At 44.1% G+C, this 288,358-nt stretch overlaps 1 non-coding gene and 1 pseudogene across 1 annotated transcript; one reads left to right on the top strand and one right to left on the bottom strand.

The window, feature by feature from the left end:
* Nucleotides 1–26,366: 26,366 nt before the first annotated feature.
* Trnas-cga (transfer RNA serine (anticodon CGA)) lies at nucleotides 26,367–26,441 on the bottom strand. The gene has a single exon. It is a non-coding gene; the product is annotated as a tRNA-Ser (tRNA).
* Nucleotides 26,442–272,922: 246,481 nt separating this feature from the next.
* On the top strand, nucleotides 272,923–273,040 carry LOC126163699 (5S ribosomal RNA; annotated as a pseudogene).
* The last annotated feature ends 15,318 nt before the right edge of the window (nucleotides 273,041–288,358 follow it).

Genomic DNA, 288,358 nt, shown 5'->3' with positions numbered 1-288,358 from the left:
AAAATTAGAGAGATTAGAGCGCGCACGGAGGCTTTCAGACAGTGGTTCTTCCCGCGAACCATACGCGACTGGAACAGGAAAGGGAGGTAATGACAGTGGCACGTAAAGTGCCCTCCACCACACACCGTTGGGTGGCTTGCGGAGTATAAATGTAGATGTAGATGTGCTAGTGACTGCTTGAAGTATGAACAAGCGACTAGCCATGACATACGAGGGGCATACAATAAGTAATGCATAACATTTTTTTCCTCTGACAATTTCGGTTGAAAGAAGGTGGAATTCTTGTGCGACATTGTGGTATATTTCCTCTTCTCCTCCTATAGCTTCACGAAGTTCCGATAGCCTTCAAAATGGCGTCTGTAAATGAGGTGCATTCCAAACAGAGGGACGTCATTGAGTTTCTTGTGGCGGAAAACCAAACCTCCGCAGATATTCGTAGGAGTTTGTAGAAGATAAACGGAGACCTGGCAGTAAAGAAAGGCACGGCAGTCGTTAAGCGAGGCGTCTGTCATAATTGCAACATGGTCGAGCAGACCTGCCCGGTCTCCCGTGTTCCGGCCGGCTGCACACAGCTGTGACTCTTGCAATACTGGAACGTGAGGACACTCTCATTCGAGGAGCTCAACGGATCACAATCAAACACCGGATGTCTCTTCCGGTAGTGGTGACACACTCGTCAGTCAGCTGGGGTATTCAAAGGTGTGTGCCCGCTCGGTTTCATCGCCGCCTAACAGGAGACCATAAAGAAAAACCAAGGACGACCTGTGCGGAATTTTTTGCGCGTTACGGGAGTGATGGTCACAATTTTTTGTCGAACGTTTTGACGGGCGATCCGGTAGCAAAACGGTAACCCACAGAGTGTCGCCACAACAGCTTCCCTGCAAAGAAGTAGTTAAAGCTGCACCCTTAGCCGATAATGTCATGCCGACGATCTTCTAGGACTCTGAAGGGGCTACTCTGTTTAATGCCCTTCCTCAACGACCAACGTGGAAGTGTATTGCAGAGGCCTTCTTCTGGATCTACACAGCCGAAACGTTGGTGATTCTCCAGCAGCAGTAGTTTTATACAGTACATTATGACGCGGTATCATATCCAGAAAACTTTTATGTCGACTTTTATGTCGACTACCCAATTATATTCAGAGTGTTCGTTGCCACAAAAATGCAAACTAACTTCTCCTTCTCCTTGACAACTCAAGGTCTCATATAAGTTTGCACGTCCGAGAGGGGCTCACAAAACTTAATTGGACTGTTGTTCCTCATTCACCCTACAGTCCGGATCTCGCACCTTCAGACTTCCATCTGTTTGGCCCTATGAAGGATGAACTCCAGGTGAAGCAGAACGTGGATGATATGGAGGTTCTTGATGCAATAAGACATTGACTCCAAATTCGGCTAGTAGAGTGGTACAGTGGGGGCATATATGCTCTCTCAGTAAGGTTAAGTTAGGCCGTCCTATTAAACAGAGATTATGCTCAAAAATAGAGTTTTGTAGCCAGTAGAGAGGGTAATAATATGCTGGTTTGGAATCCTGAATAAAACTAATATTATTAGATAAAATATGTAGCATTACGTATTGAACATCCCTCGTGCTTTATCTCCTACTAATGCAAACAGCGTAACATCTATATCCTCTACATTCACATCCACACTCCGCAAGCCTCCGTAATGTGCTTGGTATGCTTGGTGTGAGACTGAACTACCTGTAGTGTGTTTTCGCGAGGAGCGGTGAGCCAAAACATGATGACCACTTTTCACCACGAGACTGTCGTCTGGGAGCGTTGCGGGCAGCGGAACGGCAAGGGAAGTACATAAGGGGACCACAGAGGTATAGGGAATTACTGGTCGTTTCAACGCCAATTAGATCTTACTAGCGAACGGAGTGAAACTGAAATCAGAGAAGACAATTTCGGTCTACTCTAGCAAGTAAAGGCCTCTATTACATGACACGTTACGATTACAAAACAGGAACATCTCTTGGAGCTGCGCTGGCCAATCTCTGGGGTAAAAATAGACCAACATTTTTCATTCCATGAACATGTACAAGAACTTCGAACAACAAACGCTGGCGATAGCAAGGAAAATCAACGCCCTTTTCCGGAATAGTGATCTAAAAGTACCGAACTTAGATTATACAAAAATACAGTACTATCAAAGATGCTATTTTGTCAAACAATGACGTTTTGAGCACTTAATTGTGTACAAAATATAGGTTGACTTTTACACAGAAATTACAGCAACCAGCCACTATTTACAATGCCATTTATTTATTTAAACAGCGCCGTTACCGTTTTCGAACTGACAGGTTCAAATTCAGACGGCTAGTTCACGTTTTACATTAGATTTCGTGTTTTGTTTCCCCATCTGACGAAACTTCCTTTTCCGGCCGGGGTGGCCGAGCGGTTCGAGGCGCTACAGTCTGGAACCGCGCGACCGCTACGGTAGCAGGTTCGAATCCTGCCTCGGGCATGGATGTGTGTGATGTCCTTAGGTTAGTTAGGTTTAAGTAGTTCTAAGTTCTAGGGGACTGATGACCTCAGAAGTTAAGTCCCATAGTGGTCAGAGCCATTTGAACCATTTTTGAAACTCCTTGTGGTAGCGATGCCAATATAGAATCCGCGCCATTACGGTCCAGTGCAGGTTGCTTATCATCTTGCATCATCGAAAAGTATATAATGCACTTTTTTGTATATATATGCACATAATGTAACGCACCACTCACACACTTAGAAGTTTTACCGATTAAAAATCATCCCAACGAAATACAAATAGTTCGAAATGAACGTATTCGATGGCTTTGCATGTAGGCTTTCACGGCCGGTAGCAACTTCACTTAAAACTTCCAGGCTGATAGGCCGTGGTCGATATGTAAAACTGCCCGCTAGCGCTTCGTCTCCGGCTGTGGGAGATATCCTCGGAGATGAAGCGGCGAACTGCAATCAGAATTCGAGGGACCGCCGCTTATGTAAGCAGTCTAGAGGGCACCACAGTGCATAACGTGACCCCGGGTGCGAGACTTCTCTGGTACTACCAACATGCTCGACTGAAAGCTATCGATCATCATTCTGTCGATGCTAGTCCACATAAATATTTTGTCTAATTTGACGCCATCCTCTTTTCTTCAAAACCTGTTTCCAATACAACAATGGTTTTTATGAACAGAGTGACAGGGATGGCTCTGGGCAGTCCTCTTAGTCCAGCTGTGGCCAATTTATTTAGGGACCTTTTGAATAACATGCGCTGCAGACTGCCAGTAAAAGACCAGCCAGGTGGTACCGGTATCCTCATGATACTTACATAGTATGAAGACATGGCTCAGAAAAGTTGAATGATTTTTGGGACAATTAACAGCATCGCCAAAAATCCCAATTTACTATGGAGACGGAGAGAAAGGGCAACTTAATTTTTTTGGATATGTCTGTCATCAGACGAGTGGACGGAACGTTAGCCTATGAGATGTATAGAAAAGCCACGCATACCGATCGTTCATAAATATCCTAACTACCATCGCTGACCAAAAAAAGAGCTGTTATAAGAACCTTGGTGAACAGAGCTCTTCGCCATAGGGAAAGAATGAGAATCAACGAGGAACAAAGGCCCCCCATGGGGAAGTTTTTCTTCCGATTACTACTAAGGTTATTGATCTAATGACGAAAGTGTTGGGCAAGTATGCAGCTGAAATTATTTTCAGACCTACGAGGAAGATAACAGGTATACACCATTTCTTGGATAAACGGGTGTATGTAGAATTCCTTGTACTAGTGATCGGTGACTACTAAATATTGGTACCACGGAAAGGAGTCGAGCGGCCGATCCGAGCGGACCGCTGCTCTCTGCATATGGCACAGCTGCCCGTGGATAGCTGTACGGAGTGGTCGCAAATAAGCTGAGGCGTAACTGCCGTTCGTGGACATCTACTGACACTCTCAAGCGCTCAGCGGGTAACAGGCGACCACTCGTAACTTGCGCAACTCTCGTTGCAAACTTCCCCGGCGGGACTCTCTCGTCCTTTGTTAGGGACATGGAAGGCAGTACCAGGGAGCCGCTCACGTCTGTCATTCCCGCGTGCTGCAAGCCTTCTTTCCTCCTCCCGCGCTTCCTTCAAGCACCGAGCATTGCACTTTGCGCTGACTAGTAGTAGGGACTTCCCACTCATGTAGGACCCATATTAAATCTTTTTTCTTAAAAAAAAAAAAGCAGAAGATGTCGTATCCCCCCCCACCCCCCAACCACCTAACAAAATTCTTTGCGCTGTGGAGATGTTGGATCTCCCACCCGATCCCACCCAATTACCCGCAGCATGGCTGCAGCACAAACGGTGGAGACGCCGGCTGACCCAGCCAATGTCTCTGTCTCACTCGCCATTTTCCAGACGGCAGTTCTCTTGAGGGATCGGCAGATCGGCGACCAGCAAGCCCTGATCGAGCTCCTCGTGGAGGCTGGCACTACAAAAACACGAACATACGCAGCACAAACAGAAGCGCCTGCCGCAAATGTCCTAGACATGCCACCTGAGAAGGGGCCGTGGCCGACAGAGGACAGACACGAAACGGAAGACGGACCGTGGCAGGAGATCGGTCCACGCCACAAACACCGCAAAGACGACACACAGGCAAGTGAGTCCACAAACTCACGAGGCAACCGCAGAGTACTGTTGCCGACTCCGCCAACCTCAAGTAGTAACACCAACAACACAGGGAACAACACAAACAACCATGCGACTGCATCACACCCAACTACATACAAAAGTTACGCAGAACCCAAAAATCTCCTTAGCTGGCTTCCCCCGGTCATTGCACAGAACTACAGAGACTTTAGTCTCCCAAACAAAGAATTTACCAAAAAACACAACCCCAAAACACATTATTCAAAACTCAATGGAGAGCATGCCGCAATGTACGTGGGGAACAAAGATTGTGCGAATCTATTGAACTTTCTGAAGAAAAGGAAACTGGAAAACTTCACGTACATAACTGTGTTGGGAGACACACGGCAACACGTGATCAATGGGGCAGATGCTCGTATCCAGACCGGAGCAGTACCCAACGAACTCGCTGCCCTAGGATGGATATGCATTCGTGTAAATCGAATGAGTGAGTTCGGTACAGTTAGACCTTAGCACAACTACAGGTTTGAGCTGGCTGACAGAGTAAAATCATGCGACCTGCTGAAGATGAAGTTGTTTCTTCTTCATACGGCAGTAAACGCAGAGACCTACAGCACGCCGCGCAGCCCCCCCCCCCCCCTCCCCTTTCCCAACTCCCACCAGCGTTTTGCGCCTGTGGATATTCGATGTGGTCTCGCTCCCCGCTGCCGCAAATGCACCGCAAACTCTCCCATACAGCACCACGCAATTGCGCCAACTGTGGTGTGGGCCGTCCGGTCAGTTACAGGGGGATGCATTGCCTGCAAGGAGGCTGTGAAGCGCAAAGTTGCTAAACACAAAATAGCTAAACACGAATCTCCGAAAGTCCCCCCCCTCCCCCCTCTTGTGTCCAGTTGGAATGGTAGCTGGCACCCCAGCAAAGCGGAGCTGATACACGAACGTCAGAGCTGTGTACACAGAAAACTCCCCCAGCAACAGAAACACAAAAAGTCAGACAGCAGCCCAACACCACACCCACGTCGGTTACACCACAAGAAACAAACAACAACCGGCCCTATCCCCCGAGACCACGGACTGCAACCCACCACAAGCCACAGAAAATGCACCCACACACGATAGTCGCAGCCACAGAGAAGATGGAGGAGGAAAAACAACCAAAACAAAGGGAACACGACTACACCACAACAAGGACACGGACAACAAGACACCAACACGCGGATGCACAACTCAGACACCAACCCAACGGTCCACAGTACACACCCACTCAACACAGAGACCATGCAGGCGCCCCCAAAAACTCCACAAACAGCTGACTCACAAGTCAGATTGAACCTGATGTCAACACAGGCATCAGTGGCCGCCAACGCTATCGATAACCTACAGGCCGACATTCTCAACACAACACCCTGAAGAATAATAGAGACACTATTGCTCGGACTCATGACCACCGAAATAGTCATGAAGATTATGGAGTGTGTCCCACAACTCTTCACACAGTACCTGTGGGTCTCGCTCATCTGGACTAACATGCAAACTGCCATCACCCCACTGTTTACACCAATTCGTAGATAACACTCCACACCAGCCCCATAACCCAAACGTTAACACAAACCCACAGATTCTGTTTTGGAATGCCAACAGGATCTTATACAAGAGAACCGAAATGGTTGCTTTCATGGAGCGTGAGGGAGTCCTAATCGCTCTTATGAACGAGACACTGCTTACGCCTCACAAACAGCTAAACATCACAGGTTACTGAATCTGTCGTACATCATACACATGACATAGAACACATTGATATCGAGCTCCCTGTACTTTACAGGTGACGGCCGTCAAGGTCAAGTTCAACGGAGCTAACACCTCACTGGTATCGTTATACAACCCATCTGAGAACCCAGTAACAGGCAACATCAGCACTGTTCTCAACATAGCACCGCTGTTAATCGCCAATGGAGACTTGAACGTAAAATACTCCTAGTGGAATTAAAGATTACGTACCTCGAACGGCAAGAAAATATATACAGGGCTATTACAAATGATTGAAGCGATTTCATAAATTCACTGTAGCTCCATTCATTGACATATGGTCACGACACACTACAGATACGTAGAAAAACTCATAAAGTTTTGTTTGGCTGAGGCCGCACTTCAGGTTTCTGCTGCCAGAGCGCTCGAGAGCGCAGTGAGACAAAATGGCGAGAGGAGCCGAGAAAGCGTATGTCGTGCTTGAAATGCACTCATATCAGTCGGTCATAACAGCGCAACGACACTTCAGGACGAAATTCAACAAAGATCCACCAACTGCTAACTCCATTCGGCGATGGTATGCGCAGTTTAAAGCTTCTGGATGCCTCTGTAAGGGGAAATCAACGGGTCGGCCTGCAGTGAACGAAGAAACGGTTGAACGCGCGCGGGAAAGTTTCACGCGTAGCCCGCGGAAGTCGATGAATAAAGCAAGCAGGGAGATAAACGTACCACAGCCGACGGTTTGGAAAATCTTACGGAAAAGGCTAAAGCAGAAGCCTTACCGTTTACAATTGCTACAAGCCCTGACACCGATGACAAAGTCAAACGCTTTGAATTTTCAGCGCGGTTGCAACAGCTCATGGAAGAGGATGCGTTCAGTGCGAAACTTGTTTTCAGTGATGAAGCAACATTTTTTCTTAATGGTGAAGTGAACAGACACAATGTGCGAATCTGGGCGGTAGAGAATCCTCACGCATTCGTGTAGCAAATTCGCTATTCACCAAAAGTTAACGTGTTTTGCGCAATCTCACGGTTTAAGGTTTACGGCCCCTTTTTCTTCTGCGAAAAAAACGTTACAGGACACGTGTATCTGGACATGCTGGAAAATTGGCTCATGTCACAACTGGAGACCGACCGCGCCGACTTCATCTTTCAACAGGATGGTGCTCCACCGCACTTCCATCACGATGTTCCGCATTTCTTAAACAGGAGATTGGAAAACCGATGGATCGGTTGTGGTGGAGGTCATGATCAGCAATTCAAGTCATAGCCTCCACGCTCTCCCGACTTAACCCCATGCGATTTCTTTCTGTGGGGTTATGTGAAAGATTCAGTGTTTAAACCTCCTCTACCAAGAAACGTGCCAGAACTGCGAGCTCGCATCAACGATGCTTTCGAACTCATTGATGGGGACAAGCTGCACCGAGTGTGGGAGGAACTTGATTATCGGCTTGATGTCTGCCGAATCACTAAAGGGGCACATATCGAACATTTGTGAATGTCTAAAAAAACTTGTTGAGTTTTTGTATGTGTGTGCAAAGCATTGTGAAAATATCTCAAATAATAAAGTTATTGTAGAGCTGTGAAATCGCTTCAATCATTTGTAATAACCCTGTACATTGTACTAGGGCCGGATGTCCCCACGTACATGTCCACACAGGCCCAGACGTGTTAGACATAGCCCTCATCAAGGGCACCACAAGCACACTCACGGTCTGTACTCAGACAACATACCTCTTGTCGTGGCGTAACAAGACAGCCAAGCCACTCGGAAGTAGCCGAAATGCACGCGTTAAGCTCACGCAGATGGGCGTGAGGTCTGAAACAGGATACGTAATGAATGCTATAAAGAAAAGTACGTAGCTTCTGTAATACTTAACTTTACTCCATCATTTGTATACAGCATTCTTGATGATACAAGCGAGACTCTCTCTAGAAATGGTTAATGGCGCCTTGCTAGGTCGTAGCCATGGACTTAGCTGAAGGCTATTCTAACTATCTCTCGACAAATGAGAGAAAGGCTTCGTCAGTGTAGTCGCTAGCAAAGTCGTCCGTACAACTGGGGCGAGTGCTAGTGCGTCTCTCTAGACCTGCCGTGTGGTGGCGCTCGGTCTGCAATTACTGACAGTGGCGACACGCGGGACCAACATGTACTAATGGACCGCGGCCGATTTAAAGCTACCACCTAGCAAGTGTGGTGTCTGGCGGTGACACCACACCTCTAATACTTCACATGGAACAAATACTGTAGGACACTGATCCAAGCAGCATACTGAACTACAAGCGTGCGAATTGGACTCTGTTCAAGGAAACGTTTGACAGTCGTGTTCCTGACACTCACAAAATTAACAACAGGCAACAAATTGCTGAGGCGGTGGATGTTCTTACTACTGCTGTCCAAGACGCCATTGAATTAGTAGACTGTTCTGTCTGGCGCCACTGGCTCAAGATGGGATTCGCTGGCCCGTGAGGGGGGCGCGAAGTTTGTGGATTGGCGGTAGCGTCGCGACAAGTGGTCCGAGCGGCTGAAGCCACGAGATGCGCAAGGAGGGCCTGGGCAGAGCGAAGATGCCGGAGTGCTCCGACGGGGTCAGCGTCGACTACAAGCAGCAGGCCGACATTCCGTCGGTTGGTTGACAACATTCGTATCGGACGACCGCTCGTGGCCTGGCTGCCTTCGTCTACCTGGCTTTCATCGGCACCACTTAGTAACCGCTGCGACGCACCGTTGGTCCATGGAACTTCTTGCTGATGAAGGGGAGTACGATTCTATAATTCTCGTGGTGATTTGTTTCATTGCCTACCTGCCCTTCTTATTATTTTTTGGCTTGTACCCGAACCTCAAACTTTTATTTGGTCGGCTCTTTGGTCGTAGATATAGGCAGTAGTATTGGTCTAAGATAGTAGTTGTTGTTTGAAAATTTTGTGGCGCTTTTATATGGCCTTTCTTTTCTGGTTTGTATCCGTTCATTAATGTTCTAATTAATCAGCTCTTGGTCGTAAATACAGCCGGAACAATTGTAGAGGAAAGGTGCCTAATATGAGACACACTTTTGTAAACCCATTTGAAAGACCTAAAAGTAAATGCAATTTTATTTTTTAGGATGGTAATAAGATCTTGCATTATTTAATTTTATCATACAATTATCATATTTGCAATAATAAACAATCTTTGAGAGTAGTTATTAAATCTTGACAAACAAGGCATTTCGTAGAAATGAGATCAAGGTTTCCTAATATGAGACAGTAATAATATTTTGCTGTAATTATTTTATTACATAATAATGACATATGAAAATAAAAGTTTTACATGTTCATTCATTTCTGTTATCCTTCACTCATTTCACACTGCTTAGGTTCATATTTACGGTGTCCGGGGCAAACAAAATTGTCTTCTGTGACACTGCAATCTTCGTGAGCCCAGCGATAACATTTCGTGCACTGTGCCCATTTCTCCCCGTGTTTGCCTTCAGAAAAGCGCCCAGTACAGAACAGACACTCTGCATCATCGTCATCACTGCTGTCTGAAACCCCACTGTCATCAAGATGGACATCGGATGCCGAGTCACTTGACGATTCTTCTGCTTTAGGTCTATGATTGGAAGATTTTCCACTCTTATCCCCAAATAACTTTCTCGCTGCTTTCTTAGTTTCAGCCTCTGATTCCTTCTGTTTACATTCCTGCAGTTGCTTCACATAAGGAGTTTGAAGTTAGTATCGCAGCAGAGCACGAACGCGATGTTTGACCTTTTTGGCTATCTCCAGGTGGTTTTGCGATGTGTGGGAGAGGTCTGATGTCTGCCGGGCTGACAGGTTGACCATCACCATCAGTAGTTTCATTTTCGTTTTTGGCATCTCTTTCTTGAAGAGCGTTAGCATGGGGATGAATTGAAAATTCATGTTCCCTAAGATGTTTCTGTTGCATGGGATGAGACCTGTTTTTCTGAAGGCATTCACAGATGCTTCCGTTGTTGCAGCTCGGTTGTAAGCTGCCCAAATAACTTGGCTATTAATAATGGGGTGATAACACGACCTGGGTTACTTGAAAACCACGTTTCTATCTCTTGGGCATAGTAGGTTTTCAAAGGCACCATAAATCCGACGTCAAGTTGCTGCATGTTATGCGTTGAGTGAGGTGGCAAACATACAACATGAACACTGTTTTCATATGTGGGAATAATGCCCATCAAGAATCAAAATGACAGGGTTATTTGAAGATGGCTTTACATGACTCGCAAAATGATCAAACCACTGAGTAAAAATGTGAGTTGGTATCCAGCCACTTGGATGACAAGCTGATATTGATCCTGCAGGTGCACCATCCATCAAGTTTCAGAAAATATTCCAATTTCTGATCATAAGACTACTCAAAGTAATCCCTGTTTATCATAATTTAATAGAATTAAAATAAACGCAATTGCCAAAATTTTACTACAATAAATGATGAAATGTTGTTATCTCATGATAGTATTGCGTAAATTACATATAAGAAATCGTGAGATAGGTATCGTAATATGCGACACTGTCGCGTATTTGGATCCCCATACTATCGCATATTAGGAATTTCGCCATCTTACACAAAGAATCACGTACTTGCTAACAACGTTCGTTGGAAAATGAACCTAATTGTCAATAATTATAGGTAATACCGTTACAAATAACAGCGATAAAAGATTGCAGTAATATCCACTCACCTCTAAGCTGAAATATTGTCTCAACACCGATGTCGCAAAAACTCCAAACACAAGAAATTTTGTATCAACCTCTGCGTACTGTGTCCGGCTCAACTATGGCTTCCTATTCGCTGTGTCGTCGTCTGGCACACAACAGACGTGTTTAAGAAACTCTCCACCAGAGTGCAACCCCTAACATGAGCACAGTTGGGGTGTCTCATATTAGGGAGCTATCGCATAATAGGCACCTTTCCTCTACTAAGGCACAGGTTGCCGTTAAGCAAAAGAGGGACCTTGTGGTTAGATTTAGCTGTTAACCGGTTCAGTTCTTTGACTGCAACTGCATTTCTCAGTCATTAGTTATAATCTGAGCAACCTGTTGTACTAAGCTGTTTGTTTCTGTTTTTGAAAGACCCGTTCATTATTGGTGTATTTTAGCTGGATCTTGTGCTTCCGCCGAATGAGTTCTCTTGTCATAAGTGTTCATAGATAATTTTTTTAAGACGTTCCTTCAGAGCGGTCTTAATAACTGACAATCAGTTTAACTTCGAAAGTATTAACAGCCAACTGTCACAAGGGCTTTAGTCAAAACAAAATTGTTGTAAGGTACGGTTTGGGATCCAGTCGCACCACGGTTCTCTATTGAAATTAAGAGGTTGCTTTGAAGTAAGCTTTATCATTCATATTGTTTCCTAATCTGTTTAACCTTTGAGCACAGGTGCGCGTCTTAACCTTGAATCTTTCGACATACGGCATTCAAATTAAAAGTTAAGTCATCTGTTTTGAGTAATTGAATCACTCTTATCATCAATGGTGCTTATAACGTTTTCATGTGTTGCAGAAGGGCATTTAATAAGCGCGGTAGTAAACACCACTGTTTCACCCGATAACGGGCTGGCTGCAGGTCTGGCCGTCTTGTAATCATTGTCATATTGTTTGCTGTTTTGCAACACAGCACTTCAGATTTCTTTTGCAAAGATTAAAAGCTTATTCAACTTGCGGTTTAAGATCAAACAATTTTGCAAATTTGTTCATTTTGCTAAAGAAATTAAAGGTTAAATGCTTCGATTATCTATAAAACGCAGTTTATATATTGTTAAATAAACAGGTTGAGTAAAAAGAAAGTTATTTTGATGGGCCCTCCCTTCAACGTTTTTCTTAATCCAGTAAGTAGCATGTATCACACGTTACTACCCCTACTGGTGACGTCAGGCCCTAACGATATGTAATGGACCTGAACGTGGCAAGAATAATAGTTGGTACTTATCGATGGGACCATTAGAGGTGGGTGCACAGGAAACAGGTTCGGAGCCTGGTAGATGCGGTTGTGAGAAACAGTTCGTGTCCACGATGTGCAAAAGGCGCCTTTGAAAGCTGACCAATGCAAAAAAACTGTACTTCAGTTCCTGTGTTCGTAGTATGTAATTGCAAATGTTTTGTAGAAGATTCACTTTAGTCGCTGTGTGACGATTAAGACGCCAGATACCACGCAGAGTACATTTAGCAAATAAACACGAACACTCCTCGACCCAGAATCAAACCCTCTACCTCCTGCATATTAACCCAAAACACTGTCCACTGCACCAACTGCAGAGACCTAATACAGCGTTCTAATGGAGGTAGTTACCGTGCATGTGACTATTGTGTTGCCAGACTGCCAATCTTTAACGTCCATTTACGGTCGGAAATATGCGCAGGATGAAATTTTGTGAGAGATATTCTTGCGTTGTTAGTATGTGTAAATCCGAGATGTACAACAGGACGAGATTGAAGGTTGTGACGTATCAGCGGTGTAGAACACCAGCCGAGGACCAGAGGGAGCGGATGATGAATGTCCAGGGCAGCAGGACAGGGAACTTGATTGTACAAGACTGTGCGAACGAGGACAGCAAGCAACGGTTTGTCAATGCGAGGACGAAACGGCTACTGAGCCAGAAATCAGTACAGGCGAGGGCTGAAGAAAAAGAGACGAAGACTACGCACACACACACACACGCACACACACACACGCAGAGAGAGAGAGAGAGAGGTGGGGGGAGAGAGAGAGATAGAGAGAGAGAAACCGGCAACCAACACAATTACTCCGAAGGAGGCCAGTGTCGACTTGTGTCCCACTCATCATTCTGTAAGACAAAGTTTGAGCTAAAGAGAAAAAAAAAAAAAATCGAAGGAGGCCTCCGAGCAACTTCCAAAGATGACAGCAAAAATACCAATTGACACATTGGGAGATTAGCGAACAACATTTAAATATTGCCAAAACACCATCCTTTTTTCATCCACTATGAAACCAGTAAAAGGAAAAGAAAGGTGTTGATAAAGAGATTGCTTCCAGAAGCCAACGAAGAAATCAGAGAAGACATTCAGGTACTGTGATTGAAACATCACACTCATGTTGATTTTATGAGGCAACTGGTAGAGCTTGATAGTAAAGACATCAATATAATTAAACAGGTATACTGGAATCCGAAGACCAAAAACAAGATAGAAGATTAAGTTTCAAATGAAGAGTGCTGAAGGATGTCTGATAATAAAGCAATTTGTCTCTTTCTTCAAAATACATTCTGAAGCAATATTTTTAAATGCCATGCTTAATAATAACTAATGATGAACGGTAAATGATTAAATAATATCCGCTGCAACGATAAAACTGTAATGCTTGCTTGCAAAATAGCAAATATAGTTCCTTCTCGACAGGATTAATTTGGCCTCGTAAAGTGTTTGGACTTACCGTAAATTTCCTAAAGACAAAACCTATCGCCATCAGCAAGAAGGTAGACAAAGGGATCTTTGGAACATACTTGAGAGGTGAGGCATGGTATTTAAAGTTTCGGTCAAGGACAAGGCCTGTGGCGTCGCAACTAGTGCGTGATCGCCCATTTGTCTATTAAAAGCTTTACTTCAGAATGTATGTGGGCTGCAATGTAAGCCGGTAGAGTATTTATTATACGGCCAGTAACGAACGAGTTGTGTCCTGCAGACTGACGTCACGACCATCTGTTGCAGCTGCACGTGTGAAAGCAGTGGAGTAACGCTGGCTGGCCACTTACATTATACGAAACTAAAAATATTAATAACTAATAAAGGAATAACCTGAGGAACGTCATATTTGATATACAACCTTCTGTTGTGAAAACAAACAATATGTCAAAGTCTGAGATCAAAAATAGTTGTATTTTGGAAGATAGTAAAATTCAAAACAAAAAAAAACATAATTTTCCGACAGTCAAGAATTTAAATAAATACAGTGATGTAATAGTTCACCTTCAGTGACTATGTACGATTATCTGATAACACTTTCAGTGTTGATACGTAAATTTGGAAAGTTTTTAGTTTCAGAAAACCTCTGTGGCTTTTCTATAATAATAATTTCAAGAATTCTAAGTATATATGTGTATTGTGTGTTAGGGTGCGTGTGAATGAGAATGCGTGCGTGAGAGTATGTGGGACGTTCGGCATTATTAAAAATCATTCATGTTAATTCTCTACAGGAACTGGCAAGTGTTCCAACTCTGTAATGTGGGAACGAATCCACTAGTGGTTCCCCTACCAGTGAATGTCGGATGTCTAAGTATGTATGCTTATGTATAAGACAGCCAGAACATTCGCGACTACATAATAAATTTCCAGATATAGAGTAAAGCTTATAGTTCATTTTGTTTTGTTTATTTATTTAGAGAGTTTCGTGTTACTTAATTTGATGACGTCAGTGAGCCTAGAGAAGTGGTTGGTGCTTGCTAGATTATGGCGCGAGCCGCCCTCTAGAAGTGAGTTCTCATTGGTCGTAAGTGCTGACAGCCAATGAGAAGCGAGACGGTTGGCCACCTAGCGAGGAGATTTAGTTTTGAGTGTGGGAGAGTGAGAGCTAGCTTTGATTGGAGGCGGTTGTGCTGGATGTGATTTTTCGCATAATGTGTAAGATGAAGTCTTGGGATTACTTCCGCGTTATGGTCCAGTGTTAATGGTATCTGGTAGTGACCATAAACTTTTAGAGTGTTGTGATAATTCGTTCCGATGAAAATCGCGAGTGGACTTTGAATTATATAGCGTGGCGGTACTGAGTATATTCTTACTGAGTATTTTATGGCGAGCGTAAACTTTTACTAAAGACAACCACTGAATATCGTGTGTAGAAGTAATTGGCCGATCATTGACTGTGTTACAAGTAATTGGTTTCGGAATTTGGGAAGGTAAAAGTTCTGGCTGTTTTAGGTACGGTGATAACTGCGAGCAGAAACTTTAGTAATTTTCGTAAATGTGGACTGATGATCTTGCTTAACGGCAATAAAGATCTATTGAAGGTTTAAATTTGAACTTCATGTTTAAAGTACGAATGACATCCCCTTTCCGAATCATTTCTTCAAAGTACATAGAAAATTTTCAGCAAATTTTACTTATAGCGGCCTCCGGCGTGTAGCTATGAGGTTACAGTTTCCTCAACACTGCTTTTCTGTGATCTCGTAAGTAGCTGCAGTCAGGAGTTTACGTGCGAAGATCTACCGCTGAAAGGAGGTAGGTGAACAAAAATTATAAAAGAAAATGCATTGCAGCAGCAACGTATAATCCGTTGCAATTGGTGCATCGCACGCACGCACGTAAGAAAATCCGTCACTGTTAATCGTGGACTCCCAGTACAATAAGTCTGATGTTGTACGGGCCCGTAAGGAACACGAAATATGCTTTCACCTGACCTGTTTTCACCTTACGTCCTGTGATGATGGTCTACGGTCGAAATCGATATATACACTCCTGGAAATTGAAATAAGAACACCGTGAATTCATTGTCCCAGGAAGGGGAAACTTTATTGACACATTTCTGGGGTCAGATACATCACATGATCACACTGACAGAACCACAGGCACATAGACACAGGCAACAGAGCATGCACAATGTCGGCACTAGTACAGTGTATATCCACCTTTCGCAGCAATGCAGGCTGCTATTCGCCCATGGAGACGATCGTAGAGATGCTGGATGTAGTCCTGTGGAACGGCTTGCCATGCCATTTCCACCTGGCGCCTCAGTTGGACCAGCGTTCGTGCTGGACGTGCAGACCGCGTGAGACGACGCTTCATCCAGTCCCAAACATGCTCAATGGGGGACAGATCCGGAGATCTTGCTGGCCAGGGTAGTTGACTTACACCTTCTAGAGCACGTTGGGTGGCACGGGATACATGCGGACGTGCATTGTCCTGTTGGAACAGCAAGTTCCCTTGCCGGTCTAGGAATGGTAGAACGATGGGTTCGATGACGGTTTGGATGTACCGTGCACTATTCAGTGTCCCCTCGACGATCACCAGTGGTGTACGGCCAGTGTAGGAGATCGCTCCCCACACCATGATGCCGGGTGTTGGCCCTGTGTGCCTCGGTCGTATGCAGTCCTGATTGTGGCGCTCACCTGCACGGCGCCAAACACGCATACGACCATCATTGGCACCAAGGCAGAAGCGACTCTCATCGCTGAAAACGACACGTCTCCATTCGTCCCTCCATTCACGCCCGTCGCGACACCACTGGAGGCGGGCTGCACGATGTTGGGGCGTGAGCGGAAGACGGCCTAACGGTGTGCGGGACCGTAGCCCAGCTTCATGGAGACGGTTGCGAATGGTCCTCGCCGATACCCCAGGAGCAACAGTGTCCCTAATTTGCTGGGAAGTGGCGGTGCGGTCCCCTACGGCACTGCGTAGGATCCTACGGTCTTGGCGTGCATCCGTGCGTCGCTGCGGTCCGGTCCCAGGTCGACGGGCACGTGCACCTTCCGCCGACCACTGGCGACAACATCGATGTACTGTGGAGACCTCACGCCCCACGTGTTGAGCAATTCGGCGGTACGTCCACCCGGCCTCCCGCATGCCCACTATACGCCCTCGCTCAAAGTCCGTCAACTGCACATACGGTTCACGTCCACGCTGTCGCGGCATGCTACCAGTGTTAAAGACTGCGATGGAGCTCCGTATGCCACGGCAAACTGGCTGACACTGACGGCGGCGGTGCACAAATGCTGCGTAGCTAGCGCCATTCGACGGCCAACACCGCGGTTCCTGGTGTGTCCGCTGTGCCGTGCGTGTGATCATTGCTTGTACAGCCCTCTCGCAGTGTCCGGAGCAAGTATGGTGGGTCTGACACACCGGTGTCAATGTGTTCTTTTTTCCATTTCCAGGAGTGTATATAATAATAGACAGCTGATGCTTAGTAGAGCATTTTCTCAAATACTTGAGGGTGTAACCAAAATAAATATGGAGCAAGATGAAGAGGTAGATACTAGAACTGGCGCTGAACGGCGAATATTTCATAAACTGATCATTTGTTCTCGAATATTTCCCATTTTTAATGTCTGAAGTTGTTACTTAAAATTTTGTATACATTTACATCTACAAAGATATTCCGCAAGCTACCGTACGGTGCGTCACGGAAGGTACCCTGTACCACTACCTGACATTTCCTTTGCTGCTCCACTCGCAAGTAGAGCGAGGGAAAAAGGACTATCTATATGCTTCTGTATCATCCCTAATTTCTCGTATCTTATCTTCGTGGTCTTACGCGCAATGTATGTTGGCAGTAATAGGATCGTTCTGTAGTCAGCTTTAAATGCCGGTCCCCAAATTTTCTCAGTAGTGTTTCTCAAAAAGAACGTCGCCTTCCCTCCAGGGATACCCATTTGAGCTCCCGAAGCATCTCCGTAACACTTAAGTGTTGTTAGAACCTACAGGTAACAAGTCTAGCAGCCCGCCTCTGAATTGCTTCGATGTCTTCCTTCTATCCGAACTGGTACGGATCCCAAACACTCGAGTAGTACTCAAGAATAGGTCGCACCAGCGTCCTATATGCGGTCTCCTTTACGGGTGAACCAGTCTTTCCTAAAATTCTCCCAATAAACCGAAGTAGATCATTCGCCTTCCCTACTACAGTTCTCACATGATTGTTCCATTTCGTAAGGCTTTGCAACGTTACGCTCACATACACTCCTGGAAATGGAAAAAAGAACACATTGACACCGGTGTGTCAGACCCACCATACTTGCTCCGGACACTGCGAGAGGGCTGTACAAGCAATGATCACACGCACGGCACAGCGGACACACCAGGAACCGCGGTGTTGGCCGTCGAATGGCGCTAGCTGCGCAGCATTTGTGCACCGCCGCCGTCAGTGTCAGCCAGTTTGCCGTGGCATACGGAGCTCCATCGCAGTCTTTAACACTGGTAGCATGCCGCGACAGCGTGGACGTGAACCGTATGTGCAGTTGACGGACTTTGAGCGAGGGCGTATAGTGGGCATGCGGGAGGCCGGGTGGACGTACCGCCGAATTGCTCAACACGTGGGGCGTGAGGTCTCCACAGTACATCGATGTTGTCGCCAGTGGTCGGCGGAAGGTGCACGTGCCCGTCGACCTGGGACCGGACCGCAGCGACGCACGGATGCACGCCAAGACCGTAGGATCCTACGCAGTGCCGTAGGGGACCGCACCGCCACTTCCCAGCAAATTAGAGACACTGTTGCTCCTGGGGTATCGGCGAGGACCATTCGCAACCGTCTCCATGAAGCTGGGCTACGGTCCCGCACACCATTAGGCCGTCTTCCGCTCACGCCCCAACATCGTGCAGCCCGCCTCCAGTGGTGTCGCGACAGGCGTGAATGGAGGGACGAATGGAGACGTGTCGTCTTCAGCGATGAGAGTCGCTTCAGCCTTGGTGCCAATGATGGTCGTATGCGTGTTTGGCGCCGTGCAGGTGAGCGCCACAATCAGGACTGCATAAGACCGAGGCACACAGGGCCAACACCCGGCATCATGGTGTGGGGAGCGATCTCCTACACTGGCCGTACACCACTGGTGATCGTCGAGGGGAAACTGAATAGCGCACGGTACATCCAAACCGTCATCGAACCCATCGTTCTACCATTTCTAGACCGGCAAGGGAACTTGCTGTTCCAACAGGACAATGCACGTCCGCATGTATCCCGTGCCACCCAAAGTGCTCTAGAAGGTGTAAGTCATCTACCCTGGCCAGCAAGATCTCCGGATCTGTCCCCCATTGAGCATGTTTGGGACGGGATGAAGCGTCGTCTCACGCGGTCTGCACGTCCAGCACGAACGCTGGTCCAACTGAGGCGCCAGGTGGAAATGGCATGGCAAGCCGTTCCACAGGACTACATCCAGCATCTCTACGATCGTCTCCATGGGAGAATAGCAGCCTGCATTGCTGCGAAAGGTGGATATACACTGTACTAGTGCCGACATTGTGCATGCTCTGTTGCCTGTGTCTATGTGCCTGTGGTTCTGTCAGTGTGATCATGTGATGTATCTGACCCCAGGAATGTGTCAATAAAGTTTCCCCTTCCTGGGACAATGAATTCACGGTGTTCTTATTTCAATTTCCAGGCGTGTATTTAAAGGACTTGAGTGCTTCAAGCAGGACACTAGTAACACTGCATCTGAACATTACAGGTTTCTTTCTCCTAATCATCCGCAATAACTTACATTTTTCTTCATTTAGAGCTAGCTGTCATTCATCAGTAGAACTTTTGTCTAAGTAATCTTGTGTTACTCAACTTCGTCACCTTACCGTACACCACAGTATCATCAGCAAACAACCGCAGATTGCTGCCTATCCTGTCCGCTAAATTATTTATGTATAAAGAGAACAACAGCACTCGTACCACACTTACACTGATGAAACCCAAATGACTAATCTTTCGTTCAAAAAATGGCTCTGAGCACTATGGGACTCAACTGCTGAGGTCATAAGTCCACTAGAACTTAGAACTACTTAAACCTAACTAACCTAAGGACACCACACACATCCATGCCCGAGGCAGGATTCGAACCTGCGACCGTTGCGGTCGCGCGGTTCCAGACTGTAGCGCCTAGAACCGCTCGGCCACTCCGGCCGGCTTAATCTTGCGTCATTTTCACCTCAAGCAGCGGGAAGTATTAGAATTATTAAGCTGAAATTCATTATTTTTTTACGATGCACCTAAGATATAGCAGTGCACCTCAAACCACAATTTAACATATTTACAACTGCGTTCCACAACCCCCAGAAACGCCTTACCTTGCGTCCCATTAGTCAGCACATGACGAGCAAATTGTGTGAAAACAAACGTCTCGCTTTACACAGTAAATTGTGTAAGCGGCTGTATAGCAAACAATGAAAATCAACAAGCGGGCAGGAAGCCATTAATTTTTGTCTGTCGGACTCTGATTCTGCTGACGATTTCACGTCATAAACCATCCAGTTTGTTTTGTTGTGGTGTGTTAACGAATAAATATGACGCGTGTTTATCTATTTCACCAATAACTGCCGACAGTAATTTGCGCGCACATTCATGCAACGTATGCAGAACATTCTGAAAAAAAAAGCCCTCGTGTATTTATTTGTACCCAGTTTTGCATTACCGGCAAAAGAAAATCTAAAGGGAAAACAACTGCAGAGTGTAACGAATTTTACTGGTCATTCGTCGAACGACAGCTACATGTCCATTTTTGTTGCAATATGTGTTTATCAGTGTGGACGATACTGTAAGCATGTCAGTACGCTCCAGAGATAAAAAATGTTGTCCTAGATTTTTTGTTAGCTTTCGGGACGTGCCTATACAGCTATATCAATACGCTACGGACGCAAGGAGAATACAACCGCCAGTCCCCGTCCACAGAAAACCTCCGGCGAAACCGAGAAGCGAACCTGGGATCTTTCCCTCAGCAATCCGCCGCGCTGTCCGAGGCTAGATGCTCTAGATCTTGTCCTCAAACTTCTAAAAGCGTTAACTAGTGGTTAACCTAAAAAAAAAATTTGAAAATTATGGTCTAAAAGACCTACGTCTAAATACTACGCTCAGAGAACCAGGTTACAGTGCATCTAATCTACATCTAAATTCCTCAAATCAATATGACGTCCATGGCAAAGGGTACTGCCCGTTGTCCCATTTGGTCATTTGCGTATGGAGCACAGGATTGCCCAAGTGCCTCATTGCACGCTGTAATTAATCTGATCTCGTCTTCGCAGTAAGGGACTGCAGTATATTCGTAGATTCCTCACTTACTGCTAGATCTTGAAACTTTTGAAGTGGATTTCCGCTTGACGCTTGACTTTGAACTTGAAGCGCCTTCAGATCAACGTTTATCTACCCTTCCTAAAACCGTTTATCCGTCTAGCAGAATATTTCACAATTAGTGCTGGTCTCCGTGTTACTATTTTAGAGTATGTTCTATGTCCCATGTGTAGTTCGGTCTGCTTTCTTGTAAATAGGGATCACATTAGCTAAATTCTAGTCCTCTGGAATTTTGCCATTTGTCCAGCATCTATCAATATACTGTACTCGAAAAACCTGGATTTGGTGAGGGAGATGCGTACGTATTTAATGAGTTCTGAATTAACTCCGTTACTACCTGTGGTTCTTTCGTTTTACACTTTCCATCTTCTAAATCCTCTATTTCTATTCTACGAACTGTTGTCTCTTCATCTTCTTTGCGCCTATCGTTTTCTTCCACATTACAGCGTCTCCTGTTGTCTAAAATTTGTTATAGTAGTTCATCCACTGTGTCTTACTTATCACTTCTATTCTTGCATAATTTTTTAAGTATTTTTGTTCGTCGTCATTTTATAAATAAATTCGTGTTTGTCGTGTACATCATTTTCCACTTCCGAAATCAATCTGTTTCACCATTAATTTTCCAACATAGTTCTTTACCTTCCTTTACATTCCTCTTTATTTACAGCTGACCTGTTCTGTAATCACTTCAAATATGCCCCTTTTTTAATCTTCGTCCATCTATCTACAGGATGATTCCGCAATTATGTGCGAACTTTCAGGGATGATGGAGAAGGGTAAATGTATTGAGTTAAGAGTCCCTGGTTCAGAAACAACTGAATCTAAAGTTATAAGTGAAAATCGTTCTGATACATTTGACAATGGACACCATCTGCTGCAAGTTCTTTGCTTTCCATAGTTTGGGAGGAGGTAGTATGGACCAAAACAAGAAAAAAATGTTTAGTAAACATGGGCTATAGACTGCGTACCTTAAGGCCTATGAGCACTTGTTCATTAGAGGAAGAGGAAGCGGATATTAGTGAGTAACGTTCCGTCGACAACGAGGTCATTAGAGACGGAGCACAAGCTCGGATGCAGAAGGAAAGCGGCCGTGCCCTTTAGAACTATTGCCTTAAGCGAATTAGGGAAATCACGGAAAACGTGAATCGGTATGGCTGGAGACGGTCTGGACCGTAGTCCTCCCGAATGTGAACCACTGCGCTACCTCGCTGGCTTTGTTCATTAGAAGAGATGAGCTTCACTCTAGCAAACACCAACATGTGTCATAGTTCGTAAGTTATGAACTTTACAACCCATGTTTAATAAACAATTTTTTCTTGTTTTGGTCCATAATACCTACACCAAAATATGGAAAGCAAAGAGGTTGCAGTAGAAGAGGCCCACTGTCAGAGGCATCAGAACGATTTTCGATTTTCACTTTCGATTCGTCGTTTTTGGACCCCAGATTGGTGCATTTAACCTTCTGTATCATCCCTAAAATTCTGTAACATCATCAAGGAATCAGCATGCATATCATCGTTGCAGAAGTTCTTTTTTATTTTTTCTTTCACTTCAATTTCCTAGAGCATCAGCAGCTGCCTGTTCTATTACAGTTATACTATTTTTCCACTACTTCTCTAGATTTTGCCTTGCTCCTATTTTGTTACAAAATTTATTCAGTCCGTGCTCGTAAAGATACCTGCTATCACTTACCTATAGCAAATATGTTTCCAGATTACAAACTTTTTTCTTCGTCCATTGAGTTTGAATCCGTATCAGTAGCGTTGACATATAATGGTATGTATTCAGTTCAGCCCCCGTATATTTTCACAAATGTAAATATTACAACAGTTTTATGATTTGCCAAAAAATAATCCATTTACGGCTGATTCTTTCTTTCAGCCCACGCTATTCTGTGTATCATCTTATGTCGGAAAAATATATTCATTATTCGGAAGTCGTTAAAACATGACAAGTTTCATAGTAAGTTGCCATTTCAGTTTAAGACTATCTTTCCATATTATGAATTGGGGCATTTGCAACTCTAGGATTCATTTCTTCTCTAATTCTGACTGCCTCTAGTTGTCACTAACTGATAAACAAATTTGTGCACATTTAAATGAAGTTGTTAAGTTTCTGGTTCAAATGGCTCGGAGCACTATGGGACTTAACTTCTAAGGTCGTCGGTCCCCTAGAACTTAGAACTACTTAAACCTAACTAGCCTAAGGACATCACACACATCCATGCCCGAGGCAGGATTCGAACCTGCGACCGTAGCAGTCGCCCCGTTCTAGACTATAGCGCCTAGAACCGCTCGGTCACACTGGCCGGCTGTTAATTTTTTAACCATTTTTACATGCCGTAACGATCTGAAAATATTTGAGTAGCTTTTTTCAGATAGTCCTATCTTATATCATTACTAGTGACGAGAAATGATATCTATATGGCAAAGTAAGGAAAAGAAAAGGAGTGGTTGAGCACAAACAAACATACAGCCACCCGTGCAAAGGCCTGCACATCCACAGGAGATAATGTTATGCAGCTAGTGGAATAGCGACGCTGTGGTGATCTATGAATTGCTTCCCCGAGGTGTAACCACCACTGCTGACACTTACTGTCAACAACTGAGACGTCTTGCAGACGCAGTCCAAGAACAACGACCAGGAAGACTGCGTGAAGTGATGCTACTCCAAGAGAATGCATCCCAGCATTCTGCCAGACAACAAGAATCACTACACAGCAATTGTTTCGGGAAATCATTCCGCAGTTATTCATCTGATCTTGCGCCCTCTGATTTTCACATTTTCTGCTATCAAAAAACCTTCAAGAAACTTCCTTTCCGGATGAACATGCGCTCCGAACATTGCTCCACGAGTTGTTAACCTCAGAACCAAGCGATTTCTGCAATCTCGGAATCGAAAAGTTACTCCAGCGTTGGCAGGCTGCTGTAAAGAGTGAAAGAGGATTTATTATTGGTGACTAAAGTCTCTGTTGCGAGTATCTGTTGTTCTTATAAACTTGTGGAAAAACGCTACGAACTTACGCACCAACCCAATACATTACTTCAGTCGTTCTGCATACATTAAGATAATTACCATTATAGTCGTGAACTTTTTGGAAGTTATACACTCCTGGAAATGGAAAAAAGAACACATTGACACCGGTGTGTCAGACCCACCATACTTGCTCCGGACACTGCGAGAGGGCTGTACAAGCAATGATCACACGCACGGCACAGCGGACACACCAGGAACCGCGGTGTTGGCCGTCGAATGGCGCTAGCTGCGCAGCATTTGTGCACCGCCACCGTCAGTGTCAGCCAGTTTGCCGTGGCATACGGAGCTCCATCGCAGTCTTTAACACTGGTAGCATACCGCGACAGCGTGGACGTGAACCGTATGTGCAGTTGACGGACTTTGAGCGAGGGCGTATAGTGGGCATGCGGGAGGCCGGGTGGACGTACCGCCGAAGTGCTCAACACGTAGGGCGTGAGGTCTCCACAGTACATCGATGTTGTCGCCAGTGGTCGGCGGAAGGTGCACGTGCCCGTCGACCTGGGACCGGACCGCAGCGACGCACGGATGCACGCCAAGACCGTAGGATCCTACGCAGTGCCGTAGGGGACCGCACCGCCACTTCCCAGCAAATTAGGGACACTGTTGCTCCTGGGGTATCGGCGAGGACCATTCGCAACCGTCTCCATGAAGCTGGGCTACGGTCCCGCACACCGTTAGGCCGTCTTCCGCTCACGTCCCAACATCGTGCAGCCCGCCTCCAGTGGTGTCACGACAGGCGTGAATGGAGGGACGAATGGAGACGTGTCGTCTTCAGCGATGAGAGTCGCCTCTGCCTTGGTGCCAATGATGGTCGTATGCGTGTTTGGCGCCGTGCAGGTGAGCGCCACAATCAGGACTGCATACGACCGAGGCACACAGGGCCAACACCCGGCATCATGGTGTGGGGAGCGATCTCCTACACTGGCCGTACACCACTGGTGATCGTCGAGGGGACACTGAATAGTGCACGGTACATCCAAACCGTCATCGAACCCATCGTTCTACCATTCCTAGACCGGCAAGGGAACTTGCTGTTCCAACAGGACAATGCACGTCCGCATGTATCCCGTGCCACCCAACGTGCTCTAGAAGGTGTAAGTCAACTACCCTGGCCAGCAAGATCTCCGGATCTGTCCCCCATTGAGCATGTTTGGGACTGGATGAAGCGTCGTCTCACGCGGTTTGCACGTCCAGCACGAACGCTGGTCCAACTGAGGCGCCAGGTGGAAATGGCATGGCAAGCCGTTCCACAGGACTACGTCCAGCATCTCTACGATCGTCTCCATGGGAGAATAGCAGCCTGCATTGCTGCGAAAGGTGGATATACACTGTACTAGTGCCGACATTGTGTATGCTCTGTTGCCTGTGTCTATGTGCCTGTGGTTCTGTCAGTGTGATCATGTGATGTATCTGACCCCAGGAATGTGTCAATAAAGTTTCCCCTTCCTGGGACAATGAATTCACGGTGTTCTTATTTCAATTTCCAGGAGTGTATAATGCAGGTAGTATAAATATTAGTTTTCCTCGAAAATGTCTTCCAAATTTACCGAACAGGGTTTCGTGAAAACAATGTTGCCGTTCTTACAAATATTACCATCTAAACTGATGAAGCATCTCGGTTACGGGTATAGGTTGTACTGACCTACGATATTAACAGCGGGTCTCTGAATTTGTTACATGTCTGCTGTTCGTCTGAATATTCGACATTCAACTCCAACGGCAAAAAATATTCCAAGCTATAAGGTAATTGATATACGTAGTGAAAGAAAGCGAACTGAAAAAAGAAAGCGAATTAGAAGCACGATAATAATACTAGTCTTCTAGTTCTGTTAAGATTGAACTTCATTGTTCTTACGTGACCTTAGACTTTCGCAGTGAATATGCTGCATGTGATGTCATAGTCAGTCCATTCCACTCAGGGACAATCGTTTCGTTTACAGAGGTTGGCACTAGAGGGTCTACTGTTGTCCCGTAGCGACAGTGACCGGCGCCGCCCGACCGCCGGCCGCAAGAGTGGCACGCCCGATGAGCTAAGGCGCCATGGATCACGTGGATAAGAGGCTACCCGAGTCCAGCTCTTGCCGAGTTCTTGCCCAACTGGTCGAGTAGCTCCAGTTAGCAGCAGTCAGGTATCGCCACAGTGCAGTCGAACGTAGTAGCACATCAGAACTGGCCTTAAGACTTACGTTTATTTCTGTACTGTAAACAGTTAATGTGTTTAACTTATCCCAGGTTGAAACTTCCTGGCAGATTAAAACTGTGTGCCAGGCCGAGACTCGAACTCGGGACCTTTGCCTTTCGCGGGCAAGTGCTCTACCAACTGAGCTACCCAAGCACGACTCACGCCCCGTCCTCACAACTTTACTTCTGCCAGTACCTCGTCTCTTATCTTCCAAAATTTACAGAAGCTCTCCTGCGAACGTTGCAGAACTAGCACTCCTGAAAGAAAGGATATTGCGGAGACATGGCTTAGCCACAGCCTGGGGGATGCTTCCAGAATGAGATTTTCAATCTGCAGCGGCGTGTGCGCTGATATGAAACTTCCTGGCAGATTAAAACTGTGCGCCGGACCGAGACTCGAACTCGGGACCTTTGCCTTTCGCGGGCAAGTGCTTTACCAACTGAGCTACCCAAGCACGACTCACGCCCCGTCCTCACAACTTTACTTCTGCCAGTACCTCGTCTCCTATCTTCCAAACTTTACAGAAGCTCTCCTGCGAACCTTGCAGAACTAGCACTCCTGAAAGAAAGGATATTGTGGAGACATAGCTTAGCCACAGCCTGGGAGATGTTTTCAGAATGAGATTTTCACTCTGCAGCGGAGTGTGCGCTGATATGACACTGCACTACGTCGGGCTAAAGGAAGTCCAACATGATATTAGGAGGTATCCTATGACTTCTATCGCCTCAGTGTATATAGAGTTGAAACTGACGTTCTGTAGCAAAGTTGAGTATCATACATTCCCCTCAGAGCTTGTATTCTCTCGTTCTTTTGATGCCTCAGAACCCACTCCCCGTCTCGATGGGACAATAGTACTTTTGGGTGCCGGGATTTTACTTGGTCACTTCACCGATATCATGGTTCTCGGTTGTACCGCCAGTTCCGATCGTCGAAAGTCCAAGATATGTCGGCGGACAACCTTTACGCCATCATCAGTCAATGCTGACGGAATGAAGCCTTAATCAGATGGAAGCTAGTGTCTCTGTTGTTTAAATTACCAATGACACGAATTTCAATTGTTTCTTTGAAATTACAGCCCCAAAATTTACAGTTAATAGCTACGACTTTCGCTACTGGTAATTCATTTTATGTTCATTTTCAATACAATGTTCTGCTATTGCATGCTTGTGGGGTTGCAGAAAGCGGGTGCGGTGGTCACTCCCTGTAGATTGATCTTAAATTGTGCGTATCGTTTATCCAATATAAGTTTTTCCGCATTCACAGCGATCTTGGTACATGCCGGCTTTTTTGAGACCCATGTTGTCTTTCACTATCCCTAATAAAGCTCATGTTTTGGCTGGTAAGCGGAAAACTAGTGTTCTGTGGTGCTGTCGCAGTCTTCTGCCCATTTCTGACGATACATTGCCAGAAAACGGTATGAAATCGGTTTTCTTATCTTCTTCTTGTTCCGTGTCTTCAAGTTCCTTGTAATTCTCTGAGATCTCGAGTCTCAGAGCCGACATTGTCTGTTGACTGCTGTACCCATTCTGTACCCATTCTCGTGGGAAACGGGCTCCAGAAGCCGCTATTATGTCGTCAGAGTTTTGTTAGTCTGAGTTCGCCTGCTAAGCTGAGTGGTTACGTGCTTGCCTCCCAAACAGCGTTCCCGGTTTTGATTCCCGGCGGGTTGGAGAGTTTCTCCGCTCATGGACTGGGTGTTGCGTTGTCATCTTCACTTCATCCTCATCACCAGCATGCAAGTCGCCCAATTTGGCGTCGACTGAAATAAGACTTGCACTCGGCGGCCGAAGTTCCCCGGATGGGGCCTTCCGGCCAACAATGTTACATGCGCATTTCCATTTTTTTGTTTGCCTGAGACCGTGTAATGCATCGAACTATACAGACACTGTTAAATACATACACTGCACTAATATTTTTCCCGACAAATCCAAGACATCCTGACGAAGAAAATCGAAAAGTCTCTCTCTGTGGGGAAATCACATTACTGTCCGAGCATGATGGGAAGCAGAGACTTGGAAATATGGAGATATGAGTCCGTCCTGGAAGCGTGCTTGGATAGCGGAAGTGGTTAACGATACAGGGTACTTTTCCGGCTCAATATTATGTAAAACTCAACACCTATTTCTTTCAGCCACTGTTTATAATGTATAGGTTTTACAGATTTTTTGTTGATATCTGTTAATGAAGTACACTTTCTAAACAAATTAGAAGTATTTTAAAAATTTTTACATCTGCTTAGGGTTATTAAAAATTAAGACGAAATTGATGCAATTTTTTCCAAAATACTTCCTCAAAGTGAGGTACCATTTAATCCAATGTTATACATTTGAAGACCAAATTTTTACCAGATATGCATGACGTGATGTCTGAGATACTAGACCAATTTAATTACACGTATTATATATATTACAACAATAAAAACTATCACATCTTACATTTTAATTTTTATAATTTTTTCCTAATAAAAATGTTATTTTTTCTATAATTTAGTTGTTTCTGCAATAAAGCTTAGGTCTACTACATAAGTATGGACTATGGCAAGTTACAGAAAAAAATTAGAGCAATGTTTCATAAACTTTAGGAAATATTTGTACCTGAATTCTGAAAAATACAACTTGTGGGAAATAGCGAATGAAAATATGAGTCCAATTAAACTCTGCCTCAGAACATTCCTGAAGCATAGTCTTCATCCTGCAGCATTTCTTCATTTTCAAGCTTCCTCTTGGCGTTCCTTTTAGCACTTCCTGCTTCTTTGGTAACTTGAAGAGCGAATCTTTCAGCTTCATGCTCCCATTGTCTGTCAAACACAAGCATTTTATCTTCCATATTAGTTCCAAATTTTATGCCTAAATTTCTCACGAGTTCCAATCTTCCTATCACTCCATCACTGAAACATATCACTGCATCTAGTACACCAACTTTTAATGTACACTCCTGGAAATTGAAATAAGAACACCGTGAATTCATTGTCCCAGGAAGGGGAAACTTTATTGACACATTCTTGGGGTCAGATACATCACATGATCACACTGACAGAACCACAGGCACATAGACACAGGCAACAGAGCATGCACAATGTCGGCACTAGTACAGTGTATATCCACCTTTCGCAGCAATGCAGGCTGCTATTCTCCCATGGAGACGATCGTAGAGATGCTGGATGTAGTCCTGTGGAACGGCTTGCCATGCCATTTCCACCTGGCGCCTCAGTTGGACCAGCGTTCGTGCTGGACGTGCAGACCGCGTGAGACGACGCTTCATCCAGTCCCAAACATGCTCAATGGGGGACAGATCCGGAAATCTTGCTGGCCAGGGTAGTTGACTTACACCTTCTAGAGCACGTTGGGTGGCACGGGATACATGCGGACGTGCATTGTCCTGTTGGAACAGCAAGTTCCCTTGCCGGTCTAGGAATGGTAGAACGATGGGTTCGATGACGGTTTGGATGTACCGTGCACTATTCAGTGTCCCCTCGACGATCACCAGTGGTGTACGGCCAGTGTAGGAGATCGCTCCCCACACTATGATGCCGGGTGTTGGCCCTGTGTGCCTCGGTCGTATGCAGTCCTGATTGTGGCGCTCACCTGCACGGCGCCAAACACGCATACGACCATCATTGGCACCAAGGCAGAAGCGACTCTCATCGCTGAAGACGACACGTCTCCATTCGTCCCTCCATTCACGCCTGTCGCGACACCACTGGAGGCGGGCAGCACGATGTTGGGGCGTGAGCGGAAAACGGCCTAACGGTGTGCGGGACCGTAGCCCAGCTTCATGGAGACGGTTGCGAATGGTCCTCGCCGATACCCCAGGAGCAACAGTGTCCCTAATTTGCTGGGAAGTGGCGGTGCGGTCCCCTACGGCACTGCGTAGGATCCTACGGTCTTGGCGTGCATCCGTGCGTCGCTGCGGTCCGGTGCCAGGTCGACGGGCACGTACACCTTCCGCCGACCACTGGCGACAACATCGATGTACTGTGGAGACCTCACGCCCCACGTGTTGAGCAATTCGGCGGTACGTCCACCCGGCCTCCCGCATGCCCACTATACGCCCTCGCTCAAAGTCCGTCAACTGCACATACGGTTCACGTCCACGCTGTCGCGGCATGCTACCAGTGTTAAAGACTGCGATGGAGCTCCGTATGCCACGGCAAACTGGCTGACACTGACGGTGGCGGTGCACAAATGCTGCGCAGCTAGCGCCATTCGACGGCCAACACCGCGGTTCCTGGTGTGTCCGCTGTGCCGTGCGTGTGATCATTGCTTGTACAGCCCTCTCGCAGTGTCCGGAGCAAGTATGGTGGGTCTGACACACCGGTGCCAATGTGTTCTTTTTTCCATTTCCAGGAGTGTATTTAGTCCTACAAAAACATTCTTGGGTTATCTTTCCCGTATGCAATGGTTGAAACTTTCATTTGTATTCTGAGTTCCTGATGAATACATTAACTAAGCAAAACAGGGTCATTCAAGTCTCTAAACTTGGTTTTATTCATTCATAAGAGGCTCAGGAAGAGAATGCTTATGATGGTATATTTGACCACTTTCTTTTGCTTTTTGCTAACCACACCAAGAATCTGCTCCTTTATGGCAAAGTCCATGAACAGGGTGGTTATTTGTGGACAACTTATGAAAATAGGTGACCCATACATCTTTTCTCATCGCTGTAACAACATTCAGAGGTGCAGTTCGTCTAATGGCCAGCCCATAATAACTGCCTCGGCCAGACAGAGCTTTTCCATCAGATAGCAACTTTCCTTTCATTTCCCTTCGTAGCTTCCTCAATCTAGCACCCGTCCTCTTTTGCATATGTCCACAACACTCCAGTTTTGCTACCAAGGTATGACCGTAAACATTGAACATGAATTTTATTGAAAGCTTTAGAGTCCCCATCGCCTAGGTACTTCGTATACCTAACGTTATAAACGGGCACCGACCTCTGAAATATTTTTAGAGCTCCATCGCACTCCATACCTCCGCTGTAAGCATCACAGTTCTTAGAACACTAGTATTCAATATGTCCTTCAGTGTTACCGTGGCAGATGTGGCAGTATCCACATAAGCACTCAACATCAACAACTTTTCTATTCTCCAGAGAATTAGCACTTACAACACCATTCAAGGAATGGTGTCCTCGACGTTGCCATGTCCCATCAAGTGCAACAGCAATGTCCTTGGTTCTACTAATATTTACAGTTTCTTCTACTGCACGTTCCATAGATGCTTTAGACACACCGTCAAGGCACCTAAAAGTATTTTTATATACCTTCTGAGCCTACTAGGAAGAGGAGGAGGAAGGTCCATCAAACCACAAAACGTTTGAGCAGCCTTTTTTTCCTTTTCCTATTGCACGCATTGCATACAATAACTTCAAATTCACGTCATATGAATTATGCACAAAGTTAGAAGTCATTTTCAAGGTAAATTTATTGTAGGATTTAAACAGAACAACTAATTTTGATGCTAAACCCTTCTACATCTACATCTACATCCATACTCCGCAAGCCACCTGACGGTGTGTGGCGGAGGGTACCCTGAGTACCTCTATCGGTTCTCCTTTCTATTCCACTCTCTTATTGTTCGTGGGAAGAAGGATTGTCGGTATGCCTCTGTGTGGGCTCTAATCTCTCTGATTTTATCCTCATGGTCTCTTCGCGAGATATACGTAGGAGGGAGCAATATACTGTTTGACTCTTCGGTAAAGGTATGTTCTAGAAACTTCAACAAAAGCCCGTACCGAGCTACTGAGCGTCTCTCCTGCAGAGTCTTCCACTGGAGTTTATCTATCATCTCCGTAACGCTTTCGCGATTACTAAATGATCCTGTAACGAAGCGCGCTGCTCTCCGTTGGATCTTCTCTATCTCTTCTATCAACCCTATCTGGTACGGATCCCACACCGCTGAGCAGTATTCAAGCAGTAGGCGAACAAGCGTACTTTAACATACTTCCTTTGCTTTCGGATTGCATTTCCTTAGGATTCTTCCAATGAATCTCAGTCTGGCGTCTGCTTTACCGACGATCAACTTTATATGATCATTCCATTTTAAATCACTCCTAATGCCTACTCCCAGATAATTTATGGAACTAACTGCTTCCAGTTGCTGACCCGCTATTTTGTAGCTAAATGATAAGGGATCTATCTTTCTGTGTATTCGCAGCACATTACACTTGTCAACATTGGGATTCAATTGCCATTCCCTGCACCATGCGTCAATTCGCTGCAGATCCTCCTGCATTTCAGCACAATTTTCCATTGTTACAACCTCTCGATACACCACAGCATCATCTGCAAAAAGCCTCAGTGAACCTTCCGATGTCATCCACCAGGTCATTTATGTATATTGTGAATAGCAACGGTCCTATGACACTCCCCTGCGGCACACCTGAAATCACTCTTACGTCGGAAGACTTCTCTCCATTGAGAATGACATGCTGCGTTCTGTTATCTAGGAACTCTTCAATCCAATCACACAATTGGTCTGATAGACCATATGCTCTTACTTTTTTCATTAACCGACTGTGGGGAACTGTATCGAACGCCTTGCGGAAGTCAAGAAAAACGGCATCTACCTGTGAACCTGCTACTTTGTTGTTCAGTTCCTACACGATCACATTGTTTACATTTCGCCACTGCCGTTATCAAAGAAGATAAGATGCCCACATCAACAACAACAAATCCACTACAAACAGCGTTACTGTTAACACAAAAATTTGAAACACCAGGAGGCATGCCTTTTGGGAGTTTCTTCCCTGAAGAACTGATACACAGGTTACTTTCAACAGTGTGGCTTGCTTTGTTTGCGAACTGGTTACCACGGAATTTTCTTTTATTGAATTTCTTGACGTGTGGTATAGTTCGTATTTATTGCACATTAAAGGATATGTACTTCCACAAATATATGTAGCACTTGGCCAACAAACATTCAGTAACACGTGAACAAACTGCTTCAGCGAAACAAAAGTAAGTACTAGCAAAGATAATCATTTACACACACTAGAAACCTGCACTGTTAGGTCGTGTACTACAAGAGCGACAGATGCGAGCGACAGCGTGCGACAGCTTCAGGTGACAAAACACAATCGCAAGTGTAGTTACGGAAGTGTCCTACGTGAGCGACATCTGTGTCGCTGTCTGTCTCCCACTGCAACTGGTGACGTTTGAATTCAAACGTGTTTGAATCTTGTCGCTGTAGCACGCGCGACACAGAGCGACAGCTTTTGTGTTGGCAGAAGAGCCAATACCGTGTTGCTAGAGGAGGCCGAAATGCACGCGCTTAGCTCACGCAGGCTGGCGTGAGGTCTGGAACATTACAATGTAATTAATGTAGCAAATAAAGTACGTAGTTGATGTAATACTTAACTTTATGCCATAATTGGAGAACATCGCTCTTGTGGATACATTTGCTAACAATCTCAATATAAACTGGTCATGGCGCCTTGCTAGGTCGTCTCGGCAAATGAGAGCGTATTTGTCAGTGTAGCTTCGCTAGCAAAGTCGGCTGTACAACTGGGGCGAGTGCTAGGACGTCTCTCTAGACCTGCCGTGTGGCGGCGCTCGGTCTGCAATCACTGACAGTGGCGACACGCGGGTCCGACGTATACTAGCGGACCGCGGCCGATTTAAAGGCTACCACCTAGCAAGTGTGGTGTCTGGAGGTGACACCACAACAGCCACGTGTCTTCTCGGCAAAGCAGTGGGGCGGACGCGACGACCGCTACGAATTACTTAACATCCAGTTTTGAGAAAACTATTCGGTGAAAAAATTTGATTCTTCTGCAACCTATAGCTTGATATCCTTAAATGATATAGGACAGACTTTATTTTCGTTATTCGTCATAGTTACTGTGCTGCACGAAATTGAGTACATGGCTGCACGAAATTTTTAAGAATTTGCAGAGGTAAAATCACATTGTGTAGACTTTCCGTATAGTTCATTTAAGGCCATACACTACTGTGTATGAGATGTAACCAATAGATCTAAATTGTATTTAAATTGAGACCGGAATGATATCTCTCTTCTTTCTTGAGATATTGGTTGTTACATCCGCGGACGGGTCGATCGCGGCTAGTCCGAACCTTTCCCGCGCTTCGGGAATCAAGTGGTCGTAAAAGTCGTCGTATCTCATAAAAGGTTCAAGGTACCGAAACGACGAATTTTGGAAATGACAGCACGCAGAAAGGACTATTTTATCATATGATTAATACTCGATACGTTTTTGTAAACGCGTGAGCAGAGCGAAAACAAGACTCCCTATAACTTACACCATGAAGTTTTGTCCAAATTTTCATAGCCAAACAAAGGGAGAGAAACAGGTAAACGGGGCATCAAAGTGACCAGCATGAGGCTCGTAGCCATCTTGTAGCGAGACATGGTCGCTCGCACGCAGAACACCCAAGCTTTTCACTCGACGCTGCTGCTTGTCGCTGGAGTTTCGCGTATCGAGACGTCGCTCGCTGTTGCTCGCTTCTGTCGCTCACGTAGGACACGGCCTTACCAACATATGCAATGTATCATGCGTTTAATCACTGGAAACAGAAAGTTCACAGTTCGTTTCGAAATAATACTGGTTTCTGTAACAGAAATAAAGAGGTTGTGGCTTCATACATGACCGTAACTTAAAAATTTGGTGTATGTATGTCATTTTTCACTTGAAACCCTATACTGTATAGATCTATGTGATCAGGAAAGACTATAGAATTTAATAAAGTCATAAAAATTCCCATTTTTTCACCATTTATAAGTATCCTGTATCCTTAAGGCAGGCTCGTCCAAAATGTGCCCCTGGGGCGTTATCGCCCACGATCGCCCGCGGCCAGCGCCCCGGGCGAATTCGCATGTTGTCGCAGTGGCTGAGGCATGTCCTTTAAATGGTTCAAATGGCTCTGAGCACTATGGGACTTAACATCTATTGTCATCAGTCCCCTAGAACTTAGAACTACTTAAACCTAACTAACCAAAGGACATCACACAACACCCAGCCATCACGAGGCAGAGAAAATCCCTGACCCCGCCGGGAATCGAACCCTGGCCGGGCGGACCGCCCGCGGCGCCTCGCCGTGCCCCTGTACGCGCGCTTCTTACGGACGACAGACCGCCGCACCAGCAGCGGTCAAAAGCACTGATACGAAACAATGCCGTTAGTCAACAGACGTAAGGCTACAGTGGATCGAGATGGATGGTCAACACCAGCAGACAAAAAGAAAGAAGAGCGGCGCGTCCGCACTATTTAAAACTGAGTGGGAAATTAATTTCCTTTGTACTGCTGTCGAAAACCATGCCAAATATTTAGTATGTCATCGGAACCTCATGTATTTAAAAAAAGCACTCGATTGAACGGCACTTTAATACCTGCCACAAATATCAGTTCGCTAATTTGTCAAAAGAGGAACGCCAGTGAAAGCTTGAAGAACTGAAATAAAATTTCAAGCAGCATCACTATGAACTAAGTGTCTCCTATCGTATGACTTTTTATTATTTATAAAGATGACAAATAAAACTATATTTTATAATCTGATATGTCACTTAGCAATGTGCCAGTTATCGAATATCAGATTGTCAGCAACAAGGAACATTTCTTTTCGGTTAATTTTTATGTTTGGGTTGCATTAAATCGCGCCGCACAGACATAAGAAGAAGTTTTAGGTGCGTTATTTCTTGCCACTTTCTGAAAACCCTTCACAAACGCTCTCTCGGGCAACAAAGTGTCATTAAGAGTCATTCTTTGTTTTTATATATTTGTGTTTTTATGGATGGGAAAACATATGTTGTAGTTTGATCTATGTTTTCAATTAATTAAAACGCAAATATTCCAATAGATAAAAATTTATTTTGATAGCACATTTCGCTGTCCTCGCCAGCGTCTAAGGCCGCTTTTCAGAGAAACTGGGGGAAAACAGACCTAAAACCAATCTTTCTTTGTAAGTTCTTATTTGAGTTTCAATGAATGAAACATTTAATTGTTAAAATGATTAAAGGTTTAAAAAAACAGGATTGTACAAAAATAATTGTATGTTCTTTTTTGCCGTGGAAGGAGCGAGAAACACGTGGGCCAAGTTTGCGCGCAAGCTACAAATGCTCGCTGAGAATTGCGAAAGCAGGGAAACCTTTTACGGCTGGGAATCTCATCAAGGATTCCCTGGTCGACTCGGCGGCTTGTATTTGTCCAGCAGACCTCACGGAAAAATTTGAAAAAATAGCTCTTTCGCCTCAAACTGTTGCTCGCCGAGTTAAAGATATAGCCTCAGATATGGAGCAGCTATTAACGGAGAGAGCGGCAAACTTCATTTCATTCTCTATCGCCCTTGACGAGTCCGCGGACGTTGCGGACACATCTCAGCTCGTCATATTTATTCGAGGTGTCGACGACAATCTGCGTGTCACAGAAGGATTTCTTGACCTTATACCATTAGAAGACACCATCACGGGTTTGGATATTTTTCTAGCCGTAGAAAACGTGTTAGAGTCAATGGGTTTAAAATGGGAACGCCTGACCAGTGTAACAACGGATAGAACCCTTGCGCTACGAGGGATACGCTCTGTTGAAGTTGGCTGTTCCTAATTCGCGGCAATCCATTGTCTGATACACCAACAGGCACTTGGTGCGAAGATTGTCAACATAAAAAAAGGTTATCGGCACAATTCTTCAAACGGTTAATTATTTGTGATCGCACGGACTCACACATCGCCAATTTAAAGAATTTTTGGCTGATATCGAAGCGGAATACCCGGACATCTCCTACTACGCCGAAGTAAGATGGCTGAGCAGAAGAAAGGTGCTTCATGGGTGTTTCTCCTTGAGGAGCGAAATAAATACCTTTCTGGAAATGAAAGAACGTGCAGAAGAACTACTTTGTGATCCTAACTGGGTGGCGAATTTGGCTTTTTTGAGTGACCTTACTGGTCATTTAAATACTTTGAACATTTCACTCCAAGGAGAGGATCACTCTGTTGTTGATTTAGTGCAGTCGATTCAAGCACAAAAAAAACTTATTTCGTGGGAAAAACAGTTACAGGAGAAGAATTGTGGACACTCTCCTGCACTAGACAGCGTTGAAGAAGATGTAGATTTTTCAGATTATGTTGAAATCATTTGCGAATTACAAGAACAGTTTGAAAACAGATTTTTGGAGATAAGTGAGCTTCAACCGGCCTTAGATATATTTGTTCGCCCGTTTTCTCTTCGGGCAGAAGACGTCTCACAAGTGCTTCAACTAGAGCTGATTGACCTGCAGTGCGATATCCGCCTGAAGGACCGCTTTCTCATGTGTAAAACTTTGGATGACTTCTACAGCTGTCTTCCACGAGAGAAATATCCTCTTTTGCACAAGCACGCGGCTTAAGTTCTCTCAATGTTTGGTTCCACGTATATTTGAGAGCGCTTTTTCTCTCTTTTAAAGCTTGCTAAAACTACGAACCTTTCATTACTTGGCGATAAAAATTTGACTAATTCTTTGAGGTTAGCAGTCTCACGGAATATTGTACCAAGCCTAGACAAAATCGTTTCCTCGAAAAAGAAAAACCTGTAAAATGTTAACTGTCTTCTTTAACAGAAATGACTGTAAGAATGAAAGAGCTTTATAACCTTAATTCTATTTTTAATAAGTTTTCAAACTTGGTCAGTTAAAATTATTACGTACAAAACAGCAAACTAAGCATCAGATTTCTAAACTCTGAAAAGCGATACAAAAAGCTGTAGCGCGAAGCAGAACAAAAAATATATACTTGTAACTACTAACAGTAAGAATGAGACTCTATGTGCCTTACATAAAATTATTTCTAAAATAGAATATTTATGACTATAGTTCATTTAAGAAACTGATATATTTTTCAGAAGACGCCTATTGTACATATGACGAGTGCGCTTGTGCAGTACTAATGGAATGAACCTGTGGGTCAGAAAACTACTAAGTTGTTCTTCGATTCTTGTTTTGGATATTGTTTCCTAAAGCTTTGCGCAGTAATTCTGTCACACGAACATTAGTTGTTGCCTAGACAGTAAATGGTTTGCTTGTTTTACCGCTCATGGACCTCTTTTACAGAGGTGCGCTTCGTCTGTTATTTTGTTTACGTTGGATATGACCGCGGGACGGTCCAGCGCAGAGCAGTGCGCTCTCACTCGCTCGGCAACTCTCTCTGTCTCTCTCTCTCTCTCTCTCTCTCTCTCTCTCGCTACTATGGCGACACTAGCGACACACGGTCGCGGACGGTGCGCGGGCGCGCCCGCCGGGCGCAATTCTTGGATGAGCCTGCCTTAAGGCAACCGCTCTCAAGAAGCGGGAAATACGAGTTCGATTCCCGGTCCGCCACAGATTTTCATATGTTTACATGTACTGTATATCTCTTCGTAATTCAATACGGCTATCGATCGTGAGCTGTGTCTTTTCGTTCGGATATGCGTCAATGACTGAAGGAACATTACATCGAACTGTGAAGACATTGTTAAATAGAGGCACTGCACTAATGTAGTCAGGGCACTGTCTCGGCTAGTATCTCAGGACGCATCTGCAATCACTGTCAAGAAGAGACAAAGTGAAAATACACATGTGATGTTAGTCAAAGTTAGCTGGATTTAGGCCTATACCAGTGTTCAAAGACAGATCATTGCAAGTGGACGTATAACTATATTGCGACACACAGTCTTCATTCTCCAGTTAAGTGTTGTAAAACGTCTAGCGACGTTAACGTGACCACCACCTATGTTCGATGTCAACGCGCAATAACCTTTCACGTGTGCCAGGTGGCAGCACTAGCAGTGGAGGGTACCTAAAGCTTTTCGGGCGGACGCGGAAGACGGTGCAGTGGTTGTGATGCGAAGAGATTTATCTGAAGTTCGAAAGAGCATGATTCTTGACAAAGGTGGAAGCATTTCCGAAACGGCTAAGTTTGTAAACTGTTTGCGTGCCGCCCTTGTTAAGGGGCTCCGGAAAGGCTCAAAAATCATGAAAAGTTCAATTTTTACTTTTTTGCGTTTTCTGAATCTGCAGACTATTACCTTTTAATAGATATGTAATTTATTCAATTCCGAAGACTACAACTATTTTTAAATTTTTTTTGAAATGTGTTCTACATGGGCGTGACCCACTATGGCGCTGTTAAACTGCTGTCAAATGGTGTTATTATTAACGTCCGTGTTCATCAGGTACATTTTAGTGATGTGAGATAAAGTATGTGTTGTGGATAACCTGTGATGGTTCAATATATATCGCTGGTGTGATTGTCGATTGTTTCATGTTTATTTACTCTGTCGTTATCTCGAGAATATTCGTAATTAATTCTGTTTCTTGAGTCTCTGTTTTGTTGAAGTATAATAATGAGTAAAAGTAAAGTTATTAGAAATCCTCTGAAGGATGGCAACATTGTAAGGTGCAAGGTATTTAGAAATATGGGAATGAAGATAGGTTCTAACATGGTACGAGCGATGCTTGCTTTAGACAAGGAACGCCTTCGGGCTGCAGACAGGGCTGTAAAGAGTCTAGAAATACAAGCAAGATTAAACAGGAAGAGGAACAAGAGGAAGCTGGAGGAGGAGTTTGCAGAGGATGAAGATAATCCATCCTATGGACCTGGAATGCACTAAAAAGTTAATCCAAACTTTGTCGCTCGATTCCCAAAACTTTTATTTTCTCATACTAATTACATGTTTTCTAAGGATCTTCCAAACATATTTGTTTCAAACTTTCAGTAAATGTTACACAGTACCTTCTGCATAATTTAACACTGCCTTTTTCCAAAAAACTGTATATTTTTGAATATATAAATAAAAAATTGCAAAAAAATGTTGTGAATTTTCATTACAATTGAAAAAAAATCATCTTTAATAACTGAACTAAAATTTTGTAAAATCCCTATGTTAAGTTGTAGCCCATATTCCAATAAATAACCTGTAAAAAGTTCAACTTCCTACCTCAAATACTTTGTGAGGAAAGATGTAATTTATAAGCGTTATTTTAACATTGCAAGTATAGGGCGTTCCGGAGCCCCTTAAAGAATATCGTGCATGTCAACATGGCGCGATCCAAAACCGGCATTGGGGCAACTGTGGTTCACCACGTGCCTTAGATGAAGGAGTGAATGGGGACTGCAATGATTTTTACGGGTGAATAGACGTGCAACTGTTGAACAGCTTACCGCCCAGATAAACCAAGGGGCTATCAACAGCGTCTCCTCAACGACCATTCAGCGAGCGTTGCTGTGCGTGGGATCAGCAGCAGGCGCCTGGTTCAAGCGCCCACGCTGGCTGCTGTTCATCAGCAACAAAACAGGAACTTGCACGACAGTACCGCAGCTGGATGCCCGATGTCCACTTAGTGGTGTCAGGAGGCTTTTTCATTTGAAACACGCTTTATTCTCCATCTGCGTGAAACGTCTGAAGCAAACAACCTGCATCAGTTGTCGGAAGGGCCCAGACCGGAGGACGGAGCGTCATTGCCTGGGGAATTTCTCCGTGGCATTCCCTGAGTGATCCCGTCATTTTGGAAGGCATTGTAAGTAGTCTGTTTAGATGTAAGTAGGCTGTTTAGGTTTTTATGTTGGTAACGTCACCTAGCGCTCTGTATGAGAATCACTGGCTGTGCTGTGTGCAGTCTGTGGCTGGTTGGCATTGTTGGAATATTCGCCATTGTAGTGTTGGGCAGTTGGATGTGAACAGCGCGTAGCGTTGCGAAGTTGGAGGTGAGCCGCCAGCAGTGGTGGATGTGGGGAGTGAGATGGCGGAGTTTTGAGAGCGGATGATCTGGACGTGTGTCTATCAGAGAGAATAAATTTGTAAGACTGGATGTCATGAACTGATATATATTATGACTTTTGAACGCTATTAAGGTAAATACATTGTTTATTCTCTATCAAAATCTTTCATTTGCTAACTATGCCTATCAGTAGTTAGTGCCTTCAGTAGTTAGAATGTTTTATTTAGCTGGCAGTATTGGCGCTCGCTGTATTCCAGTAGTTCGAGTAACGAAGATTGTTGTGAGGTAAGTGATTCATGAAAGTTGTAGGTTATTGTTAGTCAGGGCCATTCTTTTGTAGGGATTGTTGAAAGTGAGATTGCGTTGCGCTAAAAATATTGTGTGTCAGTTTAGTGTTGATCAAAACAAGTAAAGAGACCAATGTCTGAGTACGTTCAGTTTTGCTTAGCTGCTTGAAAAGCAAGAGGTTTTCCAGCACAGTAATTCATAAATTTTTCCAAGGGGACGTTTCAGCATGTTGGATCAAAACAAGTAGGACTATCGTTTGTGACCATGTCCACCAATAGTCGCAGTTTGTTTTCCCTCGATACGATATGCACAAACAGAAGGACGCAACGTGTCACACAGCTCGCAGTGAACGTGCGCGGTTCGAAGAGCACCAGTTTTGCCATACCCCTGGAGACCAAATGCACCGGATTTAAACACAGTCGACAATCTGTGGGACCATATCGTTCTGGCTGTTCGAAACCGTGGATCCTCGACAGAGAGACCTAGTGCAGCTGGGCACAGCACTGGAATCGGCATGGCCCCACATCCCTGTCGGTACCTTCCAGAGCCTCACTGACTCTCTTCCTGCACGTCTCGCTCTGTAAAAATTGTTATTCAGGCTTTTGGCAGGTGGTCGCCTTAAGGTGAGTGCTGTGACAAATCACTTGTCAATGTGGACGGCACTCTAGGTGCTTCGACATCTTCTGGGAAGGGTAAAAAGAATGAAACGAGAGGAGTTGGTAAAACTACTCAATTTGTTCTTATTCATGGACCTACTTTATTTTGTGGTGCGAGGTTAAATTTTTCTTTAATGAAAGTTTCTTCTTCCTCTAGTTTGGGTAACGGATGGTTCACTGTAGCTTTCGTTGCTTGTAACAATGCAGGTAGAGCAGGTTTGGAATCCTTTGAAACTAGAGAAATCTTAGCTTACCGTACTATACCTGTTTCTGAGATTATTATTGCTAGTGAGGTTTCCTACCTTTTTCCGCACGGGAGTTTGTCTTTGTCTTGTCGTAGACGTTGTAAGATAAATTCTGACTGTAGCGTTCACTTATGGGTGAAGGCGAGTGGTCCTTCTTCTTTGGAAGATTGTCGCATTGTGGGTGATTGTACTTTATATAATCACTGAAAGTAGTAGTTCTCAACAAACGGCACTTTTAGGGCCATAAATACTACACATTGATCTTGCCAAAAGCCGAGAAGCGATTCTTCTTAGTGTTGTAGCTCCCTGGGGCACTCTGGGATGCTCTCTATGGCACTCTGGGATGCTCTCTGGGATGCTCAATAGATGTCGAGCACAGTCTCTGATTGGTTGAACTGTTTTTGGCGCGCGATTTGTATTGCGTTGGAGCACCTGAAGGTGCGACCGGGACGGTCGCGGTCATGCCGAGAACGAAAGCGCGGTGGGACCAAACGGGAGCGGCCCGCGAACAAACGAGACGAACATGGAAGGACGGACACGAACAACGACGGACGACTGAGCAAGACCTCACGAACAACAACACGCAAGAAGCAACGCGGTCACAAGCGAAATCCTCACGAATCCACAACGTCCACCCGTACACGGAAACATCGCTGAGCTTTTTTTTTCTTTCTTTATTATTATTTTGACACCTTTACATGAAAGGTAGGCCGGCAGCGGCCTGTCTATGCCTCTCTTCGGCCACAGATAACACAGACAGCACAAAGAGAGACATAAAAACAAAACAAACATGGTGGATAAAAAACGGTAGACAGGCATATTAAAATACATGTAGCCGTTCACAGGCGCATTGTCCGAATAAAAAAACGTTCATCACTTGTACACAAACGGGGTAGACAGAAATTACACATGTGAACGGTGGAGCACAAACGGAGAGACACTTAAGCACTAACACGAAGACATACACAAACACAGGCGACGATCTCCTGCGCACATCGCTGAGCGAGAGGCAGGCGCTTAAATCGCTGATATAATACATCGATATTGGCCGCTGGGACCACGTGCTCCACCGTCGCGCCTTCACATTATACGAGGTGCATTCAAATTCTAAGGCCTCCGATTTTTTTTCTCCGGACTGGAAAGAGATAGAAACATGCACATTGTTTTAAAATGAGGCCGCGTTCATTGTCAATACGTCCCAGAGATGGCAGCACCGTACGGCAGATGGAATTTTACCGCCAGCGGCGAAAATGAGAACTGTTTTAAATACTTAAAATGGCGACGGTTTCCTTACTTGAACAGCGTGCAATCATTCGTTTTCTGAATTTGCGTGGTGTGAAACCAATTGAAATTCATCGACAGTTGAAGGAGACATGTGGTGATGGAGTTATGGATGTGTCGAAAGTGCGTTTGTGGGTGCGACAGTTTAATGAAGGCAGAACATCATGTGACAACAAACCGAAACAACTTCGGGCTCGCACAAGCCGGTCTGACGACATGATCGAGAAAGTGGAGAGAATTGTTTTGGGGGATCGCCGAATGACTGTTGAACAGATCGCCTCCAGAGTTGGCATTTCTGTGGGTTCTGTGCACACAATCCTGCATGACGACCTGAAAATGCGAAAAGAGTCATCCAGGTGGGTGCCACGAATGCTGACGGACGACCACACGGCTGCCCGTGTGGCATGTTGCCGAGAAATGTTGACGCACAACGACAGCACGAATGGGACTTTCTTTTCGTCGGTTGTGACAATGGATGAGACGTGGATGCCATTTTTCAATCCAGAAACAAAGCGCCAGTCAGCTCAATCGAAGCACACAGATTCACCGCCACCAAAAAAATTTCGGGTAACCGCCAGTGCTGAAAAAATGATGGTGTCCATGTTCTGGGACAGCGAGGGCGTAATCTTACGCACTGCGTTCCAAAGGGCACTACGGTAACAGGTGCATCCTACGAAATTGTTTTGAAGAACAAATTCCTTCCTGCACTGCAACAAAAACGTCCGGGAAGGGCTGCGCGTGTGCTGTTTCACCAAGACAACGCACCCGCACATCGAGCTAACGTTACGCAACAGTTTCTTCGTGATAACAACTTTGAAGTGATTCCTCATGCTCCCTACTCACCTGACCTGGCTCCTAGTGACTTTTGGCTTTTTCCAACAATGAAAGACACTCTCCGTGGCCGCACATTCACCAGCCGTGCTGCTATTGCCTCAGCGATTTTCCAGTGGTCAAAACGGACTCCTAAAGAAGCCTTCGCCGCTGCCATGGAATCATGGCGTCAGCGTTGTGAAAAATGTGTACGTCTGCAGGGCGATTACGTCTAGAAGTAACGTCAGTTTCATCGATTTCGGGTGAGTAGTTAATTAGAAAAAAAAATCGGAGGCCCTAGTACTTGAATGCACCTCGTATGTGTACCAGGAGCGCGTGTGCAGCCACGGCTTACGGCGCGACGGCTGCAGAGACATCTAGTGGTAACCGAGCGATCAGTTCATCTTTTATGTTTACTTTTTCTATACGGAACTTCCCCTGTCAACCATCACTAGAGGCAAAAATTTTAAAGGGTAAGATTGTGGGACTTTGATGGGAAAGTGACGTGAAGATTACTGCCGATTCATCTTACAGGGAATGTTAGGTTTTAGTGACGTGCCAAGTGTCACCTGCCGACTGGAATATGCAGGGGCCTCGTCATCATGGAAGAACACACTCATGCGTGCAGTCAGAGAAACGTCTTTCACTGGTATTATAAGCTCGTTTGCAAGAAAATCTAGAGAACAAGCCCATATCAGACAATGCTGTAACGTAAGGAGCCCAGTCAACTGATTGTAATGCCACACCACAAATATCTCGAAAATATGTCTCCTCAAGGAAATACGGATTATTGTCGGATCACAGGTGTGGGTTACGAGAGTTATTGATGCCATATTTGCTGTGGACTGTAGAAACTATCTATTTCACAGCTGAAACTTCTGTCTTTGGGATTAAGTGGTACTGCAAAAGCTAGAAGAAGACAAATAAAAAAGCATAGAGTGTATATGCAGAGTTCAACGAACATGCCGTATAGACAGTAGACATTACAAAAAATAGTGAACGTAACACATCACTTATAAACATATCACTTACATTTTGATAGAGCGCATGTCACTCTTTAAAATTCTTATAAATGTATACATGTCGTCGTCGAAAGCTAAGCCTTTTCACTATAGAACTACAATAACGTCAGACTAATGCGAAGATCTCTAGATCGTGAAAGTGTAAATTAAGTGAACTGTTGCCGATGTTAACGTCCTTCATATGTTTATGTTGTTGTGGTCTTCAGTCCTGAGACTGGTTTGATGCAGCTCTCCATGCCACTCTATCCTGTGCAAGCTTCTTCATCTCCCAGTACGTACTGCAGCCTACATCCTTCTGAATCTGCTTAGTGTATTCATCTCTTGGTCTCCCTCTACGATTTTTAGCCTCCACGCTGCCCTCCAATACTAAATTTCTGATCCCTTGATGCCTCAGAACATGTCCTACCAACCGATCCATTCTTCTAGTCAAGTTGTGCCACAAGCTCCTCTTCTCCCTAATTCTATTCAGTACCTCCTCATTAGTTATGTGATGTACCCATCTAATCATCAGCATTCTTCTGTAGCACCACATTTCGAAAGCTTCTATTCTTTTCTTGTCCAAACTAGTTATCGTCAATGTTTCACTTCCATACATGGCTACACTCCATACATATACTTTCAGAAACGACTTCCTGACACTTAAATCTATACTCGATGTTAACAAATTTCTCTTCTTCAGAAACGCTTTCCTTGCCATTGCCAATCTACATTTTATATCCTCTCTACTTCGACCATCATCAGTTATTTTGCTCCCCAAATAGCAAAAGTCCTTTACTACTTTAAGCGTCTCATTTCCTAATCTAATTCCCTCAGCATCACCCGATTTAATTCGACAACATTCCATTATCCTCGTTTTGTTTTTGTTGATGTTCATCTTATATCCTCCTTTTAAGACACTGTCCATTCCGTTCAACTGCTCTTCCAAGTCCTTTGCTGTCTCTGACAGAATTACAATGTCATCGGCGAACCTTAAAGTTTTCATTTCTTCTCTATGGATTTTAATACCTACTCCGAATTTTTCTTTTGTTTCCTTTACTGTTTGCTCAATATACAGATTGAACAACATCGGGGAGAGACTACAACCCTGTCTCACTCCCTTCCCAACCACTGCTTCCCTTTCATGTCCCTCGACTCTTATAACTGCCATCTGGTTTCTGTACAAATTGTAAAAAGCCTTTCGCTCCCTGTATTTTATCCCTGCCACCTTCAGAATTTGAAAGAGAGTGATCCAGTCAACATTGTCAAAAGCTTTCTCTAAGTCTACAAATGCTAGAAACGGAGGTTTGCCTTTTCTTAGTCTCTAACTTCTAAAATAAGTCGTAGGGTTAGTATTGCCTGACGTGTTCCCATATTTCTACGGAATTCAAACTGATCTTCCCCAAGGTCGGCTTCTACCAGTTTATCCATTCGTCTGTAAAGAATTCGCGTTAGTATTTTGCAGCCGTGACTTATTAAACTGATAGTTCGGTAATTTTCACATCTGTCAACGCCTGCTTTCTTTGGGATTGGAATTATTATATTCTTCTTGAAGTCTGAGGGTATTTCTCCTGTCTCATACATCGTGCTCACCAGATGGTAGAGTTTTGTCATGACTGGCTCTACCGAGGCCATCAGTAGTTCAAATGGAATGTTGTCTACTCCCGGGGCCTTGTTTCGACTCAGGTCTTTCAGTGCTCTGTCAAACTCTTCACGCAGTATCTTATCTCCCATTTCATCTTCATCTACATCCTCTTCCATTTCCATAATATTGTCCTCAAGTGCATCGCCCTTGTATAGACCCTCTATATACTCCTTCAACCTTTCTGCTTTCCCTTCATATAAATCGCTATAAAACAGTGTTCTAACACACTAAAATACATTCACGAGTTACTGTATGTGCACTTGTCAGGGATAGTTCATTCCAGTGATAACAACTGTAAGCGTCATATCACAACATCATTATACATCTCTTGACAACATATAGCTCTCTTACTGATGAAATTGTGATAAGGTACAAGGGGACAGGATAGGAAAATTTCTTAATATCAGAGTGACGTAAAAATACGTTGTTATCTCTTCAAAAGTTCTCACACTGTCTAGGGTACTCATACAGAACATGGCAACAGTAATGTTCATATTAGTTCGTTTGCATATACATCGCAACTGATGAAAAAACATGGATGGTTCTCCCATGAAACACCCAACAAGTTGAGAAAACACGTGACAATACGCCACCTCGTAAATGCACGTTTTTCTCTCTGCCAAGCTCAAATATAGGAAATGTAATTATGTAATAACGCATGTACCTGTAATAATGCAAGTCGAAAGTGCTTCGAAGCTATAGAGAAAAATGTAAAATTAATTATACAGTATTACGATGCATTGATAAAATATATTAGATAAGACAAGATACACTCTGAAGATAAAGTGAAATGCAGAGGTTAAAATGAATTTACAAAAATAAATTGCATGGGAAAGTGCTTGATTATCCCTTGTTATCGTGTATAAAAATTGCAACACAATGGAAAATATCGGGAACACTTTTAAGACTAGTCACATAGCATTTATAAAGATCTTGTAAAATATAAGATGAACTCTACAAATAGATAAAATGAAGACGAAAAAAAACAAATAAAATGTCGTTGTTACTAAATAATTAATTAAATAATCACGTAGAAAGCTATATGTCATCAATAAATGTAAAATAATGTAATGATATGAACCTTACAATTGTCGCTGGAATGAGTCATCTCTGGTTAGTGCACAGACTGTGTGACATGTGCATGTATTTTCGCTCCAGCATCCTCAGTTCACATGTAAACAGGGTGTTAGAACCTTGATTAATAGCGATTTATGTGAAGACTTTTAACATTGGCAACTTTCACATAATTTGCGTCATTTCACGATGTGGAGAGCTTCGCACTCGTTTGATGTTACTGTATTTCTACAGCGAAAAGGCTTAATTTTTGACGAGTACATGTGTACATGTCGGAGGGTTTTTAAGTCTGACATGTGCTGAAGCAAAATATAAGTGACTTGTTATTGTGTAATGTCTGCTGCCTAAATGGCATGTTTGCGCAACTCTGCATATAGACCCTGTGCTTTGTTGTTTTTATTCTTTTACCTTTTGCAGTACCACGTGATACAGGCCCAAAGCCCGAAAGTGCAATTGTGAAATAAATAATTTCTACAGTCAACGGGAAATATCATTTTAAAAAATTCTGCATGAGTGTGAACCCCTACCATGAAAAGGTAATCAGTTATTGATATCATCACGAGTGAAAGTGGATTCGTCAGTAAACTGTGTTAATTGGATTGCTTGGCAATTTGCTGTTAGCCAACGACAAAATTCCAATCGTAAAACATTTTCTCCTTCTCGAAGGTGTTTGAAACAGGTGTCAGTGATAACAATAGAGGCCATGAATATGTGATGTCCGCCATAATCTTGTATGTGGAACACATTTACATGTTGGAACTCTGCATGTGTTTGTTAAAGCACTATGTTCTACCAGCTGAATAATGTCTCGTACTCCATACACACTGTTCATGTGCACCTTTAGGTGAAATATGACTGCTGGGCAGTGCACCAGAGTCATACAGTCTAGGGAAAACAGGGGTAGACGCTCTTGAATCTGTTACTGCGCTGTTAGGAAATCGTCTGCGGTATTCCCTACAAGTAGCAGCAGCATTTCCATTACAATACCCCTCTACAAATAACATATTGGCATACTTCGCCTTGTTAAGGTGCGTCCTACTTAAACGATACAGTAGTATTAGCGAACAAATCACGATGACATCAGAGTTGAAAAATTAAAATACAGTGTGATTCAAAAAGAATACCACAACTTTAAAAATGTGTATTTAATGAAAGAAACATAATATAACCTTCTGTTATACATCATTACAAAAAGTATTTAAAAAGTTTTTTTTTCACTCAAAAACAAGTTCAGAGATGTTCAATATGGCCCCCTACAGACACTCGAGCAATATCAACCCGATACTCCAACTCGTTCCACACTCTCTGTAGCATATCAGGCGTAACAGTTTGGATAGCTGCTGTTATTTCTCGTTTCAAATCATCAATGGTGGCTGGGAGAGGTGGCCGAAACACCATATCCTTAACATACCCCCATAAGAAAAAATCGCAGGGGGTAAGATCAGGGCTTCTTGGAGGCCAGTGATGAAGTGCTCTGTCACGGGCTGCCTGGCGGCCGATCCATCGTCTCGGGTAGTTGACGTTCAGGTTTCATAACTAACCTTTTTCGTAGGACTCTCCATACAGTTGATTGTGGAATTTGCAGCTCTCTGCTAGCTCTGCGAGTCGATTTTCCTGGGCTGCGAACAAATGCTTGCTGGATGCGTGCTACATTTTCATCACTCGTTCTCGGCCGTCCAGAACTTTTCCCTTTGCACAAACACCCATTCTCTGTAAACTGTTTATACCAACGTTTAATACACCACCTATCAGGAGGTTTAACACCATACTTCGTTCGAAATGCACGCTGAACAACTGTCGTCGATTCACTTCTGCCGTACTCAATAACACAAAAAGCTTTCTGTTGAGCGGTCGCCATCTTAGCATCAACTGACGCTGACGCCTAGTCAACAGCGCCTCAAGCGAACAAATGTACAACTAAATGAAACTTTATAGCTCCCTTAATTCGCCGACAGATAGTGCTTAGCTCTGCCTTTTGTCGTTGCAGAGTTTTAAATTCCTAAAGTTGTGGTATTCTTTTTGAATCACTCTGTACATTACGTCTAGCACAGCTTCAAATGTGAATTTCTAAACAAAGCTGGTAATGAATAAATAAGCCCATGGAAACTGGAGTGCCAACACGGAAAATTAAAACCTCTCTCTACAACCAGCTAATCAATAAAAATGTTTTCGAGACGGTCCGTACTCGATTGCAGAGAATGTTACTGTCCGACTGCTACGTATCGCTCGCCGTTAGGTGGCGAGCGCATAGCGCCGAAGCTTAAGGGAGGAAAGTGCGGACCGGTGCGGGAGACAGTTGTGGTCGGGCAAGTGGCTGTGGTAATCTACCACCAAGGGGACTGCAGCGTATTTTCAAAGCTGAGTTTACGGCAGGGACAAGGTGGTGTGGAGCCAAAATGTACTTTAAAACCTTGTAGCAGACAGCAGTGGAAGTCGAGAAATGATGTGATGCGTTATTAAGCCGCCGTGTACGCCACAGGCTTACATGGAAAGACTCTCGGGGTGAAGGAAGTTCCTCGTTAAAGCGGGTTGACTGTTGTAACCGCACTGTGGCTCGCTAAAGTGGATTACGATCCATGTTATGCGCCTTTAGCTGCTGTCGCTGGGAAGGGATGATGGGTAAGCTGTTCTATGTGGTTGAACTGAATTGAGCATTCCTTTGGCATGACACGGGTGAACATCTGCAAGTCTGCCAAATTTTGTTCATGGCCTGTGCTTCATTTGTTTAGTGTCTTTTGCCCTGTTCCTAACAGCACTGAACTTTATTAGGTTTATGCGAATTTGGTATGTAAATGTGCTGGTTGCTTTTCAAAAAATACGTTTTGTTTTCATGTATGTGCTAATGATGATGATGAAGAGGTCCCATACTCCGAGGAGCGTAGGGAACGATGCGAAAGACCAGCAACTCCGACTAGGCAAGGTCCTAGCGGAGGTGCTTTCCATTGCCTTTCTCCGACCGTAAAGGGGATGAAAGATGATGATGGCGACACACCAACACCCAGTCATCTCGAAGCAGGGATAATCCCTGATCCCGCCGGGAATCGAACCCGGTACCCCGTGCGAGGGAAGCGAGAACGCTACCGTAAGACCACGAGCTGCGAACGTATGTACTAAAGTTCCTTTTAAAAGTTTTATGCGATTTACATTTTATTGAGTTATCTTGAATGGGCCGAGTTCTCTTGTTTAATTACCTTAAATTTACTGTCATTGGCCCATTATCTTATTACAAGAATCGTTTACTAACTGCTTGTTATTGGATGGCTATTGCTAGAGCATATAGCCTTTTCAAAGCGAAGAAACTGCTCAGTAATTTTGCGGTGTCATTAACTGACACCGTGTACTTTTTATTAAAAGTTGGGTTTTAAATTTTTCTTATTTATGGAAACATTTTATTAATTACCGTTATTGCTATTGTGTCGCACAACCACGAGCACGGGGTCGGTTGTAGACTTATGAAATCATTATGTTTGTTGTTACGTGTATGCTCGTCTCTTGTTTTAAAAGTTTCCTGTACCAACCTCTAATCGGAGTGTTCATGACACAGCAGGCGGTCGCTGTTGGTATAATGGGGACCAACGGGCGTTTTGTACCCATTTGTAACAGCCATTGTAATTAACAATTTTTTTCTGGTTACAGCTATTTATTTGATGTAAATATTGTATTATAGTACTGTGGATTTAAAACTATAGTGCCGGCCGTTATGGCCGAGCCGTTCTAGGCGCTTCAGTCCGGAACTGCGATGCTCCTACGGTCGCAGGTTCGAATCCTGCCTCGGGCATGGATGTGTGTGATGTCTTTAGTTTAGTTAGGCTTAAGTAGTTCTAAGTTCTGATGACCTCAGATGTTAAGTCCCATAGTGCTCAGAGCCATTTTTAAAATTATAGCCTCTAGGGTATGTTCTATGCGCTCACGAGTTTGACGTAATTTTGTCCTGTGTTCATGGTTCTCCTGTTTTGTTAACGAAAGAGAAGGACAGTTCAGTTTTATTCGAATTGCTACTTAGTACATTACATTTGCTGTTCTTCCTGAAACAGCCTATATATGCCCGGCGTCCGTTCCTTAGAAAGGCAGATGGTGGTGGGCCTATGGAGAGCGTAATGTTGCGTCCCACAGATGCGCCGCCCATGTGTCACAGCTGTGACTGATGACCCGGTCAGGTGAAGCGACGCAGCATGTCAGTCATCCGCCTAATGTGATTACAGCTGTGCAGCAAACGGCAGAGCCCAGAGGCAAAGGAGGCGGTCTCTACCGCTGAGCAGCGGGCACTCTGTTGCCCCGTCACGTAGGAGTGGCGCGTTGGGCAAATGAGTGGCGTTATACAGAGTTTTACAAAAAGGTACGGCCAAACTATCAGTAAACATTCCTCACACACAAAGAAAGAAAATATGTTATGTGGACCTGTGTCCGGAAACGCTTAATTTCCATGTTAGAGCTTATTTTACTTTCGTCAGTACGTACTGTACTTCCTCGATTCACCGCCAGTTAGCCAAATTGAAGGAAGGTAATGTTGACTTCGCTGCTTGTGTTGACATGCGACTCATTGTTCTACAGTACTAGCATCAAGCACATCAGTACGTAACATCAACAGGTTAGTGTTCATCACGAACGTGGTTTTGCAGTCAGTGCAATGTTTACAAATGCGGAGTTGGCAGATGCCCATTTGATGTATGGATTAGCACGGGGCAATAGCCGTGGCGCGGTACGTTTATATCCAGACCGATTTCCAGAACGAAGGTGACCCGACAGGAAGACGTTCGAAGCAATTGATCGGCGTCTTAGGGAGCACGGAACATTCCAGCCTATGACTGGCGACTGGGGAAGACCTAGAGCGACGAGGACACCTGCAATGGACGAGGCAATTCTTCGTGCAGTTGATGATAACCCTAATGTCAGCGTCAGAGAAGATGCTGCTGTACAACGTAACGTTGACCACGTCACTGTATGGAGAGTGCTACGGGAGAACCAGTTGTTTCCGTACCATGTACAGCGTGTGCAGGCACTATCGGCAGCTGACTGGCCTCCGCGGGTACACTTCTACGAATGGTTCATCCAACAATGTGTCAATCCTCATTTCAGTGCAAATGTTCTCTTTACGGATGAGGCTTCATTCCAACGTGATCAAAATGTAAATTTTCACAATCAACATGTGTGGGCTGACGAGAATCCGCACGCATTTGTGCAATCACGTCATCAAAACAGATTTTCTGTGAACGTTTGGGCAGGCATTGTTGGTGATGTCTTGATTGGGCCCCATGGTCTTTCACCTACGCTCAATGGAGCATGTTATCATGATTTCATACGGGGTACTCTACCTGTGCTGCTAGAACATGTGCCTTTAAATGTACGACACAACATGTGGTTCATGCACGATGGAGCTCCTGCACATTTCAGTCGAAGTGTTCGTACGCTTCTCAACAACAGATTCGTAGACCCATTGATTGGTAGAGGCGGACCAATTCCATGGCCTCCACGCTCTCCTTACCTCAACCCCCTTGACTTTCATATATGGGGGCATTTGAAAGCTCTTGTCTACGCAACCCCGGTACCAAACGTAGAGACTCTTCGTGCTCGTATTGTGGACGGCTGTGATACAATACGCCATTCTCCAGGGCTGCATCAGCGCATCAGGGATTCCATGCGACGGAGGGTGGATGCATGTATCCTCGCTAACGGAGGACATTTTGAACATTTCCTGTAACAAAGTGTTTGAAGTCACGCTGGTACGTTCTGTTGCTGTGTGTTTCCATTCCATGATTAATTTGATTTGAAGAGAAGTAATAGAATGAGCTCTAACATGTAAAGTAAGCGTTTCCGGACACATGTCCACATAACATATTTTCTTTCTTTGTGTGTGAGGAACGTTTTCTGAAAGTGTGGCCGTACCTTTTTGTAACACCCTGTATAACGTCCCATGTAACATTACTAGCATAGGAGGTTACGGTGTGAGCTGGCAAGGGTGGCAGAGACCAATTAAAAGGCTTACTGCTGAACAAGAACACATTACAGTGCAGAAAACTGATCATTTCATATGTTACCTCAGAAACGTTTTTAGAGTGGCGTGTACATGTGGTGCGCATTTCCGCAATCGTGACGCTACTTCCGTACCGACAAATACAAGCGTTCTCACTGCTACCAGGAAGGTGTTATGAGACAAACAACTACACAGCGTTTCAAAACATTGCTGGTCACCACCAGCCATTTACATCAAAAGCTTCTTCTAGACTTTTCCATTCATTACGGTGTTCGGCTGCACACTGAGGTGACCAAAGTCATGGGATACCTCTTAATACCGTGCCGGATCTCCTTTGTCGTTGCGCAGTCCCCTGCAGAAATATTGATCCATGCTTGCACAAACCGATCTATTGATTATGTCCCACAGATGTTCTAAGGCATTCATGTCTGGCGATCTGAGTCCCCAAGTATTCGTTCAAATCGTCCCGAATGTTCTTCAAACCAGTCGCAACAGTTGTGGTACGGAGACATGACGCATCGTTGTTTGGGAACATAAAGTACATGAATGGCTGTAAATGGTTCGGTTGTTTGGGGAAGGAGACCAGACAGCGAGGTCATCAGTCTCATCGGATTAGTGAAGGATGGCGAAGGAAGAAGGCCATGCCATTTCAAAGGAACCATCCCGGCATTTGCCTGGAGCGACTTAGAGAAATCACGGAAAACCTAAATCAGGATGGCCGGACGCGGCATTGAACCGTCGTCGGTGTGGCCGTGCGGTACTAGGCGCTTCAGTCGGGAACCGCGTGACCGCTACCGTCGCAGGTTCGAATCCTGCCTCGGGCATCGATGTGTGTCATGTCCTTAGGCTAGTTAGGTTTATTTAGTTCTAAGTTCTAGGCGAATGATGACCTCAGAAGTTAAGTCGCATAGTGCTCAGAGCCATTTTTGTTTGAACCGTCGTCCTCCCGAATGCGTGGGCTGCAAATGGTCTCCAAGTGATAGAACGTAACCATTTCTAGTCAATGATCGGTTCATTTGGTCCAGAGGAATCAGTCCATTCCATTTAAACACAGCCCACACCATTATGGGCTACGGTCGCAGGTTCGAATCCTGCCTCGGGTATGGATGTGTGTGATGTCCTTAGGCTAGTAAGGTTTAAGTAGTTCTACGTTCTATGGGACTGATGACCTCAGATGTTAAGTCCCATGGTGCCCAGAGCCATTTGAACCATTTGAACACCACTATGGAGCCACCACCAGCATGCACAGCGTCATGTTGACAACTTAAGTCAATGTACTTCCTAGGGTCTGCGCCGCCCTAGAAACGCTACCATCACTCATCTGACCAGGGCACGGTTTTCCCTGGGTGCAACCGATACGGTCGCGAGTCCAGGAGAACCGCTGCAGGCGATTTCGTGCTGTTAGTGAAGGCAGTAACGTCGCTCGTCTGCTGCCCATCAACGCCAAATTTCGCCGCACTGTCCTAACGGATACGTTCGTCGTATGTCCCACATTGATTTCTGCGGTTATTACACTACTGGCCATTAAAGTTGCTACACCACGAAGATGACATGCTACAGACGCGAAATGTAACCGACAGGAAGAAGATGCTGTGATATGCAAATGATTAGCTTCTCAGAGTGTTCACACAAGGTGGGCACCGGTGGCGACACCTACAACGTGCTGACGTGAGGAACGTTTCCAACCGATTTCTCATACACAAACAGCAGTTGACCGGCGTTGCCTGGTCAAACGTTGTTGTGATGCCTCGTGTAAGGAGGAGAAATGCGTACCATCACGTTGCCGACTTTGATAATGGTCGGATTGTAGCCTATCGCGATTGCGGTTTACCGTATCGCGACATTGCTGCTCCCGTTGATCGAGATTCAATGACTGTTAGCAGAATATGGAATCGGTGGATTCAGGAGGGTAATACGGAACGCCGTGCTGGATCCCAACGGCCTCGTATCACTAGCAGTCGAGATGACAGGCATCTTATCATCATGGCTGGATCGGATCGTGCAGCCCTGAGTCAACAGATGGGGACGTTTTCAAGACGACAACCATCTGCACAAACATTTCGACGACGTTTGCAGCAGCATGGGCCATCAGCTGCATGCACTATCAGCTCGGAGACCATGGCTCCATGGCTGCAGTTACCTTTGACGCTGCATCACAGACATGAGCGCCTGCGATGGTGTACTCAACGAGGAACCTGGGTGCACGAATGGCAAAACGTCATTTTTTCAGATGAATCCAGGTTCTGTTTACAGCATCATCATGGTCGCATCCGCGTTTGGTGACATCGCGGTGAACGCACATTGGAAGCGTGTATTCGTCATCGCCATACTGGCGTATCACCCAGCGTGATGTTATGGGGTGCCTTGGTTACACGTCTCGGTCACCTCTTGTTCTCACTGACGGCACTTTGAACAGCGGACGTTAAATTTCAGATGTGTTACGACCCGTGGCTCTACACTTCATTCGATCCCTGCGAAACCCTACATATCAGCAGGATAATGCACGACCGCCTGTTGCAGGTCCTGTACGGGCCTTTCTGGCTACAGGAAATGTTCGACTGCTGCCCTGGCCAGCACATTCTCCATATCTCTCACCAATTGAACACGTCTGGTCAATGGTGGCCGAGCAACTGGCTCGTCACAATATGCCAGTCACTACTCCTGATGAACTGTGGTATCGTGTTGAAGCTGCATGGGCAGTTGTACCTGTACACGCCATCCAAGCTCTGTTTGACTCAATGCCCAGGCGTATCAAGGCCGTTATTACGGCCTGATGTGGTTGTTACGGGTACTGATTGCTCAGGATCTATGCACTCGAATTGCGTGAAAATGTAATCACATGTCAGTTCTAGTATAATATATTTGTCCAATGAATACCCATTTATCATCTGTATTTCTTCTTGGTGTAGCAATTTTAATGGTTAGTAGTGTACATGCAGTGTTGCTTGCCTGTTAGCAATGACTACGCAAACGCCGCTGTTCTCGGTCGTTACGTGGAGTCCGTGGTGAAAGGTAATGCCTGAAATTTGGTATTTTTGGCACACTCTTGGTATTGTGGATCCTGAAATATTGAAATCTCTAACGATGTAATGGAATGGTCCGTGCATCTTGCTACAACTGCCATTCCACATTCAAAGTTTGTTAATTCCCATCGTGCTGCCATAACACGCCGGGAGCCTTTTCATATGAATCACCTGGGTACAAATGACATATCCGCAAGTAAACTGCCCTTTTATGTCTTGTGTACGCGACACTAACGCAATATATATATTTTTATATCGCTATCTCATCACTTTTGTCACCTCAGTGTAACTACATCTGCGTAAATACTTCCAAGCCACCATACAGAGTGTGGCGGAAAGTATATGGCGGAGAGTAAATGGTGGAAGTTACCTTGTACCAATACTAATCATACCCTTTGATGTTCCACTCTGGAACTATGCGAGGGAAAAGCACTTGCCTCTATACTTCCGCAAGAGCCCCAATTTCGCTTATCTTCGCGATATTCGCGGTGCTTAACGCGAGTTGTCCGTTGGTTTTAGTAGAATCGTTCCGATATATTTCACAAATACTGGTTCCGAAAACATGCTCAACAGTTTTTCGTGATAATTTACATCTCGTTTCCTTCAGGGGTTCCCATTTCCACGCAGCATTTCCATAATATTGCTCTGTTGATAGACGTTCTAATAACAAATGCACTAACATGGCTCTGAACTGCTTCGAAGCCTTCCTTTAATCCGATCTAGAGCGGGTCCTAAACACTCGAACAGTACTCAAGAAAGTGTGGCACAAGTGTTCTGTACGCGGTCACCTTGACAGATGAGCTACACTTCCCCTGAATCCTTGCAATAAACCCAAGTCGACTCTACAATGACATTACTTGCACGTTCGATTTCATATCGGTTTGCCACGTTACGTCTAGATATTTAAACGAGATAACTGTGTCAGACAGCGCACCAATGATATTTATTCGAACATTACAAGATTTGTTTCTCCTACTCATCTTCATAAACTCGTGCCGCAGCCACGAGAACGACACACATGGTTAACAGCAACAATGCAACAAAACATACGACTTTCACTTGATCGGCAGAAGAGCGTAATACACTCTTCTGGACAATTTCGTTTAGTTAAATTAGTTTTACAATCGAACAGGTACTTGAAAGGAGCAGTGAGTCCATGGGCAAATTCAGGTACTCATTTACATAGGCGTACAAAATACGAGGGTTGGAACTTTAATAGTGGCAACTATTTATTTACAGCTCGTACAAAACAGATAAGTGTTTCAAAGTTTTACTGACCTTCAAAGTAGTCACGAGCATTGTGTATAACCTGCTGCCAGCGATGTGGAAGTCTTAGGATTCTATTAGCAGTGCAAGTTGTGTTGACAGTTCGAGCGGCGCGGTCTATTGCCCGGCGAATTTGTAGCAGTTCTGAAGCAAATGCCGTGAAGTGTTTCCTTCAGTTTAGAAATCGAGTTGAACTCACGAGGGCGTAAGTCAGGGGAGTGCAGTAGGTGGTATAGCACTTAGCAGCCCCATCAGTCAAACAAATCAGTAACAGCTTGCACTGTACGTCCTTGAGCACTGTCCTGCAAAATGATGGTCAGGTCCTACAGAGAGTGTCATCACTTTTGTGTCTACGCTGTTCATTTTTGGAACACAACCTACGACCAGCTTAGAGACAGAAGTAATGACACTTTCTGCAGGACCTGACCATCATTTTGCAGGACAGTGCTCGAGTGCGTACAGTGCAAGCTGTTACTGATTTATTTGACTGATGGGGCTGCTAAGTGCTATACCACCAACTGCAGTCCCCTGACTTAAGCCCTCGTGAGCTCAACTCGATTCCTTAACTGATGGAAACACTTCACGGCATTCGCTTCAGAACTGCTACAAATTCGTCGGGCAATAGACCGCGCCGCTCGAACTGTCAACACAACTGGCACTGCTAAGAGTATCCTATGACGTCCACGTCGGTGGCAACAGGTTATACACAATACTGGTGATTACTTTGAAGGTCAGTAAAACTTTGAAACACTTATCTATTTTGTACGAGCTGTAAATAAATAGTTGCCACTATTAAAGTTCCAGCCCTCGTAAAATGCACAGAAATTATTTCATGTACCTTAAGACAGGCAGCCAATCTTTCATTAGCTGCGCTAAAATATAGTGTGTCCATAAAGTACAAGTTTAAAAACGCTGTAGAAAGAGACTAACTGCTCAGAATGAAGTCAAATTTGAGCAGCATGATATTGACGCAGGGAGAAAAGTCATGGAAATACACCAACAGACGCGCGGCACACGGTTGTTCGTCAGTTTATGTCCGAGACATCCAGCTTGACGGTCTCCATCAGGGATTGTACGCTGCTGATAAAGTTTTTGTACAAGAACGATTACTATGCCCCAGTAACCCTGCGGACGTTTCGGAGTATGAGAGAAGGCATTGGGCCGATGTGTGCCAAGGGTTTGGGGAAAATGATTACAAAATTCGAGAAGACAGGTTCTTTTGAAGTGCAGTGTGTCAGAGCGAGGAAAGCAACTGACGCGACGTCTCACCGAGCGAGGGGGCGCAGTGGTTAGCACACGGGACTCGCATTCGAGAGGACGACGGTTCAAACCCGCGTCCGGCCATCCAGATTTAGGTTTTCCGTGATTTCCCTAAATCGCTCAGATAAATGCCAGGATGGTTCATTTGAAAGAGCACGGCCGATTTCCTTCCCTAATCCGATGGGACCGATGACGTCGCTGTTTGGTCCCCTCCCCCGAATCAATGAACCAACCAACCATGACGTCTATCGAATATATGCTCACAGCATTGCAGGAGAGGTCGAGAGGTGATGTGGAACCGTGCAGTGCAGCAGGAATTGCCACAACGTTGAACATGCCAGCGAGCACGGTGTATGAAGTCCTATAAACATCCTGCATTGGTATCCATGCAAAATCACACATGCTCATAAGTTGCTTCCTGCTGACCTGTCAGCAAGACAAAAGTTCGGTGTGGGATTTGTTGCTGGCATGGAAGTGAACAACGAATGACCATGGAACATGGTGTGGAGAGAGTAAGCCAATTCCATCTCCCAGGTCATGCCAACAAGCAGAATTGCAGAATATGAGCAACGAAAAATCCGCACGCACATCAACCGGTACGTTTTCATTCAGCAAAGGTGACTGTGTAACGCGGGTTGACGGCATCGTTTGAAGTAGGGCTGTATTCCTTTGAGACGATGAGCCTTGCGGTTTCTGTTACCTGTATTGTCACGGGTAAATGCTAAGACAATCTTCAGCACACCAACTTCGCTCCAATCCTCCAACAGCGTGGATGTGTGGGTAGGAACATTTTTATTCCTTGAGGTGCACATTACACAGCCAGTGAAGTGGCTACTACAAACGTATTTCGGAAATGCTAGAATTATCAGCATTCATTTCTCTACAGCTGGCCGTCCAGATCACCTGATCTTAATCCGTGCGACTTCTGGCTGGGGGTTACGTGAAAGAGTTGTGTTCAGTGCTCCAATTATGAACGTAGTTGAACTGAAGGTACCCATTGCGCAACGCATTCTGAACGTGATCCCTAAGACAATCCGATCTGTTGTGAAATGTGCTGTTTCTCGATTTCAACTTATAGAAGAAAACGGTAGACATCTTACTAAACATATCTTGCGCCAGTCTTGCGACAATCAGAAACCAAAGTAATTTTGCTTATTATGCGGTTTTTGCCCCTGTTGTTGTTGTTGTGGTCTTCAGTCCTGAGACTGGTTTGATGCAGCTCTCCATGCTACTCTATCCTGTGCAGGCATCTTCATCTCCCAGTACCTACTGCTGCCTACATCCTTCTGAATCTGCTTAGTGTATTCATCTCTTGGCCTCCCTCTTCGATTTTTATCCTCCACGCTGCCCTCCAATACTAAACTGGTGATTCCTCGATGTCTCAGAACATGTCCTACCAACCGATCCCTTCTTCTAGTCAAGTTGAGCCACAAGCTCCTCTTCTCCCCAATTCTATTCAATACCTCCTCATTAGTTATGTGATCTACCCATCTAATCTTCAGCATTCTTCTGTAACACCACATTTCGAAAGCTTCTATTCTCTTCTTATTCCAAACCATTTAGCGTCCACGTTTCACTTCCATACATGGCTACACTCCATACAAACACATTCAGAAACGACTTCCTGACATTTAAATCTGTACTCAATGTTAACAAATTTTTCTTCTTCAGAAGTGTCTCATTTCCTAATCTAATTCTCTCAGCATCACCCGACTTAATTCGACTACATTCCATTATCCTCGTTTTGCTTTTGTTGATGTTTATTTTATACCCTCCTTTCAAGACACTGTCCATTCCGTGCAACTGCTCTTCCAAGTCCTTTGCTGTCTCTGACAGAAATACAGTGTCATCGGCGAACCTCAAAATTTTTATTTCTTCTCCATGGATTTTAATACCTACTCCAGACTTTTCTTTTGTTTCCTTTACTGCTTGCTCAATATACATATTAAATAACATCGGCGGTAGGCTACAACCCTGTCTCACTCCCCTCCCAACCACTGCTTCCCTTTCATGCCCCTCGACTATTATAACTGCCATCTGGTTTCTGTACAAATTGTAAATAGCCTTTCGCTCCCTGTATTTTACCCCTGCCACCTTCAGAATTTGAAAGAGAGTAATCAACTCAACATTGTCAAAAGCTTTCTCTAAGTCTACAAATGCTAGAAACGTAGGTTTCCCTTTCCTTAATCTTTCTTCTAAGATAAGTCGTAGGGTCAAGTATTGCCTCACTTGTTCCAACATTTCTACGGAATCCAAACTGATCTTCCCTGAGGTCGGCTTCTAGCAGTTTTTCCATTCGTCTGTAAAGAATTCGCGTTAGTATTTTGCAGCCGTGACTTATTAAACTGATAGTTCGGTAATTTTCACATCTGTCAACACCTACATTCTTTGGGATTGGAATGATTATATTCTTCTTGAAGTCTGAAGGTATTTCGCCTGTCTCATACATCTTGCTCACCAGATAGTAGAGTTTTGTCAGGACTGGCTCTCCCAAGGCTGTCAGTAGTTCTAATGGAATATTGTCTACTCCGGGGGCCTTGTTTCGACTCAGGTCTTTCAGTGCTCTGTCAAACTCTTCACGCGGTATCGTATCTCCCGTTTCATCTTCATTTACATCCTCTCCGATTTCCATGATATTGTCTTCAAGTTTTGCCCCTAGGATAATTAAAAACTAATGTCTTTTTTATGCGGTTTTTGGCCTCAGCACAATTAAAAACCGATTTTTCCCACCCCATGTTGTAAGACCTTTCCGTGGGGGTGGGCCTGCCTAACTAACAGTGCCACGTCTCTCGACAGCCGAACTTGTACAGCCATGCACATTAAACAGTACGGATGGTGTAATGTGCAAGCCAAACCATAACCGTCGTTTAGAGATTCATCTGCCATTTGTAGCCGACCCCATTTACGTTAAGACGCTTACAGCGCCAACTATTGGTAAAATTTCGTAAAATGATTTTCTGTTCCACGACGTTTTCTCCTGCGTCAATAATATGCTGCTCAAGTTTGGCGTAATTTTGACCAGTGTTTCTCTTTGTACGGCGTTTTGAAACTGGAACTTTAATTATGGACAAACCGTATTTTACACACTTTAAGATGGACAACGCAACTTACATCTTCCACCCCGGTTGCGGGCAATGTAATTGGGGTTAACTATCTTAAGGCGCATGACATTTTTTCCGGGTCAACTATAGTTTGCACATCCTCTGTAAAGAATTTTAGTCACCTGTGTATTAATGAAGAAGTATTTGTATGTGAGATCTCAGAGGATATGATCACCAAACAGTTTAAAACATGCTCCTAACATTTGTACAAACATTGGCAGCGTTGTCAGTTTACGGCGTGTTTTCCATACCGCTAGCGGGTGTCCCAGCGACCAGCTTGACTGTGAGAACAGAGACGCTGTGTAACTCCCCGCCAATCACAGCCTTCGCGAGAGGAAATGACAACGGCCCCCTGAGTGGCTCTGGTTCCAGAGTCCTCTTCCTGCCGCCCCTTATAACTTGCAGGCTCCCAACTTTCCCTTCTGCCGGCACTTTTATGCAAAAGTTCGGTCGACTGAGAGAGATCGCCTCATGTGCTGTAAAACACCAGGGAGGGGAAGAAAACGTCCGTCTCCGAGCGGAAGAAAGACGGAGAGAGAGAAAGAGAGAAAGATGGGGAGGAGAGGACGAGAGATATTTCCCGCGATTCGGAACGCAGGTTTTAAAGGAGCACTGCGTGAAAGCAGGCTGTTTGGCGACCCACAACCGAATTTACTTTCGACTCGTGACTTCACTTTATCTGCCACTCTGCGACGGTAGGACCAACCCGTCTCCAGACTGCACTTCCTCAAGGAGGCTTTCCTAGAAGTTTGTCGTAAAACTGGAGCCTGTGCCTCACTGCCTAATCATTAGCTGGAAACCGAATTTTTGTAACTCGCTATTGTGACCGTCCCTAATGAAAGAGGACGGCTCTTCAATTTTTTCAATATCTAGGTTCACGATCGTTTTCCTACCTCTATACAGATAATATTCCTTCAAAGTTTCTAAAGTCGTCTGGAGGTAGTTGAGACCGAAGAACTACTCAAGTTAGATTGTACACTCTACGAGATTGGAGACGTAACACTGACTTCGAGAAAAATATCCTCTGCGCAGTGCCGAAGACGGCAATGGCACTTAAGTGTGAGAACTATTACGCAATCAACTCGTCCGTCTCAGTTGCTGACAAGAACAATATACAGAAGAACAGAGAAGAAAATTGCGGATCATTTAGGTAACGATTAGTTTGTCTTTCGGAAAGTAAAAGCACCAGAGAGGCGGTTCCGATACTGCGAGTGGTAACAAAACTTAATAAAGCTCTAGAAATGTTCCCAGGATTTTCCAGTAAAATGGTGCAAGTCGTAAGAAATGCCCAGGGAAATTGGTGTACAGTCGGATATGTACAAGAATCGAGAGAGTAAAAGGAGAATGCAAGATGAAGAACGAAGCCTTCGGATTTGAGAGCGTGTAGGAAGGAGATAAATTCTTTCGTCCCTAATGCACTCTTTAAATCGAAGAAATAGTGACGGAAATAAATGAAGAGTTCCGGGGTGGAATTAAAATTCAATGAAAGTGAAGGCTATCAATGAAGAGATTCATTAATTGCATTGCCATACTCAGTGAAAGCGGAGAAGAGTTGCAGGACCTATTAAATGGAATGAATACTGTAATAAAGGCGCACTACAGACTGAATATAGTCGGAAGAGAGACGAAATTAATAAGAAGTAGCGGCATGAATTCCGAAACAGGGAACTTGCGAGAGACAACTATCTCTACAAAATTGTTAAGGCTTTCGTGGCCACTTGTTGACAAACTGCCTATTGGCTTCTGTCTCGGGTTCTTCGGCCGACGTTCATCTAATGATTTTTCTGACGTTTCGCCAGCACGAGTGGCTGGCATTGTCAAAGCTTCACCCTCCATTGCCGGTGGTGAACTGGAGGCGAGCTCGCGGCCGCAGGCTATATGTACCTGGCGCGCCAACGTCCGAGGGCTTCTCCGCGGTCATTTCCGGTGCGTTTCTCCTCTTGCTACCTGCGACGGTCGTTCGCTGCAGTACGGGAAGCCAGGATCCGTTTACCTTAAGGCTTTCCTCTTTCTTGTTGAAACTGTTCGCGTGTTTTTGGATTTCTACAGCTTAGAGGGACGAAATCTGCACTTGTAAACATCATTTCTGAAGTACGACAAGCGAGTGTTATGAACTAGTGGATAACTTTGGAAGCTCGATGAGGCTTTGGGGCGACGACGATGGCTTCAGGGTGATCGCAACGCCAGGAAACCAATTTGAAATGCATGAGAACCTGTGTACTATCGACGATTTCATCTTACACTGGTCGTTAATCCCAATGTAAATAAATGTAACGGGATGCACGTAAGTGAAGAGATCCATTACTGTTCGGTTGCACTATAGGTCAACTTTCACTGGAAACAGCGACAACAGTAAAATACCTGTCAATAACTATTTGGAGCGACTTAAAGTGGATTGATAACACAAAAACAATAGGGAAATCGGATTGCAGATTCAGATTTATTGGAAGAACATTAAGAAAACGTAATTCGTCCACGAAAGAAGCAGCTTCCAAAGGAAAAAAAAAATGTTCTACCGTATCTTGAGTACTGTTCATCTGTCTGGGACCATTACCATGGTGGATTAATTGAAGAGGTAGGCCGGCCGGTGTGGTCGTGCGGTTCTAGGCGCTTCAGTCTGGAACCGCGTGACCGCTACGGTCGCAGGTTCGAATCCTGCCTCGAGCATGGACGTGTGTGATGTCCTTAGGTTAGTTAGGTTTAAGTAGTTCTAAGTTATAGGGGACTGATGACCGCAGATGTTAAGTCCCATAGTGCTCAAAGCCATCTGAACCATTTTTTTGAAGAGGTAGATAAGATACAACGAAGAGCAACATGTTTCTTCACGGTATCTAGTAGTTGGCGCCGACGCATTACGAAGATTCTAAGCAAACTGCAGCGGCTATAAGAGAGAAACTGTGTATCATGGAGAGGTTTACTGAGAGCGTACGTTCCTCCCGCATATGTATCACAAAATGACCATGACCATAAAATCAGAGAAATGATGGCCGCTTGGTTTATTCCCACTCAGAATTCTGGAGTAGAGGGGAAAAGGATAACGATACCAGATGTTCCCTATACCAAAAGGTGTGAGATTGATTGCGGAGTGCCTATCAATATTTGGAGCACAGCATCGCATGGAAGTGAATCGTTACTTTGGGGAAACGGGAAAAAAAGGAAATCTATGGGTACGATTTGTGGTGCTACAGAGGTATGTGGAAAATTATGTGCACTGATACGATAATAAAAGAGAAGATTCTCTGGAGAATGTGCAAGGAGAGAATATATTGCAAACATTGACAAGAAGGAGGGACAGGGTGATAATGTCTTAAGACATTAAGGAATAACTTGCACAGTACTTGACGGAGCTGTAGGAGCTCTCGCCCTGTCCTTGAAGGCTCAAGGAAAGTAAAAAAAGTGGTTCAAATGGCTCTGAGCACTATTGACTTAAATATCTGAGGTCATCAGTCCCCTAGTACTTAAAACTATGTGCCCGACCGATACTCGAACTCGGGACCTTTGCCTTTCGCGGGCAAGTGCTCTACCATCTGAGCTACCGAAGCACGACTCACGCCCGGTCCTCACAGCTTTACTTCTGCCAGTATCTCGTCTCCTACCTTCCAAACTTTACACAAGCTCTCCTGCGAACCTTGCAAGTTTTAATCTGCCAGGAAGTTTCATATCAGCGCACACTCCGCTGCAGAGTGAAAATCTCATTCTGGAATTAAAACTACTTAAACCTAACTAACCTTAGGACATCACACACATCCATGTCCGAGGCAGGATTCGAACCTACGACCGTAGCGGTCGCGCCGCTCCAGACTGAAGTGCCTAGAACCGCTTGGCCACACCGACCGGCTCAAGGTAAGTTGTCTTCTGCCTTACGGCGGCATGCGGATGCGGTGTGGAGGGACATGTGCTCAGCAGACCCTTCTTCCGACCGCTTTGCCGACCTACCAGACCGTCGACTTCTCATTCATGTATTTCCTCAGTTGGCATCACGAGGCTGAGTGCACCCCGTAACTGTCCTCCCACCAGGGAAAAATCCTTTGTAGTATCGGGAATAGAACCTGTATCCTCTGGATGACAGCCATCTACGCTCACAACTGTCTTTTTTCTAGGCCAGAGGTTTGGTAGTCTAAAGCCTTGACCGCCTGTTTTTCCTTCATCACATTCTTGAATATCCCTTATCCGAAAAAAAGGAGAAGCTAATGCCACGGCAAATTTTACCCTAAAGTTAAGAAGAAGCCCAAAAAAAAAAAAAAAATCAGCACCACTTCAAGCTTAGCCCCAGTCAGTAAAGATACCATGAACGTCTTTCAAACAGGAAAGGTGGGTACAAGGAAGGTATATTTTATTTAGCACTATTGGACTTAACATCTATGGTCATCAGTCCCCTAGAACTTAGAACTACTTAAACCTAACTAACCTAAGGACATCACACACACCCATGCCCGAGGCAGGATTCGAACCTGCGACCGTAGCAGTCGCGCGGCTCCGGAGTGAGCGCCTAGAACCGCTAGACCACCGCGGCCGGCTAGCTACAAAAAACTTTAGACTTACATGGAACCATTACAACAAAAGAAGTATTTCCGTTAACGCCAAATTAAGACATTACAAAACAGTAGTCTTACCAGAAGCCTTGTAGGCCTCAGAAACGACAGTAATCGGGGGAAGAACGATAATGAAGGAAATGGAAAAGCAAGAGAGGAAAATTCTGAGAAAGAGCTATGGGCCAGTTCAGAGAGAGTGGATCTGGATAAAAAGACCGATAAAAGAGCTGTACAAACAGACAGAGACAATTACAGACAACATAAAAAAAGGGCTAAATTCTATGGGCATTTTTATAGATGAACGAAAATAGGCTGATCAAAAAGATTTTTAACATAGTGATGAGTAATACGATGACAACTAACTGGGCATAGGAAACCATGGAAGACCTCAAGAAACTAAATATCTGCACAGAAGGAAAACAAAAAAATGGCTGTGAGCACTATGGGACTCAACTGCTGTGGTCATAAGTCGAAGGAAAACAAACAGAGAAAAATACAGAGAAAAAAAAATCAGGAAACAGAAATTTGAGGAAACACCAAAAGAGAAGAAACCAGGAAAGAAGTGGACAGAAGAGAAGAAGAAGAAACGCAGTGCATATAGGGGAGGTTTTTTGGAAGAGGAAAGAAAGAGGCAAAAAAGTGCCATGAAAATTGATTGTGTTTTAACGCTCTCGTAAATGTGGAATTAACGATGATAATAATAATAATAATAATAATTAAAACGTTTTATTTATTTTTTTGCTAATACATTTCCGTCAAATCAGCTACGGAGGCGGACCCACGGAGCTGTAGAGCGTAAAAGCAGTAGGGTGGGATTGAAGTAAATCCAACAAATAATTGAGTCCACTGGGTGTAAATGAAGCTCTGGGATAAAGAGGTAGGCACGGAAGAATTCGTGGCTGGGACACGTCAAACTATTCAGAAGTCCGATAAAAAAAAGGAGCTGTTTCTGACTTGCTCAGCGATGTACTGTTACAGTTCTTACAAAGCGTCCAGACTACTACTTCTTCTTCTGAGGCTCTACAGTTCACTGTGAACCTTGGTCACTTCAACAATTCCCCGTAACTTACGACTCTTCAACGCTCGAACTTCCCATCCTGCAGGTGTTCTATGACCCCATCTATTCATTCTCGGTCGATTTCGATATGATATCCTTTTAGTTGTTTCCTATCACTTACCCATAAAACGTGTCATGCCCATCTCTGTCTGGCTGATTTCAAAATATTTATCAAGTGAATATTTATAGAATAAAAATCCGATGTAGTTGCCAATAACTTCTTAATTTATTCCACGACCGCTTTCGAAGTATAGAGCTCCGTCTTCAGGTGCCACCAAATAATTAATAGGAACATAAATGTGTGACGGTCGGGCTTTTAAGTCATGGCCAATCACACCCGCGTCAAACAAATGCACAGGAGCATAGGATCAGCAACCACAGCGTCCATACACGGAGGTGACTACTCCTTGAGAGTGCTTCTTGAGTACTTTCCCACTAGCCGTATATTTTGTTTTCTGTTGGTTGATATTCAATCCCATATTCCTAGTGGCCTGTTCAAGTGCTACGAATGTGTCCTCCTTTGCCCTCTGAGTTCTTCCAGCTACATCTATGTCATCGGTCATTTCCGTGTCGTGCTGTCCAGGCGGGCGCTGTTGTTGTTGAGTCTACGCTCCCACGCATTTGTTTGACGTCGGTGTGACCCCCGAAGATTGACTGGCCCGACAGCTACACATTTATGTTCCCGTTATTTATTTGGTGGCACCTGAAGATGAAGGTTTAAGCATCGAAACTGGTCTCGGAATAAATTAAGCAACCACTGGCAATTGAAGTGGACTTTTATTCTATAAACTGTCCAGAATTCACTATTCTTCTAATAGGAGGAGCTTTCTATATGTAATGTAGAGCTCATGCTTGTAGCTATCCACCATCTTCCTCTATCACACATTGGGTAAATGACACTTGGAATTACTTTTCTCCCAAAGGTATCTAGCATTCCAATATCCTTGCATGTTTATGACCAAATTTTCGATGTCTCGTAATTGTGAATAAATCATGACTCTAGTGATATCTTGAGGAAGATAGTTTTTTGGGGATTGCAGCCGGTAATCGTAAAATTTAGTCCACGATATTTTGACTGGATAACTGCCAGTCGTCTTCAGATGAGCCATCTAAGACTGACGAAGACGTTCTCTGCTCCACCTCATGTAGCGCGTGCGTCAGATTCACTGTGACAAAAGGACCACACCGCCCGGCGGCAGCGTCTTCGATGGTGGAACTGCTGTCTTCGGCGCTGTCGCTCGCCAGAGTTATCGGAGTATTCTCGCGTCTTCATCTGGAGCAAATCTCAGACATGACGGGATTCCACACACTATCCTGTTAGTGACCGCTGTCATGGTACATCAGATTTTCCGCTGTGAGTATTTCAGCAGATTCTTTTCTGATGGACTCCCTAAAAGATGTTGCTGTACCCAAAAGTGTTTTGTCATTGCAAACTTGCTGGATTGCAGAAGGCGAGTGCAAGGATTATGTTCTGTCCAAAGTTCTTTCACTGTGAGTGTTGTTTGTCCTATATAGGCCATACCATGCTTGCAAGGTATTTTGTAAATTGCCGCCTTCTGCAATAATAAATATCCTTCAACTATCCCAGCAAGTCCGAAATCTTAGATGGTGGGTGGAAAATCCCTTTCGCCTGAAAATTACAAAGGATACTTGCTATTGTTAAGGAAAAATTTCCATCAAAGGGAAGAAAAGCTAGGGGCTTCACTGGCGCGTTTTCCTCTTTATCCACTTCCCGGTTCTTCATTTTAGCTGAGAATGCCCTGTTAATTTGCCGGGTGGAATATCCATTGTCTCTAAACACTGTTCTTAAATGCGCAAGCTCTTTAGGTAAGCCGGCCGCGGTGGTCTAGCGGTTCTGGCGCTGCAGTCCGGAACCGCGGGACTGCTACGGTCGCAGGTTCGAATCCTGCCTCGGGCATGGGTGTGTGTGATGTCCTTAGGTTAGTTACGTTAAAGTAGTTCTAAGTTCTAGGGGACTTATGACCTAAGATGTTGAGTCCCATAGTGCTCAGAGCCTTTAGGTAAACTATCAACATCCGACACTGTATGGGCCTCGTGTACGAGAGTTTTAAGAACACTCAAGGTTTGGGACAAGTGGTGGCAACTTGAAGAGTGAAAGTACAAATCAGTGTGAGTGGACTTAGGATACACAAAATGTTCCAGAGTTTTTTCGGTATAAAGTAGGTTCCGTTGGCAGCTATTAATTTAATAAGACCCGCCTCCGTGGTGCAGATCGCACTCGATTAGGAGGTAACCCGGTTCGAGTTCTGATGGTAGGCGATATTTTCGCTGCCGTCATTTGGCCAGAAAGGGAAGGACAGGTGGTTAGGTGAAGTTCCTGTTCACCAGTCGTTGCGCCAATGTCCTGGGTTAAATTCTAAACCCCTCCGATATGTCTCATGAAGCGAGGGCATCTGGCTCTCTTGATCGTTATCCGTCTATCGGACGGGTGTGTTGAGCTCGGCGGCCCCTGTGGTGCTACCGCAAGCTGGCTATGTGCTAGCTCCATAACGACACCAGCCCAAAACTGCACTGTGCAAACACCCATCAAAGTCATACACACAACACAGGTACACATTTGACACTTATTAACAGGTTGGAGGAAGGCATTGACAAACCACCTCCACTAGGTGCTTGTAGGATTACTGTATCTGCTCACCTATGTTCATATCCAAAATATGGCACAATTTATTTATTAATTGCACCATAGGTGTCAATTGAATAGATGACTGTCGATCTCAGATGTTTACACTGCTGAAGTTTATTACTGAGGGTGGCATGTCCTCCTTAAGTAATTTCCTAGCAACCATATACACTCCTGGAAATGGAAAAAAGAACACATTGACACCGGTGTGTCAGACCCACCATACTTGCTCCGGACACTGCGAGAGGGTTGTACAAGCAATGATCACACGCACGGCACAGCGGACACACCAGGAACCACGGTGTTGGCCGTCGAGTGGCGCTAGCTGAGCAGCATTTGTGCACCGCCGCCGTCAGTGTCAGCCAGTTTGCCGGAGCTCCATCGCAGTCTTTAACACTGGTAGCATGCCGCGACAGCGTGGACGTGAACCGTATGTGCAGTTGACGGACTTTGAGCGAGGGCGTATAGTGGGCATGCGGGAGGCCGGGTGGACGTACCGCCGAATTGCTCAACACGTGGGGCGTGAGGTCTCCACAGTACATCGATGTTGTCGCCAGTGGTCGGCGGAAGGTGCACGTGCCCGTCGACCTGGGACCGGACCGCAGCGACGCACGGATGCACGCCAAGACCGTAGGATCCTACGCAGTGCCGTAGGGGACCGCACCGCCACTTCCCAGCAAATTAGGGACACTGTTGCTCCTGGGGTATCGGCGAGGACCATTCGCAACCGTCTCCATGAAGCAGGGCTACGGTCCCGCACACCGTTAGGCCGTCTTCCGCTCACGCCCCAACATCGTGCAGCCCGCCTCCAGTGGTGTCGCGACAGGCGTGAATGGAGGGACGAATGGAGACGTGTCGTCTTCAGCGATGAGAGTCGCTTCTGCCTTGGTGCCAATGATGGTCGTATGCGTGTTTGGCGCCGTGCAGGTGAGCGCCACAATCAGGACTGCATACGACCGAGGCACACAGGGCCAACACCCGGCATCATGGTGTGGGGAGCGATCTCCTACACTGGCCGTACACCACTGGTGATCGTCGAGGGGACACTGAATAGTGCACGGTACATCCAAACCGTCATCGAACCCATCGTTCTACCATTCCTAGACCGGCAAGGGAACTTGCTGTTCCAACAGGACAATGCACGTCCGCATGTATCCCGTGCCACCCAACGTGCTCTAGAAGGTGTAAGTCAACTACCCTGGCCAGCAAGATCTCCGGATCTGTCCCCCATTGAGCATGTTTGGGACTGGATGAAGCGTCGTCTCACGCGGTCTGCACGTCCAGCACGAACGCTGGTCCAACTGAGGCGCCAGGTGGAAATGGCATGGCAAACCGTTCCACAGGACTACATCCAGCATCTCTACGATCGTCTCCATGGGAGAATAGCAGCCTGCATTGCTGCGAAAGGTGGATATACACTGTACTAGTGCCGACATTGTGCATGCTCTGTTGCCTGTGTCTATGTGCCTGTGGTTCTGTCAGTGTGATCATGTGATGTATCTGACCCCAGGAATGTGTCAATAAAGTTTCCCCTTCCTGGGACAATGAATTCACGGTGTTCTTATTTCAATTTCCAGGAGTGATGATGATGATGTTTGGTTTGTGGGGCGCTCAACAGCGCGGTTATCAGCGCCCGTACAATTTCCCAACCTTTGCGCAGTCCAATTTCGCCACTGTCCTGGATGATGATGAAATGATGAGGACAACACAAACACCCAGTCATCTCGAGGCAGGTGAAAATCCCTGACCCCGCCGGGAATCGAACCCGGGACCCCATGCTCGGGAAGCGAGAACGCTACCGCGAGACCACAAGCGGCGGACAATTTCCAGGAGTGTATCTGTTTTCTATTGGCTGATATTCTGTCCAATATTCCTACTGACCTGCTCGGGTGCTACGAATGTCTCTTCCCTTTTTGCAACTACATCTATGTCACATATTCCTACATATTATCGGTGGAACAACGATCAATGCAATACTGAATAAGCAAGCGTTTTAATCTATTTTCCCGACTAGCTACGTTTCGCTAGGCAGTACAGTGCTGTACAGTGGGGACTATTTTGTTATGTGATTTGGTAACTTAAAGTTTTACGCTATTTTTAGATAAAAAAAGAAAAAGAAATTAAATAAATCTGTACTGCAGGTAGAAATTTACGTCTATGTAATGCTCAACATATACCTTTCCTTTTAGTATTTGACACACCTACTGCTTGCCAGGTTTTAAGGTTCGCTATTACCATACGTTTGCCGTCGCAGAGGGTAATATTTCTGCTAGTTGCTCTTCCACAATTTTCCTAACTATGTAATCGAATTATTTACTCATAAAATGGCCTGAAGATGGTTCCATGTACAGAAACCGGGAACCAGTCGGCAAAGTAAATAAACTGCGACTGCAGACGAAAGCATACAATTTTTCAGTACATCTGTGTCATCAGCAAAAATGAGCACCTGATTTGTGAAAGATTGTTTCTCCGTTCAGCAGGTTTTCGTCCCTCACGATCTCTTCCAAGACAACAACAAAAATGAGACACGTCAGTGCATCTCCTCGCCTTTAACCATTTTGTATATCTAATGGACCAAAGACAATACCTCCTGTTCTGACTCATTTTCTCACAAGTCTTAACAATTCTGCGGGAGTTCCTAGTTCAAAGAACGGTATATTTGCTCACCATCTATGCTATGCTGGTTTACATTTGATGAAAACGTGATGTGTGGCAATGTCGAGTTCACTTGTCTTAGGTTGAAGATCTGATTATAGATTTCCTTGGGAGAGATGCAAATTGGTATGAGCCAACCTCTCCCTGAGCGTACAGGCAAACGAATAAAATCGCCTTAGCCCGCAGATAGTCGCTGGGATCGGCATTCCACTTGGCATTCCCAGTGGCAGCGGCGCTGCGCGTGAGTCATATCGTCATAGGCGGCGGTGACTGCGGTCTGCAGCGGCCGGGAGCGGCGGCTTACGCGTGGAATGCGGCTCCATCTCGCAGCCTGTCACTTTGAAACTGAGTACCATGGAGCTGCGTCTAGCTGCTTACAACGGTATCCTCCTGTGACTCACGTAGACACACGCCCTACAATAGGAGGGGCCGATGTCGGCCACAGTTACCTAGTCACAGCCCGTGTACCAGGTTGTTATAATTACAGTGAAACTACTCGCGTCCAGTGTGGGCTGCAGTTTTCGTATGGCAGCGCAACCTTAGCACATATTCTAATGCGTTAATGCGAAACGGATTTACGCAGGAAAAATTAGTTCCATTTTTGGTCGCCGGGTGCAAATCTGGCGCTATGGACTGCTTGTATAACGGTATGACATCCGCGCCCTCATTTGACAAGCGATAACGTGAGCGAAGACTTGTGTGATGACGTGAAAGAAGAAGAAACAGGAGTCAATACAGAAGAGATAGTGGATCCAGTATTCGAATCAGAATTTAAAAGAGCTTCAGGCAGGAGGGATAGATAACATTCCATTATAATGTCTAAAATTAGCGGTCGAAGTGGCAACAAAACGACTATTCACGTTGGTGTGCAGAATGTACAAGTCTGGCGATATACCATCTGGCTTTCGGGAAAACATAATCCTCAGAATTCCGAAAACTGAAAAAGCCGACAAGTGCCAGAATTATTGCACAATCATCTTAACAGCACGTGCATCCAAGTTGCTGACCAGAATAATACGCAGAAAAACGGAAAAGGAAATTGAGGATCTGTTAGATGACAGGTAAAGGCACCAGAGAGGTAGTTCTGACGTAGTTCATAATGGAAGAAAGACTGAAGAAAAATTAAAACCCTCTCATAGGATTTGACCACCTGCAAAAAGCATTCGACAATGTCAGATGGTGCAAGATGTTCGAAATTCTTAGAAATTATAGGGTAACATTTAGGGAGAGACGGTAATATCCAATATGTACAGTAGCCAAGAGGAAACAATGAGAGTGGACGACCAAGAACGAAGTGCTCCTATTAAAAAGGGTGTAAGACAGGGATGTAGTCTTTCGTTCCTACCGTTCAATCTGTACACCGAAGAAGCAACGACGGAAACAAAAGTAAGGTTCAAGAGCGGGATTAAAATTCAAGGCGAAAGGAAATCCATGGTACGATTCGCGCTGGTGACATTCCTATCCTGAGTGAAAGTGAAGAAGAATTACAGAATTTGCCGAATGGAATGAACAGCCTAATGAGTACAGAATATGGACTGACAGTAAATCGTAGAAATACGATAGTAATGAGAAGTAGCAGAAATGAGAACACCGAGAAACTTAACATCATATTTGGAATTCTGCTAGCTATCTAGCACGTAACCCATATTGGACGGAACAATGAGGACAAAAAGCAGATTAGCACTGACAAAACGGACATTCCTGGGCAAGAGAAGTCATAATAAACATAGTGGAAGAAATTTACGAAAAGTACTTCTGGAACACAGCATTATAAGTTACTGAAACATGGTGTGTGGGAAATATGGAACAGCAGAGAATCGAAGCATTTGAGATGTGGCGTCAGAGAAGAATCTTCAAAATTAGGTGGACTGATAAGGCAAGGAATTAGGAGGTTCTCCGGAGAATCTGCGACGAAAGGAATATATGGAAAACACTGAAAAGAAAAAGTGACGGAATGGTAGGACATCTGTTAACACGTCACGGAACTACTTCCATGGCATTAGAGGGTGCTGTAGAGGACGTCGGTTGTAATTGCTACTCTGAGATGAAAGATAGGCTCAGGAGGGAAATTTTTAGCCGGTTGCATCAAACCAGTCAGAAGACAGATGACCTAAAAAAAACAAAAATACTTGCCTGAACAGTATGGCCATCGAGAAAGGAGATCGTGCGCTGTTAGTGAAACTGTTTTCTGTGAACGGCGGCAATTACAGTGCTACACCGGGAGAGTATCTCCAGCTGAAAGGCATGAGGAGAGGTCCGATGTTATTAAATGGTTTAAAGACGATGATAATAAAATTTGGCCGGCCGGAGTGGGCGAGCGGTTCTAGGCGCTACAGTCTGGAACCGGGCGACCGCTACGGTCGCAGGTTCGAATCCTGCCTCGGTCATGGATGTGTGTGATGTCCTTAGGTTAGTCAGGTTTAAGTAGTAAGGAACAATTGACAGGAATGGGGGAAAGAAATACAGTAGAAGAAGAATGGGTAGCTCTGAGGGATGAAGTGGTGAAGGCAGCAGACGATCAAGTAGGTAAAAAGACGCGGGCTAATAGAAATCCTTGGGTAACAGAAGAAATATTGAATTTAATTGATGAAAGGAGAAAATATAAAAATGCAGTAAATGAAGCAGGCAAAAAGGAATACAAAAGTCTCAAAAATGAAATCGACAGGAAGTGCAAAATGGCTAAGCAGGGATGGCTAGAGGACAAATGTAAGGATGTAGAGGCTTGTCTCACTAGGGGTAAGATAGATACTGCCTACAGGAAAATTAAAGAGACCTTTGGAGAGAAGAGAACCACTTGTATGAATATCAAGAGCTCAGATGGCAACCCAGTTCTAAGCAAAGAAGGGAAAGCAGAAAGGTGGAAGGAGTATATAGAGGGTTTATACAAGGGCGATGTACTTGAGGACAATATTATGGAAATGGAAGAGGATGTAGATGAAGATGAAATGGGAGATAAGATACTGCGTGAAGAGTTTGACAGAGCACTGAAAGACCTGAGTCAAAACAAGGCCCCGAGAGTAGAAAAAAATGGTTCAAATGGCTCTGAGCACTATGGGACTTAACATCTATGGTCATCAGTCCCCTAGAACTTAGAACTACTTAAACCTAACTAACCTAAGGACAGCACACAACACCCAGCCATCACGAGGCAGAGAAAATCCCTGACCCCGCCGGGAATCGAACCCGGGAACCCGGGCGTGGGAAGCGAGAACGCTACCGCACGACCACGAGATGCGGGCCCCGAGAGTAGACAACATTCCATTAGAACTACTGATGGCCTCAGGAGAGCCAGTCATGACAAAACTCTACCATCTGGTGAGCACGATGTATGAGACAGGCGAAATACCCTCAGACTTTAAGAAGAATATAATAATTCCAATCCCAAAGAAAGCAGGTGTTGACAGATGTGAAAGTTACAGAACTATCAGTTTAATAAGTCACAGCTGCAAAATACTAACGCGAATTCTATACAGACGAATGGAAAAACTGGTAGACCCGACCTCGGAGAAGATCAGTTTGGATTCCGTAGAAATGTTGGAACACGTGAGGCAATACTGACCTTACGACTTATCTTGGAAGAAATATTAAGAAAAGGCAAACCTACGTTTCTAGCATTTGTAGACTTAGAGAAAGCGTTTGACAATGTTGACTGGAATACTCTCTTTCAATTTCTGAAGGTGGCAGGGGTAAAATACAGGGAGCGAAAGGCTATTTACAATTTGTACAGAAACCAGATGGCAGTTATAAGAGTCGAGGGGCATGAAAGGGAAGCAGTGGTTGGGAAAGGAGTGAGACAGGGTTGTAGCCTCTCCCCGATGTTATTCAATCTGTATATTGAGCAAGCAGTAAAGGAAACAAAAGAAAAATTCGGAGTAGGTATTAAAATTCATGGAGAAGAAGTAAAAACTTTGAGGTTCACCGATGACATTGTAATTCTGTCAGAGACAGCAAAGGACTTGCAAGAGCAGTTGAACGGAATAGACAGTGTCTTGAAAGGAGGATATAAGATGAACATCAACAAAAGCAAAACGAGGATAATGGAATGTAGTCAAATTAAGTCGGGTGATGCTGAGGGAATTAGATTAGGAAATGAGACACTTAAAGTAGTAAAGGAGTTTTGCTATTTAGGGAGTAAAATAACCGATGATGGTCGAAGTAGAGGGGATATAAAATGTAGACTGGCAATGGCAAGGAAAGCGTTTCTCAAGAAGAGAAATTTGTTAACATCGAATATAGATATAGGTGTCATGAAGTCGTTTCTGAAAGTATTTGTATGGAGTGTAGCCATGTATGGAAGTGAGACATGGACAATAACTAGTTTGGACAAGAAGAGAATAGAAGCTTTCGAAATGTGGTGCTACAGAAGAATGCTGAAGATAAGGTGGGTAGATCACGTAACTAATGAGGAGGTATTGAATAGGATTGGGGAGAAGAGAAGTTTGTGGCACAACTTGACTAGAAGAAGGGATCGGTGGGTAGGACATGTTCTGAGGCACCGAGGGATCACAAATTTAGCATTGGAGGGCAGCGTGGAGGGTAAAAATCGTAGAGGGAGACCAAGAGATCAATACACTAAGCAGATTCAGAAGGATGTAGGCAGCAGTAGGTACTGGGAGATGAAGAAGCTTGCACAGGATAGAGTAGCATGGAGAGCTGCATCAAACCAGTCTCAGGACTGAAGACCACAACAACAACAAGTAGTTCTGAGTTCTAGGGGACTGATGACCTCAGATGTTAAGTCCCACAGTGCTCAGAGCCATTTGAACTATTTGAACCAATAAAATTTGAAAACAAGGGTGAGCTCGGTGAGGCGCCTGGAAGAGCAAAGAGTCCTTTCGCCGCGGATGTTGTTGACGAGGTTGCTGTTGCTGTAACTGACCATGCAGCACGTGCCCCGGGTTGTACTAGTGGCCGTGCAGTGTCACGAGAGTTGTACAGTACGGATAGTTTCGTGACTTCACATAGACACCCGCATAAGATCGAGAGGGTGCAGAAATTGACACCTCACGATTCGCAGCAACGTTCTGAATTTGCTCTTCGGTTTCTGGCACGGATTGAAGTTGATTATATGTGGCCGGGCAATACTGTATGGAGTGGAAATTATATAAGCGGTGGTTAATAACAGAATCAACATTATGCCTTTCTCCCTTGATTGATCTTTTCTGCCTAATCAGTTACATATGGAAATATTTTGATGCGTCTTTCTTGCATTCACAGTGCTAGGTATGCGCCTGCTGGCCAAAATTGGAACTAATTTTTCAAGCGTAAAAACGTATCGCATTGACTTATGAGAATGTCTACCAAGTTTCGCTGCCTACAATAATTACGGCTCACACTGTACAGCTGTCAATTGCTGAACTTACCGCTCGGTACATAATGGACCCTGACTTCAGTGGCCACCTGGCGCACGCCTAAGAGTGTGCGATACGTAACCGTTTGTTGTCTGGTCGTGTGCTTCCGGGTGTTCAGTGGAGTTACTGTTTTCATGCTAGTCGTTCCGATTCCCGATGTCCATTACGCCCAATAATGCCCTTTCACTTTTGAGATATTCCGAGAAACGCACATTCAGCATGGCCGGCGGGATCTTAATTGAGTGCTGGGCCCCAAGCCTTGTTTAAATTGCAGCCTCCGTGCCCGCCTGTTAGATATTTTGATAAATTTATTTCTACAGGCCCCTTGATTATGCCGTCACACAAACTTGGCGTTGTTACAGCAATGTTGGTCTCATCGCATTTAATCTCATGATTACAATCGAGGCAGGGATAAGCGACAGCTGGTTTCTTTGGTGGTTTCGTCGGGCTTGACGCTGATGTCCCTTGCATCTCTCGTCCACTATTGTAATTGTCTTGGCTTCTCTTAGTCTCAGCAGCTTTCTGGAGAAGACTTGCAGTACGAGACCACACGCGAATATGGCAACTCCGAAATGTCAATACGAATAGGCAAGACAACAGAAACGAGAAAGACTTCGAAAATAGTAGTAGTAGTATTACTCATCCATAGGTCACTTTCACAAGGATACTGTACGTATCTTGACGTTGTAATTCAAGAACAACAAAAATAATGTTATTCGCATATGGCGGCATTTATATACTTATAAATCTAATATGCAAGGATGGGACAGGCAGTTGGCCGTGGCCTTATAGTAGGAAGCATCCCGACATTTGCCTGAAGTAGGTTAGGGTCACTAAGGGTTGTCAGACGAAGATGGCAGCCTCCTCTCTCCCGAACATAAGAATAGTCGGTTTAAAAGTGTGCTACCGTATTCGGTTTCTCCCCATTGTACTATATTGTTTTGCAAAGAAGTGCACACTACATGTACAAAATTTTTCATAATGTAGCACTACCCGATCATTCTGCAGACTGAGAAGCAACTGCCACCTTCGTCCTCCATTATTTCCTGGATGTATTCCAACCTCTGTCTTCCTCTACAGTTTTTACCCTCTACATCTCCCTCCAGAAACATGGAAGTTATTCCCTGATGTCTCAACAAATGCCCCTTCTTCTTGTCTATGTTTTCCATATATTCCTGTCCTTGCCGAGTCTGTGGAGAACCACCTCATTCCTTACCTCAACATTCCACCTAATTTTCAAAAATCTTCTATAGCACCACGTCTCAAACGCTTCTATTTTCTTCTGTTCCGGTTTATTCACAGTTCATGTTTCACTTCCACATAATGCTGTGCTCCAAGCGTGCATTCTCAGAAATTTCTTCTTCAATTTATCAAGTTAAGGTCTATATTTGATGCTGGACTTCTCTTGGCCAGGAATGCACTTTTTGTCATAGCCCGCTTTTAAAGTCATCCTTGCTCCGTGGTTATTTTGCTGCCTAGGTAGCAGAATTTCTAACAGTGCTCTATTTACAGAAAACAGCACAAGATCCTAAAGAAGATCCCAGCAGAGGGGTTGAAACGTCGATTGTTTGAAGAAATATGACGCTGCCTAACAGTACAAAAGTGTTTAACTTCAGTAAACCTCGTATTTCTTAACTTCGTCTTCATCGTGATCCCCAATTCTGATGTTTAGGTTCTCGTTGTTCTCATTTCTATGACGACTCATTACTTTCGTCTGCCTTCGGTTTACACTCAATCCATGTTCTGTACTCATTAAACTGTTCATTCTACTCAGTAGATTCCGAAATCTTCTTGACTTTCAAAAAATGGTTCAAATGGCTCTAAGCACTATGGGACTTAATATCTGAGGTATTCAGTCCCCTAGACTTAGCACTACTTAAATCTAACTAACCTAAAGACATCACACACATCCACGCCCGGGGCAGGATTCGAACGTGCGACCGTAGGAGCAGCACGGTTCCGGACTGAAGCGCTTAGAACCGCTCGGCCACAGGGGCAGGCTCTTCTTGACTTTCACTGAGCACAGCAATGTTATAAGCGCGTCTTACCATTGGTATCCTTTCATGCTGAATATTAATCAGTACCACAGCAACGATATTTGATTTCACTTCGTATGACGCAACTTACCACTGCTAATCTAAAAGGAGAGACAGCACCCCTCTGTAATGAGTGAGGTGTCAAGCTCAGATAGAGGGTAAAGTGTTAGTATTATCCATGGAATAGCTTAGGAGTAAGGTTCCTCATAATAGAAAACTAGGAAGGGATGTGTCCAACTACTGAGAAAAAGAAAAAAACCAGAAGACGATGCAGATGTACAGATTATAATAAATTGTTGTTGTTGTGGTCTTAAGTCAGAAGTCTTGTTTGATGTAGCTCTCCACGCCAGTGCACACTGTGAAAGCCTCTTAATCTCCCCATAACTGCTGTCGATTGGTTTCTGATGTGATTGTGGCCGCACCACGTGAATTAACCGCGGAATGGTAGTTGAAGTTAAGTGAATGGGACATTCCATTTCGGAAATCGTTAGGGGATTCAGTATTCTGAGATCCACAATGTCAAGAATGCGTCGAGAAAAACGAATTTCAGGCATTACGTCTCAGCACGGACAACGCAGTGGTCAGCGGCTTTCACTTAACGACTGAGAACAGCGGCATTTTGTAAGTAGGCTGTTTATATTTTCTTATTGGCAACGTTACGTAGCGCTCTGTATGAAAATCACTGGCTGTGCTGTGTGCAGTCTGTGGCTAGTTAGCATTGTTGTCTGCCATTGTAGTGTTGGGCAGCTGGATGTTAACAGCTGGTAGCGTTGCGCAGTTGGAGGTGAGCCGCCAGCAGTGGTGGATGTGGGGAGAGAAATGGCGGAGTTTTGAAATTTCTAAAAATGGATGTCATGAACTGCTGTATGTATTATGACTTTTGATGACAAGGTAAATACATTGTTTGTTCTATATTAAAATCTTTCATTTGCTAACTATGCCTACTAGTAGTTAGTGCCTTCCGTAGTTTGAATCTGTTATTTAGCTGGCAGTAGTGGCGCTCGCTGTATTGTTGTAGCTTGAGTAACGAAGATTTTTGTGAGGTAAGTGAGTTGTGAAAGGTATAGGTTAATGTTAGTCAGGGCCATTCTTTTGTAGGGATTTTTGAAAGTCAGATTGCGTTGCGCTAAAAATATTGTGTGTCACTTTAGTGAATGTTTGTGTACGTTCAGTTTTGCTCAGCTGTTTGAAAAGCAAATAGTGTAAGAGGTTTATCAGCACAGTAATTCAGAAATTGTTCTAAGGGGACGTTTCAATTTGCGTAGAGTTGTCAATGATAATAGACAAGCAACACTGCGTGAAATTACCGCAGAAAACAACGCGAGACGTATGAGGAAAGTATCTGTTAGGACAGTCCGGCGACATTTGGAGCGAACGGGCTATGGCAGCAGACGACCAACGAGAATGCTTTTACTAACAGTCTCTCCTGGTCAAGTGGCCATATCGGTTGGACCCTAGACGTCTGGAAAACCGTGACCTGATCAGGCGAGTCCCTGTTTCATTTGGTGTGATCTAACGGTAAGGTTCGTGTGTGTCATAGGCCCCACGAAGCCATGGACCAAAGTTGTCAACAAGGCACTGTGCAAACTGATGGTGGCTCCTTAATGGTGCGATCTGTGTTTACAAGGAATGAACTAGATCTAGACCAACTGAACAGATCATTGATTGGAAACGGTTATGTTCGGCTTCTTGGAGACTATTTACAACCATTAATGGACTTCACTTCCCAGATAACGGTGGAATTGTTATGGATGACTGAAAAGTGGGACTTAAGGCAAGCAGGAAAAGGTGTGGACGGGGCCTAATCAGTTACCGTTGGTTGAACAGTAAACACATAAACTTTATTTTAGGAAATAATTTTTTAAAAACTATCATATAAAAAATATTGGCTGTAACACAAGCTACACTGACGCTTATTAAAAAGGAATTCAAAATTATTTGTCGGCTGAAGGTCAGAAGCAATACTTCAGAACAATTAGCGGCTTAAGACCTAAATACAAGTGAGGAAGACAACTACATCTTGAAAAGACCAAAATAATTTTTAAAGCAATCATTAAAAAAATTGACTGTAACACAAGCTGCACTGACGGCTGAAGGCCTTATTAAGAGAGAATTCAAAATGATTTGCCTGCTGAAGGCCACGAGCAATACTTCGGAACAGTTAACGGCTGAAGGCCTGAATTACAAATGAGGAAGACAATTACTCGTTAAAAATACCAAGATAATTTTTATAACAATCATTAAAAAAATTGACTGTAACACAAACTACACTGACAGCTGAAGGCCTTATTAAGAAGTAATTAAAACTATTTGTCGGCTGAAAGCCACAAGCAATACTACAAACGATTAACGGCTGATGGCCTGAATTACAAATCAGGAAGACAATTACACGTTGAAAATATTAAAATAAATTTTAAAACAATCATAAAATTACTGACTGTAACATAAGCTACACTGAAGGCTGAAGGCCTTATTAAGAAAGAATTCAAAATTATGTGTCGGCTGAAGGCCACAAGCAATATGAATAATTTAAACAAAATATTATTTTTAAACAATTGACACAATCAGACCAATTAAGAAAGGGGAGTTATCCACAGACAGTGCTCCAAGGATCGACCTGAAAAAAGTCGCCTGACAGGCTCGCAACTCAAACTAGGGACAGCTTAAACGCCTATCAATCATCTTACCAAATCCACCTAACGTGTGATAACCAGTACAATGATGGAATAAGTCAAGCGAGGGCGAAGTGACAGACAGCACTGCGCCTTCAGAATCCAGTGTTAAAACATCGCAAGGCAGAATTAACCGCTACAACCAAGGCAGTCAAAGGAAACCACAATCCACATTGCAATCAAGGAGGCTGTCGAACTACACGTCATGCTGGACAGCACCGGCAAGACGAGGAAAAGTACACTGCCGCAAAAATACGCTGACCACCAGGGCAGATAATTGAGGCGTTAGCGGCCACTAGGCAGTAAAATAACGCTGGTTGCACTTCACCAAATAATAACATAAAATTCGAAACTAATAACAGGCATTAGAAGACGGCTAATAGCTTATGCCAACTCGACTCGCTCCACTTGCTGTTATTCATCTCACGGCGACCCTCGAGCAGCAACGCATGAACTATCAGACTAACATGTGGACTATCAGACCAATTGTGTGATTGGATTGAGGAGTTCCTAGATAACAGGACGCAGCATGTCATTCTCAATGGAGAGAAGTCCTCCGAAGTAAGAGTGATTTCAGGTGTGCCGCAGGGGAGTGTCATAGGACCGTTGCTGTTCACAATATACATAAATGACCTGGTGGATGACATCGGAAGTTCACTGAGGCTTTTTGCAGATGATGCTGTGGTGTATCGAGAGGTTGTAACAATGGAAAATTGTACTGAAATGCAGGAGGATCTGCAGCGAATTGACGCATGGTGCAGGGAATGGCAATTGAATCTCAATGTAGACAAGTGTAATGTGCTGCGAATACACAGAAATATAGATCCTTTATCATTTAGCTACAAAATAGCAGGTCAGCAACTGGAAGCAGTTAATACCATAAATTATCTGGGAGTACACATTAGGAGTGATTTAAAATGGAATGATCATATAACGTTGATCGTCGGTAAAGCAGATGCCAGACTGAGATTCATTGGGAGAATCCTAAGGAAATGCAATCCGAAAACAAAGGAAGTAAGTTACAGTACGCTTCTTCGCCCACTGCTTGAATACTGCTCACCAGTGTGGGATCCGTACCAGATAGGGTTGATAGAAGATATAGAGAGGATCCAACGGAGAGCAGCGCGCTTCGTTACAGGATCATTTAGTAATCGCGAAAGCGTTACGGAGATGATCGATAAACTCCAGTGGAAGACTCTGCAGGAGAGACGCTCAGTAGCTCGGTACGGGCTTTTGTCAAAGTTTCGAGAACATACCTTCACCGAAGAGTCAAGCAGTATATTGCTCCCTCCTACGTATATCTCGCGAAGAGACCATGAGGATAAAATCAGAGAGATTAGAGCCCACACAGAGGCATACCGACAATCCTTATTTCCACGAACAATACGAGACTGGAATAGAAGGGAGAACCGATAGAGGTACTCAAGGTACCCTCCGCCACACACCGTCAGGTGGCTTGCGGAGTATGGATGTAGATGTAGATGTAGAACAGACGGCGTGATCACAAAATAGTGGAGGTCTCACCAGTGGGTCAATGTTCACTCAACTCAAACGCGCTGGGGCCGGTGGACAACGTGGTTGTGGTCCTCGCAACCACAGCCCCTCGATCCGGCAGTGCCTGCGTGCTGCCGGCGGCCCTGGCATGTCCTCGCACTGCCGGACCTATCTGCTGCTCCGTCCGAACCGAACTACTGTCACACCCGACCCGGAAAAACCCTTCACGTCCTTCCAAAGATAGTATGGGTACTAGATATGGATAAACGCTGTTGCCACCACTCACGGACAGATTACGCAAGCAAACGTAGTGGCGCCAGTAAACACAAGAAGAAAACGAGACGCCACTATCCCTATTACACGATGCCAACCTACCAACGCGAGCCGCACACTCGTACGTCATGTCACTGGGCCACGACAGTTTGCGATTGGTTGTAAGAACATTCTGGAAAAATCGAGTGACCCATTTGGCCACCCTTCGAACATTTTTACCACATAATCGATAAGTCAGTTCGTGCAAAAAGTCCTGCACCGGTCACACTTTTTCAGTTATGAACGGTTGTTGAGGCAGCATGGCTCCGCATTTCTGCAGGGTACTGCATCTTGTGAGCAAGATGTATGAGACAGGCGAAATACCCTCAGACTTCAAGAAGAATATAATAATTCCAATCCCAAAGAAAGCAGGTGTTGACAGATGTGAAAATTACCGAACAATCAGTTTAATAAGCCACAGCTGCAAAATACTAACACGAATTCTTTACAGACGAATGGAAAAACTTGTAGAAGCCGACCTCGGGGAAGATCAGTTTGGATTCCGTAGAAATACTGGAACACGTGAGGCAATACTGACCTTACGACTTATCTTAGAAGAAAGATTAAGGAAAGGCAAACCTACGTCTCTAGCATTTGTAGACTTAGAGAAAGCTTTTGACAATGTTGACTGGAATACTCTCTTTCAAATTCTAAAGGTGGCAGGGGTAAAATACAGGGAGCGAAAGGCTATTTACAATTTGTTCAGAAACCAGATGGCAGTTATAAGAGTCGAGGGACATGAAAGGGAAGCAGTGGTTGGGAAGGGAGTAAGACAGGGTTGTAGCCTCTCCCCGATGTTATTCAACCTGTATATTGAGCAAGCAGTAAAGGAAACAAAAGAAAAATTCGGGGTAGGTATTAAAATCCATGGAGAAGAAATAAAAACTTTGAGGTTCGCCGATGACATTGTAATTCTGTCAGAGACAGCAAAGGACTTGGAAGAGCAGTTGAACGGAATGGATGGTGTCTTGAAGGGAGGATATAAGATGAACGTCAACAAAAACAAAACGAGAATAATGGAATGTAGTCGAATTAAGTCGGGTGATGTTGAGGGTATTAGATTAGGAAATGAGACACTTAAAGTAGTAAAGGAGTTTTGCTATTTGGGGAGCAAAATAACTGATGATGGTCGAAGTAGAGAGGATATAAAATGTAGACTGGCAATGGCAAGGAAAGCGTTTCTGAAGAAGAGAAATTTGTTAACATCGAGTATAGATTTAAGTATCAGGAAGTCATTTCTGAAAGTATTTGTATGGAGTGTAGCCATGTATGGAAGTGAAACATGGACGGTAAATAGTTTGGACAAGAAGAGAATAGAAGCTTTCGAAATGTGGTGCTACAGAAGAATGCTGAAGATTAGATGGGTAGATCACATAACTAATGAGGAAGTATTGAATAGGATTGGGGAGAAGATAAGTTTGTGGCACAACTTGACCAGAAGAAGGGATCGGTTGGTAGGACATGTTCTGAGGCATCAAGGGATCACCAATTTAGTATTGGAGGGCAGCGTGGAGGGTAAAAATCGTAGGGGGAGACCCACAGATGAATACACTAAGCAGATTCAGAAGGATGTAGGTTGCAGTAGGTACTGGGAGATGAAGAAGCTTGCACAGGATAGAGTTGCATGGAGAGCTGCATCAAACCAGTCTCAGGACTGAAGACCACAACAACAACAACTGCTAACGACTTGTTGAATCCATGCCACGTCGAGATGTTGCACGACGCCGGATAAAATGGGGTCCGACACGATGTTAGGAGTCATCCCATGATTTTTGTTGCCTCATTGTAGGCGGGATAGGCAGTTAAATATCACATTTGGTCGGTAGTCTGTAGGAACGTGTTTCGTGCAGCAACTCCCTAAGCAATGGATTCCAGTTACATACTACGACAGATTTTATGTACTGCTGATTAGTGTATGACATTATTACATGTACTCATTATTTTTCCGTGTGTATTTGTAGATCGCTTATCGATGTTAGTACACAGATTTGTAGCGACTCTTGCTTCGTTACTTTAACGAACAATAGACTTATGAGCAGAAAAACTGGCATCACTTTTGACATATTAATCGTGTTACCCAAGAGTACACCTGAGGCTAAGTATCCGAGAAACATGCGGCAGCAGTCGATTTCAGCCAACAGTGTCTGCTGAAGTTCCGATGCCTCGCCTTTGTACTGTCCTGGGTCAACTACTTTGAGTGAAGACACCATATCAGTACAACTTACCGATTTTACGATCTTTTCCGACTCGGCGGCCGGCCTCTGTGGCCGAGCAGTTCGAGCCGCTTCAGTCCGGAACCGCGCTGCTGCTACGGTCGCAGTTTCGAATACTGCCTCGGGCATGGATGTGTGTGATGTCCTTAGGTTAGTAAGGTTTAAGTAGTTCTAAGTCTCGGGGACTGATGACCTCAGATGTTAAGTCCCATAGTGCTTAGAGCCATTTCAACCGTTTGAACCGACTCGGCGACATACAACTGCGACCACACTCGGACTGCAGTTTAGCTCGAATGGTGCCAGTGCCATGGTCACAGCTGTAACATTTGAGGGGGGGGGGAGAGGGGGAATACATGTTCTAAGGGTCTTGTTTACTCACACATTAAGTTTAAAGCAGCAGATTGTCTTAGCACTTTTGCCAAAAATAGCCTTTACCATTTTTCTGAAACGCATTTTAATACAAAATTTATACAATTAAAAATTTAATATTGCAACCCATAATAACACACTAACATGATTTGTCCACTGCCTCTAAACTCTCAGCCTGCTCGCGTCTCAACGCTTTAGTGCCGTAGGACTTTAAGAATGGTATATCTTAAGGGGCTTCTATTAGCAATTCCCTGCAGCAGTTCTTCCGAAAAGAAGCGTGCATCGGTTCTTGGCAGCCTTAAATCCAGGGGCCGATTTTTCTTCAGTAGAAATTAACGTGCGGATAGGCATTCGTTACCAAAATAAGCCCTTCTTATGAAGTTTAAGACCTACTTCGCAATATACCCTTTCTCCAGAATGAGATTTTCACTCTGCAGCGGAGTGTGCGCTGATATGAAACTTCCTGGCAGATTAAAACTGTGTGCCCGACCGAGACTCGAACTCGGGACCTTTGCCTTTCGCGGGCAAGTGCTCTACCAACTGAGCTACCGAAGCACGACTCACGCCCGGTACTCACAGCTTTACTTCTGCCAGTACCTCGTCTCCTACCTTCCAAACTTTACAGAAGCTCTCCTGCGAACCTTGCAGAACTAGCACTCCTGAAAGAAAGGATATTGCGGAGACATGGCTTAGCCACAGCCTGGGGGATGTTTCCAGAATGAGATTTTCACTCTGCAGCGGAGTGTGCGCTGATATGAAAGGTCCCGAGTTCGAGTCTCGGTCGGGCACACAGTTTTAATCTGCCAGGAAGTTTCATACCCTTTCTCTGTCACAATTTCTTTAAATCTCTTTTTAAATTTCTCCGTTCCAACTTCCTCTACCGCAGCTGCCTCTCCTGCCATTTTAATGGTGTGAAAGCCAAAACGGTGCTTTAAGCGATCAGACCCACCCGAGCCAACCGATATAGTCCTCTACTTTCGGTAAATCTGAATACAAGCTCTTGGCATTAACTTAAATTGCAGAAGAAGAAAGGAAAAGAAAATCGAGGATGTGTTAGATGACGATCAGTTTGCCTTTAGGAAAGGTGAAGGAACCAGAGAGGCCATTCTGACGTCGCGGCTGCTAATGGAAGAAGACTAAATAAAAAAATCAAGGCTTTTTCAACCTGGATAAAGCTTTCGATAATCTCAAGTGACGCACGATGTGCGAAATTCTGAGAGAAATAGGGGTAAGGTTTAGGGAAAGACGGGTGATATACAACATATACAAGAGCCAAGACGGAACAATAAGAGTGGAAGACCAAGAACGGTGCTCGGATTAAAAGGTGTGTAAGACAAGGATGTAGTCTTTCGCCCCTACTATTCAATCAATACATCGAAGAAGTAATGGGGGGAAATCAAAGAAAGATTCAAGAGTGAAATTAAAATTCAAAGCCAAAGGATATCAATGATAAGATTGCCTGATTACTGTGCTATCCTCAGTGAAAGTGAAGAAGAATTACAGAATCTGTTGAATGGAATGAACGGTCTAATGAGTACAGAATACGGATTGAGAGTAAATCAAACAAAGACGAAAGTAAGGAGAAGTAGAAGAAATGAGAAGAGCGAGAAATTTAACATCGGAGTTGATAGTCACGAAATACACTCCTGGAAATGAAAAAAAGAACACATTGACACCGGTGTGTCAGACCCACCATACTTGCTCCGGACACTGCGAGAGGGCTGTACAAGCAATGATCACACGCCCGGCACAGCGGACACACCAGGAACCGCGGTGTTGGCCGTCGAATGGCGCTAGCTGCGCAGCATTTGTGCACCGCCGCCGTCAGTGTCAGCCAGTTTGCCGTGGCATGCGGAGCTCCATCGCAGTCTTTAACACTGGTAGCATGCCGCGACAGCGTGGACGTGAACCGTATGTGCAGTTGACGGACTTTGAGCGAGGGCGTATAGTGGGCATGCGGGAGGCCGGGTGGACGTACCGCCGAATTGCTCAACACGTGGGGCGTGAGGTCTCCACAGTACATCGATGTTGTCGCCAGTGGTCGGCGGAAGGTGCACGTGCCCGTCGACCTGGCACCGGACCGCAGCGACGCACGGATGCACGCCAAGACCGTAGGATCCTACGCAGTGCCGTAGGGGACCGCACCGCCACTTCCCAGCAAATTAGGGACACTGTTGCTCCTGGGGTATCGGCGAGGACCATTCGCAACCGTCTCCGTGAAGCTGGGCTACGGTCCCGCACACCGTTAGGCCGTCTTCCGCTCACGCCCCAACATCGTGCAGCCCGCCTCCAGTGGTGTCGCGACAGGCGTGAATGGAGGGACGAATGGAGACGTGTCGTCTTCAGCGATGAGAGTCGCTTCTGCCTTGGTGTCAATGATGGTCGTATGCGTGTTTGGCGCCGTGCAGGTGAGCGCCACAATCAGGACTGCATACGACCGAGGCACACAGGGCCAACACCCGGCATCATGGTGTGGGAAGCGATCTCGTACACTGGCCGTACACCACTGGTGATCGTCGAGGGGACACTGAATAGTGCACGGTACATCCAACCCGTCATCGAACCCATCGTTCTACCATTCCTAGACCGGCAAGGGAACTTGCTGTTCCAACAGGACAATGCACGTCCGCATGTATCCCGTGCCACCCAACGTGCTCTAGAAGGTGTAAGTCAGCTACCCTGGCCAGCAAGATCTCAGGATCTGTCCCCCATTGAGCATGTTTCGGACTGGATGAAGCGTCGTCTCACGCGGTCTGCACGTCCAGCACGAACGCTGGTCCAACTGAGGCGCCAGGTGGAAATGGCATGGCAAGCCGTTCCACAGGACTACATCCAGCATCTCTACGATCGTCTACATGGGAGAATAGCAGCCTGCATTGCTGCGAAAGGTGGATATACACTGTACTAGTGCCGACATTGTGCATGCTCTGTTGCCTGTGTCTATGTGCCTGTGGTTCTGTCAGTGTGATCATGTGATGTATCTGACCCCAGGAATGTGTCAATAAAGTTTCCCCTTCCTGGGACAATGAATTCACGGTGTTCTTATTTCAATTTCCAGGAGTGTAGATGACGGTGAGGAATTCTGCTACCTAGGCAGCAAAATAACCAGTGACGGACGGAGCAAGGTGTACATAAAAAGCAGGCTAGCACTGGCAAGAGGTGCATTCCCGGCCAAGAGAAGTCTGCTAGTATCAAACATAGGCGTTAACATGAGAAAGAAATTTCTGAGAATGTGCGTTTGGAGCACAGCATTATATGATAGTGAAACATGGACTGTGGGAAACCGGAAAAGAAGAGAATCGACGCATTTGCGATGTTGTGTTACAGAACAATGCTGAAAATTATATGGACAGGTAGGATATATGTAATGGCTCCGTGTGAGCCGCTACGTGGCCTGACACAACAGTTTTATACTCTAAACGCACCTGAGTGCCCTTCCAACACTCAGTGAAGGTCAGTGTAATATTTATTATTCGGAATTCAAAATGGTTCAAATGGCTCTGAGCACTATGGGACTTAACAGCTATGGTCATCAGTCACCTAGAACTTAGAACTGCTTAAACCTAACTAACCTAAGGACAGCACACAACACCCAGTCGAGGCAGAGAAATATTCGGAAGCATGTTTAGTACAAGTCATTATTTTAATATTATTACTCTTAGTACTATCTGCAAGTGTGAATGAGAGTCGTCTGCTGATGTATGCTCGGGCAGTCTGCTGTGTGTTCTATCACTGTGTAGAGACAGTTTAGCCAACCCTTGTATTGAGCAGAGTGCGACTGCACTGGACTAGAGAGACATAAGCTCCCCGCGCGGTAGCAGGTCGCGTCAGGTTGCCAAATAGCCGCTGTGCGGACTCTTTGAGCCCTTCAGGCCACCGTGTGTGGACCCCGGACGAGCAAAGACGATTAGGCATTCCCTGCGTAGACTCTGGCGAGCACGGACGCTCTGCGTCAGCGAACGTTGAGGCATTCATGTTCACGTTGAACATTCCAGCAGCTTCCGTGCTAATGAAACACACTATGGTGTTTAGCAGCTAATTTTAAACCTGTCTTTGTTCACTGCACTTGGGGTAGTCAAGAAGCGCTCATCGCCAAGTAATGGTTAGTTTTACTTAAACTGGTATTTTACGGTGTGAATGTGAAGTTGTAAGTAGGCTGTTTATGTTTTCTTATTGGCAAAGTTACGTAGCGCTCTATATGAATATCACTGGCTGTGCTGTGTGCAGTCTGTGGCTAGTTTGCATTGTTGTCTGCCATTGTAGTGTTGAGCAGCGGCAGCTGGATGTGAACAGCGCGTAGCGTTGCGCAGTTAGAGGTGAGCCGCCAGCAGTGGTGGATGTGTGAAAGGAAATGGCGGAGTTTTGAAATTACATATATTATGACTTTTGATGATATTAAGGTAAATACAGTGTTTGTTCTCTATTAAAATCTTCTATCCCTATCAGTAGTTAGTGCCTTCAGTAGTTTGAATCTTTTATTTAGCTGGCAGTAGTGGCGCTCGCCGTATTGCTGTAGTTCGAGTAATGAAGATTTTTGTGAGGTAAGTTATTTGTGAAAGGTATAGTTTAATGTTACTCAGGGCCATTCTTTTGCAGGGATCTTTGATAGTCAGATTGCGTTGCGCTAAATAATATTGTGTGTCAGGTTAAGCACAGTCGTGTATAAATTGTTCTAAGGGGACGTTTCAAAGTATGTGTGTAAAGTGTATTTATTGTAAATTTTGTTTGTTCAATGTTAATGGTGGAGAGAACTGATAACATATGGTCATCCAACCTACTTGCGTTTATTGTTAGTGAGAAGCTTCAGCTCGACGTAATCACATCTCATGTTCGTGGTTAGCACACTGGGCTCGCATCCGGGAGGACGACGGTTCAATCCCGCGTCCGATCATCATGTTCTAGATTTTCCGTGATTTCCCTAAATCGCTCCAAGCAAATGCCGGGTTGGTTCCTTGGAAAGGGCATGGCCGACTACCTTCATGTCCTTCCCTAATCCCATGAGAGCCGGTCGAAGTGGCCGTGCGGTTCTAGGCGCTGCAGTCTGGAACCGCGAGACCGCTACGGTCGCAGGTTCGAATCCTGCCTCGGGCATGAGTGTGTGTGATGTCCTTAGGTTAGTTAGGTTTAGGTAGTTCTAAGTTCTAGGGGACTGATGACCTCAGATGTTAAGTCCCATAGTGCTCAGAGCCATTTCTGTAATTCAATGATTTTGAGATTATAAGCTGACTTTTGTCTTCAAGTTAAGAAAAGCCATTGGAATATTATGTACCACGTGTTGGTTACATGACTGGCAGGTTGTATAAAATTACTTTTTTTATTCTGTACTACTTATGGTGGGTCAGCATTCCATAGAATCACACTATTCAGTAAAGTGAGTGATTAATGGGTATTGTCATGTTTCCTAGGAAATAAATATTGTTGTTATAGAAAATCCTTAACTTGGTTTCTCACAGCAACACCATATTTCCCTTATCATTTCAATTAAGTTATTCAAACTTTAATCTATTTTTCAGTAAAGTGCTAGTGCAACTAATTATGTTTATATGATCCATACAAGGGTGTATTTTCATTCTTTATTAATACTCTGTAAGATGGTATTACAGCCCAATTAAATAATTAATTCTCCTTTCAACTTAAAGTGCACCACCAAGTAGAAATTTTGTGTACTGACGTTTGCTCATGCAAACTGTCGTAGGCGACTTTCACAAAAGGCACAGATGCCATTTTCAAATTGAGGTTTTGCAGAGAGCAAGTATCATGTACTAGTATCAAACATAGACGTTAATCTGAGGAAGAAATTTCTGAGAATGTACGTTTGGAGCATAGCATTATATGGCAGCGAATCATTGACTGTGGGGAAGGAAAAGAAGAGAATCGAAGCATTTGAAACGTGGTGTTGCAGAACAATGTTACAAATTAGGGGACTGATAACGTAAGGAATGAGATGGTTCTTTGGTGAATCGGCGAAGAAAGGAATATAGTGAAAACACTGACAAGATAAAGGGACAAGATGATATTACTCTTAGTACCTGTCTAGACATCACGGAATAACTTCCATGTACCAGAGGGAGCTTTAGAGGGTGAAAACTGTACAGGAAGACAGACTAGAATACATCCAGCAAATAATTCAGGATGTAGGTTGTAAGTACCGCTCTGAGATGAAAAGGTTGGCACAAGAGAGGGATTCGTGGCAGATAAAAGAAAACATTGTACTTGGCAGGCTGTATTGTGCTTTATTGAAATCGTGCTGTTAGCTAATTTAGGCCGTGAGTCATTATCAAGCGCATTTGCTGTGTGGTGTATTACATACTGCGTTCATCACATTCTTTTATGTCACATGCAAAATACCTGAAGTCGTACTCCATCGTAACATACTCTAATGCTGCAGCTCCAGAGGGAGATATAGTCACTCTAAACACATTAGCACGGTCGAATAATGAATAATGGGCAGTTTTTAGGATAGATTCCACATTCTCACTAACAGTTCCCACAGTGGATTCAGCAAGTTTCAAAGCACTTTCAATGTCAACAATACGCACATATTTCCCATAGCGATTCAAACTTTCGTCTTTGTTTTTAATGAATACGAGCTTCGTAAAGGCTTCTTTCCCTCGACAGGCACACTTCCTTTCCTTTTACCCGATATTTTTAACACAGACGCTGTCAAGAGCATCTTCACAGCACTATTGGCTTGAACAGATGAGTCACGCAAACACGGCAGATGCCCCGTGGGATGAACTAGCGCGTTACCGTATTTTACAAACTATAAGACATGCCTTAATTTTTAAACAATTTTAAAAAGTAACATTATCACCATTTTTATTATTACATTGCAAAGCCAGACTAAAAAACATACGAGTGTTTATTGCAGTGGCAATTTCATGGTGTCCTCCAATCCATTTCAATACGTCATCTTCTAGTATTGCCCATTTCGCATTCAGTCCTCTATTTGTATATCTTGTCTGCCTCATTCTTTTCAGTTCTTCTTTACTAGCGTGCCAACCGCGATTGGTTTTTTATGTTGGTGGAGAGCCAAAATGCCGCTCAGATGCTATGTTTCGTGTTCTTCTGCATATGCTATTACTTTCAATTTATAGCCAGCAGCGTATAACCTTTTATTTTATTCCATTACGAACGTACCTACTAACAAAAATATTGTACTGTTACCGATAACACAAATCGCTTGGAGTTCAAGATAACTGACGCCGTAGACTGCAAAAACGCGTCATAGACTAGATGGGTTTGAGATGACTGAGATGAGAGGGACAGTGTTAGCAAGGCTGTAAATATCCGCAGCTCGTGGTCTAGGGGGTAGCGCTGCTGCCTCTGGATCACGGGGACTCGGGTTCGATTCCCGCCTGCGTCGGTGATTTTCTCTGCCCGGGGACTGGGTGTTGTGTTGTCCTCATCATTTCATTATCATCATTTGTGAGAGTGGCTACATTGGATTGTGAAAAGAAAAGGGATTGTGTACAAACTGGGACTTTGAACCTTCGCTGATGACCGCGCAGTTAAGCCCCCACAAACCAAAACATCATCATCAAACAAGGTTGTGAATGCTCGCAAATCATGTTCGTCGCATCGGTGCACTGCTACTACCAGTTTATTCCTATGTTGCTAGACAGACATACACTGAATCGTCAAAGAAACTCGTATAGGCATGTGTATTCAAATACAAAGATATTTAAACAGGTAGAATATGGCGCTACAGTAGGCAACGCCTGTATAAGACAATAAGCGTCTGGCACAGGTGTTAGATCGGATACGCCGGCCGGTGTGGCCGTGCGGTTAAAGGCGCTTCAGTCTGGAACCGCGTGACCGCTGCGGTCGCAGGTTCGAATCCTGCCTCGGGCATGGATGTGTGTGATGTCCTTAGGTTAGTTAGGTTTAATTAGTTCTAAGTTCTAGGCGACTGATGATCTCAGAGCCATTTGAACCATTTTTTTAGATCGGATACTGATGCTAAAATGGTAGGTTATCAAGATTTAAGTGAGTTTGAACGTGGTGTTACAGTTGGCGCTAGAGCGATAGGACACAGCATTTCCGACGTAGCGATGAAGTGGGGATTTTCCTGTAAGACCATTTCACGAGTGTACCGTGAATATCAGGAATCCGGTAAAACATCAAATCTCCGTCATCATTACGGCCGGAAAAAGGTTCTTGCAAGAGCGGGACCAACGACTGAAGAGAATCGTTCAACGTGCAATCCTTCCGCCGCAGATTTCAGTGTTGGGCCATCAAAAAGTGTCAGCGTGCGAACCATTCAATGGAACATTATCGATATGAGCTTTCGAAGCCGAAGTTCCACTCGTGTACCCTTGATGACTGCATGACAAAAATCTTTACGCCTCGACTGAAGCCGTCAACACCGACATTGGACTGTTGATGACTGGAAAGGTGTTGCATGGTCGGACGAATCTCGTTTAAAATTGTATCGAGTGGATGGACATGTACAGGTATGGAGACAACCTCATCAATCCACGGATCCTGCATCTTAGCAGGGGTCAGTTCAAGCTGGTGGACACTCCGTAATTACGTGGAATGTGTGCGGTTGGAGTGGTATGGGACCCCTGATACGTGTAGATACGACTCTGACAGGTGACAGATATGTATCATGTCTGATCACCTGCATCGACTTATGTCCATTATGCATTCGGACGGACTTGGGCAATTCCAACAGGATAATGCAACGCCCCACACGTCCAGAGTTGCTACAGAGTGGCTCCAGGAATACTCTTCTGAGTTTAAACATTTCCGCTGGCCACCTAACTCCCCAGGTATGGAGATTGTAGAGCATATCTGGGATGCCTTGCAACGTGCTATTGAGATGGCATCTCCAACCCCCCCCCCCCCCCCCCCCGTCCACCATACTCTTACGGATTTATGGACAGCAATGCAGGATTCGTGGTGTCAGTTCCGTCCAGCACTACTTCAGACATCAGTCTAGTCCACGCCGCCAGCCGGAGTGGCCGTGCGGTTCTAGGCGCTACAGATTGGAACCGCGAGACCGCTACGGTCGCAGGTTCGTATCCTGCCTGGTCATGGACGTTTTTGAGGTCCTTAGGTTAGTTAGGTTTAAGTAGTTCTAAGTTCTAGGGGACTGATGGCCTCAGTAGTTAAGTCCCACAGTGCTGAGAGCCGTCTAGTCCACGCCACGTCATGTTGCTGCAATTCTGCGTGGTCTCGGCGGCCCTACACGATATTAGGCAGGTATACCACTTTCTTTGGCTCTTCAGTGTATGTTCCCCACAGCATCGAATATATGTAGATTTTTAAGACTGGCGGGAATTTTAAATCAAACATTGAGCATTTTTTTTTTTTTAATTTCAAGTACAGGACGCACCTGAATTTTGGAGGCAATTATTCGAAGGAAAGGTGCGTCTTATAGTGCGTAAAATACGGTCCTACTTTCACGTCCTGTTAACACCTGGCAGCACTGGACTTCTAAATAAAATGGCATATATGCGAAGACGCGGATAACTAATCCGCTTGTAACGGGATCTACATGTATCTCCTCGTTTAAATTAAAACCTTCCCGATGTAGCTTTTGTTTGCCTACCAAACACAGCGTCCTGTCTTTATGAGGACTTTTGGGGAATGAAAACGTCGTAACACTGCAGTACGAGGTTCTGAAGCGAAATAAAGCTGTCAGGCGGTTATTGCAGTTCATTAGCGAGTGCAGTTCATTAGCGACTGCACCTAGGCGCGCGGTAACCAGCTCAGCGCTACTTTGGGGAAAGTGGCACAACTCGTCGCGACTCTGCCACGCTCAGCTAGCCCGCTACGTAATCGGGTTTCCGCCCCTGCGACTCGCCCGCTCATCCCCTAACCGCACCGCACTCGCGACGGCGGCGCCCAAGACCGCCCCCGCCCCCGCTGTCGCTCTGTCGCTCGGCCGGCGCCTTCATTATTTTCGGCCCGCTCGGCGCCTGCTGTCGGCTCCCTTTGTCTCCCCGTCCTCTTTCCGCACATCCTCAGCCTTTGTGCTCCGCAGCCAACTTGGATGCACACAGCCGCTATATTCTGCCACAGCGGAGTGAGGGGGAGGCTAAATTTATTTTCCTTCCATAAAGTGCCGAGGGCGTCTCTGCAGTCGGAAATTGGTCTGCACAACCGCCGTGTAAAGACCAGTAGAATGAGTGAAGGGTGCGGGTGGCGGAGTGGGGTGTGACTACCGCCAAGCGGAGACAAATCAAAGCACTCCGGATAGAAGGAAAAGCCATCGACATTGGCGCCGACACAAGGAAAGTCTCCCATCTCATGGAGTGCACTTCGAACCTTTTATCTTTTCCTTCTCAAATTAAAGTATTTCCAGTGAGCGAGTATTGGCGGACATTCAGTTAAAAGACATGAGTGTACAGTGCACACAAAATAAATTGTCCTCTATCCGCACAGCTGGCGCATGGGGGCGGGGGGGGGGGGGGAGGAGAAGGGTGGGCTCCGTTGTGGCTCCGCGCGATTAGCCGACCGCTGCAGTCATGGACTGTGCGGCTGGTCCCGGCGGAGGTTCGAGTCCTCCCTCGGGCATGGGTGTGTGTGTTTGTCCTTAGGGTAATATGAGTTAAGTAGTGTGTAAGCTTAGGGACTGATGACCTTAGCAGTTAAGTCGCATAATATTTCACACACACACACACACACACACACACACGCTCCGTTGTGAATAGCCACAGCGTCGCAAGGGAGGTGCACATCGACAACTGAAGAGCTCAATTCTTGTGAGACGTTCCCGACTGGTTTGATGCGGCCCATCACGTATTCCTCTCCTGTGCCAACCTTGTTGTCGCAGAGTAGCACTTGCAGCCTACGTCCTCAATAATTTGCTGCATGTATCATAGTCTCTGTCTACATTTTTATCCTCTACATGTCCCTCTAGTACCATGGAAATTATTCCCTGACGTCTTAACGGAAGTCCTACCGTCCTATCCCTTCTTCTTGTCAGTGTTTTCCACATATTCCTATCCTCGTCGATTCTGTGGAGAACCTCCTCATTCCATTCCTTAACAGTCTACCTAATTTTCAGCATTATTCTGCAACACCGCACCTCAAATGCTTTGATCCCTTCTGATTTGTTTTCCCCATAGTCTTTGTTTCACTACCATATAACGTTGTGCTTCAAACGTACATTATCAGAAATTTCTTTCTCAGATTAAGGCCTATGTTTGATACTAGTAGACTTCTCTCGGCCAGGAATGCTGTTTTCGCGAGTGCTAGTCTGCTTTTGGTGTCCTCCTTGCTCTGTACATCAATGATTGTTTTGCTGTCTAAGTAGTAGAATTCCTTAACTTCATGTACTTCTTGGTATCCAGTTTTGATGTTGAGTTTCTTGCTATTCTCGTTCCTGTTACATCTCATTCACTTTGACTCTTCCCGGTTTACTGTCAGCCCATATTCTATACTCATTACGCTGTTGATCCCATCCAAAAGATCCTTTAATCTTCTTAAGATTTACTTTTCGAAGTAGAGAGGTTCAAAATGGTTCAAATGGCTCTGAGCACTATGGCACTTAACATCTGAGGAAATCAGTCCCCTAGAACTTAGAACTACTTAAACCTAACTAACCTAAGGATATCACACACATCCATGCCCGAGGCAGGATTCGAACCTGCGACCGTAGCGGTCGCGCGGTTCCAGCCTGAAGCCCCTTGAACCGCTCGGCCACACCGGCCGGCGAAGTAGAGAGGATATGATTGGCTGTTTCAAGGAAAGCGTTTCTGAAGAAGAGAAATTTGTTGTTGTTGTTGTGGTCTTTAGTTCAGAGATTGGTCTGATGCAGCCCTCCATGCTACTCTATCCTGTACAAGCTTCTCCATTTCCAAGTACCTACTGCAACCTAGATCCTTCTGGATCTGCTTAGTGTATTCATCTCTTGATCTCCCTCTAAGATTTTTACCCCCCACGCTGTCCTCCAACACTAAATTGGTGATCCCTTGACGCCTCAGAACAACCGATCACTTCTTCTAGTCAAGTTGTGCCACAAATTTCTCTTCTATCCAATTCTATTCAGTACCTCCTCATTATTTACGTTATCTACCATCTAATCTTCAGCATTCTTCTGTAGCACCACATTTCTAAAGCTTCTATTCTTTTCTTGTCTAAACTATTTATCGTCCATGCTTCACTTCCACACAGGGCTACATTCTATACAAATACTTTCAGAAAAGCCTCCCTGACTCTTAAGTCTACATTCAATGTTAACAAATTTCTCTTCTTCAGAAACGCTTTCCTTGCCATTGCCAGTCTACATTTTATATCTTCTCTACTTCGACCATCATCAGTTATTTTGCTACCTACATAGCAAAACTCATCTACTACCCTAAGCGTCTCATTTCCTAATCTAATTCCCACAGCATCACCTGATTTGATTCGACTACATTCCATTATCCTCGTTTTGCTTTTGTTGATCTTCTCCTTATATTCTCCTTTCAAGACAATTTCCATTTCGTTCAACTGCCCTTCCAGGTCCTTTGCTGTCTCCGACAGAATTACAATGTCATCGGCAAACCTCAAAGCTTTTGTTTCTTCTCCATGGATTTCAATTCCTACTCCCAATTTTTCTTTTGTTTCCCTTACTGCTTGCTCAGTACACAGATTGAATAACATCGGGGATAGGTTACAACCCTGTCTTACTCCCTTCCCTTGTTGGGTTGGTAGCCCTGCACAAGGCCGCACGTACCGAGACAGAGCTCTCGTGAAAGATAAGTTATTTAGGTTGTAATTAATTGTAGTTGAACACTTTTAACTAGTTAAATACGTTCCTTAGTGTACTCTTCAAGCTCACCATTAAAACTTTTTCTCTTATTTGCGTAGTGTTCTAGTATTCGCGAATAGTTCGTTTGTTTACTTACTGCTGCTTAGGCCTAATTTGTCGAGTGTGTATATTTAGCGTTATACCGCAATTGGAAGTGCATTTGCTGTAGTTTAACTGATTAAATACGTTCATTAGGGTGCCTTTCAAGCTCACCATTAAAGGTTTTCCTATTATTTGCGTATTGTTCCAGTAATCGCGAAAAGTTCGTTTTGTTTATATTTCGCGGCTTTGCCTTACTTTCCGAGTGTGCATACTTAGCGTCATACCGCAATCTTAAGTGCATTTGGTATAGACTAACCAATTAAATACGTTCATTAGTGTGCTCTTCAAGCTTGCCATTAAAGGTTTTTCTTTTATTTACGTATTCTTCCACTTATCGCAAAAAGTTCGTTTTGGTTACATTCGGCTGTTTAGGCCTAATTTTTGATCGTGCATATTCAGTGTTATACCACAAATTTAAGTGTATTTGGTAATAGCTTACTTACATATCAGTTTCCAAACCATATTTAGTGTCCTTTTGCATCTGTATTTAATATGTTATCGTTATCACTTAGTAAATCTCTTTAACTAATTTCCAAACTACCATGGATACTAAGTGTGTGAACTACAGTAGGAAAGTTAGGTCAGGGGTTTTGTGCAGCTGTTGTGACAGGTGGTTTCATTGGTGAAATTGTAGCGGCGTGGGAATTGGGGAAGCAAACGAGACTCTTCCATTCTCTTGCAGGGTTTGCTCAAGAGATAGGATTATAGCTGAACAGGAGGAGAAAATTAGAGCCCTTCAGGATGATTTGGACAGAGCGAGGGAGGAACTGAAGAGGTTAATGGGGCAGGAGGGCAAACAGCGGTGGGAAGTGGTAGCTGGGAACAGGGGCCACAGAAAGAGGACAGTGTTTGAGTTTCCCAATTGGCACAACCAATAGATTTGTCTTGCTACCACAGTTAAGTAAGGAAGAGGCTCCAGTAGAAGTAGATGTAGTTAAGATGCAACAGAATTTCACTAGGAAACCAACTGTTTCAAAAAAAGTAGAAAGTAAGAGGAAAGTTCTGTTGCTAGGTAGCAGCCATGGAAGAGGTGTGGGCCAGATTTTGCAGGAAAAATTAGGTGACAGGTACCAGGTCACAAACTTTTTCAAGCCAAGTGCAAGTCTTAGCCAGGTGGTAGAGCATATAGGTTCCTTGTGCAAGGGATTCACAAAGCAGGATCATGTGGTGGTAGTGGGTGGAGTGGGAAACAGTATTGATAGGGATCAGGGCTACAGCATTGAGAGTGAGCTGGTGAAAACAGCCTCAGCAACGACCCATACCAATGTTGGGCTGGTGCCTGCTTTCGTGCGGCATGATCAGCCCCAGTTGAGCCTCTCTGTCAGGAGGGTAAATATGGAGTTGGATCAGTTGCGTAGGGCGGCCACTCTGTCAGACATTGGATTGATTCCTGTCGAGGCTATTGATAGGGGGGATTTCACAAGGCATGGTCTACATCTCAATAGGAAAGGGAAGGGTAAACTGGCAGGGTTGTTAGCGAAATCTATAAGGGTGGACACTAGTACTCATGGATATACCTCTTTTTTAGGCTAATATCGGTGTCCAATGAGAAGTTCAGGCAGGCATGTGCTATAGATGTCCAAAACTTACAAAATTCTCACAACAGGAAAGTAAATAATAATTTTACCATATTTAACCAAAATATTGGTGGATAAAGAAAAAAGTAGATTCTCAGAAAAGTAAAGTAAAAAATAATGTTACCATTTTTCACCAAAACATTCCGGGATTGAAGAATAAAGTAGATGAGCTGCTGGTTTGTTTAGATGACATTGAATCTGATAATGTAATAGATATACTATGCCTGTATGAGAATCACATTGTGTCTGATATGGAAAAGGTAAATATCAGTGGCTATAAACTAGCTGCACATATGAGTAGAGAGAATAAGGTGGGAGGAGGAGTTGCCACATATGGCAAAAGTTATCACTGTGTAAAAAGCTTAGATACAAAAAAGTTTTGTCTAGAGCAACATATAGAAGCACGTGCCTGTCAACTTAAACTGACAGTAACAGTATATAGGTCCCCTTCAGGAAACTTTCATTTATTCCTGGAAAACTTGGATGCCTTGTTGTGCTATCTGTCAGATAGGGAACAGCAAATTATTATTTGTGGGGACTTCAATGTTGATTCATTGAAAGAGTGTAATAGGAAGAATGACCTGGAAGTCTTGCTCGGTTCTTTCAATTTGACATCTGTCATTAATTTTCCTATTTGGGTAGTAAAGGACAGCAGCACATTGATAGATAACATTTTTATAGACCAAGATAGGTTTAGAAACATAAATTCTTGTCCTGTTGAGAATGGGCTTTCTGATCATGATGCTCAGCTAGTTACAGTATATGACATAGCTCCATTCAGTAATTCAAAACTACCCTCCAAAGTTGTGCGTTCAATTAATGACTCAACAATTAGAAATTTCAGAGAAAATCTTCAGCAGTTAGACTGGGATGAGGTGTACAAGCAATCCGATGCTAATTTAAAATACAACTTATTTCATGATACATTTGTAACAGAATTTGAAAACTGTTTCCCCAAGAAAGTAGTTAAATCTAATTATAAGAAACTATACAAAAAACCTTGGCTTACTAAAGGAATAAAAAATCTTGTAACCACAAAAGGGAACTGTATCTAACAACAAGAAAAATAATGACCCAGAAACAGCCAAATATTATAAAAACTACTGTGCTACATTAAGAAAGGTTATTAAAAAGTCCAGAAGCGTGTGCATCATGTCTGAGATTAATACCTCTGATGACAAAATCAATATTTGAATATTTGGAATATTATTACAAAGGAGACAGGGCAACCAAGAGTACAGGATGACGGCATCACCATCAAAGCGAATGGAAACTTGATAAACAACAAGCCGGAAGTCGAAAACATTTTGAATAATCACTTTTTAAATGTTGTAGGGAAAATAGGATCTAAATGTTCATCAGAAGAAGCAAGGCAGTTAATGGAAGAGGCCTTACCCACACCATTTGATACAATTGAAATTCCACCCAGCTCTCCATCTTAAATTAGGAAGATAATAAACTCTCTCAAGAATAAAAGCTCACATGGGATTGATGGCATTTCCAGCAGGATAATAAAAGCTTGTTCCCAAGAAATAAGTGGGATTCTTAGCCACATATGTAATAGCTCTCTGAAGCAGGGTATTTTCCCAGATAGACTGAAGTATGCCATAGTTATACCACTGCATAAAAAAGGGGATACGTCTGACGTCAACAACTACCGCCCAATCTCTCTTCTGGCTGCCTTATCCAAAATTCTTGAAAAAGTAATGTATTGTAGAGTAGCTTCAACCCTTTGTAAAAATAAAGTTTTAAAAAAATGCCAGTTTGGTTTCCAGAAGGGTTTTTCAACGGAAAATGCTATATATACTTTCACTAATGAAATATTAAATGCTCTGAGTAACCGGAAGTCACCTGTTGGGATTTTTTTGTGATCTATCAAAGGCTTTTGATTGTGTAAATCATGGAATACTTCTAGATAAGCTGAAGTACTGTGGTATGAATGGGACAGTGCTCAAATGGTTTAAATCATACCTGGCCGGCCGCGGTGGTCTAGTGGTTCTAGGCGCGCAGTCCGGAACTGCGGGACTGCTACGGTCGCAGGTTCGAATCCTGCCTCGGGCATGGATGTTTGTGATGTCCTTAGGTTAGTTAGGTTTAAGTAGTTCTAAGTTCTAGGGGACTGATGACCACAGAAGTTAAGTCCCATAGTGCTCAGAGCCATTTGAACCATTTTTTAAATCATACCTAACTGGAAGAGTGCAGAAAGTTGAAATAAACAGTTCACATAATACGCAAAAAACTGGTGATTTCTCAAACTGGGAAATAATCAAGAATGGGGTACCGCAAGGTTCGGTCTTGGGTCCTCTGCTGTTCTTAATATATATTAATGACTTGCCATTCTATATTCACGACGATGCAAAGCTGGTACTTTTTGCCGATGATACAAGTATAGCTATCACAGCCAACAGACAAGAATTAACTGGTGAAATTGTAAACGATGTTTTTCAGAAAATCATTAAGTGGTTCTCTGCAAATGGGCTCTCATTAAACTTTGGCAAAACACAGTATATACAGTTCCACACGGTAAATGGAATGACCCCATTAATAAATATAGACTTCGATCAGAAATCGGTAGCTAAGGTAGAATATTCAAAATTTCTAGGTTTATGCATTGATGAGGGGTTGAACTGGAAAAAAACACACTGAGGATTTGCTGAAACGTTTGAGTTCAGCTACTTATGCTATTGGGGTCACTGCAAATTTTGGCGATATACATCAGAGTAAATTAGTTTACCACGCCTATTTTCATTTTCTGCTTTCGTATGGCATCATATTCTGGGGTAACTCATCATTGAGTAAAAGAGTGTTCATTGTACAAAAGCGTGTAATCAGAATAATTGCTGGAGCTCATACAAGATCATCCTGCAGACACTTATTTAAAGAGCAATAAATCTTCATTGTAGCCTCACAATATATATATTCACTTATGAAATTTGTTATTAACAATCCGAACGAATTCAAAAGCAATAGCAGTGTACATGGCTACAACACTAGGAGGAAGGATGATCTTCACTACTCAAGGTTAAATCTAACTTTGGCTCAGAAGGGGGTAAATTATGCTGCCACAAAAGTCTTTGGTCACTCACCTAATAGCATCAAAAGTCTGACAGATAGCCATATATCATTTAAAAGGAAATTAAAAGAAATTCTTAATGGCAACCCCTTCTACTCATTAGATGAATTTTTGTATATAGTGAGTGGGTAATTTCCCAACCTCCACAAAAAAAAGAGTGTTATGTAATATTTTGTCTAATGTAATGTGTTGTATAGACACCTTTTATTAACGTGACACGTTCCACATCATTACGAAGTGTCGCGTTCATGATATATGGAACAAGTACTAATCTAATCTAATCTAATCTCTAATCTTCTCTTCCATGCCCCTCGACTCGTGTAACTGCCATCTGGTTTCTGTACAAATTGTAAATAGCCTTTCGCTTCTGCATTTCACCCCTGCCACCTTCAGAATTTGAAAGAGAGTATTCCAGTCAACATTGTCAAAAGCTTTCTCTGAAGCTACGTTCACACTGAGGGATTTGTCATGGAGATTCGTGCCCGGCACAAGTCGCGGGGAAAACTTACTCGGCACATGTATCTCGCGACTTGATTCAAGGACAAGTGTCCGGCACAAGTAGCAAACGTGAGCGTCCTCTCTCGCGACGTGTAGCCAGTCAGTTTCACGGAACATGGAATCCGACGCAGAACTTCTGTTTCTTTGCGCTGGCGCTGTGAATGTAATAGTGAATACGGAGAATAAGCGGAGAAAGGAACGTAGGTGGTGGGTGCGTAACTTTGTCAATAAACGGGGTAGTCATGGAACTTACACTTCTGTGATACGTGACAAACTTCAAGACAGATAGGGCTTCAAAAATTTTGCCCGTATGTCTGCGACGGACTTTGAAGTATTACTAACTATGAAGGCACAGTACTACTCACTGAAGGATACAAATTTTCGAGAGGCTGTAACCCCTGCTCAACAACTTGCCGTTACGTTATGGTTTTTAGCTACTGGAGATTCGTACCGCTCCTTAATGTACATGCATTGGATTTCCAAATCCAAAATCAGTGAAACAATACCAAAAGTGTATCAAGCTATTATAAAGGCACTTCAAAGAGAAATTGTGGTCAGAACTTATTTTTATTGATTACTTAGAACAAAATACCACTGGAGCTAACACACAGATGTAGACATTTAACTGTTTTCTCTTAAAATACATTTTCTGTTTCCGTTTGCTGCCCCTCATGAACGTCTATTGGCATTAAGTTTATTTCCGTAATTTCACTCTGTTCAAATTCTTCTAGTTCTTCGACTTTTGCTTCGAAAATTAAGTCCTGTATTTTCTTCTGCAGAATGGTAAGACGTTTTTTATTACAAAATTCACGTAGTTCACATTCAATACATTTTGAAAATGACGCCAATTTCTCTTTTTCTTTCGTGAGGAGGTGTTCAGTTGTCCTCTTTAAAACTTCAAGTGCAGCATCGGCAGACGAATTATTTTTAATCATTTTCGCTTTCTTCCGCGGTGGAATTTGGGATGGCTGGCAATGTGTACTACAAGTAAAACAAGTACTCGCAGTACTCATACTTTGTATTTCTTCCAGTTGTGAGTCATCGTCTTCTCTTACTTCTTCTGATGTACCCTAAAAAATGGAAAAAATGTTCAGAATATTTGTTTACTTTTTTCAGGTACCGCAAACTGAAGCACAATGGAAGCAAATTGCACAAGAATTTGAGTTTTGCTGGAATTTCCCTCACTACATAGGGGCTTTAGATGGAAAACATGTTCGAACTGTTAACACTGCTCATGCTGGAAGGGCTTATTACAACTATAAAGACACTTTCACCATTGTGTTAATGGCATTAGTGGATGCCGATTACTAGTTTCTTTATGCAGATGTGGGAGTGCAAGAACGTATTTGGATGGAGGTGTATTTAACCGAACAACTTTTAACAAACCCCTTCAAGCAGGCGAGTTGCTCATACCAGAACCAGAACCTCTGTCTGGAAGAGAAGTGTCCACCCCCATCTTAATTGTTGCTGACGATGCCTTTGCACTACAAGAACACATGATGAAACGCTTTCCAGGTAATCATAACAAAGGCAGAAAAGGAAGAGTATATAATTACAGACTCTGTACAGCTCGAAGAGTCATCGAAAATGTCTTTATGATACTGTCGTCTGTTTTTCGTGTTCTACGAAAACCTATTCATCTTCATCCCCATAAAGCTACTGTTGTGGTTTTGAGTTGCATTTATCTTCACAACTTCCTAAGAAGAAATCGAGAAGCTCGCCTAATTTATTCACCACCAGGCAGTTTAGATTCTGAAAACCTAGAAACAGGGACTGTAGAACCTAGGAGATGGAGAGACCATCCACCACTTACAGCGGTATCAAGAATCGGAAGAAATGTTTTCGAAGACGCAAAGCAAGTGAGAAATGAATGTTTGCAGCATATTTTGTCTCCGCTGAAGGAAAAGTGGAGTAGCAACATTTGTTTGCTTAGTGTCGAAGATAGTTCAGTGATTGTTCATCGAAAATAGTTTTTTTTCAGGCACTACAGCAAAGAACACATTCACATTCATCAGTGTTACGTAAATAAAAGTGTATGATAAAAATCATGAGAAATAAATATTCTCTTACTTACGTCAAACGTGGATAAACTCTTTCTTGGTGTGTTTATGTTCTTAATGAATAGCAGTGTATTGTAGGCATACCACTTAGATGTGTAAACAGCTTCTGTGGCCGATCCTGATGGCTTTGCCGTTGATTTATTATATTCCCGGAGGAACTCAGATCTTAAATTATGGAGTTTACTGTCCACCTCTTTCCCAGAAACGCCGAATAAACATGCTGATTGATGAATTTCGTCCCGTTTGGTATTGCGAGTTTTATAATCTGGGGATGATGGATCCCACAAAGAGCGCCTTTCACGAAATTCTTCAATTAGTTTCACTGTGTTGTTCTTCGTCCACTCCATCATCAAAAACGAAAGCAAAATAGGACGAGATTACAGGTTATAAGACTGACTGCTACGTAACGTACACAGCTGATCATGTGTATCCAAGAAGCAACACCACGCGTCTGCCTGTGACCTGCACGTGTGCAGTAGAAAATATATCTGCGATCTGTGCCGTGTTATCGCTCGGTGAACGGAGACAGGCACATGTGGCGGAGCAGAGTATTTATCGGAATTCTAGCGTCGAAGTTGCAGGTAAAATTTCAGGAACTTGCGACTTGTGCCACACCTCGTAGCTTAAGTCTGCAAATGCTAGAAAAGTAGGTTTGCTTTTCCTTAATGTATCTTCTAAGATACGTCGCAGGGTCGGTATTGCCTCACGTGTTCCAAAATTTCTACGGAATCCAAACTGATCTTCCCCGAGCTCGGCTTCTACCAGTTTTTTCATAGGTCTGTAAAGAATTCGTGCTAGTATTTTGCAACCATGACGTATTAAACTGATAGTTCGGTAATTTTCACACCTGTCAACACCTGCTTTCTTTGGGATTGGAATTATTATATTTTTCATGAAGTGTGAATGTATTTCGCCTGCCTCACACATCTTGTTTACCAGATGGAATAGTTTTGTCAGGGCTGGCTCTCCCAATGCTGTCAGAAGCTCTAACGGAATGTTGACTATTCCCGGGGCCTTGTTTCGACTTAGGTCTTTCAGTGCTCTGTCAAACTCTTCACGCAATATCATATCTCCCATTTCATCTTAATCTACGTGCTCTTCCATTTCCTGAATGTTACCCTCAAGTACATCGCCCTTGTTTAAGCACTCTATATACTCCTTCCACCTTTCTGCTTTCCCTTCTTTGCTTAGAACTTGTTTTCCATCTGAGCTCTTGATATGCATACAGGTGGTTCTCTATTCTCCAAAGGTCTCTTTAATTTACCTGTAGGCGGCAGTATCTATCTTACCCCTAGTGTTATATGCCTCTACATCCTTACATTTGTCCTCTAGTCATCCCTGCAGAGCCATTTTGCACTTCCTGTCGATCTCATTTTTGAGACGTGAGAAAACATCGAGTATAGATTTAAGTGTTAGGAAGACTTTTCTGAAAGTTTTTGTATGGAGTGTAGCTATGTGTGGAAGTGAAACATGGACGATAGATCGTTTAGACAAGAAGAGAACAGAAGCTCTCGAAATGTGGTGCTAAAGAAGAATGCTGAAGATTAGAGGGGTAGATCACGTAACTAATGAGGAGTTACTGAACAGAACTGGGGAGAAGAGGAATCTGTGGTGCAACCTGACTAAAAGAAGGGATCGGTTGGTAGGACAAATTCTGAGGCACCAGTCTCTGGACTGAACAACTAGAACAACAAGATTTACTGAAGACAATGTCAGCAGCGAATCTTATTACTGATATCCTTTCACTTTGTATTTTAAACCTACTCTTGAACCCTTGTTTTATTTCCGTCGAGGCATCATCGATGTGTAGATCAAACAGAAGAGGCGAAGGACTGCACTCCAGTCTTAGAACATTTTTAATCGAGCGCTTCGTTCTTTGTCTTCCAATCTTATTGTTCCCTATTGGTACTTGTGCATGTTGAATATATTGTTATCTGTAGCTTATTCCTATTTTTCTATGAATTTTGAACTTCTTGTACCATTTTACAGTTTCGAACCTTTTTGTAGGTCATTGATTGTTCTTCAACCTTACTCCCATTACTAAGCACAACGTGTGAACTGACTCTGTCGTGCCTTTACTTTTCATAAAGCCAAGCTGGTCGTTATCTATCATGGCTCTGAGCACTATGCGACTTAACTTCTGAGGTCATCAGTCGCCTAGAAATTAGAACAAATTAAACCTAACTAACCTAAGGACATCACACACATCCATGCCCGAGGCAGGAATCGAACCTGCGACCGGAGCGGTCGCTCGGCTCCAGACTGTAGCGCCCAGAACCGCACGGCCACTTCGGCCGGCCGTTATCTAACAGATCCCCAGTTTTATGTTCAATTCTTCCGTACTTATTCTTGTCAGCAGCTTGGATATATGAAATGTAAAGCTGATTGTGTGGTAGTTTTTGCACTAACCTGCTCTTAATATCTTTGGAACTGTGTGGATAATATTTTTCCGAAAGTCAGATGGTTCATCGCCAGTCTCGTAGATTTTAAACACCAACTTCAGTAGTCGTTCGGTTGGTACTTTTCCCAATTATTTGAGAAATTCTGATGGAATGTTATCTATTTCTTCTTCCTTATTTTATCTCAGGTCTCCAAGAGCGCCAGCCGGGATGGCCGAGCGGTTCTAGGCGCTACAGTCTGGAACCGCGTGACCGCTACGGTCGCAAGATCGAATCCTGCCTCGGGCATGGGTGTGTGTGTTGCCCTTAGGTTAGTTAGGTTGAAATAGTTCTAAGATCTAGGGGACTGATGACCTCAGAAGTTAAGTCTCATAGTTCTCAGAGCCATTTAAACCATTTCTCCAAGAGCTCTCTTAAATTCTAATACCGTATGTCATTCCTACAGCTTCCAATTTCTTCTTCTAACATGTCTTCAGACAAGTCTTCGCTCTAATAGAGGCCTTCAGTGTACTCTTTCCCCTTATCTACTTTGCATTTAACAATAGAATTCCCATTGCACTCTTAATGTTATGATACTTGCCCTTAATTCCACCGAAGGTTGTTTTGATTTTTCTATATGGTGAATTACACAGGCCAGATAACTTAGAATTTTCAACCACGCACAGGCCCCAGTTGCAGGTAATAGTAACACTAAGTATGATGAGCAACTTCAGCGTTCACAAATCGAATGATAGGATGTATGTAGAGTTTTCAGATAGACGTCAGTAGTACATTTATTAGCAATCTCGAACCTAATATAGCCTCAGGTAGTAGGTGGATGCTTGTTTATTTATGTAGTTCTTTCTTTCGTCTCTGCCGGCCGCTGTGGACGAGCGGTTCTAGGCGCTTCAGTCCGGAACCGCGCTGCTGCTGCGATCGCAGGTTCGAATCCTGCCTCAGGCATGGATGTGTGTGATGTCCTTAGGTTAGTTAGGTTTAAGTAGTTCTAAGTTCTAGGGGACTGATGACCACAGAAGTTAAGTCCCATAGTGCTCAGAGCCATTTGAACCATTTTGAACCATTTCCGCGAATTTATGCGTTCGCCCAGATGCTTACCTGACTTTAACATATTCACCTCAACCTCATTACCTAACCTTTCCCAAGATTTTGTAGTTTAATTCTGCTGTAATTTGTACTAATATTTAACGAATGTAACGAATCCATGTCCTTGTGCACTTGGGTTTTACCTAAAGTCCACAGAGTTTTATAGTGACCGTTGTTTCATTCAATCCTTTTATGGAACTCCCTATTTTAACATGCTATGACTTAGAGCACCAATGTTCTGCTCGTGTTAAAGCCACCGCTGTTTAATAAAGTAAATTCATTATGTTATCCGCGACGCAACACCTGTAATTAAATTTCCTTTATTCTATGGGGAGCGAGCTGTCAGCCAGTATAGCTCTCTATGACATCCAAGGGGGTATGACGAGGCTCAGCCGTGATCTCACAATGTTTCGGAGCGACTCGTGTCACGAGTGAGATGGCGTTGGTAGATTGGTCCCTGGAGCAGTGAATACCAATGTGAACAATGTGTGTATCGGTACATGCGTCGATGGCGTCGCCAGACTGACAGGTGGACAATGGAGGCTCGGCTGGTGGTGACGCAACAGCGCGAGGGTCGAGGACCCGCAGATTGGCGGCTCTCCACGCGGGCCGGCGCGGAGTTGGTTCCCACCGAAGTCCGCAGTCCTCCGCGGGCGAACAATGGCCTCCAGGCAGTCGCAGGCGCCGACTTTCACATGACGGCTCTGAGGGGCGGCTCGTATTGTCTGGAATAAGAGCTCCGCGGCTAACGGAAGAGAGCGGTTGCTAGAGCGGAGAGGGCGGGCTTTGGGAAGCGAGCAACGCTCTCCTAGTCTCACGGTCCGGCCGACACTCGTGGCAACGCTGGAGAAGTCCTCACTCGGATGAAGGTGTGTCACATAATGTGCACAGGTATGGCGAAAACACGCTTCCTGTAGCGGAGTTTCTTCTCTAATAATAATAATAATAATAATAATAATAATAATAATGTCGTGTGACTAGGGCCTCCCGTCGGGTAGACCGTTCGCCGGGTGCAAATCTTTCAAACTGACGCCACTTCGGCGAATTGCGAGTCGGTGGAGATGGAATGATGATGAGTAGGACAACACAACACCCCGTCCCTGAGCGGATAAAATCTCCGACCCCGCCGGGAATCGAACATGGGCCCTCAGAATTGACATTCTGTCGCTCTGACCACTCACCTACTTGGGGCAGACATTTCTGCGCTTAAAGTTCTACAAGATGCAGCTTGTTGAGGAACTTACCTGTTGTGTAATACAGGGTGAGCAATAAGTCGGTTAACATTTGCAAGTGCACTAATTCACGGAATAACGTAGGTAGACAGATAAAAATTGATACGCATGACAGAAATGACTTTTCTTTTTTAATTGAAACCAGAAATGAATGTAAAAGCGGCCAAAAGATTGAACTGGACAGCGATTCGTCAGTGACACCACGTGAGAATCGTGTATAAAATAAGCTGTACTGAGAGCGGTAATCAGACCATCTCTAGCCTGGCGGATAAACACCTGCTGGAAACTGCACTACTGGCCATTAAAATTGCTACACCAAGAATAAATGCAGATGATAAACAGGTATTCATTGGACAAATATATTATACTAGAAATGACATGTAATTACATTTTCACGCAATTTGGGTGCATAGATCCTGAGAAATCAGTACCCAGAATAACAACCTCTGGCCGTAATAACGGCCTTGATACGCCTGGGCGTTGAGTCAGAGCTTGGATGGCGTGTACAGGTACAGCTGCCCATGCAGCTTCAACACGGTACCACAGTTCATCAAGAGTACTGACTGGCGTATTGTGACGAGCCAGTTGCTCGGCCGCCATTGGCAAGACTTTTTCAATTGGTGAGAGATCTGGAGAAAGTGCTGGCCAGGGCAGCAGTCGAACATTTTCTGTATCCAGAAAGACCCATACAGGACCTACAACATGCGGTCGTGTATTATCCTGATGAAATGTAGGGTTTCGCACGGATCGTTTTCCCATTCGTGCACCCATGTTCGTAGTTGAGTACACCATCGCAGGCGCTCCTGTCTGTGATGCAGCGTCTAGGGTAACCGCAGCCATGGTCTCCGAGGTGATAGTCCATGCTGCTGCAAACGTCGTCGAACTGTTCGTGCAGATGGTTGTTGACTTGCAAACGTCCACATCTGTTGCCTCAGGGATCGAGGCGTGGCTGCACGATCTGTTACAGCCATGCTGATAAGATGCCTGTCATCTCGACTGCTAGTGATACGAGGCCGTTGGGATCCAGCACGGCGTTCCGTATTACCCTCCTGAACCCATCGATTTCATATTCTGCTAACAGTCATTGGACTTTGACCAACGCGAGCAGCAATGTTGCGATACGATAAACGGCAATAGCGATAGGCTACAATCAGACCTTTATCAAAGTCGGAAACGTGATGGTACGCACTTCTCCTCCTTACACGAGGCATCACAACAACGTTTCACCAGTCAACGCCTGTCAACTTCTGTTTGTGTATGAGAAATCGGTTGGAAACTTTGCTCATGCCAGCACGTTGTAGGTGTCGCCACCGGCGCCAACCTTGTGTGAATGCTCTGAAAAGCTAATCATTTGCATATCACAGCATCTTCTTCCTGTCGGTTAAATTTCGCGTCTGTAGCACGTCATCTTCGTGGTGTAGCAATTTTAATGGCCAGTAGTGTACGAGTTTTGGAACTTCTCCCAATATTGCTATCAGGGTTGCCAAGTTTTTTCTGAACAAAATCGCGATTTCTTTTAACAAAACCTAGGCAAAACACACATAGGCTAAAATATAAAACACAGTATAACAAAGCACTGTGTAGGATCTTCCCTTCTTCCCTGTCGAGAAAACAAAAAAACTGCGAACACCATCAATTTAGCTACTAATGTAGTCATTGGCAAAGGGTTACTCCCAGCCCGCCAAATGCTCCTCATCAGGCTGAAAATTCGTTCTGGAGCAGCTCTGAAATGAGGTATGGAAAACACGAGACAACAGGTTTCTCAACGACGAAACTATTTCATGTACTTATCATCAGACTTCAACTTAACAAAGTTCTCATCTTCTTCCTTGAGGAAGGTGTTTAATTCTAAACATTCTTCGAACTTCAGATCCTCGTCTACATGAAGATCATATCGATAAGTCGCTTTTATGAATTCTGAAACTGAAAACTCTATCTTGAAATTCAAATTGTTAGTCAAGACAGTCTGTACCACGCTGCAAGTAATTGTTTGAATGTTTCCACGTTTACTGACTTCAAGACGACCGAGGATGCCATACAGGAAGAAAACTGCACAACACTGCTTACTTGTTCTTGGAGAGAATGACTAAGCAATGCCATTATCGAACTGTGGCTCGCTATGGGACTCAACATCTTAGGTCATAAGTCCCCTAGAACTTAGAACTACTTAAACCTAACTAACCTAAGGACATCACACACACCCATGCCCGAGGGAGGATACTGTGCCAATCTCTTCATTTCAGAGTAATACTTGTACCCAGTATCAGCAACTGTTTGCTACATGTATCCCAATCTCTGTTCCCCTACAGTTTCTAACCTCTGCAGCTCCTTTGGTTATTCACTGCCGTCTCTCAACTTCTACCTTCTTCTTGCTAGTGTTTTCTATATGTTTCTCTCGATTCTGGGGAGATCCTAATTTCTTATCAGTTCACGTCTGATTTTTGGTTTTGATAAGCATCGTCCGCACCAGATGCGCCGCGCTGCGCTATGCTTGAAAAGACTGGTGTGCTCTGATTATTTTACAGTTGTAGTTGATTTTATAAATACGGCGAGTGTTTGGTGTTGTATATTGTATCCTAGTGATAAGTTTTAGTGAATCTTTCACCAATATATGTACCTACGTAACTGATTATAAGTTAATTTATGTGTCACTGTAGATTTTGTTGTCTTGTCTGTTCAACGTGCGAGTAAGATGTAGTGGCTGGTGAGATAGTAATGTTGATTCAGAATTATTTCAGCGCCCCTTTGTAAAGCTAGTTTTGGTGGGGTGTAGCAATGTTTGTTATGAATGACATGCAAATAAGGTTAACATGTCTACTGTATGTTCATTGGTACCTCTTGGTGAAGCAATGTTTCTTATGAATGACATGCAAATAAGGTTAAGTTGTCTACTTTATGTTCATTGGTACCCCTTTGACTGTGGAATAAATAATAATTTATAATATAAACATTTACATTGTTTTATCAGAAGTTGGCTAATTTGGAAGAGAGGGGTCAAGTGCTTGACTAGTTTGTTTATACGTACGCTATGTCACCGAAAGTTTTTTGGAATAAATCAAAGTTCTTGATTAAGATGCACGTTTACACTATTCCCAAGCAAACTCCACCCCCGACCAGGTCCTGCAGGCAACGATTTATACTGTATCCACTGAAAGGTACTATAACAGTGTAAATAAACATTAATTTATCTATTTCGTTGTTTATGCCTAATAAATTACGCTTAATTACATTTTATCTCAACTGCCAGCCACTGCACCAGCAGTTCTTCCAGTATTTCCTAGGATGTTTCTTGCTTTTTTTTCCAGTTATTATTGGTTTTTCCGTCTCGAGCTTACTGCAGTTTAAGTAAAGAGAATTTTTACAGCAGATGCGTTTTGCTTTCATTTGTAAAGCATCTTCCGTGGTTATTGGTGTTTCTCTACATATTCTCCAAACCATTGCTTCTTCCCAACCTGCTAGCAGCGGCTGATGTCGAAACAGTTCGTTTCACATATACACTTGGGAATTTTTGCCAGTCTGCAATATTTCTTGCTCTGCATTTTGGTTTCATAAGCTTTGCCTTGGTTAATCGGACTGTAGTTGTGTGTGTTTCTCACTCATTCTGCGCAGAATGACAAACACACGTAATTACAGTCTGATTTACAAAGGTACAGTATAAAAAACTAAAACGCAGAGCAAGATATACTACAGAGTGACAAACTCTGGCAAGTATAAATGTGAAATGAGGTCTTTGGAGATCATCCGCTGCTAGCACGGAGGGAAGAAGCAGTGATTTGAAAAATATGTGGAGAAACGCCAATAACCATGGAAGATGCTTTACAAAAGCGAAACGCGTCTGGTGTACAAATTCTCTTTAATTAACTTGCAGTAAGCTCAAGACGGAAAAACCAATAATAACTGATTCTAAAAGCTACTGCGGAAGATGGCCATGCAAACAAACATATTGTTTATTGTTTTGTTTATTTATTAATGGCTATTGGATATTACGCACACGTCCAATCTGGGAATGATTTTTAACATTCAAGTGGGTAACAGCATGTACACATTGAAAAATGTTCAAATGTGAGTGAAATCTTATGGGACTTATCTGCTAAGGTCATCAGTCCCTAAGCTTACACACTACATAACCTAAATTATCCAAAGGACAAACACACACACCCATGCCCGATGGAGGACTCGAACCTCCTCCGGGACCAGCCGTACAGTCCATGACTGCAGCGCCCAAGACCTCTCGGCTAATCCCGCGCGGCTATACACAATGAAACGCTAGATGTAACAACAGTTACAGTTTTGCCTAAAATTAAGTCAATGATCTAAAAAAACTAAAATAATGTTTGATAACACAAAGCGTACTTACTCGTTTACTAAGAGCCCATTGTTAATTCATTGCCTGTATACATCACACGCATCACACGCTGCAATAGTATCGTGGTTTCTTAATGTTTTCTGTTGCCGCCAAAGAAAAGGCGGTTAACTGTATCATGTCATGCAATTTTTATGTAATCGCACGATAAAGACTTGGATGAATAAATTGATCACACTGGTGCCAGCTCCCGAACCTACTAAACGCTTTTATACGAGGTTGCTCCGTAACGCACGATTTTGTTAATGGTACTAAGTTGTTTTCAGAGCCCTTGTAATCTCATTACATATCTCTCTTCCATGTGAATTTATTTATCGCTATTCGCTATTCTTTGGTCTTAATGGCGCCCTGGCAGCCATTACGTGAAGTATAGTGAATCATATGATTTCCGAACTTCACCTACGACATAACAGAAAGAAATACTTTAAATGTATTTGCTGTAGGGAAAAAAATATTTTTTGCAGAAAAGTTTTCATTAAATATACACGACGAACGAAAAGATAATAAATAATAATACGAGGCTCAGTCTTGCATATGAGTAAATCACTGACGTAAAAAATCCCAATTAACAGAATAAGAGGTCAGTATTTAACAAAAAATTTACGTAACACTGACAATAATAGTGCAGCTAAGTAGGTGATTATATCGCGTGTCTCTCTGCAACAATATTTATTTATCGGACATTAACTACTATAGTTTTAAGCAAACCACACGTATTTTTGAGCTAGTCGTTTTTGTTGACAACATACGTAAATTGTTACAGCCTTACCTAGTACGTTTACTCAGAATTATTTGGTTACCTACCAATACTGACGATAGTTAGCATATATTTTAGCTGCTACTACGAGTGTGCGAAATATACGCGACGTCACGACTTATAAATATTTTCATCCATGATTCCAAAGCTATCAAACCGATACCTTTCATAAAGAGACAGAGAGAGAGAGAGAGAGAGAGAGAGAGAGAGAGAGAGAGAGAGAAAGAGAGACGATATACACTATATGATCAAAAGTTTCCGGACACACCCAAAATCATATGTTTTTATATTAGATGCATTGTGCTGCCACCTACAGCCAGGTACTCCATATCAGTGACCTCAGTGGTCATTAGACATCGTGAGAGAGCAGAACTCCTCCGAACTCACGGACTTCGAACGTGGTCAGGTGATTGGGTGTCACTTATGTCATGCGTCTGCACGCGAGATTTCCACACTACAAAACATCCCTAGGTCCATTGTCTCCGATGTGATAGTGCAATGGAAACGTAAAGGGACTCGTACAGCACAAAAGCGTACACGCCAACCTCGTTTCTTGGCTGACAGAGACCGCCGACAATTAAAGAGGGTCTAAATGTGTTACAGGACATCTACCCGGACACAGGAATTCCAAACTGTATGTAGAGCCACTGCAAGTACTACGACACTTAGGCGGGAGGTGAGAAAACTTGGATTTCATGGTCAATCGGTCGCTCATAAGCCACACCTCACGCCAGTAAATGTCAAAACGACGCCTCGCTTGGTGCAAGGAGTGTAAACATTGGACGACTGAACAGTGGAAAAACGTTGTGTGGAGTGACCAATCACAGTACACAACATGGCGATCCGATGGCAGGGTGTGAGTATGGCGAATGCCCGGTGAACGTCATCTGCCAGCGTGTGTAGTGCCAACAGAAAAATTCTGAGGCGGTGTTGTTATGGTGTGGTCGTGTTTTTCATGGAGGGGACTTGCACGTCTTGTTGTTTTGCGTGGCGCTATCACAGGACAGGCCTACATTGATGTTTTAATTTCCTTCTTGCTTCCCACTGTTGAAGAGCAGTTCAGGGATGGCGACTGCATATTTCAACACGATCGAGCACCTATTCATAATACACGACCCGTGGCGGAGTGGTTGTACAACAGTAACATCCACGTAATGGACTGGCCTTCACAGAGTCCTGACCTGAATCCTATAGAACTCCTTTGGGATTTTTTGGAACGCCGACCTCATGTCAGGCCTCACCGACCGACATCGATACTTCTCCTCAGTGCAGCATTCCGTGAAGAATTCCGCAAGAATTCTCCAAGAAACATTCCAGCACCTGATTGAACGTATGCCTGCGAGAATGGAAGCTGTCAACAAGGCTGAGGGTGGGTCAACACCAGTTTGATTCCAGTATTACCGATGGAGGGCGCCTTGAACTTGTGAGTAATTTTCAGCCAGGTGTTCGGATACTTTTGATGACATAGAGTAAGTCTTCTGGCGGGGTGTCAGTTGTGATATAATTTCATAATGTTATCGATTATTGTATAAAGTCGATTGCGACACCTAACAAGAATCTCTTTGATCCTTATCTAAATTTATATCAAGTAAGTTCCAGTTTTCCTTTACATAAGACATGTTTATAACAACAGAACGACATTGCTTAGTGCTTACTGATTCCATGGATACAACACAGTCCTTCTGAAATTATACTTTAGGATTTCTGTAGGAAATCGAAATTTCGATCTTGAAACCTGTTTATCACCCCATATTTTGCTACAGTGAATTAGGGTTCTATAACATCTAAAAACCTTATAGGGTAACAGGTTTCATGTGGAACCTCGTTATTTGGTTAATTCCAAAATTGTATAACGTATCAACAAAGGACGCTGTTACGCAATATTAAAATTGAATTAACCGACGGTTTTGAAAACTAACATATATATTCAGCAGATGGTAGAGGACGAAGATCATGTTTTACACAAACGCATCAGGTGAACTAATAATATCAAATATAAAAAATAATATTAAAATCTCTTTAAGTTCTGAAATATTAATAACTAATAAAATTTAAGGCGAGTCTTGTAGCCTGTACTACAGTTCTTTTAAGATGGTACACTTCAGGCCTACAATTAAATTCTCAGTCGTTTTACATTTCCCAAAAATTTCATTTATTTTATTTTGTTAAGACGGCAGGCAGGTTTATGAAAACAATAGTGGACTCTGGTTGCTACCACATTAATACCCATTTAAGCAAATTTAATATGCAACAGAGGAACTCTTTAAGCTATACCGCTATAAGTTAAACTGACGCTAGCCTCCAGGCAACTTAATTCTGTTATAAATACTTCGTATTGTGACTTCACAACTCCTAAAGCGGTGAGGAGAGGGTTGTCTTTGAACACATTTTAGAGAGACGGCGGGAGTCACTTCAAGGTGAATTTATGTCTTACTAGGTCGTGTAGACTAGTAATACATATAATATCTGTGAATGGCTTCAAAATGTCGGTTGGCAACACTACTTAAACAGGTCCGATGTGATGTGTTGCTCACACCGACACGGTGAAAACAGCGATCAAAGTTTACAAAAGTTTATTGACCAAGGAAAGAAACGATGGCTTCGACAATAATAACAAAATCACAATTACAGTGTCTTACGAGGATGAAGACTCGACAATATGGTGATTCCAAAGTCTGCAAAGTAACACTATCAGGATCTTCATAGACAAAAGCACTTCTATGGAAAATATTCTAAGTACGATGAAGTTGTCCTGAATAATACCAGCATAGGAAGAGAAGAGTCTATCCTGACTATAGTCTGATTGCAAAACCAGGACAGCTACGTCGGTCCGTACGATGGACTTCGAGAGCGTCCTAAGGCGATGGAATGAGTCGCACCCTTCCGGAGGCTAGGAGGGACTATCGAATTGGGAAGAACTGACCTGTGCAGTTTTTTTTCCCTTTATTGGGTTTCGATTCCCCCTAAAGGGGGCGGGCTGGCAGCAGCTTATTACGCCGCTCTTCAGCCTACAGAATTTTTTAAAAAGATGAAGATAATAAAAAATAATAACAGTTGGCGATAAAATCGGTGACTTAAAGGTAAAAATGGCAGAAAATTCTGGAGCGTAAAACATAAAACATAGGGACAATGAAGCTAATAAAACACACAGGAAGCAGAAAAACAATAGACAGACAATTAAAAAAACACGGCGACAGTCTGGGTTCTTTTCGCAAGAGATATAAAAAGCACACCCAGCGACAGCGTGATTTCTGTTCGCAACACTGTGAAAGGACGCACAACACTGAGCACTCACTTAAACACTGCGCTAAAAGTTGGCACAAATACGACATACCACACCCGAGAGCAGGTGGGGGAAACTGGTCAGATGACGGGAAAAAAGGGGGGGAAAGAGAGGAAAAGTGAAGGGGGAGGGGGGAAATGAACCAATGGAAGAGGAGGATCCATAAGAGGGGTGGGGGACCTGTGCAGCTCTGGCGCCGACCTTTATAGCGTCCGGCGGCTAACGGACACTCTCGGCACTATCTTCTGGTCATGTGAGTGGTGGACGCGAGTGGTCCCCTTGGAAGTGGCGACCCCTGGTAGCGCCGCCTGGTATACGTCCGTTACTGCGACTGGGCGAGTTTGCGACGCTGAGGTGTGCAGGGGCCATGTAGGCTGCACGTGTGCGCGAGGTGCCCGAAGGGTTGCCGATCGCTTTTTCGAAGATCTCCGGTGAAGCACGATGTCAGTGAGCGTCTTTTGTTTACGAAATGAAGGAATGTTGTGACTTATCCATATTTACATAAAACATACACTGCCAAAAAAAAAGTGAGGCATTCGGGAGGGGGGGGGGTGGAGAAAATGAAGCTTCACTGGTTTAGAGGGTATGTGGTGTTATTTCAGTGATTACAAAATACAAGGTGCGTAAAAAAATTGTATACAAACTTTGAACTGTCATAGACAATTTATTTCCCGTTCTACAAGGTTAAATATCTGTGAGAAAGTAATGTTATGTTTCTTCAACAGGTGGCAGCAGTGGTAAGGAAGTAACTGCAACATGGCGGACGTGCGTTTGATCTTTTAAGCGCGAAAGCAGATAATTAAGTGGTACTGGAAGTTTGATAATGTATCTGCGGTTCGAAGACAGTGGAGAAGTGAGTATGGTACAGAACCACCTTCAAGGTTAACAATTACACGTCTACGAGACAAATTCGAAATTCGTGGAACAGTGTGTGATGTGCATAAAGGTCGATCAGGGCGACCTCGTGATGATTCCACAACTGCGGTCTTGGAACTGTTTCAGCGTTCGCCTCAAAAATCTTCAAGGCAAGCGGCACGTGAGAGTAGTGTAAGTGCTAGTAGTGTGCTACGCATTCTGAAGAAAGGCAAGTTTCGTGTGTACATTCCAAGGCTGGTGCAACAGCTAAGTGGCGACGATCCAGATCGAAGGTTAGAATTTTGTGAATGGGTTCAGGAGATGGTGAGACGTGAACCGGGATTTATGGGTAGCATAATTTGGTCGGATGAAGCCCAATTCAAACTCGATGGAACTGTCAATAGGCACAATTGTGTGTATTGGGCTGAAGATAATCCTCACATTACAGTTGAAAAGGCTGTGAAGTTTTCTGGTGTAAATGTGTGGTGTGGTTTGTCTGCAAGGGGACTCATTGGACCTTTCCACTTTGAAGGTACTGTTACTGGAGAAACGTACCTAACAATGCTTGCTGACTCCATATTCCCTCCCATTCGTGCGTTATACGGTAATGATGAGCTTTATTTACAACAAGATGGCGCCCCGTCGCACTGTCATAGGGACGTACGAGCATACCTGGATCACAATGTGCCAGACCAGTGGATAGGACGCAGGGGACCAATCGAGTTTCCTGCACGCTCTCCAGACCTCACGCCGCTGGATTTCTTGTTATGGGACACAGTAAAAGATGAGGTATACAAACGTAAACCACGTAACCTGGACACACTTTGGAATGAGATTCAGGCGGTGTGCGCAGAAATTCATTGGACACTTTCGTACGATGTACGGAGTCAGTGGCGACTCGTTCTCAGAAATGTATTGATGCTGAAGGCCAGCAGTTTGAACATTAATCACATTTGCAAAGTACATTTATTTTTCCAATTGGACTTTGAGCTTTACATTTCCAGAAATTTAACACTGTAGAACGGGAAATAAATTTTCTAAGACACTTCGAAGCGTGTATACATTTTCGTAGAATAAAATTTACAAAGAAACTGCCAGTACGAACCCACTTATCATTATAACGTTGCACCCGCTCTAGACAGAATGAATGCACTGATTGGTTGCGAAGGGCGTCACAGAGACGCTGAAGCCGTCTGTTCCTCTTCTCAGATCACTGGCGCACAAGTGCTCTAACTGGTCATTGGTATCCTGGTTACTGTGACTGGGACGGAGATGACGTCCAAGCTGGTACCATACATCCTATCGGCGACTGATCTGAGTATTTTGCAGGCCACAGGAGTACCTTAATATCACACAGACAGTTCATAGGGACCAGTGTGACTATAGACAAACATTTTTTGGAAAATGTCACCACGATACTGTTGCATGAGAGGCAACGCATGAGAACGTAGGGCGCCCATGACGCACCGTTGTGCCGCCGGTGTTCCCTCAGTCACTACCAGCCGTTACCTGAAGTCATACCCGATGTCTCACCACACCGTGACGCCAGGAACAACAACACAGCTGTACCTCTCCAAAATACTGGATGAATGGGACTTCTCCGCAGGAAGCCACCATACTCTCCTACGATTGTCATCTGGGGTAGTCCAGTACCACGATTCATCATGCAATCAGAATGCGAGGTCATTTATCAGAAGTCCACGCTCACCAGTAACCGCACCACACCAGACGCAACAGTTCGTGTTGTGGTACTGACACCAGCTTACGTATGGTACGGTAGTTTCCTAGTCCGGTTGGTGCTTGTCTTTGGCCAATGTGGCAGGATGTCACATAATGTGTCCTTTACACGTCGTCTTAAAATAGGCGGAGATGTGAAGGGGTTACGATGTGCTTGGTGGGCAATACGAGAGACCTCCCTTGTGGTGTTCGGACGTGGACGATCGTAACATGACCCTCATGTTCTCTCGCAGTCCAACATTGGGTCACATACAAATGCTCCATAAATCTGTGTACTGCACGACTCGATCAGCAGGCCAAATGGGGACCCACAGTGAGGTCTCTCTCAGTCTCTCACAGATGCTGATAAAGCTTTATCACGCGAATAAGCGGCATATCCATTTTCTTCCCATGGATCATTCAATGTGGGCTAGACTTTACTTTTATCGAACTCAGGCACGAGGCTGGCGGTAAATACAGGCCCGAGAGCACGTCTGACTGACGTTAGCAATGTAGTGTTGAAAGACGCCGAGCTCTCGTGGCCTGTCCCCAGACCGCCACTGAGAGCAGCTGCAACATCATTCCTGTGCTCAGAGCTGCCTGCACGAGACCAGCCTTGCACATGATAGTTTATCCACAGCACTGGCGCAAGAGGCTAACTAATTTAACACCTCCCAAATTATGCTGCCACTTGGCCGCCATACACAGCCACAGCTTACATGTATGATCTCTATCTAGGGCTCTCATTCCCGATCGATGTTGTTGGTAATAGTCGGGGGTACAAAGATTGTAGTTCTCTATAATGTGAAAGTTGATCCCACTCCTGCAAGCCAACCACTCCGTATCTCATTATCTAAGTTACATTGTTCTTATACACTGAAACGCCAGAGTAACTGGTACAGGAATGCGTATTCAGACACAGAGCTATGTGAACAGGCAGAATATAGCGCTGCGGTCGGCAACGCGTATATAAGACAACAAGTATCTGGCGCAGTTGTTAGATCGGTTACGACTGCTACAATGGCAGTTTATCAAGATGTAAGTGAGTTTCAGCGTGGTGTTGTATTCGGCGCTCGAGCAATGGGACCCAGAATTTCCGAGGTAGCGATGAAGTGGGGTTTTTCCCGTACGACCATTTCACCAGTGTGCGTGGATATCAGGAATCCCGTAAAACATCACATCTCCGACATCGATGCTGCCGTAAATAGATCCTTTAAGAACGGGACCAACGACGACTGAAGAGAATCGTTCAACCTGATAGAAGTGCAACCCATCCGCAAATTGCTGCAGATTTCAATGCTAAGCCGTCAAAAAGTGTCAGCGTGCGATCCATTCAATGAAACACAGTCGATATGGGCTTTCGGAGCCGAAGGCCCACTCGTGTACCCTTGATGACTGCACGACACAAAGCTTTGTGCCTCGCCTGGGCCCATCAATACCGAAACTGGATAGCTGGTAAAGTGAAACATGTTGCCAGGTTGAATGAGTACCGTTTCAGATTGTATCGAACGGATGGACATGTACGGGTATGGAGACAACCTCATGGATCCATGGAGCCTGTATGTTCAGATGGTTCAAATGGCTCTAAGCACTATGGGACTTAACATCTGAGGTCATCAGTCCCCTAGACTTAGATCTACTTAAACCTAACTAACCTAAGGACATCACACACATCCATGCCCGAGGTAGGATTCCAACTTGCGACCGTAGCAGTAGCTCTGGGCTGAAGCGCCTAGAACCGCTGGACCACAGCGGCGGGCGAGCCTGCATGTCATCAGGGAACTGTTAAAGCTAGTGGAAGCTCTGTAACGGCGTGAGGCGTATGCAGTTGGAGTGATATGGGACCCCTGATACATCTAGATACGATTTTGACAGGTGACACGTACGTAAGCATCCTGTATGATCAATTGCATCCATTCATGTCCACTGTGCATTCCGATGGCAATTCCAGCAGGACAATGCGACACTTCACACATCCAAAATTGCTACAGTGTGGCTCCAGGAACACTCGTCTTAGTTTAAACACTTCTGCTGGCCACCAAACTCTCCAGACATGAACGTTATTGAGCACGTCTAGGATGCCTTGCAACGTGCTGTTCAAAAGACATCCTCGTATTCTTACGGATTTACGGACAGCCCTGCAGGATTCATGGTATCAGTTCCCTCCAGCAGTGCTTCAGTCATTAGTTGAGTCCATGCCACTTGGTGTTGGGGCACTTCTGCGTGCTCGCGGAGACTCTACACGATATTAGGCAGGTGTACCAGTTTCTTTGTCTCTTTTTTAAGTGTGTGTATCCCACTCAATATTTATGTCTGGTAATACTTTAGGAATTCTCGCAATAAATCAGTCTGTGATACCAAAATGTTTGCATTATTTAGTAGTTGAATTTCTCTTTAGTTATCAAGGGCCTTTGCCAGGTAAGAGTGATCAGCTATTAAATTATCACAAATAGAATTATGTCGAAGGCGCAACTCTTAAATTGATCACAAATAGAGCCATATCATAATTTCCTGCATAAATTTTCTACTGCTTGGTAGGAACTGTGGTAGTTGAAGGGGGTATTGAGTGTATTAGCCTAATCAGCTCGGATTTCTTTAATGAATTTGGGTGACATGGCCACCTCTCAACCCTGGCATCTCGCAGAGTTCGTGGCCAACGATAAATACCTATCCAATCCCTTTGGTCAAATCTTTGACACTGTAGTAGATAAGATTTTAGCAAAGATCTTTGATAAAAGTTAGAACGAGTGCCGAGCTTTGATCATAGTTCGCCATTCTATTAGTGTATTTAGTGCATTTAAGCTGTAAAATGTCGAAGTGTATTAGCTGCGTGGCTACCACCACAGTGATATTACTAAGTACGAAGAACACGAAATTATTCATAACGCAAAGCACGCTGAATGCTGACACCGTAATAAGCAGTTGGAATTTTAGAAACAAATAGCTACATTAATCAGTGGATGATGTTAACTTGCATATAAATAGAAAGGAAAGACATTGCCATGGGAAAAGCCAAGCGTGTTCAAATTATACATAAGTGAAATAAATGTATTTATTTGTAGTCTAAACACCCTAACTTATGCTTCATAAATTTCTACTTATGTGTATTATAGGGTGGTTCACACGTCTATTGAATAATATGTGTAGTGGTACACTATGGGATTCGAATACTACATTGCAAGCCGAAATAGCTTTCGGCTGTTGCTAAAAATCTTAACCCACCCACAACACTATCCTTAGGAGAAACAGCATTCATGATTTAAATGATGAAGCACTGCAATAGTTACACGTTTTTCCACTATTTACACTATGCTTTCCGAGAATTTATTCTCACGCTGAAGTACAAATATTTACATAGATATTTTATGTTACGTTTCGGAAAATCAGACAAACTAAATCTGTCCTACTGAAGTAAACTACAAAAACGCAACTGCACGGCAAAGGAGATAGATACGAACACTACATAAAATACATGTGTAAATATTTCCTCTTGATAAAGAGAATAAATTCTCGAAAGACGTCGTATTAAACAAAAAAATGTGTAACTAGAGCAGTGCTTCATTATTTATATCGTGAACGAGAGAGTTGCAGGGTTCCGAAAAGCATCTGTTATGATGAATGAAATCAAGGAACGGTATTTTTTAAATGAGTATCATGTACGCAAATATGAGAGGCGACATTCAAGAAATGAAAAATTGATATGTTTGCTCGCCCATTGTCAAATAATTTTTGTTCTTCTTTATATCCTCGCACTGTAGCTCACGAATCAGTGGGTCCTCATTTGTGAGTAAATTACGAAAAAAAATTCAGAATTTTGTGTGACACTCTACAGCGTTAAAAAGCTTGCCTGCTGTCGTGTGGTTGCATGGTGTAGCGGACAGGCTAACAGCTATGTATACAGGAGGTTGTAGTTTCGAATCTCGTTAGGTGCAGTAACTTTTTTCCATTTTAAATCTTTATCGAAATGGTTTTGATCATCATTTTTACTCAATTAATTAAATTTTTTAATTCAATTCTTCGTCACACAGTTTTCAGTCCAGTGTCTTTCATTTTTCTTTCTATCATTCTTTCTCTACTTGAAACCTTTGTTCATGCCTTTTTAATTAATTTTGTGTATTAATTTCGATTTACTTTCTTTAGTTTAATGACCCGGTTTTGTCGTCCACATTACTGCATTCATCGTATCTGTATCTCATTTTGCTTTAATTTCGTTTTACTTATAAACCCGTCTTTCATATAAATTTTCATCTGTGTTATTTTATCCATAGGGCAGTAGGTATTTAGGTTATGTTTTAAATGTCTGTGTGACGATTCGGTGAAAATAAAGTTGCCCATCTGGTAACAAAAATAAACGTTTCACACCACTGTACAAACACAAATAGAATATTTCATCTTTTCTTTTTTAAACGATAGATTGCAATTTTCAAATAATTGAATATAATAAGAGATAAATATAATTAAATTCATACTGACAGGCCGGCTGGGGTGGCCGAGCGGTTCTAGGCGCTTCAGTCTGGAACCGCTCGACTACTACGGTCGCAGGTTCGAATCCGGCCTCGGGCATGGATGTGTGTGATGTCCTTAGGTTAGTTAGGTTTAAGTAGTTGTAGGTTCTAGTGGACTGATGACCTTAGAAGTTATTTCGCATAGTGCTCAGAGCCATTTGAACAGAAATTCCAACTGGCAATCAAATGATGTAAGGAAAAAATAAACAAATGAAAAAGTTCGTAAGGTGATTAAAATGAAGTGACAAAGGAATAGAAACAATAAATTACATTTACACCTAGCAATTGAATAAAAATAATGATCGAGGTAATTTCGATAAAGATATAAAAGAAAAGTAAAAAGCTTACTGCACTTTGTGAGATTCGAAACCACAACATCCTACAAGCGAAGTTATTCATTGCACTAGTTCGGGGTGGACGATCCAAGATACCGGTTCAAGTTCATCGTTGACCCATTCACTCAGTTTTTTTTTTTTATTGCAGAGGGCAGCTAACCCTCTGACCGAACACGCTGAGCTACAATGTCGGCATTCCATAAGGCCAAGCAGCCGGACTATGTAAATCAACTTTTTTAAAGCAATTTGAGTAATACCACACAAAACTCTGTTTTTTGTCAGTTGCTCGCAAACGAGGGCCCAGCAGTGTGTGATACCTGCTGCGTCACCGTGTAGATAGTTTCAAAAACTCGATCGCACCGCTGGGGACCACTCCTTAGCAGGGATAGGTGACGTCACACAGCGCTCTAGGGCGCGCAGCAGCCTGTGTGCACGGGGAGTAACGACACGGACGGCCCCCGCCAGGTGCGTGGGCGAGCGTGCGGCACGCGGCACGCGCCACGCGCCCTGCCTCCTTGTCTTGCCCGGCACGAGCGCCGCCGGAAGCCGCCGCTGCCGCCGTCGCCGCCGCCGCCGCCGCCTGGCGTCGCCCGTCTGCCGCCCAAGCTCTGGCACGCGAGCTCCCACACATTCCTGCCTCGCACTGCAACCGTCCACCGACAGTTGCTAGCTTTGCCCTCCACGCTGCCATCCAATACTAAATTGGTGATCCCTTGCTGTCTCAGAACATGTCCTATCAACCGATCCCTTCTTCTAGTCAAGTTGCGCCAGGAATTTCTCTTCTCCCCAATTCTATTCAGTACCTCCACATTAGTTACGTGACCTACCCGTCTGATCTTAAGCATTCTTCTGTAGCACCACATTTCGAAAGCTTCTATTCTCTTCTTGTCCAAACTAGTTATCGTCAATGTTTCACTTCCATACATGGCTACACTCCATACAAATACTTTCAGAAACGACTTCCTGACACTTAAATCTATACTCGATGTTAACAAATTTCTCTTCTTCAGAAACGCTTTCCTTCATTTCCTAATCTAATTCCCTCAGCATCACCCGACTTAATTCGACTACATTCCATTATCCTCGTTTTGCTTTTGTTGATGTTCATCTTATATCCTCCTTTCAATACACTGTCCATTCCATTCAACTGCTCTTCCAAGTCCTTTGCTGTCTCTAACAGAATTACAATGTCATCGGCGAACCTAAAAGTTTTTATTTCTTCTCCCTGCATTTTAATACCTACTCCAAATTTTTCTTTTGTTTCCTTTACTGCTTGCTCAATATACAGATAGAATAACATCGGGGAGAGGCTACAACCCTGTCTCACTCTCTTCGCAACCACTGCTTCCCTTTCATGCCCCTCGACTCTTATAACTACCATCTGGTTTCTGTACAAATTGTAAATAGCCTTTCGCTCCCTGTATTTTACCCCTGCCACCTTTGGAATTTGAAACAGAGTATTCCAGTCAACATTGTCAAAAGTTTTCTCTAAGTCTAAAAATGCTATAAACGTAAGTTTGCCTTTCCTTAATCTTTCTTCTAAGGTAAGTCGTAAGGTCAGTATTGCCTCACGTTCTCTTCTAAATGAAGCAATAACACGAAATTAACAACTGGGACCAATAACTTCAGAAAGTGAAATATGGACTTTGCAAATCCAGAAAACTAAACACTAGAACTAATGGAAATGTGAAGCTACACAAGGATGTTGAAAATTATATGCACAAAGTACTAGATTCAGTTTATTTAATCGTATGGCCAGGGCCCCACGTCGGGCAGGCCGTTCTCCGGGTGCCGCTCTTTCAATTCGACGCCACTTCGGCGACCTGCAGTCGATGACGATGATAGGATGATGATGAAGACAGCACACACACACAGTCCCTGGGCGGAGAAAATCTGTCTGACCATTCAGCTAGCGGGGGCGGACCCTAGATTCAATGATTTTCAGTGAATATACACTCAGGTGACGAAAGTCATGGGGCAGCGATATGCACATATAAAGGTGGCTGTAATATCGCGTACAGAGGGTCTGAAAGGGCAGTGCATTAGCGGAGCTCTCATTTGTACTCAGGTGATCCGTGTGAAAAGGATTCCGACGCGATTACGGCCGCACGACAAGCAATTAACAGACTCTGAACGTGGAATGGTAGTTGAAGCTAGAAGCATGGAACATTGCATTTCGGAAATCGTTACGGAATTCAGTATGCCGAGATCCGCAGTGTCAGGAGCGTGCCGAGAATACTAAATTTCATGTATCACCTCTCACCATCAAATTTTCTGGAAATTTGTTGCAAGGTCTTATTGGAAAAAATGCTGAGGTCGTTGGTCCCTAAGCTTACACACTACTTAATCTAACTTAAACTAACTTACGTTAACAACAACACATACACCCATGCCCGAGGGAGGACTCGAACCTCCGACGGAGGGAACCCCCCGGACCGTGACAAGACGCCCTAGACCTAGTGGCTACACAGCGCGGCTCTCACCGTGAACAACATGTAATGTTATGTGAACTTCACTGCCCCCTTTATTTAACTAATTTGTGTCTGATTTTATTCTGAGAAGCTTAGTAGCCGGCCTCTGTGGCCGAGCGGTTCTAGGCACTTCAGTCCGGAACCGCGCTGCTGCTACGGTCGCAGGTTCGAATCCTGCCTCGGGCATGGCTGTGTGTGATGTCCTTAGGTTAGTTAGGTTTAAGTAGTTCCAAGTCTAGGGGACTGATGACCTCAGATGTTAAGTCCCGTAGTGCTTAGAGCCATTTTTTAGAAGCTCAGTAATGTATGTAAATACCGTAAATGTAAATTTGATTAAAAAAGTACTTGAAGTGAAGTGAAACGCAGCTGGACAGCAACAAACTCTTTAGCGCGCAATCCCCGCAACAATAGCAGTTGTGAATCTTTGAGTATGGACTCTAAGAAATAAGACAAGTGATTTATTAAAAAAAAGAGAACTGTTAATCTGTATCTTGTGGAAAGAGGACGTGTTGCTAGGCCGTCGCTGAGAACGTATTGTTACATATAATAAAAATTGATATTTTAGTGATAAAACCGAATAAAGTATGCGTAAGAGAATGGAAGTGAAGAATGGAAATATCTTGTTTTTGGAAAAGGAGGTAAACTTCATTGTCGTCGCCGTCTATCAATCGACAGAATTGTAATTGTACAAAGTGCACTAAAATACAGGAAAAGAAATGCATTCTCTATAGTTTTCATTCAATAAGTAAGAACCTCTCAAAATTTCTTAATTACAGTAACTGAATTATGTTCTGGTACAATAGTATGGTGCTGAGCTCCACTGACCAATTTTGAATCAGTTTGAAGGAAGTTTGTCTGCTAAGCAATCTCCTTTTCTCACGAAAAGCAGATTGCTGTTTGATCTTATTTACTTACAACAGTGGTCCCTTAGGTATGAAAAGCTACGAAAACTTGGGCTCAAAGCTATCCGCAATACGGCCAAGTAACTAACAGAGTCGTATTTTAAACCTTAAAGAACAATAACTTCCTCCAAATTGCAATACGTCAACAACTGGAACAGAAGTTGATCATTCAAGGAGGCAGCAACCAAAATTCAGGTACCAGTTGCTACTTAAAGTAAAAATCTCAATCAATAATCAATCTCTCTCTCACTCACTCTCTCTCTCTCTCTCTCTCTCTCTCTCTCTCTCTCTCCAAACACACACACACACACACACACACACACACACACACACACACATACACACAAAAGGTCATTTTATAAACGCAGTGGCCAGCGGCGTTCACGTAACGACTGAGAGCAGCAGCGTTTGCGTAGAGTTGTCAGTGCTAATAGACAAGCAACAGTGCGTGAAATAACCGCAGGAATCAGTGTGGGTCGGACGAAGAACGTACCCATTAGGACACTGCGGTGAAATTTGGCTTGAGGGACTATGACAGCACACAAACTACGCGACTGTCTTTAACTAACAGCAGAACATCGCCTGCATCGCCTCTCCTGGGCTTGTGACCATATCGGTTGTATAGACGACTGGAACATCGTGGCCTGATCACGTGTGACACGATTTCAGGTGGTAAAAGCTGATGGTAGGTTTGGGGAGTGGTGCAGATTCCCTCACGTTGTCAACAAGGTGCTGAGCAAGCTGGTGGTGGCTCTGTAATGATTCGCGCTGTGTTTAAATGGAATGGACTGGGTCCTCTTGTATGTTCGGCTACATGGAGATCGTTTGCAGCTATTCATAGACGTTATATTGAAAGGGTACAGTACCACCCGACATTGAAAATAGATACAACATTATTTTTGTCAGAAAAACATATTTTTTGTGGTAAAATAACTCAATTTCAATTAATACAGCGAAGCCGGATACCAGTGTAGGAAAGAATGACAATTTATTTATTTAATTTATCATATGTACACTCCCGCAAAATAAATCCCTACATCGAGTTTGGTGAGATCTGTGAAATGAATGAATGTATGGTCGTCTGCTAACCGCAGATAGTGAATGTGAATATATGATCATCTTTGAGACGATCCTTTGGCCACCTTTGGTGGGACCAAAGAGATGAAATTTACCTGAGCTTTGAGCGCCTGAAATGTGGCTGACCAATACGGTAGCAAGGTGCTCCACCGCTTCGACAGAGGTGCGAGAGAACCTGAAGAACGGCCATGTTTCAGCAGTGCCGCTGGATCTTGTGTTGTTGAGACCTGTTTTAGTTGTGCTCCGTAAGGACAAAAGAGTGGAGACATGGTATGCATGTGGAATATTTAAGAGTAGTTTGAAATAATAATTTCTCTATTTCAGGAACTTTTGTGGGGAGAATTAAATGTCAGGCAGGTAATATTAATGGGATTGTAGTAATCTTCGGAAGTGACCAACGGTCACAATGAAACCACGTGTAGCAATAAGTTGAAATACTTCCGTGTGCTTAAGTTAAGCTGAATTACTAGCGTGTGTACAATAAGTTGAAATATTTAAGAAATAGCGTGTGTACCATAAGTTGAAATATTTAAGAAATGGCGTGTGCAGGACTTGAAATTAGAGACGAGTACTTCCACGTGGTGAGTACTGTGTGGGTCTCAATCTGTGTATGAGACAAAGGATAAAGAGAAGTACTCGTCCATGGTATCAGTTGAGGACTCACGTGTGTGATGAATACGTTCTTAATATTACTTTGCGTGATATGATTCCGTGTGACGCTAGATTCAAACTCTGGGAGAGAAGCAAGGTGAGTCGGCCGTCTATCCAGCAACGCCACTTGGCTTGCATTGCACAGGAAGACGTGCATATGTCTCCAGAGTTCATAGTAGGAAAGTAGAATTACGAAGTGGGGCAGTGTCGTGTGCAACTGGGATAAATATTAATTGAAGTGGGAAAGCTAAAAGTGATAATGTTGTGACTATTCCCTGTGTAGTATTTCATATTGTAGTGTGGTGTATGTCATGTAATTTGGGTATGTGTGGTTTGCATGGGAGAGTAGCAAGGTAGTTTCAGGGGTAGTGGGTATGCATGTTCCTTTTGTACCGCTCGGTCTGGAGGGAAGTTTCGCGATTATGAGTGTGAGAGTCGAAGTGTGAGGTATAATAAAAGATCTACCATCCTATCCAGAAAGTGCACTGTAGCGTTGAATAATTACGAGACCATAAGATAGAGAGTCACCAATGTGAAGCCATGCCCACAGGGCGGAATTTCTCATGTGTTATTGTTGTGGGTTATAGAATTTGTGTGTTTAGGTTATAGAATTTATCGGAATAAATAAGATAGTGAAAAGAGAAAGATTGGTGGCCTTTTCCTTCGAATTGTATGTTGTCATGATATCCAGAATTTATAATGTGTGCACCACTCATATTCAGTGCGATGGCCACGTGTTGATAAAAGCCGTTAAATAAAAAAGAAAGAAAATGTGGTATTGCCAGTGCGTAGTGAACAGTCAGAGTTCTGTAAATTACTGATAGTCAGATATGCGTTTCCGTTGCGTATTATTCATACAGGAGGATAATTTGTAACTTAATTGTGAGTACGAGAATTCATGTTTCTCGATAAATAAGAATGAATCCACTCGCTTGGCAGACCACTCATCTTGCAGGCCTGACTGCTTGATGCCACAGTATGAGAAAGGCATGTGGGTGCCTCTCAATATCCCCAAGCAATGACGGAATTTTTAGGGATGACAATGCGCCAGGAATTTTTACGGATGACAATGCGCCAGGAATTTTTACGGATGACAATGCGCCATGTAACTGGGCCACAATTGTTTCCGGTAGGTTTGAGGAACATACTGGATAATGCGAGGGAATGGGTTGGTCACTCAAATCACCCGAAAAGAATCGAATCGAACATTTGTGGGAATTTAACCGAGAAGTCAGTTCGTGCACAAAACCCTGCAACGGCAACACGATCGCAGTTTACGGACTTCTGTAGATGCAGCGTGGTTCAGTATTTCTACAGAGTACTTCCAACGACTTGAGTCCATGCCACGGCGAGCTGCTGCACTACGCCGTGCAACAGGAGGCCCGATACAGTATAATACTGTAGATCTTATTTACTTACAACAGTGGTCCCTTAGGTATGAAAAGCTATGAAAAATTGGGCTCAAAGCTATCCGCAATACGGCCAAGTAACTAACAGAGTCGTATTTTAAACCTTAAAGAACAATAACTTCCTCCAAATTGCAGTGTATGTCAGATCTGACAAATGAAGAGATTCGGCGAAGTGTTATAATACAGTTGTGTGGAACAGCATGCACATTTTAAAAGGTTACCGCAACATGTGGGCATGCTATAACATTTTGTGTGTGTGTGTGTCCGCTCTATAGTAGCCCAGTGTGAAAAATCGCATATACCACGCCGTTGGCACGAGCAAATTTTTAACTCCTAACCAAGGACCCAGTGGTTACATTTAAACTGACGAAGTTCCGAGAGCTGAGTGATGGATTCGTATATCGCAGCGCGCTGAAACATTGCAGATATATTGATTAACCGGTGCCCTCACGGAGTGTTCTGAAAGAGTAATGGTTACACTTTCCGCCACCAGGTGAAACTATGGCGCTGTAATCAGTCAGAAAATGGTGTCGGTGCACGAAAACTGGAAGAACGATCAGACACTTGATACCGGTGGCTCTGATACGTTTATTAGGATATGGTCACAAGTTACAACATGTATTCAGTACCGTCTCTCGACGCAGGAACACTTTGTATCACTAGCACGGAATTGTCGACAGTCACTCGCAATATATACGGTGTAATCATTTTATGCTATCCTTCATATCAACAAGAATTCGGATACATCCCTGATGACGCGATCTTTCAAATATCCCCACAACCAAAAGTCACACGGTTTTAGGTCGGCGGCCGGCCGCTGTGGCCGAGCGGTTCTAGGCACTTCAGTCCGGAACCGCGCTGCTGCGCGAGACCGCTACGCTCGCAGGTTCGAATCCTGCCTCGGGCATGGATGTGTGTGATGTCCTTCGGTTAGTTAGGTTTAAGTAGTTATAAGTCTAAGGGACTGATGATCTCAGATGTTAAGTACCATAGTGTTTGGAGCCATTTGAACCACTTTTTAGGTCGGGGGATATGGAAGGCCACACATCTTGAAATTGCCTAGGTTTCTCGAAGCAAATGTTGCACCTGCAAGGGACATGTGGTGTCGCTCGATCTCGCATCAAAATAGTGCCTTGGACACAGTTGGGTTCTTGCAGAGCTAGAATCAAATGTTGCACAAAGAGCTCCATATAACGTGTAGATGTGACTGTTCGCCTTACAGGCCCGTCGGGCTTAACCCCCCCCCCCCCCCCCCCCGAACAATAACAGATCGAGAATGAAAAAGCTTGTGAAACGACGCCACAGTCACATGAAATAAGTGCAGGGGATGTTCCTGCACAACATGTGGCCTACTAGAGCGCCATAAGTGACAGTTCAGTGTATTCATGGCGCTGTGCAGAGTGAAATGTGCCTTGTCCGCCCAAAGAATATTCCCAAGCCAAATGTCATCCATTTCCAGGTGTGCCAAGAAACGAAGGGCAAAGCCATGGCGTTATAGCCTGTCTTGGGGCTTCATTTGGCGCACATTGCGAGTCTTGTAGGGATCCCAGTGTAAAATGAACCGCAAAATCTTTTGAACTTGTAAGGTGGCGTGGTCTCCTGACCTTCACTTCTTACATCATACGTCCTCACAATCGTATTCTACACATCAAGACACTTCATTCGAAACAAAACTCGATAGGATAGAGTCAATTTTGTATAAATTCATGTAAGCGATATGCAAATTTAATAAATAAATCGCAAGGGCGCACTGAGGTTCAGAAAGTCGAGGCTGGCGTACACAACATGGCGGCCAAAGGAATTTTCGTTCTAAAGAGGCATCCAGCTCATTGGGAGGCTCGTCCCTTCAGAGGGATGAGTCAACACACCTACTTCGGCCGGAGCGACCGCCCAGAGAGAGGACAGCTTTTGCCAGAGCGCAGGGATAACGACCCCCGTGTTTGACCTAAAAGCAGATTCCGCTACATTGTGTGGGAGCACCCAGAAGACGCATTTTTTGACGGACCGACTGCGTAGTTACGGAGTTCTCGCAGGAGGACAGTATCCACCTAACGGAGATGCTACAGAGCTCTGCATTGCTCTAACTAAACGAAACGTCATTCTCCTCTTTAAAAGAGCAACGCTGATTGGCGGAATTTTTCTGACGCAAAGAGCCAGAGGAGTGGGGGAACACAGCAAATGATATATCCTTGCAACTTTTGCAGAAAAAGGGGCCGATCCGTTGTCGCTCTTGGAGCAGGAACACGTAATGAGATCGAGTGCGCTCGTACGTGTATTCAAAGAGCGAGGAACAAAGTCTCTCCTCAGTACTTCACTGGGAGAGCACCTCTGTCGTTAGTGAATCGGAGTGACACTCTATATTGAGTCGTTCGCGACTGAGTGTTGTTCACTGTGTTGGCCGCCACACTTACTGTGCGGTGTGAACATGGACAGAGTACTAGTTAAACGCCTGCGAGCGAATATTGAGTGGCATTGCGGAGGACTGGTTATCTCACCAGTGTACCACGCCAATAATTATACTAGGGGCAGATAGTTCTTGACTTCAACAAGGCGTAAGGAGAGTTTGATTGGTGAAGGTCAGTCCAGATAGAAAGAGATTGTCAGCAGCGAGCGACGCAGGCAGCAGTCGTTGCAGCTCATGGTATTGTGTGCTACAGCCTATGCGAGCTCCATCTTTCCTCCCTAACAGTACACTCCATTACATTTCTCACGTGACAGCCTTGACCGTACCTAGAAAAGTTATTCAAGTTGTGTAGGCGCGTCTCTCAGCCATTCTGCCGAGTAAATAACATTCTTATAGAAAAGGGAGGGAAGAACCTTTCCATACTTTGTAAAATAATAGCATTCCTATCCATAAGAGGCAAACTACTGTTCTGAAAAGAACCCGGAAATTTATTAATTTATAAGAAAAACTTTCACATGATTTCTCAGAATTTTTTTGCAATAAATAATATTTTTCGTTCGTTTAATGTTTTTGTTACACTAACTAGCAATACTCCAGTACCCAAGTATTCCACTAGTTACGTTAGAATATAGAATAGTTTTGTGTCTTTTCCTTACATCGGACGATTCCAGAAGATATTCGTTGCTGAATGTTTTTCAAGCAGTTCTTGTTGGTACATTAGGAGCGTCTGTCTGACTTCTGTAGTAGTGTGAGGTGGAAATTGTTTCGTGCAGGAGCCAAAGGGTACTGGTTGGATCAATCCATAAAGCAACTTGACAAAATAAAACTCACACACACTGTTCACAGGGGTGAGACAACTCCCATGACACAACTCGAACAAAAAAAAAAAAAAAAAAAAAAAAAAAAAAAAAAATTGGCTCTAAGCACTATGGGACCTAACATCTGAGGTAATCAGTCCCCTAGACTTAGAACTACTTGAACCTAACTAGCCTAAGGACATCAAACACACCCATGCCCGAGGCAGGATTCGAACCTGCGACCATAGCAGCAGCGTGGTTCCGGACTGAAGCGCCTAGAACCGCTCGGCCACACCGGCCGGCCCAACTCGAGCACTTGGCGTAGAACATGAGACATGTGCTTCGCCGTCGGCTGTAGCTGCAGTAATTTCATTAATAACTGCCATGGGTATGGGCTACCTCCTTCTCTCTGCTGCACTACCTAATCCACCAGTTTCTTCATCGTGATCATATTCTTCAGCTCATTTATTGACATGGAGCCTCTTCGTAGTTGTTTTCGTCGGCGATATTCCCCCAAGAGAGAGCTGCTATTGCTGCCGTTGTGATGAAAAAATTTTACCAGCAGTGCGTGATCTTTCTTCTCAGTAGCCATTGCGTTTTGTACGGCAGACTTCAAAAAATGGTTCAAATGGCTCTGAGCACTATGGGACTTAACATCTATGGTCATCAGTCCCCTAGAACTTAGAACGACTTAAACCTAACTAACCTAAGGACATCACACAACAACCAGTCGTCACGAGGCAGAGAAAGGCAGACTTCAACCTCTTTAACCCATTACACCATTAGTTACTTCACAACAACAAAATTAATATGCGTCGCCAAGCGACAAGCAGTATACTAACGTCAAAAGTGGAAATGTTTCATTTTCTGACTGCTTGCAGCGCCAAATTTTCATCTGGTGCCAGAAATTGGAACTACGATTAATGAACATCAATTTAACTACAACCATCCGGTATTATGAAATTTAGAAGACATGGTCATTTTGTCTATTACGTGCAGTTGTTCTTCTGCGATTAGCTCTTCTGTAGTCTTTGGCATCGTTAACACTCGAAAATCGACTGCAAACAAATGCACGTAAATAAACCTGATAGTCGGTAGCACACACTCATCTCCATGTTTTAAAATCACTTTTATTCAGTCTTACGGTTTCTGGCTATTGTACTTACCCTGTCACTCAGCAGCTACAACTCGGAAGCGGTGTGTTGTGTACCATGGCAACTCATTCATACACGTAATTCACAAACAACGTATCAAAAGAATATGTGTTAGCTATCGCAGATTGGAAAAAATTGGTTGATTTTTGCTACCGTCTGTAGGCTTCCATAACATTGCAGTTTTCAAATGCATACGAGTATGCACGTTCTAGAGAGACGTTCATTCCTAAATACGAGTGTTTCTAACAGGAAGCTTGTCGAAAGGACTCTTTGTTTATTATAAGTAGATCGCTGTTACATGCAGATATATAATGATCGCAACATCTCGGCATATCGCCAGCCCTCTTTGTCCTCGAGTCGAGATCTCTCAGTGCGAATAGTTAGTTGAAACCGAAACAATTATGAGGTGACCACTTGTAGCACACATAACGGTAAAATGTTTGAACGGTAGGTAGTCACGCCTGTTTTGTATACATTTGTGATAGATAGAAACAAGAATTGGTGCTTATTTTTCTTTGTCTTGCATGCGCCATGCAGTGAAATTAATGTGGAAAGGTGAAATTTAGTGCAAAGAGGAACAGAGCATACTAAACGACCAGCAATCATCCCCAGCGTCCTGAATATGGTGTGAGATAAGAGTATTAATGGGATAACGGCCTTGCCGCAGTGCTGACACCGGTTCCCGTCAGTTCACCGAAGTTAAGCGCTTTCGGACTAGGCTAGCACTTGGATGGGTGACCATCCGGTCCGCCGAGCGCTGTTGGCACGTGGGGTGCACTCAGCCCTTGTGAGGCAAACTGAGGAGCTACTTGATTGAGATGTAGCGGCTCCGGTCTCGGAAACTGACATACGGCCGGGAGAGCGGTGTGGTCACCAAATGCCCCTCCATATCCGCATCCTGTGACACCTACGGGTGGGGATGACACGGCGGCCGGTCAGTACCGTTGAGCCTTCATGGCCTGTTCGGGCGGAGGAGACTGTACATTTACTGGAAAGCGACTTCAGTGAGTGTTTAGTTAACTTTAGTAAGTTATAATTTGTTATATTTGGAGCTAATATCGCTTATTTCATGACCAGTTCCGACAGTAGACTAGCTGTCATCTTCAGACTCTCAGACCTCCCAGAAATTTACGAGGGTTGGAGTTTAAATAGTGGCAACTATTTATTCACAACGATACAAAAGAGTTACATGTTTGCATCTGTTAATGTCCTTCAAAGTAGTCACCAACCTTGTGTAGAACCCGTTGCCAGCGATGTGGAATGCGTAGTATACCGTTAGCAGAGCCTGTTCTGTTGATGGTGCGAATGGTCTACTGCCTGTCGAATATCCGGAACAGTTCTGAAGCGAATGCCACGAAGTGGTTCCTTCATCTTCGGAATCTAATCAAAGTCACAAGGACTTAAGGTCCGGCGCGTTTCGTCACAGGGTTATTTGGTAACCGTGATAGCGTTACGGAGATGTTTAGCAAACTCAAGTGGCAGACTCTGCAAGAGAGGCGCTCTGCATCGCGGTGTAGCTTGCTCGCCAGGTTTCGAGAGGGTGCGTTTCTGGATGAGGTATCGAATATATTGCTTCCCCCTACTTATACCTCCCGAGGAGATCACGAATGTAAAATTAGAGAGATTAGAGCGCTTACGGAGGCTTTCAGACAGTCGTTCTTCCCGCGAACCATACGCGACTGGAACAGGAAAGGGAGGTAATGACAATGGCACGTAAAGTTCCCTCCGCCACACACCGTTGGGTGGCTTGCGGAGTGTAAATGTAGATGTAGATGTAGATGTAGAACCACTTCGTGGCATTCGCTTCAGAACTGTTCCAGATATTCGACAGGCAGTAGACCGCTCCATTCGCACCATCAACAGAACAGGCTCTGCTAACGGTATACTACGCCTTCCACATCGCTGGCAACGAGTTCTACACAAGGTTTGACTACTTTGAAGGACGGTAACAGGTGCAAATATGTAACTCTTTTGTATAGGTTGTGAATAAATAGTTGCCACTATTTAAGTTCCAACTCTCGTAACTTCACATGAGTCTCCTTGAAGTACTGAGAACTTTCTCTGATTACAATAGTACAGCTACACACTTGTTTGTCAGGTATATAAAACTTGCTAAATAAAATATCCATAGCACCAATATTGAGCACAGGAGCAAAAAGAAGTACATAAGTAAAGACGATGCGTCGATGTCAACACAGGAAGACCCAGTCTGTACTCCTTGTTCGTGCTATGGATATTTTATTTAGCAAGTTTTATATATTTAACAAACTAGTGTGGAAATGTATTATTGTAACTAGAACATGTTCTCAGTATGTCGACGAGACCGACGTGTAGGTGTATTTCTGAGAGGCCTGAGACAGTCGAAGCTGGTCGTGAAATAAACTGTTTCACATCAAAATATCTAGTATTACATATTACAACATTATATTCGCCCTATAACATGTGTAAACTTTAATAAGGGTCTGGTGCTCTTGAACGTACTCTGGAATTACACGAAATGCCGACAATGCAGCAGAGTGTTTTGTACAGACTGGTTCATAGTAAGCTTTAACAACAATAATCGTCCGTTAATGTAAGAGTAGACGGCCACATTAACTCTGATTATTCAAATAACATATTAGTTTTCCTTTAAATTGTGGGTAATAACTTCAAGTGTATGCCTACTCATAGTGTGCATGAGTCAATTTTATTGCGGCGTAAGAACAACACTAACGATATTTGTGGGAAAAACGACGTCACATGCCGTAATTACGCACTGGTCGTAACAGTATCATAGTGATAACCTGTTGGGCAACACGATACTGTTTGGTGAACTAACATTACGCCAAAACTATACCTAGTAAATAGTGTGTGAGTACCTACCATGTGACAGCCAGTTCGCTTACACATTGCTGGTCGATGTTCTCACTGGTAACCAGACTATTGGTGCAAACTTTCTTACCGAGGAGAAAAAAGGAAGAAAAGTCATATGGAAGAATATTACTCCCTATTGTAGCTCAAGTGGTTATAATGGATGAGGGAAATCGGGGAACGGGACAAAAAGGTTGTCTGTCAACCTCTGTGACGTCGTATTTGGTAGCTGTCAGGTGCGGCGTGATGGATGTTGAAGGAATGCCGCAGCAACGTTGTTTACGTCTGGGGAAGCGATATATCAAACTCCCATCCAGGCCGCGTAATGTGTCTCGGTGGCTCCAAATACACCCCGTCGGTTTAACTGCCATTACAATGAGATTAGGACGCGGTGCACACGATGCAATTCTTATTGTTTCTATAGGGTTGTTTATGGAACAGAAGATTCGTGAGTCAAGATACAGTTGGTATGTCATATATCAGGAACATTAGTAAGTCACCTAGGGCTCGAGAGTGCGATTGTTCCTGAAAAATTCCAGCGACTTGTGGGCCTTGTAAACAAAAGCGAAAACTACACGACTGCATTACTGTCGCCATAAAAAATGAATAGAGTAATTGTGTTTCTTGATTCATCTAACGCAACTAAACGAAAGACTGTTTCTATTGTGCTATAAGCATTTCGCTTCTTTTTATTTGTAAGGCATCTTCAGTGGCCTGTTTTAGTATATAAATTTGTGTTATATATAATTACCGATTTTTTACAACAATGCAGTTTTTGTTATTTTTTGTTGTTAGCTGAGAAATAACTTTCGTAGCACAAGTTTAATCATATTAGATTAATAGTTTCATAGCTCCAGCGTGCTGGCTATAGTAGGACAGCAACCCATTTTAGGCTGTGATAAAAAAGAGACAGGCAGAACTGCAACTAAAATGGATGTTTTTCAGTCAGTGACCAGTTTTGGGCTACGTCCATTCTCAAACCAACCAATGTTTGCCAAGTAAACCAACCGTCCAAAATAGGAGTAAATAAAGTGTGTACATAAGTACGTTGAGACCATAAACGTGTATATCCATATTTACATTTTAATTGCAGCTCTGACTGTCTCTTTTTGTATCACAAAATTAATATTTATTTCGACCTGTGATTTGCGATCTTATTAGTGCATATATGCCGCCACGAAAATGAGGTAACGTGGTTTGCTTACCCAGGATTAACGGCGTTTTATGAACACATTTCGACTTAACAGCAAACTTCCAGTGATTACTGCGTTTTGATTTGATTTCTTTACTCCATTCAGTGTTGTCAACTGTCGCTTTGTGCCGTTTGCTCGTTATTTGTTTGTGTTGTGGTTTCTGTAGTTGTTTAGTATTCTTTTGTTAGTCGTGTGTGTGTATTTTTTGTCTTCGTTTGTTACATATCTCTGTCAGTGTCTTTGTAGCTAACATGATGAATGAGTTGTTACTTATATTTACTTGGCCATTTATTATTTTCTTGTTCATTGCAAGAGCTCTCTGTATGTGAACGTTTCCCTGTAATGTATAGAGCTTTCTGTTGTGATTACTCACCCTAACAATTTTCAAGTCCTGTTCCACATTAGAAGGTTCATGTTCATGCTTTATTAGGTATTCAGCAGATGCAGAGTGGATATTTTCATATTTACAGCTTTTTACGTATTGTTTATATCTAATTTTTGAAATTTCTTCCTCTCATTCCTAGAGACACTGATTTGCGGTCTTGACATTGTAACTGGTGTGCACCAGCTCCTTGATATGTGTCTGGATTTTATGTTAGTTAATTTCATAGATTGAGTTAAACGTCTCCGTCTCGGTGCAGGGGCTATTATGGTTAGTTCTGACGTGGTTTCCCTACTCGCGTGTGCATCCATCACAGACTACAGAATTGCTGTCCCGGCTCGCGGCCCCTCCACCCCGCATGTGTGTGTGTGTGTGTGTGTGTGTGTGTGTGTGTGTGTGTTGTTCTTAGCATAAGTTAGTTTTCGTTTCGATAGTGTGTAGGGACCGATGACTTCAGCAGTTTGGTCACAGAGGAATTCACACACATTTTGTCCCGGCTCTTTGACGCCACCATCGCACATTTATTTAAACTGTAAGTAGGCTGTTTAGGTTTTCTTATTGGTAATGCCACGTAGCGCTCTGTATGAAAATCACTGGCTGTGCTGTGTGCAGTCTGTGGCTAGTTTGTATTGTTGTCTGCCATTGTAGTGTTGGGCAGCTGGATGTGAACAGCGCGTAGCGTTGCGCAGTTGGAGGTGAGCCGCCAGCAGTGGTGGATGTGGGGAGAGAAATGGCGGAGTTTTGAAATTTGTAAAAACGGATGTCATGAACTGCTGTATATATTATGACTTTTGATGACTATTAAGGTAAATACATTGTTTGTTCTCTATTAAAATCTTTCATTTGCTAACTATGCCTACTAATAGTTTGTTATTTAGCTGGCAGTAGTGGCGCTCGCTGTATTGCTGTAGCTTGAGTAACGAAGATTTTTGTGAGGTAAGTGATTTGTGAAAGGTATAGGTTAATGTTAGTCAGAGCCATTCTTTTGTAGGGATTTTTGAAAGTCAGATTGCGTTGCGCTAAAAATGTTGTGTGTCACTTTAGTGAATGTTTGAGTACGTTCAGTTTTGCTCAGCTGTTTGAAAAGCATATAATGTAAGAGGTTTATCAGCACAGTAATTCTAAAATTGTTCTAAGGGGACGTTTCATATGTCGACCCTTAGCCGAGGATACCTCACTGGAATCTTCTGATTTTTTCTTGTAGTCTGTGTAATTAGTGTAGATTGTGTTTATTGCTAGCGCGTAATTGTAGAGGGAATCTCCTTTGTAGTTGCAGCCTTTCATTGTTGTACAGTAGTTGTACAGTTGTTGTACAGTTAAGGCATGCATGTAGATTTGCACCAAGTATTTCGCAGCTGCGCTTGCAATTAACGAGATATTATTTTCAGTGCTATGTTAATGTGTTCTCTTATTGTTGCTCTTCAAATTGTGTATTTCTGTGCTGTCGTGTGAAATCTTGTGACAATAATGGCGTGTGAAAAACGTAATACTAGGCTCCAAAGTAAACTGAGAAATGACAGTGAAGACGAAAGCAGTGTGTTAGCGCCACCGAGTAATGAATTAACTAATGTTCAAAGTAGTAATTTGGTAATTGTGCATAGGGAAATGGAGCGGGCGGCAAATAATGGTGTAGACAGTGAAACAATTAGTGAACAGGGAAGCATTATCGATCGATCGGTCAGCAACAGTTCGCCTCAGGAATCCGAAATGACAGGACACAATCTTGCAAATACTGAAGATTCAGGTTTTGGGTCCTCACCGTTTTCTCAAATAAGTCAAGACACATTTTCTGCTTGTCAAAATGTGAATGTTGCCGGTGCAACTTCACTGCCGAAAAGCACTGAGGAACATGTTTCAGACACCAGTGCATTGTTATTACAGTTAATGCAACAAATGGGACAAAGGCTAGAAAAGTTAGACACAACGCTTGAACAAAGTCAGAAACAAATGGGACAAAATCTTCAAAAGTTAGACATAATGGAACAACACCAGAGACAAACACAGCAACAGTTAGACGCAATGGAACAAAATCTTCACACCACGCTTGAACAAACACGTGAAGATTTAACTACTGGGTTACATAAAATCGAATCGAAATGTCAAAAAAGTCTGTAATGACGTAAAAACACAAATTTGTGAGCATTTCCAACCTATTTTTTCGCGTCATGAAAATGCATTACAGAATCACGAAGCAGCCATAAAGGAACTGCAAACTATTGTTCATGAAAATCACGACACCTTGCAAGCTAAAATTGACTCAGTTGCATCTACCGATTCGGTTACGCAACTTGCAAAAACTCAAGAAAACCTAAACAGCATACTTACAAAACATATCCTCACATCATCGTATTTCTTACAAGCCTGAGAATATTTATTCCAGACGGATGGTGCGGTCGTGGAGAGCCCATAAGCCCCAGATGTGGCAAACCTCTTTATGCAGTATTTCTATGATATCGCCTTGAATATGGCTCCTGCTTATCCTAGTTGTCTCTAACGCTTCGTAGACGATACCTTTGTCATATGGCCTCATGTACATGGAAAGTTTAAAGAGTTCCTGGAAAACAACATCCACGACCACATAAAGTCCACGATGGAAGTAGAGAAGGACGGTTCCTTGCCGTTCCTGGACGTCCTTGCCCGCCGTAAGCCCAATGGGTGTCGGCGTTGTAGTGCTTACGACAAGCCCAGCAACACGACTCGGTATCTGCATGCCACCAGCTACCACCATCCAGCAGAGAGACAGTCAGTTCCGCCACTTACGTAATGTTTTCAAGGTAAACCGTTACAATAACAGACAAATTTCGCAAGCAGTTTCAATTAGGCCGCGAGTGCAGAAGGTGTCCGAAAAAGGACGAAGGTGATTGAGTTTCCACCGTTTTGTGGCACCATAACGGGGAAAATTAGTCGGCTCCTGAAGAAATATAAAATCGACACAGTCTTCAGATCTCCATCAAAGATCCGGCAACTCATGGAGCCTCTGAAAGACGATGTAGGCCTCAGAATACACTACTGGCCATTAAAATTGCTACACCAAGAAGAAATGCACATGATAAACGGGTATTCATTGGACAAATATATTATACTAGAACTGACGTGTGATTACATTTTCACGCAATTTGGGTGCATAGATCCTAAGAAATCAGAACCCAGAACAACCACCGCTGGCCGTAATAACGGCCTTGATACGCCTGGGCATTGAGTCAAAAAGAGCTTGCATGGCGTGTAGAGGTACAGCTGCCCATGCAGCATCAACACGATACCACAATTCATCAAGAGTAGTGGCTGGCGTATTATGACGAGCCAGTTGCTCGGCCACCATTGGCCAGACGTTTTCAATTGGTGAGAGATCTGGAGAATGTGCTGGCCAGGGCAGCAGTCGAACATTTTCTGTATCCAGAAAGGCCCGTACACGACCTGCAACATGCGGTCGTGCATTATCCTGCTGAAATGTAGGGTTTCGCAGGGATCGAATGAAGGGTAGAACCACGGGTCGTACCACATCTGAAATGTAACGTCCGCTGTTCAAAGTGCCGTTAGTGCGAACAAGAGGTGACGGAGACGCGTAACCAATGGCACCCCATACCATCACGCTGGGTGACACGCCAGTATGGCGATCACGAATACACGCTTCCAATGTGCGTTCACCGCGATGTCGCCAATCACGAATGCGACCATCACGATGTTGTAAATAGAACCTGGATTCATCCGAAAAAATGACGTTTTGCCATTCGTGCAACCAGGTTCGTCGTTGAGTACACCATTGCAGGCGCTCCTGTCAATGATGCAGCGTCAAGGGTAACCGCAGCCATGGTCTTCAAGCTGATAGTCTATGCTGCTGCAAACGTCGTCGAACTGTTAGTGCAGATGGTTGTCGTCTTGCAAACGTCCCCATCTGTTGACTCAGGGATCGAGACGTGGCTGCACGATCCGTTACAGCCATGCGGATAAGATGCCTGCCATCTCGACTGCTAGTGATACGAGTCCGTTGGGATCCAGCACGGCGTTCCGTATTACCCTCCTGAACCCACCGATTCCATATTCTGCTAACAGTCATTGGATCTCGACCAACGCGAGCAGCAATGTCGCGATACGATAAACCACAAACGCGATAGGCTACAATCCGACCTTTATCAAAGCAGGAAACGTGATGGTACGCATTTGTTCTCCTTACACGAGGCATCACAACAACGTTTCACCAGGCAACGCCGGTCAACTGCTGTTTGTGTATGAGAAATCGGTTGGAAACTTTCGTCATGACAGCACGTTGTAGGTGTCGCCACCGGCGCCAACTTTGTGTGAATACTCTGAGAAGCTAACCATTTGCATATCACAGCATCTTCTTCCTGTCGGTTAAATTTCGCGTCTGTAGCAGGTCATCTTCGTGGTGTAGCAATTTTAATGGCCAGTAGTGTAGTTGGAATACACAAAATACCGTGTGAGTGTGGGCAGTTTTATGTCGGCCAGACAGTCAGCACTATTGAAGAGCGCCGCATAGAACATGCAAGATGCTCCCACCTCCAGAAAAATCAACTGTAGCGGAACATGCACTGGAAAACGGACGCCTAATTGCGTTCGAGGATACTTCTGTTGTTAACTTCTGGGATAGCATAATAAATGAAGGAATAGAGATGAAATTATCGGGCAATATCCTCAAGAAAGACGATGGCTTGCAGCTTAGAACGGCCTGGCATCCTGTAATTGGGGACATGAAGTGGGCGAGGGTGTCGCGCAACCAAAACATTGGCATATATGGTGCGGAGCTGGGTACCTGTGACGTCACTGGCGGCGGCGCTGCTGTGTACGTATGGCAGCGGCATTCATACGACAGTCAACCACTTGACAATGGCAGAGGAGATCTCTGCCGAAAGTTCGTGGGCAGTAAAACACTTGGTGCGGCTTGAAACCAGAGAATATTTTATTAATCTACATCGCCACGAGAAGAAGCATTTTCTGTCGGTGTTTATAAATGTGATTGGAGTGGATTTCTGGTTCTGTATATTAAGTGTAGGCTACCTCTTGTTTCTTGAATGTATCTGCTATCCTGTTTGTTTGTGTTTGTATGTTAAAATGTGCACTTCGTTTTGTTAAAATAAAAACAGCATTTCATTTACTTGCATTAAGCGAAATGTATCCCAAGAATATACACTCCTGGAAATGGAAAAAAGAACACATTGACACCGGTGTGTCAGACCCACCATACTTGCTCCGGACACTGCGAGAGGGCTGTACAAGCAATGATCACATGCACGGCACAGCGGACACACCAGGAACCTCGGTGTTGGCCGTCGAATGGCGCTAGCTGCGCAGCATTTGTGCACCGCCGCCGTCAGTGTCAGCCAGTTTGCCGTGGCATACGGAGCTCCATCGCAGTCTTTAACACTGGTAGCATGCCGCGACAGCGTGGACGTGAACCGTATGTGCAGTTGACGGACTTTGAGCGAGGGCGTATAGTGGGCATGCGAGAGGCCGGGTGGACGTACCGCCGAATTGCTCAACACGTGGGGCGTGAGGTCTCCACAGTACATCGATGTTGTCGCCAGTGGTCGGCGGAAGGTGCACGTGCCCGTCGACCTGGGACCTGACCGCAGCGACGCACGGATGCACGCCAAGACCGTAGGATCCTACGCAGTGCCGTAGGGGACCGCACCGCCACTTCCCAGCAAATTAGGGACACTGTTGCTCCTGGGGTATCGGCGAGGACCATTCGCAACCGTCTCCATGAAGCTGGGTTACGGTCCCGCACACCGTTAGGCCGTCTCACGCCCCAACATCGTGCAGCCCGCCTCCAGTGGTGTCGCGACAGGCGTGAATGGAGGGACGAATGGAGACGTGTCGTCTTCAGCGATGAGAGTCGCTTCTGCCTTGGTGCCAATGATGGTCGTATGCGTGTTTGGCGCCGTGCAGGTGAGCGCCACAATCAGGACTGCATACGACCGAGGCACACAGGGCCAACACCCGGCATCATGGTGTGGGGAGCGATCTCCTACACTGACCGTACACCACTGGTGATCGTCGAGGGGACACTGAATAGTGCACGGTACATCCAAACCGTCATCGAACCCATCGTTCTACCATTCCTAGACCGGCAAGGGAACTTGCTGTTCCAACAGGACATTGCACGTCCGCATGTATCCCGTGCCACCCAACGTGCTCTAGAAGGTGTAAGTCAACTACCCTGGCCAGCAAGGTCTCCGGATCTGTCCCCCATTGAGCATGTTTGGGACTGGATGAAGCGTCGTCTCACGCGGTCTGCACGTCCAGCACGAACGCTGGTCCAACTGAGGCGCCAGGTGGAAATGGCATGGCAAGCCGTTCCACAGGACTACATCCAGCATCTCTACGATCGTCTCCATGGGAGAATAGCAGGCTGCATTGCTGCGAAAGGTGGATATACACTGTACTAGTGCCGACATTGTGCATGCTCTGTTGCCTGTGTCTATGTGCTTGTGGTTCTGTCAGTGTGATCATGTGATGTATCTGACCCCAGGAATGTGTCAATAAAGTTTCCCCTTCCTGGGACAATGAATTCACGGTGTTCTTATTTCAATTTCCAGGAGTGTAGAACCAATTAAGGAATTGCGGGAAAAAATTAAATAAAAATGATGGTACTGCATTTTCTACACCGACGACTCGATGTCAATGTATTGCACTTTGTGTGTGTCTCGTCGTAATAAAACTTACTTAGACTAACGGTGTCGTAGTCCAGTTAAACGAGTGTTACGCGAAAATTTTTTACTAAAACGGTATCAGTTTGCGCAAGATTAGATGCTACAAGACATTCATACGCTTACAGGTTGAAACGCGTCAGCTATTAGCGCGCCGGTAGGTTTCATAGATTGAGTGCACTACAAATGATACGGACAAAAGAGAGCGAAATAGCCGGAGTAGTAACTGGAATTATGTGGACTAGGAGGCATGTTTTTCCATTCTTCTTCCTTTATCAACATAATAATCGTACTTGAGATCCTCCATGAACTACCTTTTAAAGTCCGGCTGCTCGTTTTATTTAGAAGCTACCGGTTCTGTTTCGCGCACACGGTTGTTGCGCAGGGAATTTGAGAGGCGTCGTTAGAGCTTACAGGGGCTGACCACGACGTTGGCATCACAGATTTACTTCAAACTTTGTACACTTATAATAGGCCACTGAAACAACATAATGTACAGGTAGTGACAATTCCAGGAAAATCGCAAGAGAAGTTTTACTCGTCTGTTATGTGGCTTATGTATCTGTACGTAGGTACCAGACGTTCGAGTTCATGGTGGTCAAATGGTTAGCCTTCCGTCTTTGTAAGACTAAAGTGAATGATGCGACGGCTAGACTCCCCCTCATACGTAATATTTGTAATACGAGTGTAAATTCTGTGATATTTAAAAAGATTCGTTCTTGCTACATTAGCTACGCTGGTTTACTACCAAATGGGGCCTGCCTCTGTGTTTGTAGTTCGAAATGTCGATGCACAAAGTAATTCCGGATATCTTACCAGATTGCATGTATAAGGGACTTCGCAAAGCACGACAGGCATACATTTTCAGTGAAACTCTGTGCATTTCTTCATTTACTTGTAGATAGTTATAAATATGTTCGTTCCAATAATTAAATTTAATTAAAAATATTAAGTAATTACATAGCATGAAATACACTAAAACTTCATGCAAATATATGTGGTTTCTTACCTCTCAAATGCCATATAAATTAAATAATATGACCAGTGATATACATAAAGTTTCAGCGGGAGCCGAGTCGTCGTCTCCCACTCGTTCGTCTTACGAAGCACGAAGGCTAACCACTTCTTTGTTTTTTGCATTTTGTTCGTAATTGTTCGTTGTATGTGGTTGTAGCGGACGTTAGGTTACATCCGTTGAAATTCGTTGTTGATACCTTCACTCAGTTTTTCTTTATTATGAGGTCAACCAGCGCTGAGCTATAGTGCCGGTGTCACTGGACCACCACGAAAGTCCGGCACCTACGCGCAGATAGATAAGCCACATAATAGACGCGTAAAACTTATCTTGCGATTTTCTTGGAACTGCCAGAATAGTGCACCTTACTGCTTGCACATTATTTTGTTTTAATGGCCTAATAACGGTGTTAAGCGTTTGAAGTAAACCTGTGATCCCACCGTCGTCGCCTACACTTGTTAGAACGAGAGAGCACCGCAATTGCCCAAGGTGAACGCTCGTTTATTGGTTGCCGGAGGTTCCGGACACATGTCAATGTTGCCATCGTGGGTATCTTGTCCAAGGATCCGTTAGAAGCTGGTACGCCTTCCGCGGGTATCTCAGCGTGTTGTCCACATGCTTTAATAGGATTTTCGTTTCTCTCATAGGATGCAGAATGTGTCTTGTCCATTAATACAGATTTCTGGCTTAATTCTTCAATTTGCTGAAACCTTTTTGTTTGATGAACCACATGGGTCGTATGTCATATGTACTGCAGACTGAAAAAGTGCCTTGATGGTGTCTACTTGATCTCTTTAAGGTGCTACAGACGCGTTTTGCTTGCTATTTTGAAATATTGAGTAGGATGGGTATAACAAAACTTTCGCCACTTGAACCAGTGTAGAGGGGAAACTATGGTACACTGAAGCGCCAAAGAAACTGGTATAGGCATGCATATTCAAATGCAGAGATATGTAAAAAGGCAGGATATGGGGATATGGCGCTGCGGTCGGCAACGCCTATATAAAACAACAAGAGTCTGGCGCAGATGTTACATCTGTCACTGCTGCTACAATGGTAGGTTATAAAGATTTAAGGGAGTATGAAGGCATCGGCCGCTGTGGATGAGCGGTTCTAGGCGCTTCATCTGGAACCGCACTGCTGCTACGGTCGCAGGTTCGAATCCTGCCTCGGGCATGGATGTTTGTGATGTCCTTAGTTCAGTTAGGTTTAAGTAGTTCTAAGTCTAGGGAACTGATGACCTCAGATGTTAAGTCCCATAGTGCTTAGAGCCATTTGAACCTTTTTTTTTCAGTATGAACGCGGTATTATAGTCGGCGCACGAGCGATGGGAAATAGCATCTATGAGTTAGCGATGAAGTGGAGATTTTCCCGTACGACCATTTTACGAGTGTACCGTGAATATCAGGTCTGTGGTAAAACATCAAATCTCTGACATCGCTGCAACCGGACAAAGATCCTCCAAGAACGGGGCCAACGACGACTGAAGAGAATCGTTCGACGTGACAGAAGTGTAACCCTTCCGCAAATTGCTGCAGATTTCAATGCTGGACCATCAACAAGTGTCATCGTGCGAACCATTCAACTAAACATCACCGATATGATCATTTGCTGCCGAAGGCCCACTCGTTTTCCCTTGATGACTGCACGACAAAAAGTTTTACGCCTCGCTTGAAGCCGTCAACAACGACATTGGACTGTTGATAACTGGATACACGTTACTTGGTCGGACGAGTCTCGTTTCAAATTGTATCGAGCTGATGGACATGTGCAGGTGTGGAGATAAACTAATGAAGCTATGGACCCTGGATGTCAGCAGGGGACTTTTCAAGCTGGTGGAGGCTCTGTAATAGTGAGGAGCGTGTGCAGTTGGAGTGATATGGGATCCCTGATACGTCTAGGTACGACTCTGACAGGTGGCACGTACGTACGCATGCTGTCTGATCACCTGCATCCATTCATGTCCATCGTGCATTCCTACGGACTTGGGCAATTCCAGCAGGACAATGCTACACCCCACACGTCCAGAATTGCTACAGAGTGGCTCAAGGAACACTCGTCTCAGTTTAAAAACTTGCGCTGGCCACCAAACTCTCCAGACATGAACGTTATTGAGCATATCTGGGATTCCTTGCAACGTGCTGTTCAAAAGACATCCTCGTACTCTTACGGATCTACCGACAGCCCTGCAGGATTCATGGTGTCAGTTCCCTCCAGCACTACTTCCGACATTAGTCAAATATATGCCACATCGTGTTGCAGCACTTCTGCGTGCTCGCTGGGGCCCTACACGATATTAGGCAGTTTCTCTGGCTCTTCATTGTACACTCCTGGAAATGGAAAAAAGAACACATTGACACCGGTGTGTCAGACCCACCACACTTGCTCCGGACACTGCGAGAGGGCTGTACAAGCAATGATCACACGCACGGCACAGCGGACACACCAGGAACCGCGGTGTTGGCCGTCGAATGGCGCTAGCTGCGCAGCATTTGTGCACCGCTGCCGTCAGTGTCAGCCAGTTTGCCGTGGCATACGGAGCTCCATCGCAGTCTTTAACACTGGTAGCATGCCGCGACAGCGTGGACGTGAACCGTATGTGCAGTTGACGGACTTTGAGCGAGGGCGTATAGTGGGCATGCGGGAGGCCGGGTGGACGTACCGCCGAATTGCTCAACACGTGGGGCGTGAGGTCTCCACAGTACATCGATGTTGTCGCCAGTGGTCGGCGGAAGGTGCACGTGCCCGTCGACCTGGGACCGGACCGCAGCGACGCACGGATGCACGCCAAGACCGTAGGATCCTACGCAGTGCCGTAGGGGACCGCACCGCCACTTCCCAGCAAATTAGGGACACTGTTGCTCCTGGGGTATCGGCGAGGACCATTCGCAACCGTCTCCATGGAGCTGGGCTACGGTCCCGCACACCGTTAGGCCGTCTTCCGCTCACGCCCCAACATCGTGCAGCCCGCCTCCAGTGGTGTCGCGACAGGCGTGAATGGAGAGACGAATGGAGACGTGTCGTCTTCAGCGATGAGAGTCGCTTCTGCCTTGGTGCCAGTGATGGTCGTATGCGTGTTTGGCGCCGTGCAGGTGAGCGCCACAATCAGGACTGCATACGACCGAGGCACACAGGGCCAACACCCGGCATCATGGTGTGGGGAGCGATCTCCTACACTGGCCGTACACCACTGGTGATCGTCGAGGGGACACTGAATAGTGCACGGTACATCCAAACCGTCATCGAACCCATCGTTCTACCATTCCTAGACCGGCAAGGGAACTTGCTGTTCCAACAGGACAATGCACGTCCGCATGTATCCCGTGCCACCCAACGTGCTCTAGAAGGTGTAAGTCAACTACCCTGGCCAGCAAGATCTCCGGATCTGTCCCCCATTGAGCATGTTTGGGACTGGATGAAGCGTCGTCTCACGCGGTCTGCACGTCCAGCACGAACGCTGGTCCAACTGAGGCGCCAGGTGGAAATGGCATGGCAAGCCGTTCCACAGGACTACATCCAGCATTTCTACGATCGTCTCCATGGGAGAATAGCAGCCTGCATTGCTATGAAAGGTGGATATACACTGTACTAGTGCCGACATTGTGCATGCTCTGTTGCCTGTGTGTATGTGCCTGTGGTTCTGTCAGTGTGATCATGTGATGTATCTGACCCCAGGAATGTGTCAATAAAGTTTCCCCTTCCTGGGACAATGAATTCACGGTGTTCTTATTTCAATTTCCAGGAGTGTATATACCGTTTGTGTACGTAACTTTATAGGAATGATGTTCATACTACGAGCTGCAGGATTTGTTTCGTTTGGAATGTTAGTGTCATGACTTGCCGTTAGGCGCCGGCGCTGGAACGGCGAAGTACGGAGTGGTCTCCTCTCTGCGCAAGAGAGGTGTTTTGATGCACGATGAAGCTCCACCTCACATTGCTCGCGAGGGCACTTGGTTACTCCGTAACACGTTTGGAAGAAATCATATGATTGACGGATAATGCGAAATTGCGAGTCCACCAAGGTCTTCAGATTTGAAACCGTGTGATTTGTGGCTGTGGGGTTACCTGAAGGACACTGTTGATTAACAGGACGCCATCAGAAGTTGGAGGTTGAAGATGAGCATAGCAAGGGATGTAAGCAACGTCGCATCTGAAGTATTTTAGGCAGCATTAGAGCAATCTCCAGTGCAATTCCTTTCGTGGATACAGCTGGTCGTTACATTGAGCAACGATATAGCCTGGAACGTAAACATGGCATCCAGTTAACAAATGTTACCTGCCGATGTGGAAATTAAAATGTGTTTCTTCCAATGGTATATTCGTTATTTCTCATCCTTACAAATGTTTCGCAAAGTTCCGTTTTCCTGTTATCAGTCGCTTTTCATGTGGGCTCTCTCAAATACTCTCCGTCTGAACAGGACTCGCAAGGCTCAAAGGTATCAACCACACACCGTGTTATCCTCAGCCACAAGGCGTCACTGGGTACTGATATGGAAGAGCCTGTGTTCAGGACACAGCTCTCCAGGCCGCTACTTCTCAATCAAGTAACCCCCGCATCCTAACAACGCTCGCCAGACCACAGCAGTCACCCATTTAAGCGCTAGCCAAACCCGAAAGCACTTAACTTCGGTGATCTGGCCGTTGGCACTTCTCAGTTAACAAAAGCTTAATTATAACCACCATATAGACTGTTGATTTAATTGTTCAGTTTTGTTACACTTTCTTTGTGTAATTAACCAACTGAGCTATAGCCCAGATGTGTTATTTACAGAGTATGTACGAGGGCTATTCGGAAAATAATGAACGAAAGGTGGCGAAATGGAAACCACAGTGAAAATCAAAACTGTTTTAAATTACAATGAAATGAACACACTTAGCTGCTTACAGGCGTTGACATACGTCAACGGGGACAGATGAAAATGTGTGCCCCGACCGGGACTCGAAACCGGGATCTCCTGCTTACATGGCAGACGCTCTATCCATCTTTTTTTAAAATTTTTTTTATATATATAAGCGCCTAGAACCACTCAGCCACAGCGGCCGATGCCTTCATACTCCCTTAAATCTTTATAACCTACCATTGTAGCAGCAGTGACAGATGTAACATCTGCGCCAGACTCTTGTTGTTTTATATAGGCGTTGCCGACCGCAGCGCCATATCCCCATATCCTGCCTTTTTACATATCTCTGCATTTGAATATGCATGCCTATACCAGTTTCTTTGGCGCTTCAGTGTACCATAGTTTCCCCTCTACACTGGTTCAAGTGGCGAAAGTTTTGTTATACCCACCCTACTCAATATTTCAAAATAGCAAGCAAAACACGTCTGTAGCACCTTAAAGAGATCAAGTAGACACCATCAAGGCACTTTTTCAGTCTGCAGTACATATGACATACGACCCATGTGGTTCATCAAACAAAAAGGTTACAGCAAATTGAAGAATTAAGCCAGAAATCTGTATTAATGGACAAGACACAATCTGCATCCTCTGAGAGAAACGAAAATCCTATTAAAGCATGTGGACAACACCGTGAGATACCCGCGGAAGGCGTACCAGCTTCTAACGGATCCTTGGACAAGATACCCACGATGGCAACATTGACATGTGTCCGGAACCTCCGGCAACCAATAAACGAGTCACCTTGGGCAATTGCGGTGCTCTCTCATTCTAACAAGTGTAGGCGACGACGGTGGGATCACAGGTTTACTTCAAAACTGTATTAACCGAACCGAACTGAGTAGATCTGCTACCCAGAACCCACGCCTACGCATTGAGAAGACACGTTTGGACGAGCTGGTCTGCTGTAGGCGGAGACACTTCAGGCGCTCCTGTAAGAACTGGTCTTTAACTACAAGTCGCACGACGACTTTATAAAGCTTCTCAGGGCTTGGACGTTGCAGCTACGAGGTGGGTCATCGAAGGTGCTCCGTAAGAAATTGGAAAAATATTGTTAATAGCGTGGGTTGAGTATCAGGGCGCAGTGTCGTTCGTTGAGATAAGTCCAATATCCTAGCGTAGACTTGTCGCCAGAAGTAAAAAGATAGCGGATCGTGTGGCCACAGATCCAATTCACAGAGTGAGTTTTGGCGGAGGGGTAGAAAGTCTTATCGGGGTACAAAAGCATGTGCACGTCGATCTGAGCTGGTGTCTGTCGAGTTGTTGTTGTTGTTGTTGTGATCTGCAGTCCTGAGACTGGTTTGATGCAGCTCTCCATGCTACCCTATCCTGTGCAAGCTTCTTCATCTCCCAGTACCTACTGTAACCTACATCCTTCTGAATCTGCTTAGTGTATTCATCTCTTGGTCTCCCCCTACGATTTTTACCCTCCACGCTGTCCTCCAATACTAAATTGGTGATCCCTTGATGCCTAAGAACATGTCCTACCAACCGATCCCTTCTTCTGGTCAAGTTCTGCGACAAACTTCTCTTCTCCCCAATCCTATTCAATACTTCCTCATTAGTTATGTGATCTACCCATCTAATCTTCAGTATTCTTCTGTAGCACCACATTTCGAAAGCTTCTATTCTCTTCTTGTCCAAACTATTTACCGTCCATGTTTCACTTCCATACATGACTACACTCCATACAAATACTTTCAGAAATGACTTCCTGACACTTAAATCTATACTCGATGTTAACAAATTTCTCTTCTTCAGAAACGCTTTCCTTGCCATTGCCAGTCTACATTTTATATCCTCTCTACTTCGACGATCATCAGTTATTTTGCTCCCCAAATAGCAAACCTCCTTTACTACTTTAAGTGTCTCATTTCCTAATCTAGTACCCTCAACATCACGCGACTTAATTCGACTACATTCCATTATCCTTACTCTGTCGAGTAAGAAACGCCAAAATTCGCGCGCAAGTGTTCAGACGTCGAACGCTGTGCCACAGTACAACCGGTGGACATCCGTGTCCTCCACTCCACAGTGGGTGCAGAGGGATGAATCGGCGAGATGGATGCGGTGCAGACGATCTCGATTAACTTGTTTGCGATTCACGGTGATGTACCACGCTGATTGAACGTCTGATTCGAGAAAACGCGCATGGATCGCCTTCCATATGTGTCGCCACACGTACTGTGGATACTTACGGTCGGTGGGGTTGGACTGGCGGCACTGTTGTAACTATTCGGAGACTGTTTTCGTGAGGTACAAACGTGTAAGTGGTAAGGACCGGTAGACATAACTGAACTCCAGGAAAAATCGTTGGATGTAATAACAGGGGGTTGGAATGGTCGATACCAGTACTGGGGCGGACAAGGAGGCCGGCGCGAAGTTGTGACGCAGGAGGCTAGTAAGGCTCTGCGGGCAACGATGCCAAAGTTTTAATTGGGAGCTGACGTAAAGTGCCTTGACACGAGTCGGCACGTGGATGAGTCCCACCCCGCCACGATCTCGTGGCAGTGCAAGGGATTCATATTGCACCTTGAATAACATTCCAGAGCTGACGAAGGAGCCAAAAGCCATCAACAGTCGTCGAGCCAGGAGATTTGGTACTGGCAGTACTTGAGCCACATGTGGTATACGGGAAGCATGATACATGTTCACGTATTGCGCGCGTTGGATAACGTCGAGAGCTCGTAGCCGGTGATCTGCGAGATTTGCTTTAATTGTCTGTAGCAAGCGTCTACCATTGATAGTCGCTGAGCGGCGCAGATCTGCTGCGAAATCAAGTCCAAGACACTGTATGATGGCGGCTACACCAAGGGATGCAGCGCATCTCTCCGGCAAGCCCTCATCAATGAGCAGGGCCTTGGATTTTGACAGGTTGAGGCAGCTCCCCGACGCTTCGCCGTAAGTCGCCACCCACGTCATTGCTCTCGTACTTCATCTTCACTGCGCAGATATAGTACTATGTCGTCTGCGTAGACTGTACAACAAAAACGGTGGCCATGCACAGCCATACCTTCCAAACGTTGGCGCATGCCCTGGAGCAGGGGTTCCAAGGCGAAAGCATACAAAATCGTGGAAAGAGGACAGTCTTCTCGTACAGATCGTGCGATGACCAGGGGCGGTGTGAGGCGACCATTGTACATGATTTTAGAGGTTTCACTACTCAACAGGCGCATAACCACTGTGACAATACTGCCAGGAAATCCCATATGCTGAAGAACTGTCCGTAAATAGAAGTGGTCAACACGGTCGAAAGCCTGGCTAAAATCCAGTGAAGCCAAGGCGCCAGGGATACTTTGATAATGCGCCAATGCTATCATGTATCTGTAACGGCAAAGGGCCGTACGGATGTTGTTGTCGCCTCCTAGGGAAGTCTGGTCGCAGGATGTGACGTAACGTGCGACCTTCTTGAGTCGCGATGCCAATAGCCGTGTGAATATTTTCATGTCGCTATTGAGCAAAGTAATTGGTCTATAGTCCTGGACCCTCGATAACCCTTGCGGTTTATGTACGGGGATAATAATGCCATCTAGAAAGGCGCTCGGGACCACTGTCATCGGTGACATCAGCTCTTGTGCGATTGCCGTCCACGTGGAAGCCAACAAATAGTGAAAACTTTTATAAAATTCAATGGGTATACCGTCAGGTCCAGGAGATCTGTTATCGGAACCCGCCTTGATAGCATCTACCACTTCATCTGTGGTTACGTCGTCTTGGAGGTCACGCACTGCATCCTCCGGAAGAGTGTTCGTAGTAAGCTGAGCGACTTCTGTTATCAGTGCTGCAGAATGCGGTACGGCTGCGTATAGCCCGGCAAAATGAGCATGGAGAGCACGACCGATGCTTTGTTGGGTGTCGTGCCGGCGCCCTTCCACATCAGTGAGTACTTGGATCAGAGCTCGTCGTCGTCGTTGTCGTTCCTGAAGGAGGTGGTACATCGACGGACGTTCTTGAGGGATACGATTAGAAGTACGAGAACGGACTACAGTTCCTTCCAAGTAACGCCACATGATCAAGGAGATCTTGCGCCTTCGTGCGATGGTCCATCGACTGCCGGCCTGGCGAGAAAGGCATCGTCGCACAGTCACGTAGTATGGTGTAGCAGAAGTGCAGGGTATCAGTTTGCCACGCCTTAAATTCCTTACCATAACTCATCAGTGTCTTCCTGAGGGTCGGCTTTGCACAGGAGAGCCACCGTGATAAGGTGGAGTCACAGGCTTCTCGACGATGGCGGCAGCGTGCCCACACTTCTTCGACCATACGGCGACAGTCTGAGGAGGTTAGGTGAGCGACATTAAGTTTCCACAGACCACGACTATGCCACACTCGCTGTCGGGCGAGAGCGACCTCACAGAGGTACGCATCATGGTCTGAAAAGGCCAAAGGCCATACTTCCGCATGACGTGTGCCATCAGCAAGGGAGCGAATAACGTAGATGCCATCGATGCGGCTTGACGAATGAGAGGTATAGAATGTACAACCCGGTTGAATTCCGTGGAGCTTCTTCCAAGTGTCAACAAGTCGTAGACGGTCGATGACCAGTGAGAGAGATGCACAAGGGGAATGTCGCGGGAGTTGGTCCGCGGGCTCTTGTGTCGAGTTAAAATCCCCACCGAGTACCAAATCCTCCTGCGGACCTGTGAAGAGGGGTGTGACGCTTTCGGCAAAAAAAGTTTGTCTGTCATGACGGCGGCCAGTTCCGGACGGAGCGTAGATATTAATAATACGCACGCCGAACAGTGTGAGGGCCATACCTCGCGCAGTGGGGAGGTAGATGACGTCCTTTGCAGGGAGTCCGTCGCGTAGCAGGATGGCGACGCCGCTACCGGTGTAGGATGTGGGGGAAACATGTGCGTTGTATCCGGTGGGAACTAGGAAGTCAGCCACAAAGAACTATTGTAGGTGTGCTATATCAACATCCGCAGAGTAAATAGTGTCTCTGAACATGGCCAGTTTATGGGGGGCACGAATGGTGGCAACATTCATCGTGGCGATACGATATTGCTGTGGACGACCATCCTCAGTATTTGCCGAACGTGCGGTAGAAGTAGCCAGCAAGTGGAGACCCGCCGGTGGTGCCGCAGGTGTGATAATTACTGGCGGGGCGCCAGCCCCAGTGTCGCCTTGGTGGACTCCTGTGCAGACACGCTGGTAGTCTGTTCCACTTCTTCTTCGACGTCATCGGCCCAGGAAGCTGACGACGTGGACATGTGACGGTCACGTACTTCCGGAACGGGTGTTGTGGATTCCGCAACATGAGTGGCAGGGGGACCGCCGTCATCATTCGTTGACAACGGCGAGGACACGTCCCAGGCTGGAAGAGGAGGCGTCACAGGAGGGGCGCCTGTTGCTGTCGCATCGCGTGACTGGACGCAATGTGGGAGATCATCGTCAGACATCAGGTCGACATCTCGCGGGGCCGTCTGAGAAAGGGCGTCATCGTAAGGCGTTCGTCGTCGTTTCCTGTGTTTTCGAGGCGACCGCTGTTTTCTGATGTGGCCTTCTCAATCAGAATGTGGTCGCCCTTCGCCTGACGCCGAACCTGTCTGGACAAAGGCAGACGTCGGCACGACACCGAGGTCGACGTCCATCGTTCCAACAGAAACATCGGTTTCGGTCTGCAACCCGGACGGTCCTGAAGCGAGCACTGGGGGCGACGCCGTGCTGGTATCGTCGGCGCATTGTGCTCCGGCGGGTGGCGTTGACGATGCTGCTGGCGCAATCGGGAGTGGCACGACGGGGTCCTGTGCAACCTTGGCGTCGGTGATGGGTAAGGACGTGACCGTCGAAGCCTGGGTGTCTTCACGTAACGGCGTCTGTATTAAACGGCGGTGTAGGCATTCGGAACATACATGTCCCTCCTGGCCACAACCTGCGCACGTTCGTGGCTGTCCATCGTACATGACGATGGCCCTCACACCGCCAATCAGCAGGTACGATGGAACATCTTTCGTCAGCTCAATTTTTATTTGATGGACGCCATTTAATACGGGGTAGGTGGTAAATGTTTGGCACTTCTCCGCGACGTGACCCAAGACGGTGCCATATGGTTGGAAAGCGGCAATGACCACATCCTGAGGCACCTCGAATGGAAGCTCAAACACCCGCAATGTCCGGAGACCGAATCCAGCATGGGCGACTGTCACAGCACCCATATGGCCATCAGAGTGTTTAAATTTTAGTCCGGTGGCATGACGGTTAATTATGTCAGTGCAAATTTCCACCGTCGACATCTTGATGTAGACAACACTTCCAGTGATGGAAAAGTGTATGCCGATGACGTCCTGGCGGTTCAAACGTAGATCCTCTTGGATGAACTGTTCGACTTCGAAAGCTCTGGGTCGTAGATGTTCGGCTTGAAACGTTACTTTGATCGTTGCACGGCGGTACGAGTGCGCCATGGAGTACGTTAGTACTGGACTCGATAGACACAAACACCGCGACGCGGAAGTAAACACCACCGAGAGCGGAGCGTCGGTCGGAGCTCGGAGCAGCTCCGCACGCTAACACGGCTGTGAGCCGACTGCTCCATCTGAGCCACCGAGGACACAGAGGATAGTGCGACTGCAGGGATTTATCTCTGGCACGCCTCCCGCGAAACCCACATTCTCAACGTATTGTCCCGCACTACATTCGTAGTGCCCCCGCCCATTATACTCATCACTCGCGGCGCGTTGTCGATTCCCGTAAGAGTTCGGGCACTGTTTGTGCATTCGCACAGAAGAAGAAGATGGTCAAGTGGCCGGTGAGCCTTAACTATATACAGGGTGTTTCAAAAATGACCGGTATATTTGAAACGGCAATAAAAACTAAACGAGCAGCGATAGAAATACACCGTTTCTTGCAATATGCTTGGGACAACAGTACATTTTCAGGCGGACAAACTTTCGAAATTACAGTAGTTACAATTTTCAACAACAGATGGCGCTGCAAGTGATGTGAAAGATATAGAAGACAACGCAGTCTGTGGGTGCGCCATTCTGTACATCGTCTTTCTGCTGTAAGCGTGTGCTGCTCACAACGTGCAAGTATGCTGTAGACAACATGGTTTATTCCTTAGAACAGAGGATTTTTCTGGTGTTGGAATTCCACCGCCTAGAACACAGTGTTGTTGCAACAAGACGAAGTTTTCAACGGAGGTTTAATGTAACCAAAGGACCGAAAAGCGATACAATAAAGGATCTGTTTGAAAAATTTCAACGGACTGGGAACGTGACGGCTGAACGTGCTGGAAAGGTAGGGCGACCGCGTACGGCAACCACAGAGGGCAACGCGCAGCTAGTGCAGCAGGTGATCCGACAGCGGCCTCGGGTTTCCGTTCGCCGTGTTGCAGCTGCGGTCCAAATGACGCCAACGTCCACGTATCGTCTCATGCGCCAGAGTTTACACCTCTATCCATACAAAATTCAAACGCGGCAACCCCTCAGCGCCGCTACCATTGCTGCACGAGAGACATTCGCTAACGATATAGTGCACAAGATTGATGACGGCGATATGCATGTGGGCAGCATTTGGTTTACTGACGAAGCTTATTTTTACCTGGACGGCTTCGTCAATAAACAGAACTGGCGCATATGGGGAACCGAAAAGCCCCATGTTGCAGTCCCATCGTCCCTGCATCCTCAAAAAGTACTGGTCTGGGCCGCCATTTCTTCCAAAGGAATCATTGGCCCATTTTGCAGATCCGAAACGACTACTGCATCACGCTATCTGGACATTCTTCGTGAATTTGTGGCGGTACAAACTGCCTTAGATGACACTGCGAACACCTCGTGGTTTATGCAAGATGGTGCCCGGCCACATCGCACGGCCGACGTCTTTAATTTCCTGAATGAATATTTCGATGATCGTGTGATTGCTTTGGGCTATCCGAAACATACAGGAGGCGCCGTGGATTGGCCTCCCTATTCGCCAGACATGAACCCCTGTGACTTCTTTCTGCGGGGACACTTGAAAGACCAGGTGTACCGCCAGAATCCAGAAACAATTGAACAGCTGAAGCAGTACATCTCATCTGCATGTGAAGCCATTCCGCCAGACACGTTGTCAAAGGTTTCGGGTAATTTCATTCAGAGACTACGCCATATTATTGCTACGCATGGTGGATATGTGGAAAATAACGTACTATAGAGTTTCCCAGACCGCAGCGCCATCTGTTGTTGAAAATTGTAACTACTGTAATTTCGAAAGTCTGTCTTCCTGAAAATGTACTGTTGTCCCAAGCATATTGCAACAAACGGTGTATTTCTATCGCTGCTCGTTTAGTTTTTATTGCCGTTTCAAATATACCGGTCATTTTTGAAACACCCTGTATATATATAATAAGATGGTACCCGTTCTTTCGGACATGTCCGAAAGAGCAGATACCGTCGGTGACCATGCAGTTCGTTGGAATGAAATTACAATGAAATGAACACACTTAGCTACTTACAGGCGTTGACATACGTCAACGGGGACAGATGAAAATGTGTGCCCCGATCGGGCCTCGAACCCGGGATCTCCTGCTTACATGGCAGACGCTCTATCCATCTGAGCCACCGAGGACACAGAGGATAGTGCGACTGCAGGGATTTATCTCTGGCACGCCTCCCGCGAAACCCTCATTCGGAACTCCTTCCCGGTACTTTTTTTTTTCTTATTAATATCTTTAAGTTTAACTTTATATTCGAAGTCACCGATGGGGTTATGTCTGTTTGTGTTGAATCAGTGCAGTGTTCGTCTGTGTGTGTGTGTGTGTGTGTGTGTGTGTGTGTGTGTGCGTGCGTGCGTGCGTAATATCTGTGTTCAAGCACACGTTCCTGTACTTGTATTACTGTAACAAGTCATTTCTGTCATTGATGTCGCGGAACTGAATACCTTCTAAAATTCTTATGCGACGACCTTTCCTCGCCGGTGATTTTGTCACTGTACTGATATTATGTGTCCCACCATTGATTAACGGTTGTAAGGTACGACCCTTACATAGGTGTTGTGATATGAATTTATGTTCTTTCGTGTAGGCCATATATGCAATAAGCCCGCAGCTCGTGGTCGTGCGGTAGCGTTCTCGCTTCCCGCGCCCGGGTTCCCGGGTTCGATTCCTGGCGGGGTCAGGGATTTTCTCTGCCTCGTGATGGCTGGGTGTTGTGTGATGTCCTTAGGTTAGTTAGGTTGAAGTAGTTCTAAGTTCTAGGGGACTGATATGCAATAAATACCATAATAATTTCCGCTGTTCCGTTGTTACTTCTTATTCAATTCCTAGCACGGCGTCCCTAAAATAAACGCTTATCACTGTTTCTGCTACGCTCGAGTTCGTGCCATGGTAGTTATGTGATCTCTTCGGTTTAGGAATTAAATAGAATCAGAATGCTAAAATATATACGTTATGGACAATGATCCACACACGGGAAGTGTCGTTCATGGCCGGTTGCTGACAACGTTCTTCACTTTCTAAGGGCAATAAAGTGAATTCAAATGAATTAGCGAAATCTGAGGTACGAGGGCGTAGTTCTTTAAAACAACACTTTCCAGCAGTCTCCTTGGTTAATGTGTAGTAAATGCTCTTTTTCAACGACATTGCATGGAGCGGCTTCAAGAAACGAAAAAGCGGTGTAATTATAAAGAAAAGCCACCATAATATACAAGGGCGTGCTGAAAAGTAATGCCTCGGAATTTCTTAGGGTGAAAACTCTCAAAGCTTTCGAAATAAAAGAAACGTCATTAATAGTCTACATCTTTATTCTTCATGTCTATGTATCTGCTTCTCAGCATAGTCACCCTCGCGACGAACACATTTCTCCCAACGAGAAACAACTTTCTTGATATCGTCACTGTAGAATGTTTGCTGACGGAGCCATAACCTCACCTCTCGTTGCACCGCTTCACCACCATCAAAGAGAAGTCGTCGAAAGCGTTCTTTAAGTTTCTGAAACGTACGAAAATCTGACGGGCGTCAAATGGGGGCTGTGTGGAGGATGATCGATGACAATGAACTCAAGGCGTCGGATTGTCGAAGGCGGCACAGCGGTCTTACAATGTCTCACATTGTCTTGCTGAAGGAGGAGGTGCCCCACCTGTCGACGAACTCTTCGTATTCGAAAATCGATTACAGCACGCTGTTTCTCACGCACCGACATAGTTACGTAACATACCGCTAAGTTACATACTACAATTCGGTGCTCGCTAGAGCGAAGGACTGCAAACTGTGGACATGAAGAATAAAAATGTAGAATGTAAATGAAGCTTGTTTTATTTAGAAAGCTTTAAGAGTTTTTACTTTAAAAATTCGGAGGCATTACTTTTCAGCAAGCCCTTGTATGTATGAAGTAAGTTTTAAATTTGTGTTATACAACTATACTTTCAGTTTAAAATATACTACGTTCTACAAATCTTTGTACGAGTATACATTAGCTAGCTTAGCGCCCACTGCCTCGCCCCCACAAGCTTTATGGTCTGCAATGTTGTTCATAAACTGTAACACATTCTAAACTTTCACGCCGATTAAGGTCATGGAAGCATGGTATTTTCCAACGCATTTCTAACCAGAAAAGCGATTCTGGTAGCTATAGTCCAAGGTTTTCGTTAATCATGCCTTTTGAGTTCTCGTAGTGATATTTACATAAAAACTTGTATCCCATAGCATATATTTCTTTGCACCTAACCGAGAAATGGAACACCAATTTTCATAGATTTAGCTTTACATTTGTTTAGTATAACGTAATGTTTTAAAAATACTTTTCATCCCCTATTTCAGTCCCTTAAGGGGTGAATTTCCAAAAACAGTGAAACGCGTACTTTTTATCTGTAACAAAGAAGCCAAATGTCAGTTTTCAAGAGTTTAGCTTCAAAAATGCCTGAACAACGAAATATTTTCATAAAACATTTCACCCTCTATTTGACCCCCTTAGAGGTTGAATAAAAAAAGTGAAACACGTATTTTTTTATTTGTCAAATACCCATTTTTGTAAATGTAGCTTTACAAATACTTTGATCGTTCATTAATAACGATTTATTTAAAAAAAACTTTCATCCACTATTTCACCTCTATAGGAGCAAAATTTCCAAAAATTATTTCTGACCGAGAAACCAAATACCAATTTTCCTAGGTGTTGCTTCAAAATTGCCTTCGACATGTTTTTAAGAAACCTTTCAGCCCCTATTTCACCCTGTTAGGGATAGAATATCGAAAAATCCCTTCTTGAACGACGCAGTACATTAAACACCCTCCACAAATTTTAAGTTTATATCCTAGTTGTTTGGGCTAGGCGATGACGAATCAGTGAGTCAGTCGGTCACGACAATGCCTTTAATATACAGCGATTATTCAGGGCGCCTGTAAAAATCTGTTATTGTTTTAGGTACACCTACAGATATATTAAGGCATAAGTTTTCCAGCTCAGAAGTCAGCCTCTGGATTGAAAAATTATTGTAGCCGGAAGAAACAATGGAGTCGTCCAAAGGAAGCGACATAACTGTAAGAGAAGCAGCTCCGGCTAACAGTATATCAGCATTTCAGCCCCTCTGATAGGCCGATGCATAGTAGGGCGGCAGAGGTGTCACCCTCTGTAGGCCAAGCGGGAGATACGCTTTATCCGCGTGTCGTCTTGCCGGGCAACGCCTGCGGCGGTAGGCAATCCACATAACACTTCTGTACCGCTCGGAGCCTCTGTGCCCCGTCGGATACAGCAGATGCACAAATAGCGGTACATGATTTTTAAATATCTCTACATCCACAGAAACGCTTGACCCATCTATACCGACTCCTCAAAGAATGAAGAACAGTGTGGCTTTTTTTACTGGGATTTAACGGGAGTAAGAAAGTCAAGCTGCCTACGGAATTAATGATTGTGACTGCTGGAATTTGGCTGCACTTGTCAGAAACAGCGTGACAACACGGTTGGGTACTCACCACGTTGACGAAGTCCTGGAAGGTGATGGCGCTGGTCTTGCGCTCCAGCGCCCTCTCCAGCAGGATGTCCCGCTTGTGCGCGTCCACCTCGGCGGCGAACTCCGGCTGGTTGAGCACCTCCACGAAGTCGTCCCACGGGATCTCGCCGAAGCCCTCGGGGTCGTACTGCCAAACAAACCAAATGCACACAAATTACAGACAGCATACTCACGTAGTGATTTCACTGTAACACCAATCAGCTTAAGATTTAGCTGGTGCACGTCGGTACGTGCATCACTGAAGACAAGACTGATCCCAATTAGTCCCGAGAGCTTGGAATACCTGAGAATGTACTCCCTTGGCCCAAATTCTTTCGGCCTCCTGTTTGATCTGCGGTACTGAACCTACGAGGTCAAGTGGAAAGAGAAGAGGTCACCAAGTGAGGAGTGCAAACGTCAAAGGCTCTAAGTGCCGTTTCTTTTCAAAACGCGTTTTCAGTGCTCTTGTGTTCTCGGTATTCTGTTGCATAACCCTAGACGTTCACAAAGTGTCAAATCTGAAACTCTTCTTTGACAAGAACGGGATGTAGGAAGGTGACCCTTGAATGCAGGAGTCTGATATGGAAATGTTGTTAATTATTAACATATCATTTATTTTATCCAAATAAGTACACAGGCGTACAATTATCTTTCAAAATTTTCACAAATAACGTGAAACTTCTATAGACCTTAAAAACACTTAAAACCACCCTATGCAGTTTCGTAAAGTAAATCTTTACAATCGAGCAAAACAAAGGTAAAACAACAGAAATTTTAAATACCCTTATTTAGTTCTTGTGATAAGGTTCAAAAATAGTTCAAATGGCCCTGAGCACTATGGGACTCAACTTCTGAGGTCATTGGTCCCCTAGAACTTAGAACTAGTTAAACCTAACTAACCTATGGACATCACACACATCCATGCCCGAGGCAGGATTCGAACCTGCGACCGTAGCGGTCTCGCGGTTCCAGACTGCAACGCCAGAACCGCACGGCCACTTCGGCCGGCCCCGTGATAAGGCTCATAACTTTCAGTAATACATTAAACAAACGCAGCGTCGTAATTTCTGCGCCAAACAGAAATTTCAAACATCAGTTTAACTAGAAGGGCTAACGACACAGACTCTATAACCAATACCAGTTTTCGTCATCAAATTCACAATAAAATTTAACACGTAATTAAAGTTTGAAATGAACTGTCACGATAATCTAATTTGATTGCTTGACTATAGCGGGACAATATTAAATACTCATATTCCACGCTGCAAGCATGATATAAGTCAAAAACCAAAAATTCAACTCATTCATACGTCTATCCTCTCGACTGAGTGTGAAAAACAATTACATGACATCATGAGAAACTTAAACTAGAAGAACTTTATATTAACGAATAGAATTATTTTCTTCGCCATCCAGGACGTGCCGCTTGTACAGTAGTGTTGCATAAAATCTGATGTATAAACAGAGAAAGATCCAATTAATAATATGCCAATTAAGGATCCTCCGACCGCTACGGAACCGACTTCTATCCACGGAAAGTTGCTAAGATGAGCACGACTTCAGTTAGGGTTGAAATGTCGACAACGTCTTTCGTTAATTGGAAATCTCAAGCTGTTGCATATATTAACACAACTACCTTAACTAAGCCCGCGAACGTTAAAGTACAAAGTTCATCTCCTCAGCAGACGCGCGTGGGCACCAGATAATTCCATCAAGTGCTCAAATCCCGCCACAATTTGAACGGCACGTCCGCTCACCAGAAAAGGAAGTTCAGACATCAACTCGGTCACAGCAGCTCGCGTTGTACCTCTGCTAGACAGCGTCATTTCCACAGGCTGGCCTATCAGTCGAGTGTATTCTGCTCCCCTGGCGCTGTACAGATGTCACCTTTACAACTGCCAAGGTGCTGAAAGTCCTCATCGTTCTCGACCAGCGTCCTCTCTCCTTCGCTCCGAGATCTCCAAGAGAGACCTCAACTCAGCGGTTCGCCTGCTTAAAAGCCCGCCGCTCTCGTACCTCACCTGGGTCGAGCGCATACTCTTTGGACCCACGATATGCCCGCAGAAAAATCGATTCGGGCGTATCAATATCATAGAGAAAATGTTTCAATCCTTATTACATAACGCATGGTCTTTTTGCCAAGCACTGAGTCTCTACAAAGTTCCAAGGGCCATTCTCCGTTTCGCCTGGGATGGTTTGAAGGGAAACATAAATATTTCTTATGTGGGCGCAGCTTTTGGAGCTTCGACTGAGACAAAAACGAAGAAAACTGAGGAAGGCCTATGCCCCGCAAGAATTACACAAGATTCTTGAGTCAGCTAAAGCTGTGAACCCATTCCACGTAAATTCAATGCATACAACTGACTTCTTTGATTTTAAAGATACTAGTGTTAGCGCGGGGTTGTAAGATCTCCAACTGCAATACAATCACACTCATCCATATCACATAGCCATTAGAAATTCTTATGCTGAAACAGATGAATGGAAAAACATCAAAGACCATGGCTGATGTGTACCATGACTTACTTCATCTGAAAGACCAGCCGTGCTTTTCAGTTGCAAAACGGAAACACCTGTACGATGTTGCCATTTATTCATCAACAGCAATGGGTGTTCTGGAACAAAATGTGTTTCATCTGATCTGAAGAATGGAGTTGTGTATTAAACAGATGTTTTGCTTGAAATTAATTTTGTTATTCCTTTGTAAAAACTTTAAAAGGTATGATAAATGACTTCTGGTGGCTGCAGTTACTGGTTAAAGTGTTACTGTTGTATTTCTGTACTTGCGTTATCAGAAATAAGACATGGTGTCTCAGTATTAATGGCATTTGAAACAAAGACTTCCTTATTGGCACTTAGAACCAGCCAGATGCCTCGTATAGTTCCCAGAATGTTCTTAATAAATCACTTATTTTTTATTTGTCTCATTATTTTACACAGTAATGATGTAAACACCACAATTCTGTCGAATCAGAAGCTCTCCTCAATTTTTTGGATACAAATAAATTAAGAGCAAAAAGAGATACATTGTTTCTTGATTCTCATGACAAATATGAGATTTGGCAGTTACTTTTCAAATGCTTGGCGACCACTCATAAAGAGCTGATTGTAGAAAATTTTTTCCACACGCTTGGAGTATTTCACGAACAGAGCTAGGTAGAGATTGGTGTGCAATACAATAAAATTGATGTTGAAGGGCGGTTAGGGTCCAGAGACGTCGAGGCAGGATCAGATGCGCCAGAGGTGAATAACTTGTAATACTGTCACCAATACAGGACTTTTTTTGTGCCATGAGATGGTACCCCTTAGGGAGATGACAGCAAGGGGCAGGAAAGGACACCAGATGCGCTGTGTGTGTATGCCTGGGAGCCTCATTCAACGTGTTGAAGAAGGTATTCCGGCGGTCGTTGAGGGAAGAGGGTGCAACCAACTGCAGATTGTGGCACACGTTGGAACAAATGATGTCTGTCATCTGGGATCCGATGTCATACTTGGGTCATTCCAGCAACAGGCATTCAAAGTTGAGAAGACCAGCCTTGTGCGTGGAGTTCCAACGAAGCTCACAGTTTGCAGCATTGTCCCCAGAACTGATCGTGGACCTTTGGTTCTGAGTCGAGTAAAAGGGCTGAACCAGGCTGCTAGGCTGTGAATTCCTGGACTTGCGCCATGCATTGAGAACTGCAGGGTCCCACTAAATGGGTCAGGTTCAAAAATGGCTCTGAGCACTACGGGACTTAACTTCTAAGGTCATCAGTCCCCTAGAACTTAGAACTACTTAAACCTAACTAACCTAAGGACATCACACACATCCATGCCCGAGGCAGGAATAGAACCTGCGACCGTAGCGGTCACGCGGTTCCAGACTGTAGCGCCTTTAACCGCTTGACCACCCCGGCCGGCAAATGGGTCAGGTGTGCACGACACGTTACAGGCTGCTACTCAGGTAGCCGTCTGTGTGTGGAGTACACACAAGGTTTTTTTTAAGATGACTCTCCATCCAATCCAGATAACGACAGCTGTAGGAAACCTAGAGATAGCAGTGTAATCTCGAAAGAAATGCCTCTCACAGTTGAGAGTATGAAAACCCTAATGGTAACTGCCGAAGCATTAGCCACGAAGTGCCAGAGTTTGAAGCACTCCTGAAAAGAAATGAAGTCCACGTAACATCAGGTGCAGAAATCTGACTGAAACCCGAAATTGATACCAGTGGGACTTTCGGCGAAAATCTGAGTGTATATGGAAAGGATAAGCAAATATGAATCGTAGGGAGTGTATTTGTCGCAGTAGACAAGAAACTCAAATCCACGGAGGTAGAAATTGAAACGGCACGTGAGGCTGGGCAAGACCCTGTGTCAGGGGTAAACATAATATGATAACTGGATCCTTCTATCGCCCACCATACTCAGCTCCTGATGTAACCGAGAACTACGGAAAAAACCTCAGTTCACTTGTACGTAAGTTCCCCAGTCATACGGTAATGATCGGTGGAGGCTTTAATCACACAACAATTAACTGGGAAAAGTAGTTTCATTAGTGATGGCTTTGATACGACATCCTGCGACACTTTACTAAATGGCTTCTCTGAAAATTACCTACACTACTGGCCATTAAAATTGCTACACCACGAAGATGACGTGCTACAGATGCAAAATTTAGCTGACAGGAAGAAGATGCTGCGATATGCAAATGATTAGCTTTTCAGAGCATTCACACAAGGTTGGCGCCGGTGGCGACACCTACTACGTGCTGACATGAGGAAAGTTTCCAACCGATTTCTCATACACAAACAGCAGTTGACCGGCGTTGCCAAGTGAAACATTGTTGTGATGCCTCGTGTAAGGAGGAGAAATGCGTAACATCACGTTTCCGACTTTGATAAAGGTATGATTGTAGTCTATCGCGATTGCGGTTTATCGTATCGCGACATTGCTGCTCGCGTTGGTCGAGATCCAATGACTGTTATCAGAATAAGGAATCGGTGGGTTCAGGAGCGTAATTCGCAACCCCGTGCTGGATCCCAACGGCCTCGTATCACTAGCAGTCGAGATGACAGGCATCTTATCCGCTTGGCTGTAACGGATCGTGCAGCCACGTCTCGATCCCTGAGTCAACATATGGGGACGTTTGCAACACAACAACCATCTGCACGAACAGTTCGACGACGTTTGCAGCAGCATGGACTATCAGCTCGGAGACCATGGCTGCGGTTACCCTTGATGCTGCATCACAGACAGAAACGCCTACGATGGTGTACTCGACGACGAACCTGGGTGCACGAAAGGCAAAACGTTATTTTGTTTGATGAATCCATGTTCTGTTTACAGCACCATTTGGTCGCATCCGTGTTTGGCGACATCGCAGTGAACGCACATTGGAAGCGTGTATTCGTCATCGCCATACTGGCATATCACCAGGCGTGATGGTATAGGGTGCCATTGGTTACACATCTCGGTCACCTCTTGTTCGCATTGACGGCATTTTGAACAGTGTACGTTACATTTCAGATGTGTTGCGATCCGTGGCTCTTCCCTTATTTCGATCCCTGCAAAACCCTACATTTCAGCAGGATAATGCACGACAGCATGTTGCAGGTCCTGTACGGGCCTTTCTGGATACAGAAAATGTCGACTGCTGCCCTGGCCAACACATTCTCCAGGTCTCTCACCAATTGAAAACGTGTGGTCAATGGTGGCCGAGCAACTGGCTCGTCACAATACGCCAGTCACCTCTCTTGATGAACTGTGGTATCGTGTTGAAGCTGCATGGGCAGCTGTACCTGTACACGCCATACAAGCTCAGTTTGACTCAATGCCCAGGCGTATCAAGGCCGTTATTGCGGCCAGAGGTGGTTGTTCTGGGTACTGATTTCTCAGGATCTATGCACCCAAATTGCGTGATAATGTAATCACATGTCCGTTCTAGTATAATATATTTTTCCAATGAATACCCGTTTATTATCTGCATTTCTTCTTGGTGTATCAATTTTAATGGCCAGTAGTGTATAACGTACTGCTAGGAACCGAATCTCATTTTGAAAATATTTTATATCTAATATCAACAAATAGACCTGACCTCTCTGAGGATGTCCGCATCGATACTAGTATCAGTGACCACAACGCGTTTGTTGCAACAGTGATTCCCAAAGTACAAAGGACAAGTAAAAGAAGCAGAAAGATATATATGTTCAGCGAATGAGACAGGAACTGCAGTTGAGGGTAGCACAGCAAAAGGTGAAGTGCTTAACTCCGTTTTCAAATGTTCCTTTGTAAAAGAAAACTGCGGAGAGTCGCCCCAATTTAATCCTCGTACCCCTGAAAAGGTGAACGAAATAAACATCAGTGTCAGTGGTGTTGATAAACAGCTGAAATCGTTAACATTAAAAAAAGCTCTAGGGCCCGATGCTGAATTTGCTGCTAATTTAGCTCCTCTTCTAACTATAATCCATCGTAGATCCCTCGAACAAAAAACCGTGCCCTGTTCTTGGAAGAAAGCACAGGTCACACCCGTCTGCGAGAAGGATAGTAGAAATGATCCACAAAACTACCGTCCAGTATCCTCGACATTGATTTGTTGTAGACTCTTGCTCGCTAACTATTTGCAAGACGCCGCTATCAAGCTTTGATCTGTCAGTTGTGTAGATCTTGTCCTTTCACTGAAACAGACAGGTTCGAAAACTGACACATCAGTTTGTATTTTTACTTTGCATTAAGAACTTATCTTTGTGAACGATGCCGTTGTCCATCTTTCAATTATGAGTTACCGTGTATGTAATTAATGCCTGAAACCGGTCCGGTTCGAACGCTGGGACGTAATTTTGGGTTTTTTAATTGATATAACGAACTTGTCTTATTACTTCACACTCTTATCATAATTGTATTGTGGAACCTGCACTAATCAATTAGCATTGTTCTAACTATCGCTGGCTGTATGATGTTCGTCTTTCAGTGTTTCTATTTTACACTAAGAACTTACGTTTGCACATCAAACTATTTTTATTGTTCTACTGTAGAAATTGCAATTATGTTAACATGACACTTATGAATACCGTTGGTTGTATGGTCTTTGCTACACAAAGCCAAAATAAAGAGCTGGCAGCTAGAGCGAATAGGAGGCGTACCAGCAACCCATCATCGGTCATTCCACTTGATAGTGGCCAAGGAGTACTTGGACGGAAACTCATGCCGTTTTAACCACTTGACGCGGCTTGAAGCTTGACAACTTTTAATTCAACGTTGCCGCTGCGATACTCTGCGTCCTTTCAATGCCAATGCAAAACATTTAATTTGTGCTGTAATACACACATCAAAAAAGTTTTGCATCACCCTGGTTCCCAGAACTCCTGAAGATAGACGTTGACTGAGGATATTGTATCACAGACACAGCCCCGTTGACTGTTCACAGATCTCACTAAAACCGCCCAAAGATGTAAACAACGACACCTGAGCAGCGCCTTTTTAGACGGACGGGGTCCGACAGCCGATCAGTTCCAGTCATTCCACCAGGAAGGAGGTACACGGCTCGTGTTGCCTGTAGTTGAATCATGTCTAGACGGTCAGTACCGCGGTTCGATCGCGTCCGCATTGTTTCTTTCTGCCAGGAAGGACTCTCAACAAGGGAAGTGTCCAGGCGTCTCGGAGTGAACCAAAGCGATGTCCTTCGGGCATGGAGCAGATGCAGAGAAACAGAAACTGTTGATGACATGCCTCTCTCAGGCCGCCCAAGGGCTACTACTACAGTGGATGACCGCTACCTACGGATTATGCTTTTCGTGCAGCCACAGGATATCGTGTTAAGACTCAAACTGTGCTCAATAGGCTGCATGATGCGCAACTTCACTTCCGACGTCCATGACGAGGTCCATCTTTGCAGCGCAGTATAGATGGGCCCAATAACATGCACAATGGGCCGCTCAGGATTGGCATCACGTTCTCTTCATCGATGAGTGTCGCATGTGCCTTTAACCAGACAATCGTCGGGGAGTGTTTGGAGGCAACCCGGTCAGGCTGAACGCCTTAGACACACTATCCAGCGAATGCAGCAAGGTGGAGGTTCCCTGATGTTTTGGGGTGGTATTATGTGGGGCCGACGTAAGACGCTGGTGGTCATGGAAGTCGTCGTAATGGCTGTACGAAACGTGAATGCCATCCTCCGACCGTTAGTGCAACCATATCGGCAGCATATTGGTGAGGCATTCGTCTTCATGGACGACAATTCGCGCCCCCATCGTGCACATCTTGTGAATGACTTCCTTCAGAATAACGACATCGCTCGACTACAATGGCCAGCATGTTCTCCAGACATGAATCGTAACGAACATGCCTGGGATAGATTGAAAAGGGCTGTTTGTGGACGACGTGACCCACCAACCACTCTGGGGGATCTACGCAGTTTAGGAGTGGGACAATCTGGACCAGCAGTGCCTTGATGAACTTGTGGATAGTTTGCTACGACGAATACAGGCATGCATCAATGCAAGAGGACGTGCTACTGGGTATTACAGGTACCGGTGTGTACAGCAACCTGAACCACCACCTCTGTATGTCTGTCTGTATGGTGGTACAACACGCAATGTGTAGTTTTCATGATCAATAAAAAGGGCGGAAATGATGTTTATATTGATCTCTGTTCCAATTTTCTGTACAGGTTGCGGAACTCTCGGAACCGAGGTGATGCAAAACTTTTTTTGATGTGTGTGTTAACAGCAGAATGGCAACCCATGAGCAATGCGACGATCTTCAAAATCGCAACAACGTTTCGTTCATGATGTACATCTCCGCTGTACAGGGAGTGTTTATTCCTTCGACGATAACGGGTTGATTAAAAACGGTGCGCTACCTCAGATTTGGAGACGGGATGAGGAGGGAAACCTGCTTTGTCCTCTTCAAAGAAATTTTGTCAGGGAAGCCAATGAAAACTTTAACATGGATGACTGAACTGGAAACCGAATCCTCATCTCCCCGAACAAGAGTTGTGGTCGATTGAAATGTCAGAACCCACATTCAATGTAGCACACCACAAATCCAATTTGTGGATTCATATTTTTTTTCATTTTTTAAAGCCTTCCGACTGATTTTTTAATAAGGCTCGCCAGAATTCCTCTCCTTTGCGACATTGTTCATGTCAGGGTAGCACTTGCACCCAGAGTCCTCATTTATTAGATATTTTGCAATCTCTGCCCTCCCCTATTACGCTCTACAGTTCCCCTTAGTACCTGGGAAGCTATTCCCTGATGTTTTAACACATGACTTATCACTTGTCCCTTCTTCTTGTCAGGGTTTTCCATATTCCTTATGTTACAAATCTGCCTAATTTACATAATACTGTAATATTGTAACTTAAATTTGGTATGCTGAGATCGGTGCTAATAAACAATAAAAGCTGGTTAAAAGCCGTGATCTGTCTGGGGACGTTAACCGTGGATTACTGGGCAACTGTTTCATCAGATATTTAGTCTAGGTTTACCAAGCAGACTAACATTAATGATAATCTTTTAATAGTCATACAAAACCGGTAATATATATATATATATATATATATATATATATATATATATATATATATATATATATATATATATATATAAAGGAGAATTTAAATAAAAGGAAAGAAATCAGTTTATATTTGGAAATTTATTTTAAGATTGTTCATTGAAATTTCAGCATATTATACGTGAGTTATAACTGAGCTGGTGCCTTATTTACGATTAAAAAAAATGTGAGATTGTAATTTTACGGAACACATAAAATATGGACCCAAGATTGGGAGACTGGATACAACACTGCATTCATAAAATAACACACGAAGAACATTGAAACATAAGCAAGAAGAAATTAACCACAACCAACAGATTCAGTTTTTACCCAAAGAAATTACGTTCATACCACAATCCTGTCCGTCATGTAATTACCACACACTGGTATACTAAATTCATATTAACTCTTCGTGAAGTCTTCGCAAAAAGAATAGCTGAGGGCTACTTTGATGATTACACCACATGCTTCACGTGTTCAACTTGGTTTACACAAAGCGTACAACTCCACAATAATTTTGATAATTAAAATACATTAGATCGAAAAGCAATTGACAAAAGAAAAACCTTGAACTGGTTACTAACGTCTTACTATTAACCTGATGGGTCAAACAGTTATATAAGCACGTGGTAGTGGTCTCGCAAAGTACACCCCACGTGAGCTGAACATAAAGAAAAGTTGCTATATTGAAAATATAGTCAAGACGAGACGTTATAATCACACAAACATTCGCATTTAAGATTGATGAACTTAATTAGAGTTACTGATCAACACGTGGTTCCACTTTACTCACAAAGTAGTAACAAAGCAACTACCGCAAAATAATCTGAATTTAACACGAGAATTACACTCCGCTGCACTTGAAGATAGCATTAGATATTTTAGAGCTAAACCTGAAATCAAGGTGATTAAATTTTCAGTTAGGCTGAACTTAAGAAATCCATTGTCCTACGGACTTAACAGACACGCGCTTAGCCGGAGATCTTACCACTTCAGACGCTCGCCACGGCCACACAGCAACTGCCCTCTTGCCGAGCGTGCTTCCTGAGGGTGGCTCACAAAGACCAACGGAAGTGGCCAGAGTGGCAGCTTCCTATACCAACATGACAACGGACGGACAGGACCATACTAAGGATAGAAACCTCTTTGCTTTTAGGAAGCGTAGCTACCTCTTCCGACGTTGGTCCTACTGTTCTCTAGCAGACAGCCTTGTCTGCTGCCCTCAAGCATGCAACTAGAAATACATATGCTCATTCATCTTCTCACACAAAAGGGAAGGGGGATGACAGTATCTTATCATATACAGTATATAAAAGAAAGCGGATGTAGGTTCCGTATGAGACTGTGTGACATGAATTACATATAAGAATTACATATAAACTGTGCTTTAAAGTGTAGTAGTGTGACAGATCGTTCTTGTTTATGTGTAAAAGTAACACGTTCCACTGCTCAGTCTCCTCCCAGATAGTCAGAAACGCCACAATAAATTTAGACGAGGAATTTATGCCGTAAATGACAACAGATTTAAGAAATTAAACATGAAAGGAATCCAACAGAGACCTTTCAATACTTCTATAGTAACACATCTCGTATGCTTCGATTCTCATCTGTTCATGCTTTCCCACAGACCATGTTAAACTACCATACGATGTTGAGCTCCAAAGTTACATTCTCCTAAATTTCTCCCTTAGATTAGGGCCTAGTTTAATACTAGTACACTTCTCTTGACCATGAATGTCCTCTTTGCCTTGTTAATCTGCTTTATATGCCCTCTTTGCTTCGCCATGCATTATTTTGTATCCAGCGCATTGTAATTCCTTAATTTTCTCCACTTCGTGGTCCCACAGTTTTGATATTCAGTTCATCACTAATCTCATTTCACCTACTTCTTAATACTTCCCGTTTTCTTCGGCTAACTCTTAACCGTATCCTGTACTCGTTACTGTTCATTCCACTCGGCAAGTCATCATAAATATTCTTCACTTTCACTGAGGATAGCAATGTTATCAACTAATCTTGATATTAATGTAATATGATGAATTTGGTGGCTGCAGTAAATTATAAGTACGAAAGGTCACTTGTGCTATCAGTTTTTATCTGTGCTTTGTAAATATAGATAAATAAAACATGTTTTCATACCTCAGGAATTATTTGGGAAACAACTGATAAGAGGTCACCTATTACTGACACCAGACATGTCATTCACTGTTACCAGCCTCCGTTTGCTTGGCTTCCATAAGAATTAAAATGTATATCGGTGTACGTGAAGTGCCACAATTTCAGCTCAATCTCAAGTGACGCTTGACGTATACGCAAAATGTACTTCGAGACATATTTTTTCCCACCAATTTAAGGAAAATGACGCCGGCCGCGGTGGTCTAGCGGTTCTGGCGCTGCAGTCCAGAACCGCGGGACTGCTACGGTCGCAGGTTCGAATCCTGCCTCGGGCATGGGTGTGTGTGATGTCCTTAGGTTAGTTAGGTTTAAGTAGTTCTAAGTTCTAGGGGACTTATGACCTAAGATGTTGAGTCCCATAGTGCTCAGAGCCATTAAGGAAAATGACGTCACAAGACAAAGTATAAAAATGTATTTAATAAGAGAACCAAGTTGCCTGTGGGCTGCTTCTATTTTCATTGACATTAGCATTATCTTACGTCTTTCGTTTGCATATTAAATTTGTTTGAACGCACATTAATGTGGTACCGACCATACTTGAGTTCACTATTATTCCCTCATACCTGTCTGCAATATTAGCAAAATAAAATAAGTGAAATTTTTACGAAATTTAAAATGACTGAGAATATGCAAACTGTCTCATCTTAAAGGAATGTTTGTGCTGATTCCAAAACTGCTCATAGTTCTTCCAGGCGTGTGTTATTTCCGTTTAATACTCCATATTTAAGTAATATCAGTTGACCTGATACACTTGAATTGCAGTCGTATCTGTAAAGTATGACATTTTTACCTGCAGAATCTTTTAAGTAAATGTTAAGTTTGGAGTCAATCATTTAACTTAATGTGAATTTCACGCGACGGCATATTTGAAACAATCTTTGATTTAGCCAAATGAGTTGGCTCCTCATGAACCCTCTTATCCCACCATGATTTTTTGTTACTATCGATCATCAGTTTATGGAAGTAAAATATGTGATGATGAATTAAACCGGCTTCAAAATTCGAGATGTGTATTTCTTACAGGAATCCTAAAGTAGTATTCCACAATGATTCTACTGTATCAGTGGTGCAATTAACAATATTCCACTGTTGTCATAAATGTATCTTAGATATAAAAAAATGTAACTGAAATTATATAAATTTTTGATTAGGTTCAAAGAGTTTCTTATTATCACAATAGAATTTGCTTCGATAATCGATTATGTAATTATATCAGAGAGTCTGGCGTGCTGAACACTGCGCCGCTAGCAGGATCACTATTTGCGATGATCTGTCCATACCTGTCTCTTAAGAAGCCAGGGAAAGTGACGACAAGGTCTTTTATCCTGTTATTAAGTTTCCTGCACGAGATAAGAATTGCAGGCAAAAGAGCAGACGCATTTACTAATGAACATTTGTAAAATTTGTTCGTACTTTATCCCAAATTAACCCTATATTTGCTCCTACGGAATTAGATTGGATCACGTACTCATTAGTATTTGGGTGCCGACGATTTGGCCAACAGCTTCGCGGGAGACACGCCGTGAGAAGGAGCGATCGACACACACTCTGGCGGAAGACTCTGAACTCCAACGATTTCTCCTCCGCAGCGGAGTCGTCATCTTCCGGCAGTTGGCGGAACTACGACGTCTGAGACCGCGGCGCCCGCCGGTTTCCCCACGGCGGTAATGTGTTTAGCTGCGGAAGCTGTTGTTCTGCTCGTCACAATTCCCATTCATACTCGAAGCTACTTCGCGTATAGCTTGCTCTCTCTCATCATTAGAGATCCATACATTTACTCTGGTTTTGTGCTATTCTTATTGCATCTAATTAGTGTAACAAAGACTAAATGGCATATTAAAGGGATTTCATCTTCATCTACGTAGATAATTTGCAAGCCACCGAACGGTGCGAGACCTTGGGTACCACTACCAGTCATTCCCTTTCCTGTTCCACTCGCAATTACATCTACATCTACATTTATACCCCGCAAGCCACCCAACGCTGTGTGACGGAGGGCACTTTACGTGCCACTGTCATTACATCCCTTTTCTGTTCCAGTCGCGTATGGTTCGCGGGAAATATGACTGTCTGAAAGCCTCCGTGAGCGCTCGAATCTCTCTAATTTTACATTCGTGATCTCCTCGGGAGGTATAAGTAGGGGGAAGCAATATATTCGATACTTCATCCAGAAACGCACCCTGTCGAAACCTGGACAGCAAGCTACACCGCGATGCAGAGCGCCTCTCTTGCAGAGTCTGCCACTTGAGTTTGCTAAACATCTCCGTAACGCTATCACGGTTACCAAATAACCCTGTGACGAAACGCGCCGCTCTTCTTTGGATCTTCTCTATCTCCTCCGTCAACCCAATCTGGTACGGATCCCACACTGATGAGCAATACTCAGGTATAGGTCTAACGAGTGTTTTTTAAGCCACCTCCTCTGTTGATGGACTACATTTTCTGAGGACTCTCCCAATGAATCCACTTCAAATCGTTCCGCACGTATGCTCCCAGATATTTTACAGAAGTAACTGCTACCAGTGTTTGTTCCGCTATCATATAATCATACAATAAAGGATCCTTCTTTCTATGTATTCGCAATACATTACATTTGTCTACGTTAAGGGTATCGAACGCCTTCCGGAAGTCAAGGAAAATAGTATCTACCTGGAAGCCTGTACCTAAAATTTTCTGGGTCTCATGAACAAATAAAGCGAGTTGGGTCTCACACGATCGCTGTTTCCGGAATCCATGTTGATTCCTACCGAGTAGATTCTGGGTTTCCAAAAACGACACGATACTCGAGCAAAAAACATATTCTAAAATTCTACAACAGATCGACAACAGAGATATAGGTCTATAGTTTTGCGCATCTGCTCGACGACCCTTCTTGAAGACTGGGACTACCTGTGCTCTTTTCCAATCATTTGGTGCCTTCCGTTCCTCTAGAGACTTGCGGTACACGGCTGTTAGAAGGGGGCACGTTCTTTCGCGTACTCTGTGTAGAATCGAATTGGTATCCCGTCAGGTCCAGTGGACTTTCCTCTGTTGAGTGATTCCAGTTGCTTTTCTATTCCTTGGACACTTATTTCGATGTCAGCCATTATTTCGTTTGTGCGAGGATTTAGAGAAGGAACTGCAGTGCGGTCTTACTCTGTGAAACAGCTTTGGAAAAAGGTGTTTAGTATTTCAGCTTTACGCGTGTCGTCCTCTGTTTCAATGCCATCATCATCCCGGAGTGTCTATATATGTTGTTTCGAGCCACTTACTGATTTAACGTAAGACCAGAACTTCCTAGGATTTTCTGTCAAGTCGGTACTTAGAATTTTACTTTCGAATTCAGTGAACGCTTCACGCATAGCCCTCCTTACGCTAACTTTGACATCGTTTAGCTTTTGTTTGTCTGAGAGGTTTTGGCTGCGTTTAAACTTGGAGTGAAGCTCTCTTTGCTTTCGCAGTAGTTTCCTAACTTTGTTGTTGAACCACGGTGGGTTTTTCCCGTCCCTCACAGTTTTACTCGGCACGTACCTGTCTAAAACGCATTTTTAGATTGCCTTGAACTTTTTCCATGAACACTCAACTTTGTCAGTGTCGGAACAGAAATTTTCGTTTTGATCTCTTAGGTAGTCTGAAATCCGCCTTCTATTACTCTTGCTAAACAGATAAAGGTCCCTCCCTTTTTTATATTCCTATTAACTTCCATATCCAGGGATGCTGCAACGGCCTTATGATCACTGATTCCCTGTTATGCACTTACAGAATCGAAAAGTTCGGGTCTGTTTGTTATCAGTAGGTCCAAGATGTTATCTCCACGAGTCGGTTCTCTGTTTAATTGCTCAAGGTAATTTTCGGATAGTGCACTCAGTATAATGTCATTCGATGCTCTGTCCCTACCTCCCGTCCTAAACATCTGAGTGTCCCAGTCTATATCTGGTAAATTGAAATCTCCACCTAATACTATAACATGCTGAGCAATTTTATGTGAAATGTATTCCAAATTTTCTCTCAGCTGTTCTGCCACTAATGCTACTGAGTCGGGAGGTCGGTCGAAGGAGCCAATTATTAACCTAGCTCGGTTGTTGAGTGTAACCTCCACCCATAATAATTCACAGGAACTATCCACTTCTACTTCACTACAGGATAAACTACTACTAACAGCGACAAACATGCCACCACCGGTTGCATGCAGTCCATCCTTTCTAAACAGCGTCTGTGCCTTTGTAAAAATTTCGGCAGAATTTATCTCTGGCTTCAGCCAGCTTTCTGTACCTATAACGATTTCAGTTACAATACCGATTGTAATTGTAAGGGAAAGACGACTGACGATTTGCCTCCCTAAGGCCCTAATTTTTCGCATCTTATCTTCGTGGTCCTTAAGCGCAGTGTATGTCGAAGGCAGTAGAATCATTCTGCAGTCAGCTTCAAATGTCGGTTCTCTAAATTTTCTCAACAGCATTTCTCGAAAAGAATATCGGCTTCCCTTCAGGAAGTCCCAATTGAGTTCCCGAAGCATCTCTGTAAGACTTACGTGTTGTTCGAACCTACGGGTAACAAATCTAGAAGCCCACCTCTGAACTGCTTCGATGTCTTCCTTCAAACCGACCTGGTACGGATCCCAAACACTGGAGCAGTACTCAAGAATAGGTCGCACCCGCGTCCTATATGCTATCTCCTTTACATGTGAACCAAACTTTCCTAAAATTCTCCCAATAAACCGAAGTCGAACATTCTCCTTCCGTACCACGGTTCTCACATGCTCTTTCCATTTCATATCGCTTTGCAGCGTTACGCCCAGATATTTAAACGACTCGAGTGTGTCAAGCAGGACACTATTAGTGCTGTATCGGAACATTGCAAGTTTGGTCTTCCTACTTATCAGCATTAACTTACATTATTCCACATTCAGAGCTAGCTGCTATCACACCAACGAGAAATTTTGTGTAAGACATTCTGTATCTTCCTGCACTCACTCAACTTTGACACCTTACCTTGCACCACGGTTTCATCAGCCAAAAACGGCAGATTGCTGCCCATCCTGTTGGCCAGATCATTTATGAACGTAGCGGTCATATCACACTTCCCTGCGCCACTCCTGACGGTACCCTTGTGTCTGATGAACAATCGCCATTGAGGACAACATAGTGGGTTCTATTACTTAAGAAGTTACCGAGCCACTCACATATCTGTGAACCTATTCCATATGCTCGTACCTTCGTTAACAGCTTGCAATGAGGCATCGTGTCAAATGCTTTCCGGAAGTCTAGAAATTGGAATCTGCCTGTTGCCCTTCATCCATAGATCGCAGTATGTCATTTCCACTTCTTGGCGTTTTGGTACAGAAACCAGTATGCAGGATGCGATAAAATAACGATCTTGGTTGCAGAATTGGTTTTATTGCTTTATTTATACATGACGCCCGCTGGTCTGATGCAACACATCTTCACATTGAGCAGTATAATGTAGGTAAGTGGGTTTTGGGTGCCACGATTAGAGCATCGGCAAAAATAGACTGCCTTCCTCATACATAGTAAAATAAATCGAAGGGCCGCGCGGAGCGGCCGCGCGGATTGAGGCGTCATGTCACGGATTGCGTGGCCCCTCCCGCCGGAGGTTCGAATCCTCCCTCGGGCATGTGTGTGTGTTGTTCTTAGCATAAGTTAGTTTAAGTAGTGTGTAAGTCTAGGGACTGATGACCCAAGCAGTTTGGTCCCTTAGGAAGTCACACACATTTGAACATTTTAAATCGAACGAAATAAGTGCTCACGTTCCGTTTAGCATAGACCAGTGGATGCCAGTGGCTGGAGGCACCATTCTTCGTCTTAATATCCAGTCTATTTACCACGTGGTGGACTATGCGCAGGCCTGATCCCACTTTGAATATACTGATCTATGCTACACGGACCTGCAAGGTTTTAACATACGACGTGAACACATACTTCGATTTATTGTACTGTATATGAGAAGGGCAGTCTAGTATTGACGATGGCCTAATCGTGGCGCCCAAAACCCATTTACCAACGCTATGCTGGACAATCTGAAGATGCAACGTAGTAGCCGAAACACGCGTCATGAATAAATAAAGAAATAAAACCAGTTCTGCAACCAATACTGTTGTTTCCACCACAAATGGTAGGTTGTTGCCAAAAGGAACAGAATTTACGCAGTAGTGCGTGCATATTACAGTAGCGTCTGCTTTCTGGCGTGATGGTCGGGAAGAATAAGGAACAGCGTCGACAGTTATGAAACTAAGTGTGGTACTAGATAACTGATAGCAGAATATGGAAACTTAGGTTTTTTCTGTATACTGCAATAAACTTCTGAGAGGGCTAGTCATAACTAATCAATTTTAGGCGTACAATATTGTGACACTGATATTCTTTTTCCTGTCTTTTTCATTAATTAAAATGATGTGTGTAACCCATAATATGTAAATTTGTGCGTAGTCTATGTAACTGTTATACATGCTATACTTACATATTTTCTGTTGTATGAGTTCTGTGGCTAGAGAGAATAGCATGTGTGTAAAAGCGGTGGAACGGACAGTCGAAAGAATTTCGAATGAATAAAGAGAAAGTGAGTTTTTTGTGGACATCGAATGAATGAAAATGAGAATTTGAACAAGGACCATGACTGAAAAATGCGTATAAAGGTAGCGTAAAGAAAATGTGATTCCAAGTGATTAAATATGTTGAGATTTTGCAAGTGATTTATGAGCATAGAGAAGATGATCTTAGAGCTCTAAATGACAGGAGACTGTGGCTTTTTACTGAATTAGTGTGAGGAACTGTTGATTACCGAAAAACACATTTGTGAAGTCATACTACATCAATTACTTTTTGTGTCTCTTCCACCTTGGCTGTGCCGGCCGGTGTGGCCGTGCGGTTAAAGGCGCTTCAGTCTGGAACCGCGTGACCGCTACGGTCGCACGTTCGAATCCTGCCTCGGGCATGGATGTGTGTGATGTCCTTAGGTTAGTTAGGTTTAATTTGTTCTAAGTTCTAGGCGACTGATGACCTCAGAAGTTAAGTCGCATAGTGCTCAGAGCCCCCCCCCCCCCCCCCCCCCCCCCCGCCCACAGACGTTTATAGTATACAGTCAGTAGATTTCGGCGATGTGTCATTTCATGTGTTTATCCATAAACTTGTAATTTTACACAGGTTGGAGTGTCGACTAAACCCCTGGAAAGCAATGTTCTATGCCACTCGTAAGAAAACCGGGTGATTTCAAAGCCGTGCCTCGCGCTTCTAACCTCCATTACAGAGCTGTCAAACGAAGGTGCGAAGTCTGGGTAAAAGGGGATGCGACGACTTCCCCATCGTGTGACAAGTCTACGGTGGCGTTGGGCAGAATTGTGGTGAAGTTTGGTGCCAATATGACGTCATTAACTCACCATACACGTCACATGAACTTCTCAGTTGCGGCCATTTTTCTGCTCCTTGCTTTTAGAAGAGTCATCGACGTCGCTGGGCGTAACGCTTTTTACTATTACAGAGGAAGGTTGTATGAAAATTTGAGTCAAATTTCAAAAATAAATGCTGCGATGGGTGGGAATTACGATGTTTCGAAAATGTGGTCCTTCAATTCTGTTGCACCTAGCATTTCGCAACTATACTGCCCCAGCAGCATGCGCGGTTGCCTAACGCTCAGCGCTTTAGGTGCGCAGGCGCCGTTGTGTGTTGATGAAAACTGAACGTCTGGTGAGCGTGTAAATGGACTAGTACTGCAACAGTGAACGGGGAGAGAAATCCGCAAGTAGGTCATTAATGAATGAAAGAGATTCTGACGTCATACCGACAGCACTGGTATGACTGTGTGAACAATAGGAGGTTCGAATCCCCAGCATGTTCAGCCTCTCATAGTACGTTACGCGTGTCGCCGTCGTATGTATATATTGAAGCACGTATGTCCCGCATCTCCTCCTAAATCAGTGTACCGACTTGACAGAAAATCCTAGGAAGTTCTGGTCTTACGTTAAAACAATAATTAACTCGAAGCAGCATATCCGGACACTCTGGGATGATGATAGCATTGGAACAGAGGATGACACGCGTAAAGCTGAAATACTAAACACTTTTTGCAAAGCTGTTTCACAGAGGGAGACCGCACTGCAGTTCCTTCTCTAAATCCTCGCACAAACGAAATAATGGCTGACATTGAAGTAAGTGTCCAAGGAATAGAAAAGCAACTGAAATCACTCAACAGAGGAAAGTCCACTGGACCTGACGGGATACCAATTCGATTCTACACAGACTACGTGAAAGAACTTGCCCCCCCCCCCTTCTAACAGCCGTATACCGCCAGTTTCTATAGAAACGGAAGGTTCCAAACGATTGGAAAAGAGCACAGGTAGTTCCAGTTTTCAAGAAGGGTCGTCGAGCAGATGCGCAAAACTATAGGCCTATATCTTTGCCATCGATCTGTTGTAGAACATGTTTTTTGCTCGCATATCATGTCATTTCTGGAAACCCGGAATCTAATCTGTAGGAATCAACATGGATTTCGGAAACAGCGATCTTGTGAGACCCAGCTCGCTTTATTTGTTCATGAGACCCAGAAAATATTAGATACAGGCTCCCAGGTAGATGCCATTTACCTTGACTTCCGGAAGGCCTTCGATACAGTTACGCACTGTCGCCTGATAAACAAAGTATCAGACCAGCTGTGTGGCTGGATTGAAGAGTTTTTAGAAAACAGAACACAGCATGTTGTTCTCAATAGAGAGACGTCTATAGACGTTAAAGTATCCTCTGGCGTGCCACAGGGGAGTGTTATGGGACCATTCCTTTCACAATATATGTAAATGACCTAATAGATAATGTCGGAAGTTCCATGCGGCTTTTCGCGGATGATGCTGTAGTATACAGAGAAATTGCAGCATTAGAAAATTGCAGCGAAATGCAGGAAGATCTGCAGCGGATAGGGACTTGGTGCAGGGAGTGGCAACTGACCCTTAACATAGACAAATCTAATGTATTGCGAATACATATAAAGAAGGATCCTTTATGATTATGTTATAGCAGAACAAACACTGGTAGCAGTTACTTCTGTAAAATATCTGGGAGTATGCGTGCAGAACGATTTGAAGTGCAATGATCATATAAAATTAAATGTTGGTAAGGCGGGTGCCAGGTTGAGATTCATTGGGAGAGTCCTTCGAAAATGTAGTCCATCAACAAAGGAGGTGGCTTACAAAACACTCGTTCGACCTATACTTGAGTATTGCTCATCAGTGTGGGATCCGTACCAGGTCGGGTTGACAGAGGAGATAGAGAAAATCCAAAGAAGAGCGGCGCGTTTCGTCACAGTGTTATTTGGTAACCGTGATAGCGTTACGGAGATGTTTAGCAAACTCAAGTGGCAGACTCTGCAAGAGAGGCGCTCTGCATCGCGGTGTAGCTTGCTGTCCAGGTTTCGAGAGGGAGCTTTTCTGGATGAGGTATCAAATATATTGCCTCCCCCTACTTATACCTCCCGAGGAGATCACGAATGTAAAATTAGAGAGATTCGAGCGCGCACGGAGGCTTTCTGGCAGTCGTTCTTCCCGCGAACCATACGCGACTGGAACAGGAAAGGGCGGTAATGACAGTGGCACGTAAAGTGCTCTCCGCCACAAACCGTTGGGTGGCTTGCGGAGTATAAATGTAGATGTGGATGTAGATGAAACAAACTTTGCACGCATATAACTATAGGGAAAGAAGCAGTGTCGGGGTAAGAACCTTCCACAGATGTGTGGTTGAGAAGGGAGTGACGTAGAAGCAGGGATGCCTGGAGGACTTTCAACCAACCAGAGATTGTGCTCACCTGCACTCACACTGAACACCGTCTCTGCTTATCGTGTAGCAACTGTTAAGGTCGAGCTGCTAATTATCAAGTGATGTTGGCCATGGCTACAGTCAGTCTATTGGTAAAAGATTGTTTTGTGTTTCAACGTATGTTAACTTTGTTAGTTTGATGTATAAAAAATATAATGTGATTACAAACTAGTGAAGTTTATTCTCTGTGAGAAAACCTTTGTAATTTGCGTGTATTAGGAAAAATAATGTTATAGGTAGACTCGTAGGAATATTATTTATTGCAGAAGGTTGACGGGCTGGTTCAAGGCAACAGAGTATTAAACGAAGATTTCCAAGGAGAAAACATACAGACTTGGTGCAGAGATGTGGTGAGATGATGGACCTGGTACTATAGTCATGAGGTCTGAGCTATTATTGTGATTTAGCTGGAGTGCGGGTGTTTTACTGAAGATAGCTTGGACCACACAGCAAGATAATATTTGTAAGAGCTCAGATAATTTTTTTCAACGTTGCAAATGTAAGAGGTGTGGGCAACATCATTGCGAATCTGAGTCTTGGAAGTTGTACAGCAGCGGGAAACTGTAATATGAACTGCAAGTTTTGATCATCAAGGGCAATACAGTTCTGCTAGTTTAAAACACTTTTTCGTAATAAATGTTCTTTCTGGGAAATAAACCTCGGTATGTCATTTTGTTGCCATTAACGCAGAAATTTTCAGAGTACCTACGAAAACGAATAATATTTGATGTTTTAATCTAAACGGAAGGACAGTAAACCCGCAGTAGAGTCGTAAAACTGCCATAGGCTACTGTAGACTGTCATTAGTAATCGTGGACTACGGTAGGTTTCCTAGCACCTTCGGCAAGTTAAGATCGTAACTACTTTACCTCCACATTAAGTGTGCTGCAAATGTATTGGGTGTTAGCTCATCCCTTCGTTTACGTGTGCGACTGGTGTCTTACTAGATTCTCCCAAAAACCGGATGCGGTGAACAATCTAGAAACTGAGTGGGGATACATAAAATACTGTGTAACGTACGGAAACTTTTTGTATCACATAGTTGTTCTCCTGTCGGTTACTCAGAAATAAAAAGTATTTATAGAAAAGTTGAAATCGTCAATGTTCAAAGCAAGTTTTATTCGAAAATTGTCGAATTGTAATCGATTTGTATTAAAAGTAAAAAAAAATACAGATTTATCTCATAGAGCTCGAAAACACAGTTTCCTAACAAAGAGGTAAAATTTAAAGAACACAAAACAAAAACACATCAGATATCGCTTCAGTACTTCGTCGAGCTTAAATAAAATGTGTTTCTGATAGTCATAAAAAGTTTTCGTACTTATCATTAATAACAGGAAACTCATGCCTTTGATCATGAAGAAGAACGTCCTGTTGATTAAAAAATAACAACAATAATTATATAGGTTTCTTATGTTTGTGTGTGTAAACTGTACTTGCATCAGAGTAATTTCTTTTGTTACATAAAAGCGCAGAAGTTACAATATCGACTAATTATTACTTATAAAATGAAATTAATATTTTTAAGGGTATAAAATACACAATGGACTAATACTGAATGATATGCGGCTCTAATTATGTGCAAAAAAAAAAAAAAAACCAAACGAGAAACGAAGAGCAGTCGTCGTCTCCCAGTTTCTCCCTCATACATTCATTTATGTCTCTTTTTCTGCCGGTGCTATAAATAACACCGATAACCCTACCTCTTACTACGTCGTATACGTAGTGTACCAAAACTACTGAATCGTAGTTTTGCTAGAGCGCAATGTAATACTGAGTGAAAAAGAGAGTACTACAAAAGACAGGTACTGTTTTTCTTTCGAAGTATCACTGTTTTGAACCAAAAGAAATAGAACTTAAATACTATTGCAGTTAATATTCTCATAAGTGATTTAGTAGGAAAGTGTTATTAACTTTTCGTGTCTCCCAGTCTGAGATCAAAAGACAATTCAATGATAAAAATATTTCACTCATTTATGTTTGTTTAATGCCTAAGATGGAGTTGCTCAATAGATATCACACAAAGTTCACTCGTCTTACAAAGTGTTAGACTTGATCGTCATATCTAATGGAATGCAATCAGTGAAAAAAACATAACTAGGCAAACCAGTTGTTTACTATTCCGTTAACAGTTTCATGCAACGTAGTTTTAGATCACTAAGTCTTTTGTGATTTTTGTATTCTGTTAAACTTTATCAGAACTTATCGAACAGTAAATGAGCGTTATTTTATAGGAAACTTCAAACTATGCATTATTCTTTTGACTTTGTGGGAATACGTTGTTTTGATGGTACAGTCTGAAGGCTGCTTCCAATTCGCGGTATTTCCACATTAGGTATCTTTGTTGTGTGAGTGCTTAAGAGGTGCTATTAATGCTACACAATACACTTAAAAGTATACGCTTATGGCCGTTCATAAACTAAATTCTACTTTCATCGGCCTGTGATGGTCTTAATTTTAAACGGTATTTAGTTATTATTTGAGTTATATTGAAAATGACACCTAATTTTTAAATCTCTTTGATTTTACTAAATTCTGCAGAAGCTATAAGGATTGGTAGTATTACAGTGAGTTGGAGTTAATTTTCGATTAAAGGCCTGACAGAAGTTAATAGTAATAAATTAATAATTAATAGCAAGTTCTATTATTAACCACGTGATGTACTGTGGCTGTCGACATTTAAATTCAGTAATTCATAATACCTTTGATGTAGCTAAATGGCATAGACAAATTTAGTACCGGATTTGATGTTTCGTTGCTCCTATTTAACTGATTACAGTTTCGAATCGTCGTTACTGGCCATTGTGCCACCGGGACATTATTAATTACGTACACGCCGTTACATGCATCAAATTTGTGACTGTGCTTGTGAAACCACTGTAAGAGAAGCGAGAGAGTGATTAATTTCTTTTCAACCGGTTTCGTATTGTCTGTCTGTTTCCACAAGAATAATCACGGTACTATGTGTTGTGAAATGGCCTAGTTATTTGTTATCGTGATCTACTACACTGATAAAAGCGTCGTCCGGAAGTGTGTGGGAAATTATTTACAGTGCTCCATTATCACCTGATTTACTTCAGATTATTTTTGTGTTCGTTCACAATGGCTTTTTTTTTCATTTTTTTCATTTTTATAAAACTGCTCTGTCGTGAATTCCACTGTGAAATTTGAAAGACAAAATCCGGGCGTTGAATCTCCTCTTCCTATCTAGTGATTTTAACATTACATTCTGAGGTCTATGCTCCCTTGTCGGTGTAATCAATGGGTAACTCACTGCAATAAAAATATACGCGCGTTTTAGTTGCATATTTTGATATTCGAAAACTCGCTCATCAAAACATAATAGGGCAATTCTCGTTGACATAAAATTATGAAATTTGGGAAGAAACAAGGTTTCACAGTACAACTTATGGAAAAAATTCGAAAAATATTAATATTTAATTTTTTTTGCTCATTTGCTATCCGCCTGTCTGGCCGTGTGTAAGACCCCTTTTCTTAGGATCGGGTAGACTTATCAAGTTGAAATTTGTCACTTACTAACTTGTATGATTCCTTGACGATGTAGGAATATTAAGTCAATACAGCCAAAAGATACGGCCATTTACGTCATATATTTTGAAAATCGTAAACTCACTCATTGAAACATAGGATACATCCCGTTGATCTAGAACCATGAAATTTGACAAGAAGCAAAAATGCAACAGTACAAGGAAAGGAAAATAATCCGAAAATGAAACTTCCTGGCAGATTAAAACTGTGTGCCAGACCGAGACTCGAATTCCCGAGTTCGAGTCTCGGTCGGGCGCACAGTTTTAATCTGCCAAGAAGTTTCATATCAGCGCACACTCCGCTGCAGAGTGAAAATCTCATTCTGGAATCCGAAAAAGTTAATTTTTAGTTATATCACACGAAAAACATTTCTTTTGTCTTTGTTATACGACTTCAAACATAAAATTAAACCATTCTCGGAGGTCTTGGAGTTCCTGGGACCAATATCTCGTCAGTCTTAATGCCGCTAACAGGCAAAATCGTCGAATTCTCTATTCCAAGAATGGATGAACTGTCCATATACATAATTTTGTTTGTACGGACCCCTGAGACCGCGACTCATACTCGCATCTGCATTTTTTTGTTTTGTTTTTTGAGTCGTCACTCTTCTCACTGGTTTGATGCTACCTGCCACGAATTCTTTTCGTATGACATTTTTGTAGCACTTCCTGTCCTCGCTAATTCTGCGGAGAACCTCATTTCTCATCAGTCAACGCAATTTTCGATATCGTGTCACAGCACCATATCTGAAACGTTTCGATCCCCTTCTTTTCCTATATTCCCACAGCCCAAGCTTCACTTCCGTACAATGTTTTGCTCCCTACTCACGTTCTCAGAAAACTGTTCCTCAAATTAAGGCCGATGACTGACACCGGCCGGAAATGTCTTCTTTGTTTGTGCTACTATGCTTTTTATGTCGCTCCTTCGTCTGTCAAGTATTACTTTCCTTCCAAGATAACAGAATTCTTTTGCTTCGTCAGCTTCGCAGTCCCAGTTTTGATGTTAAGTTTACCTCTAATCTCATTTTTGCTACTCTCATTACTTCCGTCCTTTTCTTTCGGTTTACTTTCAGCCCATCGTGTGTGCTCAGTACACTGTGCATTTCATTCAACACGTCCTGCATTTCTACCTCACTTTCACTGAGGAAAGTAATGTCATGGGCAAATTTTGTCATTAATATCCTTTCACCCTGAAATTTTATCGCAGTCAATTGTTTTTTATTTTTTTTTTAATTTCTGTTGATACGTCCCCTTTGGAAAAATTATGAATTACTGTGCTGGTAAACTTCTACGTTATTTGATACAAAGAGAGATGAGTAAAACTGAATGTACTCAGACAGTTCTCTCTTTACTTATTCTGATCATCACTAAACTGACTCACAATATTTTTTTGCGCATCGCAGTCTGAGTTTCAATAATTCCTACAAAAGAATGGCCCTGACCAACAATAACCTACACCTTTCATGAATCACTTACCTCACAAAAATCTTCGTTACTTCAACTACTGCAATACAGCGACCGCCAATACTGCCAGCTAAATAAAAGATTCTAACTACTCAAGGCACTAACTATTGATAGGCATAGTTAACAAATGAAAGATTTCGATAGAGAACAAACAATGTATTTACCTTAATAGCGTTCAAAAGTCATTATATATAATTTTGTGACATCCAATTAAACAAATTTACTCTTTCTGAGGGACACACGTCCAGATCGTCCGCTCTCAAAACTCTGCCATCTCTCTCCCCACATCCACCACTGCTGGCGGCTCACCTCCAACTGCACAACGCTACGCGCTGTTCACATCCAGTTGACCAACATTACACAAGCGAATATTCCAACAATGAGTCCAACCAGCCACAGACTGCACACAGCACAGTCAGTGATTTTCATACAGAACGCTACGTGGCATTACCAACATAAAAACCTAAACAGCCTACTTACACTGTCATTATTTTCTATGTAGGGATTCAGCAGCGGGGGCGAAAGACATCGTCCCTGCCTTGTACCCTTTCTAATCGGCACACTTCGTTCTAGGTCGTCCATTCTTATTTTACCCTATTGGTTCTTGTGCATATCCTACATCACTAATCTTTACCTATAGCTTACATGTATTTTTGTTTGAATTCAAAGCACCTTGAACAATTTTACACAGTCGAACACATCTTCCACGCCAACAAATCCTATTAATTGTTAGTTCTCAACCACTGTCTTATTTCCATGAGTAAAATTAAAGAGCAAAACAGTAAAAAAACGTTATTCACACTTGCGAAATTAGCGTACTGAATCCTTGTTCAGCCATTTCTTGAGTATTACTTGTCAGCCTGAGATTACGGTTAAGACAAGAGAGAGAGAGAGAGAGAGAGAGAGAGAGAGAGAGAGAGAGAGAGAGGCAAAAAAAAGGAGTTACACGTCAGTGATTCAGTTTGCAGGCGCGAAAACGTTACGGAGATGCAGATCTAACTCCGATGAGCGTACATTTCAAAAACTCGACCAACGTATTACGTATCACTCATACATGTCGCAAAATGTCAACAAAGGGAAAATCAGAGAAACTAGAGCATATACGACGGATTACGGTAAGTCATTCTTCCCAGGCCTCATTCGCGAGTGGAACTGAAATGAGTAAATTACAGTGATACTAGAAATACCCTCGGCCCGTTAGGTAGACGCAAATGTAGTAGTCTGCACAGATGATGTAATTATTTGTAAAGCCGTGGCATATTACGTTGTGTGTGAGAGGAACTGCACTAAATTATGTTATTTCACAATAAAATGCTGCACGCATCATACGGTCGCAGCTGTTATTAACATACAGGGTATGCCTGGAGGAATGATCAATAGTCACGGATATGATAGAAACACTTACTTGAAGCAAAAAACTTCATATGGACAAACGCTCTATTCCGAATGGTTTCCGAGATAATAGAACACATTTAATGTCACTTTGGTAAGAATTTCTTGAATAAGACGAAAATCAGTAAAACGAAAACTGTGCCTCTAGAAGAAAGTGTTGCAGTACAAAATTAAATTAAATTAAGTCTCCTGCAAAAGAAGATCCATGTATTTTTTCCTAGGAGTAATAGTTCGCGCGAAGAGAGCGAGAAAATAATGGAAATCTCACTCCACGCACATGCGTTGTAGCTTAGGCAGTTTTTCTAGGCCAATTTGAGGCAGTTTCTGACTTGGTAGACCGCAAACGTCCTATATCAAATTGTTCGTCTTGACTTTCTCTACACTACTGCGGTACGTCTAGAACAATGACAATCAACTGAAAAAAAATAGAAAATAAATAACAACGTACATGAAAGGCGTTCCATCCAGGATCATTCGGAATAGGACATATATCATACGACGTTTTCTACTTTAAATGATCGTTGCTGTCATATCCCTGAATAAACTAGATTACTTCTGCTACACACGCTATTGATGAGGCGTGACATGATCACATTCCAAGACTGCAGAGATTTAATGTTATTCGTAGAAACTGGAACAGTTTTCGACCTCATATTTCATTATTTCATTAAGTTACCGGTTTCCGTCATTAACATTATCGTAAGACATCTGTTTCGTTAAACATAGTAAAAGGAGAAAAATAATATTTTCTGCCTCTTTTAGTATGTTTAACGAGACAGATCAATCTGATGATGAGAGTAATTATACATTTCGGTAACTGAATTAAATAAATTTGCGATGAAAGACTGTTGCAATTTCTACGGATTCTATAACTAACAAAAATAGACTTTCGTTCACGACACAGAAGCTACACGCAATTGACAGCGACAGCATAAGGCTAAAGGTTTCAAAATTGTCTGTGCTGTGGTTTATGGGAACAAGATGACAGTGTAAACAGAACGAATAGATGGTGACAGCATAAAATTAAAGACAGTGTATGTAGACATGATTTAAAAATTGAAAACAGATTTAAATTTTGCAAGATAATGCCCATCCGCACACGGCGAGTGTTTCTACTACTTGTCTTTGTGCTTGCCAAACTCTACCGTGGACAACATAGTTACCGGGTCTCTTCTTATTTGAGAATGTTTGGAGCATTGTCTACAGGGCCCGTCTACCAGCTTGGAACTCTGACGATCTTAAGCGCCAATTGGACTTAGTTTGGCGCGATAGCCTAAAGGAGGACGTCCAACAACTGTTATCTATCAAAGCCAAGCCGTGTAACTACTTGCGTAAGTGCTAGAGGTGGATCAACGGGTTATTGACTTGCTTCATTTGTGAAGCTGTTTTTCTTGATTAAATCAACCAATTTACCTGAAACTGTACTTATTTTATGTCTTTACAAGTGCATAACATGTTCTTTTAATTTAAAAGAAAATTTTTACTGTGTACTGCATGAGCTCAAAAGGCAAAATGAGTTGCGGCAGTCGCGACTGCACTTATTTCATTTAATTATACGTTTGTAGACCACAAACACCTTACTGATTTACAGACGCTTTACGACAACTGACCATGTAATAGACTGATACATATTATCTCTTCAATGTTGTCGTAAAAACCATAAGCGCAGTTTAGCGTAGAAGAATATTTTGTGACGCCTGGTTGGAGGCAACACATGTAGTGCATCAAGCGTGCAGGCTGCATATATGGTAGGCGTAGTCTGTTACTTGGCAGAAAAATTTCGACATATTCTCTTTGGGGTATGAAGTTCTCTCCTCCTCCCCCCCCCCCCCCCCTCTCTCTCTTTCACACACACACACACACACACACACACACACACACACACACACACACACACACACACACACACACTTGCCTCTTCTAAAAGATATATCTGGAGAGAGATGCGTTGACAAAATAGAAATCATATTTTAATCAGGACAGTGGTCCTACCCACAAAATGGTTTCGACCAAGAGAAAACAGATGGTTTCACCGTACGTATTGTTGGAACATCCACCCTATCCATCAAACCGGACTGATTCTGGTTTCCATTTAGCGATAAAACATTTGCGGCTTTCCTCGCCATATCAGACTAGCTTTTACGTACAATCAAAATAAATCTGATATACTTTCAAGTGCAGGAATCTACACCTGTAAAACAGTTATGAATGCTTTTTCATTGTCGAATCTATAATGGGCTTTGAGCACAAGAGTCTTTACGTTCTCTTTCATTGCTACTTTCGGTCCGTTATCATCAGCTTCAGATCGGTCTGTGAAAATAATAAGATACAAACAATGTAACTTTTTTTTAAAGACTGGAAGTGCAGGAAATATGAAACATATATTTATTCAGAGGTTACCGTTCTTGGATAATTTTTTATGCTTTTTGGACCATTTTATCAGTACAGATCGATCTGAAGTTGAAAGTAACTAGACGAAGCTACTAATGAAGTAAAATATTTTAAAAATTATGCTAATCAAAGACTGATGCGGATTTTGCAATTTCATCTACTGTATCCCTGTACTCTTCATTGTGATCTTGTCACATTTCATCAAAATAGTATTTGTTATTGTTTACAATCGCTTGCATAGTCCACGGTTATACATTCATAGGTTGAGTATTTCAACTTTTTTGCCTGGAATTTATAGGTTGTACCTCATTAATAAAAGAAAACAGCGTCACATACCGCGTTGTTTTTTTTTCCCTTCATAAACAAACAAACAAACGTCTCTCATTTTTGCTTTCATTTCAGCTGAACCAACCAGCATCACAAGTTGCCTATTAAAGTTGCAGAAAACCTTCTGAATCACCGCATGCGTGTTTCGTATTTGATCTTAGCTCTCACTTATTTCTACCTGAAGAGCTGCTACTCGAAAACACCACTAACTACGTCATAATTTGCACGTACAAACTAAAACCTTCCAGTAGCATATTATTTATCTGAAAACGAGGTTGGAACATAGTACTATCACTTTTCCTATGGTATCATTAATCAGTCGATCGGAGTGGATTCTCAAGAACACAATGTGTGCAACATTGAAAAAATAAAGAACAAGCCTTCGGTCTTCTGACTGGTTTTAATGCTGCCCGCCAGCGATTTCCTCTCCTTTGCCAAACTTTTCATCTCAGAGTAGCACTTTCAACCTACGTCCTCAGTTCTTTGCTGGCTCTATTCCATTCTCTGTCCGTGTCTACAGTCTTCACCCTCTACAGTACCATGAAAGTTATTTTGTGATATCTTGACAGATGTTCTCCTTCTTGTCATTGTTTTCCATATATTCCTCTCCTTGTCTATTCTGCGGAGGACCTCCTCATTCCTTACCTTATCAGTTCACCTAATTTTCAACATTCTTCTGTAGCACCATATCTATAATCCTTCAAATCTCTTTTCCCACAGTCCATGTTGCGCTACCGTACAACACTGTACTCCAAACGTACGTTCTCAGAAATTTTTTCCTCAAATTAAGGCCTATGTTTGATACTAGTAGACGTCTCTTGGCCAGGAGTGCCCTTTTTGCCACTTCTAGTCTGCTTTTTATGTCTTCCTTGCTCCGTCTGTCTTAAGTTATTTTGCTGCCTAGGTAGCAGAATTCCTTAACTTCATGTATTTAGTGATAGGCAGTCCTAATGTTAAGTTTCTCGCTGTTCTCATTTCTGATGCTTCTCGTTACTTTCTTCTTTCTTTGATTTACTCTCAGTCCATACTCTGTACTCAGTAGATTGTTCATTCCACTCAGCAGATCTTGTAATTTTTCTCCACTTTCACTGGCAATGTCATCAGCGAATTCTGTCATTGATTTCCTTTCACCTTTAATTTTAATCCCACCGTTGAAAGTTTCTTGTATTTTCGTCATTGCTTCTCCAATGAGTAGATTGAACAGCATTCGCAAAAGACTACAGCCCTGTCCTGCTCCCTTTTAAATACGAGCACTTCGTTCTTGGTGTTCCACTCTTATTGTTCCTTATTGACGCTTGTACGTGTTGTGTATTACTCATCTTTCCCTATAGATTACCCCGTTTTCCAGGTCGACAAATCTTAAGAACATTTCTTGAGTTTTGCTTAGTCTTGCTATCACTGTCAACCGCAACGTCAGAATTTTCCTCTCTGGTGCCTTTACCTTTTCTAAAGCCAAACTAATCATCTAATATATCCTCAATTTTCTTCTCCATTCTACTGTATGTTATTCGTGTCAGCAACTTGGATGCACGAGTTGTTAAGCTCACTGTGCGATTATTCTCGCACTTGTTGGCTCTTGACATCTTTGGAATTGTGTGGATGACGTTTTTCCGAAAATCAGATGGTATGTCGCCAGACTTATACGTGCTACACACCAAAGTGAATAGTCGTTTTGCTGGCACTCCTTCCAATGAATTTAGAAATTCGAATGGAATGTTATCCATATCTTCTGCCTTATTCGGTCTTAAGTTTTCCAAAGCCCTTTTAAATTTCTATTCTAATAATGGATCCCCTTTATCTTCTATATCGACTCTTGTTTTTTCAACACGTCATTAGACCAGCCTTCCCCCAGATAGAAGTCTTTAATGCACTCCTTCCTCCTATCCGCTTTCTCTTCAGTATTTAACAGTGCAATTCCCATTGCACTCTTAACATTACCACCTTTGTTTTTAATTTCACCGACGGATAATTTGACTGTTCAGTATGTTGAGCCAGTTGTTCTGGCAATCGTTGGTTTTTGTTAACTTTAAAGTCGTCATAAAAATATGTTGCTTCACGTAATTTAGCTTACATTATGTACGTAAAGATTGCTTCTGGCTTTAAATTTCCTCTCTACTGAATATTTATGAAGTAATTAATGTTTTAATCGGGCTTTGTTATTTGTTTTCAGATTAATTTTATTGGTTTTCACATTAATTTAAATTGTACCTTTTGACTCCATTGACTGCCTTCAGCGGAGGTTGACACCTTGCACTGTCCCCAGAAGTACAGTCACTCTGATATTTCATGTAATAAAAATAATGCAGTAATATGCAGATCTACATGTCTCGTGTCAAATGGATCGGTTTAAAGTTGTCTCAGAATAAAGTATGGTACCTTGATACATTTCTCAGACCTCCACCTATAGCCACCCCTTAAATTAAAATTTATATATATTTTCTTATTCAGCTTTCAAACGATGGTATTCACTTTTCATGTCCTGCAGTTTCCTCAAATTTCAAAAATTACTCTGCAAATTTAGGTTTTTCCTAATGTGAAAACATATCCCAAGGTATCACACGGTCAAGAATCTAGGAACAAATATTTGTTTGGAACGTAAAAGCACTGAAATCGAGAAAATCCTGTCAATACTGTATTTAACAGTGTAGCTGTTATATTGTTACTCCACCATGCACCAAAATGAAATGATATTGACCAGAAGTGTTATCAGAAACCACATGCAGGTTAAATGCATTTTGAAATAGAGACTACTGAAAACTAACAGAAATTTCCATTTTTAAGGTAGGTAAAATTGTTAGGACATTAAAGGAACGCAGTTCATTTGCATGTACCACAGGCTGGTAAAAGACCATATGTTTCACGGTACAAAAGGGTGCACGACCGGCAAAGAGGGGGGCAGGGATTATGACTTAACCATTTACATTTTAAAAAAATACACTCCTGGAAATTGAAATAAGAACACCGTGAATTCATTGTCCCAGGAAGGGGAAACTTTATTGACACATTCCTGGGGTCAGATACATCACATGATCACACTGACAGAACCACAGTCACATAGACACAGGCAACAGAGCATGCACAATGTCGGCACTAGTACAGTGTATATCCACCTTTCGCAGCAATGCAGGCTGCTATTCTCCCATGGAGACGATCGTAGAGATGCTGGATGTAGTCCTGTGGAACGGCTTGCCATGCCATTTCCACCTGGCGCCTCAGTTGGACCAGCGTTCGTGCTGGACGTGCAGACCGCGTGAGACGACGCTTCATCCAGTCCCAAACATGCTCAATGGGGGACAGATCCGGAGATCTTGCTGGCCAGGGTAGTTGACTTACACCTTCTAGATCACGTTGGGTGCCACGGGATACATGCGGACGTGCATTGTCCTGTTGGAACAGCAAGTTCCCTTGCCGGTCTAGGAATGGTAGAACGATGGGTTCGATGACGGTTTGGATGTACCGTGCACTATTCAGTGTCCCCTCGACGATCACCAGTGGTGTACGGCCAGTGTAGGAGATCGCTCCCCACACCATGATGCCGGGTGTTGGCCCTGTGTGCCTCGGTCGTATGCAGTCCTGATTGTGGCGCTCACCTGCACGGCGCCAAACACGCATACGATCATCATTGGCACCAAGGCAGAAGTGACTCTCATCGCTGAAGACGACACGTCTCCATTCGTCCCTCCATTCACGCCTGTCGCGATACCACTGGAGGCGGGCTGCACGATGTTGGGGCGTGAGCGGAAGACGGCCTAACGGTGTGCGGGACCGTAGCCCAGCTTCATGGAGACGGTTGCGAATGGTCCTCGCCGATACCCCAGGAGCAACAGTGTCCCTAATTTGCTGGGAAGTGGCGGTGCGGTCCCCTACGGCACTGCGTAGGATCCTACGGTCTTGGCGTGCATCCGTGCGTCGCTGCGGTCCGGTCCCAGGTCGACGGGCACGTGCACCTTCCGCCGACCACTGGCGACAACATCGATGTACTGTGGAGACCTCACGCCCCACGTGTTGAGCAATTCGGCGGTACGTCCACCCGGCCTCTCGCATGCCCACTATACGGCCTCGCTCAAAGTCCGTCAACTGCACATACGGTTCACGTCCACGCTGTCGCGGTATGCTACCAGTGTTAAAGACTGCGATGGAGCTCCGTATGCCACGGCAAACTGGCTGACACTGACGGCGGCGGTGCACGAATGCTGCGCAGCTAGCGCCATTCGACGGCCAACACCGCGGTTCCTGGTGTGTCCGCTGTGCCGTGCGTGTGATCATTGCTTGTACAGCCCTCTCGCAGTGTCTGGAGCAAGTATGGTTGGTCTGACACACCGGTGTCAATGTGTTCTTTTTTCCATTTCCAGGAGTGTAGTTCTAAAAGTATGCAGCATTTTACTCACCATATGATACTGTACTTGAAGAATTAACAGCACATACCAAATAGCTTTAATACGAGCACTATTGGGAAAGCAAGGGAGAATCATTCGCGAAATATAAATCACAGTGAAAATCAAAACTGTTTTATTTGCAACAGCTTCACCTTCCAGCTTCATCTCTTCTCAGCTCTACTTAGACATCTGTCGTAACGTTGCACCAACTTTCCAATACCCTCGTCATAGAAGGCAGCCTCCTCTGCTCTCCGACAATTTTCTACGCTGGACTGCAGCTTGTTGCCTGTGCCAAAATTTGTCTTCATAGCCAATGGTTCAACTGAGAAGAAATCAAAATGAAAGGGAGCCAAGTCCCGGGCGGACGGTGGGTAATCAAACACTTCCTACCGAAAACGCTGCAGAAGCATTCTCATTGCCCCTGCAGAGTGCGGCAGAGATTTGTCATGACGAAGGAAACGCACGACAATTATATTACGTGGATTGTATGACATCAGGCGAAATCTCTCACCATCCCCTCACATTTAGCGGGAGATATTTTCTATGCTCACTGTATCCTCAGAACTAAAAAGACCGACGTAAACGCGATCGACTGACGTACTAGCGACACTGCCCAACACAGCTGTGCAAAGGTTCACCGGCTTTCAGTGTGGCTTCCATTTCGCGACCGATCGCTCTTTACTTGCTGAAAAACCCTCGTATATGCCACAGGAGGACGCGAAACAAGAGGGCTGAAAAAGTATATACGCCTTTTGTTGCTTCGGATCACGTTTAAATTTCGTCGAATAGTTTTGAATGGCCGCTAGTGGTCACAGCATGTCCACGAGAGCAGTAATTGTGGTCGCACTGCCCTCCATAGGGGTGCTATCACGTTTAATGGGGATGCAACTCCGCAAGGTTCTTAGAGAAGGGTTGAAACTACGAGGGTGTCATCAGTGTCAAACATCTCCAACAACGTATTCCTGTTACTCGTCGCACTGCGAACTGTCGTTTTCGATCGCGAAATGAGTGGGAAGCAACGCCTCGAGGAAAGGGGCGGTTTCACTGACGCCCTTTGTGCCATTCACTGAGGCCATTACGTGCCGATTCTGAGCAGCGGTGTGACTGAAATGTTTGCCTCGGCCACTAACAAAACCTTGTTTTTTCATCATGGTTCTCACCTCCATTTCACAAGCTCAGAAAAGGGGTGAAATGTGGGTAAGAAGGGGTGCGATGACCTCCCCATCGCTTGACACGTCCACGGTGGCATTGGGCATAATTGTGCTGAAATTTGGTGTCAATGTGACGTCGTTAATCCACCTTACACGTCACAAGAACTTCTGAGCTGCGGCCTTTCTTTCGCTTCTGTCACCACTTTACTCTCTGAAGCAGCGTCGTCGAGACTGAGGGTGACGTCACAGGACGACACTCTTTTCCAAACACAGACATGGAAGAGTGCTGAATATTGGGTGGACTGCTAAGGTAAGGAATGAGGAGACGCTGCGCAGAATCAGACAGGGAAGGATTATATGGAGAACACGACGAGAACAAGGTACAGGATTGTAGTAGGACGTCTGTTAAGACATCATGGAATAACTTCCATAAAGTAGAGTAAAAGCTGTAGAGGAAGACAGAGACTGGAATACATGCAGCAGATAATTGAGGACGTAGATTGCAAGTGCTCCTCTGAGACGAAGAGGATGGCACAGAAGGTGAATTCGTGTGAGCCGCATCAAACCAGTCGCAAGACTGGTGAAAAAAAAAAAATTGTATCGCTACAGTGAGGATATGTACTTCTATGTTACGTTGACAGCTGCTCTTGATCCGAATTTTGGAATATTTGCTACATATTCTTTGCTGAAGACATTTGGGAAAAGAGTGTTTAGTAACTTGGCTTTAGTTCCGCAATCGTCGTTAACATCGCCATTGTGCTATCGCGCAGTGAAAGTATAGATTGTGTCATGGAGCTGATATACCGTCATAGCTTTCATGATCGTATTGAACTGAACGATTAATGCACTCCCAGAGCTGTTTTTCTCCGCGTCGAACTAACCTGAAAATACTCCTCTCCTCGGGTCGTGGTTCGCCGTCGTGCTAAATGGAGGAGCAGACAGCGCTGCACGCTGCTAGGAGGAGCTCCGGTTCATATTTCCCCGTCGCCGTCTTTTGGAGCGCCGGGGTGTTGTGAACGGTCCAGAGCTGGCGATATATAACTGTCGACGCTCTCGCTGCGGGACTAGTGGTCGTAAAATGTGTGGCCGCCTCTGGTCTCGCTACCGCAGGCGCCCACGCTATCGAATCTTGCGGGGCAGCAGAGCGCAGCTGAAGTGGCGAACTAGTCTTCCCATCAAAAATACAGCGACCTGTTGTATGGAAATCAGGTTGACCTTTAAAACAGGCAACAGTGTTGCGATTGTTAACGGAATTATGCTCAAATCTTAAGAAGAATCAAGACAATTTGAAAATCGTTTTGGAATGGGCGGCTTTCACGAGTCTTAGAATTTCTCCAGGCCCAGTGTAAGTCACTTGTTTGACTTCTTTCCGCTTGAGCGAGGTATCGTTGCAGAACACTGATATTCTATGGCTGATAAGAACGTTGTAAGTAGGCTGTTTAGGTTTTTATGTTGGTAATGTCACGTGTATGAAAATCGCTGACTGCGCTGTGTGCAGTCTGTGGCTGGTTGGACTCGTTGTTGGAATATTCGCTAGTGTAGTGTTGGGCAGTTGGATGTGAATATATATATGCCTTTTGAACGCTGTTGAGGTAAATACATTTTTGTTCTCAATCAAAATCTTTCGTTTGCTGACTATGCCTGTCGGTGGTTAGCGCCTTCAGTAGTTAGTCTTTTATTTAGCTGGCAGTATTAGCGCTCGCTGTATTGCAGTAGTGCGAGTAACGGAGATTTTTGTGAGGTAAGTGATTCATGAAAGGTATAAGTTATTGTTAGTCAGGGTCATTCTTTTGTACGGATTATTGAAAGTCAAACTGCGTTGCGCTAAAAATATTGTGTGTCAGTTTAGTGATGATCAGAATAGGTAAAAAGAGAACTGTCTGAGTACGTTGAGTTTTGCTCAGCTGTTTGAAAATAAAAAAAGTAAGAGTTTTTCCAGCACTGTCATTGTTAATTTTTCAAAGGGGACGTTTCAACGCTAGGTGGTAGAATTTGGTTGTTTACCACCACAGCCATTTTACAGGTAATAAATAGACCAGCATTGCCTGGATGACAACCTTTTATTACCGGCTGCTGATTTCAATCTGTTCCGCAGCTTATTATCTATAGGTCTAGCGGGCAGAGTGCAGTTTTGCCGACGGTTGGGTAAAACTAGCCTACCTTCCAAACTTTACAGAAGCTCTCCTGCGAACCTTGCAGAACTAGCACTCCTGAAAGAAAGGATATTGCGGAGACATGGCTTAGCCACAGCCTGGGGGATGTTTCCAGAATGAGATTTTCACCCTGCAGCGGAGTGTGCGCTGATATGAAAATTCCTGGCAGATTAGGAGATGAGATACTGGCAGAAGTAAAGCTGTGAGTACCGGGCGTGAGTCGTGCTTCGGTAGCTCAGATAGTAGAGCACTTGCCCGCGAAAGGCAAAGGTCCCGAGTTCGAGTCTCGGTCGGGCACACAGTTTTAATCTGCCAGGAAGTTTCATATCAGCGCACTCTCCGCTGCAGAGTGAAAATCTCATTCTGGAAACATCCCCCAGGCTGTGGCTAAGCCATGTCTCCGCATATCCTTTCTTTCAGGAGTGCTAGCTCTGCAAGGTTCTCAGGAGAGCTTCTGTAAAGTTTGGAAGGTAGGAGACAAGATACTGGCAGAAGTAAAGTGTGAGAACCGGGCGTGAGTCGTGCTTCGGTAGCTCAGATGGTAGAGCACTTGCCCGCGAAAGGCAAAGGTCCCGAGTTCGAGTCTCGGTCGGGCACACAGTTTTAATCTGCCAGGAAGTTTCATATCAGCGCACACTCCGCTGCAGAGTGAAAATCTCATTCTGGAAACATCCCCCAGGCTGTGGCTAAGCCATGTCTCCGCAATATCCTTTCTTTCAGGAGTGCTAGTTCTGCAAGGTTCTCAGGAGAGCTTCTGTAAAGTTTGGAAGGTAGGAGACGAGATACTGGCAGAAGTAAAGCTGTGAGTACCGGGCGAGAGTCATGCTTCGGTAGCTCAGATGGTAGAGCACTTGCCCACGAAAGACAAAGGTCCCGAGTTCGAGTCTCGGTCGGGCACACAGTTTTAATCTGCCAGGAAGTTTCATATCAGCGCACACTCCGCTGCAGAGTGAAAATCTCATTCTGGAAACATCCCCCAGGCTGTGGCTAAGCCATGTCTCCGCATATCCTTTCTTTCAGGAGTGCTAGTTCTGCAAGGTTCTCAGGAGAGCTTCTGTAAAGTTTGGAAGGTAGGAGACGAGATACTGGCAGAAGTAAAGTGTGAGAACCGGGCGTGAGTCGTGCTTCGGTAGCTCAGATGGTAGAGCACTTGCCCGCGAAAGGCAAAGGTCCGGAGTTCGAGTCTCGGTCGGGCACACAGTTTTAATCTGCCAGGAAGTTTCATATCAGCGCACACTCCGCTGCAGAGTGAAAATCTCATTCTGGAAACATCCCCCAGGCTGTGGCTAAGCCATGTCTCTGCAATATCCTTTCTTTCAGGAGTGCTAGTTCTGCAAGGTTCGCAGGAGAGCTTCTGTAAAGTTTGGAAGGTAGGAGACGAGATACTGGCAGAAGTAAAGCTGTGAGTACCGGGCGTGAGTCGTGCTTCGGTAGCTCAGATGGTAGAGCACTTGCCCGTGAAAGGCAAAGGTCCCGAGTTCGAGTCTCGGTCGGGCACACAGTTTTAATCTGCCAGGAAGTTTCATATCAGCGCACACTCCGCTGCAGAGTGAAAATCTCATTCTCAGTCATAGTGTTTGCTCGTTAGACTCTGCCATTCCATTCAACAGTTACTCGAATCCATCCTCTCTTTCCCTCAAGATAGCATTGTCATCAGCGAATCTTACCGTTAACATCCTTCAGTCACATTTTTAAGCTACCAAATCCCTGTTTTACACCCTTTGTAATCCGAACAACTCGTTTTGGGTCTTCTGTTCTTGTTGTTCCTCTTGTTTCTTGTACATATCGTATATTACGCGCCTTTTCTTACAGTTTACGCTTATTTTCCTGAGGATATCGAACACCTTGCCCCATTCTACATTGTCGGGCGATTTCTCTATGTCGATAAATCGTATGAAAGTTGGTGGCAGCCCTCCTATCTCACTTGTTGCAAGTGTTCATGTAAAGTGATAAGCAAACTTTACGTCCCGAAATTGACTCCACGAAATGCATGTGATGCGGTGAAATACGATCTGGTCTTTTTACTGATGATAGGAGATGGCAAGCTCAAGCAAAGCAGTAGTAAAAAGAGAAAAGTTATACGTGAGAAACACAGTTGAATACTGAATCCGTGCATGAAGCTGTTAACCACACACAATACAACCCACAGGAGTGGTAAACCGCATCTTACAGGTCCGTTTAGAGGAAGGACAAATTTGTTTCGTCTCTTACCTGCTTTGTCTAATAATATATGTGTGTTTAATGAAATGTTTCACAGTTACGTGGTCTCAACAGCAGGAAAATTTGGAATACCTGTATGAGTTTTGACTTACCTTATTTGCTGAAAATCGTTTATAAAACAAGAAATTCTAATAGGGAATGTATGTGCATCAAGTATAACGCCAATGCAGTAGGCACACCACTACATGTAGGTACATGAGAATTCTGACATGGAGGCAAATACACGTGACTGAAATTAGTAATACCAGTAAAAGGTGTGAGTTAATGAATTCGTGAAATCGACATGCAGTAGACGACCAGTATAATTTGTCAGAAGATTAGTTATACAACTTCGTCGAGATGGCGATGGATAAACATCGGATAAGAGTGTGTCAGTCCTTCCGAACACATCAGATTCACAAGATAAATAATATTACAGCTCGCATGAAAACTTTATCGTGAGCGAAGTAAGTCACTTGAGTTTACAGGTGTCTAGTGCTGAGATGGATGCAGATCGCCGCGTTCTGACTCAAGTAAAACTGTGGACAAAGACCCGACATTCTCCATGTGAAATGTACAAACACACACACGTACACACAGGAACACACGCAAAAACTGCACCACTTTACGTAACTTGACGTCTCTCATAGTTCCCAATCATATGAAAGCTACTGCTATGCTTGCAACTGACAGCAATCTAACCTGGTGGTCGTATACATTCATATTCACACCAGACAAACATAGGCCAAACTTTCATAACTGATGTCATGTCGTTGGAACCGTGATCTCGTTTGTTATCCATATATATTATAAAAATGGATATGTGAATGTGTGTTTTCCACGCCTCTTCGGCCGCGGTGGTCTCGCGGTTCTAGGCGCTCAGTCCGGAACCGTGCGACTGCTACGGTCGCAGGTTCGAATCCTGCCTCGGGCATGGATGTGTGTGATGTCCTTAGGTTAGTTAGGTTTAAGTAGTTCTAAGTTCTAGGGGACTGAAGACCTAAGACGTTAAGTCCCATAGTGTTCAGAACCATTTGAACCATTTTTGAACCACGCCTCTTCCTGAACCAATGGTCTGATTTCAAGCAAATTTGGTACAGATATAGAGGACAACACAAGTAACCAGTCCCCTGGCGGATAAAATCCCCTACCCATCCGTGAATCGAGCCCGGGACGCCGTGGTCCAGAGGCAGCAACGCTAACTAGTAGACCACGAGCTGCGGACTGGTAGAAGGTGTACTATTGTTCGTTTAAAATAAGTTGAGACTTTTGATAGTTCAGGATGGAGCGACTGGACGGAAGCGTAGTTACCGGCATGTGCAGGGCGCGTCAGCGGATGACTACGTTATAATGACAGGCCTACTCGATGCGGAACCTGGCACACTGCGTGAAAGCAAGCCGCGTAAGCCGGACGATCAGTAATCTTTCTCAAAGGAATTTAAAGAAACTATTCTGTAAAAATACTCTGACTTTCGCACATCTTATAGTTTAATTCGTAAGCTTCGTAATGAAGCGCCTATCGTTTCCTTAATGCTCATAGTTACTGTGATGTTTCGATAATAGATAAACTACTGCAGGAAATTCTTAGTTTGCAGTGCAAAATAGGTGTCGCTATGAATTTGTGTTTGGTGCGTGCTAGGTTATATATTGCTGCGTATTGGATGTAAATAATATACTGAATGTTCTTTAAACTTGGAAGGATATCGCTGTCTACTCCTAATGTCGAGAAAACGGAAAGTATGTAAAGCGCTCCGTCCTGAACTCGAGCGTCAGTGACAAACTAGAATTAAATATTCATAAATTCTTTGTCTCTTATAAATGGTTTGAGGTAACGAAACAAGACTTTGGCAAACCACAGCGCACAAAGACGACGAGAGTGTTTTGTCATACGGTTAATATGCGAAATTTCCATATCTACCGCGATATGAACATCAACAAAAGTAAAACGAGGATAATGGAATGTAGTCGAATTAAGTCGAGTGATACTGAGGGAGTTAGATTAGGAAATGAGACACTTAAAGTAGTTTTGCTATTTGGGGAGCAAAATAACTGATGATGGTCGAAGTAGAGAGAATATAAAATGTAGACTGGCAATGGCAAGAAAAGCGTTTCTGAAGAAGAGAAATTTGGTAACATCGAGTATAGATTTAAGTGTCAGGTAGTCGTTTCTGAAAGTATTTGTATGGAGTGTAGCCAGGTATGGAAGTGAAACATGGACGATAAATAGTTTAGACAAGAAGAGAATAGAAGCTTGCGAAATGTGGTGCTACAGAAGAATGCTGAAGATTAGATGGGTAGATCACATAACTAATGAGAAGGTATTGAATAGAATTGGGGAGAAGAGGAGTTTGTGGCATAACTTGACAAGAAGAAGGGACCGGTTGGTAGGACATGTTCTGAGGCATCAAGGGATCACAAATTTAGCATTGGGGGGCAGCGTGGAGGGAGACCAAGAGATGAATACACTAAGCAGATTCAGAAGGATGTAGGTTGCAGTAAGTACTGGGAGATGAAGAAGCTTGCACCGGATAGAGTAGCATGGAGAGCTGCATCAAACCAGTTTCAGGACTGAAGACAACAACAACAACAACGTAACCACGATATTCCAGCAACTACAATAATATATTTACTGGGGTCCGTTGATAGCAGATGAAACGAGAACAGCTGTGGGTTTTGTAACAATATAAGTGAAGAAGTTACAACGTTTATTTTTGTACTGAGAATGGGATGTTTCATAAACTATTAACCTGACTCGCATTCACTTGTTAGTTTAACAATACATTATTTTATCTTCTATCGCAATCTCAAATGAATTACAATTTAGTGAGATGATTGTTTCTAAACTCTGTTGTGTTTTAACAAAGGAGTAGCTTTTAACATGGCAACAAAAGAAGTTACGTATTCCTCAAATCTCATCAAAGTCCTTCATGGATCATTATCTCCTCAAATACCTCCTTGGTACTGCCAACGACTCAAGACCAGCCCTGTCATATAAAATTTGCAGTGGTTTCTTTTCTCGCTATTTCAACCTCAGTGAGTGTAAACTTCTGGTTTTTTGCCACATTACTTTTCACCTAGGCTCAAATACTCTCAGTCGGATTTAAATGAGCATGGTGCGGAGGAAGCTTGATGCAACTATGCACTTTACCGTTAGCCAGTTCGTCGACCTGCTAGCGTGAAGTACAGCAGTACAAATTCCATTAACTCCGCCTTACACGAGGCTATTCGGAAAGTAAGGAACGTAGCACGTGAAATGGAAACCACAGTGAAAATCAAAACTGTTTTATTTTGCAACAGTTAACTGCAACTTCCAGCTACTTATCTCCATAGTCACCGATCCGACTCAGACATTTGTCTTAGCGTTGTACCAACTTTCCAATACCCTCCCTATAGAAGGCAACCGCCAGTGCTTTCCGCCAATTCTCTACGCTGGCCTACAGCTCGTTGTCTGTGCCAAAATGTTGTCTTCGAGCCAGCGGTTTATGTGAGCAGAGATGAAACTCAGAGGGACACAATTACGGGCTACATTGTGGGAAATCAAATATTTCCACTTGAAAATGATGCAGCAGCATCTTCATTGCCCCTGCAGAATGCGGCTGAAAGTTGTCTTGAAGAAGGAAACGCATCTCGTTTTCAGGTGAAATTTCTCACCGGGCCCTTGCACTTGGCGGGAGACACTATTGTTCTAGGTGTCTTTATGTGCTCCCTGTGTGCTCAGAACTAAAAAGAACGGCGTAACGCGATCGACGTACATACTAGAGACACTGTACAACTCACCTGTGCAAAACTACATCGGATTTTCACTGTGGTTTCCATTTCGCGACCGATCGTTCATTACTTTCCTAATAACACTCGTACATACTAGGTTCAACTTTATCTCACGGAACATTTCTCCGTACCCAGAGCAAAATATCTGTTTTCCTACACTGCATTGTCGGAGCTTTATGCATCGCCACAGTCGTATGGCCTTTTTTTCCATTACTATTGTCGAATTTCGAGGAATGTTTGCAGCAGAACGTTATCTTATCAGCCGATGGACTTGTTCTTGGACGGCAATTCTGGTATTCAGATGTACTGCACTGTTGTTCATGGAACGCCGACACAAAACACTTGTTCACAATATTTGACGACTACAGAGCAGTTCAACGCCAGAACTGCTCGGGCCGTGGTCGGGAAATGCGGCTCGCCATTGGTTTTACCTGGACAACGGCGTCACATCCTCCTCCGGTCAAACAAACGTCAAAACTCGCAGATAATTTTAAACGCATTATGGGGCAGTCGGTGGAGTTGCGATGACCGCTGGGTGCGGATGACAACTGCTGTGTCCACGTTCTGACTTGTGTTCAGGAAGGAAACCAGGTATCTTATGGGCTTGGAGAGGGCTTTCCTTTCGTTGCTCCTTTTGTAAAGACTCTAAAAAATGAATGGAATAAAAATAAAAAAGTGGCAGGATAGTGGAGTAGGTAAAGCGATGAGTTAAAAAAAAAGAAAAAAATAATGGCCTAGTAATCAGCGCATCCGCCTAGTACGTAGGAGTCCCGGGTTCGAAACCTCATCCGACACAAATTTTCAGTTTTCCCCATTGATTTAAATCAATGCCCACTCGCATCCAATGTTTGTAATTTTTTTGTGTCTTAAATCAGAGTGGCTGCTGGATCACAGCAGCTGTAGATCGTCAATAGAAGATGCGATTACAGTATCGTGAAACCGTTCGTGTATGATCCTTTGATAAGTATTATCAACAGCTAACGCGGTTACCGGAAGATCTTTTAGAAGATTATAATAAAACTTTAAAAAACTACTTAATTCCTTTAAGACACCGAAAGTCACAACCTTCTTTCTGTTTCAGCTAAAAGTTTCTGAGTTGACAGGCTGCGTCATGTTGCTCTTCAATCTGTTCTTCCACAGTCGCTTACTGGCGACACCAGAAGATCTTGAAGATGATCCCAGGAGACGGGTGCAAACACTGATTGTGTAATAAAAATTTGAAGCGGAACATGACGCGATCTAACAACCAAGGTTATTGTACCTTCGGAAACAACGAACGCGAAAACTTGCAGATTCACGTTTGGTTCTTGGATATAAAAGACGTCACAGAATCGAGAAAGGCCAGTTGGGTGGGTTTCGGCTTCGTACTTCCACTTGCAGCACCGTTTATTTGTTCCCGCGCCGTATCTATCTTTTCCGCCCGAGCTCACACCAAAAGTTCCGATCTCTTGACGCCTTTGTAACTCGTCTGTCTCCCAAGGTATTATCTTTCTCGTTCTTCTCCCCTCAGTTCTGGAGTTAATTTCAAGTTAATACAGAGAAACAGCTCCTTAATGATCTTCAGAACCTTTCAAAAGCACTGTCTGGGAGTGTTCAGGGCCGCGAAGCGTAGTTATCAAGTTTGAGACGTAACCTCAAATATATAGGTACGTAGTTAATGTTCTATTATTTTTGTTGGTGCACGTTTGCAGTAATGGAACACTTTGAAATCACTACGCTGCAGCAATGTAGCATGCCGATAGGTGTACCACAACAGAATGGCACAGACGATCCACTTTTTATCAGTAGGTTGTGGCATCTTTTTTTGGCTCATTTGTCGGCATGCTACAGTTTCTGCGGCTCGGTGATTTCATTGTGTACAACCAGTGCAGACATGTTGTGACTTTTACTCCGAAGACTGGCTTGATTCTGCTCACCATGCTACTCTATCCTGTGCAAGATTCTTCAAGTACGAGTAACTACTTGCAACCAGCATCTTTCTGAATCTTCTTGCTGTGAATACTAATCTCCTGGTCTCACTCTACGGTTTTTACCACCGTCCCCCACTCCACAGACACACTCCCCTCCAGTACTAAATTTCTGATCCCTTGATGTCTCAGAATGTCTTCCATCAATCGATCCGTTCTTGTACTCAGTTTGTACTAAAAATTTATTTTCTACCCAATTTCATTCGGTACCTTATTAGCTACGTGATCTGTTCATCTAATCTTCAGCATTATTCTCCAGACATCTACTTGTCAACAAACAAAAAATTAATTACGTTACTTATTTTTCTGGGGAGGGAAGAGTGCAAAATAAAACTTTACGACTACGCCTCGTACCAAACGCTAGGTCGTCGTGGATGCATTGTTCTCTTAATCTACACTACTGGCCATTAAAATTGCTACACCAAGAAGAAATGCAGATGATAAACGGGTATTCGTTAGACAAATATATTGTACTAGAACTGACATGTGATTACATTTTCACGCAGTTTGGGTGCATACATCCTGAGAAATCGGTACCCAGAACAACCACCTCTGGCCGTAATAACGGCCTTGATACGCCTGGGCATTAAGTCAAACAGAGCTTGGATGGCGTGTACAGGTACAGCTCCCCATGCAGCTTCAACACGATACCACAGTTCATCAAGAGTTGTGACTGGCGTATTGTGACGAGCCAGTTGCTCGACGTTTCCAGTTGGGAGAGATCTGGAGAATGTGCTGGCCAGGACAGCAGTCGAACATTTTCTGTATCCAGAAAGACCCGTACAGGGCCTGCAACATGCGGTCGTGCATTATCCTGCTGAAATATAGTGTTTCGCAGGAATCGAATTAAGGGCAGAGGCACGGGTCGTAACACATCTGAAATGTAACGTCCACTGTTCAAAGTGCCGTCAATGAGAAAAAGAGGTGACCGAGACGTGTTATCAATGGCCACCCCATACCATCACGCTGGGTGATACGCCAGTATGGCGATGACGAATACACGCTTCCAATGTGCGTCAACCGCGATGTCGCCAAACACGGATGCGACCATCACGATGCTGTAAACAGAACCTGTATTCATACGAAAAAATGACGTTTTGCCATTCGTGCACCCAGGTTCGTCGTTGAGTACACCATCGCAGGCGCTCCTGTCTGTGATGCAGCATCAAGGGTAACCGCAGCCATTGTCTCCGAGCTCATAGTCCATGCTGCTGCAAAAGTCGTCGAACTGTTCGTGCAGATGGTTGTTGTCTTGCAAACGTCCCCATCCGTTGACTCAGGGATCGAGACGTGGCTGCACGATCCGTTACAGCCATGCGGATAAGATGCCTGTCATCTCGACTGCTAGTGATACGAGGCCGTTGGGATCCAGCACGGCGTTCCGTATTACCCTCCTGAACCCACCGATTCCATATTCTGCTAACAGTCTTTGGATCTCGATCAACGCGAGCAGCAATGTCGCGATACGATAAATCACAATCGCGATAGGCTACAATCAGACCTTTATCAAAGTCGGAAACGTGATGTTACGCATTTCCCCTCCTTACACGAGGCATCACAACAACGTTTCACCAGGCAACGCCGGTCAACTGCTGTTTGTGTATGAGAAATCGTTTGGTAACATTCCTCATATCAGGACGTTGTAGGTGTCGCCACCGGCGCCAACCTTGTGTGAATTCTCTGAAAAGCTAATCTTCTTCCTGTTGGTTAAATTTCGCGCCTGTATCACGTCGTCTTCGTGGTGTAGCAATTTTAATGGCCAGTAGTGTATAAATTGGTTTGGCTCAGAAACCACATTTAAAGGGCGTTCGGAAATTCCCGTTACAGACTTCTAGGCCTTGTAGAGGGGAGAGAGTACGTAATATTTTAAGAAGGGACATATGTCCGGAAACGTCATTCATCAACGCAACCGAGCGTCAAAGGTATAGGCACCGTCTTCTGTAAATGTGTGTATGGACATAGTGATTCCGTGATGATGTCACAGACTTGGTGGAACACGTGTACCGGTAGTGTTGTAGCTAGGAATGAAGAGTATGAGAGGCGGTGCGCTGCTGGCGCTAGTCTCCATAGATTCTTAACACGATCGTCTGAGTCGATTTGCGATGCCTGCCTGGCTTCGTACCTGTGGCGGATGGCTATTTAACTGCGGCGCCCGCGCTCTCCGGGTCCCCCCCCCCCCTTTTTCGTTTTTTCCTCTCCTCCCTCCTTGTTTTTCCCCCTCCTCCAGGTCCCCCCTCCCCCATCTGCCTTTGGCTCGGGAGTGCCATATTTGTGCCGCCATTTTCGTGCAGTGTTTTACAGTGTGTGTTTTTCCAGTGAGTGTTCCATGTTGTGTCTTTTGGGAAGTGTAGCGAACAGCCATCATACTGTCGCTGGGTGTGATTTTTTATCTCTCGCGAACAGAAACCAGACTATCGCCATGTTTTTTAATTGTGTTTCTACTATGTTACTTGTCTGATTCCTGAGTTTTCTCTCAACATTGCCAACCCCTTTTGCTTTCTGTTTTATGTTTCCGCATTTTTACGCCCTTTTACACTTTAAGTCACCATTTTATCGCCTGTTTTTCCTTGTTTCTTTCTTCTTCCTTTTTTTAAAAAAAAGTCTGTAGGCTGTAGAGCAGCGTACTAAGCTGCTGCCAGCCCGCCCCCTTCGGGGGGAATTGAAAATCAATAAATAAAAAAAAAAGGCTCTCTGGGTCTTCAGTTCGGGCATCAGCTGTGTCAGCGACAGTCACGTGTGGAGTTGTGCCTGTATGCAGCGCGGCGAGTGGCCGAGTCGGTTCGACGAAGGAGCGTGGGCCGCTGCTGCGGCGTGTTTAGCCGTGGTAATGAAGATACGCAGCTGACGGTGATTGGAACAGATTTCCTTCTTGTGTATTGCATGTGATTCAAAGCCAGTGAACCGGATTTGTCGAAGTGTTCATCGGTGGTTCTGTTCATGATAACTGAATACCCCTGTGCACTGAAAACTATCTTGGCTGTTTCAGTTACCTTTGATCTTGCTGCCTGATATGTTGACGTCATTTAATAGAGTGCTAGTGACGCACAACCAATAGACATGAGGCCGTGTTTAATGCATACGAAGCAGCGCGTAAGAAGCGTTCAGAAGCAAAAATGTACAAATGTGTGTGAAATCTTATGGGACTTAACTGCTAAGGTCATCGGTCCCTAAGCTTACACACTACTTAATCTAAATTATGCGAATGACAAACACACACTCATGCCCGAGGGAGGACTCGAACCTCCGCCGGGACCAGTTGCACAGTCCATGACTGCAGCGGCCTAGACCGCTCGGCTAATCCCGCGCGGCGTTGAGAAGCGGGCCGAAATATTTTCCGTAATTGCTTTTCTGTTTTATTATTTTATTTGTTCTTTTAGACGTTGTCTAATCAAGTCTTAAGGGCCACTGTCAGTTATGTCAAGTCTGCTTAAGATTCATGTGTGCCGCGTAGAATTAAAGGTTTGTAACTATTTGGGTTAATATCCTTGTGTGTCTGTTGCGTCAGAATATTGACTGCCGCTGATGTGTTTATGTTTCAGATAATTGGCGGTGGTCGACGCGAGCAACCTCCGATCGGGGTATCACGGTGGAAGAGTGAAAATTAAGGACCTGGTTCGGTGCCTATGGTTGCGTTGTTAACGTGCGGCAATTCCATCTTGCCGGTGGAGCTTTGTGGTTTTCGCAAGCTTACTTGTAGATCAAAGTTGAGTATATTTTTATTTTACCTTCTGTCATTACATCTGCCGTACCTGTTACAACCTTTCGGTTTGCTAGCATCCATCACCAATTTACCGTAAGGTTGAGGGAGCCCCATGTTAAGACGATTTCATATGCTATTATTATATTGAATGTATTATAATTCTGTTAAATTATCAGAAATTTTAAGAGCGATTTTGGGAAGATCTGAGCTTATTGGAATTAAGTGGATTATTGTTCTTAACCAAATCCTGAGTCACATAAAGACCAGTTTCTATGTTAGCTGAAGCATGTTTGAGATTTACTAATTGTGGTTTTTGACTATTGTTTTAATTAATGACCGTTGGATGAAAAAAATTTGAAAGAGCTGTATTTGTTGGTCTTAATGCGTCCCCTTAATTGTGGAAGTAGTTTTAGAGTTTTGATGTGAGTCATGTGAAAAACTGTTTCATCTAATTCATGAAGTTTGTGTGATTTAGTTCACTCAGTCATATCTGATTAATGATACTTTAATGAACATTGTTTTAATTAATGAAATTTGGTTGAGACAATTTTAAAAAAATATGTGTTGCTACTGTTAATATTACAAGAGCAATATGTTTGCAATAAAGAAGTGTGTGGCAACTACAAACTGGCTACGTGTTTAATTTCGATGTGCCTCAAGACTCCATAACTCAGTATGAAACTTTCAAATGTGGTACCATAGATCAAAACAAGAAAAAAATGTCTGGTAAACATGGGCTGTAAAAATCCATGCTTGAGGAGCTATGAATACTTGTCAGCTTTGCTAGTGTGAAACACACATCATCTGTTGAACAAGTGCTCATGGCTCTTGAAGTATACATTTTAGAGCCGATGTTTACTGGATTATTTTTTGTTTTGGTCCACATTACAGCATCTGAAAGTTGTAAAAAAATGGTTCAAATGGCTCTGAGCACTATGGGACTTAACTTCTGTGGTCATCAGTCCCCGAGAACTTAGAACTACTTAAACCTAACTAACCTAACGACATCACACACATCCATGCCCGAGGCAGGATTCGAACCTGCGACCGTAGCAGTCCCGCGGTTCCGGACTGCGCGCCTAGAACCACTAGACCACCGCGGCCGGCTGAAAGTTGCATACTCTGCAATCTTAGCAACAACACAACCGGTACATGTGTTTCTCTGTCAGAGCTATCAGAGCGGTTTCGCTTACACGTTTCGACTCGTTCGTTTTTGGTACAGGTAGAACTCGTAGCACGAGCCTCGAGTACAGATGGCCAATCACACGGCCAGGTAGACTTTCTAGCAATCAGGCTCGTCCTTGTTTTCTTGCATGAAATAAAGAATGTAGATTTTAATAAACTGTACAGTACGTTTAAACTTGTAAGCATGTTAGTTGTAAATAAGCTGGAAAACAGTAATGCTAGACAAAGCGATAGACAAATTTTCTTACATATCTTCTTAAGCTGGTTTCTCCGACCCCAGGTGCCCTACCTGAAATTGTTCAGTGGAGCATTCTCTACGTCCTGTTACATTTTTTCACGCTCTTGCGAAAATACCCTGCTGTCTGTGAGTGGTTACTGACGTGACGTCGAACATAGGCGATGGTCAGATTAATTAAACTGAACCATATACGTGGAATCGCTGTGTCAGAGAGATATTGAAGATCGTCATTTCATGGCTGACCTCGAAAAAGGAATTACTGTGGTATGTCGCATGCGCCCTGTAACGAATATCGTCCCACACGTCCCCCAAGTGCTGCCATGTGCTCCCTACACACATTTCTGTGACAGACTGCTCACACATCGTCTCGACATCAGAACCATGCGCCGCATCTTGCCACAACACTCAGACTTCATGCACAGTACCTCTTGAAATGCGGGTTTTGGCCAGCTAGTTCATTTAACACCATTCCTATCTATCCGGTACGGATCGTCAGCATAAAATTAGGCAAATAACGACAGAGGATCCTACAATCAATTATTCACCCCAAACTACAGCAGGGCATGGAACGGAAAGAAACCTTAACACACGATTATCTGTAAGTTGCTCTGGTTTTACGGAAGATGACTGCGCGAAAACTAAAGGACATACAGAAAAAAAGAGACATGTCATTGGTTACAACGTCTATCCAAAGTTCGATTCGTAATACGCACCATGCGTACTTGCAGAGCACAGCACGAGAGGGCAAGCGTGTCAAACATATATAGAGAGCGTATACAGTGTGTCCCAAAAAATACCGAGAACTTTAAGGACATGTTCCTTTCACCAAGCAAGAAAACAAGTCTACTAAATATGGGCTGTAAAATGCATATCTTAAGCGAACTGCCATTTTATTAAACAATGATTGCAAAATACTAACAAGAATTTCTTATAGAAGAATGGAAAACCCTGTAGGAGCCAATCTCAGGGAAGATCACTTGGAATTCGAGAGAAATGAAGAAAAGCTTGAGGCAAAACTGACACTACGGCTTATCTTAGAAGGCAGACAGACTCACAGAAAGCTGTTGACAGTGTTGACTGGAATTCTGTCTTCGAAATTCCGAAGATACCAGGGGTAACATGCAGGGAGCGAAAGGCTATCCACAACTCATACAGAAAGCAGACGTCAGTTACACGAAAGGGAAGCACTGATTGAGAAGCGAATTGACACAGGGCTGTAGCCCATCTCTGATGTTATTCAATCTGTGCGTTGAACAACCAGTAAAGAAATCCAACCAAAAATCTGAAGTAGGAATTGAAGTTCAGGGAGAAGAAATAGAAACTCTGACGTTTGTCGATGACATTGTAATTCTGTCAAAGATAACTAAGGACTTGGAAGAGCAGCTGAAAGGAATGGGCAGCTTCTTGGAACGAGGATGTAAACACCAACAAAACCAAAAAAAGAAAAGGATGATGGAATATAGTCGAATTAAATCAGGTGATGTCGAGAGAATTAGATTAGGAGACTAGACACGTAAAGTAGTAGAGGAGTTTTTCTCTTTGGATAACAGAATAACTGATGATGGCCGAAGAAGAGAGCGTGTATGTGGGTGGGGTGGGGAGGGGAGGAGGGATAAATCGTAGAGGACGATCAAAAGATGAATAAAGTAAGTAGATTTACAAAAATGTGTGTTGCAGTAGTTGTTCAGAGATGAAGAGGCTCGCACAGAATAATCACAGACAGCTGCATCAAACTAATCTTTGGACTGAAGACCACAGCAACAGGAGCTGAGCACTTGTTCATCTTATATACTATGAAATACACCTTATCTACTTCAGGCTCTTTGCTTCCCATATTTTGTAACACCATATATATATATATATATATATATATATATATATATATATATATATATATATATGGTGTTACAAAAAGGTACTGCCAAACTTTCAGGAAACGTTCCTCACACACAAATAAAGAAAAGATGTTATGTGGACATGTGTCCGGAAACGCTTAATTTCCATGTTAGAGCTCATTTTCGTTTCGTCAGTATGTTCTTCCACCTACGCTCAATGGAGCACGTTATCATGATTTCATACTGGATACTCTACCTGTGCTGCTAGAACATGTGCCTTTAAAGTACGGCACAACACATGGTTCATGCACGATGGAGGTCCTGCACATTTCAGTCCAAGTGTTCGTACGCTTCTCAACAACAGATTCGGTGACCGATGGATTGGTAGAGGCGGACCAATTCCATGGCCTCCACGCTCTCCTGACCTCAACCCTCTTGACTTTCATTTATGGGGGTATTTGAAAGCTCTTGTCTACGCAACCCCGGTACCAAATGTAGAGACTCTTCGTGCTCGTATTGTGGACGGCTGTGATACAATACGCCATTCTCCAGGGCTGCATCAGCGCATCAGGGATTCCACGCGACGGAGGGTGGATGCATGTATCCTCGCTAACGGAGGACATTTTGAACATTTCCTGTAACAAAGTGTTTGGAGTCACGCTGGTACGTTCTGTTGCTGTGTGTTTCCATTCCATGATTAATGCGATTTGAAGAGAAGTAATAAAATGACTAATATATATGAGAGAGAGTGGTCAATGCACGTTAGAAAATAGATAACATTCAGGGGCGGTCGCCATTTTTGACATAATTCGCGAGGGAAACACTGTCGCTTGTTGACTATCACAAGATATGTATTTGATACTCATATTATAGCAGAAATTCTAGCTTGTTATTTAGTACATGGCTACTATAAATTAATGAGGACTGAATTTAAGTGTGGCTTGATGCAATTATTAAACCGTTCCGGAGGGAATGGAAGTGGACAATGCAACAAGATTTTCATTTATATTATTTTAAACGCTCTGAACCGATTTCAGAGTTTCTTTGTCGGATATTCATTGTTGAATTTAGTAGTCTCTAAGCTTGGTATAGTTTTTTATAATTCCCAGCTAAGATACTTTAGATTAGGTAGTTTTGGATCTAGAAACCGGATTTTAATATCAGAAAAATCTAGGAGACGTACTTCCGTACTGATGTTTAGAAACAATAAAGAATGAATGCATGGTAAAACTATTTCACAGTAGCTTGTTTTCTGAGATGAAATCTCTGTTTATGTTTTTATTTGTAAGACATGCACAACTGTTCTGCAACACGCTCATGGCAAACAAATCCACCACAGTCGTAAAACATTTTTATTGAACCGAATGTTTGCACGACAAAAATCGCTATACTCTACCACTGTTTCAGAGTCTTAGCCCCATCATCAGGCGTAGATGAAATTTAACTGTATTATGACGTCATATCCATGTCCAAACAACTAGGAGGCAGACATCTACCGTAGGTCGACTGTAATAATAGCACCCCAAATTGTGGCCGTAAAAAACACTAACTTACTATCTTTCAGTCCTGATATGGGAAAAGGCCTCTTGTCCCAAGATTGCCACTGGAAATGCATGCAGTCGAACTCTGATGCATGTTGGCAGTTGATGGTTGGAGTGCTGACATGACAGTTAACAGATGGTCTGCGTAAACCAGTTATGCTGGTCACTGATGCAGCGTGTATGTGGACCGTGATACCCCCTTGAGCATCAGTTAAGACCTGAGAATGGCAGATTGAAGCCTCGAAACTGGTAGCTATACAAAAATAAGATCGTAAGGACGCCTGTAGGCGTTTCATTTTCTTACAATAGTGAATGGGGATGGTCCCCAAGACCTCCAGTGCAGGATGGACGCAGTCGGAATTGGCAAAAAATAGCTCTGAGCACTATGGGACTTAACATCTATGGTCATCTGTCCCCTAGAACTTAGGACTACTTAAACCTAACTAACCTAAGGACATCACACAACACCCAGTCATCACGAGGCAGAGAAAATCCCTGACCCCGCCGGGGATCGAACCCAGGAACCCGGGCGCGGGAAGCGAGAACGCTACCGCACGACCACGAGCTGCGGACTTCGGAATTGGCACTTTCAGCGATTCCCCACTAGTGTCTCAAGTCCTGGCAGCTTCCGTGTTGTTGCGTATGAGATTTGCATATAAACTGAAAAGTAGTGGGGCCAGTACGGATCCTTATGGTAGTCCGTCATTTAAATTGTACACCTACCCCCACCTTGCTTATCCTTTTCCGCAGAGGATTTTCTGTGACTAAGTGGTGTATTTTTTGTCGCTGGTATCCGCAATCGCACTTGGCACCTTTAGCGATTCCCCACTTGTGGTTCAAGTCCTGGCACCTTCCGTGCTTGGTGCGTATGAGATTTAGGGTGCTCCACAACCTCCTAGGTATGGAATCCAGGAGTGGCTCTTATAGGATCGACAGTAAGACCTTGAGAGTCAGGATTGGCTGCGAACCACTCATGCTGCCATGCTGTTTCTCGTTGGAATCCTTCAGGAGTGAGCCGTTTGGCAAGTCTCCAGGATCATTTCCTGGACTTAGGTCGTTGCCTTGAAGTGCCATTTCAGTCCTGGTGTGGGGGCAGCTCGGGATCTCTGGAACATTTCTCTCATTCCCTTTCAAACGCAGCATGACTAATCTTCAAAAATGGTTCGAATGGCTCCGAGCACTATGGGACTTAACTTCTGAGGTCATCAGTCCCATAGAACTTAGAACTACTTAAACCTAACTAACCTAAGGACATCACACTCATCCATGCCCGAGGCACGATTCGAACCTGCGACTGTAGTGGTCACTCGGTTCGAGACTGTAGCGCCCAGAACCGCTCGGCCACCCCGGCCGGCGACTAATCTTCCGTGGTTCGATATTTGACAAAACATGTAGTCATTCTGTGGGTGTGGATTTTAGTGTGCCAGATATACTTCTCATGGCCACATTCAGCTGTGCATCAACCATGTCTGTAAGAACACTATTCAACTATATTCGGCAACAATATTCACCAGCAGAATACACAAGTAAAAGGGCGTCTGTTTGTAGAACTGGCGCCTTAGCCCCGCTACTTGTTCCAGAGAGTATGTGTAATATGTTTTTTCTGGTTCTCATTTTAGAGGCTGTTTCAGTTTAGTGTTTTCTGTATGTTAGGGAGCGATCCAGGGTCACGCCAAGATATTTTGGGAGTGAGTTATATGGCAGCAGATGATTTCTAAACGCAGTTTGCGGTTTACAACTAGCATGAATGTCTCTCAGATTGAGGGTGGATGCACTTTGCGTTTATAGCCACCATGCATGTCACTCAGATGAAAGCTGGTACATTCAATTTTGTTTTGAGTCGTCATACATTAAAAAAAAACTCATCTAGAGTTCGAAAATCCTGAGCGAGAATCGGTTTTGAAGTTGTAAAATCATTAGACTGCCTCAGCAAGTATAAGTGATCAGCATAGATAAAAGTTCCTGCGTTCGTTTTTGGCAAGTCGGCAACATATGAACTGAAAAGTAGTGGGGCCTATACGGATCCTTATGGTAGTCCGTCATTTGGTTCCCCTGAACATACTGTCTTCTTCTGCGGACAACGCACGAACATAAGACACACAGTACACATAAATCGCCTGAACACACAGAACGAACTATATGCCATAATACGCGACCCGGAAAGGTGGACTGAACTCAACAAACTAACGGACGAAATCTCGAAGATCCAACAAATAGAATACTTGCGCAACAGACCCTACCGAAGGCAAGTCGGTCCAAACAGACGTCACGATGCCCAGGGGGACACAGATATGATAAGCACCACGAGTGATGAAGAAGAAACAGATACAGACCAGGGCACCAACACAGATATTGAAGCGTCCAGCGCGGATGATCCATAGTGTCAACCAAGTTAAATTCAAAGAACAGAGTGGAACAACCGACAAGAGGTGCACAAGTCACACACAATCGTAAAAACAGATTGCACCTTATATATAAACAGTTAACAGCATCTCCATGTTCAATAAGAGCTTAAAGCTAGGTACTTCTTCAAGGGACCTACGCCTTCCGTTAAGAGGCAGCGCACAGTCTGTATGGAAGGATCTTAATTGTGGTCCCTCTCTTTTGAGCCCAACCCGACGGATACCTATGGCAGATCGGGGAAAACCACCGCTCAGGCTGTGTTGCTGGCGGGGCCGGAAGGTGCTAACTGCCACACCACGTATCATTGTAAGTCTCATTGGCTCAGTGTGAACTGTTTGTACAACTAACCTACACAGCCTATACCTCAACCTCCACTATACTAAGAACTTCTCATCTGAAGCTTAAAGTTGGGCACCTCTTCAAGGGACCCACGCCCCCCTGGTAAGAGGCGGCGCACGTTCTGGATGGAAGGATCTTAATTGTGGTTCCTCTCTTTTGAGCCCAACCCGATGGATACCTATGGTAGATCGGGGAAAACCACCGTTCAGGTCGTGTTGTCGGCGGGGCCGGGAAGTGCTTGCGCCTGATGTACTCTACTAGGAGCCTTGTAGGCTCAACACAAACCGTTAGCGTCATTACGTTATTACTTTTACTACGAGTACCCTTTCATTAGCAACTTTGAGCCAAGCACAAAATCAGTTACCTCTCTATTGTATGTCGTAAATACACTCCTAGAAATTGAAATAAGAACACCGTGAATTCATTGTCCCAGGAAGGGGAAACTTTATTGACACATTCCTGGGGTCAGATACATCACATGATCACACTGACAGAACCACAGGCACATAGACACAGGCAACAGAGCATGCACAATGTCGGCACTAGTACAGTGTATATCCACCTTTCGCAGCAATGCAGGCTGCTATTCTCCCATGGAGACGATCGTAGAGATGCTGGATGTAGTCCTGTGGAACGGCTTGCCATGCCATTTCCACCTGGCGCCTCAGTTGGACCAGCGTTCGTGCTGGACGTGCAGACCGCGTGAGACGACGCTTCATCCAGTCCCAAACATGCTCAATGGGGAGATCTTGCTGGCCAGGGTAGTTGACTTACACCTTCTAGAGCACATTGGGTGGCACGGGATACATGCGGACGTGCATTGTCCTGTTGGAACAGCAAGTTCCCTTGCCGGTCTAGGAATGGTAGAACGATGGGTTCGATGACGGTTTGGATGTACCGTGCACTATTCAGTGTCCCCTCGACGATCACCAGTGGTGTACGGCCAGTGTAGGAGATCGCTCCCCACACCATGATGCCGGGTGTTGTCCCTGTGTGCCTCGGTCGTATACAGTCCTGATTGTGGCGCTCACCTGCACGGCGCCAAACACGCATACGACCATCATTGGTACCAAGGCGAAGCGACTCTCATCGCTGAAGACGACACGTCTCCATTCGTCCCTCCATTCACGCCTGTCGCGACACCACTGGAGGCGGGCTGCACGATGTTGGGGCGTGAGCGGAAGACGGCCTAACGGTGTGCGGGACCGTAGCCCAGCTTCATGGAGACGGTTGCGAATGGTCCTCGCCGATACCCCAGGAGCAACAGTGTCCCTAATTTGCTGGGAAGTGGCGGTGCGGTCCCCTACGGCACTGCGTAGGATCCTACGGTCTTGGCGTGCATCCGTGCGTCGCTGCGGTCCGGTCCCAGGTCGACGGGCACGTGCACCTTCCGCCGACCACTGGCGACAACATCGATGTACTGTGGAGACCTCACGCCCCACGTGTTGAGCAATTCGGCGGTACGTCCACCCGGCCTCCCGCATGCCCACTATACGCCCTCACTCAAAGTCCGTCAACTGCACATACGGTTCACGTCCACGCTGTCGCGGCATGCTACCAGTGTTAAAGACTGCGATGGAGCTCCGTATGCCACGGCAAACTGGCTGACACTGACGGCGGCGGTGCACAAATGCTGCGCAGCTAGCGCCATTCGACGGCCAACACCGCGGTTCCTGGTGTGTCCGCTGTGCCGTGCGTGTGATCATTGCTTGTACAGCCCTCTCGCAGTGTCCGGAGCTAGTATGGTGGGTCTGACACACCGGTGTCAATGTGTTCTTTTTTCCATTTCCAGGAGTGTAGTTTAGTAGGCTGGACATGAGGGTCTTAGTCTTAGTTTCTAGCTTTAACGTACCCTAATCTCTTCTAGTTAAGGTAGTTTTTAGGATGGTAGATGTTAAAGGCATGGTGAGCAATGGCTAGCGTCTTGAGGTTCATTCCAAGACCCGGCCCGCCGCCCACAACCAGGTGACGGGCAATATTATACCTATAACTTCTCTATTCAGTTCTCTTCCTTCCTTCTTTCTAAATATTTAATTTCGTTTTGTTTATTAATATCTTACTTGATTTTGTATTAGTTATACGTTTTTATAATGCTGCACAAAAAAAAGATATCAAATGGATCTAAACAGAGCTCGCCTCCACGTGGCGGGACACGGGCAACGGTGTGAGTGGTGACGGGAGCCGGTGTGGTGTTACTTTCAGTCACTGCGGACCCCGGACCCAGTCACAGCGGCTAAGTGGCAATATACGACCCACCATAAGAAATTAGACGGTGGGTCATAAAATATAAGCAGCTAGTGAAAAAAAAAGTGAGTCCGTCATTTAAATTGTACACCTTGTTTACTTGGCCATTTAGGTGAACTTGAAATTTACTGTTGGACAGAAAGTTACTGAGTAGTTGTGCAAGTTGAGTGGTGACGTATTGATTCAGTTAGAACATTTTATCGCCTTCTAGTTTTACAATTATGATCCGATTTTATTCTGTGGAATCACTCTCGTTACAATAACAGTTTGCTGTCCCAGTTATCGCTCTTAATTGACGCCACTCTGCATGGTGGGGGCTACGTAATCAAATCAATTATCTTTCAAATCGGACAAAATGGTACGTCAATATTGATAAATTTGAACGATTTTTAATTATCAGAAATTACATCAGCTGTACGTTTCGGACGAAGCACGAATAGATTAATACAGTAAAATAAAGTGTGTTTTAGATACGTGAGTTCTTTCCATGTTAATGTAATTTAATATTATCTATTACGGATGTGAGTTGACGGCTGCTAAGTTTTTACAGTAATAACTGGTAGCATTCAATCTTATTTCCATTTTACACACAGTTCAACAACGCGTTTCTAGAGGCAATGCTATAATCATCATGTTGTAGAACTTAGCTCAAGAATTTAAAACACGGAAAAATCTTGCAATTGCGGCGTTTATACGATAGAATAGTCCAATGTGGTTTTTTCCTTTTTTACCTTATATCACTGTTGGTGGACTTTTTAATGTTTTAGATCTATGAGCTAGCTTTACAACCTGATGATGGGTGCACTGCCTCTCGGAACGCGTTGTTGAGCTGGGCGTAGGACAGGAATACGTTTCAATGTGCATGTATCTTTAGTCGGATTTTGGTAGAGTAGTTCATATTAAGCAAGCACACATTCGTAGGCAATGCACGATGATTCATTAACCTATTAGCTCCCGATTATCAGGACAACATCAGATGGCACATTTCCGAGTGTGCTAGTTTGTGAACTTTTCAGTCAGTGATTTCCAATAAGGACTCTCTACATAAAATGCTGTCACACCCACGAATATGGAAAAAAATGAAGTCCCATGCTTCTTTACAGAGCGTAGGGGAACGATGCGGGAGACCCGCACCGCCTTACTAGGCAAGGTCCTAATGGAGGTGGTTTTGCCGTTGCCTTCCTCCGACCGTAATGGGGATGAATGATGATGATGAAGACGACACAAGAACACCCATTCATCTCGAGGCAGGAAAACTCCCTGACCCCGCCGGGAATCGAACCCGGGACCCCGTGCTCGGGAAGCGAGAACGCTACCGCGAGACCACGAGGGCGGACACCCACGAATATGGGAAGGTGAAAAACTTCTTTGTTAAAAGTTATGCTAACGATTTGTATGTTGGCAGGATTTATCCTGCGAATTATAATGTGAAAGCTCAGTATAGATACAGCGAGTGTCAGTGAAGTGAAATGGAAAGAAGATAAGAATTTCTGGTCGGACCAATGTAGGGGAATATCAACAGCGGGGAATAGGATTCAAAACGAAAATAGTGCAGAGAGTAAGCTACTTTGAACAATTCAGTCATAGGATTATTCTCATCAGATTCGACAGAAAACAGTGCCGACAACGATAGTTCAGGTATACATGCCGGCGTCGCAAACAGACGAACGGATAAGTCAATATGTAAAGAGAGATACAAATCATGGGAGATTGGAACGCGGTTGTAGGGGAAAGAATAGAAGAAGGATTTACCAGGGAACACGGGTTAGGCAGCAGATTGAGAGAGGAGGAAGACATAGTCACAGCGATTACTTTGTTCAAGAATTAAAAAAGGAGAAGGTAATGTGGAAAAAAACCTGGAGACAAGGGAAGATTCCAGCCGGGTTAGATCATGGCCAGAGATTCCGAAACCTGATGCTGGGTTCAAAGGTGTACCCAGGAGCAGATCTAGACTCAGATCATAATTTAGTAAAGATGAAGTAGACTGAAATTTAAGAGAATCGATAACGAAGTCCCGTGGAATGTTGAGATATATTTGAATTTCGCTAAGAAATCAAATCTATGTGAAATCTTATGGGACTTAACTGCTAAGGTCATCAGTCCCTAAGCTTACACACTACTTAACCTAAATTATCCTAAGCACAAACACACACCCATGCCCGAGGGAGGACTTGAACCACCGCCGGGACCAGCCGCAAAGTCCATGACTGCAGCGCCCCAGACCGCTCAGCTAATCCCGCGCGGCTCGGCGATAAGGAATGTCACAGTAGGCAGTTCAGTTGAAGAGGACTGAACATCTACACTACTGGCCAATAGAATTGCTACACCACGAAGATGACGTGCTACAAACGCGAAATTTAACCGACAGGAAGAAGATGCTGTGATATGCAAATGATTAGCTTTTCAGAACATTCACACAAGGCTGGCGCCGGTGGCGACACCTACAACGTGCTGACATGAGGAAAGTTTCCAGCCGATTTCTCATACACAAACAGCAGTTGCCGGATAAAACGATGTTGTGATGCCTCGTGTAAGGAGGAGAAATGCGTACCATCACGTTTCCGACTTTGATAAAGGTCGGATTGTAGCCTATCGCGATTGCAGTTTATCGTATCGCGACATCGCTGCTCGCGTTGGTCGAGATCCAATGACTGTTAGCAGAATATGGAATCGGTGGGTTCAGGGGGGTAATACGGAACGCCGTGCTGGATCCCAACGGCCTAGTAACACTAGCAGTCGAGATGAGAGGCATCTTATCCGCATGGATGTAACGGATCGTGCAGCCACGTCTCGATCCCTGTGTCAACAGATGGGGACGTTTGCAAGACAAAAACCATCTGCACGAACAGTTTGAGTTTGCAGCAGTATGGACTATCGGCTCGGAGACCATGGCTGCGTCACAGACAGGAGCGCCTGCGATGGTGTACTCAACGACGAACCTGGGTGCACGAATGGCAAAACGTCATTTTTTCGGATGAATCCAGGTTCAGTTTACAGCATCATGATGTTCGCATCCGTGTTTGGCGACATCGCGGTGAACGCACATTGGGAGCGTGTATTCGTCATCGCCATACTGGCGTATCACCCGGCGTGATGGTATTGGGTGCCATTGGTTACACGTCTCGGTCACCTCTTGTTCGCACTGACGGCACTTTGAACAGTGGACGTTACATTTCAGATGTGTTACGAACCGTGGCTCTACCCTTCATTCGATCCCTGCGAAACCCTACATTTCAGCAGGATAATGCACGACCGCATGTTGAGGGTCCTGTACGGGCCTTTCTGGATACAGAAAAAGTTCGACTGCTGCCCTGGCCAGCACATTCTCCAGGTCTCTCACCAACTGTAAACGTCTGGTCAATGGTGGCCCAGCAACTGGCTTGTCACAATTCGCCAGTCACTACTCTTGATGAACTGTGGTATGGTGTTGAAGCTGCATGGGCAGCTGTACCTGTACACGCCATCCAAGCTCTGTTTGACTCAATGCCCAGGCGTATCAAGGCCGTTATTACGGCCAGAAATGGTTGTTCTGGGTACTGATTTCTCAGGATGTATGCACCCAAATTGCGTAAAATGTAATCACATGTCAGTTTTAGTATAATATATTTGTCCAATGAATACCCGTTTATCATCTTCATTTCTTCTTGGTGTAGCATTTTTAATGGCCAGTAGTGTATAAAATGGGCAATCACGGATGTTCGATGGTCAGACATAGGTACAAGGAAGGTGAATCCGAGGAAAGCGTGGGTAACAGAAGAAATACTTCAGTTAATCGACGGAGGAGGAAGTACAAAAATATTAAGGGAATACAGGGATACAGCATTATAAATCAGGAATGAAATAAATGGGAAGTACAGGACTGCCAAGGCGAAATAGCCGCAGGAAAAATGTGAAGAAATCGAAAAATAAATGACAGTCAGAAGGACTGACTCAGCATGTAGATAAGTCAAAACAACCTTCGGTGAAATTAGAAGCAAAGCCAGTAACAGTATTGGGAATAACGCCGTTAAGTGCCGAAGAGAGCGGATGGGTGGAAAGAGATTTTTCCGGCTCTCGAGGAGCAATTGGTTGCCATTCCTTCTCAGACATTCAGACACCTTACGAAAGTGTCCCCAGCAAAGTTCAAGCCATCAGAAAGACGAAAGGTGGACACATCCCTTATTAACTTCCGGAAAGATCTGGACAGATAGTGTATACACGAAAAAAAGGATAGGACCCTGGACAGAACCCTACGACGCCATCCATCAGTGTAGTTTGTAAACATAGAGACTGAAGGAACTGTCAACGCTGGTCATATCTTTTCACAAACACTCTTAAACTTTTGCAATGGGTCTAATTTTATCGCGAAATGTAGTAGAGAACACGTTATCTACGTAGAACAGCTTCGTGTAACGCGATGTACGTAAACTTCTTGCGAGCACATAGAGGGAGCTGGCGAACGGGGCTGGGGCAGCCGCGCGCTGTGTCCAGCAGAGAGGCTATTCAGGTAGCCATTACAGGATAAATGGCCGGCCAGATTGCCTGCGCGCCGCATTGTACGCACACGAAGCAGCTCCCAGAACGCACCGCGCGCCACCCACGCGTACAGCACGTGTAGCCTGGTGGCTGGCGGCTCTTCTTCTAGGGGACGGCGATAGCACAACACAGCGGGGTAGGGCAAGGGCAGATAACGTGGGGCTGTGAAGCCGCCAGGGAAGGCCTCATCCCGGACAAATACGACCTGCATGCTCGCGTTATCTTCTCCAGAAATTTCTCATTTACTTCTACAGTGTAATTCAAAAAAAAACTCCTCATCTCTTCTCGTGCGGAGAATATTCTGTTCATTGTGCATTCTCTTGCTGCAACTGCGTTATACGTGATGAGGACTACCATTACAAACTTCAGCCATAAAGGATTAAAAAGAGGCGTGTTGAAAATAACTCTGCCAAAGTAATTTGGTACCTGGTTTGATCCTAAGTGATCATCATTTGGCACATGAGTAACATAGAACGAAGCGGAATAAATACTGTAACAAACTTCAATCATAAGTGATTTTTTCTCTTTTTTAATAAGTCATATTGAAAATACGAACAGCTGCTATGATTTGAGATCGTAGTTTACTGCAAAAACTTCGTTATATAAGACATTCTCGGTTTACCTGTCGAGTGAAATCCGCGTAAAGTCTTGGGCTTTCGACCACATCCTCCATATTTCTCTTCAGGGATAAGCGACTGTCATTGTCACTGGTCGCGGTACATCAGTCTCTCGTGCTGCCAGAGATTTTGTCTATGTGAAGAGTGGAAGTGGAAAAGTAAGTACAAAACCTCACATGTTCTCAGATGCCCAGCGACTGTATTCATTTCAAGTAGTAAAACGTACAGCAATCAGTTGTAAGTAATGTTTATTGCATACCTAGATGTCGCCCACTGCGTGCCCACCTACAGTGCAGTGAATGTAAGTTAAAACGTTAAAACCACTTGTATATGTACATAGTCCCAACTGGACTATTCATGTCAGAGGCTGTTTTAACTCACATTTAATGCACTGAAGATGCCAAGCAAAGACTGAAATCTAGATATGCAATAAACATCATTTGTGACTGACTGCTGGACCCTTTACTACTTGCAATCTCACCTTTGTCAGGAAAACAAAAAGAACTATTCTTGTACATTGCTTATTTTTATCCAAAACTATTTAGAAGATACTGAAATACCACAGAATTACGCTGCCCATCTCATCACTGCAGAACATAATGAGACTCATTAGAAAATAAATAATTTATTCGAAATGTTCTATGGGCCGTGCCAGCAAACTGAATGTTTCTAAGCACAAATAAGGAACTTCGTTATTTAAAGTGGCATTAACACAGAGCTGCTACGTTTCATTTGTCATAATGCAAATATATAAATACAGTAGTAATATTTTCACTAGTACAACAGTAGTTAACAAAATCCATTTCTCATTTGTTGTAAATTTTTTTTACAAGAGAATTCAAGAAAAAGTCTCTTAGTATCATATTTTGTTTCTTACACTACTCCATTCTTGCGATGAGATGTTACAATGTTTCCTGTAAAACCCCCCGTTCTATTGAGGATGAAATGACAAATTCATCACTGCGTCTTACTGTTTTGCAATTGATAAACACGACTGGTCCTTCAGAGGACGTATGGCGTCGCATACATGAGCCGTGGTCTTTTCTCTTGACATTTTACCATTCTTCTATTTCTGAGTAAGAATCTTCAATAGATATTTGAGATGGATGGGTATGAGACACTTTGCTCGTACTGCATTTGCGAAGTCAGTTGTACGCATTAGAGTTACGTGGACTGGGTACGTTGCTTTATCTGACTCGAGCATCTTGCGTAAATGTTGCGGAGCAAATGCCTTGCTTACCTTTCTTCGTTTCTGCATGATCATAAAAACTATGTCGCAGCTCAAAAAAGGTGTTTCCATTCACCAGAAACTTTAGCGTGATTTCTTTAAACATGAGTAAATGGAGGAGCCCATGACGCATGGTATATGAAACTCCAGAGGGAAACATTGCTTGGCACAAAGACCATTCGCCCTCTAGTACTGAATGTCTGAAACGATTCGTCCGTGATTTGACACTTGGATCATGTCTAGAGTACTGAGAACACAACAGCATTGAAAACGCGTTTTGTGGAACAATGGAACTTAGAATGTTGTGCATTTCCACTATCCACATGGCGCCTAAGCTCTGGAGCTGTTCATCGACTGCATTAATAGTATGCATCCGAACATCTGGTTCGCTGTCGAGGCAGACCGAGAAGGAAAGCTGCGTTCTTTAAATGTTTTGGTTGCACGAGAATAGGAAGGACGGTTCGGGAAGTCTGTTGTTCAAATGTGGGTGAAATCTTATGGGACTTGTCTGCTAAGGTCATCAGTCCCTAAGCTTACACACTACTTAACCTAAATTATCGTAATGGCAAGCACACACACCCATGCCCGAGGGAGGACTCGAACCCCCACCGGGATCAGGCGCACAGTCCATGACTGCAGCGCCATAGACCGCTCGGCTAATCCCGCCCGGCGGGAAGTCTGTACACCACGCACTGATTTATTCGAGGGGCATTCAACAAGTAATACAATACTTTTTTCCTCCGGAAATATCGGTTGAAGAAAGCGGAATTTATTGTGGGACCTCGTTGAGTACATCCGCTTCAGCCCCTGAAGTTTCAAATTCCGATAGGTCCAGGTGCTACACTGTACGTAGCCTTCAGAATTGTGTCTTTATAAAAGACATCATATTTACGACATTGACCCTAACGCTTTCTTTATTTCACGATTGCAATTTCGGCCTTAGGCCATCCGTGAAGACTATACCGGTAAGATTCTCTACTCTTTTCAAAAATTTAAAGTTACTATGTTTACTTTTTTCTACTCTTTGACAGTTGGTTCTACATTGTTTAGCTATCAGATTAGTTATTTTCTTTGAATGCTTTGTTCTAATTTCTTCACTAACATAATGAATATTATCATTTAAAATCCTTATTAGATAGTCGAATTGCAACGGAGAGACACTCTTAGCTAACTGTAAATGTGCTATGTATAACCTTTGACCTAACCACTTTTTTCGTTTAAAACTGTCTCTAATTTGTTCTTTGAGCCACACTTTTTCACATACCTTTTTAGCTCGTGTTGCTGCAGTGTAGGTAGCTTTAATTTTCACGTTGATGTATTTTGGAATAACTTCATTATTCTTGCACAGCTCGTTAAACTTTATACATTCTGTTCTCTTTAGCAGTTTTATCTTCGTTCGTTGGTAATTCAGCAACATCCCGTGTGCCTGGCTAGGCAAGCAATTTATCAACTTTTTATAGTATTCAAAGAAAATAACTAATCTGATAGTTAAACAACGTGGAACCAACTGTCACAGCGTCGAAAAAAGTGAACATAGTAACTTTAAATGTTTTTAAAGAGTCGAGAATCTTACTGGTATAGTCTTCACGGATGGCCTATGGCGGAAATTGCAATCGTGAAATAAAGGAAGTGTTACAGTCACGGGAGTAAATATGATGTCTTTTATAAAGCTCTACATGAGTGTGAATCCCAGGTATAAAACGTTGACCGAATTGTGTCTGTAACGGAGTTGCGTTCGAAGCACAGAGCTGTCATTGAGTTTCTTTCGGTGGAAAACGAGAGCAGTGCAGATATTCATAGACGCTTGGAGAATGTCTACGGAGACCTGGGAGTGAACAAAAGCATGATCAGTCGTTGAGCGAAGCGCCTCTCATCATCCCAAGAAAGTAGCGCAAACCCGTCCTATCTCCCGCGTGACGGCCGGTCGCACACAACCTGCTACATTGGAATGTGCGGACACAGATTCGAGGTGATCGACGGATCACAGTCAAACATCTTTCAGCTCAACTGGACGTTTCTGTTGGTAGTGTTGACACCTTCGTCAACCAGCTGGAGTACTCAGAGGTCTGCGCTCGCTGGGTTTCTAGCCGCCCAACAGAAGACAAAAGAGCAACGAAGGACCACGTTTGTGGAATTACTTGCGAGTTACGAGGCTGATCGTAACAAATCATATCGAACCAGAAAGTAAAACGGTAGTCCATGGAGTGCCGCCACATCACCTCTCCTGCGAAGAAAAAGTTTAAAGGCACACCCACAGCCAATACAGGGTTATTACAAATGATTGAAGCGATTTCACAGGTCTACAATAACTTTATTACACTCCTGGAAATGGAAAAAAGAACACATTGACACCGGTGTGTCAGACCCACCATACTTGCTCCGGACACTGCGAGAGGGCTGTACAAGCAATGATCACACGCACGGCACAGCGGACACACCAGGAACCGCGGTGTTGGCCGTCGAATGGCGCTAGCTGCGCAGCATTTGTGCACCGCCGCCGTCAGTGTCAGCCAGTGTGCCGTGGCATACGGAGCTCCATCGCAGTCTTTAACACTGGTAGCATGCCGCGACAGCGTGGACGTGAACCGTATGTGCAGTTGACGGACTTTGAGCGAGGGCGTATAGTGGGCATGCGGGAGGCCGGGTGGACGTACCGCCGAATTGCTCAACACGTGGGGTGTGAGGTCTCCACAGTACATCGATGTTGTCGCCAGTGGTCGGCGGAAGGTGCACGTGCCCGTCGACCTGGGACCGGACCGCAGCGACGCACGGCTGCACGCCAAGACCGTAGGATCCTACGCAGTGCCGTAGGGGACCACACCGCCACTTCCCAGCAAATTAGGGACACTGTTGCTCCTGGGGTATCGGCGAGGACCATTCGCAACCGTCTCCATGAAGCTGGGCTAAGGTCCCGCACACCGTTAGGCCGTCTTCCGCTCACGCCCCAACATCGTGCAGCCCGCCTCCAGTGGTGTCGCGACAGGCGTGAATGGAGGGACGAACGGAGACGTGTCGTCTTCAGCGATGAGAGTCGCTTCTGCCTTGGTGCCAATGATGGTCGTATGCGTGTTTGGCGCCGTGCAGGTGAGTGCCACAATCAGGACTGCATACGACCGAGGCACACAGGGCCAACACCCGGCATCATGGTGTGGGGAGCGATCTCCTACACTGGCCGTACACCACTGGTGATCGTCGAGGGGACACTGAATAGTGCACGGTACATCCAAACCGTCATCGAACCCATCGTTCTACCATTCCTAGACCGGCAAGGGAACTTGCTGTTCCAACAGGACAATGCACGTCCGCGTGTATCCCGTGCCACCCAACGTGCTCTAGAAGGTGTAAGTCAACTACCCCGGCCAGCAAGATCTCCGGATCTGTCCCCCATTGAGCATGTTTGGCACTGGATGAAGCGTCGTCTCACGCGGTCTGCACGTCCAGCACGAACGCTGGTCCAACTGAGGCGCCAGGTGGAAATGGCATGGCAAGCCGTTCCACAGGACTACATCCAGCATCTCTACGATCGTCTCCATGGGAGAATAGCAGCCTCCATTGCTGCGTAAGGTGGATATACACTGTCCTAGTGCCGACATTGTGCATGCTCTGTTGCCTGTGTCTATGTGCCTGTGGTTCTGTCAGTGTGATCATGTGATGTATCTGACCCCAGGAATGTGTTAATAAAATTTCCCCTTCCTGGGACAATGAATTCACGGTGTTCTTATTTCAATTTCCAGGAGTGTATTTGAAATATTTTCACAATGCTTTGCATACGCATACAAAAACTCAAAAAGTTTTCTTAGGCATTCACAAATGTTCGATATGTGCCCCTTTAGTGATTCGGCAGACATCAAGCCGATAATCAAGTTCCTCCCACACGCGGCGCAGCATGTCCTCATCAATGAGTTCGAAAGCATCGTTGATGCGAGCTCGCAGTTCTGGCACGTTTCTTGGTAGAGGAGGTTTAAACACTGAATCTTTCACATAACCCCACAGAAAGAAATCGCATGGGGTTAAGTCGGGAGAGCGTGGAGGCCATGACATGAATTGCTGATCATGATCTCCACCACGACCGATCCATCGGTTTTCCAATCTCCTGTTTAAGAAATGCCGAACATCATGATGGAAGTGCGGTGGGGCACCAACCTGTTGAAAGATGAAGTCGGCGCCGTCGGTCTCCAGTTGTGGCATGAGCCAATTTTCCAGCATGTCCGGATACACGCGTGAAACTTGCCCGCACGCGTTCAACCGTTTCCTCGCTCACTGCAGGCTGACCCATTGATTTTCCCTTACAGAGGCATCCAGAAGCTTTAAACTGCGCATACCATCGCCGAATGGAGTTAGCAGTTGGTGGATCTTTGTTGAACTTCGTCCTGAAGTGTCGTTGCACTGTTATGACTGACTGATGTGAGTGCATTTCAAGCACGACATACGCTTTCTCGGCTCCTGTCGCCATTTTGTCTCACTGCGCTCTCGAGCGCTCCGGCGGCAGAAACCTGAAGTGCGGCTTCAGCCGAACAAAACTTTATGAGTTTTTCTACGTATCTGTAGTGTGTCGTGACCATACGTCAATGAATGGAGCTACAGTGAATTTATGAGATCGCTTCAATCATTTGTAATAGCCCTGTAGATTCATGGCGACAGTCGTGTGGGTCACTGAAAAGGGTATTCTGTTTGATGTCTCCGTCATGGTGCAAGAATCAACCATGAAATTCTGTGCTCAGGAAATTGATGAAACTAACGTGTTCGTAGCCACAAAAATGCAAACGAACTACTTCTTCTGCATGACAACGCAAGGCCTCACACAAGTCTGCGCAACAGAGCTCAGAAAACTTCATTATGCCTTTCTTCCTCATCCGGCCTACAGTCGAGATCTCGCACCTTCTGATTTCAATCTGTTTGTTACAATGAAAAATGCACTCCCCGGGAAGCAGTACTTGTATGATCCACCAAGACGTTGGCTCCGAAGTCGGTCAGTAGAGTGGTCTCATGCGGGAATAGAGGCCCTCTCAGTAAGATGCCCGTAAGGCCATCGCACTGAACAGAGATTATGTTGAGAAACAGGGTTTTGTAGCGGATTTTGTAGCCAGAAGAGAGAGGAATAATATGTTGCATTGGAATTCTGAACGAAACCAACCTATTTCAACAACGAAACGCCCCTCGTATCTCAGTTCACCACACCAAAAGAGGGCACTTTTAAGTAGGTTAATATATACGGGCATCACCTAAATTCCGTGATTAATCATCTGAAGTATATGTTACTAAAGAATGGTTATGCGGTTCGAATGAGAAACAAAAACACTAAAATGTTGAATAGTCACGTGACGGACTGCCGATCTTCTTCCTTTTTGTGATGCAACATGTAGCAAAATGGTCAGGGCCCTGGGAAGAAGATGCGTAAGACCCATTTTCCAACCACTCTAGGTGATAAGATGCAGCACCCGAGTCCCTGTCTCAAGCTCCCAGAAGTTTATAAGACTACCTATGAGTGTGGAAACAGCTATAGCGGTCAGTCTGTCCACACAGTTATTGATCGCTGTGCAGAACACCAAAGATATTAAAAATAAAAAGTCGATATTTTAGAAATCAGCTGTTGCTCAAGACAGTTCGGAAACAAACACACTGTAGGGACCGTCCTCTGCTGTGCTGGAAATACGTACAAGTTTGTCAGAGCGCAGTTCGACAACCTGTGCGACGTCGTTAGACGCAGTATAAATGGTTCAAATGGCTCTGAGCACTATGGGACTTAACTGCTGAGGTCATCAGTCCCCTAGAACTTAGAACTACTTAAACCTAACTAACCTAAGGACATCACACACATCAATGCCCGAGGCAGGATTCGAACCTGTGACCGCAGCGGTCACGCGGTTCCAAACTGAAGCGCTTAGAACTGCACGGCCACACCGGCCGGCTAGACGCAGTAAAACAGTATTCAAAATTATTACGTTCGTTGCTGAAAAAACAAGTTGTTCCTGCTTCTTCTGCGCCGATTGACGGCTACTTAATCCGGAGACAGCGAACTCACTGTTGCCTAGAAGCGCTGCAACATTTGGAGTGGAAGCCGATGACACTTCTGATGCGGCGGTTTCGATCCCCATTGGCGTGGAAGGCACCCCCAGTGGGTAGCTCTGATTCCGAAGATAGCGGTGACCAAGACATGTTCTGACTGACACTCCGTTTTGGGGAGTTCTCGATCCCTTGCAGATCACTGCCCGCGCTGTCCGCTCAGTTGGACCGCTACGTCGGCTGCCGAGTAATCGTTCTGAATCCTGAAACTGGGCTGCCGGTACGGTACAGCCCTTGCGATGCTGGAGTTTAGGGCGCCTGACATCAGTACTGGATGCTGGCATACATCAGTCGTGGTTTCGGTTCGCTGATCATCTCGTAGGGCAGCAAGTCTGCACTATCAATACTTCAGTAATCTCACAAGCAAGATGCTACCATACAGAACCAGAGGATCGAGTCAGGCGACATGAACGTCATCGATCCTACTGATCGAATGCCAAAAGCTAGTGAGAGCGGAGTGTTTATGTCGCCATGCTCTACAACGCCGTTCTTAATGGCCGAAGTCATTCTATTCTTCCCGGCTGGTCATCGATCTTCAATTCCACTACATTTGCTTAACGGATTTGTTAAAGGGTCTTTACTACTTAGTCAAAATCTCGCAAGCTGTTGTTGCGTCCTACCTAATGTCTCTTGTGTAACGTTACGGAAGTAGCGAAGGCGATTCCGCTTGAACTGTTCTGATAATTATCCGCTAAATTCCTCGCAGTCTCTCTTAAGAGTGGCAAGGTGGCTGTTCCGTCTGACCGAGTAACAGTACTGAAATGCTTACGCTTCTCGGCTGGCGACACTTTCGCTTGGTTGAGTAACACTAGCTGTTTTTAACTTTTCACTCTCACGTTCCCATGCTAATTTTGTTACGGAAAGCGTTTGATAAAACTGAAATCGTAGGCCACCTTTCTATTTACTGGTATTCTTTTATTAATGACGCAATAAAATTTAGAATTTGCTAAAACAGGTTCAAGCGAGACAGCGACTAAAATCTTATTAGAAGTGTGCAGAAGCAAGCGCTCGATGCTGAGAAGACACAGAGAAGTGCGTTGAATTGTTTGCGTTCTGCGACAAGCGTTGGCAAGCAGTGCAGACATCGACACAATCTCTAGCAGCATGTAATGATGGCGTACACCGGCCAATCAGAAGCCCTCTTCTATGCTCTATAAATGGTCACACAACAGCATCCACGACTGTCAGCTGTTCCTGCTGAAGAACATGGAGAATTTCGTTGGCCGTTCTGATACGTCAAATAAATCGAGAATATTTTATACAAGCATCTAAGATTACTCTTTTTTTGTACCAATTTGTGTTAAAATGATCATGGTCGGGCACCTGACTGACACAGACTATCAATTTAAGGGAATAGTTCGTCTCAGCCAAAGTTAATACAATGTCAAACGCCAGTCTGACAGCAGTTTTTAGTAGCATTTTAAGATTCAAATTTTTGTAATTGTACAGGGTAAGCCATAACAAATTTTTTTTTCTTAGGGTCCCATGCTGCTATCCACAGACAGGCAACAATCACAGTTATTGTTTGGTTCCTTTTCTTATTGTTCAGAAAATAAATAAAAAATTAAGTATTTAACTGGTCATATTGTTGTTGCCATACAGATGTAGCAAGCCCTCATTTTTAGAATTCCGAACTTGGAAAATACTAGAAAAAGATCACGCCTGATTATAATATGAGCAGATCGTATGAAAACTTGAGAATCACACGTTGCTTGTAGAGACAGTGTATATAGTCTAGTCTCACTTGAAGTTAGAACTGTAAACGAAAAGAGCAGACGATGTCTACAGCAAGAAATCTGTTTACAATGGGGCAAGCTGTAGTGCTTCCGTTCTCTGTTGTTGGCCTATGAAGGCGCAAGGGAACACAGAAAGAGTTTCGTTTCCATTTTTCAGTTTTTTATTTTAATTTCATTTTTTTATAGTCAATTGCATTATTATTTATCGGAGAGGAACAAAGAAAAAAAAATTTCTTGCCTTTAGCTCAGTGTGTAACACCATGCACGAAACATTTTTTCTCATGAGTCTCTCTGTAGATTTACATCATTGGTTCCGTTGGTAAACGATTAATTTTATCGATAACTAGCTTGAAATGTGTGCCGTTACGAGTATTTCGCCTCAATCATACTTATATTCTCTTAAAGCGATGCATCATAACCATGTTCTCGCTTTCACTTAGCTATGGATAAAATTTCACCCTACATAGGAATAAACGTAAGACGAAAAAATGTATGCTAACTATTACACTTACTGAAAATCACCATCTGTGAACAATTATGACGTCGGAAGTGACCGGTCAGGGTCGAATGACATACTACAAGATCATATCTACTTCAACAATTTTAATTATCTATAACAACATTTGTAATGAAATCCAATTGAAGGTTATCTGTATTGGGTGACATTATAAAAGGCAAAACTTGTAATGTTGGAAAACAGTCATGTTTTTCGAAAACGACTGAATTGAAAATGTTGTCAGAATATTATCACTACTTAATCGTTGTGTGTACCATCTCACCTACACCAAATATTCCAGCCACCGACAAGTGACATTTGTCTTCGAAAAGCAAGATCAAAACGTGCCTCAGGAATCATTATTTGAAAAATGTTTCGTTCAATTCTATTACAACACCTCACGTCCTAACGGCATGTAATAGCTTGAGACCTGTCGTGTCTCATCCAAAGTCATATTCGAATAGAAATGTTATTATCGCATATTAGAATTTTTGAATAAGGTGAGTGGTTGCTGGCACGGTAGCTCAACATCTTCGGTCGGAGGGCTGGTTGTCCTCTGTAATAAAAACACTGAGTAAAGGAATCACCTTGAACGGATGTCATGTGACGTCCGCCCAGACCAAACGCAACGAGCAATACCGAACAAAATGAAAAAAAAGAAAAGAAACAGTGGTCAGTGCGGCAGAATGCCATGCAAATGGACCCGGGTTCGATTCCCGGCTGGGTCGGAGATTTTCTCCGCTCAGTGACTGGGTGTTGTGTTACCTTCATCATCAACTCATCCCCATCGACACGCAAGTCGCCGAAGTGGCGTCAACTAAAAAGACTTGCACCAGGCGACCGGTCTACCAGACGGGGGGCCCTCGCCACAGAATATTTCATTTAATTTCTTTTTTTAAATAAGATTTGACACAGAATGATTTCCATGTGGTTATACATAAGGATCGTTTCTGTAACCAGAAGTACCTAACTGTGAAATGTACACTCCTGGAAATGGAAAAAAGAACACATTGACACCGGTGTGTCAGACCCACCATACTTGCTCCGGACACTGCGAGAGGGCTGTACAAGCAATGATCACACGCACGGCACAGCGGACACACCAGGAACCGCGGTGTTGGCCGTCGAATGGCGCTAGCTGCGCAGCATTTGTGCACCGCCGCCGTCAGTGTCAGCCAGTTTGCCGTGGCATACGGAGCTCCATCGCAGTCTTTAACACTGGTAGCATGCCGCGACAGCGTGGACGTGAACCGTATGTGCAGTTGACGGACTTTGAGCGAGGGCGTATAGTGGGCATGCGGGAGGCCGGGTGGACGTACCGTCGAATTGCTCAACACGTGGGGCGTGAGGTCTCCACAGTACATCGATGTTGTCGCCAGTGGTCGGCGGAAGGTGCACGTGCCCGTCGACCTGGGACCGGACCGCAGCGACGCACGGATGCAGGTCAAGACCGTAGGATCCTACGCAGTGCCGTAGGGGACCGCACCGCCACTTCCCAGCAAATTAGGGACACTGTTGCTCCTGGGGTATCGGCGAGGACCATTCGCAACCGTCTCCATGAAGCTGGGCTACGGTCCCGCACACCGTTAGGCCGTCTTCCGCTCACGCCCCAACATCGTGCAGCCCGCCTCCAGTGGTGTCGCGACAGGCGTGAATGGAGGGACGAATGGAGACGTGTCGTCTTCAGCGATGAGAGTCGCTTCTGCCTTGGTGCCAATGATGGTCGTATGCGTGTTTGGCGCCGTGCAGGTGAGCGCCACAATCAGGACTGCATACGACCGAGGCACACAGGGCTAACACCCGGCATCATGGTGTGGGGAGCGATCTCCTTCACTGGCCGTACACCACTGGTGATCGTCGAGGGGACACTGAATAGTGCACGGTACATCCAAACCGTCATCGAACCCATCGTTCTACCATTCCTAGACCGGCAAGGGAACTTGCTGTTCCAACAGGACAATGCACGTCCGCATGTATCCCGTGCCACCCAACGTGCTCTAGAAGGTGTAAGTCAACTACACTGGCCAGCAAGATCTCCGGATCTGTCCCGCATTGAGCCTGTTTGGGACTGGATGAAGCGTCGTCTCACGCGGTCTGCACGTCCAGCACGAACGCTGGTCCAACTGAGGCGCCAGGTGGAAATGGCATGGCAAGCCGTTCCACAGGACTACATCCAGCATCTCTACGATCGTCTCCATGGGAGAATAGCAGCCTCCATTGCTGCGTAAGGTGGATATACACTGTCCTAGTGCCGACATTGTGCATGCTCTGTTGCCTGTGTCTATGTGCCTGTGGTTCTGTCAGTGTGATCATGTGATGTATCTGACCCCAGGAATGTGTTAATAAAATTTCCCCTTCCTGGGACAATGAATTCACGGTGTTCTTATTTCAATTTCCAGGAGTGTATTTGAAATATTTTCACAATGCTTTGCATACGCATACAAAAACTCAAAAAGTTTTCTTAGGCATTCACAAATGTTCGATATGTGCCCCTTTAGTGATTCGGCAGACATCAAGCCGATAATCAAGTTCCTCCCACACGCGGCGCAGCATGTCCTCATCAATGAGTTCGAAAGCATCGTTGATGCGAGCTCGCAGTTCTGGCACGTTTCTTGGTAGAGGAGGTTTAAACACTGAATCTTTCACATAACCCCACAGAAAGAAATCGCATGGGGTTAAGTCGGGAGAGCGTGGAGGCCATGACATGAATTGCTGATCATGATCTCCACCACGACCGATCCATCGGTTTTCCAATCTCCTGTTTAAGAAATGCCGAACATCATGATGGAAGTGCGGTGGGGCACCAACCTGTTGAAAGATGAAGTCGGCGCCGTCGGTCTCCAGTTGTGGCATGAGCCAATTTTCCAGCATGTCCGGATACACGCGTGAAACTTGCCCGCACGCGTTCAACCGTTTCCTCGCTCACTGCAGGCTGACCCATTGATTTTCCCTTACAGAGGCATCCAGAAGCTTTAAACTGCGCATACCATCGCCGAATGGAGTTAGCAGTTGGTGGATCTTTGTTGAACTTCGTCCTGAAGTGTCGTTGCACTGTTATGACTGACTGATGTGAGTGCATTTCAAGCACGACATACGCTTTCTCGGCTCCTGTCGCCATTTTGTCTCACTGCGCTCTCGAGCGCTCCGGCGGCAGAAACCTGAAGTGCGGCTTCAGCCGAACAAAACTTTATGAGTTTTTCTACGTATCTGTAGTGTGTCGTGACCATACGTCAATGAATGGAGCTACAGTGAATTTATGAGATCGCTTCAATCATTTGTAATAGCCCTGTAGATTCATGGCGACAGTCGTGTGGGTCACTGAAAAGGGTATTCTGTTTGATGTCTCCGTCATGGTGCAAGAATCAACCATGAAATTCTGTGCTCAGGAAATTGATGAAACTAACGTGTTCGTAGCCACAAAAATGCAAACGAACTACTTCTTCTGCATGACAACGCAAGGCCTCACACAAGTCTGCGCAACAGAGCTCAGAAAACTTCATTATGCCTTTCTTCCTCATCCGGCCTACAGTCGAGATCTCGCACCTTCTGATTTCAATCTGTTTGTTACAATGAAAAATGCACTCCCCGGGAAGCAGTACTTGTATGATCCACCAAGACGTTGGCTCCGAAGTCGGTCAGTAGAGTGGTCTCATGCGGGAATAGAGGCCCTCTCAGTAAGATGCCCGTAAGGCCATCGCACTGAACAGAGATTATGTTGAGAAACAGGGTTTTGTAGCGGATTTTGTAGCCAGAAGAGAGAGGAATAATATGTTGCATTGGAATTCTGAACGAAACCAACCTATTTCAACAACAAAACGCCCCTCGTATCTCAGTTCACCACACCAAAAGAGGGCACTTTTAAGTAGGTTAATATATACGGGCATCACCTAAATTCCGTGATTAATCATCTGAAGTATATGTTACTAAAGAATGGTTATGCGGTTCGAATGAGAAACAAAAACACTAAAATGTTGAATAGTCACGTGACGGACTGCCGATCTTCTTCCTTTTTGTGATGCAACATGTAGCAAAATGGTCAGGGCCCTGGGAAGAAGATGCGTAAGACCCATTTTCCAACCACTCTAGGTGATAAGATGCAGCACCCGAGTCCCTGTCTCAAGCTCCCAGAAGTTTATAAGACTACCTATGAGTGTGGAAACAGCTATAGCGGTCAGTCTGTCCACACAGTTATTGATCGCTGTGCAGAACACCAAAGATATTAAAAATAAAAAGTCGATATTTTAGAAATCAGCTGTTGCTCAAGACAGTTCGGAAACAAACACACTGTAGGGACCGTCCTCTGCTGTGCTGGAAATACGTACAAGTTTGTCAGAGCGCAGTTCGACAACCTGTGCGACGTCGTTAGACGCAGTATAAATGGTTCAAATGGCTCTGAGCACTATGGGACTTAACTGCTGAGGTCATCAGTCCCCTAGAACTTAGAACTACTTAAACCTAACTAACCTAAGGACATCACACACATCAATGCCCGAGGCAGGATTCGAACCTGTGACCGCAGCGGTCACGCGGTTCCAAACTGAAGCGCTTAGAACTGCACGGCCACACCGGCCGGCTAGACGCAGTAAAACAGTATTCAAAATTATTACGTTCGTTGCTGAAAAAACAAGTTGTTCCTGCTTCTTCTGCGCCGATTGACGGCTACTTAATCCGGAGACAGCGAACTCACTGTTGCCTAGAAGCGCTGCAACATTTGGAGTGGAAGCCGATGACACTTCTGATGCGGCGGTTTCGATCCCCATTGGCGTGGAAGGCACCCCCAGTGGGTAGCTCTGATTCCGAAGATAGCGGTGACCAAGACATGTTCTGACTGACACTCCGTTTTGGGGAGTTCTCGATCCCTTGCAGATCACTGCCCGCGCTGTCCGCTCAGTTGGACCGCTACGTCGGCTGCCGAGTAATCGTTCTGAATCCTGAAACTGGGCTGCCGGTACGGTACAGCCCTTGCGATGCTGGAGTTTAGGGCGCCTGACATCAGTACTGGATGCTGGCATACATCAGTCGTGGTTTCGGTTCGCTGATCATCTCGTAGGGCAGCAAGTCTGCACTATCAATACTTCAGTAATCTCACAAGCAAGATGCTACCATACAGAACCAGAGGATCGAGTCAGGCGACATGAACGTCATCGATCCTACTGATCGAATGCCAAAAGCTAGTGAGAGCGGAGTGTTTATGTCGCCATGCTCTACAACGCCGTTCTTAATGGCCGAAGTCATTCTATTCTTCCCGGCTGGTCATCGATCTTCAATTCCACTACATTTGCTTAACGGATTTGTTAAAGGGTCTTTACTACTTAGTCAAAATCTCGCAAGCTGTTGTTGCGTCCTACCTAATGTCTCTTGTGTAACGTTACGGAAGTAGCGAAGGCGATTCCGCTTGAACTGTTCTGATAATTATCCGCTAAATTCCTCGCAGTCTCTCTTAAGAGTGGCAAGGTGGCTGTTCCGTCTGACCGAGTAACAGTACTGAAATGCTTACGCTTCTCGGCTGGCGACACTTTCGCTTGGTTGAGTAACACTAGCTGTTTTTAACTTTTCACTCTCACGTTCCCATGCTAATTTTGTTACGGAAAGCGTTTGATAAAACTGAAATCGTAGGCCACCTTTCTATTTACTGGTATTCTTTTATTAATGACGCAATAAAATTTAGAATTTGCTAAAACAGGTTCAAGCGAGACAGCGACTAAAATCTTATTAGAAGTGTGCAGAAGCAAGCGCTCGATGCTGAGAAGACACAGAGAAGTGCGTTGAATTGTTTGCGTTCTGCGACAAGCGTTGGCAAGCAGTGCAGACATCGACACAATCTCTAGCAGCATGTAATGATGGCGTACACCGGCCAATCAGAAGCCCTCTTCTATGCTCTATAAATGGTCACACAACAGCATCCACGACTGTCAGCTGTTCCTGCTGAAGAACATGGAGAATTTCGTTGGCCGTTCTGATACGTCAAATAAATCGAGAATATTTTATACAAGCATCTAAGATTACTCTTTTTTTGTACCAATTTGTGTTAAAATGATCATGGTCGGGCACCTGACTGACACAGACTATCAATTTAAGGGAATAGTTCGTCTCAGCCAAAGTTAATACAATGTTAAACGCCAGTCTGACAGCAGTTTTTAGTAGCATTTTAAGATTCAAATTTTTGTAATTGTACAGGGTAAGCCATAACAAATTTTTTTTTCTTAGGGTCCCATGCTGCTATCCACAGACAGGCAACAATCACAGTTATTGTTTGGTTCCTTTTCTTATTGTTCAGAAAATAAATAAAAAATTAAGTATTTAACTGGTCATATTGTTGTTGCCATACAGATGTAGCAAGCCCTCATTTTTAGAATTCCGAACTTGGAAAATACTAGAAAAAGATCACGCCTGATTATAATATGAGCAGATCGTATGAAAACTTGAGAATCACACGTTGCTTGTAGAGACAGTGTATATAGTCTAGTCTCACTTGAAGTTAGAACTGTAAACGAAAAGAGCAGACGATGTCTACAGCAAGAAATCTGTTTACAATGGGGCAAGCTGTAGTGCTTCCGTTCTCTGTTGTTGGCCTATGAAGGCGCAAGGGAACACAGAAAGAGTTTCGTTTCCATTTTTCAGTTTTTTATTTTAATTTCATTTTTTTATAGTCAATTGCATTATTATTTATCGGAGAGGAACAAAGAAAAAAAAATTTCTTGCCTTTAGCTCAGTGTGTAACACCATGCACGAAACATTTTTTCTCATGAGTCTCTCTGTAGATTTACATCATTGGTTCCGTTGGTAAACGATTAATTTTATCGATAACTAGCTTGAAATGTGTGCCGTTACGAGTATTTCGCCTCAATCATACTTATATTCTCTTAAAGCGATGCATCATAACCATGTTCTCGCTTTCACTTAGCTATGGATAAAATTTCACCCTACATAGGAATAAACGTAAGACGAAAAAATGTATGCTAACTATTACACTTACTGAAAATCACCATCTGTGAACAATTATGACGTCGGAAGTGACCGGTCAGGGTCGAATGACATACTACAAGATCATATCTACTTCAACAATTTTAATTATCTATAACAACATTTGTAATGAAATCCAATTGAAGGTTATCTGTATTGGGTGACATTATAAAAGGCAAAACTTGTAATGTTGGAAAACAGTCATGTTTTTCGAAAACGACTGAATTGAAAATGTTGTCAGAATATTATCACTACTTAATCGTTGTGTGTACCATCTCACCTACACCAAATATTCCAGCCACCGACAAGTGACATTTGTCTTCGAAAAGCAAGATCAAAACGTGCCTCAGGAATCATTATTTGAAAAATGTTTCGTTCAATTCTATTACAACACCTCACGTCCTAACGGCATGTAATAGCTTGAGACCTGTCGTGTCTCATCCAAAGTCATATTCGAATAGAAATGTTATTATCGCATATTAGAATTTTTGAATAAGGTGAGTGGTTGCTGGCACGGTAGCTCAACATCTTCGGTCGGAGGGCTGGTTGTCCTCTGTAATAAAAACACTGAGTAAAGGAATCACCTTGAACGGATGTCATGTGACGTCCGCCCAGACCAAACGCAACGAGCAATACCGAACAAAATGAAAAAAAAGAAAAGAAACAGTGGTCAGTGCGGCAGAATGCCATGCAAATGGACCCGGGTTCGATTCCCGGCTGGGTCGGAGATTTTCTCCGCTCAGTGACTGGGTGTTGTGTTACCTTCATCATCAACTCATCCCCATCGACACGCAAGTCGCCGAAGTGGCGTCAACTAAAAAGACTTGCACCAGGCGACCGGTCTACCAGACGGGGGGCCCTCGCCACAGAATATTTCATTTAATTTCTTTTTTTAAATAAGATTTGACACAGAATGATTTCCATGTGGTTATACATAAGGATCGTTTCTGTAACCAGAAGTACCTAACTGTGAAATGTACACTCCTGGAAATGGAAAAAAGAACACATTGACACCGGTGTGTCAGACCCACCATACTTGCTCCGGACACTGCGAGAGGGCTGTACAAGCAATGATCACACGCACGGCACAGCGGACACACCAGGAACCGCGGTGTTGGCCGTCGAATGGCGCTAGCTGCGCAGCATTTGTGCACCGCCGCCGTCAGTGTCAGCCAGTTTGCCGTGGCATACGGAGCTCCATCGCAGTCTTTAACACTGGTAGCATGCCGCGACAGCGTGGACGTGAACCGTATGTGCAGTTGACGGACTTTGAGCGAGGGCGTATAGTGGGCATGCGGGAGGCCGGGTGGACGTACCGTCGAATTGCTCAACACGTGGGGCGTGAGGTCTCCACAGTACATCGATGTTGTCGCCAGTGGTCGGCGGAAGCTGCACGTGCCCGTCGACCTGGGACCGGACCGCAGCGACGCACGGATGCACGCCAAGACCGTAGGATCCTACGCAGTGCCGTAGGGGACCGCACCGCCACTTCCCAGCAAATTAGGGACACTGTTGCTCCTGGGGTATCGGCGAGGACCATTCGCAACCGTCTCCATGAAGCTGGGCTACGGTCCCGCACACCGTTAGGCCGTCTTCCGCTCACGCCCCAACATCGTGCAGCCCGCCTCCAGTGGTGTCGCGACAGGCGTGAATGGAGGGACGAATGGAGACGTGTCGTCTTCAGCGATGAGAGTCGCTTCTGCCTTGGTGCCAATGATGGTCGTATGCGTGTTTGGCGCCGTGCAGGTGAGCGCCACAATCAGGACTGCATACGACCGAGGCACACAGGGCTAACACCCGGCATCATGGTGTGGGGAGCGATCTCCTTCACTGGCCGTACACCACTGGTGATCGTCGAGGGGACACTGAATAGTGCACGGTACATCCAAACCGTCATCGAACCCATCGTTCTACCATTCCTAGACCGGCAAGGGAACTTGCTGTTCCAACAGGACAATGCACGTCCGCATGTATCCCGTGCCACCCAACGTGCTCTAGAAGGTGTAAGTCAACTACACTGGCCAGCAAGATCTCCGGATCTGTCCCGCATTGAGCCTGTTTGGGACTGGATGAAGCGTCGTCTCACGCGGTCTGCACGTCCAGCACGAACGCTGGTCCAACTGAGGCGCCAGGTGGAAATGGCATGGCAAGCCGTTCCACAGGACTACATCCAGCATCTCTACGATCGTCTCCATGGGAGAATAGCAGCCTGCATTGCTGCGAAAGGTGGATATACACTGTACTAGTGCCGACATTGTGCATGCTCTGTTGCCTGTGTCTATGTGCCTGTGGTTCTGTCAGTGTGATCATGTGATGTATCTGACCCCAGGAATGTGTCAATAAAGTTTCCCCTTCCTGGGACAATGAAATCACGGTGTTCTTATTTCAATTTCCAGGAGCGTATTTTATCTGTGCTTCCATGTAGTTTGCTCCGTATCTATATTATTGAGACACCTGATTATAATTTTCTACGCATAATTAAGGTACGTGAAGAACATAAAACTGAAGCTGCTTTAAATATAAAAGTAAATACCAGAAACTACACGAATTAACAAAAACAAGTGAAGCACACGCAATCAGAGAAGGAACCAAAATGAAACTTCACGTACTGGGAGGGTGTGTGACGTTATTTCAATTACAAAATCGAGTCGAATCTCAGCATATAAAGGGCAAAGTCCTGACTGCCTGACTGACTGACTCCTCATCGCCCAGCCCAAGATGCCAAAGATAGAAACTTCAAATTGTGGAAGGTGTGAATCTTACACTATAGGAGTCGTCTAATAAGGGATTATTCGAAATTCCTACCCTAAGGCGGTGAAATAGGGGATGAAGTTTTTTTTTTTAAAACTGTCACTATTAAGGCAATTCTGAAGGTAGACCTACGAAAACTGGTATTTGGTTACTCGGCGAGAAATAAAGAAACACGTATGTCAGAATTTTTGGAAAGTTAACACTATGGGGGTGAAATAATGGGAGAAAGCTTTCCTTGAGAATATAAAAAAAACTAAACTCCACCCGAACAGGCCATGAAGGCCCAAAGGTACCGACCGGCCGCCGTGTCATCCTCAGACCACAGGCCTCACTGGATGCGGATATGGAGGGGCACGTGGTCAGCACACCGCTCTCCCGGCCGTCGGAGATGCTACTTCTCAGTCAAGTAGCTCCTCAGTTTGCCTCACAAGAGGTGAGTGCACCCCGCTTGGCAACAGCACTCGACAGAGAGGATGGTCACCCATTCTAGTGCTAGCCCAGCCCGACGAGCGCGTAACTTCGGTTATCTGACGAGAACCGGTGCTACCACTGTGGCAAGGCCGTTGGCACCTTTGAGAATATATCATTATTAAAAAACTACTAAAGTGTTTCTTAAGCTACATCTATGAACGTAAGTGTTTGACTTCTCGATTGCAAAAGAATACGTGTTTCAGTGTTTTTGGAAATTGAACCCGTAAGAGGGTGAAATAGGGGGTGAAACGTTTTACAAAGATATTTCATTACGAAAGCATTTGTAATGCCAAATCTTTGATAATCGGTGTTTGGCTTCTGGGTTAGAGATGAAAAAATATGTGTTTCACTGTTTTAGGAAATTCAGTCCCTAAGGGGCCAGGCTGATTCACCGACTGATCCCTGACCAAACCGCTGAGGATAGAACCTTGAAGTTTGGCGACGGTGCGGATGTTATACTGTTGGCAGCAGGGACTGTCCGAAATTTGACTCCTAAGGGGGCGAAGCAGGGGATGAAAGGCTTTTAAAAAGGTTCAAATGGTTCAAATGGCTCTGAGCACTATGGGACTTAACATCTGTGGTCATCAGTCCCCTAGAACTTAGAACTACTTAAACCTAACTAACCTAAGGACATCACACACATCCATGCCCGAGGCAGGATTCGAACCTGCGACCGTAGCACTCGCGCGGTTCCGGACTGAGCGCCTAGAACCGCGACTTTTAGAAAGTATGTCGCTGTTAAGTACTAGTGTTTGGTCTCTCAATCAGAAAATAAAAAAATTGTATTTCAATATTTTTGTAAAATTAACAAAATAACATAGGAATACATAACGGTAGTGCCCATAGTGAGAGCAAAAGAAAACTAACATAGAGTAAGCTGTAGTACTAACACCTGAATTGTATCAACTAGGACCCACTAATTTCATAAGGTGGTGGGTTGTTATGTATCATATATATATTGAGAAATAAAGATTTAAAAAAAATCAACCGCAAAAGGCGTAAAATAGTGGGTGAAAGTCTTTTTGAAAATAAATAATTACTAAAGAACTACTAAAGGATTTTTAAGGCTACACCTATGACAATTCGTATTGGACTTCTCGGTTAGAAATAACAAAAAATACGTGTTCCAGTGTTTCTGGAAATTCAGCCTCAACGGTGTGCAGTAGGGGATGAAAATTTTTAAGAAAATATTTCGTTACTTTAAAAAAATTTTAAAGCAAAATTTTTAAAGTTTGGTATCTCACTTCTCCGTTAGATGTAAGGCGATATTTGTTAGGAGATGAAAGTTGCTATGGAAATACGTGCACAACAACCCAGAATGCGTGATTAACAAAAAAATTTGGACTTCCATTTACCAGAATCGCTTTTTGGCTCTACTCAGCGCAAAAAGCTTGGAAGGTGTTGTAATTTGTAAACAACATAAAAATTCGATTAAATAAAAGGAACGAAAAAAACTCCACAGGCCATACAGTTCATGTGCGCGAAGCAGCGGGCGCTAAGTCCGTTCACAAGTAACTTTACAGTAAGAACTCTGTTATCCGTATGACGGTGCACGCCTCTCGTCCTGGTTACAGGCCCTGATTCGATGGCGAAGGCTGTCCTAAAGCCGTTTTCCTCTCCCGAAGCCAGCTGGCCTGCAACTGTTGTAAGTAGATACTGGAACTGGAACGGAGTTGACGTACGAGCTGGTCCCGCAAATGTTCTGTCGGCAGCAGATCTCGGGTTCTTGCTGGCTACGGGAGTGCTTCAACATCAATAAGACAGGTCATAGAAAAGTGTATCGTGTGGGGAGGCACATGACAGGTAACACATGACGAGGCAGAGTGTCCGTGACGTATTGCTGCGTCGCAGAGCTCCCTCAGCCACTACCAGTGATACCCGATGGCTCCCCTCAACATGACGTCAGGAATAACACCACTATGCTTCTCCAAAACATTGGAAGAATGGGATCTCTATCTAGGTCGCCGCCATACTCACCGATGGTGGTCTTCCGGGATAGTGCAGAACCGCGATTCGTCGCTCAACACAATGCGACGCAATTCATCAACAGTCAGTTCTTTCTGGTCATGGCACCACTCCAAACGTAGCCGTTAGTATATTTTTAGCACGGTGCAGCAGAGTCAGCAACTATAAAATGTAATTATATTCAGTTGCAGCCTCCAGTTGCATAAACAAAGAAACTTTACCTAGGTTTCAGCTACACTACTGGCCATTAAAATTGCTACACCACGAAGATGATCTATACACCCAAATTGCGTGAAAATGTAATCACATGTCAGTTATAGTATAATATATATGTCCGATGAATACCCGTTTATCATCTGCATTTCTTCTTGGTGTAGCAATTTTAATGGTAAGTAGTGTATAATAACGTAGCCTTCTTCAGAAATGATATTTCCTGATTATACACTGCATATTTGATTCACTAACCTACGTTCAATGCTGTTTCACAGTTGGTTACACATCATATGGTCTATTTATATTTAAGAGCTTAATGAAGTTCTCATGGAGACTGGCTATACGGTCTTCATAAGTTTGTGTTGTTTCATGCACTTATTATCAGATAAATCCATTACTTTATATGGTCTTCTACCCATGTCAGTAGGTGGCTACGACATACAGCCTACTGCTTTTCTTATTTATTAATTGCTGATCACATACTGTGTATCTAACCGCTAACCTGTAAGAAACAATTGTCCTCATTATAATTCACAGGCGTTACTTCTTAGCTAAGTTCCATACATTTCAGGCACTGTTAACTTATGGCTTTTCTTATTAAAAGGTTGCTTTACGCTATACAAGGTGGTCCATTGATAGTGACCGGGCCAAATATCTCACGAAATAAGCATCAAACGAAAAAACTACAAAGAACGAAACTCGTCTAGCCTGAAGGGGGAGGCGCTTCGGTTGGCCCGCTAGATAGCGCTGCCATAGGTCAAACGGATATCAACTGCGTTTTTTAAATTACGAACCCCCATTTTTTATTACATATTCGTGTAGTACATAAGGAAATACGAATGTTTTAGTTGGAGTACTTTTCCCACTTTGTGATAGATGGCGCTGTAATAGTCTCAAACGTATAATAACGTCGTATCACGTAACATTCCGCGCCCAAACCTCCCCCACCTGTTCATCTTCTCCAGTTTGCTAATGACACCGCCTTCCTAGCCCTTTATCCTACCCTTCAACGGTCCCAATGTACCCTCCAAACCAACCTTGACCAATTCACCGCTTGGTGCAACCAGTGGTTCCTCCGTATCAACCCCTCCAAGACCCAGATGATCATCATAGGCCGCACCACCCGCTCCTTCCGTCTCCATGGTTTCTACCCCACCATTTATGGCCGTCCTATCCACCTCACGCCCACCCTCAAATACCTTGGCCTCACCCTAAACCGCCACCTCACCTGGACTCCCCATCTCCTTACCATCCAATACAAAGCTCACAACAGAGTCCGCCTCCTGAAACTCCTGACCAGCCGGACGTGAGGTCTGCATCCTTCCACCATCCTTCACACCTACAAATCCTTGATCTGCCCCATCCTCTGTTATGCCAGCGTAGGTTGGATTTCCGTGCCGGCCGAAGTGGCTGTGCGGTTAAAGGCGCTGCAGTCTGGAACTGCAAGACCGCTACGGTCGCAGGTTCGACTCCTGCCTCGGGCATGGATGTTTGTGATGTCCTTAGGTTAGTTAGGTTTAACTAGTTCTAAGTTCTAGGGGACTAATGACCTCAGCAGTTGAGTCCCATAGTGCTCAGAGCCATTTTTTTGGATTTCCGTCCCTCCCCAGTTCTATAAAGCCCTCTAAATCCTCGAACGCCATGCGCTCTGCCTCGCCTTCCATCCCCCATGCACATCCTCTACGAACTCACCCCCTTCCCCCACCTTCTCCTTTTGCCTGAACACATCTGCACACTATATATTGTCCGCCGCCTTGATCCTCCTCACCCCCTGGTGTCTCCCTTCCTCTCCACCCTCAACCCATTGTGGACCTTTACCACTGTGTCCCACCCTCTCTCCATCTCCACACCATGTGCCTCCTTTCCCAGTGCAACTTCCACTCCCGGATGATGAGCTTTGCCCTGACATCTACCCTTCCTACCAACTCTAACCCCATCTTCCTGCCTCCTCCTCAGGGCTCCCTCTCCTCCCCCTCCCTTCTCCTGAGCAGCTTAGCCTTCCTACTGCCCCCCTCTCTTGCGCTCCCTTTCAGTGTCCCTGCACTCCCTTCTGCCTTGTCTTTCCCTCTTCATCTCCTGCCCCACCAGTCTCCTGCCTCCTCGTGAACCTGCTGACACCCCTACTCTCTTCATCCCGCCGCCTCACCTGCTGCCCCTTGCTCTCCCCTCCTTTTGCATCCTCTCCGACCTTTCCCTCAGCAGGCCCCACCTGGCAATTTTATACTTCACTGTGTGTGTGCTCCAAGTGTGTTTCCACTGTGTGTGTGCTACAAGTGTGTTTTAAGTGTGTTGTTCTGGAATGTTTTTAATACTGTGGCCAACTTTTAACCTGTGCATGTGCATTCAGTGTCTTCTTTGTGTTTTAAGAATCGCCAACTGTGTTTTTTTAACTTTATGGTGACTTCTTTAATTCTCCCCCCATGAACATCTCCCTGTTGTGTACTTTTACCTCTGTTCTCTCCCCTTACTCCGTTTTATGTTCCCCTTTCTTATAGCCATACAGGGTATAGCATTTTATTCTTGTTTTAGTTGTCATGTCACTCGGCTGAAGAGTGGCGGATTGTGCCACTGACAGCCCTCCCCTGTCCATGTGGAGCGGAGGAATGAAATCGCAATAAAGAAAAAAAAGTAACATTCCGCCAGTGAGAATGGTATTTGCTTCATGATACAGTACCTGTGTTAAAATGGACCGTTTACCAATTGCGGGAAAGGTCGATATTGTGTTGATGTATGGCTATTGTGATCAAAATGCCCAACGGGCATGTACTATGTATGCTGCTCGGTATCCAGGACGACATCATCCAAGTGTCAGGACTGTTCGCCAGATAGTTACGTTACGTAAGGAAACAGGAAGTGTTCAGCCAAATATGAAACGTCAACTATGACCTGCAACAAATGATGGTGCCCAAGTAGATGTTTTAGCTGCTGTCGCAGCTAATCCGCACGTCAGTAGCAGGCAAATTGCGAGAGAATCGGGAATCTCAGAAATGTCGGTGTTGAGAATGCAACATCAACATCGATTGCACCCGTACTATATTTCATGCACCAGGAATTGCATGGGAACGACTTTGAACGCTGTGTACAGTTCTGCCTCTGGGCACAAGAGAAATTACGGGACGATGACAGATCTTTTGCACTCGTTCTGTTTAGCGACGAAGCCTCATTCACCAACAGTGGTAACGTAAACCGGCATAATATGCACTACTGGGTAACGGAAAATCCACGATGGCTGCTACAAGTGGAACATCAGCGGCCTTGGTGGGTTAACGTATGGCGTGGCATTATGGGAGGAAGGATAATTGGCCCCCATTTTATCGATGGAAATCTGAATGGTGCAATGTATGCTGATTTCCTATGTAATGTTCTACCGATGTTACTACAAGATGTTTCACAGCATGACAGAGTGGCGATGTACTTCCAACATGATGGATGTCCGGCACATAGCTCGCGTTTGGTTAAAGTGGTATTGAATAGAATATTTCATGACAGTTCGATTGGTCGTCGAAGCACCAACCCATGGCCCGCACGTTCACCGGATCTGACATTCCCGGATTTCTTTCTGTGGTGAAATTTGAAGGATATTTGCCAACGTGATCCACCGCAACGCCTGACAACATGCGTCAAAGCATTGTCAATGCATGTGCGAACATTACGGAAGGTGAACTACTCGTTGTTGAGAGGAATGTCATTACACGTATTGCCAAATGCATTGAGGTTGACGGACATCATTTTGAGCCTTTATTGCATTAATGTGGTATTTACAGGTAACCACGCTGTAACAGCATGCGTTCTCAGAAATGATAAGTTCACAAAGGTACATGTATCACATTGGAACAACCGAAAGAAAATGTTCCAAAGTACCTACGTTCTGTATTTTAATTTTAAAAACCTACCTGTTACCAACTGTTCGTCTAAAATTGTGAGCCATATGTATGTGACTATTACAGCGCCATCTACACAAAGCGAAAAATATGGTCCAACTGAAACATTCATATTTCTTTACGGACAACACGAATATGTAATAAAAAATGGGGGTTCCTATTAAAAAAAAAAAGAAACGTAGTTGATATCCGTTTGACCTATGGCAGCGCCATCTAGCGGGCCAACCATAGCGCAATCTGGCTTCCCCCTTCAAGCTGGACAAGTATCGTTCTTTGTAGTTTTTTCATTTGACGCTTATTTCGTGAGATATTTGGCCCCGTCACGATCAATGGACAACCCTGTATACTGTTCTCAATAGGGTAACAAGTAAATAACTGTCGGGGAAATGTCATCCGTACGTTGGAGAGCTTCTTTTCGTAAACTTTTGTTTCCCAATGCTCGTCAGTTTTTCTTCCAACTTTTCTATACCTTCATGCTTTCTTCTAGATCTCTCACTTCTTTCTAGAGCACAGGAAAAAGTAATGAAAGCTAGATCTGGAGAGTAGGCTGAGTGCGAAACCGTGGTAAACATGTTTTTGACTTAAAAATGACGTTCTATGCTCTGTATTGCTGTGGTAAGTGAGCCAACTTTTGATTGCTGTTCTGCAAGCCACTGGTTTGCTTTCTAGCTCTTGAAGGCAGTAATGGTAGTTAACTGTGGTAGTTACGGGTACAAATTCATGTTGGCCTATTATTTCTCCTCCTACCTTTTTCCTTCAAGTATAGAAGAACCAAAATCAGAATAGTTTTGAAGGTTGTCACCTGTTCCTACGTTCTGCGCCTGCAGGGGTGAAATAGTCTTTCACTGGTTCACAGGTTCTTGAGCCATGTGCAGAACACCACGACTCGCCATCGTCAGTAAAGATTTTAAATACAATTATGTTAGTACAGTATGGTATAATGCAGCAGAAAAATCGAACATGTAAACAGTATTTGTTAAATAACAGCCACTGAAAAGGCCGAGTTCACTAGAACTAATTAGAATACTAAAGTACCCAGAATCTACGAAGTCGAACTATCTGCAATTTCACTTCAGCAAATGTGGAAACTGACTGGATCATTCTATTAAGAGAGAGTGATAATTTGGTTCTCATTCATATTCTACGTGATAGTTCTTGTTTTTTGCAGACTGTCGGTTGGTTGTGGCTTCTTGTTAATGCTGAGGTGTGAATAATTCCCAAATAAATTTCTTGACTCTTTCAGTTGCGGCCATGTAGCTCCAAGATGTATCACAATATATTACGTGTAATTCATCAACAGTGAAATACAAATCAAGTACAACACAGGCAAGTAAATTACATTTGCATCTGTACTTCACACACACATCTAAGAAGTCCATGGCAGAGGGTGCTTCCCATTGTACCAAGCATTAGGTCTCTTCACGTTACTTCCCGAGCACGGGGTCCCGGGTTCGATTCCCGACGGGGTCAGGGATTTTCACCTGCCTCGAGATGACAGGGTGTTTGTGTTGTCCTCATCATTTCATCATCATCCAGGAAAGTGGCGAAATTGGACTGAGCAAAGGTTGGGAAATTGTACGGGCGCTGATAACCACGCAGTTGAGCGCCCCACAAACCAAACATCATCATCATCATCATCATCTTCACGTTACACTCGCCTATGGTATGGAGTGTGGGAAAATATTCCTTAAATGGGTCTTTACGTATTGCAATTAATCTCATCTTGTCTATGCACGTCCCACGTCTCCTCATAAACTACGGGATCGATTTCAATCAAACTTAATATTTATTGCACTTACTACCCGGAAAGAAGCACTGTGGGTTAAGGACCATCTACTTTTCAAACGGGTGGGGGTGAAACTCCACAGAAAATGGCAGCACTTCGTGACTTGCTGCAGACTTTAGACATAATTTCCAACCTTTACGAAACGTTTTATCTCTGGCAACCACGGAAAATGAACGGAAGAAAGCTTATCGCCACTGCATTTTCCCTGTTCATCCAGCAAAACTGCTGCACCAAGCATGACATTTTAATTTACAACGGCTTTTGTACTAACTCTCCTGGAAACGCAATTTGCAGTGTACTCATATATCAATGAATGTTCCTTCAAAATTATATCATTGTACGACACATAGTTCCAGAGATATAACGCCATGAACACTAAGATTCGAGAAAAACTGGGTTTTCTTAAAACGAAGTGCAAATTACCCAGACTATACTCATCCAGTATTTGATAATGACACGACTTAGTGACTTCTAACGAACTTTAAATATATTGGGTTGGTGCATAAGTTCGTGGAGTTTTTGTTTTGCATGTTGGTATTACGGTTGCTATGGGTTTATTTATCGTTTCTCATTTTTTATTTATAGTTCACTGCTGTTATACGACTTTACATATTGTCATTTTGTAATTTAGAGTTAGGCTGTGGACGGTAGAAAATTGAGTACCAAGAGGAGAAATCGGAACATTTCCGACATATTCTTCTTTTTCACTTTTGAGGGTATTTTCGTTCTGTCCTTGCAACTACAAAAACGCGTGTTATTTTCAGCAGGCACTTCTCACTTTACTCAGGTAAAGCATCATCAGTGGCCAGTAAATAAGTTATTTACATTTTGATTTGCTTTAAGGTCGAAAAACAGTTCGTTGACAATATGTTGGTTTGTACTTGATTTCCGCTTTATTTCTTACCTACATCGAGAAATGCCGCCTGCTAGCACATCGTTGCTATTTTCCTTCTTCAGACACTGGTAGTTGTAATCTAATTTTTAGTTGCTCTGCAGAACTACGCTTTTTTATGTTTTATTCAGCACATTTTTTCGCAAACCACTGTTTTGTGTTTGTTTTTATACTTCTAAGTATGTACTGTGATTTGTGTTCTGTAGTGCTGCCAAGTTAACACTGTCACTAGTTTGTCTCTGATTTTTTTTTTTTTTTTTTTTTTTGGTGCAGGTGGGAGAAGCCATGATGAGAGGACATAAGTGAATAACAACGTGATGGAGTGTGAGCTGGAGGAGGTGAGGAGCAAGAAGTGAAATGAAATTGGGGTGGGGTGGGGGGTGGGGAGGTTGGGTGGGAGAGTGGGAGAACGTGAAGGATGGAAAAGGCTCTTTTCTTTCTCATGTAATTTCATCAATTATTTTATATACTGGTCACTGAGCAACTGATTATTTTGTGTTAATGCTGTGTGTGTATGGAAATTTTCTTGGAAAGGGAGGAGATGACTTTCTTTAGTAATTCCTATTATTTTCATGTCCTTTTCAACATTGCTTGGTTTACGGTGTTCTTGTTTTAGATGATCTGCAAATATTGAGTGGTTTGTACCGCATTTGAACGCATGTTATGACTTTTCTCTCCCCCATCCAAAAAAATCAGAGACAAACTACTGGCAATGTTATGATGACAACGCCACAAAACACAAATCACAATACATACTTAGAAGTATAAAAACAAAACAGAAAACATTGGTGTGCACGAAAATGTGCTGGTTGAAACATAAAAAATGCATACTTCTGCAGAGCAACTAAAAATTAGATTACAACTATCAATGTCTGAATAAGAAAAACATCAACGATGTGCTAGCAGACGGCATTTCCCGATGTATTCGAGAAATCAACCGAAAATCTCCGTAATTAAAAACCAACACATTGTTAACCAACTATTTTTCGATCTTAAAGCAAATAAAAATGCAAGTAACTTATTTACAGACCACTGATGATGCTTTACCTCAATAACGCGAAACATGTATGGTGAATAAAAAAGATGCATTTTTTGTAGCTGCAACGACAGAACGAAACTACCCTCAGGAACTGTCAAGCAACTACGGGCAATATGGCCACACGAATGAGGAATCTCCTTTTTAAGTTCACTACAGGGGTGACAGCAGCGGTGACAGCCAGAAACTTTTGCGCCATGTGTGAGGGTAATGCCTTGTACAGGGCACGGCAAGAAAGTCGTTTCCTCGTTTTAAGGAGGACAGTTTTGACATTAGTGACAGTTCACGTTCAGAAATACCTTCGGGGTTTGATCAACATCATTTAAACGCATTAACCTACAATGCTCCACGTCATTGCACTCGAGAACTGTCAGATGTGATGAATAGTGGTCATTCAACCGTCGTGCGACATTTACATGCAATGGGAACGTTTAAAAATCGGGTGTGTGGGCAAGGCAAAATCACAAAAGTCAGCAGCTGGCCATACGGGTACCTCTGTTTGCTCGTCATCAAATGGCACATGAACAACACCGACCATTTCTATTCTCTATGTGTACTGGTGACGAGAAATTGTGACTTTGTGCCAGAATAAGGAGAAGAAAGATCAAACAAAGGAGTAACCCACTGTACAAAGACCTGCGAGCACCTGCAAAAGACAATGTTATGCATCTGCTGGAACAGCGACGGTTTGGTGTCCTACGAATTGTCAACAACTGAGACGTCTTGCATACGCAGGCTAAGAACAACAAGCAGGAAGACTGCCTGAAGTGTAGCTACTCCACGACAAAACAGGGCCTAATTCTGCTACACTGACAAAATAAAAGGCACTATACAAGAGTTTGGCTGGAAATTATTCCTCACCCACCTTATCCACCTAATCTTGCACCCTCATATTTTCACCTTTTCCACTGTCGAACAACCTTCAAGAAACTTACCTTCCGGATGAAAATCCCTTCCGAACATGGTTCAACAATTTCCCAGCGGAATTGGAAAGTTACCCCAGCGTTGTCAGACTTCTGTAAATAGTGAGGGATAATATATTATTGATGACTGAAGACTCTGTTATATTTATCTGTTGCGATTATTGAACTTACGGAAAAACGCTATGAGCTTATTCATTAACCCATAACTTCAAACCGTTTCTTAACTTTTTCTCAGTTACATGCTACTGCCACATATTCAACACGTTAACTCACTTGTAAATAGATCAGAAATATGAAATTGTTTTTTAGAGGGGAGCTCGAATCTTTAAAGAATAGAGGATTTATTCGTTACGTACTGTCTGGGAAGCAGCACTTGCATCTTACAGAGTTGGGAATGAAAAGCGGGCGACAGTGACGCGTAGCTCAGAAATGCCTCGCAATTTTAACCAAATTTGTCATAAGCATGATTTATGTTTTGTATAAAAATACTGTGGGTGTAAGATTCCTCACTGCCTGTAGGAATGGGGCTGTGAATGAGAAGTTGTGAAGTAAAAAATACTCTAAAACAACCTTTTGGTATTTAATTCCTGCATTTAGTTGGTTTAGAGTGCTTTTAAAAGTATGAAGTGCAATTCGACTCTTATTCGTGCTGTTCACTTTGCCGACCAGGTCACGAGAATGACCACTGTGGCGAGCCGATAATTAAGACAACGTACCCCCCCTTGCCCCCCCCCCCCCTGCAGTCGTATGGTGTGAAACAGCATATGTTCAACATCTTCTAAGCCCCAGGATCGACTTCAAGACTTGGTACGTATATTATTCAGTACCTGGAGTAAAATCCTGTGGGAGTAAACAGCTGTCGATCTTCCATTGAGGCGCGGTTGTGATGATAAAGGGGTGATGGACAGAGAAGGGAGCGAGGAACAAGTGGGTAGAGAGGAGGGAATGAGGAATGGAAGGATAGATAGAGAGAAGGAGACAGAGAGAGGGGGAGGAGAGGCGATGGGCAGAGAGAGGGTTAGTAAGAGATGGGCACTGGGAGTAAGGGAGGAGGAAGAAGAGATGGACGGAGAGAGAAGGGAGGACGAGAGGGAAAGATAGATCGGAATAAATAAATACCCGGACAACGTCGGATTTCCCAGCTAGTAGTCTTATATTCTTTACGGAAAGTGGTTTTTGCATTGAATTTTTTTAAGTTTCCATTGAGCGATATAGCTGTAAGTGAGGCTCATGGCCTGCATCTCGTGGTCGTGCGGTAGCGTTCTCGCTTCCCACACCCGGGTTCCCGGGTTCGATTCCCGGCGGGGTCAGGGATTTTCTCTGCCTCGTGATGGCTGGGTGTTGTGTGCTGTCCTTAGGTTAGTTAGGTTTAAGTAGTTCTAAGTTCTAGGGGACTGATGACCATAGATGTTAAGTCCCATAGTGCTCAGAGCCATTTGAACCATTTTTTTGAGGCTCATGGAGCTGTTGCCGACTAAACTAAACTAAATGAACAAAAGCTGTCAGCAGGCACAGGGAAGTCAGTATGTATTGCCACTGATACCGTAAGTAGGCTGTTTATGTTTTCTTATTGGCAACGTTACGTAGAGCTCTGTATGAAAATCACTGGCTGTGCTGTGTGCAGTCTGTGGCTAGTTTGCATTGTTGTCTGCCATTGTAGTGTTGGGCAGCGGCAGCTGGATGTGAACAGCGCGTAGCGTTGCGCAGTTAGAGGTGAGCCGCCAGCAGTGGTGGATGTAGAGAGAGAGATTGCGGAGTTTGGAAATTTGTAATACTGGATGTTATGAACTGCTATATATATTATGATTTTTCAACACTATTAAGGTAAATACATTGTTTGTTCTCTATCAAAATCTTTCATTTGCTAACTATGCCTATCAGTAGTTAGTGCCTTCAGTAGTTTGAATCTTTTATTTAGCTGGCAGTAGTGGCGCTCGCTGTATTGCAGTAGTTCGAGTAATGAAGATTTTTGTGAGGTAAGTGATTTCTGAAAGGTATAGTTTAATGTTACTCAGGGCCATTCTTTTGCAGGGATCTTTGATAGTCAGATTGCGTTGCGCTAAAATATTGTGTCAGTTTAAGCACAGTCGTGTATAATTTTTCTAAGGGGGCGTTACAATACCAACGTCTGTTCGGAAACTCTCGTTTGTATGTGATGCTACTTGGATGAAATCATACAGCAGAATTGTCACTGTGACAACAGCCTGCATTTATAATCACGGGCTGAAAGAAAGGCTTCTTCTCGTAGGGAGAAGACGAGGGGTAGGAGTCCGCACGTATCTCTCCCGGTTAATTCTTAAACCTTCTTACTTTCTTGTTGTTTTTTTTCGGTTTTTAAGTCCTCTCTGTGTCACGCCCTCGGTATGGCCCTTCCACCGTCATTCGCTCCATCCAGTCTTACAGGATTGAGGATGAGTTCAGTTCGAGGCGCGGGTGATGCACACCAGCCAGTGGGGCTGAAACGCGTCACGTTCAGCAAGGACGACGATGTCGCTAGCTGCTGTTGCGTCAGCTCGGAAATGCCCAGCGTGTGTGTCACAAACTGCTTGTGCGACAGGGGCCGGACCTCGGCAGCTATCTCTGTGTTACTTTATGGATGCATCGGTCAATGAAGCACAGACTGTTCATGCATTCTTAACACCTGCGGAGGCAATGGTGAACTCGTCCCACATGCAGGCCAGTAGTTTGTCTCTGATTTTTTTTTGGTGGGGCAGGGAGAAGCCATGACCTGCATTTAAATATGGTACAAACCATTCAGTATTTGCAGATCATCTAAAAAAAAGAACACCATAAACTAAGCAATACTGAAAAAGATATGAACATCATTGGAATCACTAAAGAAAGACATCTCCCTTTCCAAGAAAATTTCCATACACACACAGCATTAACACAATCAGTTGCTCAATGACCAAATAAATACTGTAAACCAGATATATAAAATAATTGATGAAATTACATGAGAAAGAAAAGAGCCTTTTCCACCTTTCACCCTGCTGAAGTAACTACCCCAAGACATTGGTTTGGATTGCGCACACTTGGTCACTTGATTTCCAATCCCTACAAATTGTTACGTCCAGGTATTAGCATGAGGTATTACCATGTGTACCAACTACGACTCACCTCGTAGACACTGAACCCTACTCTCTGGTCAGATTCGCACTGGTACAAGTGACAGCAATAGTTTATCTAATAATTTATTACATCAAGTTTGCCTAATATCTACAGTTTCGCATTACCGGTTTCGGAAATTTATTGACATCCTCGGATATAGTTAATACAAATTGGCTAAATGCGAGAACGACTTGTGCACTGAGGGTCCCGTACAAACCTATTTATTACATCCCGGGAATAGAGAATCTCAACTATTTTACCTTGTTATCAATATCGATACTGGCAAGATATTGGTCCCGGAAATTCCAAGACCGTGTCAAAATCTTTACAGTAGTTCCACAGACTAAACCAAATATACAAAAAGAAGCGAGATGCGTACTTCAGTTTGTATGTATAGACAGAGAAGATTTAATGAAATGTTTTATTTACTTACTAAAACATGATTACAACTTACATTTTGTGTCTGCATGAAGTAATGATCGTCTGTTATGCTTTTGACGGATAACAATGCAATGTACGTTCAAATGTCAAAATACATTTTATGTAATGTAATTACAATTTAACAAGTTTCATATTTTTTACTTTACTTGTACTCTGAAACCTAGATTCTTGCATAATTCTATGATTTTAGGTCAACGGGTAGTACACTGTACATTTTGATGGCAGAGATTGCGAGTATCAAAATACACTCCTGGAAATTGAAATAAGAACACCGTGAATTCATTGTCCCAGGAAGGGGAAACTTTATTGACACATTACTGGGGTCAGATACATCACATGATCACACTGACAGAACCACAGGCACATAGACACAGGCAACAGAGCATGCACAATGTCGGCACCAGTACAGTGTATATCCACCTTTCGCAGCAATGCAGGCTTCTATTCTCCCATGGAGACGATCGTAGAGATGCTGGATGTAGTCCTGTGGAACGGCTTGCCATGCCATTTCCACCTGGCGCCTCAGTTGGACCAGCGTTCGTGCTGGACGTGCAGACCGCGTGAGACGACGCTTCATCCAGTCCCAAACATGCTCAATGGGTGACAGATCCGGAGATCTTGCTGGCCAGGGTAGTAAACTTACACCTTCTAGAGCACGTTGGGTGGCACGGGATACATGCGGACGTGCGTTGTCCTGTTGGAACAGCAAGTTCCCTTGCCGGTCTAGGAATGGTAGAACGATGGGTTCGATGACGGTTTGGATGTACCGTGCACTATTCAGTGTCCCCTCGACGATCACCAGTGGTGTACGGCCAGTGTAGGAGATCGCTCCCCACACCATGATGCCGGGTGTTGGCCCTGTGTGCCTCGGTCGTATGCAGTCCTGATTGTGGCGCTCACCTGCACGGCGCCAAACACGCATACGACCATCATTGGCACCAAGGCAGAAGCGACTCTCATCGCTGAAGACGACACGTCTCCATTCGTCCCTCCATTCACGCCTGTCGCGACACCACTGGAGGCGGGCTGCACGATGTTGGGGCGTGAGCGGAAGACGGCCTAACGGTGTGCGGGACCGTAGCCCAGCTTCATGGAGACGGTTGCGAATGGTCCTCGCCGATACCCCAGGAGCAACAGTGTCCCTAATTTGCTGGGAAGTGGCGGTGCGGTCCCCTACGGCACTGCGTAGTATCCTACGGTCTTGGCGTGCATCCGTGCGTCGCTGCGGTCCGGTCCCAGGTCGACGGGCACGTGCACCTTCCGCCGACCACTGGCGACAACATCGATGTACTGTGGAGACCTCACGCCCCACGTGTTGAGCAATTCGGCGGTACGTCCACCCGGCCTCCCGCATGCCCACTATACGCCCTCGCTCAAAGTCCGTCAGCTGCACATACGGTTCACGTCCACGCTGTCGCGGCATGCAACCAGTGTTAAAGACTGCGATGGAGCTCCGTATGCCACGGCAAACTGGCTGACACTGACGGCGGCGGTGCACAAATGCTGCGCAGCTAGCGCCATTCGACGGCCAACACCGCGGTTCCTGGTGTGTCCGCTGTGCCGTGCGTGTGATCATTGCTTGTACAGCCCTCTCGCAGTGTCCGGAGCAAGTATGGTGGGTCTGACACACCGGTGTCAATGTGTTCTTTTTTCCATTTCCAGTAGTGTATGTGACGTAAATGACCGAATCTTTCGACTGCATTGACCTGGAAATCTAAATTTTTTTACACCACCAAGTCACCATAGACGTCAGTATGCGGCATAAATTTGAACATGATTTTGACACAGAAGCAACAAGGATTCAAGAACGCGCATTATAGAGACCATCAGTTTCAAATGCGGTACAAATCTGTAGCAAGGAATATGAAATTACACTACTGGCCATTAAAATTGCTACACCACGAAGATGACGTGCTACAGACGTGAAATTTAACCGACAGGAAGAAGTTGCTGTGATGTGCAAATGATTAGCTTTTCAGAGCATTCACACAAGGCTCGCGCCGGTGGCGACACCTACAACGTGCTGACATGAGGAAAGGTTCCAACCGATTTCTCATACACAAACAGCAGTTGACCGACGTTGCCTGGTGAAACGTTGTTGTGATGCCTCGTGTAAGGAGGAAAAATGCGTACCATCACGTTTCCGACTTTGATAAAGGTCGGATTGCAGCCTATCCCATTTGCGGTTTATCGTATCGCGACATTACTGCTCGTGTTGGTCGAGATCCAATGACTGTTAGCAGAATACGGAATCAGTGGGTTCAGGAGGGTAATAGGGAACGCCGTGCTGGATCCCAAAGGCCTCGTATCACTAGCAGTCGAGATGACAGGCATCTTATCCGCATGGCTGTAACGGATAGTGCAGCCACGTCTCGATCACTGAGTCAACAGATGGAGACGTTTGCAAGACAACAACCATCTGCACGAACAGTTCGACGACGTTTACAGCAGCATGGACTATCAGCTCGTAGACTAATGCTGCGGTTACCCTTGACGCTGCACCACAGACAGCAGCGCCTGCGATGGTGTACTCAACGACGAACCTGGGTGCACGAATGGCAAAACGTCATTTTTTCGGATGAATCCAGGTCCTGTTTACAGAATCATGATGGTCGCATCCGTGTTTGGCGACATCGCGGTGAACGCACATTGGAAGCGTGAATTCGTCATCGCCTTACTGGCGTATCACTCGGTGTGATGGTATGGGGTGCCATTGGTTACACGTCTCGGTCACCTCTTGTTCGCATTGACGCCACTTTGAACAGTGGACGTTTCATTTCAGATGTGTTACGACCCGTGCATCTACCCTTCATTCGATCCCCGCGAGCCGGCCAAGGTGGCCGAGCGGTTCTAGGCGCTACAGTCTGGAACCGCGCGACCGCTACGGTCGCAGGTTCGAATCCTGCCTCGGGCATGGATGTGTGTGATGTCCTTAGGTTAGTTAGGTTTAAGTAGTTCTAAGTGCTAGGGGACTGATGACCTTAGAAGTTAAGTCCCATAGTGCTCAGAGCCATTAGAACCATTTTTTGATCCCTGCAAAACCCTACATTTCAGCAGGATAATGCACGACCGCATGTTGCAGGTCCTATTCAAATGGCTCTGAGCACTATGGGACGTAACTGCTGAGGTCATCAGTCACCTAGAACGTAGAACTACTTAAACCTAACCAACCTAAGACCATCACACATCAATGCCCGAGGCAGGATGCTAACCTGCGACCATGGCGAAAATGTAATCACGTGTCAGTTCTAGTATAATATATTTGTCCAATGATCACCCGTTTATCATTTGCATTTCTTCTTGGTGTAGCAATCTTAATGGCCAGTAAGTGTAAATGAAGACTATTGTAATAAATTTGGACAACATTGCCTATGGATTGCAGCATTCTGGTGCAATATTTCGATTACAATTAACGGTCGAGATCACAATAATATTTGTTTATTTAGCGGTTTCGGCTTATGTAAAAGCCATCTTCAGAACTTTTGGCCCCCTATGGCTGGCGCTGGCGGCTCGTCGTACTCCGAAACCGACCAACCGCGGGTACTAGGCCATAGGGAGCCAAAAATTCTGAAGATGGCTTTTACATAAGCCGAAACCGCTAAATAAACAAATATTATTGCGATCTCGACTGTTGATTGTAACCTAACTATTATATCACAATGAACAGAAGAAAAATGGCATTTAAAAGATTTAGTAAACCCTTGTGGTCATGTGTCATGCTGGATAATGCCATTAAATGTGAGGACGGTAACAGTTATTAATCATTTAATCAGCCACCCACAATGAAAACACAACAATACTTCGATAGGCAATTACGATGTCACAACTTTGTGGTCGCTGGCAGTGGCAACAATCTGAAACAGAGGACAATATTTGACACGAAGTGTTCGCAATGGGGCCGCCTTTTAATGCCGACTTTTAACGATCAGTACGTTGGGAACAGTGGCCAACTTATCGTGCCCTTACTGAAGCTGGTCTGATGGGGACTCATAACATACTAATTTATGTAGAGTCCCAATTAATAACAGTATCGGTATACATACGTTCCGAGGTGCCACCCCACACTGTCGGTATTAGTTCTTGAGCAAAAACGTTTGTCGACCACTGCTACGAGGCTACCGTTTTTACAGTATGAGACACGTAGCCCTAAAAAAATCAAGCTATGTACTCTGACCACGTCAATAAATTATACATCATGTCGTCACATATGACAGAATGACATATAATTTGTTGTCGTACAGTATACAACTTCAACGTTCGGAGTTTTTTTATTTATTTTTTATATATCACGACGTAGTTGATTGTAGATTAAATCCATCTGAAGACGGTAATTAACTGCCAAAACCGGTAACGTGAAACTTTAGTTATTAGGCGCTCTTGGCTCAATAAATAAGGACGCTCACTTCCGTTTGGCAATATATCAGTTCCAGTGTGCGATTTGCAGGGGGGATGGGGGGATTTCCCCCCCCCCCCCCCCTTCTGCATCAGACCATCCCCTCCTCTGGTTTTAGTTTATGCATCCCAACCTGGGATTTTTATTTCCCACGCAATGGGTAAAACTTTACATATAATTTAAATTTATGGAGCCGAACACTGAAAGTTTTTAATACAGTCTTACTATTAATACTATTAATATGTTTGCTTATTAATTTTGAAAAAGTATTATGTAGTAGTTAAGCATTTCAAAACATTTAGAACTAAATCATCATTCTCATGTTGTCATTGTTGCTTTTGTCTAAGGTGCGGCATCCGTTTACTTGCGAGTTTACGAGGGGAGTAGTGTGGCAGTCATACCGCAGCAGTCGTACCGCAGAGTTGGGTGAGCTGGGGGCTGAAAGTCCCACCCCGGGCCCTGACACAGGGTGGTGGTCAGCCCGGTACCTGTGCGAACATTTACCACCTTTTGGCAACGGTATGGCGCGGAATAACGCGCCTGGGACGAAAGCACACATTATTAAATAACGCACCATCGTCTGATTCTAGTTCCTGTTGTAGCATGCTTCAAGACGACGCACGCCACATTTCCGTAGCATGCCACAATGTTGCAAGACGGCGCCCCAGCGTAAACGAGGCTTTAGAGCCAGGTCTGTGTGGTATGGTGGATGTGATGTGTTGCGTACGAAACTAAAACCTGCAATCAGATCCATACGTCGTGGAAAACTGTGAAGAGGTGTCATCCTGCAGCAAGATAACGCTCGCCCACATTCTGCCAAACGGACAGCCGACGCAATAAAGGAGTTGAGATTCGAGGTGCTGGAACATCCACCATACAGTACAGACCTGGCTCCAAGTGATTCTCACATGTTTGGACCCTTAACGGAAGCACTACGGGGAAGAAGATTTGAAAGTGATGAAGACGTCATTGCTGTGGTGCAAAATTGGTTACAGATGCCACCGAAAAACGTATTTTCTGATGAAATAATAAAAAAAAACTCGTAAAACGTCGTGAAAACAGCATTGAAGTCCAGGGAGGTTACGTAGAAAAATAACGCATGTTTCAGTTTTCTATCATCAGAGTAAGTACAGCTTTTCACAAATGTGCCTTTACTTTTTGAATTCCCGTCGTATACCTGTATGTAGATGATTTTGTAAATAAGCTTTACCTATAATGTTCTTTTAAAGATGTAACAAGGGATGGCTTTTCTGACAGTGCATACGCGTGAATAGTGAGTTTCCGGATTAACATCTATTTATAAATAACTGTTTAACCATGGGTAACGCCACGGTCCAAGCTAGTATCATATGTAATTATACTAGCCCCCTAAGACATCCCCCCCCCCCCCACTGGTAAAAGCACAAATCGCACACTGATCAGTTCTTAAAAAATGATAAAGGCAACGGCCTTGCCGCATTGGATTCACCGGTTCCCGTCAGACCACCGAAGTTAAGCGCTGTCGGGCGTGGCCGGCACTTGGATGGGTGACCATCCGGGCCACCATGCGCTGTTGTGATTTTTCGGTGTTCACTCAGCCTCTTGATGCTAACTGAAGAGCTACTCGACCGAATAGTAGCGACTCCGGTCAAAGAAAACCATCATAACGTCTGGGAGAGCGGTGTGCTGACCACACGCCCTTCCTATCCGCATCCTCAACTGAGGATGACACGGCGGCCGGATGGTCCCAGTGGGCCATGTGGCCTGATGACGGAGTGCTGAAAAATGATAGTTACAGAACAAACATACAAGTTTCGTTGTACGTCCCTGAATTATGAGCATTCTGCTCCCTGTATTCTGCAAAATTACTAATGAGATTTTGCTTTGCCTACCACAGTGCTAAGTTAACTGCGTAATGTTTAAGTTATGCGCAACTGCAGCAATTTGCTGACGATTTTTGTGCGAAAATTTCATTCACTAATCTGTTCTGCAGGACGTATCATCTGTTAGACGCTATTAAAGCAGAAGTAGTAACGTTTCACTTGGTCAGTTTTCCAGTAAGCCGTTAATTTATTAGCTTGTCGAAAATTTACATCACTAGGAATACGAATTAACTTCCCAATGTTTATTTTGCGCAGGGCGAATTTAATACTAGCTCCACTAATCTCTACAGCTGTGTTAGCCAGTGAGCGGTTCCCCTACACACTGCGAACCAGACAGTTTGCGGTTCCCGTTTAATTTACCTGAACGAGGAAAGTCGGAATTAATAAGCCTTATTACATCCTACCTGGTACGTCAGCCTGCAGACGCAATCTCGCCGACTGCTATTTCGGTTTCACAAGTTAAATTTGTTCTCGGCTTCCTGGGTCCCCATAGAGTTGTGTGTATTCCTGGCAGCTTTATGACGCAAAGTGGCAACGGAGCTCGGGAGCGCTACGAAAAATTTCTTTTATTTAAGCTCTCCGTCCCCGCAGAGGTCCTTGACGACAACTGAATCTGTTTCAATTTACTCTTGCTTTTCTGTGACTTAGTTTGTCTCTGTTTGCTTCTGAATTTCCATTTCTGAGATTTGGTCTGTTGCGCTGACATACTACCAGCTCTGGAGAAAAAGGACTGCAAAGCATACACTTTGTAACGATATAGTATACCACGAGTACAGGTCCGTGATGTGAAATTTTCATTGCAATTCGTGTAAAAATGATAGTAACAGAAGATCTGATTTCAAGAACATACATATTTAGTTATTTTCACCCTCAGTATACTCCCCTCCGCTATCCCTACAACGCTCCATGTGAATTGTCCTTTGATGGAAGGAGAGCTGGAAGGTTTCTTCTGTGAGCTCCTTGACGACACGTACCATTTTTTCTTTTACTTCTTCAACGGACTGATTTGACCTTGGGGAGTATATGGACGTCACATGGTGCTATGTTAGGCGAATAAGGTCGTTCAACTCTGGGATGCTGTACTTCACTAGAAACCTTTGAACAGACATTTTACAGCCAGTGCGTTGTCTTGACACAGAACCAGTTACTTGTTCGTCCATAATTTGGATCGTTTTTCTTCTCATTTTCTCACGAAGCTGAGCAAGAACCTCTAGGTATTAATGACTCAAGATAATGTTGGCTAACAGTCTGACCTTCATGAACCCAATGAACATACACAATTCCATGAGTATAGGAAAATCAGTCATCAACGCTTTGTATACTGATTTGCTCATTCGAGTTTTCTAGGCTCTCGGTGACATTAGGCCCTTCCATTGCATGTATTGGCGGTTACTTTCTGGATCGTTAGTGAAGATTCGTCACTCTTTCCAAGAATTTAGGATAATTTACAATGGCATTCAAAGAGTCAGTACAAAAATTTTCAGACCATCTTTTCGTTCGATCGTGACAACTTCCGGCACCAGTATCCCACTTTTCTCTTCTTTATATGATTATGTAAAATTTGGCTTACGCATTCTTTGTCAGTTCCTACAATTTCAGCTATCTATCGAGTACCCAACCGACTGTCAGATCGAATCAGACTTTTTCGATATTTTCATACGTTTTCGATGTTGAAGAGCGCCCCGGCCGTGAGTCGTTCACAACGTCTCCTCGGGGATCTAACTGGCGTACGTGACAAAACAGTGTTCACTATAAACCTCTTTCACTAACAGTTAAGTTTCAGTAGCGCTTTTACGAATTTCATGTGAGGCATCAAGAAAATTCATTGCTCGATTATTACACTTACCATTTTTCCAGCAGAGTAAAATAACAGCTTTTACACAGACGAAGGCCATGACCACACCGATTTATCTACAGATGCCAGATGCTGCATTCGACTGAGAAGGCTTTATGCTTCACAATTGCGGTCGATCATCTTTGGCGCATGTGTACTTACTCTGTGACAGCATCAGCCCCGTTATAATACAGTCACACATTGTATATTTAATTAAATGCATCACTTCTGAAAGTTTACTCTGTGGTATAAGAACTATTAATGTTTATGCCCTGAAAACGTCATTTTTGTTTTATTTTTCAAATATGCAACGGCTATACTCGTATTTTTTGCATGATCTAACCTGGCTGCAAATAGAAATGTTATTGTGAGACTCTGCGACATGCGGTATTTACTCTTGAACGCTGAATCCCCTTATCTTTCTGTTAAAACGTGTGTTCATGATCCGTTTTCTACAGTATGTTTGAACAGGTGGTTTCCAGAGCACGCCATATATATTCCACGTTACCTGCATCATCGCGGCGAACCTTAGTTGAGTGCGTCGTTGCTTTCATGGTGTCGCTTTGTAGAGTGACGGCTAAAGTAAAGATGAAAAGCACAGTTCGTCATTTCGAGTTGGAGATATCGTTCAGTTTGAGTTTTCGGCACCAGGTGTTGATATTCGAAACTATTACCGACTACGCAAGCTTGATTAATCATGTTAGACATTTTGTCGAATCTTGACATCACTTCTTTACTAGTTTCATTACTTTACTTGGAATACCCACTCCTCTCTTGCACTCACTACATTCTGTCCCAAATGTTAATGTAATCAACACTTTGCACGCACTCGCGCATCATTGGTTGTGTTCCCTTCGCTGCTACCAACTGACTAACAACGAATTAGCATCCCATTCCCAGGTTGCGTCAAGCTGCATCGCATGTTGTGATCATGTGGACAGCACGCGGGAGTCGACAGTAAGAAAAAATGCTCCTTTCACGTCATCGTCAGATAATTGCATATTCTTCTTGACAATTCATAGTCTTTGCAGTAGTTTTGTAATCAAACATTTACATCAAAGAAGCACTGAGACCAAGGATGACTTATATTTTCATTTATATTTAAGGGTAGCCGGAACAATGACAATGACAAAATTAACGTTTTTTGTTTTTTTTTCATTATAAAATTATTTGGGGTTTTCTGAATAAAATAAATCAAGTTTCATCCTTATAAGTGAACTATATGTGTATTTTTTATCGCTGCAAAGTTGACGCTCCGCTTAAACGGTTGTAGCGACTTGTGTGTCACCTCAGACGGCTCCGCTCACTGGCTGCAAGCAGGGTATCTTAGCGGAATTAGACAGTGTTTTGTTTTCCAACGTTATATGGGTTTATCTCTGTGACAAGTGACTGTTCATATCGGTAAACATAAACGCTATACCGTGTGTGTTGACTCGTGGAGTTTGCTCTGTGTTGTTCAGCTGTTCAATTTTGCGTATATGACGAATTTTGCTCGTACCTGTTTTACGTATTTGGTTTGTTGGCATCAATATGCCCCGTTTCAGCAATCGAGTGTTTAAGAAAAGGCACAATGAGTGGAAGGAGAAGGGAGATGCTGCTCAGACTGCTTCAGCGACTACTCCAAATGAATGCGACAGAACTTCTTCCAGCAAGAAACTTTGTGACAGCAAAGAAACATTTGAAAACTATGAAAGTGACAGTAATGATGTGAATGAAATAATTAACATTTCCTTGCTCACTAACATTTTGAAACATAATGTGTTTTCAGAATGAGATTTTGACTCTGCAGCGGAGTGTGCGCTGATATGAAACTTCCTGGCAGATTAAAACTGTGTGCCCGACCGAGACTCCAACTCGGGACCTTTGCCTTCCGCGGGCAAGTGCTCTACTTGCCCGCGGAAGGCAAAGGTCCCGAGTTCGAGTCTCAGTCGGGCACACAGTTTTAATCTGCCAGGAAGTTTCATAATGTGTTTTGCTAAGTTTGCAAAGAAAGAGGACTTGAATTGAAAATAACTTCACACATTGGTTTGGCATGTAAAATGTTATTGAAGTGTAACAAATGTGCTGCAGAAGCTTCATTTTCTAATTCTAACAGTATTCCTCGTAGCGTTAATAGTGGAAAGAAGGTGTATGATATCAATGTTAGGCTAGTGTATGGCTTGCGTTGCATTGGCAAGAGCAATGCTGCAGGGACAATGTTATGTGGCATTATGAACTTGCTAAGACTACCAACCAAGTTTGGATTTTATAATGAATTGGTGGGATCTTCTGCTGAAGATATTGCTCAAGTAACAATGAAGAAAGCAGTTGAAGAAGCTGTGACAGATAATGGGAATTGCAGAGATTTAACTGTTGCTTTAGATGGATCATGGCAACGTAGTGGTCATAAATCTCTAAATGGAGTTGTGACAGCTATCAGTGGAGACAGTTGCAAAGTAATTGATGTTGCTGTTCTCTCAAAACATTGTAGATGTAAGGTCAATACCAAGGACGAACATAGTGAACGTTGTGAAGCAAATTTTCACGGCACGAGTGGAGCGATGGAAGTAGAGGGAGTGAAAGCAATTTTTTCCAGATCACAGGAGTGGTATAATGTACGATACACTAACTATCTAGGAGATGGTGATTCTAAGGGATGTAAAGCTGTAGAGGAACTCAAACCTTATGGCAATGAAATTCACATTAAAAAACAGGAGAACATTGGACATGTGCAGAAGCGCACGGGCAAAGTAAAGCAGACATTAAGATCCCAGAAGCTTAGTCATGGTAAGACCCTTGGAGGAAGAGGAAGACTGACAGATGAAGTAATTGATAGATTGCAGAGGTATTATAGGTGTGCAATTAGACAAAATACAAGCAGCATTGAGCATATGAGGAGAGCAGTATGGGCATTATTTTTTCATATTGCATCAACAAATGCATCAAAACATGCACTGTGCCCCACAAGTGATGACTCATAGTGTAAGTACCAACCAGGAAAGGAATATGCCCATAAAAACAGTTTGCCAATGCTGTAATTGATGTAATTAAGCCCCTATTCAGGGATTTATCACAGCCAAGTTTATTGGAAGTGTTTACATGGGAAAACACAAAATCCAAAAGAAAGAGCAAATAATTTAATTTGCATTAGGATTCCCAAAAGAGTGTTTGTACAGATAAAAACATTGCATTTTGGAATGTATGATGCAGTGGCAACATACAACGAAGGAAACATTATCAAATGTGATGTGCTGAAACGTTAAGGTTTCCGACCAGGACACAACACCATTTCCACAATGTGCCTAATTGATGAAGAAAGACCAAGAGGTGCAGGAAGAAGAGACAAAAGCCTACAACATGCAGCGAAAGGGAGGAAAAGACCAGTAAAAAGGAAACACTGGAAAAAGAAGAAGATGCTGAGAATCCATCATATGGGGCAGGAATGTATTAAAAAATTTTGGAAGCCATTTCCCGTAACTTTAAAATTTTCATCTTTGAGGAACATTTTCTCAAAAACTGCCAACATTATATCAATGAAATTTATACACAATATTTCCTTCATTTTTATAACAAATTGTAAAAAAAAAGTATTGTATAATTCAAGAGTTTTACAAGAAAAAGTGCAAAATTAGAGAGAAGAAAGTAAGCATCTGTAAGGTGTTTTATTTCCATCCTTGTGTAAAGTTCCTTTTAAAGGATCTTCCATTGTATCGACACACCTTAAGCAGGGAGAGTTGATCGAAAACACACTTTTGTTTAATAACGTTAAATTTGCAATCATTGGCCCATTACCTTATCACAGAAATCGTTCACAAATTGTTGTCTATTGTACGGTTATTGCTAGAGAGTGTATTACCTTTTCAACTAAAGTAACTGCTGAGTAATTTTGTGGCTCCATTAACTAACGTCATGTATATTTTATTTAAAGTTGGATTTTAAAGTTATCTTATTTATGAAAATATTTTATTAAATATAGTTATTGCCATTGTGTTATAATCTTGAGCTAGGGCGTGTTGTGGCCCTGTGAAATCTTTATCTTTGTTACATGTTTGTTTGACTCATATTGGTCATTGTTACGTCGTTTCGGCGGTTCCATTTCAAAATTCGGTGCACCTTGCCAATTTCTTTCATAATTTCCGAAATGCGCTGTGTTATTATTTTGTGGCTGTTCCGTATTTCTATGTCCCTCTTCCGGTATTGGTGTGCGAGTGTTCTCTGAAATAAGTAATTCTTGTATTACCTGTGTCAGCTGATCTTGTACTTCCCGGATTTCTCTTTGGTGTTGCGTATTAATTTGATTCTGATTTCCTAATTTGTTCGCACTCTTCTGTGTCATTAAAGACTACCGGTTTTGTGTCATTCAGATTATCATCTACCTTCGTAGATAAATTATTTAGCTGATCCAAAAGTTCAACTACTTTCTCTGATAATGAACTAATTTCCTCCATGTGTCTTTCTGAACCAATTTTCGGAGTATTTACTGTGTCCTTTAAGTTTTCCTGAGTTTTTGCAAGTTGCGTAACCGAATCGGTAGATGCAACTGAGTCAATTTTAGCTTGCAAGGTCTCATGATTTTCATGAACAATAGTTTGCAGTTCTTTTATTGCTGCTTCATGATTCTGTAATGCATTTTCATGCCGAGAAAAAATAGGTTGAAAATGCTCACAAATTTGTGTTTTTACGTCATTACAGACCTTTTGACATTTCGATTCAATGTTATGTAACTCAGTTGTTAAACCTTCACGTGTTTGATCAAGCGTGGTGTTTAACTTCCGAAGATTTTGTTCCACTGTGTCTAACTTTTGAAGCTTTTGCTGTGTTTGTCCCATTTGTCCCCAGGACATAAAAGAGTTGCTACAGTAAGGTACATATAGAATAGTTACACAATAGCTAACAACGAATGAAGAAATAGGTACATTACACTTTGTAAAAGAACTGCTACAGACAGCATTTCGTCAAATATATATGTATATAAGAGATAAACATTCATCGATGGGGATTAATTGAAAACTTGTAGATCGTTTGGTAGCAAAGATGGTGGTTAAGTGACGCCAATGGTTGCAAGGAGACGGCGTTCTTGCATCGACATGCGCCATGCAGCAGAAGACGATTTCAGAGCTGCGACAGCGACTGGGTGTTAAATATGTTTTGCCATGCAGGCCGACATGTACAAATGTATGCCAGGTATTGTAGATCGCAGTGTCAGTGAAAAACCTGCTTTACTGACCAACAATTTCCGTAGTGAGCATAAATTTCTGTATCCTACAACGTGTTAAGTAACAGTTCTTCAGGTGCATTGTGAAGAACGTATAAGTTATTAGTTACGGATCCTTCCGAGTGACTGTGATGTATCAGGTGTTGGCCACATACTGTTTTATTTCCAGATATACCTGAAGTGTGTTACTTATGACTAGTTAGATGGGTCTGAGATGTATTATATCATACTGACGTAACCCATATTACCGTACACCTGACGCTATGTACCCCTATTTTAAGGAGTTTCATGGAATATTCATGACTGTAAACAACTATGTTTACAATATCTTTTAAATATCGATTTCTTATACACGAAATATCAATTTCTTAGACACTATCTTTGCTGGCATACGATCTACGAATTTTCGGTTAATCCTCACAGATGTCTATCGGTGTTCTCACAACCGATTATGGTTGGTTATCTCTTTAATATATATCTTTTATCACACATTGACAAAACGCTGTTTGTAGCAGTTATTTTACATAATGTAATGTTCCTATTTGTTCATTTGTTGTAAGCTATCGTGTAACTATTCTATATATACCTTATTGTAACAACTGTATTATGTCCTGTGCAGCAGTCTGGCTGTCGCTGACGTGATTCGGTATGCAAAGGACGGAGCACCGCGTATTTAAGCAACAAAACGCTGTTCTCCTTAGCAGTTGACCTTCGTGCTGTCGTAACACTTTCTCAGTTCACCGCCTACCACCATGGGCATAATTTTTTCTTTTGATATTTGTTATGTACCATGTATTTTATATATTACTGCTATTATCAGGCATCCCTCTAAATCCATTCTTCGTTCATATTTTAGTATAAAGGGTCTGAAGATGGCCGCAATGTGACCGAAACAAGGAACCATTCTAAATAAAAGTTTTATTATGGTTTAGACTATTTTTAAACCATTTTTGAAGTACTTTTAGCCAGACGGCTATTTGTTCACGCGACATGTTCTCAAAAATTACTGCCCTCGTATATGATGAAACATATCTGATAAAGGAGATTCATAAATTTAGGAGCAATAGGAGTTTCAAATATGTTTTTCCATCGATCAAGGAATAATTATACCAGTCATTTCGATATACATTCGCTTCAAAGAAAAACATAACACAAGAACAGATTTTTCTCTTTAATTAGCCTGTACATCACGTACTACTTCCCCCCTAGCAAAATAACAAAGACGACAGAATCGAGCAGACTGCCTTTGCTCGAGTTCCACGTAGCCCTGCCTGACGCTTATACAGGGTGGTCCATTGATAGCGACCAGGCCAAATATCTCACGAAATAACCATCAAACGAAAAAACTACAAAGAACGAAACTCGTCTAGCTTGCAGGGGAAAACCAGATGGCGCTATGGTTCGCCCACTAGATGGCGCTGCCATAGGTCAAACGGATATCAACTGCGTTTTTTAAAATAGGCACCCCCATTTTTATTACATATTCGTGTAGTACGTAAAGAAATATGGATGTTTTAGTTGGACCACTTTTTTCGCTTTGTGATAGATGGCTCTGTAATAGTCACAAACATATGGCTCACAATTTTAGACGAACAGTTGGTAACAGGTAAATTTTTTAAATTAAAATACAGAACGTAGGTAGGTTTGAACATTTTATTTCGGTTGTTCCAATGTGATACGTGTACCTTTGTGAACTTATCACTTCTGAGAACGCATGTTGTTACAGCGTGGTTACCTGTAAATACCACTTTAATGCAATAAATGCTAAAAATAATGTGCGTTAACCTCAATGCATTTGGCAATACGTGTAACGACATTCCTGTCAACAGCGAGTAGTTCGCCTTCCGTAATTTTCGCACATGCATTGACAGTGCGCTGACACATGTTGTCAGGCGTTGTCGGTGGATCACTATAGCAAATATCCAACTTTCCCCACAGAAAAAATCGTGGGACGTCAGATCCGGTGAACGTGCGGGCCATGGTATGGTGCTTCGACGACCAATCCACTTGTCATGAAATATGCTATTCAATTCCGCTTCAATCGCACGCGAGCTATGTGCCGGACATCCATCATATTGGAAGTACATCGCCATTCTGTCATGCAGTGAAGCATCTTGTAGTAACATCGGTAGAACATTACGTAGGAAATCAGCATACATTGCACCATTTAGATAGCCATCGATAAAATGGTGGCTAATTATCCTTCCTCCCATAATGCGGCACCATACATTAACCCGCCAAGGTCGCTGATGTTCCACTTGTCGCATCCATCGTGGATTTTCCGTTGCCCAATAGTGCATATTACGCCGGTTTACGTTACCAGTGTTGGTGAATGAGGCTTCGTCACTAAACAGAACGCGTGCAAAAAATCTGTTATCGTCCCGTAATTTCTCTTTTGCCCAGTGGCAGAACTGTACAAGACGTTCAAAGTCGTCGCCAAGCAATTCTTGGTGCATAGAAATATGGTACGGGTGCAATCGATGTTGATGTAGCATTCTAAACACCGACATTTCTGAGATTCCCGATTCTCTCGCAATTTGCCTGCTACTGACGTGCGGATTAGCCGCAACAGCAGCTAAAGCACCTACTTTGGCATCATCATTTATTGCAGGTCGTCGTTGACGTTTCACATGTGGCTGAACACTTCCTGTTTCCTTAAATAACGTAAGTATCCGGCGAACGGTCCGGACACTTGGATGATGTCGACCAGGATACCAAGCAGCATACATAGCACACGCCCGTTGGGCATTTTGATCACAATAGCCATACATCAACACGATATCAACCTTTTCCGAAATTGGTAAACGATCCATTTTAACACGGGTAATGTATCACGAAGCAAATACCGTCCGCACTGGCGGAATGTTACGTGATACCACGTACTTATACGTTTGTGACTATTACAGCGAAATCTATCACAAAGCGAAAAACGTGGTCCAACTAAAACATTACTACACGAATATGTAATAAAAAAATGGGAGTTCCTATTTAAAAAAAGCGCAGTTGATATCCGTTTGACCTATGGCAGCGCCATCTAGTGGGCCAACCATAGCGCCCTCTGGTTTCCCCCTTCAAGGTAGACAAGTTTCGTTCTTTGTAGTTTTTTCGTTTGACGCTTATTTCGTGAGATATTTGGCCCACTCACTATCAATGGACCACCCTTTATAAACGTGCTTAAACTGTGTAGAGACGAATGAGTTCCTGTACGTTGACATAAAATGACGATCAGGCATGCTTGTGAAGTAATTACGTGTGAGACTGCGTTACAGCTTTGTATTGGTGAAAAACAGTCTTGGTTGCAATTTTAGTTTTTTATTTTTCAACTGCGCGTTTCGGCTTATTTAGGCGTCTTCAGGTTATCTTAATTTGGAATTTCTTAGAAGACTCCTTTAGCCAGTGTAGCGAAAGGAAATCGTCGAATATGTCAGGCCAACATCGCCTTCGTTAAACTCAGTAAAAAATTTTCTAGTTGGACGCGAGTGACACCAAGATCTGCATAACGCGTTCCCGTTAATAGGAGCGAGGAACAGAATAAGATGGGAGCTCAGGTAGTAAGCATAATGCACCACAGCGTCATGTGAGCACACTGAGTTTAACGAAGGCGATGTTGGCCTGATATATTCGGCGATGCCCTTTGGCTACACTGACTAAAGGATTCTTCTAAGAAATACCAAATTAAGATAACCTGAAGATGCCTAAATAAGGCGAAACGCGTAGTTGAAAAATAAAAAAAAATAAAATTTCAACCAAGCTTGTTTTTAACCAATACTGTTACGCACTAGTTTACTGTATGCCACTTATGGATTGGAAGAATTTTTAAAGCTTTGTGTCATATTGCTATGTAAATTAAACGCGAGCTCCCATTCAATGCCATTTGCCCCTGAGCTGCAGTTGTCCTTCTCTATTGTTCGCTAGTCGCCTAGTTCGAAGAAAACGCCTCTACAAGGACCTAGGGACAGACATGGTGTAGGCGGAGCAGAATCACTCAGTCCCGCCGCAGTCGTACTGTCGCTCTTTCTTTTTCCTTTTTCCCGTGTGCCTTTTATTTCTGGAAGCGGTCGCGACTGTCAGCAGCGCTGTATCCACGCTCTGCACAACGCCTACGTCAGCACAGGCGGGCTGCCATGCGGCGAGGGCTGCCCCGCGAAGCAAAAGGCGAGCTGCATCCGTGAAACACGGCGAGGTCAGGTCTACTCAGGTCTTCGTGGGGCCCGTGTGGCAGCGGCGAGTCGACTGCCGTCTTGTGTGGGTGGACGGGGACGCCGCCTACAAACAGTCAAATGCAGCGAACCGACGATCGTTGAGTGATCTTACATAAGGGACTCAACTGTCTCCAGTGAGTATTATTCCCTCGATGGGTTTCACAAACAACTTAGACTTCCGAAGGAGATCATTTTCGCTTTAGTCTGTCAAAACTATTTAGTTCTGTAGGCTATCAACAGTTTCGACCTTTGACCATTTTCAAGTGAAAATTGCGGAAATTTCATGCTTAAACACATGCCAAAATTTAAAAATGTCAGAGACTGTACTGTGCGACCGGGCGGATTATAAGGAAAAAATCAAAGTTCTAAATTGTTTACGAGTTTTATATGAGCTCGGATTTCCCACATGATACTGCACGAAGAGATATACCCACACGTTACACAGCACAAACAGTTCAATAGGTGCCCGTAAATGTGGCTGGACTTACAAGTTCAGTTACGTTTCGTCTATGGGGCGCCCATTCACATTCGTCGCAATGTACTCCATGTTCCACAAAAATATATAATGTAAATGCAGGGAGGATTTGCTATGCAAAAATAACGTATGCACTCACGTGTTTTTTAAAGCTTCACACATTTGAGCCGACCGGAGTGGCCGAGCGGTTCCAGGCGCTACAGTCTTGTACCGCGTGAGCCCTAAGGTCGCAGGTTCGAATGCTGCCTCGGGCATGGACGTGTGTGATGTCCTCAGGTTAGTTAGGTTTAAGTAGTTCTAAGTTCTAGGGGACTGATGACCTCAGAAGTTAAGTCCCATAGTGCTCAGAGCCATTTGAACCATTTTGAACACATTTGAGTTTATTTCCAATAAGAACACAGAAAAAAATCGAAAGGCACAGGTCACAATAAATTAATTTCAGAGCCTGATCGAATTTCTTAAGATCTTGGAGGCGGATGAATAAACCACGATTAATTTCGTGAGTTATCTTTAGAAAACCATTAAATTTCCACAGTATATCAAACTATAAATTCCACAATGGCTACCCACTGAAACATTATAAGTGCGGCTTGTATCACACACAACCTGAAAAGTAACAAGTTCATCACACCCCGAAAAATATCTATGTCCGGAAGTAGGAACTCTGAATAATTCACACATGCAAACTTTAGGCCATTTCACCGCTCCTGATATGAAACTTTCTCCTAAAACAGACTGACACAGTCTGGGCACCTCGAACGACGACCGAACGTGGACTCCGCATTCCAGATTTCCGCTGTTCACCCAGGAAACCTCGGTCAAGCACCACTGAAGTCAGTTGAATTACTGAAAGTCAAAATTGCTAAAATACTTAATTTTAACCATTTATGCATATATGATACATCAAATCGCAGAGAAGTTTTCGAAGAAATATTATACTGTTTTCAGTTTACTTTTATCTACCATAGTTTATTTATAAACAATAATTTCTACCGTTTACCTCCGTTTTCGGAATTATAAGTAAAAATATTAACAAACAATTTACAATCTACATTGAGTAAACGTTAAGTAATTTCCTGTATATCTTAAGTTTACAGTACTGCCGCTACTTGCAATGTTTCTCTTTTTGTTTGGTGAGGTAAGCTGTTTTTAACTGCACGAAATCCACTTTTCGGACTATCATTTAGACAGGTGAAAAATTTCAGAATATCTACTGCCACAGTCAGATACAGTTCTACTTGTATCCGTAGACACTTCGTTTGTTCCAGTCGGATAATGCGTTGCCGAGACATTTACTTTTACCGTTCAGGAATTATTTCTAACATTAAGCTTACAATAACTTATAAACTAATGCCGATATCGTAGGCGCATCTTTACACTCGTAATCGTCCATATCTTCCGCTTCAGATGAGCCTACTAGATGTTCAGTGACACATATGGTTCAATATTTATTAATTTTGAGGTAAGGTCTGATCTCGCACTGGACGCGAGAAGCGGCCACGAGAAATAAGCAGCCGTTGTGTTGCCTAACTGACCCGTTTTCCCGGTCACGCGGTCACCTTAGGGGACGGTGGAAGTCCAGAGACAACCCCATCTGCGGAGCGTAGTGTGAAACTGGCCCTCCACATGCTCCTGTCAAACTGACTTCAGCTGTCAACACGATTATGGCCCGATCTTAGCCGCCGCCTGTGCGTTCGCGGTCGCGTGTTTGTGATTGAATAAAGTTTCTCTTCTCTTTACAATAGGCTGTTTTGTTACAGTTGTGATGTACGGGGTTGGATTGAAATCCATACACATTAGAAAAATGGATTCGTGAATGTGTGTGTGTTCCACATCTACTCCCAAACCGCTGGACCGATTTCAATCAAACTAGGAGCACATATACCTTATTGTTTGGTAACAACCAGTACGGGCATAAGAACCAAATACCTCTCACGGTTCAGGAAATGTGAAGTCATACACAATGAGAATCGTGAGAACGTGTCGCACCATGCATGAAGTTTTAATACATACACATGGTTAAATTTATTACTTCTGTGCTACTTGCTCTATTCGCGATAAATTTTGCACACAGTATCCACATATGCAACTAAATGCATTTACAGAATTATATCATGGTACCACACATAATTCAAGATATGCGACGTAATAAAAACTGAGATGCGTGAAAAACTGTCGTATTGTGCATGCATTTTAAATTTATTACTTCTCTGCTACTAATTCTGCTCGCAATACATTTTCAGACAGTATCCACATGCACTACAGAATGTACCTACGAAATTATATCATTGTGTGACACGTAGATCAGGAGATATGACGTCATAAACTATGAGATGCATTCGAAACTGTGCATCATGCTTGACGTTTAAATTTATTACTTCTTTGGTACTATTGAAACTCCGCCATCTCTCTATGATTATTAAGGTAAATACATTGTTTGTTCTCTATTAAAATCTTTCATTTGCTAACTATGCCTATCAGTAGTTAGTGCCTTCCGTAGTTTGAATCTTTTATTTAGCTGGCAGTAGTGGCGCTCGCTGTATTGCAGTAGTTCGAGTAATGAAGATTTTTGTGAGGTAAGTGATTTGTGAAAGGTATAGGTTAATGTTAGTCAGGGCCATTCTTTTGTAGGGATTTCTGAAAGTCAGATTGCGTTGCGCTAAAAATATTGTGTGTCAGTTTAAGCACAGTCTTGTATAATTTTTCTAAGGGGACGTTTCACTATGTTCAGAACATATTTCGCGTACGGCCAGTGTATACACCTACAGAAATATATCATTATACGACACGTAGTTGAAGAGATAAGAACTCATAAACACCGAGATGGGTCAAAAACTGCCGCACCACCCATGACGTTTAAATTTGTTACATCTACTAGTTACTACGAACTCTTTACGCAACACATTTTCGAGACAGTATTCACATGTGCCAGTGACTTTACCTACACAAATATCATACGCCACATAGTTGAAGAAATATAAAAAAAACTCCCACACCATTCAAGAAGCTTTAATACATATATTCTTTATTATTAAGACACGAGTCAAGCAAATCAATGACACCTGGCAGCGTTATTGACAGCTTTCAACTGCGAATAGCAAACGGATGTGGGCAAAAACAATAGCGGTCTATAGAGTTATAAAGAGGCGTTGCTACAGAGATGTTTACAAAAACGTGTGGTAGACATGAAAAGCAGCTGCGCCCAGCGTACAGAAACTATCCGGTATCATCTCACACCACGTATACTGTAGGAATACATAATAAGGTTTCGTTTCTTATAGAAAATTGGTAAAATACCAGTTAGTGGAT

The sequence above is a fragment of the Schistocerca cancellata genome, chromosome 2 (genome assembly GCF_023864275.1).
Source record: "Schistocerca cancellata isolate TAMUIC-IGC-003103 chromosome 2, iqSchCanc2.1, whole genome shotgun sequence".
Lineage (NCBI taxonomy): Eukaryota > Metazoa > Arthropoda > Insecta > Orthoptera > Acrididae > Schistocerca > Schistocerca cancellata.
The sequence above is the reverse complement of the archived record's forward strand: the minus strand, read 5'-3'. Positions and strand labels throughout refer to the sequence as shown.